Source organism: Eumetopias jubatus, unplaced genomic scaffold (genome assembly GCF_037043125.1).
Source record: "Eumetopias jubatus isolate StellerSeaLion01/CBP00866 unplaced genomic scaffold, mEumJub1_p1.0 scaffold_4, whole genome shotgun sequence".
Taxonomy (NCBI): Eukaryota; Metazoa; Chordata; class Mammalia; order Carnivora; family Otariidae; genus Eumetopias; species Eumetopias jubatus.
Window position 1 is genome coordinate 61509661 of NW_028274810.1, and position 277073 is coordinate 61786733.

At 39.6% G+C, this 277073-nt stretch overlaps 2 protein-coding genes and 2 pseudogenes across 2 annotated transcripts; 2 read left to right on the plus strand and 2 right to left on the minus strand.

The window, feature by feature from the left end:
- The first annotated feature begins 5796 nt into the window (after positions 1-5796).
- Positions 5797-134565, plus strand: FYB2 (FYN binding protein 2). The gene is made up of 20 exons (XM_088022981.1): positions 5797-5958; positions 34870-35614; positions 38712-38873; positions 41862-41895; positions 72193-72293; positions 83092-83126; positions 85792-85823; positions 90172-90280; positions 92933-93092; positions 100619-100733; positions 100844-100884; positions 102614-102677; positions 103716-103814; positions 108713-108741; positions 110366-110426; positions 128173-128259; positions 130743-130836; positions 133993-134149; positions 134261-134294; positions 134544-134565. Exons 1-20 carry the CDS (start codon positions 5950-5952, stop codon positions 134563-134565), a joined length of 2190 nt encoding a protein of 729 aa, XP_087879107.1. The 5' UTR covers positions 5797-5949.
- LOC114212144 (protein mago nashi homolog pseudogene) lies at positions 124225-124666 on the minus strand (annotated as a pseudogene).
- Positions 134566-151028: 16463 nt separating the features above from the next.
- PRKAA2 (protein kinase AMP-activated catalytic subunit alpha 2) lies at positions 151029-220588 on the minus strand. Its single transcript, XM_028106849.1, has 9 exons — positions 220495-220588; positions 188323-188464; positions 168174-168267; positions 167129-167273; positions 165627-165714; positions 163992-164216; positions 154207-154711; positions 152663-152789; positions 151029-151434 (listed from the first exon to the last, which is right to left on the minus strand). Exons 1-9 carry the CDS (start codon positions 220586-220588, stop codon positions 151196-151198), a joined length of 1659 nt encoding a protein of 552 aa, XP_027962650.1. The 3' UTR covers positions 151029-151195.
- On the plus strand, positions 206186-206491 carry LOC114212117 (acylphosphatase-1 pseudogene; annotated as a pseudogene).
- Positions 220589-277073: the final 56485 nt, after the last annotated feature.

A 277073-nucleotide genomic window follows, 5' to 3' on the forward strand; every position in this document is an offset into this window, starting at 1 on the left:
GTGATTCTTCATGTACCTCCTACCGTTTCATACATAGAACCGTCTGCAAGGTGGAGTCTGTTAGCCCAGTTTTACAGATCGGAAACCTGAGTGAGGGTCGAAGACACAAGTCACTTGGTCAAAGATATATCTAGTGAATGGTGGAGCCAAGATTGGTCAAAAATCATATATACACAGTGTTTACACGGCTCTTTCTCCATATTTCTAATCGGGCGCTGATTGTGTGGTTTAGTGAGTGTCTCCAGGGCAAAGATCCTCTTCTGAGATTGCTGCCAAAGGAGAAGAGGAGAAATGGACAATTGAGCAGGTCTTGGAGGAACATGCATTCCTTCTTCCTCAGCCCATGGACCAGAACCTGGTCACATAGCCAAATCTAATCATAGGGGAGGTTGGAAAATACAGTTTTATCATATCCCCAAGAACTGGGACTTGGTGAACACAAAGCATTTTTCTCTGCCCATCTTACCTCCCTTAATAAAATAGCCTCCAGAAGCCCCAGCAGGTGAGGAGAGGTACCTCAGCCACCTGAAGCTCCCGTCAGCTCTCCTCCGTCCCATCAGCCCTGCAGAGTCTCTCAGGAACCAGTGCTGCGGCCAGGCTGACCTCAGAGGATGCTGCTCTCCCTCCCCCTTTATTTAACAGTCCATCCTAAATGTGGACCAAGCTACTTCCTTTTTCACTGTCATAGCTAAGGTTAAATGTCTGACTATACTAGATTTTACCAAAGATCGGGGGAATGACACATGAGGAATAAACAGAGTTGCTGCTTTGCTACTTTGCTTATTTTCTTTTAAGATTTTTTTAAAAGATTTTATTTATTTATTTGAGAGAGGGAGAGAGAGCACACAAGCAGGGGGAGTGGGGGAGAGAGAAGCAGACTCCCCGCTGAGCAGGGAGCCCGACCTGGGATCATGACCTAAGCCAAAGGTAGATGCTTGACTGACTGAGCCAACCGGGTGCCCCCACTAATTTGCTTATTTTTGTAATAGAGTTTATGCATCCTCAGCTTGAATCTTCCCTGAGACCACCTGCCTGCCACACTCCTGTCCTGCAGTCACAGGTCAGAAGCCTCTGACCCCTACTACCCAGGAATGCCCACACATGTGTCTTCTTAAGTCCCCAAAGCACAGGCATGGTGTTTACGAGGGAGCAGTTAGAGAGAGAAGGGGATGTGTCCATGGGTGCAGGAGAGAGGTTATGCCCCCTTACTCCTTGCAAGGAAAGCAGTCCTAACTCTTCTACTTAAATAGAGCTTTCAGACACATAGGAAATCAGTTCCCCAAATTATGATTCACAAGTCACATGCCAATTGGCCTGGAGATTTCTTGGGGAGACCTACCTCTCCTCTATCCTAGTACTCTGAGCCTCCAAGCACTGCAGTCATGTAGTATTTCTATGCCTTCAAGTCCAGACCCAAGAAAACAAGACCCAAAGAGAGAGAGAGAGTTCCCTGCTTGAATTTCCCATCTGAGGACTCACTTTTCTGAATGACGGAACATGAAAGTGGTTGATATTGGGGATGATTCCATACTTCCAGGCAAGCCCCATCTCCTTCCCACAGGGGAGTGGTCTTCCTTCGATCTCAACAAAATAAGCATATCAGAAAGCATCTTAATAATTCATCTGAGTGATGCATACATAATGTAATGGCGCTAGTGGAAGAAGCCAGTTTCCTTACAAGAATCTAAAGTGCTGCTACATCCCCAGCTCCAAACACGGGACCTGGCACAGAGTAGGTGCTCAGATCCTTGGTTAAAAAGCTATTAAAAGGAAAGCAGCTTGCCTTGGTCATGTTTGCTTAGCATCCTTTAAGAAAGCTCTTACTAAATCACAATATCCTATTAAGATGAATACTTCGATGAGCACAGAATTGAGATGTGAGCTTCCTTCAAGGTGAAAGAGAAACCAGCTGGATTATAGTTTTCACAAGCTGGTAAAAGGGAAAGAGACCCTTTCTTGAGCTCACATACGTCCCAAGATAATTTTAGGCATTTTATCCTTAAATAATTTGCCTTCCAATAATTGTATGTCTTGCAGTAATCATAACTTATTTCTGTGCTATTTTTCCACAGCTTCCTAACCTTCCTATCCGCCCTGTCCTATGTGTGGCTACCCGCTTCACTTTTAACCATCCTACTGTACTTGGCCCTGTGTTGCCCACTCCCTCAAGTCCTTCCGGGGGCAGCTCAGAATTGAGGAAGGAGCGATAGATGAGGGCAGAGCAGATCCCAGCAGAGAATCAGACCTGTACTCGGCATAGCCAGGGCATCTGCCTTGGTCATCCTGAGCTCCGTCTCTGCTCATCAGCTAGGGCTGACATCGGTGATCTCACCACATGGTCATGAAGAGCACAGGAAAGTACATGCAGACCATGTACCTTTGTCACACAACAGACTCTCCATAAATTTAAGTTCCTTTAGTCCTTCCTTCTCCTTTTAAAAATAGTTGGGAGATAAATTGTACATAAATAAATTACACGTTACCCTGGAAATCCTCAGAAACGATTACTGTAACCAATAATAATATTAATAATAGGTTACTTCGGCAGCACCATCCTAATTCTGACCATCAATCTACGTGCTCCAGCTCTGTCATCATAATAACACATAGTGCTCAAAGTTTACCAAGAAAGAGCTGAGTGCACATAATTTCCCATTTCCAGATATCTTTTAAATCCTCCTTTTTTACATCAGAGAATTCTGCTACAAACCGTTACTTGTGGGGCAAAGTGTAGGCAAGGTGTTTGCCAGGAAATGAAAGACAGACATGAACGGGAATACTGCAAAGCTGCAAGCAGTACCTGAGATTGAGCGTAAAGTTGGGAAGCATCAAGAATGTGCTGGAAATCCTGATTTCTATTGCTCAGCAGACTAACAAAATGGACCTCATTGGAGAGTATGGCACCTCATCCCCATTCCCAGGAGAAGCAAACTGAAACCAGGCCCTTGAAAGACAGAAATGTCTAGAAGTATCTGCTAAGTATCAGCCCAAGGATCTGCTAAGCTTTCTGCTAACTTCTTTCAAACTTGAGTTTGGAAAAAATGGCTGCGAAGAAACCTTCAAGCTTTCAGATTTCTGTGTTTATCATTCTGTATTTCTCTAAGATGTAAATGGAAGCAAGCAGAGTGCGGGTGGGGTCGGGGCGGGCTCTGGAGTCAGGCTGTCTGGGTTGGAATGTGTGTCCTTCTACTTGCTAACTGCATTTCCCCGAATCGGTGATGAACTCTTATGTGCCTCAGTTGCCTCAGCGGGACAATGGGTGTCATGATAAGGACTACACGAGGTGGCGTCTGTAAGGGCTGGGGCGCTGTCCTCGGTGGGTGGGCAGTAGGCAGGTCAGGCAGTTATTTCCTGTCCATGATGAAGTGGGGGGCACGGGGCGAGTCCTCCTGGTCTGAAGCTAGAGGCAGGCCACCAAAGCCCTTTGTATCTATAGTAGGATCTTACTCTCCTTTATTCAATTGAATTCTTTATTCCTAAGGTGTAATGAGATCTGTCTAAACTCAGATCAAACCCCTGATTTCACAGCTCGACCCCTCCCCACCACGTCTGTACTTTGTATCTGCCTTTTCTGCCCCCACCCTGCCACGTACATGTGTATGAGTTCCTGCATCAAGCTTGACGCAAGGACCTGCCACCATGGGATGGGGGCCTGTGAGCAAAATGAGATCATTAGAGGGCAATACAATAAGACAACAACATTTGTACACCCATGTGCAGCATGTTGCAGGATGACAGTGACACAGCCACCATGAATTGAGGAGAGAGGGAAGTAAAGAGGAACGGGCATTGTTGGTGCCTATTTCATGCTCAGCACAGTGGAGATACTCACGTGGCACATGAACCCTTAGGTTCACTGCCAGCCTCTTACCGAGTTTTGCAGATAAGGAGCATACATCTCAGAGACGACTGTTGACATCCCCAAGGCCAACAGCTAGGGGGAAACAAGAGTCTAGCACCTAGAGGATCACAAGGTAATAACAGGAGATCTTATGGGGTTCCACGAGTCACGGTTCTTAGGCCTACTTGCAAAACAATCCTAGCAACTCAATATTCGGTGTCTCCTACCTCCTATCACCTACCATTGTAGCTTGTCCTGAACCAAACCCGAAGAGCACAGAGCTGGTAGTCCTTCCAGGTGCAAGGAGGTGAGAACCCTCCCAACCCACTCTATCTCCCAACCCCATTCTCCCATCGCCCCCACCCTACTTCCACCTTTGTAGGCTGGTCTCAAGCCATCAGGGGAAGCCCTTGAGTTAAGAGCAGAGGGAATTTGACAACCCCATGGTCAGCTGCTGTTGGGAGGAACCTCCTTATTCTCTTGAGAGCTTCCTCCATCATAGCATTTACAAACGTATAGGAGACCTCATTGCCTTGAACTGCAGTGAGAACAGAGTGAGAGGGAAAGTTCTAGTCTTTGGACTGTGCCTGTTACGCTTGGAAGAGTGGGCCTCCAATCTGACTGTGAGCAGCGCAGCAGCGTGGATCAGACGGAGTTATGAAATCCATGCAGTGAGGTGTGCTGACCATTGAGGTTTTAATTTAATGGCACATAATGACTCAGAAAAGAATGGAAAGTAACAGCGCGATCACACCCATAGTAAGAGCGATTCTCGTTTTGAGAAAATTTTATTTTAGGACGTGGGTATGCATGTGTGTGTGCGGGGTCATGATGTAGAAGATATATCCTCTTGCAAGTCATTAATTATTAAAACAAACCTGAAAAGCTTACTTAAAATCCAGATTCCCAGACCCTAGACGAGAACTGATTCTTATCTGCCTTGGGAACTTGAACCTGTATTTTTCATAGACCCCCCTGGCAGTGGTGGTGATCAGCCAGCTAGAAGAAGCACCTGTTAGAGGTCATGGGTACGCAGGTGGGCTTTCCTCACCTGCCTTCTACCTCCTCTTCCCAGACGGCTTCCCGCTCGAGTGGAGCCCTAACAAAGCAGGAGAAGTCACAGAGACCTGGCTTGGAGCAGCGTAGGCTGCCTGCCCCGCCGGCCTCCAACCCCAGGACAGCCCTGAGCTCTTAAGAACTGGGAGATAAGGATTGGGTTTCCAGCACCAACTGTCCAAAACACAAAAGCAAAACAACAACAACAACAAAAAAAACCCTCCCCCACGCACGCCCCCAACACACACACACCAGAAAAACAAAGCCACCTTTCAGTCAGCCAGACCTGAGTTCAGGCCCTGAGCCTTGTGACCACGGGTAGGTTATAGGATTTCTCTGAGCCCCAGTGTCCTCACCATTTAAGTGAGAATAATAGCACTTCCCGAGGGTATGGCAGGATTTAATGTAATAACGTGTCCACAGGCTTAGATAGTGTCAGCCCCCAAACAGGTTCTCTGCTATAGCAGCTCCCTTTCTGGCCCCCACCGTACCGCCCTGCAAGCCTAGGTAGGCTCTGTCCCCTTTGGGAGCCTTAGGTGAAGTTAAATAGCCATCTCAGGGGTGCAGCTGGGCCAAGGCTGTCATTCACGGAGATTACATTGTCCAGCCCGAGCATTTTGTTCTAACAGGAGTCCTGCCACCCCCATTCCTCAGCAGCTCCCCTGTGCCTCGGGCACAAAGTAAACTCCTCCGGAGAGTGACTGTTGGACCAGCCTGGGGGAGAGCCGCTTGCTGCAAAGGGCAGGGTTGGTGAGTCCCAGGAGAGAGAGGACCCCTTCCTGCTGCAGGTGCCTGGTGTCCTGCAAAACTTGGCAGATGGAGGCTGGTCCGCGCCCAGCCAGCGCCGGGAAAGCTCCAGCCCAGGGAGGGGAGGAGCTGCTCCCCAGGTGGGGCAGGTGGGGCAGGTGGGGCACCTGGGCTCAGGTGTGTCCCGGGCTCTGGGAAGTGATTGCTCCCTGGCAGGTGCTGGCAAACTAAAGCACATTCTTGGCCCCAGGATACAGCTCTGGGAAACTGCCTTTGTCTCCTAGACTCTGACTCGGAGGAAGGCCATGGAAGGGGTAAGGCCTGTCAGTTCGGTCGTGGACTTTCTCTGTGTCCTTTCGGGTGCCTGCCAACAGCTGTGGGAAAGGGCTGCCCCTGCCTCCTGGAGAGGGATGAACATGTGTGGTGCTTGTGCGGTGCGAGGCGGTTCACCCTGGCCTTGCTCTGGGGTGGGGGGGCTGGGGCTGTGGGAACGGTGTGCCTCCTGCCACCGTCGGGGGTGAGGGAGCTAGGGGCTCTGGGGAATGGTGGCATGAGGGGTCCTATCTCTCCCCGCCCTTCCCCCCCGCTGGGTTTCGAACCTATTTCCCAACCCTGGGGCTATGTGCCTGTTGGCTTTTCTCTGTTTGTTTGTCCTTGTGGACTGTGTTGGTCCCCCTGGTGATAAGCGGGCTTCCTGGTCTGAGGGCCCGGCTGCCTGGTGCTCTTCTGTGGCTTGTGGCTTTACTGCGGGCTCTGTTCCTTATTAGCTGTGTGGTCTGGGGCAAGTGCCTTCATCCTCCTGCGCCCACTGGGCTCCTCGCTCATAAAATAGGATGGCTGTTAGAGTAACTAGTTGGTGAGATTATTGGAGGTGCTTATAAAAATAGAGATGACCCGTGGGCAAGTGTCCAGCACCAAGCCAGGTGGACCTGCGTTCCCGCACACGCGGTTGGCGAGGTTGCAGAATTTCTCAGGGGAATGCTCTCCTCTGTTGCCTCCTCCAATTCTCTACTCCCCTATTTTCCCATCTTCAAAGTCCATTTCTTCCCAAGGGGGACAGAGAGGTGTTTTGCTTCCATATGTTCTTTATTAGATATTTGGAGTCAAGTCATTTTCTCCTGTGAATCATGTGGCTTCCCTCCCAGAGGTTTGGTTTTAAATTGAAAGGCAGGACCCATTTCATCTGTCACCCATCAGAAAAATGCTCCCTCTTATCCTGCCCAGGGCAGGAGACCCGTCTCTCTGGCTGAGCAGTCCAACCAGCTGAGTTTGGAGAAGAGTGAGCAAGGGCACGCTGGTATTCCATCTCCCTTTTGAATTCTCTCTCCCCCCTAACTTGCAGTTCAGCAACATTTGAGAAGCTCCTCCTTGATGGAGAAATGTCAGGCTGAGTAGATTTAGTGTGGTTGTAAGAAAAAGAAAGTGACTTATATTTTGCCCTCTCTGATCTACCAAGGCATGCACTGACATCCATTTGAGTTTATCCACATGTCATCGCAGGTCAATGCCATTTGCCCCATTTTGGTTGGTGGTGTTTGTTTTCCTAAGGGAGGAAACTGATGGTCAGAACGTCACTTCATCCGTATCATACAGTGGGTCAGTAGCAGTGCTGGAACATGAGCAGGGATTGGTCAATAACAAATATTAAGTGGCAACTGTAAGCCAGGTATCGCTAGCAAGGATTACAACAGGAAAACAAGCAGAATGTTAGGCAATTTAGCAAAAAGAAAAAGGCATGTTAGCTAATGTGGTTATGCAACTTTCTGCTTATGCAAAGGAAAAAAATCAGAGCAATATGGGTCATTTCTCATCTTAGAGGATTTTTTTTTATTTTTAAAAAGTTGACAAAATATTCATCAATGCAGCCTGTGTGTCCTGAGCACCTGCACTGTGTTGTCAGGGCCTGATTCGGGTGCTGCAGATGCAGCAGTGAGCCAGCCAAAAATGCTGCCTTTATAAAAACCTATTCTAGCCAAGGAAACAAAATATATATATACATAGTATTATACACTATATTATATGTAATATACATTATATGTAACAATATACATTATATAATATATAATGGACATTATATATAAAATATTATACACATATTAGGTCAAATGGCAGTAATTGCAATGTAGAAACACAAAGTAGGGAAGGGTTTAAGAATACTGAGACAGCAGATAAGGCTATTTTATTTTATTTTTAAAGATTTGTTTGTTTTAGAGAGAGAGTGTGCACGAGTGGAGGGAGGGGGAGAGAGAGAGAATATCCAGCACCCCCCCCACACTCACTCACTCACTCACTCACTCACTGAGGGCAGATCCCAATGCGGGGCTCGATCTCCCCACCCTGAGATCACCAGCTGAGGTGAAATCAAGAATCAGATGCTTAACCAACTGAACCACCCAGGTGCCTCTGGGTAAGTCTATTTTAAATGGGATAGTTTCAAGAGAGGCATCCACAGGTAACATTTGAGCAGAAACTTGAAGGAAGTGAGGGAGTTGGCCATGTGGCTATCTTAGGGGAAAACATTCTACAGAGAGAGAACAGTAAATGCAAAAGCCCTGAGGCAGAAGCCTGTCGGTGTGTGCAGGAGTAGCAAAATGTCCTGAATGGCTGGCGTGGGGGAAGCAGAGAGTGGTCAGATCATGTCGGGCCCTGGGAATTCCAATTTTCCTGAGAGAGAGAGGGAGCTCCAGCTGAGTGTTGTGAGTGGCATAATGGAATGATCCAGCTTACATTTTAAAAGGATCACCTGGCTGTTGTTTTGAAAATAGATAGGGAGAATAAGAGCCAACTCTGGCTGACCTGTGAGGAGGTGACTGCCCTCCTCCAAGCAAGAGGGCGTGGTGACACAAGCCAGGGTCTTAGCAGTAAAGGTGGCTAGAAATGCTTAGATAGGGGATACAGCATCAAAGTAGGGTCAAAAGGATTTACTGATGGAGTGGATAAACAATGGGGGGGGGGGGAATGAGGAATCGTCCATGACTCCAAGGTACAAAGCCTGAGCACCTGGAAGAATTTGAATGAGATGACTTAGGATTGAACATGTTTACAAGATCAGGAGTTAGTTTTACATTTCCATTGTGGGATACGGAAAAATGATTGTTGCTTTAGGCCACTCAGTTTTGGAGTGGTTTCTTCTGTATCAATAGATAAGTGAACAATTAGATATCCTACACTGTTTTTAGTCCTAAAAAAATGTATCCTTCTCCTGCATAGATAGAAGGCTCGAGAGAATTCTATAAGAATATATTTTATTATACCGTCTAGGCACCCAGACGCAAAGGTTGAGGAGTCTTTCTCCAAAGCTATCGTGGAGTGATGCCTCTGTGTGCTCCCTCAGCCAGGTAGATTTGTACTTCCTCACACGGTGTTGGCAAGAGAGAACCACAGCATTTTTAACTGGGAATGCTTTTTCAGTCGGGATGCTTACCAAATGGTACTTGAGTTTTGATGAATGAGCATTGGAGTTGCAGTCAAAAGACCTGTATTGATGTTTACCTCTGTCTCTTATTAGTCAAGTGATTTCAGCAAGTCCTTGAATAATAAAATGTAGGAGTTGGGAGATTTCTCAAAGACCTAGTCTAACAACTCCCATTTTAGAGGTGGGGAAGCTTGGGGCCACACATATAGTGGATGCCCCGTGGCTGTTCTTGTTGATTTTGGAGGGCTCGATCAGAGATGCCATCTAGTTACTCCATCTTGCAGGGGAGAATGTCAAGAAAACAGACAATTTGGGTATTAAGTGAAAAGCAGAATGATGAAGAAATCTGTAAGTTTTGATGGGAAGCACTGAGAATGGGTGCCTAATCCAGGGTGGGGTTCATCCCAGGCTCCTTAGAAAAATTGATGAGAGCTGGGGGGCGGGGAGAGGGAGGGAGGGAGACAGAGACAGGGAGACACAGACCGAGAGACAAAGAGAACACAGCCAGAATCAAATTGCAAGATGGCCAGATATTGAAAGACTGAATAGCATATGTACTTTATCCTATAAGCCAAGAGCACCACAGAGGGACCTCACCTCCAAAATGGGAAGAGTGAACTAAATGTCCCCCTAAAGTCTTGTCATGCTCTGAAACTCTTGGACCACAGGACTTTTTCAGAGTCACAGGTGGCTTATTTTTGACAGAGCTGAGTCTAGAACCCAGGTTCTAAATGCCTGTAAAACTACTTAGCAAGCCCTCAAGCTCGATTTCAGAGGGTTTTATTTTGTTTTTCTGAATAGTCTGACTTTTAATGAGTAAGACACACGACAGGGTATGTTAAAAAAAAGAAAAAGAAAGTGGCCCAGCCCATGGAGAGGGATGGTCCTGGAAAGGGCCATCTGCTATTAAGAGCTTGCTCCTGGGAGAGCAGTGTGTGCTGGGGATTGAGATCAGATTGCCAGGGTTTCCTATGAGTTCCAGAAGAATCTCTGAGGAGGGGACTAGGGAAGCTCACTCAGTTATTCACAGTTCTGAAAGACTGGCCACATCACTCCTGTCTATGCGGAGTTCTCTTGAACTGTGTTATTGAGTCCTTTTCGGTGAGGTGTTTAAGTGACGTGCACAAGTGCAGAGACGGTGTTACCCAAAAGCACGGACCCCAGAACTGAGTGACCTTCACATTGAGTCCAGTCTCCCCCGCTCCAACCATATACCCTCATTCGTCTGCTAGAAATGGTCCTCACAGGTGCATCTGATCCTGTCGCTCCCCTGACTCCCCTTTGGTGCTTCCCCACTGTCTGAGGGGTAAAGCCCCAGCCCCGTGGCCTGGCTGATACTGCCAAGGTGCTCCCACTCCTTCCCCCTGGCCATCCCCCAGCCCCGTCCCTTGTGCCCCAGTCTGGCATCTCCCCAAGGAACGCTTCTCTCCAGAATGCTGACTTCCACGCTAAGACTCTACTCCACTGTTACCTCCCTGAGAAACCTGCCCCAGCCCCTTGGTCACAAATGGTCTCTCCTCACTTGGCAGGAGCTCAGCCCTTTGAGCAGACGCAGACCTGAGTTCAGACTAGGAGCTTGCAGAGAGCAACGACTAGGTTTTGCTCACAGAGGCAGCCCAGCCTGGCACCTGAAAGCGCGGACTCTGAGCAGCCAGACTGGTCTCCGTTTCTGGCTCTGCCATTTACTAGCTGTTCAGCCTAGAGCCAGTTGCTGAATCCCTCCGTGGCCCACTTACCTCACTTGCAAAGAAACATAATGGTATTGACGTCTTAGCCCTCAACTAGGGTTTAAATAAGTTAATACATATCAAGAGCTTGAACAGCTCAAAAAGGCGGGTAATTCTACACACTAAAGTAACAGTAAGTTATTATAATAATAAACTGCTGTGTCCCATCCTCCCAAATCCATACGTCGAAGTCCTCACCCCTAGTACCTCAGAAGTGAGCTTATTTGGAGATCGGGTCTTTATAGAGGGAAGTTAAAGTGAGGTTACTAGGGCAGGCCCCTTCCAACATGACTGCTGAATAGGAGGGGTGTGGACATAGTGACAGACCCAGAGGGTGAAGACCCAGAGGGAGACGTCCACACAAGCCATGGAGAGAGGCCGGCGGGGCCTTCCCTCGAAGCCCTCAGAAGGAGCCAACCCTGCCCACACCTGGGGCTCAGCCTTCCAGGCTCCGAAACTGTGAGGCAATCAATTTCTGTCTCTTCAGCCACACAGTCTGCTGTTCCTTGTTGTGGCAGGCCCACCAGCTCCTACATGGAGCCTCTCAGCAAATTAAGAGAGTTAATGAGGCTACGCTGTGACCTCCCCCACACCCATCTGGGAAGTGTTTTGACCGTGTTGTTAGGTTGACCTCTCTGAAAACAACAGCTGTGCTTAGCTCTGCGGAGAAGAAATCTGAGAAGTGTTTATTACCGCTCGGCGTGGGAAATGAATGAAAGGGATCTGGGGACCACTGTCACTATTCCTCCCTGATCACAGACTCGTGGATTTGGTTTTCCTCATCTGTAAAAATCTCAGGTAGCAGACTCTGGGGTGGTTTTTAAAGATTAACCCTAACCTTCTCTTAGGACATACCAAATACAAAGAAGTTACAAATAATGTGCTTCAGAAGCAATAATTAAGCAATTTTTGGACCCTAACACGAAAACGTCAAAGTTTTACTTACTGCTCTTCCCCGTTACTATTAATACTACTGTTTCCATCACCATTTTGTAGGTGAGGTAGAATCAGGAGTCAAATTCCTATTTGACTCCAGAGACCCTGTTCTTAACCTGGTTTCATTTTTGTTTTTTTAAGATTTTCTTTATTTGACAGAGACACAGTGAGAGAGGGAACACAAGCAGTGGGGAGTGGGAGAGGGAGAAGCAGGCTTCCCACTGAGCAGGGAGCCCGATGTGGGGCTCGATCCCAGGACCCCGGGATCACGACCTGAGCTGAAGACCGTCGTTTAACGACTGAGCCACCCAGGCGCCCCAACCTGGTTTCATTTTATCATGATCACAGTGAGCGGGATGTTGGACAGAGGTTTTAAAAAAATTTTTTTTTAAAGACTTATTTATTTTAGAGAGAGAGCGGGGGAGGGACAAAGGGAGAGCAGGGAGAGAGAAAATCTCAAGCAGACTCCCCATTGAGCACAGAGCCTGACACAGGGCTCCGTCCCACAGCCCTGAGAGCATAGCCCTGAGCCAAAACCAAGAGTCAGAGCTTAACCGGCTGAGCCACCCAGGTGCCCCTTTAAAAATTTTTTAGACTTAAATTTAAGTCTAGGCCTTCTACCCACTTGTTAGGTGGCCTTGAACAAGCCACTGATCCTCTCTGGGGTTCAGTTTTCTTGTTTCTTATTTCTTTTTTTTAATTTTTTTATTGTTGTGTTAATCACCATACATTACATCATTAGTTCTGGATGTAGTGTTCCATGATTCATTGTTTGTGCATAACACCCAGTGCTCCACGCAGAATGTGCCCTCTTTAATACCCATCACCAGGCTAATCCATCCCCCCACCCCCTTCCCCTAGTTTTCTTGTTTCTAAGTGTGTCCAATGATACTTGATATTTTGTCTATGAGGATTACATAAAACATTTGCTCGTAGCATTGTAAATAAAATCCTGTACAAATATTCATAGTTGTTGAGATCATCAGAATTTCCCAATCCCAAATTCGAGCAGAGAGGACCTGAGCACTCAAACCACTCTCAGCGTCCTGCCTCCCCCACTTTCTATGAACCAGCCAATAGCTCATCTCAGAGATCAGCCTGTGACCTTAAGAAAATCCTAGTTGAGAGACATTTTGTAACAATTTGAAGTCAGTAATTAAAAACAGAATAGCATTATTTAAACTTTTAAAGGATCAACACAGAAATGCCATCTTCCACACCCTTAAAAAAGTTGCCCGCTGGTCTTCTGTTTTTCCCCTCTGTGCTGCTTCTGAGCAGAGGCACTTGCACTGTGTCTCCAGACTGTGGTAGGCAGGAGAGCGAGCACTGAATTGGGAGCCCGCGGACCTCTGCCTGAATTTAGTCCCTGCCACTCATGCCTGTATGCCCTCAGGCAAATATTTCACCTCTGTGGGCCTCCGACTCACTTACCAACTAGGATTTAATGAATGAGATGTCCTATTGAGAAAAGCACGTAGCATCAGACACGTCCATGCAATGTTGGTCTGACGTGCTAGTCCCTTGTGAGGTGAGACCTTAGGAAAAATTGGGGATGTTTCTGCCTTATTCTGCTTTCTACGTCATGAGCAAGGGAACTTGTCCCTGGTTCTGTAATTCTCAAAACGAATGAATTACCAGTAATGTGCTCCCTGGCTCCGTGCACTTAATTCCCCTTGGTGTCCACCACAGTGCCTTACTTACTGACTACTTCGTTGAACTAATGTCCCAAAAAGGAAGAAGGCTAATTCTGGTGAAGGAGCCACCTAGATGTACTCTCTCATTTAAGCCTCACAAGTCATGTGAGCTGGAGATTCTCCCCATTTTAGAGGAAGAAACAAGTTCTTTAGGGTTGCATGATTTCGTCCTCATTATTAACGTAGCAGCTGACACTGAGCGCTTATGTATGTTAGGCATGATTCTAAGGACTTTATATGTATTAACTCACTGCAGCTCTAGAGTAAGCCCTGCCATTGAGAGACCCAGAGAGGGTGTGTCACTTGCTAAAGGACACACAGCCAGTAGGTGGTGACCCTGGAATTTGAACCCAGAGCTGGAGGTTTCAAGGACACCTTCTGCAAGAGTTCCTCTTCCCCCAGAACCTCCTGGATAGTGGTATCATGCTGCCGAAAGTACGGAACTAGCTAAAAACAGAGAGGCACCTAACACACCAAAGCCATGAAACCCAAGAACGCAGTTTGCCTCTGACTTTCTGCTTGGGAAAATAAAACAACCCGCAGGTAGAATGCCCTAGTCAAAACATTCTTGCTGTCCCGCAAGCCGCTCTTTCAGAAAAAGCCCTCCCTTCATGTCAGGCATTCACAATGAAAACCAGTGAAAACTCTCCCAGCAAAAGAACAGAGCCAGGCAATACCCTTCACCTAAAAGGTGGTTTGACTACAACTGTTGCAAACCTTCCCAGTTAAGGCCTTAAAGGACCAACAGGTAAAGGCGTTCATCTTTACCTCAGGGGCTATGAACCTCTCATCTTTACTGCTGAGGAAGTACTTAAACTGACTTTCAGCTTTGCAAGACTGATGTAGGAAAACATATTCAAATTCTAGACTCCCTGTTGGGAATGTTTGCCATAAAACCCCGGTGTTCTGCTCCAACCCAGGAACGCAGTGTGGACCTGGGGGCTGTGAGGAATCCCACTCATTGCGGGAAGGAATCTCACTGACTGCCCTCCCGTGCCTGCAGGGCTGGGTGAGAGCAGGCCATGTCCCTGCACAGGAAGCTGCGTAGTACAGGTTAAGCGCGTGGACAGGGCTCCAAAATTCCAAGTTTAGGCTCCACCTCTCTGGACATGAACCATCAGATTTCCTGTCTGAAACATTAGAGTGATAAGACATGGGTATATCTTTTTAAGATCATTCAAAGATTTACAGGAAATGCCTTTATCTCATTCAGTTCTCCCACCCAAACAGGTAGGAAAAGTACTGTTTCAGAAGCCGATCATGGTCCTGGCCGCAGGTCCATGTGACTTTGGGCAAGTCTTCAGAATCTTCATCTGTAAGACGATGGGTTGAATCAGAGAGTCATCAAGCACCGCTCTGAGTGCTGACATTGTAAAAGGTTATACCTTCTATCAAAGGAGATGTCTGGCTCATGGGAAGGTCAAGATTAGTGATGCTTGTTTTATTTGTTGTAAACCCACGGTTTTACTCCAAGTAGAATTTGAAACAACTTTTGGCTTAATTGTCTCCATGTCTGTTTATGCTTCTCTGGCTGGTGAGTTCAAAATGTAGTCTGATAGTACTAAGTGTCTGATAGCCTCAAGTCAAACATTTGGTTCAAATTCTGGCCCCGTGACTTTCAAGCCATGTGTTGGGTCACTGGATGTAGAGCCCTGAGTAAGCATAAGGAGCAGAGCCTCCTCCAGCTCCCGTTGGGCTGTTAGCGTGTGTGTGCATGCACACACGTGCACAAGAGAGATCTTTAGGTTAAATCACTGAGATTAGGTGTTGCTTGGTTACAATAAAACCTAGCCTGACCCCTATATACCCCAAAGTGCTGTTTACAGAGCAAGTATGTTAGTTTTCTATTGCTGCTATAAGAAATGACCACAAAGTTGGTAGCTTAAAGCCGCACAAATTCACTCTCTTCCAGTTCTGGAGGTCAGGAGTCTCCGCAGGTCTGCAGGGCTGCGTTCTTGGAGGCTGTAGGAAAGAATCGTTTGCCTTGCCTTTTTCAGTTTAGAAGCCACTCACATTCATGGGTCTCTGACCCCTTCCTCAGCAGCATAGCACCTTCTCTTCTTTCTGACCTCTGCTTCCATCCTTATATCTTCTAAGACTCTAATTCCCACCCCCCTTTCTAAGGACCCTTATAATTACATTGCACTCACTAGGCGCTCCAAGATAATTTCCCCATGTCAAGAACTTCAACTCCAACCACATTTCCAGATCCCCTTTTACCATGGAAGGTAACTTATCCACAGGTTCTGAGGATTAGGGCATGGACATCTTTGGGAGGAGGCATTATTTAGCCTCCCACAGTCTGAGACTATCATGACCATTATTCACCCCAAAGCTGTCTTATTTTTCAGAGCATGTGCCACAATTGTTTAGGAAAAAAAGGGAAAGGAAAAGAGTGTAAATATCTATTTAATTTCTCCCATTCTTAGAGACCGTGCCTATTTCTTAGTCAGTGTTCTCTCTCCTGATGGCTTAAATGGTTAACAACAATGATGACAATGGATAACACTTTAGGGGTGAGGCCCCATTCCTATGAATAATATAATTTAATCTTCACAGGGGCACCTGGGTTGCTCAGTTGGTTAAGCATCTGACTTTGGCTCAGGTCATGATTCAGGGGTCCTGGGATCAAGCCCTGCTTTGGGAATCCCTGCTCAGCGGGGAGTCTGCTTCTCCCTCTGCCTCTGTGCTCTCTCTCAAATAAATAAAATCTTTTTTAAAAATTTAATCTGTACAACAGTCTGGCAAGAATATGGAGCATTAGGATTCCTCTTTTCAGGTGGAGAGACTAAACCTAAGTAGGTTTAAGGAACCAGCCCGCAAGGCCACCCAACTACTAAGTGATCAGTCCAGTAGCTGAACCCAAGCCTGTCTGATCGAAGAGATCTTTCAGTTAACAGGAAATGTACCAAAAGCCTAAGAAATAAAACATGATTTAGACCTCCCTCAGATTGCTCAGAGTTTAAAAGGAAAGATGTACAAAAACATTATAATATGGTGTGACAACTTTAATGTAATATGGACAGTATTGTCCGTATGTTCAAGTAAGGGAGGGAGCAGAGAGGAAGAACGTTTTAAGAATGTTTGTACTCAACTTGGGTGAGTCAGCAAAGGCTTTCCCAAGGGTGATCATTCTTTCTTCCAGTTTTAAAAGATGAAAGGTGTTCACCAAGCAATTGATGATGGAGAGGGAAAGGCATTCCAGGCACACAGAATAGCATATGTGAAGGACCCCAAGCAGGAAATAGCATGGCATGTCTGGGGCCAGAGGGACATGGGCAGAAGAGAAACTTGGATAGTCCGGTGCCCCTGCTAAGGATGGCGTTCTCCACACAGCACTGGACAAGTGCAAGGGTGAAGAGCAGCTGTAGGTGGCTGGCAGGAAAGATACACTCGGGGCTGAGTTCACAAAGCTCACGTGGCTCATAAGCCAGTGAGGATGTGGTTAGACATTTGCTTTGTTTCAAAGTTTGAGATAGAGTTTCATAGAATCATTATAATGAGCCCTGCTTTAAACCACTCGCCTCTTCTCCCCGACACCCCAGCTCCCGTGAGGTTTATTCATCCATTCATAAATTTAGTATGTATTTTTTGAGTACTTTCCATGTGGTAGGTGCTGTGTGAGACCCTGAAATCCCAACTCCTTCTCTTTGGTAAGCTATTTCCAAGGGTTAACTGAGCTTCCCATCTGGAAAATTCTTCTGTGTCAATTGTACAGCATTTATACATACTTAAAGATAATGTCTTCAATCTGTGTTGGATTCTGTTTTTATTTTTATTCTGTTCAAAGTATTGTCATATTTCATTTTATTTGATATAAGAATCTTGTGAGGTAGACAGGACAAATACGATTATTTATGTTTTAAGTATTGCCAAAAAAAGACTGGGATTCTATATCTTCAATTCATCAACAAGGATTTTTGCTAATTTTCTCAGGTCATGAAATAATTTCTGCAAGAAATAATTAATTTCTATACAGCTATATAAGATTGTGATTAACGAATTTCACATATGCATGTTTATTTAGTCGACAGGAATTTGCTGTTTCCTCTGACAGGTCACAAGCTAGACTCAGGGATTTCGAATCCTTACCACAAGCTTTCAAACCAGAAGGTATCCCATTCTATAAATGAGCAAATTGAGGCTCTAAGAAGCTGGGTGACTTCTCCAAGGTCACAGAGCGACATAGCCGATATTCAGACCCTGAGTTGATTCCACTATTATTTCTATTTTCATTTTAGCCTCAATGAGTCAAAAGCTTATACAGTATTCTTGAGGACCCAAGGTTACACACCTTACAAATCAGAAAGCTAGAGTACCTCTTCACTTTTCTTTCTCAAAGCTAAGTAATCGCCTATGATTTTTTTCTTTTTGCCAGCATCCTGGTATTAAAGCCTTATTATTTCTTCTTGTCAATTCACGCAGAAAAATCTCATTTAATGTTCTATGAAGCCGTGCATTCTCGTCAGCAGAGCCTGACTCAATGTGCCCTTCAAGTATTTTGGCTGTTTACCACAAGCTAGTTATCTCTGAGCTAAGTAATTAAGTCTGACACCGCACCCATAAGATCAATTCAAGACCATATCCATCTAGTTGCCTTTGTCATTTTTTTTTTCTTGCTAGGGTCCCCTTTGGTATTTTCCAGATTTAGCTGACAATAAGTTAAGAGAAGCCTCCAGGAATGAGTGCAAAATTGGGTGCATGGATTGAGTTAAAGGAGAGCAGAACTAAATGCTTGAAGGGTGGGTCCTGTGTTGCTGTCCATTGTTCTGAACTGGTATTGTTGGCTTGGCTGGGGTACAAGGTGGGAAAATGGAGTGGGCAATGAGGGAGAGAGGTCGATTTCATAGGGTCATTTCACAAAATGAGTAGGACCAGGCAGTAGACTGGAATGTAAGCTCCAAGAAAACCCATGGATACTGTGTGTCAGAAGAAGAAGGAGGCCAAAATGGAAGCATTTCTATTATTGGAAACTAAAATGGCCACCTTGAACAGATAAAATTTTCCCATCTGAACCCATGACGTCAGTTAATTCTGTGCATATTTCCTAAGTGTGTACTCACTGTCACAGATAAGCATTTCATCATTGTCAGGATCACCATGCTAATCAGGATCATCATCCATATCATTGTCCCTCTCCTCATCTGCCTCCTCCTCCTCCTCATCTGTCTCATTATCCGTATCCCAACTGTCCTCATCAAGATACCATTACTGTGGGCCTCCTTGTGCCAGGCACCGGGCCGGCACTGATGTCCATGGCAGTCCTAGGATGTGAATCGTCGTGTGCCCATTTTATTCATCAGGAAATAGGGAACAGTGAACTGAAATAGCCTTGTCAAGGAGACAGAGCCTGAATTCATAGAGCTAGGATTCCAATCTAAGACTTTTCAACCCCAGAATGGATGTTCTTCATCCTATTGCTGCACTCGAAGTAGCTCTTAGTCTAGGGAGGAAGGGAAGAAGGTAAAAAACAGGAACAGTGTAGAGTGCAAGAACAGTGCAAGAACCAGCACTGCAGATGAGAGAAATGCAAGGCATCTTGAAGCACAGGGGGATGAAATCTCTTGCTGCATACCTGATGGAAGGCTTCCTCAAGGAGTTGCAACTGAGCCAAGTCAAGCAAGACAAACATTTTTCAGACAATGAAAAGGGAGAAGAGCGCTCAAGGCAGTGTGTGAAATGTGTGCAAAGGCACAGAGGTGTGCAGTTCTCCAACAAATGCTTACTGTCTCCTCTGTTCCAGGCACCATGTTAGAAAACCCACGGGTGAACAGGAGACAGAAGAGTGCATCCAGTGCAGGGCATGAACTAGGGGAGATAAGAATGGAAGCTTCAAGAACCATCAATAACCGTATTTAGAGGGGATGATGAGAGGAAAATAAGCTGTTAATAACATTCCTGTATGATGCTTTACAATGCACCTTCACATGCCTAGATCGTAACCTGTAGTAGGCACTCAATTAGTTTCTGATTGAATAATCTCTGTTGACCTTTAAAACAATGCAGTGGCTTGTAATTCCATGAGGATGAAGAATACTCACTCACGCCTATCACCACTTGTATCTGCAGTGGGGCCCCTGAGTCCCACAACTCCAGGGGGAGCCGCTCACGTGGCAGTCCGTCTGAGGGGTCCGTGTGACCACAGTGTGACTAGTGCCCCTGCAGATGTGTGGCGTGGGGGAGTGGGGTCAGGTCTGGTTTAGGGGATTAACATTTGTAAACTGAATAAGTGACTGAATGAAGAAGGTGGAAGGACAGGTAGACAGAGATTACTGTTACCCAGTGAGCATCTGTTAACTCTGCTGGAAATCGGCATCCTCTCCCTGCCGAGTAGAGAAGAGACTTACAGCGCCAGCCTCAACACGCCCGTCTAGTGAGTGCAAGACCCGGGCCTCTCCTGGCTGGTGCTTACTACCACAGCACACAGTTTCTCTGTGACTTCCATCAGTTCATGGTTCCCTCCAAGAGGCCGAGGATGCTGCTCTCCTGGGAAACAGCTGGGCTGCAGAATGTGGCGTTGGCCCCGCAGACCTGGCAGCCTCCCAAGGCGAAGGCGACGGGGAGCGGGTGCCGGAGCCTCTGTCAGGGACAGTGTGTGACTGATTGCTGCCGGAAAGCTCTCTCACAAGTGGCTCTGGCTTCTCTCGTTCTTGGAGTAAAGAAGGGTCTGAGGTTTGGTGAGTGGATTAGCAGGATACATATTTAGAGAGCACAAAGACTGTCAAGCATCAATTTTGGCTGAAGAAATTTTGTCGCAGATAAAAAGGCTTTGAAAGCGCTCTTCGGTTGCATTTTCTGACCACTGGCAGGCACCAACTGAGGCTGTGTTGGTGTGTTCGAAGGAGCTAGGGGAGTGAGGTCAGAGGTCTAGCTAGTCATTTATTAGCTCGCCAATTGTGGGCAAGCGACTGGGCCCCTCCAGCTTTAGTGCCTTAATCTGTAAAAGAAAGCTAATCACTTCTCCATTGCCCATGGTGAAAGAGTAAACAAAATGGAGTATGAAAGGGACGAACCCAACATGGTAGGATAGAGCTTGAATTTTAGACTCAGACCTCATTTTTAAACCCAAATTTGCCAATTAATAACGATGCAACTTTGACTAGCAACAACAACAACAACGATAGTAATAGTAGTCAGCCAGCATTTATAGAAAATATACTATGTTCCAAGCACTGTGCTAAACCTTCACATGGTTTGCCCAAATAAACAGGCAACAGTAGTGGTAAATACCATTCCTGTGGCCATGGGATTGACAGGAGCTGAGGTAATGAAGGTAAGGTTCAGTCTCCTGGTTGAAAGTGAAAAGGCCAGGACCTGAACACTGACTCTGAAGTCTACAGTATGGTTTATTAATCTCTAAGCTAAACTGCTTGCTCTCCAGGCCTCAATTTTCTTACCTATAAAATGGGGATAGTAACACTTGCCCGGCCAGGCTGTTAGGAGAGTCTGAGCTTCTGTCTGGAAAGCACGGATTACGGTCGTAAAAGCTCAGCGAATGGGGTGGTAGGTGTGGTGGGGGGAGGAGGAGGGTCCGTGACAATGATGACAGTGGCCCACCACCTCTGAGATGACGCCCACTACTGGTACTGGGCAAGGAAGGTACTGAACAGACAGGGGACCAGACAGAAGCTGCTTTCTCGTATTTAATAAAACAAAACAAGGGGCGTCTGGGTGGCTCAGTCAGTAAGCGTCCGACTCTTGATATCAGCTCAGGTCTTGATCACAGGGTCATGAGTTCAAGCCCTGCACTGGGTTCCAGGCTGGACATGGAACCTACATGGAAGGCAGGCAGGAAGGAAAAAGGAAACAAAAACATCTAACACCTATAAGATCTGTCCCAATTACATTTGGGTTGGTGTCTTTGAATTCTTTGATTGTTTCTTCATGCAACTGGGACTCTAACATGAAAAACAAATGTAAGGGGGCGCCTGGGTGGCTCGGTCATTAAGCATCTGTCTTCGGCTCGGGTCATGACCCCAGGGTCCTGGGATCGAGCCCCACATCGGGCTCCCTGCTCAGCCAGGAGCCTGCTTCTCCCTCTCCCACTCCCCCTGCTTGTGTTCCCTCTCTAGCTGTCTCTCTCTCTGTCAAATAAATAAATAAAATATTTTAAAAGAAAGAAAGAAAGACCTAAGAAATTAAAATGGCCATGTTGGCTAAGGAGTTTACATCATAAGCTGGAGGGGGGTGAAGGCAGTAAAGTGGCTCAAAGAAGTTCTTCAACCCTTCACTTTTCAGCTTTCAGTAAATTTCACTTTAAATAAAAGTGTCATGAACCCCGAGGACACTGAGCAACTGTTTTGTCTGGGCCCAAGAGGGCAGTGCGGAGGGCAGGAAGCCCCCTCAAATAAGGACGCTCTGTATTTGATTTTTCCAGCTTGCTGGCAACAGGTTTCTAGGGAAGCCTCCTGGTTCTCCCCCCAAATCGCGGTACCAGACGAGCAGACCAATGTAATGGGGAAGCTGGTAATGGGGTAGTTTGAGGGCGGGCCTGTGTGCAGAGATCATCCATCTGACCTCAGGACCTTATCCCTAGTCCGCTGAGTCCAGCTGGAGCCCCTTTGCTGGGAGCTGTGTTTTGAACTTAGCATCTGAGAATGCATAACCCAGTTTTTCCTCTGAGACGCTTACCCCCACCACAAAATGCAGTTAAGCAACATTTTCCTATCTTGAAGCAATCTGGAACCCACTGTGTTTTTTTGTTTTTGACGGGGTGTGTGTGTGTGGCCGGGGCGGGGGGGTTCGTCTTGTTTTAGGATTTCCTTAATACCCCCCTTCCTTTTTTTTCCTCCACTGTGCTTGAGGGTTTAGTGTCTTGATTGAGGGGATTTGGAGGCTGAAGAATACCAATTTTAATTCACCCTCTCCCTGTACAGTCTGTGAAGGTATTTTGAACCATAAAATTCAAGTGTGCGTTGAAAAGTTTTTTTAATGGCTTGCAGGGCCTTTCAGGTGGACTCAGGCCCGATTCGCTCCCTCCCCATCTCACATTTCAGCTGCAGGCCCCACTAGGGAAACCCAGACTGACCACGCTCTCTCAGGCCTTGGGGCTCACAAATGCCTCCCCTCTGTCGTGCGCCCCCCACCTGTTCTCCACATCTGGCTTTCTCTGGGAAGGTCTCTGTGCTCCCCAAGCCCAGTTTGGTTTCCTGCCCGGCCTGCACCCAGTGCTGTCCTGTCACAGCCGTGACCATGGGGTCCTGTGATTGTCTGGTTCCTTGTCCAGCTTTTCCGTAAGACTCTGGACCCCATTATGGCAAGGCCTGTTGTCTGTCTTACTCATTGACGTGACCCGTTGTAGGCATGCAACAAATGATCATTGGATAAACTTGGGCGTGGACGAATGAAGACTTGTCCCTGGAGAAAAGGCATGCTGTGGCAGAGTTCATTTTAATGTCCCTGACCCTTGTCCTTGGCGCCACACGAAGCAGCTTGGGCATCACACTTGCCACCCAGATGAGGCCATGTAGGATCCTCTCTGCAGCTTCTCTGTAAATCTAAAATCACTCCAAGGAAAAAAGTTCATTAAAAACAAAACAAACCAAAAACCAAAAATACCCCCAGGCTTTGGCATCGGGGCTGAGTTCCCTAACCTTAGCTCAGACACTCATTAGCCATATGAAATGTTGATGCAAAATGAACCAACCTTTTTTTTTTTAAATTTCAGAGCAAAAGGATAAAAAGTTGTATCTGAGCCCAAGTTAGGATAGCCCGGGATACACAATCTTCACAAAGAAGACAATGCTCCAAGGAAGGCACATTTGGTGAAGGGTTATATATGTGTTTTTTTGTTTGTTTGTTTGTTTGTTTTTACATAGAGTTACAAATCATCCTGACCAAAGATATTCCAGAAAGTTACAGACTTTATCTTATGCTTTTCCCATGTGCAAGGCTGTATGCCTTTAATCTTCTGGGAGTCAGGGAGGTTTTCTCTTATCTTTATGTTTGGGATATTCCTTTTTGGTTATTTTTTTAACGAAACAGTTGTACGGTGTGTGTTGGGACAGAAATAGAGCCCATGCTTTGAGGTTTTGCGGAGTCATTTTGACCTTGGTAAATGTTCAAGTATAGCTTCCCTAGGAGCCCAGGAGCGAGGCCCACAAACATGAAAAGTTGAAAATGTCCTTTACTTTATCAGACCTCAGCCAACCTGACCCTTGATTTTGTCTGCTCTACTCTGAAGCCCACGGTAAGGGTGACAGTAGTTGAGATGAAGTCTGCAAGTGGCTGTGCACAGGGCTTGGAACGATACTAACATAGTAAGATGTAGCATACTCAAAATTCAGTGCATTTTTCATATTCTTTTATCTAGAATTCCTCCTAATTTCTCCTCCGTCCCCTCTGTCCATAAATGCATCCAACGCTTTCTAATCAGCTCAGTTCAATTAAAAAGTATTGTTGTCTACACTGTGTACCTAGGTATAGTGATAGAAACATGGGTGGGAAAGGGTACAGTCTGGTCCACACCCCGAGGACATCAGTATAAGTGGGGCTCAGGGGAAGCAGACACATAGATGATTAAACCAAGAGTGCTATAGAGCAGGGAGCAGGCGTTCTTAGCCCAGCCTACGCATGGGAAAAAGCTCCTGGGAGGGGTTGATAACTTAGCTGAATCTCTGAAGATGAATAAGCTTAGCTAGGCTAATAAGTGTGGAAAAGGCATTCCAGGCAGAGGGAACAGCATGAGCAAATGCACAGGGGCAAGTCCAGTTTTACTGAAGGGTGAGCTAGAGGCAGGAAGTGGTGGGACCTGAAGTTGGAGATGGAGGCAGAAAAAGATCAAGGGACTTAGGTGTATGGCTACAGAATAATTTACCAGCAAGATGATGGGGGCCATTTGAAAGGTTTTAAGAGGAGGATGTAATCCAACCTGCAGTTTAGATGCATCATTAGCATGGATTTCATTTGTAGGTCTCTTCAGATAGCTCTTCTAAAGGACATTCCCTCTAGATCCTTAGCCCAGAAATCCATTCATTTCTTTTATTCAATGCTAGTTTGGCAAATACTTACTGAGGACTTACTAAGAGTAAAGAGTCATTCTGGAGCCCGTGAGCTCTACAAAGATAAGTATGTCTTTCTAGCTGCCTTCAAGGAGTTCACAGACTGTCGGGGAAGTTGGGGCATCTCCCTCAGTAATTGCAGTAGGACACAGGAAATGGTGAGAGGCATGAGACTGTAAGAGGTTTGCAGCTGAGATGCTATAAGACATGTTTCCCAATCGATTCCTTGGACCAGGTGCTGAGCTGACCTTACAGTAGGCATTCCGGGTGGTTCATGAAATATGGACTCCCCAGAGATTCTGTTTCGGGGGCGGGGGGGGCAGGTTCAGAAGTCCTCAGGACCTTCCAGGGCACAGCCAGATCTAAGAACGTGGTCTGAGAAGGGAGACCTTTTAGGCTACAGGGGAGAGTAGCCAGGGAAGAAGTATTGAGGCCCAGGGATTCATTCAGGGGAGCCAGCAGTCTTCTAGAGCTGGGGAACCGGAAGAGGCAAGTGGGTGAGAGAAGGGATGGTGATCCAAGAGGAAGATCTTGAAATTGATGCACTGAAGATGGTCCACTCACTGGTAATGGCGGGGTCTAAGGTGGCTGCATGCAGAGTGGTGGCTGAGTTAGGGTGGAAGACAAGATCAGTAGGAATGAAACCAGCCTGTTGCGAGGGTTATCTATATGGATTCTAAATGTGCTTATGGTCATGGGAGTGGTACTGGAGGGAGAGGAGTGAGCGGGTGCTAAAAGCTTCAGTAAATGAAGGCGAGTGGCCAGGAATACTAAGACCCCTTCAATAGGGTGCAGTGGCTTTAGTTCGGTTTACCATTAGTAGGAGCTGCTATCTGTGATGAAGCAGAAGTGAGGAGCTCAGAGAACACTTCACCCCTCTCCTGGCTCAGGGGCAGGGGAGTGTAGGAGACAAGAGCCACACTTGGGAGAGCATCAGGGGAAGCTGGGTCTTGAGGGGACGTGTGAGTTTGAGTTACAGCAAAGAGGTGGAGAACAAGAGGGATTTAGCTAACCGCAGACTGAGTTCCAGAGAACTACATGGAAGCATTGGGAGGTGAGGGAAGTGTGAGAAATGAGATCCGTTGGGGACATTAAAGAGGCCTGCGGGAGATGGGGCCCTTTGTTAATGGACTAGCTTGGCTTTCTCATGATGAGTAAGGTAAACAGAGAGGTGAGGCATGGTGGCCTGTTGCTTTAGAGAAACAGGAGTCCTTGGTTCCCTAGTGCCCACTAGTAAGAATTGGGGGCCTTAGGCAGCTTTAATAGTGATGCAGCGGTGTTCGGGGGTGGGCGGGAGGCTTGGTGGTTTTATTAGGACCATGCAGGACTCAATGGGCTGCTCGAAACTCAGCAGTGGGCAGCGTCACAGCTGGATGAGGAGAGATTTTACGGGTAGCCCGGGGAGCTCTAGATCTCTCCTTCCTCACATGCAGCATGGAGGTTGCCACTAGAGGAGTGGCAGTCTTACCAAGGGCACCTGCCAGGGGCCAGACACCTATGAGGCCTTAAACATGCATAAGTGAAACCTGATAGCCCCAGGTGGTGGGCATCATTAGCCCCATTTTACAGATGCAGAGAGATTCAGTAGCTTGCTCAAGGTCACACATTTAGCAGAGCTGGGACTCTTGCCCATACATAAACTGAGGGATGAAAAGTACTAATTTGGCCTGATAGGTAATGGGGTGGGCAGTTATTGATTCTTACACCTTTATGATGGAAGCTTTAATGTTTCTGTACTGTATCTGTTCAGAGGGCGGGTGGGAGGATTCTAACAGCCCTTCTCTGCTCTCTTGCTCCTACCCCTTCTTAGGGGCTTTGGAATTAATCACTGGTACCAGGAACACAAGGCCGTTTCACCATCATTATAGCTCTAGTAGTAGCGAAGGTTGGATCGAAGCTCTTTTATTCATGAAGGATGACTCAGATGCTATTCTTAATCGACTTTTCTTTCTTTCCATCTTAGGAAAGGTTTGACAGCTATTACTGCCTTTCTTTTTGCACTCATAATTTCTTAGCTTCTGCTGCCTTTCTCTGGACTTTGGATTTTGAGTCTGCATTTTTCCTTAAGGCCCTTGCATTTGCTTATCAGGGGAAGAATGTGAAATGTGTGATAAACCATGACCATTGATGCTGCCATTGTCCCTCCCTCGCGGAAGGCAATATTGAGCAATTTGCAGACGTTCGGAAATGAGTCACTTTTTTTTTTCTTAAATCAAGAAATATGCATCAAAACAGTGTCTTCTCCCTTTGGAACTTATTTTATGTATATTTTTATGATGAAGATGCCGAGACAGGGAAACTCCAGAGAGAGTAGAGCAGTTATCTGTACGATAGTTTATAAACCGAGAGTCAGGACATGTGATCTGACACAGGACTGATTCTCATTTGCAGATCTATTTTGAAAGAGTGTAGCACTAAATTGTATTTTGTTGTCTGGTTCTGCATCTTTGTATCACCTTTAAATTACATTAAATCAGAACTAGCTTGAAAATCCAGGATACAGTCACAAAGTCCTATAACTTATTAAGAAATTTTTAAAATCCCATTACAGCAATGCATTAGATCCAATGTTTTGCTTATCTCTGTATAAATAGCAAAATGTGAGAGAGTGTTTTAAAGGCAAATGCGAATTGGTTCCCGGAATTATTATTTGTTTGTTTAGAAATATGATTAGAGGTACATTTGTTACATCATTTCTAAAGTAAGTATGACATAGGCAAATTTGATTATGAAATGAGAGGGGCGCCTGGGTGGCTCAGTTGGTTAAGCGGCTGCCTTCGGCTCAGGTCATGATCCTGGAGTCCCGGGATCGAGTCCCGCGTCGGGCTCCCTGCTCAGCGGGGAGTCTGCTTCTCCCTCTGACCCTCCCCCCTCTCATGCTCTCTCTCTCATTCTCTCTCTCTCAAATAAATAAATAAAATCTTTAAAAAGAAAAGATGCCTATGAGATAACAAAAGAATTGTAAGTTAAATTTATAAATAAGGCATATTAGAATAGGTAAGATCAGTTCTACCGTCAAACAGACTCAGATTCAAATTCCTGATTTCTAACTGAGCAAACTAGGAAAAATTACTCAGTGTCTGTGTATCTGTCTAGGGCAGTAACAATACCTGCTCTGTAGGGTTATTGTAGAGATTATACATAAGAGTTGTTAATAAGGATGATAGGGATAAGAGAAGAAAATAGAGTTATCAATTCTCTGAAACTGGCAAAGTAGAAAAGACTTCCCAGGAAGCTAATAATACAGTGTCTGTATTCTTCTGATCAAATATTAGCTTGTTTCTAAAAAAAAAAAAAAATTCTAAACCCACCAACAAATTCTTGGGTTTAAGGAGTCCAGGATAGAGCATGGGTTCTGGACCCAGATTGTGTGAGTTTGAATCCCAGCTTTGACCATTCCTTGCTGTGACCTTGCACAGGTTGCCTATGCCTCAATATTCTGGTCTGTATCTTGGGAATGCACTGGGCTAGACCTAAGGTTTAAATGAGGTTCGTGCTTAGAATAGAGTCTGGCACGTGGCAATGTCATATAAAGTGTGTGTGTGTACTAGGCATAAGTGCCGACTTTTGTTATTATCGTTTCTTAGATTTGTATAAAATAAATATTGAATGAGAGACCTGTGTCTGATGGAGTCTTGTCCCCTACTTGGGCTAAATATAATACTGCATTTAAAGACCTGACATTCAGGCTTATAAAGCTTATAACTGTTTCACACTGGTCTCCCCATGTGTCTAAAACAGCAGTATCTTTGTTCTCCAGGCTGGTTGCTACCCCCTTGGTCAATTTCCATATCAAAGAGATAAACCCTTGGTGTTTAGAGGACGCCACTGTCTTTTATCTTAGGTTGTTCCCACAACATCTCTGAAATTCTTCTGGCCTTTGTTTCCCAGATGAGGTATTTGAAGGCCACCCAGTCCAGATCAGAAGTGTCAAGGCTTCCTTCAGGGCTGTTTTCCGGTCTTCTTCTGACATTACAGCCATTAGAGAATTTGTTTCTGTGTGCATTCTAAGCTGCCCTTAGCAAAAAAAGCACCAAAATTCTGTACAGTTACAGTTCATGAAGTATGTGAACCTGCTAATTTTTCTAAATGTTTATTCACCAATTCATTCACCAAACATTTTGTGAGCCCCGGCGCTAGTAATGGGCGTACGGAGATAGATAAGACACTGTCCCCATCTTGTGCAGGGCTGCTAAAGACTTGTCTGTCAAGGATTCATTCCTTCACCAGATTTTTATTGAGCACCCACTATGGGCCAAATATGCTTCCAGGCACTGGTGTTAAGACAGTGAACAATCCTGACAAGGCTCCTGTCCTCAGGGAGCTTACATCCTGATGGAGGGAGATAGGCAGTAGGTTGGGGGCTGATAGGTGCTATGAGGAAAAGCAAACCAGAATGTATTCCTCAGTGTTTTTTGTTGGAGACAACCAAGTCTGTTGCCAGTTTGAGCAGAAAGGAGCTTATAATAGGTTATTTTAGGAGTTTCCAGAGGGGCTGGGGAGGAGTTTGTATGCTACAGGTAAGGGAGAAGTCCAGCGTCCATGTGGGATTTTTCCAGTAGGAACGCATTCACGTTGCTGCCCTCTGCACAGCACGGGAGCATCTGTAGCTGCTCCCCCGAGATCTGCTCCCCTGTGAGCCACAGTCCCCTCCCGGGCTCATCCCCCATGCCTCCCTGGATGCCTCTGCCTGGCAGAGTTCTAGCTGCAAGAGCTCCTGGGAAGTATAGCTCCGAGCTTTCCAGGATCTGGCTTAGGGGAAGGTTCACTAGAAAGAAAAATTCATTACAGCCTTCGGTCAACCCTGAATCCCATTCTGATTATCCCCTCTCCTTTCGTCATGCCAGCTTCCTAAAACACGAAAATGAAAACAACAAAGCTAGTCATTTATTTTTGCCTCCCCTCCCATTCACTCTGGGGCCCCCTGCACTTGGGCTCCTGCAGTGGCATTCTTTCGTGATGTCCATGGAATGGTTTCCATCTTGACAGATTGCACCAGGCATTTTTCCCTCTTTATCTTCTAGAACTTCTCTGCTGCGCTGGCCACTGCTGGGCACTCATTCACCTATTATTGCCTTCTAAAGGCTTTACATGTACTTATTAATTAAATCCTCATAACAATTGTATTCATTTCCAGCATAATCCTGCTGCACCAACTGACCACAAATTGAGTAGCTGAAAACAGCACAAAGTTATTATCTTATAGTTGAGGAAGCCAGATGTCTAAAATCAAGGCATTGGCAGGACAGCATTCCTTCTGGAAGCTCTAGGGAAGAACCTATTTCCTGCCTTTTCTAGCTTCTGGAGGCTACCTGCATTCCCTGGCTCCTGGACCCTTCCTCCATCTTCAAAACCAGCACGTAGCATCTTCAACCCCCATACCCTCATCTTTGTTTCATTGTCCCATCTCCTTGTCTCTTGCATTCCACTTTTAAGGGCCCTTATGATTACACTGGGCCCACCCAGATAATCCAGAATCATCTCCCCATCTGAAGATCCTTAACTTAATTACACCCCAGAGTCCCTTCTAGCACGCAGGGTGACATTAACAGATTTCAGGGATTAGGATGTGGACTTCTTTAAGGGGCCGTCATTCTACCTACCAAAACAACCATATGAGGTGGAGTACAGTTATTATCCCAGAGAAGGCAACAAACGCAGAGAGGTTAGGTCATTTGCTCAGGTCATAAAGCCAATAAATGGCAGGACTAGGAATTTAAACTTAGGCAGCTGGACTTCAGGGTTTATGTTTTTAAGCTCTGTGGGCACCAAGAAATGAGTAAATAACAATTTAAATTTCTAACCCCCCAAAACATTCCCATACATAACTACCTGTTAGATGACTCCCCTAAGAAGATAAACCATCACATCCAAAACTGGGCTGATCATCTTTCCCCAATACTTTTATCTTCTGCCCTCAGTCTTAGTTTCAGGGACTAACATCCATCCTCTCACCCAATTTAGAAACCCGGGGATCATCCTGGAGCCCTCCCTCCCCTTTCTAGGTCTAGTCCATACCACCTCCTGCACATTTCTCTTCTGCATTCCTACCAACACTGCCCAAGTCCCACCTTGCATCATTTTTACTTGGCCCTTCTAGTTGTCTCCTGATTGGTTCCTGGTCTCTAATCTGCATGAAATACAAATCGAAGTCTGTCCTAGCCCTGTATCAAACTCATCAGTAGCTCCCCATCGACTCTGAAGATTAAGCCCAATTACTTTAAGGAGACTTGCCTTCGACTTTCTTCTCCAGCCTCCCATACTGAACACTGGGGCTTCAGTACCATGGAATTGCGTATTCCGGTCTACACCATGCTGCTTCACACTGCCATGGCTTCTCTGTTCCTGCCCGTCTTGATGTCAGGGCCATGTCCTGGCATCCTCACTTGCCTGCCTCTTCCAGCAGATTTATCTTTAGGGGGCCTTCTTTGCACCCCTGCCGGCATCATGACCCATCCTGCATGTTCTTGCAGATGTCATGCCAGGTATCCAATAACAGTCTCTCCTACAGGAAAGTGATTGGGTTGTGTCTGCTCCTTTGTTCCACTAGCTCTGAAAGGTCAGGAAAGCTTACTCATCTTGGTAACCCTTGTGCCTGGACATAGCAGAAAACCAATGAGCATTTTGAGGTGATGTGAGTTGAATGGTGAACAAGCAGGAACATGCTAATTCCAGAAAGTGGGAGAGAGATGGGCTTTCCAGGCAGAGGAAATGGTACACTCAAAGGAAAAGGCATGAAAAAGCAGAAAAGGTGGGAAAACATGGGTAATTCAACGAGGCCAAAAGGAAGAAAGCATGTTGGGGAAGGGCCCACTATCTTGTCCAAAAACGAACAGAAAATAGTGTTTGGGAGGGCCTTATGCGCTAAGCAAAAGATTTTCTGTTGATGTGAAAGCTTTGGGGAAGCCACATTAAAGAACTTCAAATAGGGGACATACCTGATCAGATGTGTGTTTTTTATCAGCTTTGCCTAACAGCTGGGTAAGTGGTGGATTGGACGGGCCCAGAGTAGAAGCAGACAGACCACAAAGAAGTCACTGCAATGCATGAGGAGGACTCAGAGGCAGGGGCCATGGCATGAAGAAGGGACAGGCCTATGGGCTTCTTAAGATTTGACATCAGTGGGGCGCCTGGATGGTTCAGTTGGCTAAGTGTCTGACTCTTGATCTCAGTTCAGGTCTTGATCTCATGGTCATGAATCTGAGCCCCATGTTGGGCATGGAGCCTACTTTAAAACAACAACAACAACAACAACAAACACTTGACATCAGTAGGATGTGGAAACTGACCTGCTGCAGGCCCAGAAAAATGAAGCATGGTATTCATTGGAATGCCCCCTGGGTACCTCCCAACCCATCCTCACATACCTTGCCTCATGCCCTCAACCTTGACCTCCCTTCCAGGGGTAATGAATAATCAACAACAGAATATGTCACATCTGTTTCCCATAATAAGGGAAGTGAAATCCACACTTTAATGCTGGGGGGACCTTAGAGATCACTTGGGCCAATTGCCTTGTGTGATAGACGACTAAGCCCAGACACGGGAATGACTTCACTCTGGTAGCTCAGAAAATCTCTGGTGGGCACCCAGCCACCCTTTATTGAATCAGCTATTCAGTTCTCCACATGGCATTCGTCTCTAATATTTTCATGTATATTTGCTTATTTTCTGCCTCTCCCTTACCTTAGAATGTAATATTTAATAGCTGAGCCCTCGTCTGTCAAAAACAGCGTTTTGCCCACATGATAGACACTCAATGGGCATTTATTGAAAGAGGAATAGACCAGGTGTAATCAGGCTTGCTTCCTCCTGAACCAGTGATCTTTACACAGGACTTGGGTTTGGAGGGTATCCATCCATAATTCTGTTTCCTGCTAGGGTTTTTCCTAATCATTCCTGCAGAGACTAAAATCAACCACCCAATAATAACTGTAGCTCATGTGGCTTCAGATAGTGAAGAGCTAAAAATAATCATCGTTACATTCCTTTAAAAGTAGTAACCACTGACCACCTCATACCTATTGTGATGGCTACTGTAAAAATACTGTGTTACAAGAATGTGGAGCAGTTGGAATCCTACCCACTGTTAGTAGGAATGTAGGATGGTACAGCTGTTATGGAAAACAGTATGGTGGTTGCTCAAAAAATTAAACATAGAATTACCATATGATTCAGTAATTCCACTTCTGGGCAAACACCCAAAAGAATTAGAAGCAGGGTTTCAAAGACAGATTTGCATATCCACCTTCAAAGAGCATTATTTAAAATACCTAACATGTGGAAGCAAGACAAGTGTCCACCAACAGATGAATGGGTAAATGTGGTAGATACATACAATGGAATATTATTCAGCCTTAAAAAGGAGAAAATTTTGCCACATGCTACACCATGAATGAACCTTGAGGACAGTATGCTAAGTGAAATAAGCCAGACACAAAAGGACAATTACTGTACGATTCCACTTATATGAGGTACTTGGAGTAGTCAGAATCATAGAGACAGAAAGTAGAATGGTGGTTGCTGAGGGTAGGGGGTAGAGAGAGTGGAGAATTATTGTGGAATGGCTATGGAGTTCTACTTTTGCAAGATGAAAAGGGTTCTGGACATTTGCAACAATGTGAGTGTCCTTAACACCACTGCATTGTACACATGAAAATGGTTAAGATGGTGAATTTTAAATTATGTGTATCTTACCACAATTTAAAAAAATATGAACCACTGAGGTATGTATAGCTCTTTCCTTTGATCCTTATAATAACCTTAAACTGTTAGAATGGTCCCATTTTATAGTGAGGAAGATAAGGCTCAGGGAAGTGAAGTGAATTGCCCAAGGCACATAACTAGAAAATGGTGAAGCAGAGCCTCATACTCGGATCTCCTGGTTCCATGCCCAATGCTGGCTTCCCTCACATCAGGGGAGAGGATGTATAGTTGAATTAATTTGACCTCTGGTTGAAATATATGCAAGAGATTGAGACTTAGCAATTCATGGGGGGAAAAAAGACTATAAATGTGTACATGTGTATACGTGTGTGTATGTGTGAGAGAGAGAGAGAGAGAGGGTGGACTGGGGGAGCATGCAAGCAAGCTCCCAGACACCTGCTTCATGCTACTTCAATTTCCCTCCCTCCCTGAATCTTCAGAGGGCAGGTGTGAGTCAACTGTAAACATGATGAGAAAAGGTCACCCAGTAGTCCCTCAGATGGCAAAATGAGAATTGACTGGCGTGGAGATTGTCTGGCTACATGGAACTCAGCCCTTTAAGATGACCAGGAAAGACCATGGCTCCCTTTGAAATGGCTCCATTAGCTGTCCTCTCACACCCTACCTCCACCGCTTCCTACCTCCTGGGGAGACGAAAGATGACAAAATGTGCTTACAAAACTAAATCAGACCTAGTGAGAGAAAGGGGGAGCGGTGGAAACAGCACTGAACACGAGTCAAGCCCAATCCTACTTGCCCAGACCACCAGCTCCCCATGTAATGCCGGGCACATCCTTCCTCAGCCCCAAGGGTTGGGCTGCTATTCCTACCACCATTTTCATATACTGAATTTAGAAGGTAAGCACACTCTCCCAAGGGGAGTCAAAAATACAAAAGGATCAGCTAGCCTCTTCAAAATAGCTCTTATTTATCACCGGCTTACTGGAATTTTGATGGACACCTCACATATAGTAGCCCTAACCTTTCTACCACTTGACAACTTTTTATGATGAGACTACACTGAGAGGTAATACCACATTTACCAGAGTATTTGCCTAGGTGATAAAGAACAGAGTCAGAATTTGTCTATTTCCAAAGTTAAATTCAACAGCCAAGTTATACAGAGCTATGGAAGCATGAGGAGACAAGGAAGAAGTTAGCTCTACCCATCAACCCCTGGGAAAATCTTCATGGAGAAAGGGGGGCACCAAAGTTGCAAGAAAGCAATTGACAGGTAGATAGAGGGTGCATTTTGTGAAGCAAGAACACATAAGCAAAGTCAGGATGGTGGAGAACACAGATTTCTAGAAAACGATAAATAATCCTGTTTGGTTTAAGGCTAGTTGCATTCAGCTGTGGCTGGAGACCATAATTCCACCAGATGATAAAGAACTTTGAATGCTGGACCTGGACTAAGAGGATTAGAACTTACTTACATAGACAACAAGGTACCACCAAAAATTTGTATCAAAGGATTTATCAGCAATTGTCAATATTGTCTCCTTTATAAGTATTCTTTACATGTTGTGAAGAAATTAAACATATCTGAAGTGTTTCAAAGAGGAGATGTTTGTTTTCATTGCATCTTCCAGAGGCATCACCAGCTGACACCGCCCACTAGGTGAGCAATGGTGGCGTATCGGTGCTTAGACCCGCTTACATGCACAGTGAAGTCAGCTAACCTCACTGGCTTTTTTCCTAGAATAATAAGACATTTTGTTTTGTTTTGTTTTCTCTGATGCTTTAGGAAGGGTTAAGAAACTTCAAGGAACTTCGAGCCAAATTTCAAAAGTTTGATGTGCCATCTCTTCCAGGACCTATTAAATTCTCAGCAGGTGTTCCTCAAAAGGGTGATATTGGAAGCACACAATCAACAAGAATTTTGGCCAATGGGAAACCCCTCTTGTCCAACCAAAATCCGCTCCCACCATGCTGTTCTAGTGCGGAACCCCAGCTTCTAAAACCCCAGGAAACAAAGTTAGCCCAGAGGGGTGAGATTCAGAAATGTTCGAATTCCCCAGGACCTCCGGAAAGGTCTCCTGGTTCTGCAGTAAATTTCCAGAAAACTTCTTTCCTGTTAGACATGAGTCAGTCGAATGCCGAGATAACCAACAAAAGGAGAGTCGTGGTGAACAAGAGCTTCAAAGATAAGCTCTGGAACTGGGAGAAGGTTTCATCTCAGAAGAGTGAGTTGTCTTCAGCCTCTCTCCTTGCCAGTTGCGCACGCAGGGCCTTCCATCTGGAGGAGGAGAAAAGCAGAGGGCTTCCTCCAAAGGAACCCAGGAGAAAGCTGGAAATAAAAGGACCACAGACCCTGCCTTCCCAGAGGCACTTGATGGCCCAAAGAGAATCACTTGCCTCTCCTGAAGATCCCACTTTTCTACTTGTTCAACATGGCAGGAAGAGCCTAGAAAATCCTCTTCCTGAGAGGAGCCCAGTGAGGGGCTCCTGCCAGCCTATCTATGAGAGTGAACTTGCCAACCAGGCCCCAGGTGAGATGTAATCCCTGTGGGCCCAGGGGAGGGGCCACTGTGTTTTTCTAATTTAGAGCCTATGAAGATCATGTATGATCTGGGTGAATTTTGCCCCAAATGCCAGGGCAGGTATTCTAGGCCCATCTGCCAAATTGTAATTTCAGGTTTGGGTAAAGTGCTTAATCTCCTGGAATTCTATTGAAAGATAGTTTGGGCAAGCTTGGGTTTGAATCCTAGCTCTACTTCTTACAACATGCATGAACTTGGGCAATCTACTTAACCTCTTATAGCCTGGTCTGCTCTCCTGTAAATCAGATTCATCACCAATCTGCCCCAACTTGGTAAACAGCACAGCCATCCTCCTAGCTGCTCAGGCCAAAAACCTAGGAGCCATACTCTATTCCTCTCTCCCTCTCATTCTTTGCATCCACTCCATCAGCAAGCTCTTGGTTCTACCACCAAAATATGTTCTGTATCTCTCCACTTTGGCCCATTTCTGCCCTCTGCCCTGTCTATATCACTGTCATCTCTCACCTGGACCACAGTGGTCCAGCTGGTTTCTCTGCTTCCACACTCTTGCCCTCCACTACCCTGTTCTCCCAGCAGGCACAGTGATCCTCTAAAGCACAAATTAGATCACATCACTCCCCTGCTCAAATTCAACCCTAGCCATCTTACACCAGCTGATGCCATTTGGCCCTTCCTACCTCTCCTTCTACTACCTTGGCCTTTTTCCTTTTCCTTAGATAAACCAAGCTAGTTCCACCCCAGGTTCTTTACACTTGCTGATCTCTCTGCCTGGCACAAGCTTCCCCCGTCTTTGATGTCTCATTCCCTCACTTCATCATGGTCTCTGCTAGGGTCACCTGTTGTGAGTGGAATTTGTGAGTCGCCATCTACAATAACCACCCCTCCTCCGTCAGTCTCTGTCTTCTTACGTTGCTTTGGTTTTCTTCATTGCCCATCCCTACCTTGTATATTGTTACATATCTGTTTGCTTGCCTCAGTAAAATGTAAGTTACATAAGGATTAAAAACTGTCTTCCTTATCACCATATCCCCAGCACCTAAAAGAACAAGGCCAGGTTCAACAGGTCCTCAAAACCTATTTATTGAATACTTGAATGAATGGGTGGATGGACGGGTGGGTGGAGGGATCTCCTGCTTACAACCGTATATGTATTTAGAGTAGAATCTAAACTACTTACCACTGATTTCATGGCTCTGCACCTTCTGGGCCCTGCTTATGGATCTGACTTACTGCTGCCCTGGCTCACGCGTGGACACACTGGATTTCTTGCTATTCCATGAAGAGACTTTATTATGCTCGGGACATTTACATTTGCTCTTTCTCTTCCTAGAAAACTCTTCTTTGAGCTCTCTGTAGCTACATTTAGGTCTGAGTTCACATGACACTTTCTCAGATAATCTTTCTCTAACCTCTGTATCTAAAGACCACTGCCTCACCATGAGCAGTTGGCATTCTTTCCTATCAGCCTGTTCTATTTCTTTCATAGAACTGACAAGTCTCTGTGATTACCTTGTTTGTGTGTTTCTCATCAGTCTCCTCCTATTAGAATGAAAATTCCTGAGGGCAAGGCTCTGTCTGTTCTTGTTCTTAACTCTATACCCAGCTTCTAGAATGATGCCTGGACTGTAGTAGATAAATTGTTATTGATGAGGGGATAGGAAAGTAGAGTGAATGGGGGGAAGGAAAGAAGGAGCTGTTGAGGGGATTAAATGAGATGACCCATGTCCGTCTCTTAGCACAGTGCCTGGTAAAAATTAGGAACCCAGTTTGTAAGGGATCATTCATTTTCACTACATTTTCTCCTTAACTTGATAAAAACTGAAATTTCTGACATCATGACTTATAATCAAAGCCTAAGAAGAGAGGACTTGGTCCTGACTGATGTAACCCCTGCTAGTGGGGCAAGAGGAAGCTTCCCTCCCACCCCACCCCACCCCTGGCCTCTTTGCTCTTAGAAGGCAACAGGGCTCTGAGGAAGTTGTACAGAGGCCAACGTCTTTACTTTTTGGCATGGATGGTACATGTAGTCAACCACTGTATTATGTGAACCCCAAATCAAGGCTCTTGGATCATACAAGGTTTTGTGCTATTTTCACTGTAAGAGGCAGATACGATTTTTCATGTATAACATTGGAATTTCTTTTGGAGTTTGGCTTCTGAGCACAGAAGGATGAAATGTATGAAATTGAGATTGTCCTGGAAAATTCCAGGACTCAAAACCCCAAAATCCACAGGTGCCCACGTACCTCAAAGTTAGCCTTAAAGCTTGCCCTAGGCTATGAGTCCTGGAAATCGGAGATCAATTCGTCCTCTTTATAGCCCCCATGTTATTTGCATGTCCTAAGTGATTGAGGCATCCTTTAGGGGGATAGTCACCATCCATTTCCTTGGAAGTAGGCACCATGCTCGATGCTGGCAGGAGATTGGTGTGGCCTGGTGCCTGCACACAAGCAGCTATCACTCGATGGGAAGATGGACCCGCCCCTCTCATATGCCACAACACTGAGAGAGAGGTGTTAACAGTACATTGTGGGGGTACAAAACAGAGAGTGGTTAATTCTCACCTCGATTTTGAAATCAAATAAAGCTTCCCAGAGGAGGTGTCATTGGAACAGGACCTTAAAAAATGAGTCAGAGCTTTCTAAGAAAGAAGTGAGGGGAGAGCATCCCAGAACCAAGAAGGGCATGAACAAAGTCTTGGATATACGATGGCTTTTTAAATCAAATCTGGAGAATTGAGAAGCCATCGGTGTGAATGAAAGATATTTGGGCTCGAGGTTGGGAAAGTAGGATGGTAAACGGTGGTAAGAGAAGAATCTGGAAATGTGGATTGGGGTCATGTGGTATTTATATGCCAGAGGATGAGGTACACACATGGACGTCCTGCCGAGGAAGCCAGGCTTCAGCCTCGGGCAGCAGGCTGGTGACATGATCAGCCTGATTTGCGTTTTGATCAGGGCACTCTGGCCAGTAGGAAGAGAATAGAGGGGAGAGAGACTGAGGCAAGGACTGGTCAGTTTCACCCAAGAAGCCATGAAATGGAGATAATAATAACCTGCATTTTCTTTTTATAATCCATGCTTAGAAAAACAGCCAGTTGATAGGCATCACCAATTTCTCAAAATGAAACCACTGCCTTCCATCAAGTCCCTGGGTCCTCCTCCCCCAAAGCCTCCGAAACCCCCAGTCGTGAACCTCCAGGCCTTCCAGAGGCAGGCAGCTGCAATTTCCAAGGCCCACAGGGAAGGTAAGGAAATGCACAGGGCCCCGCACACAGCCAGCCAGCAGGAGTCATGGTTCCAGCGCCCATGTCCCCCCTGTTACCTCCCTCTCTGTGTCAACTCCCAGATGATAATGCTCAGCTGCTTTTCCATGGGGCTGGACATCCATCACTGGTTATTTCACATACAGGCTGTGGCAGCTTGCCCGTGAAATGACAAATCTGTGGGAATTGGCCCCTTATCGCTCCTGGGCCAGCCCGCTTCCCCTGAGAGCATTGCATTTGATCACTGGGAATCTGTCCAAGAGGAAGAAAAAGAAAAGTAGTCGAGCACGGAGCAGGGAGCTTTTGTGTTTCCTACAAAGCCTGTGTTGTCAACACAATCAGTGCAGTAGGAGAGGGGAGAGAGTGAAAAGGGAGGAAAGGCACTGTGAACTTGACCTGTGATCCTAATGCGGGTCCCTCAGGCCTCTCTGATCTGCCTTTGGTAATTAGCTGAAGGGCCCCCACCCCAGCCCCCACTGGCCCTTTCCAGGAACTGAAGCGTCCTGGGAAGTCCTTTTTCTGTGCTGTTTTGTGTTTTCCTCTGCTACTTAAAGAAAACACCTTCTCATTCCCTCTCCACCTGCACCGTGCTCTGATCTTGTTGACACTTCAAATGCCTTTGCTTATGTTTGCACTAATGAAACATGAGACGAACACACACTTTGGGGTGGTATGTAGTGCCGCGCTGACATTTGTCTTACTGTGGCCACGAGCGTCAGCAGATGGTACACTCAGAGAGCTGATGCCATCTGCATTGTTCATTTGACTGCTTTGAACAACCTCATGGCAGTTAAATTTCTTGAACTCACTCAGTAGTTCTCAAAGTTCAGCCTGCACCAGAGTCACCTTGAGGACTTGTCAAGACACAAATCACAGGGTCCTATTCCCAGAGTTTTCTGGTTTATTCGGTCTAGATTGGGTGCCTAAGAATTTGCCTTTTTAACAAGTTTCCCGGGGGGGATGCTGATGTTGCTGGTTGAGGGATCATACTTGGAGAACCACTGCTGCAAGTCCTCTTGTCTTATCCTAAAAGGAAGTTCATCTTGTGTCCCCTCGTGCATGCACCTAATCTCAGTTGATTTGGCCAAGACCCCCTAGTGCCAACCCTAGTCCCCCAAGGTCCCATTTCCGCTCCACCAAGATGAACCAGGAGAAACTCACCAGACTGCAAGCCCAGGTGCACATTGGTGAGAAAGGAACCGCTTGCCAGAAAAAGGTGGTTCATAGAACGGCTACAGCCCTAGTTCTCCTTTTTTTTGGGGGGGGGGGTTTAAGATTTTATTCATTTATTTGAGAGAGAGCGTGAGAGAGCATGCATGGGGTGGGAGAGGGGCAGAGGGAGAAGCAGACTCCCCACCGAGCAGGGAGCCCGATGCGGAGCTTGATCCCAGGATCATGACCTGAGCCAAAGTGATAGCGTGCATTTATTGAGAGCTTACTGGTGTGCCAAGCATTGTTTAAACCCTTTCCATGACTCATCTCATTTATGCTCACAAAAACCCTGAGAGATGAGTGTTACTGTCATCCCCACTTTACAGATAAGGACATACCCTTAACCGGCTGAGCCACCCAGGTGCCCCAAACCTTAGTTCTCCTTAAAGAAGTGAGGGGTAAACAATATCTCTGGTATTGAAGAAATGAATATAGTTACAAACCAAGGAACCACGATCCCTTTCCACAAGCCTGAAGTCCAGGCATCGGGGGCAGCGACGGCCCTCACCATCACAGGCCATGCTGAGGAAGCAGGTGACAGAAATGCTATCAGTGTCTTAAACCAACTTGGTGCAGACCATCTGACTAGTTGAGGACGACTGGCTGAAGCTCTGCACACACGATGCGTGGATGGAAATGCACCACTTGCTACCAGAGAGGAGGAGGAAGGGGAGGAGGTTCCAGACCTTGTGGAGAATTTTGACGAAGCTTCCAAGAATGAAGCAAACTGAATTAAGTCAACTTCTGAAGAAGATGAAACTTGAGGAAGTGACTAGGAGCTGCTGTTTTATATGATGACTGCTTTTTAAAATTTTGTTTATGGATCTGACGGACTCGAGATCTCTAGTATTTTTAAGCCCAAGCCCCTTGGACACTGCAGCACTTTTCAGTTTTTGCTTAGACACTATTCGTTCCTTGCAGCTCATTAACCTGGAGAAGTCTGGGAAGTTTGAAACAAGGTTAATGAAGGTCTTTGCCTGGTTAAAAAAAAAAAAAGAAAAAAAAAAAAGAAAAAAAAAGAACTCTCTTATAAGTATACTTTAATAATAATTTGGCCACCTCCATAACAGAGAAGGCTAAGTATGATTTTTATAAACACTAAATAATTCAGACCTCAAACCCTCTCTCTGAAAGCAAAGAATGTTGTCGGAGAACATAGAACAAAGCACCAAGTCTTCTGTAGTAAAATGGCCTTTGTAAATCCCAGCTCCCCAACTCACTAGCTATTTAAGTTTGGGCATCTTACTCACTGAGCCTCATTGTCCTTATCTGTAAAGTGGGGATGACAGTAACACTCATCTCTCAGGGTTTTTGTGAGCATAAATGAGATGAGTCATGGAAAGGGTTTAAACAATGCTTGGCACACCAGTAAGCTCTCAGTAAATGCACGCTATCACTATTGTAAGCTCGTGTTGAGCAGCCACACTCTCTTTGCCCTGGGTGCTGTGAGACACATGAGAGTTAAGGAGAGAAACGCCCCCCACCCCACCCCCCCACACACAAGTTCTGGTGCTCCAGAAGGTCAGAGTCTCATCCGAAAGATCAAGATCGTATTCATATAGAAACACCATATAGTGTGGGTGAGTGCTGCGCTGCAGGACGGAGGGCCTCCTAGGTGTCGGGGGGCAGGGAGGCTTGGGGCACCAATGAGTTGCCACTCCTCATTTTGTCTCTGGGGCCAGGGCATTGCACAGACAAAGTTCACTTTCATCAGGCTGCCACCTACGCCCCTTTTCACTGTGCCTCTTGCTCTTGCAGCAGCCGTAGAAGAGACCTGCCTGCCTCCAGAGAGGTGAGTACCTGTTTCTTAATTATGGGGGATCATAGTGCATGGCGCATTGACAGGCTGTTTAGCCAGCCTGAGAGCAGGCAAAAAGCACAAGGCAGGTGTCTGCATATCTCAGAAGGGTTGCAGGAAGAACAGATTTATAAGCCACAAACTGCAACTTTTGTTTTAGAGGCGAGATTAAATAAACTGCATTTAACTGCTGTGCTGACGTTAAGTTGCAAAGGTGGTCCTCTGAGGTACTTTTATTTATTATACAGCTGGGTTCAGTAAATTGAAACATCAGCCTCCATAGTAATAAATCAAATTAGAGGCTGCAGAATGCTGTGGGCATTGGTGTGATGTTAGGACTTGGTAATGGGACAAAAGACCTTCTGTTTTTGCTGTACTTATTCTGAGAATTTTGCCATGTAAGTGTCAGGTTGTTAATTCACTCAACCAAATATATCTGTTGAGTCCTTTGATGTGTCATACATTGAACTGGCTACTTTTTACAGATTTTCTTGCTTCCTTTTCTCAAGGCTGCAAAATTGCTGCTGCTGGCCTCATTTTATAGTTAAAGGTACTTGGGCTCAGAAAGTCTGGCCACTTGCAGAAACATGATTCCAGCCCAAGTACCCCCAAACTATTTTTTCTATTGAATATAATGGAAACATAAGATTGTGTAAATTGGAGGTATACAAGGTGTTAGTTTCATACATATATAAATCACAGTATGATTACTCCAGTAGTGTTAGCTAACACCTTGATCACCTCACATAATTCTCATTTCTTTTTTTGTGTTGAGAACAGTTAGCAACTTTAAAAGTTATAACACATACTTTTTACCATAATCACTCTTTGTACATTAAATCTCCAGAACTTATCTACTAGTTGTAAGTTTGTACCCTTAAACAACATCTCCCCAATTTACTCACCCCTCAGCCCCTGGTAACTACAATTTACTCTGTTTTTACAAGGTTCGGTTTTTTAGGTTTCATGTGTAAGTGATACTATACAGTAATTGTTTTTCTGACTTATCTCACTTAGCATAATGCTACCAAAGTCCATCCATGTTGTCACAGATGACAGGATTTTCTTCTTGTGGCTAAATAACATTCTATTGTACATCTACTTCACATCTTCTTTATCCATTCATCTGTTGATGGACACTTGGGTTGTTTCCGTATCTTGGCTATTGTGAATAATGCTGTAGTGTTAACATGAGTGTAGCAGTCTCTCTTCAAGGTGCTGACTTCATTTTCTTCAGACACATACCCGGGAGTGCTGGATCATATGGCAGTTCAATTCTTAATCGAACCTCAATACTCTTTTCTGTAATGGCTGTACTAACAGGTACGCCCAAACTGTTTTGATTATATCACATCACTTCCCTCACAAAGATGTTCCTTTTCTCAAGAAGGTCAGCCTTAGAAGAAGTAAGCATAAGGGTGCCTGGGTGGCTCAGTTGTAAAGCGTCTGCCTTTGGCTCAGGTCATGATCCTAGGGTTGTGGGATCAGGCCCCGCATCCAGCTCCCTGCTCCGCGGGAAGCCTGCTTCTCCCTCTCGCACTTCCCCTGCTTGTGTTCCCTCTCTCACTGTGTCTTTCTCTGTCAAATAAATAAATAAAATCTTTTTTAAAAAAAAGAAGTAGGCATAAAAACAAATAATCATATTATTTACCAAATGTTTATAATAGTAGAGTGTGTTAAGTTTTCTAATAGGGGAAAGCACAAGATTTAGAGGTTTCGCAAATATGGGAGTGATTGTCCTTGGGAGGGCCAATGAAGTCTTGGTAGAAAATGTATCCGTTATCTTTTGCTACAATCATACTACATGATAAGCAACAAAATATCCATAGCACACAGCAGGAGTATGGGTTTGGCTGATCTGGACTGAGCTCAGCTGCTATTGCTAGTATGTTGCAAACTACCGAGGCAGTTTTGCTGATACCGGTTGCTACCGGTTGCTCATGTGTAGGGGGTCAGCCTGCAGCCGGCTGATCTCGGATTGCCTTGGCTGACATGAGTGGGGCAACCTGACTTAGCACCAGCTGTCTCACCCTCCAGCAGGTTAGCTGAGGAATGATCTATAGCCACAGCAGACAAGCAGGACAATCCCCATTGCACAAACACTTTTTCAACTCTGCTGTGTCACATTTGCTAACATCCTCTTGGTCAAAGAAAGTCACATGGCCCAGCTTCAGAGTGGGAGGATGCCAAAACTTTACCTAAAAAGGGTCAGGGACCCAGGAAGGAAACATTTGCAGGGAGTACCGAGGATAGACATGTGCTGGGTACCATAGGGAGGGGTGCTATAGGCAGAGGCAGAAAGTGTAAGGAAGCAGGTCTCAATGGTGAAAATTAGAAATAGGTAAGTAGAATTGGTGTGGAAAGGGTGGTATGAATGGAGAGAAATGCTATTGCAGGGGAAGACAGCGACCAAATCTTGGAGGTTCTTATTCACCAAGGAATTGACCATGGGTGTTGGGCATGGTTCATGTGTCCCAGGAACTCCTAGTTTAGTCGCCCATTTAGAAGAGTTAAGTGACTGCACATGGTGAAGCCACATTCTATGTGCATTTATGCAAAAGAGAAAATTCAGACAGCTAAGGCAATGATTTGCCCTGCTTACTCGATGAACATGGGCCCCTCAGTGTGACAGTTTGAGGGGACAATGTAATTCTGCTGTGCTCTGAGCCAGTCTTGGCTCCCTCAGGACTCACATTCTGTGAGCATCTCAGCGTGACTGTATGTGTGCTGTGATTGTAGTGTATAACTAGATAGATATTCTTCCTACAGTTTGGCTCTGAACTAAGCTGACTTCTTCTCTGGCCCTTTAATCAAAGACAGCAGTCTGTTTCCACATGGAGGACAAGCTTGCTTGATGGGCAAGTACTGGGAAACAGTGGCAAGTCTCCAATGTAACAGCTTCTTCCTAAGGGATTTGGGAGGGCAATTGGACTGTTGTGTCCTTTCACACTGGCTTTAGAACCTAACCATCATCAGAAATGAGGTTTGTTGTACCTCAGTTATGATATGGACCATAGTGTTGTCAGAGTACAAAGCAAAACAGACAAAGAGGGACCTGGGATACTTAGGGGAGGCTTCATGGAGGAGGAAAGATCTTCAGATGTCTCCTGCATGATGGGTCAGAATTAGTAGGTTTACTTATTCCCTTTTGTGAAACTGTACAGTAGGTGAAGGCAGGGTATTGTTCCCAGAAATGACCACATTCCTGACTTATCATTGGTTAATGGATGATGGATAGACCAATGGATGTTCAGTATAGAGATAGAACATGACTGAAAACAAGGCAGTAGTAATAAAGTGGAGGATGAACAGACACAAAGTATTCTGATGTGGAAGAATAAGAGACAAGGTTGGATCCTAATGTTAATTACATGCCATGCTGAGGATTTAGGACCATAGCTTGCAGTGATGAGTTTAAACAAGTAAATGCCATGATGCTGAGCAGCCTTAGATACAATTTCCATGGAAACCAGTGCTTGTTTGGAAAGAACATCTCCTGTGGTCATGGTATTAATCTTCAGTACAGATACTAGATTAGGAACAGAATATATTGGGTCTCATTACTGTAAGGGGACCTGGCAATTATTAACAAATCTGGGGTTTTTAATCTGAGCGCTACCACTTAACACCTACATAACCTTGGCCAAATGCCTTAACCTCTGCAAACCTTACTTTCTACTTATGTAAAATGGGAGGCTGATAAGACCTAACTCATATAGTTGTGGTGATGTTAAATGCAACAATAATTGTAAAGTGTTGAGTGCAGTACTGAGCATCTAGAGAGTGTTCCATAAAGCTTGCTTAGCTATCATATAACCCCCTCCAAAGGCAGGAATCCATGCTCAGAACCTTAATCTCTTCAAAAGTCCTTTGAGGAGGAGTTCATTCCCTGAAGAATAGGAGATAAGGTTGGATCCTAAAGTTAATTAGGTGCCATGCTGAGGATTTGGGACTGTAGCTTTCAGTGATGAGTTAACTTAAACAAGTAATATGTTTTTCTTGTTGGGGCAGATTTTATTCATTTAACGTATTTTTTTTATTTAAATTCAATTAGCCAACATATAGTATATCATTAGTTTCAGATGTAGTGTTCAACAATTCCTCAGTTGCACATTCAACATATATTTGACTGTCTACTATATGCCAGACCCTCTCATATACATTGAGAACATAGCAGGGTATAGAGTAGGCTGAAGTATCTTACATGCATGCACACATATGTGCACACACACATTTGTTTTATTTATTCAAAAGTCCAAGGTGAGCTGGGACCAAAAACTCACATCCCTACCCCAGATTCCCAGCCATCTGTCCAAGATCTGCTCATTGGTAGAATAGACAGGGTCTTTACCCCTCCCTTACCTGACAGTTCTTAAAACATCTAAGGACTACATTCTGTTAAATAAAACTTTCATCACTTTCAACCATTATTCCCAAAATAGGAGTCTATGTTTTACCCATATTTTTATAGATATATGTTTTTAATCATCTTGTTAGAAATTCAGTGCATTTACAGTAGCTACTTTCACTTTTGAACCTTCACATCCTGCATTGTGTCCTGCAACGAGTACAAGTCTGGAGTCAGATTCCCATAGAGTCAGACCCCTCCTTTACACCTACGACAGCTCAGAGCTTTGATATATACATCTGTGAAGTGGACACAATAGTACTTCATTGATTGTCATGAAGACTAAATGAGATAAATTGCATAAAGCATGGAGTATACAGAAGATGCTCAATGAGTTTTGGTGTCCTCAACCCTTGGCCTCTCCATCCCTTGTTATATCTGGAATAAATATCTCATTAGTTCCCAAGAGTGCAATGACTCTTTGGAGATTATTCTCTGTCATCACTCTTTCATGCAAACCAAGTTGGCTGGCATCCCTCTTGAATAAGCAGCCCCTATTTGTATGAGCAAAGCAGGTTAGTCCTGGGGCAGCAATTAACGCTAGGTCTCTGTCAGTACTTAGCAGAGTTGGCTAATATTTTATTCATTAGCTATAAATATGGCTTTTCTCCCATTAAGAAGTGTCAGAGGGTAGTCCTGACTCAGGAAATCTCTGACTCAGATATTAAGGAAGGGAGAGCCTGCCTATTTCAGGAGAGAAGATTCATACAGTATAGTGTTTCTCAGACGAGGCTCCATGGGTAGGTCTCAGGAGTCCACCATTTTCTCTCCTGAAGTTTTAAATTTTGCATTTCATCTTAATGATAGTCTTTAAAAGATACTGTAAGCCTATTTTGAGTCTTCCGGATGATCTCTTTCAACCTAATATTTTGGAACACATTTTTGTATTTGTGTTTTTGATATTTCTACCCCCTGCCGAGTAGGGGGTAGAAGAAATATCACAAACACAAACTCCTCCTAGGGCTGGGCAGATTATGTGACTATGTCTAGAACCTGTGTTAGACAACAGTGAAGGAGAGATCCTGTGGAAATGGGAAGAAATGCCTTACCCAAGGTATTCAAGTAAAATATTGATAGAACAACAACACTGTGGTAAAGCAAAATGCATCTGTAATCTTTATTTGAATAGTGGTGAGTGCTATAAAGAGAATGTTTCAAAGAGCATTCAGATAGTAACTGGGGATGGGGAGTGGCATAAAGGATGTGTAGGATGATCAGGAAAGGCCTGAGGTGGTGACATTTGGGTTGAGACCTGCATGATGGGGACCGAGTCATGAGAGGTCTAGGAGATGGACATTCCAGGAGAGGGAATGGCTGGAGCAGTGTCTCGGGGAGACCTGTGTCTGCACGTTGGGAGGAAGGAGGGGGGGCAAGAGCTAAAGCACAGTGTGCTGGTGGAATGGTGGTTGTCTTGAGAGCTGTAGAGTGAATTTGGACGCTGCTCTCTAAATATGTTGGGAAACCAGAGGAGTTTTAAACCAGGGAGTGACATGAGCTGACATGTATTTTGTAAAGATCACTCTGGAGGCTACATAAATAATAGACTTAGTGTGAAAACAGGTAGAAACAGCTTCAGAAGCCATTGCAACAACAAAACAGTAACAATAAATAGAACAATTGACATTCATATTGGTGGTGTTCTAAGCACTTTAAATATATGACTCCATTTATGACAATCCTGAGGTAGATGATATTCCAATTTTATAGATGAGGAAACTGAGGCACAAGGAGATTTAATCACTTGATATGGACAAGATGGTAGAAATAGGGATTTTTTTTAAAAAGGGCCTCAAGATGTATTTTGGAGGAAAAGGAGTGATTGTGAGATCAGCTGTGGAGAATGAGACAGGTGGGCAAGAGAGGAATATAAGACCATTTCCAGGTGATTTGCTGTTTCCATCATTGTTGGCATCAGCATGTGTGGAGTCCTTGGCACATCATCAGTGCTCAGTACAATACTGACCCTTCCTGAAAGCTGTTTGGGATTTTTTACTTAAAACAAGCCTGTCTTACATGTGCATGTAAGACCAGAACCTCTTAGGACTAGTTTTTAAGTTGTTTGGAACTAGTGTTCTTTTGTAAATGGCTGCATTTCAGGTAGTCAAGACTGGTATAGACCTGCTCTGACTGACCAACAGCAAATCAGGTTCCTCCTGATGGTATCTGGGAAGTGAAGGGGGGCCCTCACATCCCAGTGTGCTAAATTGAATCACCATGGGGAAAGAATGGAGACAGGGGAATTTTTTAACCCTGTGCCTTATAAGTTTTAGACCCAGAATACTCAGGTGGCTTCAGCTCAAGCCACTTCAATGAATTATTATCCCTTTTTAATTGGGTTTCAGAAACACAACAAGGCCACTGTTTGGCCTCTTTTTCTAAGGGCAGTGTCAGCAAGAACAATCTTTATTTGGGGGTCTTCTTTCGTATTTTCAAGTATTCCTCCTTTAAAAAGAAATTCACCTATAGATTCTCTTTATTGAACACTTACCGTAGACAAAGGCTTGTTCTCCACACTTAATATCCAATCTCTCATTTTAAAACTCCCAACCAAAACCACCCCATGAAGTTGGTGGTTAGCAGACTCTGACCACAGAGTCAGGTTAAGGAATCCAAGGTGATGCAGCTGGATCATCACCCTTGCAGTTTGACCAGTTTGACCTGGTCAACAGGGCTCCAGAGCACCACCTCTCAACCACTGCTGCAGACTGCCTTCCTGAGGATTCACGTTGGATCTTTACCTACAAAGAGGGCAAGGTTTAACAGATGCATGGCCTGCTCTACAAATTGAGCCTAGACATTCCCCAGGCAGGTGCTCTTGAATACCTCTCCTGCCTTAGGATTTCTTTTTCTGTCTGCAGAAAGGTCTGAGTGAGGGAGCCTGGCCAGGGTGGAGCTAAAGTATCAAAGTGTTTGGAGCCAAGTCTCACCTTTTCTCTTTAGTGGCATTCAGATGACAAGCTGGAAAAATTCATGACTTAGGAAGAAATCAGGCAATAAAGTTGCAGACTTGGAGCCTATTTTTGTACATAGGTTTATTCAGAAAGGTTGAATGGAAACTAATCTTTGAGTATGACCACGTGCTGGGCATTGCTTAGCCCTTTACACCTGTCGGACTCATGGTGGCCCCATGATCATCTTTGGAAAGCAAAAAACTGAGGGCTCAGAGATTTTTCATGACTTGCCCTAAAGTATAAGATAATACAGAGCTAATCTGGGATGTGAACTCAGGAGTGGATGTTTATAAGGATTTTCAACTACACTATCCTGTCTCAGAATTTTCCCAATGTGGAAAAAAAAAAAAAGAATTTTCCCAACATGAGAGATTTTTGAAGGTTATCTGTTAGATCCTAAATTCCATGATTGTCTTTCTCACCTTTCTCACCACCGGGAAGTAGATGCACAAGTAATAATTATTTAATGACTGAGTAAGGGATGGACCAATTGAGTGACAGATTGAGGGAGAAGGATAGACAGATAAAATGATACCACCTTCCATGAACTTTTATATAAATAAAGAAAGCATTCCTAGGGTCTCTCATCTGTATATTTTGCATTGATCTGCATGTCCAGTATCCTGTCCTTCTAATATTAAACAAAGCCAAATAATTAGAGCAATCTGAGCCCTTGTTTGCCCTTGCGTATCAAGGAAGGGCTCTTGCCATGGTAAGACGCGGACTCACACAAAAACTTCTCTGTCCTCTGCTCCTTCTTAGTCTAGCATTCAGCTCCAAGTGACACTGCCAGGAAGCTTGTTCTTATTATTTTAGCCATCTTGGAAGCACTCCCCTCTCATGTCCCATTCAGTAGTTATTTACTCAAACTAATCACTGAGCACTTCGCTTCCATTTTACATTTAAAATAAAATTCAGAAACCCCAAACTCCTTACCAGGGCCAAGAAGGCCCTCCATGTTCTGGCTACTCTCTACTCTCTCCCTTGCTCACTGTCTTCAGCCCCCTGACTGGCCTTTTGGCCTCTCCTCAAACACAGCAAGCATGTTCTTACCAAGCACAGATGTTTGCTTCTTCCTGTGTGCAGGGTGATCTCCTCCCAGATCTTTAGCTGATGGCTTCTTTTCATTGTGCAGGATTCGTTCAGTCCGTCAGTTAGTCAGTGAATGTTTATTGAGCCCCAGCTATGTGCCAGACATGGTTCTGGCTGCTGATAATGCAACAGAAAACACAGTCTCTGCCCTTGTGAATATACCTTTTAGTTGGGGAAAAGGACAGAGAAGCAAATAATGATAAAATGTAAGGCAATGATAAATGCTTACATGTCCACTTCCCCGACAGGAGACACCTGTGTCTCCTGTCCCAAGGTACCATCTGTTCCATGCAGAGACCTGCTTAATTCTTCTGTTAGTACTTACTAATGCTTCAAAAAATAATTATTCTGGTTTATTTTCTTTGTTATTCTACACCATGAGAGTCTTGAGTTCAAGGACCTTGTCTCTTATTTGCTTTTATATTCTAGAACAGGGCTTGGCACAGAGGAGGAACTCAGTGAAAATGTTCATGATGGGACATCATCTGTCTGTCTGTGTAGGAGTTTTTAGTATCACTGTGAGCATCAGAGGAGGATCCAGACAACCGGGAGCCTATAATGTGCCAGGCATTGTATTTGTCATGAGAGACCCAGCAGTGAGTAATCTACAAGATCGCAGAGCAAAAGAGAAAAAGTTAAAGTAATAAAAAGTAATGAAATGATTTAAAAGATGAGGACAACTACTAAGAATTGTATAAAGCAAAAGGTTATATAGTTAGAGATGGTGGGAAAGTGGGCTATTTGGAAAAGGAAGTAGAAGGACTTTCTTGAAGGCAACCTATAAGGGGAGACCTGATGGTTGAGAAAGAGCTGGCCATACAGAGGCATTCCAGGTGGCAGGAACAGCGTTTGCAAAGTCCTTGAGGTGGGAGAGAGTGTGGCATCCTTGCAAGAGAGAGAGGAGGCCAGTGCGGTCAGAGTGTCCTGGGGGAGGAGGAGAATGGTTGACCGGAGTTTGGAGAGATGGCTGGAAGTGAGATAATAAAGGGGAGGCACTTGATGGTTTTGTCGTTGTTGCTGTTTTTCATTAAGAATCATAGGAAGGGGGAGCCTGGGTGACCAGTCAGTTAAGCATCCGATTCTTGATCTCAGCTCAGGTCTTGATCTCTGGGTCGTGAGATGGAGTCCCGCATTGGGTTCCATGCTGGGCATGGAGCCTGCTTTAAAAAAAAAAAAAAAAAAAAAAAAAGGAATACTAAGAAGTCTCAGAAGAGTCTTAAGCAGGATTGTGATAAGGTTCAAATCCTCTTTTTAAAAGATCATTCTGCAGTCCCATCCATGTTGATGTAAAAGTTGGGTATTCATCCTTTCTGATGGCTGAGTAATATTCCATTGTATATATGGACCACATCGTCTTTATCCATTCATCTGTTGAAGAGCATCTCGGCTCTTTCCACAGTTTGGCTATTGCGGACATTGCTGCTATGAACATTGGGGTGCATATGGCCCTTCTTTTCACTACATCTGTGTCTTTGGGGTAAACACCCAGGAGTGCAATTGGCTGAGTCATAGGGTAGCTCTATTTTGAACTTTTTGAGGAACCTCCACACTGTTTTCCAAAGTGGCTGTACCAACTTGCATTCCCACCAACAGTGTAAGAGGGTTCCCCTAGCCCAGTGATGGGTATTAAGGAGGGCACGTACTGCATGGAGCACTGGGTGTTATATGAAAACAATGGATCGTGGAACACCACATCAAAAACTAATGATGTAGTGTATGGTGACTAACATAATAAAATTTAAAAAAATAAATAAAAGATCATTCTGACCACTTTGTAGAGAATAGATTATAGAAGGAGCAAAGAGAATGACAATTTGTATTTAAAAGAAAAAGTCGGAGTTTGTGAAGAGTCCATTGGTGGTAAGGATCTGACAATCAGGAGAGCCACATATAAGGAAATACAGCAGCAGAAAGCATCCTGGTGTGTTCAGGAACCGTAATCTGACATGTTTAGAATGGATAGTATTGGGGCGTGAGGGGGGCAGTGCAGCATGGAATAGTTCATTAAGTGTTGGCTGAATTATAGTATGGACTTAGATGGTACATATACTTAACTATATATGATTATATACAGCCTGTTTTTATTATTTCCCAGATTCTTGGGTGTTCCTCACCTTCCTGTTTAAATTATAAATTCTTTGAAAGCAGGTAGAGGATCTACCACCTCTTACCAGCTACATAATTGAAGTTTGCTTAAATGGAATGCTTTTGCAACCCTTGAAAATTAGAAGATCCAGGGAGTACATTATAAAGGTTTAAGAGCATAGACTTTGGGTTAAATGACCTCAGATTCCTATTTTGAGCTCTACACATGAGCTGTGTGATCTTAGAAAAGTAATTTAATATCTCTGGGCATCCCATTTCCTCACATGGGAGATGGTGAAATCAATAAATCCTACCTCCTAGGATCGCTGTGAGGATTGAGATGAATATCTGTAATTCCACAGAGTGTCGGGCAGTGTTGTCAACACTTGATAAATGGCAGCTCTTTGCTGTTTGTTGGTAGGAGCGGGGTTTGTCTGTAACAAGGTCTAATGCTACAGAGGGGCTGGAGTCAGGAGACAGGTTTCCTACTGAAAGCCTGCCTCTAGTTCTGAGGATAACCTACTCTACCTTTCTGTGAAACAGGTGGGGTTGGATATTATGGCCACCTCAAAGAGACACCCTGAAGTTTGAAAAGCTGATATTTTACAAGTTGACCTTACTAATGAAAATGAGGGCTTAAGGCTATTTTGTTTTAGGCTACAGAAGTTGCCAGTGGTTAAGTAAGAATCTGCTTTAGTGGTGGCATTAGAAGTCAGAGTGCTTTAATAAAGTCAAGCCTAAGGGCACCTGGGTGGTTCAGTTTGTTGCGCAGCCAACTCTTGATTGAGCTCAGGGTCGGGAGATCGAGCCCGACATTGGGCTCTGCGCTCAGCAGGGAGTCTGCTTCAGGATTCTCTCTCTTCTCCATCTGCCCCCCCCCGACTTGTGCATGCTCACTTGCTCTCTCAAATAAATAAATAAGCTTTTTTTTAAAAAAAAAGGAAAGAAATAAGATTTAATTTGCACATCCTGTGGCCAGTCAAGTTAACACATAAAATTAATTACCAGAGTCATCATAGTTTTGTGGCCCTTTATAGGAAGAATGGAGGTATATATTCATAGATTAAAAACAAAGAAATTCCTACTGTCCAAAGTGATGTTGGAGGCATCGTATTTGTTGTTTGTTGCTGTTGTTGTTGAAATCAAAGGAGAATTAGTAAGGTCATGAAACATGTACTAGTAAGGTTGAGCTTACACACATATACACACACATCCATATGCATACATATGTATCTGTATATACACACATATGTATATATACACATTTAAACCACATGTATCATATACAGAGATATATACGCACAAACCCGTGTGTGTGTGTTCTGTTGAAATGAAGGAAGTGGTTGAGGTGGTGGCAGGAGCATGGAGTAGCAGAAGTAGTAGAAGAGGAAATGTAGAAGACAGAGTTTCAATAGCTTGTGAAAGAAGAGTGTCCTTGAAAATGTATCACGTATTTTTGTGAACCTGGCATAAATGCATTCCGAGATCCATTGTAGCATCTAGTCCTAGTCTTTTTTAAAAGTCTCATCACCAGTCACTTAACTCAAGAGGAGGAGTTCTTAAGGTGAAGCCCTGTGGGAAGAGCAGTCTTACCGAAAGTTATTTATTGGAGATGGAACTTGCCCAGTTTGGGACATTGGGTAATTGAGAAATCAGACGGTTTTATACTTCTTTGTCACCAGGCACCTGTGGAATGTCACACACAGCCACTCCTGGCTAAGCTACCCCTGTTCTTATCTCCAAAATGGGTGGCCCACTGAAAGGAGAAGTGAAAGAAGCTGGGTTTTCAACTTTGCTTTACCTCCCTAATAAAATAAATACAAAAGTGCACCTAACAGGTTTTGCTGTTCAAGTCTCAGTTTTTCCACCTAACGTAAGCTCTTCTTTAGATTTTCCAGAGCCTTCTTGCCCTGAAAATTTTCAACTTACCCTCTTGTCGTGTGGAACAGGAGAAAATGAGAGAGAATATGTATTTGTCAGGCATTGACCACATGTTAACTGAGTTATTCCTACGCTAAATGGCCACAGTGAGCCAGTAAAGAAATTAAGGCTCTGGGATCTTAAATGACTGCCTGAGACCCACACAGTCAGTAAGAGATGGACGTGATGAATCTTAAGTACAGTGCCTAGCACATGGCAAACACTCAACAATTGTAGCTAATTCTGTGATGGACTGTTTCACTGTTTGACCAAGTGAACGGGTATTAGAATGAGCTGTGTGAGCCACTTCTCTAGAATGTACAGCTTCACACAGAGGTTGACTAAATTATTTTCCAAAAGACAGCTGTGGTCTAGGGGTTGACATGGCAAGTAGAAACAACCATTAAAGGAAGTCACAAGTCCATGATTCAAAGAGAGACCCCTCTGTTCAAAAACTGATTTTGAAGATAGAATTCCAAGAATTCAAACACAATGAGAAAAATTTCTTTTGTAAATCATCTGTCATACTAACGCTGCATTTACAGAGCTGTTGTTTCTTCTTGAACATACATAATGTTGAAGATATCATTAAGAAACAATGTAATACTTAAGTTATTAGAGGTTTTCTATGAGAAAGTCAGAAAATAGAGAAAGTTGATGCTATGTCAGTAATAAAAAGAACTTTCCAAAATGCAAACTTCAAAAAAATCTTTTTCAGTTGGGTATAATTGACATATAATATTATATAATTTTCAGGTGTACATCATAATGATTCATTATTTGTGTCTATATTGTAAAATGGTCACAATAAGTTTATTAACGTCTGTCACCGTACATAGTTACAATTTTTTTCTTGTGATAAGATCTTCTAAGCTCTATATATGGTAGCAACTTTCAGATATGCAATACAGTATTATTAACTGTAATCAACATGATGTACATTATATCCCCATGATTTATTTTATAACTGGAAGTATGTACCTTTGACCACCAACCTTCACCCATTTATCCAAACTCCACCCTGCACCTTTGTCAACCATCATTCTGTTCTCTGTATCTATGAGTTCGAAGCTTGCTTTCTTTTCTTTTTTTTAGATGACACATGTAAGTGAGATCATATGGTATTTGTCTTTCTCTGTCTGCTTATTTTACCTAGCATAATGTTCTCAAGGTCCTTCCATATTGTCACAAATGGCAAGATTTCTTTTTTTTATGGCTCTCTCTGTGTGTGTATTCATTGTATATATGTACCACATTTCCTTAACCATCCATCAGTGGACATTTAGATTGCTTCCCTATCTTTGCTATTGTAAATAATGGTACAATGAGCATGAGGGTGCTCATATATCTTTTTGAGTTAACATTTTTGTAGACTTCAGATAAAAACTCAGAAGTGGAATTGCTGGATCATATGGTTGTTCTATTTTTAATTTATTGTGGAAACTCCATTTTGTTTTCTGTAATGACTGCACCAATTTACATTCTCATGTAACAGCTCACAAGAGTTCCCTTTTCTCCACATCACATTAACATTTGTTCTTTCTTCTCTTTTGATAATAGCCATTCTAAGAGGTATGAGGTAATACTGTGGTTCTGATTTGCATTTCTCTGATTAGTGATGTTAAACATCTTTTAAGTACCTATTGGCCATCTCCATGTCTTCTCTGGAAAAAAAAAAGTCTTTTCAGATATCCTGCCCATTTCTCAATTGGATTGTTTGGGAGTTTTTGCTATTGAGTTGTAGAAGTTCTTTATTTTGGATGTTGATCCCTTATCATATATCTAATTTGCAAATATTCTCTCCCATTCAGTAGGTTGCTTTTTTATTTTGTTGATGGTTTTCTTCACTGTGCAAAATTTATCTTTTCAGAGAATCAGCTCATATTCATTGATCTTTTCTGTTGTCTTTTTGTTTCATTTAGTTCCTCTTCAATCTTTGTAATTTCCTTCCTTCTCCTAACTTTGAGCTTCATTCGTTCTTCTTTTTCTAATTCCTTGGGGGGTAATGTTAGGTTGTTCGTCTGAGATTTTTCTTGTTTCTTGAGGTAGGCATTTATCTCTATGAACTTTGCTCTTAGAACTGCTTTTGCTGCATCCCATAAGTTTATGTTGTATTCCCATTTTCATTTCTCTCAAGGTATTTTTTTATTTCTCTTTTCATCTTTGACCAGTAACATGTTGTTTAATCTCTATAAAAATATATTTGTGAACTTTCCAATTTTCCTTTTATAATTTCTAGTTTTATACCATTGTGGTCAGAAAAGATGCTCAATAATGATTTCAGTATTCTTTAATTTGTTAAGACTTGTTTTGTGGCTTAACATATGATCTATCCTGGAGAATGTTCTAGTCACACTTGAGAAAAATGTATATTCTGCTGCTGTTGAGTGGAATGTTCTTATATATCAGTTAAGTCCATCTGGTCTAATGTGTCATTTAAGGCCAATGTTTCCTTATTGATTTTCTGTTTGAATGATCTATCCATTGGTGGAAGTGGGGTATCAAAGTCCCTACTATTATTGTATTACTGTCTGTTTCTCCCTTTAGGTCTGTTAATATTTGTTATATATATATTAAGGTGTTCCTGTGTTGGGCACATAAATATTTACAAATGTTGTATCCTCTTATTGGATTGGCCCCTTTATCATTATGTAATGCTTTCTTTGTCTCTTATTACAATCTTTGTTTTAAAGTCTATTTTGTCTGATATATGTATAGCTACCCCAGCTTTCTTTTGGTTTTCATTTGCATGGAGTATCTTTCTCCAACCCTTCACTTTCAGTCTGTGTGTCCTTAAATCTAAAGATTAGTCTCTTGTAGGTAGCATATAGGTGGGTCTTGTTTTCTCATTCATTCAGCCACTCTATGTCTTTTGATTAGAGAATTTCATCCATTTACATTTAAGTAATTATTGATACATATTTCTTGCCATTCTGTTAATTGTTTTCTCGGTGTTCTATAGTTTCCCCTTTTCCTTTATTTTCCTCTTTCTCTTTCCATTTGTGGTTTGATGACTTTCTTTAGTGGTATGCTTAGATTTCTTCTTCATTATCTTTTGTGTATATACAATAGGTTTTTGCTTTGTGGTTACCATGAGGCTTACAAATAACAATTTAGATTTATAACAGTCTATCTTAAGTTGATACCTTAAGTTCGAACACATTCTAAAGCTCTACGTTTTTACTCTATCCCCATGTTTTATGTTTTCGATGTCACATTTTACATCTTTTTTATGTTGTATATCTCTTAACTAATTATTACAATTACAGTTATTATTACTATTACTACTGTTTTTTTTAACATTCATATTGGCTTTATGTGATTAATCTACTACCTTATTATATATTTACCTTTACCATATACTTACCTTTACCTATACTTTTATAAATTTTCTTATTACTAATTAGTGCCCTTTCTTTTCATATAAAGAAGTTCCTTTAACATTTTTGGTAAAGTTGGTTAGGTGGTGATGAACTCTTTTACCTTTTGCTGGTTTGGAAAACTCTATCTCCCCTTCAGTTCTTAACATCAACTTTGCCAGATGGAATATTCTTGGTTGAAGTTTTTTTCTTCCAGCACTTGGAATAAATCATGTCGTTCTGTTCTGGTCTACAAAGTTTCTACTGAAGAAATCGCATAGTTTTAGGTGTGTTCCCTTTGTATGTAACAAGTTGTTTTTTTCTTCCTGCTTGCAGCATTCTCTTTAATTTTCAACATATTAATTATAATGTGCCTTTGTGTGAGTCTCCTTGGGTTTATTTCATTTGGAACTCTCTGGTCTTCCTAGATCTACATGTGTGTTTTTTTTTCCCTCCAGGTTAAAGAAATTTTTTTGACCCTTTCTCTCTTTTCTCCTGGGACCCCTATAATGTGTACATTAGTCAGCTTGATGTTGTCCTACAAGTCCTTTAAGCTTTCTTCACTCTTTTTCATTCTTTTTTCTTTTTACTGCTCTGATTGAATAAGTTCCAGTGTCTAGTCTTTGAGGTCACTGATCCTTTGTCCTGCTTCATCTGCTCTGCTATTGAATCCCTTTAGTGTACTTTTCAGCTCAGTTATTGTGTTCTTCAGCTTTGTGACTTCCACTGGTACTATTTATATTTTCTCTTTAAGTTCTTACTGTGTTCATCCATTCTTCTCCTAAGTTCAGTAAGCATCTTGATGACCATTACTTTGAACTCTTTATTAGTTAGATTATCTCTATTCTATTAAGGTTTTTTCCCATGGTTTTCTCTTGTGAGTTTTTTTTTTTTTTTTCAGAACATATTCCTCTGTTTCTTCATTTTGCTTGACTCTCTGTGTTGGTTTCTATATAGTAGATGAAATGGCCACCTCTCCCAGTCTTGAAGGAGTGGCCTTGTGTAGGAGATAAACCTTATCATTCAACCCTGCCCTAGCATCTGATGTTCTCAAACTTTTCTGATCATCCAAGCAGCCTATTATATTGTTAATAGCTCCCCAGTAGTGAGGCTATGCCAAGACCTGTCAGTGTCCCAAAGGAGAGGACCTCAATCAGCACCCAGACTCAGGCTGATTAGGAGCCAGACCCTCTGGCAGCAGCTTTTAGAGTATTCAAATATCTACAGTCTTGTGTGACTGCAAACATAAGCCCCTCTGGCTACCAGAGCTAGGCAATCTGGAGGTGTCCCCTGGGTGACAGAACAATCAGGGCTCCAGATGAATGTATGGGCTCCTTTCTGGGAGATGCCTGTGAGTAGTAGCGAGGCAGAGAGAGAGTACAAAGATGGTGGCCACTGGCCTATGTCCCCTGAGAGCCCCTCCATAGGCCTCTATATGTGTGGCACACCTGAAGCCTGGCCCTCAGGCCAAAACTGCAGGATAAGCAAATGGGCCTCTTTAATAGAATAACTGGGGTTGTGTTTCAGTCTGATGTTTATGCAATGCCCTAGGGATAACAGCAGGCCAAGAACTGTCTCTCCAATTGTTACAGTCCTGTGGGACACAGGAACATAAGCTCTCCTGGCCACCAGAATCAGGTGATCAAGGGGCATTTTCTGGATAGCAGCCACAAAAACCATGGCACTAGACTAAAAACCAGATGTGTGTAAGAGCTCCCCTCTGAGAGATACTTGCATGCCTGGAGCACAGCAGAGGGAGAGCACGAAGATAGTACCCACCCTCCAAGGTCTCTGGAAGGGATCATTGTCACCCGTCAGATGTGTATCAAAACTTATTTTTTTTAATATTATAATTTCTGTCTTCCAATATAATAATATCACTAGCACACTTTATTGGAATGCCTATGTGCAGAAAGCAAATATTTCATTCAATATCAACAATACACCTTTAAAGTAGATTTTATTATCACTATTTTATAAAGTAGGAAACTGAGATTAAGGTATTTATTCAGTACTTTATAATTAGAAAGTAGAAGAGCTAAGATTCAAGTTTATATCTGTCTGATCCCAAGTTCCAAGTTTGTCTATAATTCTGTGCTGCCTCCCAATAATGTCTATAGTTCTGGAGACAGACTGTAGACAGATATTTTAATAAATGTGAAAACAAAAAAATTGATACATAGATTTATTTAAATCATTGTTATTTCTTCCCTGCAATCCAAGTTCTTTATATTGACCCACACTGGTATTAAATCAAGGCAGATTTCAGATCTGGTTTTAATGGACCAGGAAAAGGATAAAAAGTATTTTCATGTAGTAAAAAAGGAGGTTTAAATACATCTACAATATCTTTTTTCATTTTTAACATTAATCCTGGGACTGTCCCTCTGTAAAGACGATTGATCTGAAAGATGCTTTTTTTTAATATTCAGTTGAAATTCTTTTTGATCATCTAAAGTCAGATACTTATTCATTTCTGACAAAAATTGTCCAAGAAATTGATTAGACATCTTCTTTCAATTTTTCCACAAATTGTTTCTTATTACTAAAGTTAATTTACCATAGACCTGATGAGATTGTTAGGTCATTGGAGCATGAGATACATGGCATAGTCTATAATTTAAGGAAGTTTCTCTCGATTACTTTATGATAGGGAAGGAAAACAAAATAGGGGAGAAACTACTGATGCATTAGAGTTCATAATTTTTCCTTTTCAGCAAAATGAACTATTCATACATCTTTAGAGAATATGATTTTTAAAAAAATCTGAAAATACTCAAGCTGGTCAAATGAGGGAAAACAATTGGGTGGAATGTGCTTGTAATAATAAATGGGAAAGGGGGGGACAAGAAAAGAGAGAACTCCAACCTCTTCATTGTCTGTAACAGCAAGTATACTAATATACCTATAAATGGAAAAAATCAGGAAGAATACTAAAATACTAAGACCTCACTTGTGTTAAAAGGTGGGAAGGTCATGGGTGATTCTTTGCCTCCCTCTCCTATGTTCCACATTTAGTGAAGTAGTGATTTTCCATTTGTTGCAGATACAGATGAAGTCCCCTTCATTCCACTCCTCAGTCTCAATCTCATTCTCCCTCCCAGCAGCAAATTGTAATATGGATACAGGAATGTATCCATTTAGTGTATATTTTATACTTAACTACAAATTCATATTTGTTACAAATACGGTATTTTACATTTTTTTATAAATGGCATCTTATTATCCTGTAATATGATATTTTTTCAAAGCTGTGTTTTCATATTCTATCTATGTTAATGCATATAAGTCTAGTTTAGTCAATATAATTGCATGTTGTAGATATTCCATCATATGAACATACCACAATTTGTTCATGTGTTCCTTTACTGAGAGACATTCCAGTTTTGAATGTTCACCCTTTCAAATGATGCTATAATAATCATCTCATATATATATAAAACCAGGTTTCCCCTAGGTTATTTACTAAGAAATAAAATTTCTAAATAATAGTAAACAACTTCAGTTTTACTAGATATTGAAAAATATATTCCAAAGTGGCTGTGCCAGTTTATATTCTCAAGCTAGTATAAAGTTCCAGTTTCTTCTTGCCAAATGAGATATTATTTTCAAACTTTGGGATTCTTACTTAAACTGATGGGTGTGAACTAATTCTCATTGTCTCAATTACATTTCCTCTTTACTACATGGTTGTGAATTTATTTTTTATTTTTTTGTGTGTGAATTTATTTTTATAAGCTATTCAAAATTTCTTTTGTGATGTCTATAATATCCATTTGTCCAATTTTCTATGAGTTTGTCTTTTTTCCCTATTGCAGAAGTTTCCAGTGGAGTTGAGGTATTAATTCTTTGCTACAGTTCACCATTAAGTATGATACTGGAGATTAATCTAGTTAAGAAAGTTTGTGTGGAATGGTTTTTTTGCATCTATTAAAATAATCTGGTTTTCTCATAAGAGAAAAGTGTGATTAAGTAGACTTTCTGATGACATCATTGACATCTTGAATAAATTTTAGGTGTTCTTGAGTTAATTTTAATACTGATTAACTCATTTTTTTTTTTTAGTATTTAGTGAGTTTGGGCTAAAATCTTTTAAGTGAGATTGAGCTATATATTTAATTTTTGGTCATGTTGTAGTTTTCATATCAAAGTCATACTGCCCTCTTAAAATGAGTAGGATGCTTTTCTCTTTTTCTGTTCTCTGAACTATTCATTCAAACTTGCCCATAAAACTATTTGGTGGAGGAGAAAGAGAGGGATGGATTGAGTGTGAAGGTAAGTGGGAGGGAGAGTGGATGTGTGTACTATTGAATCAGGCTCATGAATGTTTTATTGGCCTATCAGCCTTTGTATATAGTTCTTCAGTCACTGGGGTAATTTTATATTTATAAGTTCACCAGTTTTCCCTGAATTTTCAAATTTCTGCTTTCTTCAGCAGAAAGCTTATCATAACATTTTCTTAGATTTCTGAAAACCTAAATCTCTCTCTAGTTTTGTTGTCTTCCTTATCCATAGTTTGTGTGCATGTGTGTATATGCATGCATGTGTGTACCTTCTCTCATTTTCTTGATCAGTCATGCTAAAGTATGGTCTAATATTAATAAACCTACCTAAGATTTCTTTTGGTTAGTATTTGGTTTGCATATCTTTTTCCATTCATTTATAAAGGAGATTTGATTTGCTTTTTGGCAGTATTAGCTAGATTTTAACAACATGCAGATACTATTTTATTAAAGAAATCTATTTGCGTTTATTGTGATTCTTGATCTATTTGGATTTTTTCTCATTTTGTTTTAAGTATATTATGAAATTTTTTTACATGTATATTTTTTCCTTTTCTGCCTTCTTCTTTAATATTTAAGTTTTCTCATTTCCATAGTCTCCTACTACCAATTGAGAAGTTAAACACTCTATTTCTATTCTTTTTAGTAGTTACAGTTAAATTTTGACATCCAATTAACTAAGTCTGATATTAATCAAAATCTCTCTCTTGCTCCTAAATGATACAAAGATGTGAGCATAACTCTCATAGCCCTCTCCCACTATTTTTCATATTATTATTTAATATTTTTAATTCCATCTTACTCTTAAACTTCTACAAATTAGTCATTTTTATAGTTGATATGTATTTAGACTTACCAATAGCTTTATTAATTTATTTGATCACAATTATTTCTTTTTTTAATTGAAATATAGTTAACATACAGTGTCTTATTAGTTTCAGGTACACATCATACTGATTCAACAATTCTGTGTTACTCGATGCTCACCACAATAAGTGTAGTCACCATCTGTCACCACGCGGTATTATGACATTATTACTGACTATATTCCCTATGCTGTACTTTCCTCTCCATGACTTATTTATTTATACCTGGAAGTTTGTACCTCTTAATCTCCTTCACCTATTTCCCCCATTCCCCCACCAACCACCCCTCTGGTAACCACCAGTTTGTTCTCTGTATTTACGTGTCTGTTTCCTCTTTGTTTATACATTTGTTTGTTTGTTAGATTCCACATATATGTGAAATCATATGGTATTTGTCTTTGCCTTTGACTTATTTCACTTAGCATTATACCCTCTGGGTCCATCCATGTTGACACAAATGGCAAGATTGCATTCCTTTTTATGGATAAGTAATGTTCCATTGTATATACATACCACTTGTTCTTTATCCATTCATCTATTGATGACACTTGGGCTGCTCCCATAACTTGGTTATTGTAAATAATGCTGCAGTAAACATAGGGGTGTGTATACCTTTTCAAATTAATGTTTTCATTTTTCTTGAGTAAATACCTAGTAGTGGAATTACTGGATTGTCTGGTAATTCTATTTTTAATTTTTTGAGGAACCTCCATACTGTTTTCCACACTGGCTGTACCAATTTACATTTCCACCAATGGTACATGAGTGTTCCTTTTTCTCTACAGCCTTGCAAACATTTGTTATTTCTTGTCTTTTTGGTTCTAGCCATTCTGACAGGTATAAAGTAATATCTCATCATGGTTTTAATTTCATTTCCCTGATGATGAGTGATGTTGAGCATCTTTTCATGTGTCTGTTGGCCATCTGTATGTCTTCTCTGGGAAAATGTCTATTCAGGTCCTCTGCCCATTTTTTTTAAAGATTTTATTTATTTATTCGAGAAAGCATGTGCAAGTGAGAGAGCACAAGCAGGCGGACCGGCAGAGGGAGAAGCAGGCTTCCCTGCTGAGCAGGGAACCCGATGCAGGGCTCCATCCCAGGACCCTGAGATCATGTCCTGAGCTGAAGGCAGATGCTTAACTGACTGAGCCATCCAGGTGCCCCCCTCTGCCCATTTTTAATTGGATTATTAATTTTTCAGTTTTGAGATGTGTAAGCTTTTTTATATGTTTTGGATATTAACCTTATCAGATATGTCATTTAAAAATATCTTCTCCAAGCCTTTTTGTTTTGTTGATGGTTTCCTTTTTTGTGCAAAAGCATTTTATTTTGATGAAATACCAATAGTTTATTTTTGCTTTTGTTTCCCTTACCTGAGGAGACCTATCGATAAATATATTGCTAAGGCCAATGGCAAAGGGATTACTGCCTATGTTTTCTTCTAGGAGTTTTATGGTTTCAGGCCTCACATTTAGATCTTTAATCCATTTGAGTTTATTTTTGTGTCTGTCATGAGAAAGTTGTCCAGTTTCATTCTTTTGCATGCAGCTGTCCAGTTTTCCCAGCACCATTTGTTGAATAGATTGTCTTTTCCCCATTGTATATTCTTGCCTTCTTTGTCATAGATTAACTGAGCATATAAGCGTGGGTTTATTGCTGGGCTTTCTGCCCTGTTCTGTTGATCTATGTGTCTAATTTTGTGCCAGCACCATATTTTCTTGAGTATTATAGCTTTATGGTACATCTTGAAATTGGGGATTGTGATACCTCTGCTTCGTCCTTCTTTCTCAAGATTGGTTTGGATATTCAAGGTCTTTTTGTAATTACATACAAATTTTTCATTTGTATATTTTATATACTGTAAATATTTTACATGCATGTGATTTACATACAATTATTCTAGTTCTGTGAAAAATGTTATTGGTATTTTGATAGAAATTGCATTGAATCTAGATTGCTTTGGGTAGTATGGACGTTTTAACAATATGAATTCTGCCAATCTATGAGCATAGTGTATCTTTCCATTTGTCTCATCTTCTATCTTTTTCATCAGTGTTTTAGAGTTTTCAGAGTACAGGTCTTTCACCTCCTTGGTTGATTTATTCCTAGGTATCTTATTCTTTTTGGTGCATTTGTAAATGGAATTGTTAATTTCTTTTTCTGCTACTTCACTGTTATTGTATAGAAATGCAACAGATATCTGTATACTTATTTGTATCCTGCAACTTCACTGAACCATTTATCAGTTTGAATAGTTTTTTGGTGGGGTCTTTAGGGTTTTCTATATATAGTATTATGTCATCTGCAAATAGTAAGTTGTTCTTTACCAATTTGAATTGCCTTTTATTTCTTTTTCTTGTCTGATTGCTGTGGTTAGGATTTCCAGTATTGTGTTGAATAAAAGTGGTTAGAGAAAACATCCTTGTCTTCTTCCTGATCTTAGAGGGAAAGTTTCAGCTTTTCATCTTTGAGTATAATGTTATCTGTTTTTCATATGTGGCCTTTTATGTTCAGGTGTATTACCCCTAAACCCACTTTGTTGAGATTTTTTTTTTAAGTCATAAATAGATGTATTTTTTCTTTTCTTTTTTTAGATGTATTTTTTCAAATGCCCTTTTTTTTTTTTTTGCATCTGTTGAAATGATCATAAGGTTTTTATCCTTTCTCTTATTAAGGTGATGTATCACACTGATTGATTTGCAAATATTGAACCACACTTGCATTCTGGAATAAATCCTACTCGATCTTGATTTTTTTAATATATTGTTGGATTTGGTTTGTTAGTATTTTGTTGAGGATTTTTGGTATCTATGTTTATCAGAGATGTTGACCTATAGTTTCCTTTTTTTGTAGTGTTTTTGTTTGGTTTTGGTATCAGGGTCATGCTGACCTCATAGAATGAACTTGGAAGTTTTACTTTCTCTTCTATTTTTTGGTATAGTTTGAGAAGAATAGATATTAACTCTTCTTTAAATAGTTGATAGAATTCATCCTGAAACTATCTGATTTTGGACTTCTGTTTGTTGGGAATTTTTTTATTACTGAATCAGTTTAGATTCCTGATTACTAGTAATCAGTCTGTTTAAATTTTGTAATTCTTCCTAATTTAGTTTCTGAAGATGATAAATCTCTAGGATTTTATCCATTTGTTCTAGGTTGTCCAATTTTTTGGCATAAAATTGTTCATAATGGTCTCTTATAATCCTTTGTATTTATGTACTGTCAGTTCTTCTCCATTTCTGATTATATTTACTTAACTCCTCTTGTTTCTTGATAAATTTGGCTAAAGGCTTATCACTTTTGTTTATCATTTTGAAGAACTGGCTTCTGGTTTCGTCAATTTTTTCTATTTTATTTTGTCTCAAGTTCATTTATTTCTGCTCTAATCTTTATTATTTCCTTCCTTCTATTAGCTTTGTGCTTTGTTTGATGTTTTCTTAACTCTTCTAGGTATATAAAGTTAGGTCTTTTATTTGAGATTTTTCTTGTTTCTTGAGGTAGGCCTGTACTGCACTGCCTTGGACAGTTTTTAGACCATTGTGTTTCATTTTCATTTATCTCCGTGTGTTTATTTTTTCCTTTATTTCTTGTTTGCCTCATTCATTATGGAGTAGCATATTATATAGCCTCCTGTAGTTGTGTTCCTTCCAGATTTTTTCTTGTAATTGATTTCTAGTTTTATATTGTTGTGGTTGGAAAAGATCCTTGGTATGGTTTCAGTTTTCTTAAATTTATTGAGACTTCTTTTGTGGCCTAATATGATCTGTCCTGGAGAATGTTCATGTGTACTTGAAAAGAATGTGTATTCTGCTGTTTTTGGATGGAATATTCTGTATATATCTTTTAGGTCCATTGGGTCTAATGTGTGCTTCAAAACTACTGTTTCCTTGTTGATTTTCTGTCTGTATGATTTATCCATTGATGGAAACAGGTGTTAAAGTCCCCTACTATTATTGTATTACTGTCAGTTTCTACCTTTAAGTCTGTTAATATTTGCTTTATTTATTTAGGTGCTCCAATTTGGGTGCATAGATATTTATAATTGTTATGGCCTCTTGTTGGGTTGATCCCCTTATCATTATGTAGTGCCCTTCTTTGTCTTTTGCTAGTCTTTGTTTTCAAGTCTATTTTGTCTGATATAAGTATTGCTTCCCTGGCTTTTTTTTTTTTTTTCACTTTCATTTAAATGATATATGTTTTCCAGACCTTCACTTTCAGTCTGTATGTGTCTTTAGATCTTAAGTAAGTCTCTTATAGGCAGCATATACATGGGTTTGTTTCTGTATCCATTCAGTCATCCTATGTCTTTTGATTGGAGCATTTAGTATATTTACATTTAAAGTAATTATTGATAGGTATGTACTTACTGTCATTTTGTTAATTGTTTTCTGTATGTTTTTGTAATTCTTTGTTCCTTTTCTCTTACTCTTTTCCCTTGTGGTTTGATGTCTTTATTTAGTGTTATACTTGTATTCCTTTCTTTTTATGTTGTTTTTTATTACTTTTTTGTATCTGTTGAATGTTTCTTATTTGTGGTTACCATTGGGTTCATATATAACATCTTATGTATATAGCTGTCTTTATTAAGTTGATGCTCACTGAAGTTTAAACACATTCTAAAAGCGCTCAATTTTTACTCCCCTCTCCAGGTGTTTTGTATATACCATATTTTGCATCTTTTTATTTTGTGTATTCCTTGACTGTTATTTATAGATATTGATTTTACTACTTTTGTGTTTTAACCTCCATATTGGCTTTATCAGTGATTCATCTACTACCTTCACTATATGTTTGCTTTTACCTGTGAAATTTTTTCCATTAATGATTTTCTTCTAGTCATGGCCTTTTCTTTCCAAAGTATTCACTTTAACATTTCTTGTAAATCTGGTTTAGTGGTGATGAACTCCTTTACCTTTTGTTTGAGAAATTTTTAACCTCTTCTATTCTGAATGATAACGTTGATGGGTGTGGGAAACAGAACGCCACAACCACCACTGGTGCATATTCGCTCAGACTCTGAGATCTCTGAGAAAACGAGATTGCAGGGTTAAAAATAACACGAAAGAATCAGAGGAAAATGCCCTTGGAACGTGTGTGGTCAGTTCTAAAGTACGCAGCAGAAGATGTTTTGTAGATAGGAAGCCAGCTGTAAACAGCACGCTGTGTACTCCCCTCTTTGTTCCCTTATCCTGTAAATAGCACACTGGACACTCCCCTCTTTGTTCCTTTATTCTGTTTTAAAAATTCTTATGTGCTTGACTAATCCTGGGTACATGGAGGAATGTGCGTTACTACACCCCTGCTGTAAATCATTATAGATCTATATCGTTGTAGAAGTTATATAAGATTATGGAAAATAAACCTCGGGACCTCGGGTTGTTCGCTCGGGGTCCCCTGTGCCTCGCTATATTGTTGTCTCTTTTTCTCAGTTCCTTTGCTGCCCCAGGTCCCCGACTCTCTGAGGTCGACAGATGGGTAGGTTATTATGGGTTGCGGAATTTTTTTTCCCTCAGTATTTTGATATATCATGCCATCCCCTTTCGCCTATAAAATTTCTGCTGAAAAATCAGCTAATAGCCTTATGGGGTTTCCCTTGTATGTAACTCTCTTCTATTGCTGCCTTTAAAATTTTCTCTTTATCCTTACTTTTTGCCACTTTAATTATTATGTGTCTTGGTGTGGACCTCCTTGGATTAATTATGCTGGAGTCTCTCTTTGTCTTCTGGATCTGGATTTCTGTATCCTTCCCCAGATTCAGGAAGTTTGCAGCTATTATTTCTTCAAATAAGTTTTTTGTTTCCCCTTTTCTCTTTCCTTCTCCTTCTGGGACCCCTATAATGTGAATGTTTTTGCATTAGGTTATGTCACTGAGTTTCCTTTATCTATTCTCTTTTTTTTTTTCTTTTTGCCATTCAGCTTGGGTGCTTTCTATCACCCTGTCTTCCAGATTGCTGATCTGTTCTTCTGTGTCCTCTAATCTGTTTTTCATTCCCTCTCGTATTTTTTAAAGTGGGGGAATGGTAGAGGGAGAGGGAGAGAGGAAATCCTAAGCAGGCTCTGTGCCCAGTGTGAAGCCCAATGTGGGGCTAAATCTCACAACACTGAGATCATGACCTGAGCTGAAATCAAGATTCAGACGTTTAACCAGCTGAACCACCCAGGTGCCCCTCCTCTCATGTATTTCTTATTTCAGTTATTGAATTCTTCATCTCTGACTGGTTCTTTTTTATATATATTTTATCTCTTTATTGAAGTTCTCACTGAGATCATCAACTCTTTCCTCAAGTCCAGTGAATGTCTTTATGACCATTACTTTGAAGTCTTTATCAAGCATATTGTTTATCTCTGTTTCATTTAGCTCTTTTGCTGTGATTTTTGTCTTATCCTTTTATTTGGGACATATTTGCCTGTCCCTTCATTTTGTCTAACTCCCTATGTTTCTATATATTAGGGAGGTCAGCTACATCTCCTGGTCTTAAAAGTAGTGGTCTTGTGTAGAAGAGGTCCTATCATGTCTTGTAGCATAATCCCTCCAGGTCCCAAGAACCAGGCACTGCAGGGATCTCTCTCTTGTGGGCTGTGTGTGCCTTACTGTTGTGTCTGAGCTGTGATTGCTTTCAGTCCAGCTGGCTGCAATGGCCCACTTTCCCTGTTGTGAGCACAACCTCAAGGTTTGGTCCCTCAGCTGTTGAGAGGCCTGTCTGAGACCAGAGGGGGCTCCTATGGGGGGCAGGGTCAGCAGTCAGACTGGATGTCTGCAATTAGCCTCTTTGCCACAGTTGCAGGCTCACCCCACAGCACGGCCCACTTCCTGCACAGCCAGTCGGAACTGTGGGCATGCTGGTGTGTAGTATTATCTCCCCCTTCTCTCCAGGGTAGGAGTCACTTTGGAATGATAATGGTTTCTGCTGGGGCCACATGTAGGGTATGGCCAGGCAGGAGTGCTTTGAAGGGACACCTGCTGGGTTGGGTGGGTTGGATGGGGCGTGTCTGCAGGTGAACACAGGGGTGGGGCATGTGGTGCTAGCAAGTTAGATTGAGAGTTTTAGAGCTGGCTCCTACAAGTATCTGATCATCTAGAGTGGGGGAGGGGGAGGAGAAATGGTGCCTGCCACTGCTTTGGTACCTGGAGAAATTTCCTGAAGATTCCTGCACCACCAGCACCCATTCTGACAGTAGTAAATAAAAACTGACATCTACCCCTGGCACCTTTCCAACTGCTGCTTCTGTGCTGTGTCTCATCCAAGTTATTTATTATGCTGGCTCTTTCAGTTCAGCAACTCGGTTTCTTTTCACCCTCCAGCTCTCCCAGAATTAAACCTGCTGATTATAAAAGCTCCAGAAGTTAAGCCCCACTGGTTTTCAAATCCAGATGTTATGAGGACTCGTCTTCCCAATGTAGGTCCCTGGTGCCTGGGGGGGGGGATCTGATCCTTCTGCTTCTTCCTGTTTGTGGTGTCCCTCCCATTTGTGGTTAGTCTTGCTGAGGATTTGCTTCCCAACTATGTCTCCACCCCCTTACCATTTTCCATGTGGTCTCTGTCCAATTAATAGTGGAAGGTCTGTCTTGCCAGTCTTAAGGTCAATTTCAGAGTTCGTTCGATAGATGCAGTTGTTATCTCACTGTGTCTGTGGGACCGGGTGAGTTCAGGATTTCCTGCTCTGCCATCTTTTCTAGATACTCCCCCACCATTGTTTCTTATATCCTACTTCATTACTAGTTCAATTTATTTGAATGATTTGATGTATTTCAGCAAGAATCTATGAGCAATAAATATGTGTACTGGTATTCTGAAAAGGTCTTTGTTTCTCCCTCAGGTTTAATGACAATTTAGCTAGAAGATAATTTGATACTGATATCTTTCCTCAGCCCTTAAGATATTATCCACAATCTCCACCACCTATTGCTGTTAATGAGAAGCCCCTTGCCAGTCTGCTATTCCTTGGTAATCTATCTTTTCTCTCACACAGCTTTTACATTTTTTTTCTTTTGACTTATGCTAACTTATTACAAAGTATGTAAGTGTGGATTTATCATTATTTCTTATTGTTGAAGCTACTTCAATTGAAGGATTTATGTCCCTTTTTAATTTTAAAAGTCTTGGGTATTATCATGTGAATACTGACTCCTTTTCATCATCCCTTTCCTTTTTCCCTTTTGGATTCCCTGGTCTATATATGATGAACCTTCCCATTATATCTTCTCCACTGTGTTAACTTCTCTTTTATTATTTTCCATCTCTTCATCTCTCTGTGCTACATTCTGAGTGACTTCCTTAAATCTAACTAATTCCCCAGTTCTCTCTTCTGCTGTGTCTAATCTCTTTTTCAACTTCTGCATTAAATTTTTTATTACAAGAACTAATGATTTCTGTAACTCCTTTCTCCTGTCCCTAAAGCTACGTTCTTTTTTCATGCTCTTGAGTTTTTTGTTTGTTTTGTTTTTTACCTAATGACTTTTATTCCTTTATTTCTTTGAACGTTTAAAAAAATACTTATTTTAAAGTCACTTTCATGTCTTTCTGTTGTTTAATTCTGTCATTCTGTTATATCTTCTGACTATGTGTGGTAGCTCATCTCTTTGTGTGGTTTGCATTTTTTTTTTACTATAAGCTTGTTTTAGGTGGGAATTGTTTCCTTTGGCCACCATAGGTGCCTTGTGTTGTGGAAGCATCTTTACAGAATGATTTCAGATTTGCTGTACAAGAGAGGGTTGGATTGCAAGCACCATTTTGTCTCTGAGTCTCTGAAATACACAGTATACATTTAGAACCTCACCTGTACTTGGTTTTCAAGTTTCTGATTTCTCATGAGTGGTTCTTTTAGCTCCAACAGTCATAGCTGGATACCGACCTTCCCTGCTATTCCCTGGGAAAGTAGACACATATTTTTTACAATTTGTTTTACAGATGAAATGGCATTTTTGACTCTGAACTTTATGCTGATAGCTTAGTTCTAGCTTCCCATTACTTCTGACTCAAAATAAATCCTCAGCCACCCAGTCATTAAGATTTTTCTTTATCTGTCACAGTTTCCCTTTGCATGTAATTCTCACTTACATCTTTAGTTGTGCTTTCCTCCCTATATATGGCACCTGGAGACTTTACTGATTTCTAGATGAGTTCTGTATTCTTCATATAATTCTTTGTGTTATATTTTTCAGAATTTCTATAGTTTAGAGTAGGGGTGGTGTGCCTTCCATATCTGTTTAAATCACCACATTCATCAGACATATTACCTCTCTAATGAAGAAAAAATACAAAAAGTTTTAAAATATGTTTAAAGTAATGTTTTATTTTAAGTAACCTTTTTCTCTATGCTTCTCAGTGCTGAATTTGAAGAACCACATAATTATGAGGCAACAATTTCATATCTGAAACACTCTGGCAACTCCATTAACCTGTGCACTGCAAAAGAAATTGCTGATTGTAAGTCTGCTAAGCCAATTAATATTGTAACCCTGTGTGGAATGAAAATGTGGCAAAAATGGTATTTTCCCTCTAGCTAACTATAAGTTTAAAAATTCACAGCCATGCTGCTCTACCATCTCGTTTCTTTTTTTTTTTTTTTACCCCCTGCCTGGTCTCTTAAAAATATAAATACATCCAGTTGGGCATCAATGCTATCTCACAACTCCTAGTGCTGCCTTCTCTCTACCTCTTCTCTTCTCTCCTTCACCAATCTACTTAGATGCCTTGCCTTCTGTAGGTATGTGGGAGGGAAAATCAAGATACGGCAATTCATTTTTCTTCCTTCTCCTCCTATAGAAACTTCATCTCTCTCCTTGTGGTGTCTTTCTTGAACTCCCCTGGTAACTCCGTGTGTGGAGAGGGAGATAACAGACTGTGAGAATTAGGTCCCTGTGTTTAGTCTGAATAGGAACAGAGAATTCATTTAATGGATCTGACCACTGGTTCAGAGCTAAGTCTTCCCGCTTCTGGTATTGTCGACAAAGCTCAGACCTTTCTATGAAGAAAGAGACCCTGTCAGGTAAGAAAATGAAGAAGCAGGGACTCATAACATTTCTACAAGTTTCTGTGTCTTTGTTCTGCCTGTAGGATCAGCCGATTCTCTACAAAAGGTATAAACATTTGTGCTGGAATAAACATTAGTATTTTCTGAACCTATACTATAGGCCACAGTTCTGTAGTAGGTCCTCTGTGTGCATCCCTGCTGATACAGCAGTTTTATTAGCCCACTTTTTGAGACAGAAAACTCAGGACCAGAGAGGCTGAGTTGTACAGGGTCCCACAAGGAATATATGGTCGAGCTATAATGTGAAACAGGCTCAGTCTGCCTCTAAGATGCATGCTGTTTTCATTCTGCATGGAGCACTGGGTGTTATACGCAAACAATGAATCATGGAACACTACATCAAAAACTAATGATGTAATGTATGGTGATTAACATAACATAATAAAAAGAAAAGATGCATGCTGTTTTCACAGTTTTATGCTGCTTCCCATTCGAGGACGTTTTGCTTCCCTGGAGGGAGGGTTAGAGAGAGATCACCTGGTTCAACTTCTTTATTGTGTGGAGAAAAAAGCCCGAGAGTCTGGGAGAAGTCATTTGCCTGGGAATACATACATAAGAGGTTTGTGGGGTAGGAGTTATGATCCATTGAAATTTCCCTCCCCTCCCCCAGGAAATAAAGCGTTGTAGAACTACTGGAAAAGCTCCATCTCTCTTTCTCTTAGACTGGGCAAAGTCTACATTCTCCCATATGGCTTATAAAATACTAGTCCTAAGACAAGCAACTCCTGTCCCCTCTCACCCCCATAAGGCAATATTGTTCTGTTCTTGGGCACCTGCCTCAGAATATGGCTTCTCAAATTCTAACACTTAAAATATGAATCATCTGGGGATCTTGTTTAACATATTCTGGTTGAGTAACTGTGGGGTTGGGCCTGAGAATCTTCATTTCTAACAAGTTCCCTGGTGGTGCTGATGCTGCTGGTTTATAAACCATGCTTTCAATAGAAAGGCCATGGACCCCATTGGGACTAAATTCCAACTGCATGCCTTTCTACAAAGGGCTTATAGGGCTATTTAGATGCTCTCATTGGAGCCTATACCTTCTCTTTCTGGACACATGAGGCTCCCAGAAAGCCCCCTCCCAAGTGGCTGTCTGAGGTCCTGCTTGGGTCTCTTCCCTGAGTCCCAGGACAGACTGGGATGCAGGGAGAGCAGTTCATGGGGGCTGGTGTGGATGGGATTTGGACCTATGCAAGGCCCCTTGTCATGTAGGGTGAAGCTGAGGCTTGAAAGTGGGAAGGTGGACCAGAGGCCTGTATTTGTTCTTCCCAGGCCACAAATGTTCAAGGTGGCCTGCCAGGGGACATCACCTGAGGTACCCAAAGAAGGAGCCACTACCTCAAGCCTCTCTTCAGTATTTCACTGAGGGATTCTTCATGTACTTCAGAAAGAGGCAAGTGTTTATGGCTGAAAGAGAAAGGGCTCAGAAAATAAGCCACTGATGCAATTTAGAGTAACAGAGCATAGGGTAGCAGAAAGGGAAGAAGGTGGGAGACAGGTGAGGGTGGTGAGGGTGTCCCTTGCCAGAAAGAACATTCTGGTGGGAGATAGGACTAGACCTGTCAGGGCTAAAGAAACTGAAGAACTATAGGCTGGGATCAAAAGGATCTTGTTACATGTCCCCACCCCTTTCCTTGTTCCTCTTTAAAGGACCAAGTTGCAGTTAGAAAAAACAACAACAACAAACAAACAAGAAGGGAGTGAGCTATTTTGCCTCCACTTGTATTTACTCATTTGACTCTTACCCCATTTGTCTTCCAATTATCTTTATACCACTTACTGGGTGAATGACATCTGAACCTCTGTGTCTTCATCTGAAAAATGGGTATAATATCACCTTCATGGCATTGTTCTGAGAGTTTGGTAAAACAATACATTTAAAGTCAAGTGGAATTCTGCTTCTGGAAAGATGGAGCATATATACTCTTCCCTATTCCCCCTGCTAAGTACAACTAAAACTGTTGGATATCATATGTAAAACAAACATAAGAAAACTGGAAGACTCTGAAAAGGTAGAAATAAGAAGGTAGACCAGCTAGAGACCTAGGAACCCAAGGAAGAATAGGTGGTGAATTCCTTGGGTTTTCTTCTTGCCTTATATATCCCAGACTTTGAGCTAAAGAAGCCAGCAATCTAGAAACACCAGGGGGTACAAACAGAAACATCTACAGCAAAAGCCTGTTCTCTCTGGCCCTAAGGACCAGAGAAGGGGCCCTCTAGAAAAACAAAAAGCCTTAGACAATAACTGTTCTACTCCAGCCAAACATCACAAATCTATGGCTCCACCCCACCAGCCAATGCTGAGTGGGGATCCCAGACACCCACCCTCATCAGCCTGCAATTATGCACCCCAACCCCTCTGCTGAGGTGGTGCAGAGAAAGCTAAGTCAGAAGCTGGGACTTTCATCCCTTCCAGGAGTAACAAAACTCCACCTACAATGAAGACCTTGTGGGGAGCTTATATTCCAGTCTCCCACCCAGCAGAAGGTGCCCCTTTTTCTCCCTGTTGGGATGTTGTTAGAGAAGACCCAGTGGAGAATCAGGACTTTCACAACTACCCAGCAGTAAGGAGGCCAAATGGGGAGCAAAAACAAGCACTTCTACCACTCTTAGCCAGGGTGTTATCAGCAGAAGCTGAGTGGGGAACTGGAGTACCTGCTCTGGCCCAGGAGTAGTGAGGAGCCCTGCCCTCACTTGGGTATTGGGAGGCCAAGAAGTGGAGAACCTAGATTTGTACCCTCAGCAGACAGAAAAAAGTCATCCCATTTCTGTCACCAGGAAAAGCCAACTAAAACAGAAGCTTTAAAAAATATCCAGTCTCATAACATAATACTTAAAATGTCCAGGTTTCAAAAGAAAATTACTCATGATAACAAGAACCAAGAAAGTCTAAGTCTAAACTTGAATGAAGAGATGATCAATAGATGCCAACACTGAGACAACTGAAGTATTAGCATGTTCTGACAGAGACTTTAAAGCAGCTCTTAATACTTCAATGAGCAATTATGAACATGATTGAAACACACAAAAAATAGAGTTTTACTCTATTTTTAGAAGAAATAGAATGTCTCTGCAGAGAAATGGAAGGTGTAAAGAAAAAGAAATAGAAACTTAGAAGTGAAGAATACAATGAGAAAAATAAAAAGCTCACTGGGTGGGCTCAACAGCAGAATGGGGAGAATAGAAGAATCCATAAACTTGAAAGAAATGATAGAAATTACCCAATCTGAACAATAAGGAGAAAACAGACTGGGGGAAGAAAATGAACAGAGCTTCAAGGATCTGTGGGACTATAATGCAAGTCTTAAATTGCAGTACTGGAAAGAAAGGGGAAAGAGATGCAAATGGACACGTACATGAAGAAATTGAAAACTTCCCCAATCTGGTAAAAGACATTAAACAAAAGATTGAAGGAGCCAAGAAAATCCGAAACAGGATAAACCCAATCCACACAAAAACACAATCAAACTTCTAAAAAAAAACATAAAAAGTAAAAATCTTGAAGGCAGCAAAAGAAATGATACATTACCTATAGGTGAAAAACTATTTGAATGACTGAATTTCTCATCAGAAACCATAAAAGCCAGAAGAAAGTGGCACATTTTTCAAGTACAAGAAGAAAAGAACTATCAATCCAGAATCCTATTACCAGTGAAAATATCCTTCAAGACTGAAGGGGAAATCAAGATATTCTCAGATGAAGGAAAACTAAGAAAATTTGCTCCAGCAGACCTATCCTAAAAGAATGGCTAAAGGAAGCTTTCTAGACAGAAAAGAAATGATAAAAGGAAGAACCTTGGACTGTCACTTCAGAAGAAAGAAAAATGGAAAGAATACAAATGTGAGTAAATGTGACATATTTTCTTTCTTTTGAGTTTTTTAAATTATGTTTGATGGTTGAAGCAAAAACTCTTAACATTATCTGATATAGTTCTAAATGTATGTAAAAGAAATACATAAGGCCATTATAAGGAAAGGGTTAAGGGACATAAAGGGAAATAAGGTTTCTATACTTCACATGAACTGATAAAATGTCCATACCAGTAGACTGTGATGTTATGTGTCTATATAGTATAATCCCTAGAGCAACCACTAAAGCAGCTATACAGTGAGATATTAAAAAAAAAAAACTATAGGTAAATAAAAAATAATTCTAAAAAATGTTCAAGTAACCCACAAGAAAGCAGGAAATATCAAACAGAGAAGCAAAAAACAAAACAAAACAAAACAAAAACAGAACAAACACAAAATAAAAAATAAAGGGCAGACTTAAGCCCTAATATAGCAATAATTGCATTAATTACATTAAATGTAAATTACCTAAATATACCAATTAAAAGTGAGAGATTGGAAGATGTAAATTTAATCTAAAGAATATCAGTGTGACTGTAGTAATAACTGACAAAGTAAACTTCAGAGCAAAGAAAATTACGAGAGATGCAGAGGGACATTATGTAATGATAATAGGGTCAATCCATCAAGAAGACAAAACAATCGTGTGTGTGCACCAAGCTCCAGAACTGTAATACATGTGAAGCACAAACTGAAAGAAGAAATAGACAAATGGACTCATAGTTTGAGACTTTAACACCCCTCTCTCCACATTGACAGAACACCTACTCTGAAAATCAGCAAGGATACAGAATTCAGCAACACCATCGGCAACAGGATCTAACTGATATCTATAGAAGGTGCAACAGGAGCAGAATACATATACTTTTCAAGCATCCATAAACATATACTAAGACCGTATTCTGGGCCATACAACAGCACATTTTGAAAAATTGAAATCGTAGTGTATTTTCTGACCACAGTGTAATCAGGCTAGAAATCAGTAACTAAAGGATAACAGAAAACTCTCTAAACACTTAGAAATAAAAGCACACATTTCTAAAAGGAAATCAAAATATATATTGAACTGAATGAAAATGAAAATATATAAAAATCTGTGGGACATAGCCTAAAGAATGCAGAGGAGAAATTCATAGCACTAAATGCTTACATTAAAGAGGAAAATCTTTAAATCTAAGATCCTACCTGAAGAACATAGAAAAAGAAGAGAAAAATAAATCTGAAGTAAGTGAAAGGGAGGAAAGAATAAAGATTAAGAACAGAAATAAATGAAATTGAAAACAGAAAAGAGTAGAGAAAATCAATGAAAGGAAAATCTTGTTCTTTGAAAAGATCAATAAAATTGACAAACCTCTAGCAAGTCTAACAAAGAAACAGAAAGAAGATACAAACAAACAGTATCAAGAATGAAACAAAGATATCATTACAAACTTTGCAGACTTCAAAAGGACAATAAGAAGATATTATGAACAACTCTACATATCTAAATTTGACAACTTAAAGATGGAACAATTCCTCAAAAACTCAAATTACCTCAAGTCACTCAATATAAATCATTTGAATAGCCCTGTAACTGTTAAGGACATTGAATCCATAATTTTAAAATTCACAAAAAAAAAAAAAAAGAAAAAAGCTATGACACTGTATGTTAACTATACTGGAATTAAAATTTAAAAATAAATTAACAGAAAATAGAACTTCCAAAAAGGTCATCTCAAAGTCCTGGGAGATTTCACTTGAGAATTCTACCAAATGTTTAAAAATGAATTAACACCAATTCTACACAATCTTTCCAAGAAAAATGGAAGAGGAGGAAACACTTACTGATTCATTTTAAGAAGCTGGTATTACCCTAATAGCAAACCAGACAGAGACGTGCGCAAGAAAACTGCAGATTAACATCCTTCATGAGTATAGTCATAAAAATCCTTTGCAAAATATTAGCAAATAGAATTCAGCAAGACATAAAATAGAATTATACCATAACCAAATGCTGTTTATTGCAGGAATGCAAAGCTAGTTCGATTTTCAAAGATCACTCAAAAAACTCAATCATCAATAAAATCTTTATTGACAGCCTAAAAAAGAAAAATCACACAATCATCAGTCTATGCAGAAAACGCATTTGACAAATTCAGGACCCATTTATGGTAAAAACCTTCAGAAAAATAAGAATAGAGGGCAACTTTCTCAACTTGAAAAAAAGAGCGTTTGCAAAAAAAGAAAAAGAAAAGAAAGCCTATAGCTAATAAGATACTTAATGGAGAAACATTGAATACTTTCCCCCTGAGACTGGGAACAAGGAAGGCAAGGATGTCCACTCTTACCACTCCTATTCAACAGAGTGCTGGAAGTTATAGCCAGTGTAACAAGTCAAGAAAAGGAAATAAAAGATATACAAATCAAACAAAGAATTAAACTGTCCTTATTTGCTGATGACAGGATTGCCTAGATAGAAAATTCCAGGGAATTTACAAAAAAAGAAAAAAATCTTGGAAGAATAAATGAGTTCAACAATGTCAGAGGCTACAAAATAGAATTAAAAAATCCTATTTCTATATACTAGCAATGAACACACTAAAATCAGAAAATACTATAACATTCACAATAGCTAAAGAAAGAGAAATTAACTTGACTCTAACAAAATGTTACAAGACTTAAATTTTGAAAACTACAAATTGCTGATGAAATAATTCAAAGGAAACCTACATAAATGGGGGAGATATACCATGTTTTGTTGGGGTTAATGTAGAGCATGGAATCAGCTGTAATACCTGACTTGCTAAAATGAAACACAAAGGCCGCTAAGGACAGAGAGGGTTTCGGAGAAGGGCATAGGCCTTTGGAATGCTGAGGCCCATGTGACCATTCTGCCTCTGCCATTGGAATGCCACGGGGAGTTGCCTTCCCCGAAGCTTTCTTAGCCCAAACAGCCGCCCTGTGATCTAAGAGACATATGCATTGTCCCTTAGGCTATGTTTAGCAGAACTCATAGAACACACGGATTAGCATGTCGTATCTTTCCTGTAAACAGATCCTCCTAGTTTCAGTAAGATCCCTTGTCACACATCACGTGCTTGAGAAACAGTGATTAGGATTTGTGATTATCCTGAAGGACCAATAAAAGCAGGAGCAAAGAAGAGCAAAGGGTCTTCGTCTCTGACCCCCTTGCCTTCTCCTCTCTTTCACAGCAAAGTTTGGAGTAATCTTTCATCCGTCGGTACAGGGATTGCTGGCCATTCCCAGCAATGTTTATGGATTGGAAAATTCCATGTAGAAAAAATATTCTCCCCAGGTTGATAGATTAATGTAATTCCTATAAAAAATCCCAGCAAGATCTTTTCTTTTTTAATATATTGACAAAACTATTCTAAAATGTATATAGAACAGCAAAGGAACTAGAATAGCTAAAAACAACAACAACAACAAAACCTGAAAAATTGGGAGGTAGCAGACTACCTAATTTCAAGAATTATATCTGTAGTAATCAAAACTACGTGGCATTGGCAAGGAAGGACACATAGCATGATGAAACAGAATCAAGAACCCAGAACTGAGACCTACACAAGTGTGTCCAACTGATTTTTTTTTTTTTTTTACAAAATTGTAAGAGGGAATTTAATGGAGGAAACATTAGCCTTTCATGGTGTTGGAGCAATTGGATATCCATAGGTAAAAATCAATCTCAATGTAAGTCTCCCATCTTCTACAAAGATTAACTCAAAATGGATCGTTCTTTCATTCTGTCCACCAAGGGTGAGGAATCTAAATGCTACCTTTCTGGAGGAGAGGGGAAGAGACACGGGGGAAAAGAAGGACGAGCTGGTTAGCTTTCACTGTCACCATTGTATGAGTTTGTCCCTTAAACGATCCCAGGAAAACAAAGACCATCCCCTTGGGGGTGCACAGCTCAGCATGGGTGCCTTTCTGAGGCTTTGCCCTTTTATATAGAATGTGAGTAAGCAGGATATAGGCTGTTCTAGAAGTTCTGCAGAATTGTCCTCAGAGGTCATCCAGACCAGCCATTCAGACTATGGTTCCTAGGCCCTAGGACTGTCCTGAGGGGTAGTGGAGACCTTGAGGATAACATCAACCAGAGAAGTTCTGTGTATGCTCGTGGGCAATATTCCACTTAAATGAATGATTCTGTAGCTGGGAGGAAGTTTGAAAGCCATTTGCTAACAGAGTTGACCTTGGGCAAGTTATTTCACTCTTTGGGCCTCTGCTTCCTCCTCAGTGAAAGGGGGGTGTCAGTAGTGATCGTTGTGTGAATTACGTGAAATCATACATTTAAACACGTAGCATAGTCCCTGCTATTTGTAAGTGTAAAAAATGCTAGCTGCTTTTTATTATTCTTTTTATATTATTAGTAATAGTCCTCTCACCTCCTGGTTTTCCAAGGTCGCACAGGGAGTTAGTACATGGAGAAAAAGCCTGGAAGCTGTGGTCATGTTATGGTCCCAGCAGTTGGAGGGAACTGAGGACCATCTTGTGATGTGTGTCCTTTCCGCCAGCTGGAATAAAGCTCGTCAGTGGGGAGAATGCGCTCCAGGGCTGTGGGTTGCATCCTCCTGTTATGATTCCTTGTCCCTTCCTGACCCCCTGCGGTACAGTCCTTCATCCTTTATATTCCTTCCTTGGGAGCAAGTTGTGATGGCAAAACTTATCTCTGGAGAACCTCTAGTTTGTTAAAAAAAATCATAATCAAATTATGAATGCATTATTCAGTGTGTATTTTTGTGTAGCGGCCTTGACAAATAAGCTTCCTCTTAGCCTTGGTTTCCCCATTTCTAAGACAGAATAATAATATCTCCCCTCTCCCCAGGTGGCAGTGAGAAGCAGAAACATCATGATTTGTTATTTCTTTGAAAAACAAAGAATGATATATCAGTTCAGGGAGGGGACTTATTATTTTTAAAATTGGAAAAGAAATCCATATTTGGAATGGATATGGAGCAAATATGCTTATGCATCATAAGCAAATATTTATTATGTATTAATAGCTAAACAAATACTTTAAAGTAAGCAATGGCAAAATAATACATTTTGATTCAAAAATCAGTAAAAATAAAAGTGTACAATGACTCCAGTTGAAGTGCATAGTATTAATCATCTACTAAGAATTTTAGGTCTATGTGTCAAACAATCACGTGCAGGCAGTCCCTAAAGAAAACCTAGAATTTCATTTGTTTTATCAATGGATTGTATGTATAGAATAATAATGACCTTGAAATGTAACATGAGGGGCGCCGGGTGGCTCAGTCGGATAAACATCCAACTCTTGGTCTCAGCTCAGGTCTTGATCTCAGGGTCATGAGTTGAAGGCCCGCACTGCGCTCCTTACTGGGCATGGAGCCTACTTTAAAAAAAAAAAAATGCAACATGTTTTTTGGTCACTTTTCTAAACTAAAGCTTCAGGACCCTAGCAGCAAGAAAGAGAAGAAAAACAGGGAGAGTCCTACTTATTATGCATGGATATTCATTAACAGTAGGGGGAAACTTTTAGAGATGATATTTCAGCAAAGAAAAATCAAATAATCAATTTTATCAAAAACCCATCACTTTCTGTACAATATCTGGTGCTCTGCTAGGTATGTTCCATTTTTTACATCATCTCCTTTAATCTCCCCATTAACTGTGTAAGGCGGGTACTAATTGACTGCATTTCTCAAGTGAACAAACTGAGACTCAAGGAAATGAAGTAATTTGTCCGCAATCCCACAGGTAGGAAATGGCAGGACTGGGCTCTGAACCCACATTCTTGCCACTACTTGTGTTTGTTGATAATTAAGGTTGGCATCACATCGTTCAATAAAATCCACAGAACTATCAAAAAAATCTAAAGGAATTCAAACCTCAGTTGGTGGCCAGTCTCCTCTTTTCAAGCTGTGCTGGGGAAACAACAGTCAAGGAATAAAACACTTACAAGCGTGCTATGGACTTCATTTTGTTGAAGTGGGATCTAGGCTTTTTTTTTTGGAGGGGGGCTTTTTTCCTTTCCCTTCCTTTTCACGTTCCCCTTCCGATTGCAACCACTAAATTTCAGTGCTGTCCCTTAAGTATGGAGTATATATCTATTTACAGAAACAGGAAACTGAAAATTGTTTCACGTGTTTTCACTGACCATACATTCCATCCTGGAAATCCCCACAGAGATTAAAGCCATGGTCAGTGACCCGAGAATTCCCCAGACCACCCGGACAAAACCTCACACAGATCCATGTTCTGGAGGCTGAGAAAAGTGAACTCTGCCATCCCTCATAATTGCTTGAATCCTGGGTGCTGTAAGAAACAGTGAATAAACTGCCTCTGATATCATTTTTTTCATTTTTATTTTAGCAACTTACGAAGTCGAAATTGAAGAACCCCGAAAGGTATTGTTTCCTCTTTTTACCAACTTTATAACTATAACAGGTATACAGAATTGACTGTAAAGGGATTTCTTTTATGAGCAAGGAGAAAGGTCTTTGTTTTCCATTTTCTCCCGATTCCTGAGGCTTTTCCAAGACTCCAGCTGCTAAGATTCTGTCTCCTGTAATAACAGAGATAGAAAAGATGTTGTGGGGAGGAGGGGGAAGCTGGCCCTCATCCATTCCCGGCCTGTTATCTATGGTGGCCAGCATCAACTGGCCTTTAATAACGGTCCCTTCAGAGAGAGGAGTGCTGTGGCACAAGCCAAATTTGTATCTCTTGCACTTTCGGGAGGATGACCAGCTCTTTGAAGGTGCATTTTCTGGCTCCTGGTGGGCATAGTGCAAGGTGCCACCTTGAAGCAACTTGGTTAGGGCCCAAGCAGAGTCCCTGCTGGCCTCAGTCCCAGCACCTGCCCGTGTGATCTAGAACCTCCATTTCCTCACCTGTAAAATAGAGGTAATAGAAGTACCCACATCTGGGGTCATTGTGGGAACGAGAGTAAGGTAAATTCAGAGAAACCATTCGATAGTAATTGCCTGCATCTCTCCCAGGCATTTTACCTCTCTGGGCTCCAGCTGTGTCTTCTGGAAAATGGTGTTTTCTCCGTGAGAGCAGGAAGCCGATGCCCTGTGGTGACCACATCTGCCATAGTAGACACTCAATAAATAAGGGGGTTCATACTTGTTTCACTGAATTGCTGAGAGAACTCAAAAGTAGCTAAGCTCCCAGTACAGCGCTTGGCACACAGTGGGTGCTTGCTTCGTGTTGTAACTGCACCAATGAAGGTTCACTCTTTTCTCATGGGGTTCATTTAGTCAAGATCTTTCATCTTTCTGCTTGTTTTCTTACACCTACTAGAAAGGACTGTCCTAGGTACACTTTCTATCTAGAAAACTACACATGATTATTCTTATTAACAAGAGTAGAAACATTCTATTAAAATGCTTCAATTATCCAGCAATATCTCTAAAATAATAAACTTTTCTGCACAAGTGAACTCTGTAAATAACTAGAGTTTATCTCATTCAAAAGATAAAAAGCATTAAATTATTTTTAATTTCTTTTAAAAAGATTTAAGAGAGAGATGATGGGGGAAAGGACAGAGGGAGAGAGAGAGAATCTCCAGCAGACTCTGTGCTGAGCTCAGAGGCCAACACGGGACTGGATCCCACAACCCTGAAATCACAACCTGAGCCAAAATAAAGAGTCGGACGCTTAGCTGACTACATCACCCAGGCGCTCCGTATTTTTAACTTTTAAATCTTAACTTTCAGACATGTATTGTGTTCATCTCAGTATTCTTGTTTTGGTGGGTGGAATCTGATCTCACCCTGTCTTCATAACATGGAATCCTCTGGAACATAAGGGATTGAATGGCTACAGTTCACACTCTTCTTTATAAGATGCTCTTAGTGCCTTGGGACACCTGGGTGGCTCAGTCAGTTAAGCATCTGCCTTAGGTCAGGTCATGATCCCAGGGTCCTGGGATTGAGCCCCGCATCGGGCTCTCTGCTCAGCAGGGAGCCTGCTTCTCCCTCTGCCTCTGCCCCTCCCCCTGCTTGTGCTAAATCTTTAAAAAAAAATGATAATGATGATTTTAGTCCCTTGTTAGGTGTTCAGAGCTAGTTGTCTTCCCACAAAACCCCAAGTCTGTTTGCTGTCATTGTTTTCTGTTCTCTGACAGTTTTGCTTTCTCTGTCAATATCTTTGCGTCTAGCAGGGAGTCTGTCACGTGGAAAAGCCTGTACCAAGTCCTTGTTGTGTGTCAGGCATTTGTGCAAACGTGGGAGCGCTTCATCCTCTGTGCTCCCCAGTGAGCTAGTTTCACTGCTTGCATTTTACAGGGGAGAACTGGGGGCTCAGAGAGGCTCAGCCTCCTGTAAATAATGTAGCTGAGGTCCATCTGACTTGTCAGTCTACCATCCACGTTGTTAGAATTATATGGAAAATAAAAACCGGTCATCCCTGAATGAAGGCCTGCGGGGCTTTCCTCATAGGAGGGCAAATGAGCTTTTAGGCTGGTCTTGGGAGCAGCATTTTCAAGGCTTAGCTATTTTCTGTTTTCTTCAGCATTCTTGTCTAGATTCAAAATAATGAATGGATCAGATCTCGGTGACAACTGAATAAATGAGCTACATTGTGGTCACTGGGACATAATCTTAATGGAGCCAAATCTAGATTATATGAGCGAATTTTGGATCAGGGGGTGCACAGCCAGCCAGGGAGAGTTCCCAGCATGACTCACTCACTTGTGTCACCACTTCTGCCCACTGTAACATTGCTCCGATATCACAAGTGCGTATTTCCCCAAATGATGGGAAAGCTTTATTCTACAGGCACATTCCTGGAAAAGCATGCAGAGGACAATTTATTATTCTAAGTCAGATAGTACATTCCCTCTGGCATGCACTGTCACATGGGGACTACTTCTCTTCCTTTCCCACTGACCTTCATTTCCACCGGCCAGGATTCCTGGAAGTTTTTGTTGTCAGTGTCCACCTTTGCTCCGTGCTGAGACCTCACCTGCCTGGTCTTTTGGTCAAGTCTCTAAAGATCTGTAATCACACAACAAAGGCATGGTTTGGATTGGTTTATGAAAATGACCATTTCCCTCTTTACTTTCAGCCTTGGAAGAATGGTCTCCATCAAGAACTTCGGTGAGTTTTATCTTCAAATGGAAAAGAATTAATCCAAGCACTGGCCCTCTGATGAATGAACTAGTTTACCTCAATGGGTCAGCTATGCTTGCAGAGACTGACCCGGTTCAGCTTCCCCAGCACCTCATAAGGTGCCTGGTGCAGAGAAGGTACTCAGGGGTCCTGCCCGGCCTTTCCCTCCTGCCTTGTTCCAGCCCACACCACACTCATCAGTAAACACTTACTGAGTCTCCAGCATGGGCCAGCCACTTGCTAACCACTGGGGCGGTAGCAGTGATGGCGACCTGGCCACTACCCTCAGGGGCTCCTGGACTGTGGGAATCACACAGTCAACTGGGCATATAACCGTCATGTGACTGCCAAAGAACTTAGTTTCCAAAATGCACCATGCTGTTTCAAATCTCTGTGCCTTTGCTGCCTTAATTCATTAATTCACCCCAACTTAACGATCTGGTAAACCTCTACTGACCTTCAAACATTCCCACCTAAAAGAAGCCTTCCTAAGCCCCCTCCTTGGAGAGAAGTAGCCAGGCTCCTCCCTGTAAGGTTCATGAGTTTGCACTAACATCCCTGTGTGTCACCGGTTTGCTAACCTGCCAGTTCGTCCTCACTCTCCTTTTCTTCACCCCTCCTTGTGTGTGAGCTCCTTGTGAGAAGGGCCTGTGTTTTCTTGTTCTTGGTGTTCCTGATACCGCTCATACTTCTGGGTCCAAAGCAGGACCTTGGCAAGGCTGTGCTCTGACCCACCTCTTCAGAGTCTGTGTCTATCATTCTTCCCCCAGAGTTACTTTTTTTTTAATTTTCTATTGTTATGTTAATCACCATACATTGCATCATTAGTTCTTGATGTAGTGGTCCATGATTCATTGTTTGTGCATAACACCCAGCGCTCCACGCAGAACATGCCCTCTTTAATACCCATCACCAGGCTAACCCATCCCCCCACCCCCTCCCCTCTAGAACCCTCTGTTTTTCAGAGTCCATCGTCTCTCATGGTTCGTCTCCCCCTCCGACTTACTCCCCTTCATTCTTCCCCTCCTGCTATCTTCTTCTTTTTCTTTTTTCTTAACATATGTTGCATTATTTGTTTCAGAAGTACTGATCTGTGATTCAACAGTCTTGCACAATTCACAGCGCTCACCATAGCACATACCCTACTCAATGTCTGTCACCCAGCCACCGCATCCTTCCCACCCCCCACCACTCCAGCAACCCTCAGTTTATTTCCTGAAGTTAAAAATTCCTCATATCAGCGAGGTCATATGATACATGTCTTTCTCTGATTGACTTATTTCACTCAGCATAACACCCTCCAGTTCCATCCACGTCGTTGCAAATGGCAAGATCTCATTCCTTTTGATGGCTGCATAATATTCCATTGTGTATATATACCCCATCTTCTTTATCCATTCATCTGTCGATGGACATCTTGGCTCTTTCCACAGTTTGGCTATTGTGGACATTGCTGCTATAAACATTGGGGTGCACGTACCCCTTCGGATCCCTACATTTGTATCTTTGTGGTAAATACCCAGTAGTGCAATGGCTGGATCATTATGGTAGCTCTATTTTCAACTGTTTGAGGAACCTCCATACTGTTTCCCCTAGAGTTACTTTTAATGCATTAGAGTAAACATGGTTGGTGAGGTCTGGAGAAGCAAGTATCAAAATTCCCTGGCTGAGGCTAAACACACAAGCACTGGGTCATGGGGGACGCCTGTTTCATCTCTCTCCTTGAGTTCTGGCCTGCCTCGATTCATGCCCCCCCATAATTACCCTCTGGCATCTAGCATGGTGCTTGGCACTTGGGAGGCCCATGTCTCATGATTTCATTGTTTATTGAGCTTTTACTCTGTTCAGATGCTGCTAGATTCTGAGATACAGAAATAAATAGAACATATTCTCTTCCCTTGGTTCAAGATGGGCATGGAGGCCAGAATGGCTGGGGGTAAGGGGCTATTTGGAGGGGGAAATGACCGTCTCAGTAGGAAGTTACAATATAATATAATCACTGCTAAGTAGTTGTAGGAACACAGAGATGAGACTCTGGGCATACTTTCTTGAAGAGCTGACAGGTGAGTTCAATCTTGAAAGACCGGTAGGAATTGGCCAGGTGAAAATGTCAGAATGTATGTTCCAGGCCTAATTTACCATTTAGACCAGCCCTGTCCAATGGAACTATAAGGCAAACCATAGATGTCATTTAAAATTTTTCTAGTAGCCAGGGCGCCTGGGTGGCTCAGTTGGTTAAGCGACTACCTTCGGCTCAGGTCATGATCCTGGAGTCCTGGGATCGAGTCCCACATCGCGCTCCCTGCTCAGCGGGGAGTCTGCTTCTCCATCTGACCCTCCCCCCTCTCATGTGCGCTCTCTCTCTCTCTCATTCTTGCTCTCTCAAATGAATAAATAAAATCTTTAAAAAAAAATAAAAAATAAAATAAAATAAAATAAAATTTTTCTAGTAGCCAAATGTTAAAAAGTAAAAAGAAACAGGTAAAATTAATTATAATGTATTTTATTAATCTCAGTATATCCAAAATATTATCATTTTGACATGTAATCCATATAATAACTGTTACTGGTGTATTTTATAGTCTTTTTTTTCATAATAAGTCTTCAAGATCCAAATATGTTTTACATTTACAGCTCAATTTGGACCAGATATATTTCAAATGCACAACAACCACACATGGACAGTGGCCACAATTGGGCAGCACAGATTTATACTTTATATTCTAGGTCAGGGCGGAGCCACAAAAGAGTTTCAAAGCAGAGATAACGTACCCCAACCCCTCATAGTATTCCTAGAAGTCACCATATTGAGTTTAATTTGATAATTGTTTATGGAGATCCAGCTATACAGAAACTACCAGACAAGACCTGAGGGGCAAGATGGATTACCAAGGGCATGTACATCAACAAGGCAGCTATGTTTTAGGCGAAATATCAACAATGTGCAATGAGAAATAAGAATTGGGTAATTGTAACACAGCAAATGCTTCCATGAAGACAAGGATCCCAATTACTGCAGGTCCTTTATATGCTCTGAACAATGCTAGGCTTTCAACATTTTTCTCACATTTCATTCTCATGGCAACCACGGAGATTGGCATTGTGACCTTTCATTTATAAATGAGAAAATTTGATTTTTTTTAGAAAGGTTAATCGTAGACTAGCAGAAAGAGGGATATATAGTGGGGATTAGAAGCCAGCCCTCCCTCACTGCCCCTGATCATCACAGAACTAGCAGATGGCCTTAATGGGGGGCACGGTGCTCAGTAATTAGATGAATGAATGAAACTCCTGACAACTCTTTCCATTGTCTTTCAGAACAGTACTGTCTCTGGTGCTTTCCTCCCTTGATGACCCCCTCTTCTGAGTTTCTTTGAGGGCTCTTCTTTTTCTGCCTTCTGTATGAATGTGGTTGTAAATCTAGTTCACTGTGCCAGAACAGAAGTCCTCATTTGGGGGTTGATGGTTCCCCAGCATTCTGTCCTTGGTTCTCAGGTTTTTCATGACACTGTCCACCTTGGCCTTCTCTCTCATACTCCCTCCAGTGCAGCTGCCATCTGTATACTGTGGTGCACGGCAGTCCTTCATTTCCTTAGGGAAGACTGGCTAAGTACCTTACCGCCCTGTGCCAGGCCCCATGCTATTGCTTCTCTAGATTACACAGCATTAGTGCTGGGGATACGTAGGAGAAATAGCAGAGCTCTGCCTCCTTATAACTTGATTGTTCATTTACAAGGCAAAGTGGAGGAACTGGAGGCAGATCCATAGACAGTGCTTTAGAATACAAGATAGAAGGACAAAGTATTGGGGCAATGGATAAGAAGGTATGACTGGGAGAATCAAGGAAGGATTCTCAGAAGTAAGATGATTCAGACAAATTGAGAAGGGTGTGGTGTTTTCTAGGAAGATGTGGAAGGCATGTCTGTCAAGGGAAATCGCAACTAAAAATGGAGAGTTGCTCGAAGTAGGATGGTTGGTTTGGGGAACGAGAGAGTCTACAGCAAAAGTGGAGGGAAGGAGCAGAAGTAGATGGTGTTGGAAAGAAAGGTTTCGGCCAGATCACGATAGGCTTAGATTTTATCCTACAGGCAATGGGGAGTTCCTAGGAGATTTTAAGCAGGGATTCGTTCTGGCATTGCTTGGAGTAGGTAGAAACTCAGTGAAATGATCTAATGGGTGACCTGATCCTCATCTTAGAAGAAGGTGGGGAGAGGTGGGGGATTATTTGTGTTGTTTACATTCACTTTTTCCATTCATTTCATTTAGGATTGGGTGGTACACTATGATCTAAACACTCTAAACCTCACTTTTCCCCTGGTATCTCTTCACATCTAAGCCCTAAACATGAAGATGAAGATGAAGATAAAAAGGAGAAGGAAAAAGAGCCACGTGAATTGGAACCTCAAAAACCAGAAAAGGATCTACCTTCAAGCCATCTCTTCAAGGTATCAGTGTTCTAGGGTTCCAGGCCAAACAGTAGAGTTCAGGCATGTCATAGGAGTAGTTCATGGAGTGAACTTTTAGAGGCTGAGACAGCAGGTCTCCAGAGACAGAGTCGGAAGACCCTGTGGCTGTTGGGTGTTTTCTCAAAGAAAGGAACTTGACAGTAACACTGAGCTCTAGCCTCAGGTTTTCTACTTATTAGCCATGAAGCAGGCCTTAGGAGTGGGGCTGGGACTAGTGTGAGTTCAGCATAGCATCCAGAGGGCAAAACACAGACACTCATTTGGGGGCTGTACCCTGCAACTGAATGACCCCGGAAGGAGGGCCTCCTTAAGGTGTGTGCTAGAAGGCCCTGCTTAGAACGACTTATTCTCTGAGCTCAGTCATTTCATCTGTAAGAGAAGAATAAATAATCCCTACCCAATTACCATACCCAGTCCCACCCTGATTCTGTCTTGTTTGTGCTGATAAGATAATGTGTGTGAAAGTGCTATGTAAACGATAAAATACCATAAAAATGTATTCTTACTTATTGGTAGATACTGTATGTGTGTGCATTCATATCCAGTTGACACTGTCCCCTTCAGACAGCTAGAGTGGTCTGCTCAGAACATTCTAAAAACCTATTTGGAGATGTGCCTATCTTAGAGTATCAGATTGTTCCCGTCCCATCTGCAGGGCTCAGGTAAATCAAACAGCTTGGTGGTGGCATGGGCCTGACCCGGTGGGTAGGCCCAGGCCAGGATGGATCAGGATGTGTGTTTATAGAGGATCACAAAGCAGCATAATTCAAGGAAGAAGTAAGTCACTAATCGTGAAAGTTAGGGAAGTGGCATTACATGCCAAGGCCAGAGGGAGGATGAGGCCATAAGTGGGTGATGAGGCCAGAGATCAGAAAGGCGTTAATCAGAAGCATGAGAAAGACAATGGGGGATCGTGGTTAGGGATATTGACCATGAAAAAGCCAAAGCAGGGATATGTTCTCTATCAGTGCTGGCCGTTTGATAAGAGCCAGGTATGGGGTCAGGCTACCACCAAAGGGACATATTCCTGCTTTTGTGGTGTAGATTTGAGTTTGGGAACTTGTTAAAAGTGACTTGGATTATGTTAGGTAAATGTGGTGGGCGGTGTAGCTGGGCAGTGCTGTTTGGGGTCAGATGTAAATGGTAAGTCAGTAGATACAGAATCCCCTGTGATTCAAACTGACCCTAGGAAGCATTCCCAAGGACAGGCCAAGGGGAACCCATACACTGCCTTATTAGGGGCCATGGTGAAGGAAGGTAGTCACTGCATTTGTGTGAAACTCTGACTTATTTTTGTCATTTTTCCCCATTAAAAAGTTCATTCTTGTCTGTGTGACTTGAAAGAATGCCCCTCCTTATATTCTCCTTTTAGTTTGCCCAGACCCCACCAAGAACTCAGGAAATCCCATACTTAATATCTGTTAAGTACTTCAGCTTCTTCCAAGTACTTTCAGATGTACTGTCATAGTCAACTCTCCTGTCCACTTGACATCCAAAGTACAGTAATCTCCTCTCCCATTGTCATCTGATAAATGGCCAGAAAGGCTGTAATGCTCCTTGGCTTCCAGTGTCTATTCCTGGCAATCCATCCAGATCTTTCTGAAATGAACATCTGCTCAGATTGCTGCCTGGGGCTCAGTGAGGCCCACACTGAAACTTGCATGCATGACCCTGCATTACTCAGCCTCATTCTGTCACATCTTTCTCGCCTTGTCTTTTTTCCCTGTCCCTTCCAGTCTTCCCTCAGCATCAGCCTCCATACACCTGTCTGAGGACCCTAACACTTCTCCAGATACCCATGCCTTTGCTCATGCTGACTTATCTGCCAGGTACTCCTTCATCCCCTCAGTCAAGGAAGAGTCCTTATATTTTAAAATACTCTTTAGTAAGACCTGCTTTGGAAATCTTCCTCCACCCTGTCTCCCAGTCGAGCGAACTGACCTCCCCTCCTCTATTTCTGTCTCAGTGAACAACACAACTGCAAATGGTTCTTGCCACACTGTATCTTAATATTTGTGTGTAATGTCTCTGTGATCAGTGTGTAGGCCACCGTGCCCATGGTGTCTCTCTACCTCTGGAACTCAGCATTCGTGTCTGGCAAACACTGCAGGGTGGGAGTGGGAAAGGAAGTGAGGAGGAACAGAAGAATGGCCAGGGGAGAGATGAAATGTCAGGCAAAAGGAACGCAGCATTGCTTGGTGGTCAAGAGCACAGGGCTCAAGTCCTGCCTTGGTAGACCACTGGCTGTGAGACCAGAGGATTTGGAGGCCCTTTATTTAACCTTTCGAAACTCTTTATCACATGGACCAATGATACTTTCCCATCGGGGTGTCATGGAGATGAGGTGAGATCAGATATATGAAGAACCTGCTTTGTAGGCAGTGCTCTGTTACATGCTGGCTGCTTTCTGTGGGGCTGCCTCTGCACTGGTCATTCGGTGGCCATTCAGAGGCGAGCCAAAGACTTGGTGTGCATCCTTGTGAAACTTAGTCTAGGGAGACTGTGTTCAGTACCACAATATATCATTGCTCTCCATGAAGCGTGAATGACTGAAGAACAGAACAGAAGTAAGCGGCAAACGGAGCAGGTAAGTCCGAGCTCTACAGCACTCTCCCTGTTGCATGTGTTTAGGGGGCTGCCCATGGAGGGATGCGGGGAAGAAAGCAGGTGATGAAAGTCCTCGGAGGCAGCAGGAGAATGCTGCCCAGGAAGCAGGGCCCTGTGAGCGATGCTGTCCAGACAAAGGCCTGGCCCCAAGACCCGAAGCTGGCCAGGCACTCCCTAGGCCACTGTAAGTTGCCTTTCTTCCTGGTTCTCTTCACTGTCACCAAATGATTTTAAAGTTGTGGGTGTCCAAGATGTTAGTTTCTTTTATAAATATCTATTGAACATTTATTATGTATAAGGAAACTTGCCCTAGTCAGGCAGTTGGGCAGTCATGGAAAGAGCACTGGATTTAGAAAGAAAAGACCAGAGGTCAAATCTAGCCTCTAATACTTATTAGCCATAACTTCATATTCCTGCAACTCCATTTCTTCATTGATAAAAAGGGATCACACTATGGGCCTCACAGGGGATTTGTGAGGGCCAAATCTGACAGTAGGTCACATAATAGGTACTCAGCAAATATTTACTTCTTTCTTTGTGTATCTACCAGCTCCTATTGATTTTTGTAGACCAAAATAATCGATAACTGATGATATAGTTAGGATATCATTAGTTGACTTTATTTAGGTTGTATTTTACCTTCATGTTAGTCAAGACTCTTGATTACAGGTAACAGTGATCATATTGTGTTGAGCAAAAAGGAGACTCACCTCAAGGAAAGTCTGGTGGTGACGGGGTCCACATACACAAACGATACCAAGGACTCAAAATTGCTTCTTCTCCAGGTTTTTGTCTCCCTGGCTGGCTTGGCTCCATTTTCAGACAGACCCTACCCTTTTGGAGGCAATATGACATCCAGTTGTAACAAGCTTATACCCTGTCCTCTTAGGAACCCCAGAGGACAACTAGAAATTTGTACCTTCTCAATAATTATGAGAAAAGGCCCAGATCTGGGTCTTATTGGCTCTGACTGGGTCACATGTCATCTCTAAACCAGTCATTATGACTGGGGATTAGGATGCTCTGGTTGGCTCAGCCCATGTCATAAACTCATCCCAGGAGCTGCAGGCAGAGTCCATTCTACCAAAAGTACATAATATCAGATTGAAGGATTGATTTCCCAAGCGAAAGAAAAGGGCTGTTGGGGAGGGGGATAGGTATTGGGTAGACAAAGAAAACAGATATCCACTCCAGCCCAATAAACCATGGCAGACCACTGACATTTCACATGTTACAAAACAGTTATGAGAAGAATAAATACGCAGTGATCATAAGATGGACTCCGGGTCCCTTAAAATGTGCCTCTGGGCTAGTTGGCCACATCCCTGCCTCACAGGTCCTTCCCTGCATACTCTGCAGCATTCTGCATTTCCTGCATCATGTGTTTAAATGCCCCTGTAATTTTACCTGATCTCTGTCTGGAATTAGCTACCTGCTGATATCCTAGGCATCCTTTAAGATCTATCTCAGAAGTCACTTCTTCTGAGGCCTCACTTACCTCCATCCATCCACCTCTTCCCTGCTCTCCTGGGACCACAATTCCCCACTCCTTTCTGTTTCCATGGCACTGAAACAGCAACCAAGTGACCCCATCTCCATATTAGGCTTTGCAGTTAAGCATTTCTGAGACCCAGGACCCCTATATACTAATCCCATAATCTTAGGAAATTTACAGACTTTCATATACAAATGGGGTTAATACTACTTATTTTCCAGGGCTATTTGTCATTGTATATAAAGTGTATATTTCATGTGCTCAGTAACTGTTCTCTTCATTTATTTCCTTCTCTAAAAATAGTATAGCATACCTTACATTATAATACATGGGGTACGTGTTTGCCTCCCATAGTACATGGTGGGCACCATGTGATTAGAGACCATTTGGTATTTTTCTCTGTATTTCTGCAAACTGGCACAGTGTCTGGCACACTGGAGATCCCCCAACAAAACTTTGTTAAAGAAAGGAATAAAAGAATAAATCCAACTCCAGTGAGACTACAGTAGATTTGACAACATGAATAATTCTCTTGACTAAGAAAAGTAAAGCATGAATTTTTGGAAAATGTATTAAAGTATCACAGAACTGATGTCAAAAGAAAGCATCCATATATTCGCAGGAACCAGGAACCCTGGAAGGTGAGTGCCAGAGCTACTCTTGCCCTAAGGGTTTTTACTGAGCTCTGAATCTCTTGAACTCCTATTTTGATGGTGTGATGTGCAGAGGACAGGAGATATATCCCAGGACCTGCCCCAAGTAAGCTCATAATTGGAGACTTCTGTATAAAGTCAGGACCTCAGAGGATTATGTCCACACAGAATGAATAAGACTGTGCGTATAGTTAAAAATGTTATAGTGTGTACTTATAAATTTGTTATAAAAAGGGTAGATCTCAAGCATTCTGAACACAATAAAAATTTTTTCAAAAATGAAAAAGGGAGAAAGAAGGATATTTTTGATATTAATGACACATAAGAAAGCACAGAGGTGGCATAAAACCAAAAACCATGCCTTAAATTGAGAAGTGGGTAGATTTAATTTGGAGTATAGAAAAAAAATAGAAGTGAGAGGAAGACCAGTTGAAGTGAATTAAAGAGTTACGGGAGAGCCCTGAATATGGGGCTGAAAAGTATTTTCATGCAATTATGTACTGTCCGTGAAGAGTCACTATAGATTTGAGGATTATACCATGAAGAAAACAGTCCAAAGAGGATTATTCTGAGTAATCTGTACATGCTGCTAAAGCACAAAGGGAGTTGCTGAGTCCATTAATAGTTCTTTCCAGTACTTGTTTGAGTAGCACAAAATGCTTAGTCAAGGAGAGTTGGCATGAAATCAAAGTTTTGAGAAGAAAAATACAATAGAGTGTCTTTCTATACTCCTCCTGTGCAAATAGGCCTCTTGAAAAAATGAATGAAATAAAAGTATCACTTCTTTTGGTAGACAAAAAAATTAACAAAACATAAGCCCTGGTAATCAGAAGGAAACTGGTCCATTTTGACCCTGGTGCTGGGTGAAGGAAAAAAAAATGATTACTATAAGCTGATCCTCATGTCCATCAGCGGTTCAAATCCCCACTACAATGTGTGTGGTCCAAAAGAAACCCAAAGTAATCTAATGTGGTATCAGCTTGGTAGCCCTCCCAGACAACTGGTAGAAGCAAACAAAATCCTCTTTGATGGAACCAACTTCTATTCCAGGTTTCAGATAATTCAACAATATATACTTTTAAAAATTAACAGTTCGTAGACAAAAATTACTAAACATACAATCAAACAAGTCACAGTGATTGGAAACCAGCAAAATAACAGATCTAGGAGCCAACCTGAAAGATAGTACAGATATTAGAATTATTAAACACAAAACATAATATTTAACATATTTTAAAAATTAAATATGAACAGGGAATAAACAGATTTGAAAAAGATAAATAATTTGATAAATTGATATAGAAATGCAGTGAATGAATTATACATCAGATTAGACACAGGTGAAGAAATTAAGGAACAAAAAGATAAATCTAGAGAAACTATCCAAAATATATTCCACAGGAGAAGTGATAGGAAAGAATGAACGAGAGGATAAGAATCCTCAAGGATAAAAGAAGTCTTAAAATAACATCAAATCAGCATTCTACAAAAGGGTCCTAGAAAGAGTGGGAAGGAGGATAAAATAAAGAGAATAAAGAGATAATGCCTGATAATTTTCTAGAATTGTTGAAAGGTATAAATTTATAGATCCAGAAGCCCTTAAGTTCTCAACTAGGATAAATAAAAGAACTCCACACCTAGTTATATCTTAAGGAAATGGAAGAATATTGAAGAATAAGAGAATATCTTAAAGTATCTTAAAAGCAGACAAAGGAAAAGGCCAATCACCCAGAAAGAAACAAGCAGGCTGATTGCTGAGTTCTCAACAAGAGTGCGTAACTTGAATACAGTGCTGCTGAAAAATATTGAATGTCTATCCAGAATTGTATAACTAGTGAAAATGCATGTCAGGAATGGAGAAAAAATTATTATATTTTCAGACAAATAAAAAGTGAGAGATTTTAATCACCAAATGAAACCTTCTCAAGGAGATTCTAAAGCATGTAGTTCAGGCAGAAAGAAGATAATCCCAGATAGAGAATTCCAGATGCAAGAAAGAATAGCAAAAGTGTCAACTGAATAAAACAATAACATCAAACTGGGGAGAGGGGAAAAAATATTGAACATTAATAGCACATACTTTGGGAAGGTAACTCAAAGCATTCTAAGGTTTTAAATTGTAACAATAGTAATTTACGCTAGCTTTAAAAGAGAGTAGCTAGGATATATATTCATCAAAAGATACCAGTCAGAGTGAAAAAGCAAGGCACAGAGTGGAAGAAGTTACTTGATTTATATATATGTTTGACAAAGATCCTGATATGGAATATATAAATCTTCTATAAACATCACTGTATCCAGAAAATATAAAAATCAGAAAAAAAATTGGAGAAATTGGGAAAATACTTGAAGAGGTACTTAAGAAGACATTCAAAAAGCAAATATATTTTTTAAAAAAAGCAAATACATTATGGAAGGGCTGTTCACCTTCATTAAGTCTCAGGGAAATGCAAATGAAACCTACAATGTGATATCACTACACGCCCACTCAAATGGCTAAAATAAAAACCACTAAAAATATCAAGTCTTAGTGAAGTTATGGAACAACTAGAACTCTCCTACACTGCTGGGACTGTAACTGGGGTAATCACTTTGGAAAACTGTCTGGCAGTATCTATTAAAGCCCAGCATATGCATCTCCTATGACTAGCAACCCCATGACTATTCTTATACCCAATAGAAATGCATACTTCAATTTACCAAGACATATACAAGATGTTCATAGCAGAACTTTTTATAATAACCTCAAACTGGAAACCATCCACATGTCCATCTAAAGTAGAAAGGATAAATGTAGCATGTTCACACAATGGAATCATTACAGGAATGAACAAATTACAACCATACGCAACAGCACAGATGAATGTCACTTAGTATTGAAGGGAAGTAGGCAACACCAAAGAGAACATTCTGAATTATTCCATTAATATAAGGTTCAGAAATAAGCAGAACTGACCTCTGATATTAGGCAGTACTATGGTGGCTCCCATTGTGGGAGGGAATGAGGACTAGAACAGAGCATGGGAAGGGCTTGGGGGCACTGGCAGTGTTAGGTTTTTGATCTATGTACATGAATATGTTCAATTTGGGAAAATCCATTGAGCTGTACTCTTATGATTTGTGCTTTTTCCTGTATGTTATCATTAAAATTTAAAACGTACTAGGATAACTATTAAAAGATAGCACATATTCCTTCCAAACAAATAGAAAACAAAGAAGAATGAAGAGAAGAAATATCAGTCAAGAAAGAGGAAGATGGGGGGGGAACAGAACATATAAAAAGTATGTAATGAGATAGAAGATGTAAAATTTAATATATCAGTAAACACTATTAATATGCAAAACACTCTAGTTAGAAGACATATGCATTCAAATCATTCAATATTAAAAAAAAACTGGAGTGCCTTTTATGTGCCTGGCTCTATTCTAGGTGCTGGGGGTATAGCAGTAGACAAAACTGACAAAAATCCCTATGCTCATGGAAGTTGCATTCTGATCAGAGGAGACAGATGGTAAATATATAAAAGATAAAATATCCACTCTGTGGAATGCTATGGTAGTAAATGTTATGGGAAAAAGTAAAGCAAGGAAAGAGAATCAAGAAAGCAAGTGGAGGTAGTAGGAGTTGTAATTTTAAAGTGTTCATAGGTGACTCCAAAGATGTAAAGTAGGTGAGAGCCAAGCGTATCTAGGGTAAGCATGTCCTGGGGAGGGGAGAAGAAATGCAAATATCCTGAGGCAGGAACCTACCAGATGTGGGGGCAGAACAGCAGGGAGGCTGTGTGGCTGGAGCAGGGTGTAGTAGGAGATGAGGTCAGAGACATGATAAGGGCCAGATAGTGTGGGAGCTTCTGTAGACCATTCCAAGAACTTTGGCGTTTCCTCTGACAGATTTTTCAGAATGACTGAGAGGTTTTGAGCACAAGAACAGAATGATCTGATTGTATTTAAAGAATCATCCTGGCCGAAGTCATGAAAGAAGAAATGCAAAGGGATAAATCAGGGACCTGTTAGGAGCTTGTTGCGCTAATGTGAGAGAAATGACTGGAGCTCGGAGGAGCATACGTGGCAGACTTGTTGAGATGCGTTTGGATTCAGGATAGAATTTGGAAGTAGAGAAGGGAGTCAAGGACGTCTTTGTGTTTGGGACCTGAACAATTGAAAGGCCGTGTGGCCATTTTTTATTGAGATGGAGCCGACTTCAGGAAAAGCAGATTTGCAGAGAGAAAGTGTGAGTTTGGTTTGGAGCATAATGTGTTTAGACAACCAAATGGGAGTGGTGTGAAGGCTGATGGAGTATCTAGAATTCATGAAAAATGTCTAAGTTAGAGATGTAAATTTGGGAGTTGTCTGTGTTTTTAAAAAGAAGCCACAAACTTTTATATACGTTGCAGCCAAAAGGAAGGATTCAGAAAGGAAAAAAGAAAATGTCTTGAACTGGGAATTAAGCACCTGGGTGTTCGGCATCTCTGCTTTGTGCTGCAGAAATTTACTGGTAACGCCTTAAGGAAAAGCAGCACTTTATGGCTTAAGGAGCTGACATGCTTGAGACGGTTCAGGGTCTACATGCTAACTGACTTCTTATTAGGGGATAAAATCTTGTTGCTTGGTTGGTTCATTTAATTGACATAAGTCAATTTGCTCATTGCTTACTTCTCAGATGTATCACTTCTTCTTTCTGAATAATAGTTCATGTGTGAAAATGGTTCTGAATCACCCATACTCGAAATATTAACCCACACCAACTGATAAAAATGTGGCAATTTTATGGTTATGACAAGTTTACAGCTCTGTGAAATAAAGCAGCACCTGCAACTAGCTACTTGTGTCAACAATCCCTGTACATTTTTCAACCTGGCACACCATCTTCTGGCTAATTCCATCACTAAGAAATAAGAAATGTTAACATGCTCAAACAACTTGTCTAAGAAATTTGAAGATAAAATGCCACAAAACTGGATAAGGTCATCTAGATTTAAAGAGAGAGAAGGGGATCCTGGGTGGCTCTGTCAGTTGAGCCTGTGACTCTTGGTTTTGACTCAAGTCATGATCTCAGTCAGTGTCATGGGATTGAACTCTGCGTCATTGGACTCTGCACTCAGTGGGGAATCTGCTTGAGATTCTCTCTCCCTCTTCCTCTGCCCTTCCCCCATGCTCGCTTGCTCTCTCGCTCAAATAAATAAATAAATCTTTAGGAAAAAAATAGAAACTCCAGGGCTGTACCCTGGAGGATCTCACCATCTGAGGTCAGAGATTAGAGAACAGCCATCAAAAGAAGAGTTACTGGTCACTAGGCTAGCACTCTTTATAAATACATATTCATCCTTGCCACCATCATATAAGAGTTGGTGTTATTATTGTCCCAACTTCAGAGAACCATAACTGAGTCTCTGCAAGGTGAAGTGGGGTGCCAAAGAAGCATACATACCAAGATTATAACCCAGTTTCAGGGTATGAAATCTGCCTTACTTATTCTTGCCTCCACTGCCATGGCATGTGTAAATGCATTTATGGTAGCAGTTGATGAGCTATTCTTCAGGATTTTCTCTGTTTTCTTTACAGGTGGGTATGTGGAGGCCTTGGAGGTCACTACAGAAGCTCTAGGCAGCGGGGCCTGTAAGCCTCACTCCATCTCAGAGGAGACCTATGATGATGTTGAGTACCCCGGGAGAGCGGGGTAAGTGCACGTCAGCCCTTCAGCAGTGTGGTGAGACTAGAGATGACTGTGGCGAGACTAAAGGTACAACACAATAGGCTAAGGGTCTTTGCATTATTTCTCCCCTGCAGACCACAGTCAGACCTCTGTAACTCATTTGCTTCCGATAATGGTAAGTATAAGAAGACATTTGAAACTGTCGGTAGGAACTGCTGAGTGCTTCTGTGGCTGATAGTGTAAGGTGTCTTTTATCTTTATATACTTTTAATAATGCCAGTCAGGCAAGGTGATGATAAGCTAGGTGGGAGAAGTGGTCCAAGGTATGTGCTAACAAATGCACTTAGAATCATGAAGGTGAAGACGCTAATGATGGGGCTCTTGTGGCAATAAAGCAAATTCACTGTGAAATGTCCTCCTTCCTGACTGCTTCACAATGCAGGTCTGGTTATAGGAATTTTTTTTTAATTTAAATTTTGTTAATACACAGGGCAATATTGGTTTCAGGGATAGGATTTGGTGGTTCATGACTTACATTCAACACCCAGTGCTCATCACAAGTACCCTCCTTAATCCCTATCACCCTTCTAGCCCATCCCACACCCACCTCCCTCCATCAACCCTCAGTTTGTTCTCTATCATGAAGAGTCATTTAGGGCTTGCTTCCCTCTCTCCTTTGTTTCTTTTCCCCTTCCCACATGTTCATCTGTTTTCTTTCTTAAATTCCAGGAATGTTGTTTACTTAACACACTATCATGGTTTCCCAATACTTTTAAGATCAACTCTTACATGGTCTAGAGCCTTGAGTGGTTTGCCTCTACCTGCTACTGAGGACTTTTCACACCATACTTAGTCTTCATCCTTGAGATCCATTCATGCCTACCTCCTTTTAGCTTCTCTGACTTGCCAAGCTCCACCACAGGGTGTTCTCATGTGCTCCTCCTCCTTTTTGGAGTGCTCTTCCCTCCCCTGGGCCCCTTTGCCTATGTGACTCTTAATGTTTCCTCCAATCCCAACTCCTTCATTATTGCCCCAGGGAATATTCCCCTTGGTGTACAGTCTCATCTATCTCCTAGTACCATGGTCCTCTCTCTCAGCACTTTACAGTTATAATTTTATATGTATGTGATTCTTCCATTAATAACTGTCTTCCCTCCTAGATTGTTACTTTCTTTATGCTTGCTATTTTTCCTAGCCCCTAGCATAATGCCAAGCACATGTGAGATACACAAAAAATATTTATTGAATGTGAATGGATAAGGAAATAACAGAGGAGGGATAATCCTCTGTTGCTTTTGTCTTCCTTAGAATGTCAGAATTTTAGATGGTGAAACAACCTTAGAGATCATGAAATCTAGTATGCCATTATAGAAAAGAACTAAGGCATGGAGAAGTTAAGTGACTCTCCTAAACTCACTGTGTGTGAGTCACATTTTAAACTTGAAAATCCTCCATTGCTGGGTAGCCTCAAAGCGTATCTGTATACTTTAAGCTCATGTGTTGGGCTAGGCTAAAGCCATGCTATCAAGAGAAAGATTATTCAAGATGCTTTGGCTCTCCATTATTGCCCCAGCACTCAGCACAGTGTGTGCTGTTTAGTAGACTCTGAATGTTATATATGAAATATGCAAAGGATGAGAGTAGAAGGATGGAATCTGTTAATAAATGAGCTTTCTTCTACTACATCAGATCAGACTTGGAATTGGGTGGAAGCAAATATGAATTTTCACTTTGTACATACTTTTATAGAGGTTTAACTATTTTTACCATATGCTTATTAAAAAAAATTGTGCTTGACATCAAATTGTACTTAGCACCTGATAGGTATCCAGTAATTTCTTATGAAATATGAATCTGAACTACTGTCATTATAATAAATGAAAATAGTTTATTTTTAATTTCAGAAGAAAATAGTGAAGAAGTATATGAAGAGGTCTATAAAACAAAGAGCAACTACCCAGAGATAGAGTGAGTTTCTCTCTTTCTCAGCTTTGTAGCTAATGGTACTTCCCTGTTAGTGTAGGAAAACCAGAGTTGAAGAAACAATGCCCTTCCCCTTGACCCTATCATCCTTAGGGAGGATTTGCATCAAGAGTAGAGATAAGATATTTTAATACTACCCTGTGATGAATAAGAGACTTGTGATTGTATACAATCATATGCTATAATTTTTAATTATATTGCTTCCTCTTTTGAGAAAGTGTCCTCCTCTCAAGGTAGAGGGCTTTAATATTGTGTTAGGAAATAAGTGAGAAAGGAGAAGTAAATATCAGTAAAACTTGGCTTCAGTTCTATCAGCATTTCCAGAAGAAATCAATGGTTATGACTTAACCTATGTCTTTGCAAGTTAATAAGACTGTCTCTGGGATTTTGGCTTAATTTAATATCTAAGAATTCCACATTACCAGGAACATTTGTTCAAATGGGCATTATTCATCAAGTTTAGTTATTGGGGCACATTGTGGAAAGGAAACAGCAATGGTCAAAAGCAAGAAAGTTTAGGGTTGAAGGGAAGGGTAGGGATCCATACTGGGTGGGATGGTGTGGGTGTATCATTCCCTCTCCCTACCTCCTAAAAAACCTGGGAGCATATTTGGAAGAATTGTAATCCTTAACCGGGCAGTAAATGTACCACCATTGTGGTGACATCATTCAATAAATTAAGTCAGTGATGTAGATTTCAGGAGCCAGGAATTTCAAAACATTTTTCCAGTATAGTTTATAAACTATGCTTCCCAAAGTCACCTTCTCTAAAAGGAAGACCTTGCTTTGTATCCTCAAAATAGAGACCATTTGGGGTGGATGAAAGTTTGTATTGAAGTGTAATCCCCTTCATAGCTGACTGGTATGTGTTATTTCATATTGGTACCTCAACAAAGAAGAGCACAGATGTCGATAAGGCATTTCCTGTCTCTTCCTGGAGTGAGATGTGTTCTGGAATGAGCCTCGTCCATCTCCAGTACTCTGTGAAATGCCATGTTATTTATATCCTCTGATTCCTCTTAGTTTAGACGGAAAAGAAGCACTTAAAAGACTGCGGAAATTCTTCAAGAAAGAAAAGGATAGGTTTAAAATGAAGAAAAACAAGTTGAAAGAAAACATGAGGTAAAAAGTCTTTCTTACTTTTTCTTTCCAGGAGAGGCCTAGCAGTTCTAACCTGGTAGTTTTACATCCTAGTCTCAGAAACAGTGCAGGGGATATCTGAAAGTAAAACCAAAGGCCCTGGTTAACACCTGCCTCTTCCTTTTCAATTTGTGAGTGAACCATACCCACAGATACTAATAAGACAGTGACAATATCCCTTTTGGAAAAAAAAAAAAACTGATGGTAAAGGGTTGTAAACAAGGGTAGAAGGAAGTCTAGAAAGGAAATTTTTCCTCATCACCTTTGGCATATATTCCTATTATCACTAACTATTATATTATTAATTGTATCCTTTTATGCTTTCTTAGCCCTACAAGGTCCAGTGGTTTTAGTTGTCTACATTTTGTATTCTAATTTGCCTCTCTGGAGTGAGGCAGTGTGTAGAGAGGGGAGATGAACTTTCCAGCTGAGTGGGTCATATATCTCAAGGTCTTAGACCTGGAGAGGACCCTCTCTTTCCCAGCTAATTACCAGTGTTTGAGAAGGTTACAGATTTACTAGCAGTAGAGATGGGAGGCCTGAATTCTGGGTTCGAGTTTCAGCTCTGCAATTTATTCATTGTGCAGTTGGGGGCAAATCATGATCCAGCCCACGTTTCCTCTTGCATACAAGGGAGACTCAGAGGTACTTCTCTAATATGTAGAAATGGATAGATCTGTTTTAAGAGGCAGGGGATGGTAAAATAATTTCCCCAGGGTCATCAGGTATACTGGCGTGGAATTGTTACTCTACCTTGAAGTTCTTGTCAATCATAAAACTTCGAAGTTATGTGATTTTAAGTCCAATTGTCTGCTGGATCTAGATCTACCAAGAGATCTAACAGAACATGGGGTTCATAAATTATAGTCCTGACCATGGAACTAGAGCTGCAGTGGTCAATAAGACCTATGCACAAAGGCATTGTCTGGGCCTAGCAGGTTAGATGCTTCTGACAAAAAATTATGCCTGTGGTCCCTTAGAAATTTGATCCAGGTGAGGGGCACCTGGATGGTGCAGTCCGTTAAGTGTCCCACTCTTTATTTTTAATAATTTTTTAAGATTTTATTTATTTATTTGAGAGAGAGGATGAGAGAAAGAGCACAACAGAGGGGAGGGTCAGAGGGAGAAGGAGACTCCTTGCTGAGCAAGGAGCCCGGTGTGGGACTCGATCCTGGGACTCCGGGATCATGACCCAAGCTGAAGGCAGTCACTTAACTGACTGAGCCACCCAGGCGCCCCTAAGTGTCCCACCTTGGTTTCAGCTCAGGTCATGATCTTGGGGTCATGGGATTAAGGTCCACGTTGGGCTTTGCACTTGCCATGGAGTCTGCTTGGGACTCTCTCTCCCTCTGCCCCCCACCACTCATGCTCTCTCTAAAATAAATATTTTTAAAAAATTGATCTAGGCGAGAATGCACATATTTTTAAATGCAAATCTGCTTTCCTTTTTCTTAGAACTATTCAGTGACTCCTTACAACCTTTAAAACAAATAACCAGTCCCTCCTATGGCAAGTAAATACTTTATGGCAGCTGCCTTCTTACCTGTCCGGTTTTTTGTTTGTTTGTTTGTTTATCTATGATTTCCACTCTCTACTATGCCATATAAATACCCCCACAGATCTAACTCTGCCATCGTACTGCATGCCTCTTCACTTTAACCAGGACCTTCCCTTGGTCTTGAATGCATCTGCCCTCCTCCAACCCCCTTTGATTATCAAAGTTCTAGTCTTCCTTTAAAATATGGTCAAATAGTATCCCTTCTGGGACATCTTCCCTGAACCCCTCTACCCAAACCTGGATCACCTGTCTCTCCTGTGTATCTCCCTAACATCCGGAGCATGTCTTGCAACATCTCCTGAGAAACCTTTTTTCTTAGAGTCAGAGAGTCTCAGGGTAACAAGAGAAATCCATATTATCTAGTCCAACCCAGTACACAAGCTTCTCTGCAAACTTCCTAACGAGCCAAATATCTGTGCCTGCACACCTCTATAAAAGAGAAGTTACCACCTGCAGAGAAAGATGTTTCATCTTTAGGAAGGTCTATTAAGATTTTTTCCCATAAATTTTGGCAAAATCTGCCTCTCTGCCTTAATTTTTCATTTAATAACATGTAGATATAACAAGACAGAACAGAATTTTATTATCTTCTGTTGAGCCTTTTGATTGAGGGCTCCTCTCTTGAACACCAACTCCTAGTTGATTACCTTCAGAGGGAAGTTGCAGCCATGGTAATGTGACATTTAAAAAGAGTGTCTCTTCCAAAAACAAAATGAAACAAAACAAAAACAGAGTAAGGCTCTTTACCCTCTCTTTGTCTCAGACACACACACTGCCTATTAGGGTAGTCATTCAATGGCTTGATTTAGGTATAAATAAGTCAGGAATTAAATGCCACCAGCCTTAGCTATGCTATGAATTTTACATGGGAATTAGATGTTAAACCTGTTCTCACTCCCTCTGTTCCAGATGCACTGACTTCCTTGCTTTTCTTTAAAGGACCAGGCACACCTCTGCCTGAAGGTCTCTGTATTTGTTCTTCCCTTTCCTAGAATACTCTTACTCAGATAACTGCGTGGCTCACTTCCTGACTCCCTTCAGGATTCTACTCAAGCCACCTTACCAGTAAACCCTTCCCTGACCATCTTCTGAAAAACGGCAAGCCAACCTTCACCTTCAGCTCTCCTGCCCCCTTATCTTGCTCTACTTTTTTCAATTGTCCTTAACTCCTCACATGACAGAACATAAATTTCCTTGTTTTGTCTGCTTCACCCTACTAGAACCCATGCAGGCAGGGATATTGACTGTTCTGTCCATTGCTGTATCTCCAACATAAAGAGCCATGCCTGGGACGTGATAGGTACTCAATAAATGGCTATTGAATGAATAACCTAAAGGAAGGAAATATTCTAGATTTTTTTAAAGATTTTATTTATTTATTTGACAGAGAGACACAGCGAGAGCGGGAACACAAGCAGGGGGGAGTGGGAGAGAGAGAAGCAGACTCCCCGCTGAGCAGGGAGCCTGATGCAGGGCTCGATCCCAGGACCCTGGGATCATGATCTGAGCTGAAGGCAGATGCTTAACGACTGAGCCACCCAGGCACCCCTCATTCTAGATTTTTTGTAGCCTCAATTTCTAGGTTTAAATAGGAGCTACCACCACCCTGGCCCACTTAAAATAGAGGAAGGGAATTGGTGTTAAGAAAGGCTTTGTTGAGCCAGGAGCCCTTGAGTGGAGAGGCCAAGGATACATGCTAACTAGGCATTGGGGACAGGGAGGGTGAAGTGCTTCACATGTGTTCTCTCTCCAATCTTTACAAGAACCCCATGAGATAGGAACTCTTTTCTCCATTTCCCAGATGAAAAATTAAGGCTTTGAGAAGTTATGTGGCTTGCACAGGGTAAGTGGGTAAGTGGCAGAACTAAGAGTCAGATTCAGCTCTCTCTGACTCCAGGGACAAGGTACTGCTTCTCCTCTATTCTGACAGCACCCAGTCTGGTCACACAGTTACTGACAGCAGAGACCAGTGAGCATCCTCAGCTCCTTTGCCAGGGTTAGGTACACCCCATCCAGCTCTAATACTCACCCTGCAAGATAGAGCTGGTATGCACTTTAGAAAGGAAGAGACCAAGGCTTGCATAAAGGTTAGCTGATTTTTCCCAAAAGTGCTGTTTCTTTGGACAATCCTGTATTATGGTCTTATCACACAGTGTTGTACTAATTTACTTTTGGTCTCCCTCATTAAATGCTAAGCTACTTTGGGGTAGAAACTTTGATCATTTTGTATGCCCAGCACATGGGCCTGGCCCATGGTCAGCGTCCCCCTAATACCTGTCGGACTGAACTTAAATTGTTTAAAATACATGAATTTTTTTTTTCTACCACATCATACTTCCTTCCATCTCCTTAACTGTGTAACCAAACAGTCTACTTGGGCCAAATGTCCTCTCCCACTTAGCAGTCTGCTATCTTCCATTTCCCCCTGGCCTGGAGCTCTGCTCTCAAGATATCCTTTTGGCTTAACCATATACATAGGCAGGGTCCTGTGTCTGCAGAGGGTAGTTCTCTCTCACCATATTTATCTTACAGTGGATATCCAAGTGCACCTCAAAGATATCATGGGTTGGGTTCCAGACCACTACAACAAAGCAAATGTTACAATAAATTGAATTAATTTTTTTGGTTTCCCAGTTCATATGAAAGTTATATTTACACTATAGTGTGGTCTGTTGTGTGAACCATGTCTAAAAAAATGTACACACCTTAATTAAAAGGTACTCTATTGCTAAAAAATGCTAACCATCATCTGAGCTTTAGTGAGTCATAATCACTGACCACAGATCAACATAACAAATATAATCATAGTGAAAAAGTTTGAAATATTGTGAGAATTACCAAAATATAACAGAGACACAAACTAAGAAAATGCTGTTGGAAAAATAGCACTGATAGATTTGCTTGATGTAGGGTTATCATAAACCTTCCATTTATAAAAAACCACAGTATGTATGAAGTGCAATAAAACCAAGGGCAATAAAACAAGGCATGCCTGTATTTGGTGAGCATCTTGGAAGGTTAGAAGGCAGAAACAGGATCTTGTGGATGGACAAAGGCAGAGCCTGAGGTTGTCTAGTTAGGAAAGGGAGAGTGGATAATGGGTGGTCCCTGGAGATATATAAGCTCATTTTTAAATGGTGGTGTGGAAGCGAGGAGAAGGTTAATCAGAACAAAGCTGTAGGAAAGGTTTGCTTCACATCTTTGCCTAGAAACACCTGCATCAAGAAACCTAGTCATCAATATGTTATTTGAGATGGATCAACTAATCTCTCTGAACCTGGCTTTTTTTCATAACCCTTTTGTGTCTTTTGTCAATCTACAGTGCATTTTCAATTTCGATGCCTGATTTAGGTAAGTGACATTCACTAATTGCTGGTACAAAACTACTCAGCATTAGCATATTCAGGGGCATGGACAGAGAAGTAGTAAGCCTTCCTTCATTCCACATTTAATGAAAAATTGATACATAAAAATCAAAGAAGACATTTTACAAAACAGTATTACTTACTTTAGGGAAGATGAGTAATATTTCTTAAATACCTAGTGTATACCAGCCCTCTTAAAATCCCAGAAAAATAAGTATAATCTTTTTAGGGAGGCTCTAGGACCCACATCCATACTTTGGTGATCTGGGATTTGTACTCAAGTCTCTCTGATTACAAAGCTTGTGCATTTTACATTATACCACACAGCCTCTTGAAGGATTTGAAAGCCAAATCACCCTAATTAATACATAATAAGTTGGGCAGGATCACATTGCAGTACACATACTAATTGCATCAAGGATAGGTCATTGGAATATTCTTTGCTTTGCTATAAAAACAATAGTGCAGAAATTAGCATATTGCCTGATATATAGTATGATCACAATACATGTTCAGTAAGTTGAATCTGTCAATAAAAGAGGGCTGTGTTGTTTGTTGGTTTTTCTTTCTGAGCTCTAGCCATGATGGTACTTTGAGTTCACTCTGAATAGGCAATTCAAATGTATATTATATTCCAGAAATATGAGTTTGCTACACTAAACAAATGAAGGTTCTATAAAAAACCTGGTAAAATCACAGGTCTCCCAAAAAAAACTCCCTTGGTCCATATAAAAATCTAAAAAGCCAACTTAGAATAGGTATGCATTGTACTCGCACCCAAATTTATGAAAAAATATGAATTATGAATAATTATACCAGAAGGTCTCCAACTCACTCAAGTGGTAAATCACTTAAGCATTATGGAATTCTGGGACACCTGTGTAGCTTAGTTAGTTAAGTATCTGACTCTTGATTTCAGCTCAGGTCATGATCTCAGGGTTGTGAGATACAGCCCCGCATCGGGCTCCACAACTGGGTGTGGAACCTGCTTAAGATTCTCTCTTTCTCTCTTCCTCTACCCTACCCTCACCTCTTTAAAAAAATGATGGAATTCTATGTTGAGCCCCAGGAATGTGAATATCCTAAACTGAAAATGTCTAATTATGATAATGCACTAAGATTCAATTTTATGCAATATTATTATAGAAGAACAGTTGCCTGTGGTTTGAAATAAAAATAATGGAAGAAAAATCAATATGAATATTCTACTTAAACTGTCTTTTTCCCAGGAATTAGGAAAAGCCCTCTTACTAGTCTAGAAGTGGAATATCTTCGTCCAGTTCCACGATGAGAGGAACCTACTCTAAAAATGATCCTTTCAGCAACTCATATTTTCTGAAAATCTGCATGAAATTAAATTGATATAAATATATATGTCTGTGTTTGAGATACTAGGGCATGCCACTATTTTTTTAATCTCTCATTTAAATTTCTTCCCAAATTGAGATTCTTTTTGTTCTTTGATCCTTCCAGCCTATCTATATTCTGTGATCAGATCTATGAACAGATGTGGGGATGCACCTGGATAATTAGGTATTGTGAATAATTTGGAAAACAAGGGATTGTATAAATCATACCTAATGACTATTTTGATCCTGTCTTGAACCCAGAACTTAGGTCTCAGGAAGTTATTATCTATGATAATATGGACATAAATGAAAAAGAGTCAAGGTAAGTCATTTTACCTCATTGGTTATCCCTACTGATATGCAACCCATTTTCCAATGCTTTGTTAAGTATGGTCAGAGGGCCACCTTTTTAGAGCCTTAGAGACTGAATGAAAAGTCAGCTTGTGATATAACATAGACAGTTAGTAGTCTGAGTCACTTAACAGTAGTAGGTGATTCAGAAGTTACTGGGGCTTTTCAATCTGTTTCATATCTTTGAATCTAGAGACTTGAAACTCATTTCAGTGCAACACACCCTTATTTAATAACCTCTTATGTACAAGGCAACCTGGAGGATAGCAAGCACTGTATGACAGAACAGTCTGTTCTCAAAGATGAAATAACTATATCAAGAAACTGTCCTAAACTCGATGCCCCCTCTCTAGCTATTTGTTATCTATCCTTTCTCTCTCAACTAGATGACTAAAAATAAAGGTCCCCTCTGCTCCTTTTTGATTCACTTAGGGTTCCAAATTTTTGCACTTATAAACACTATTGCTATAAATATTCTTACTCATCTCTTCTGTGAATATGTCCAAGAATTTTTCTAGGAGATACGTAAGGGAAGGGAAATGCAAATTATGTAGGGAATGCAAATTTATAAGAAAAATGCCAACTTGTTTTTCAATGTGGTTGTACCAATTTACACCCTTCCCAGCCATTTCTAAGGGGAATGTTGATCCACCTTCTCACCAACATTTAGCAAAGAGGAAATTCTTAATTTTCACCAATTTAGTGGGTATAAAATACTCAGTGTTGAGCCCCTTTTAATATGTTTATTCACCATACGTATCTTTCCTTCTGTAGAAGGCCTGTTGATAACCTTTTTCCTATTTTCCTATTGGATTGATGGTCTTTTTCTTATTTATTTATAGATTTTTTAATGTATTCTAGATACCATTCCTTTGTCAGTTACATATATTGCAGACACCTTCTCCTACATTGTAACTTGACTTTGCAATGTTCTTCCTAGTCTTCTAATGAATAGAAATTCTTAAGTTTAATGTATTTGAATTTATCAATTGATTGTTCCTTTTTATATCTTTTAAATAAATATTTATCCCAAGATCATATTTTCTTCTAAAACTGCTAAACTTTTTGCCTTTTCCGTTTAAACCTTAGACCTACCTAGAATTGATTTTTGTGTTTTGGTACTATAATGAAGTAGCTAGCAATCCAATTAAATTTTCTACCATATGGATAAATGTCCTGCATGATAAATTGAACAGTCCCACCTTTCCCCATGGAGGTACAATGCCATCTTTGTCATACCAGGTTTCCCTATGTCTGAAATCTGTGTCCATGCTCCCTATTCCATTGTCCTTTTCATCTTAATTGCATGGTGCTCTGAAAAAAGAAATAAGATATTAGTAAGTACTAAATAATTAGTAAGTACTAAAGTAATAAGATATAAAAGTACTAATAAGATATTAGTACACTGAGAGAGTAGTTGATATCAGTGCCTTGACATGTTCTAAGACATGATTTATGCCTAGTGTGTGGTCAATTTTCATAAGTGTTCTTTGTGCAGTTTAGAAAAATATGACTTCTCTACTTGTTTGGTACGAGGATCAACTTATGTTCTTTAAATCATTCTCTTGTTAAAAATCTATAGATTTGTGAATTTTTAGATGTTTTACTCATCAATATTTGAAAGAAATAGGTTGAAATCTTACATAAACATGGTAGATGAGTCAGTTTCTCCCCAAACTTGGCTAGTTTGCATGTCACAGCTTGGTAGGTAGGTATTAGATTGAGGAGAAGCTGAAACAGCTCTAGATTATGGTCGCTAGATACTCCAGACCTCTACTTTTCACTTCCTTTTGTTCATTAGACTGTCTCCTAGAGAGTTAGCAAGGGAAGGAAGAAGAGGGGGATCTCGAAAAGGATACTGGTACAACTTCTATAGCATGGCACCAATGGGACTTGTAGCATATCCTCCTGCTTCTCTGAACCTTAGTTTCTTAACCTATGATTTCGTGATAAAAATCCTCATCCTGCCAGATTTATTAAGCTCCCTAATGAGATCCCTAGAAAACTAAAATTAGTTGACCAAGGGGCAAAGAGTTGGCCAGAATGTTCACATGGCTAGTATGGGTCTAAATTGGTATGATCTCTCTGAAAGTATAATTTGGCAGTATGTATCCAAAATACCCACACCATTTACTTAACCCAGCAAATCCCGGCTCAAGCAATGGGCTCTGGTGAAAAAGGAAACAAAAAAATTTCATGCATAAAAATGTGTATCTCAGGGTATTTATAAAAAAGATGTTTAAAACCACCCACCCAAACATCAAAATATATAGTAATCTGCTAATTATAGTACTCAACCTGACCTTTTAAATATATGCTAAATAGATGCTAAAGATTTCCAATGGCATGGAGGAGTGCTTGCACTATAATGATAATAGAAAAATAGCAGAATGCAAGTTTATATGTATCGTATGATCTCAATTCAGTTTTTAAAAGTGCTTGGAAGGATGTTTTGAAGGAAACTTAGATGTCTTTGAGAGGTCAGATTATGCTTAATTTGTCTCTTCTCTACTTCTTCCAACTTTTTAAACACTCGAATTGTTCCAATGCTTGCTATAAAAACTAAATTAGTTAATATATAAAATGCCAGCATAAAACTTGACATGTAGGTGCTCAAAAAGTATTAGTTCCTTTTATAATACCTTCTCCCTTCCCTGAATCATTTTCTTTTTTTTTAATATTTATTGTTATGTTAATCACCATACATCAGTGTTTGATGTAGTGTTCCATGATTAATTGTTTGTGCATAACACCCAGTGCTCCATGCAGAACGTGCCCTCTTTAATACCCATAACCAGGCTAACCCATCCCCCCAACCCCCTCCCCTCTAGAAAGCTCAGTTTGTTTTTCAGAGTCCATCGTCTCTCATGGTTCGTCTCCCCCTCTGACTTACTCCCCTTCATTTTCCCCTCCTGCTATCTTCTTCTTTTTTTTCTTAACATATATCGCATTATTTGTTTCAGAAGTACTGATCTGTGATTCAACAGTCTTGCACAATTCACAGCGCTCACCATAGCACATACCCTACTCAATGTCTGTCACCCAGCCACCCCATCCTTCCCACCCCCCACCACTCCAGCAACCCTCAGTTTATTTCCTGAGGTTAAAAATTCCTCATATCAGCGGGGTCATATGATACATGTCTTTCTCTGATTGACTTATTTCACTCAGCATAACACCCTCCAGTTCCATCCACGTCATTGCAAATGGCAAGATCTCATTCCTTTTGATGGCTGCATAATATTCCATTGTGTATATATACCCCATCTTCTTTATCCATTCATCTGTCGATGGACATCTTGGCTCTTTCCACAGGTTGGCTATTGTGGACATTGCTGCTATAAACATTGGGGTGCACGTACCCCTTCGGATCCCTACATTTGTATCTTTGTGGTAAATACCCAGCAATGGCTGGATCGTATGGTAGCTCTATTTTCAACTGTTTGAGGAACCTCCATACTGTTTTCCAGAGTAGCTGCACCAGCTTCCATTCCCACCAACAGTGTAGGAGGGTTCCCCTTTCTCCATATCCCCGCCAACATCTGTCGTTTCCTGACTTGTTAATTCTAGCCATTCTGACTGGTGTGAGGTGGTATCTCATTGAGCTTTTGATTTGGATTTCCCTGATGCCGAGCGATGTTGAGCACTTTTTCATGTGTCTGTTGGCCATTTGGATGTCTTCTTTGGAAAAATGTCTGTTCATGTCTCCTGCCCATTTCTTGATTGGATTATTTGTTCTTTGGGTGTTGAGTTTGATAAGTTCTTTATAGATATTGGATACTAGCCCTTTATCTGATATGTCATTTGCAAATATTTTCTCCCATTCTGTCGGTTGTCTTTTGGTTTTGTGGACTGTCTCTTTTGCTGTGCAAAAGCTTTTTATCTTGATGAAACCCCAATAGTTCATTTTTGCCCTTGTTTCCCTTGCCTTTGGCGATGTTTCTAGGAAGAAGTTGCTGCAGCTGAGGTCGAAGAGGTTGCTACCTGTGTTCTCCTTTAGGATGTTGATGGACTCCTGTCTCATGTTTAGGTCTTTCAACCATTTGGAGTCTATTTTTGTGTGTGGTATAAGGAAATGGTCCAGTTTCATTCTTCTGCATCTGGCTGTCCAATTTTCCCAACACCATTTGTTGAAGAGACTGTCTTTTTGCCATTGGACATTCTTTCCTGCTTTGTCAAAGATGAGCTGACCCTAGAGTTGAGGGTCCATTTCTGGGCTCTCAATTCTGTTCCATTGATCTATGTGTCTGTTTTTGTGCCAGTACCATACTGTCTTGATGATGACAGCTTTGTGATAGAGCTGGAAGTCCGGAATTGTGATGCCGCCAGCTTTGCTTTTCTTTTTCAAGATTCCTCTGGCTATTCGGGGTCTCTTCTGGTTCCATACAAATTTTAGGATTTTTTGTTCCATTTCTTTGAAAAAAGCGGATGGTATTTTGATGGGGATTGCACTGAATGTGTAGATTGCTCTAGGTAGCATTGACATCTTCACAATGTTTGTTCTTCCAATCCATGAGCATGGAACGTTTTTCCATTTCTTTGTGTCTTCTTCATTTCTTTCATGAGTGTTTTATAGTTTTCTGAGTACAGATCCTTTGCCTCTTTGGTTAAATTTATTCCTAGGTATCTTATGGTTTTGGGTGCAGTTATAAATGGGATCAACTCCTTCATTTGTCTCTCTTCTGTCTTGTTGTTGGTGTATAGGAATGCCACTGATTTCTGTGCACTGATTTTATATCCTGCTACTTTACTGAATTCCTGAATGAGTTCTAGCAGTTTTGGGGTGGAGTCTTTTGGGTTTTCCACATACAGTATCATATCATCTGCAAAGAGTGAGAGTTTGACTTCTTTGCTGATTTGGTTGCCTTTGATTTCTTTTTGTTGTCTGATTGCTGTGGCTAGGACTTCTACTACTATGTTGAATAGCAGTGGTGACTGTGGACATCCCTGCCGCGTTCCTGACCTTAGGGGAAAAGCTCTCAGCTTTTCCCCATTGAGAATGATATTCGCTGTAGGTTTTTCATAGATGGCTTTTATGATCTTGATGTATGTACCCTCTATCCCTATACTGTGAAGAGTTTTGATCAAGAAAGGATGCTGTACTTTGTCAAATGCTTTTTCTGCATCTATTGAGAGGATCATATGATGGTTGTTCTTTCTTTTGTTAATGTATTGTATCACGTTGATTGATTTGCGGATGTTGAACCAACCTTGCAGCCCAGGGATAAATCCCACTTGGTCATGGTGAATAATCCTTTTAATGTACTGTTGGATCCTATTGGCTAGTATTTTGGTGAGAATTTTTGCATCCATGTTCATCAAGGATATTGGTCTGTAATTCTCCTTTTTGATGGGGTCTTTGTCTGGTTTTGGGATCAAGGTAATGGTGGCCTCATAAAATGAGTTTGGAAGTTTTCCTTCCATTTCTATTTTTTGGAACAGTTTCAGGAGAATAGGTATTAATTCTTCTTTAAATATTAGATAGAATTCCCCTGGGAAGCCATCTGGCCCTGGGCTTTTGTTTGTTGGGAGATTTTTGAGGACTGCTTCAATTTCCTTAGAGGTTATAGGTCTGTTCAGGTTTTCTATTTCTTCCTGGTTCAGTTTTGGTGGTTGATACATCTCTAGGAATGCACCCATTTCTTCCAGGTTATCTAATTTGCTGGCATAGAGTTGCTCATAATATGTTCTTATAATTGTTTGTATTTCTTTGGTGTTGGTTGTGATCTCTCCTCTTTCATTCATGATTTTTTTGATTTGGGTCATTTCTCTCTTCTTTTTGATAAGTCTGGCCAGGGGTTTATCCATCTTGTGAATTCTTTCAAAGAACCAGCTCCTAGTTTCGTTGATCTGTTCTACTGTTCTTTTGGTTTCTATTTCATTGATTTCTGCTCTGATCTTTATTATTTCTCTTCTTCTGCTGGGTTTAGGCTTTATTTGCTGTTCTTTCTCTAGCTCCTTTAGGTGTAGGCTTAGGTTGTGTATTTGAGACCTTTCTTGTTTCTTGAGAAAGGCTTGTATTGCTATATACTTTCCTCTCAGGACTGCCTTTGCTGTATCCCAAAGATTTTGAACAGTTGTGTTTTCATTTTCATTGGTTTCCATGAATTTTTTTTAAATCTTCTTTAATTTCCTGGTTGACCCATTCATTCTTTAGTAGGGTGCTCTTTAGCCTCCATGTGTTTGAGTTCTTTCTGACTTTCCTCTTGTGATTGAGTTCTAGTTTCAAAGCACTATGGTCTGAAAATATGCAGGGAATAATCCCAATCTTTTGGTATTAGTTGAGACCTGATTTGTGACCTAGTATGTGATCAATTCTGGAGAATATTCCATGGGCACTAGAGAAGAATGTGTATTCCGTTGCTTTGGGATGGAGTGTTCTGAATATGTCTTTGAAGTCCATTTGGTCCAGTGTTTCATTTAAAGTCTTTATTTCCTTGTTGATCTTTTGCTTAGATGATCTGTCCATTTCAGTCAGGGGGGTGTTAAAGTCCCCCACTATTAATGTATTGTTGTCAATGTGTTTCTTTGCTTTTGTTATTAATTGCCTTATAAAATTGGCTGCTCCCATGTTAGGGGCATAGATATTTACAATGTTAAATCTTCTTGTTGGATAGACCCTTTAAGTAAGATATAGTGTCCTTCTTCACCTCTTATTACAGTCTTTGTTTTAAAATCTAATTTGTCTGATATAAGGATTGCCACCCCAGCTTTCTTTTGGTGTCCATTAGCATGGTAAATGGTTTTCCACCCCCTCATTTTCAACCTGGGGGTGTCTTTGGGTCTAAAATGAGTCTCTTGCAGACAGCGTATCGATGGGTCTTGTTTTTTAATCCAATCTGATAGCCTGTGTCCTTTGATTGGGGCATTAAGCCCATTTACATTCAGGGTAACTATTGAAAGATAGGAATTTAGTGCCATTGTATTGCCTGTAAGGTGACTGTGACTGTATATTGTCTGTGTTCCTTTCTGATCTATGCTGCTTTTAGGCTCTCTCTTTGCTTAGAGGACCCCTGTCAATATTTCTTGTAGGGCTGGTTTTGTGTTTGCAAATTCCTTTAGTTTTTGTTTGTCCTGGAAGCTTTTTATCTCTCCTTCTATTTTCAATGACAGCCTTGCTGGATATAGTATTCTTGGCTGCATATTTTTCTCGTTTAGTGCTCTGAAGATATCTTGCCAGTCCTTTCTGGCCTGCCACGTCTCTGTGGATAGGTCTGTTGCCAATCTAATATTTTTACCCTTGTAGGTTACATATCTCTTCTCCCGAGCTGCTTTCAGGATTTTCTCTTTGTCTGTGAGACTCGTAAGTTTTACTATTAGATGTCGGGGTGTTGACCTATTTTTATTGATTTTGAGAGGGGTTCTCTGTGCCTCCTGGATTTTGATGCCTGTTTCCTTCCTCACATTAGGGAAGTTCTCTGCTATTATTTGCTCCAATATACCTTCTGCCCCTCTCTCTCTTTCTTCTTCTTCTGGGATCCCAATTATTCTAATGTTGTTTCGTCTTATCGAATCACTTATCTCTCGAATTCTGCCCTCGTGATCCTGTAGTTGTTTCTCCCTCTTTTTCTCAGCCTCTTTACGTTCCATCATTTGGTCTTCTATATCACTGATTCTCTCTTCTGCCTCATTTATCCTCGCAGTTAGTGCCCCCATTTTTTATTGCACCTCATTAATAGCCTTTTTGATTTTGACTTGGTTAGATTTTAGTTCTTTTATTTCTCCAGAAAGGATTTCTCTAATAACTTCCACGCTTTTTTCAAGCCCAGCTAGTATCTTTAAAGTCAGGATTCTGAACTTTAGGTCCGACATTGTACTAATGTCAATATTGAGTAGGTCCCTGGCAGACGGTACCACCTCTTGTTCTTTTTGCTGAGGTGATTTTTTTCGTCTTGTCATTTTGTCCAGAGAAGAACAGATAAATGAGAGGACAAAATGCTAACAGGTTAACAACGTCCCCAGCAAATATTCTCTATACAAGTCAGAAAAGACCTGAAACCAGGGGAAAAGAAAGGGAAAGAAAGAAAAAAGAAAGAGAAAAAAAAGAAAAAGATAAAAACAAAAAAAAACAGAAGAAAACAAAAAAAAAACAGAATATGATCAAATATGATCAGGTTAGTGCATAGATCAGTGCCACACACTAGATTTTGGGTGTATTTTGGTTTGTTAGAAGAAAGTGCCTCCTACAATTTTAAAGGAAGAAAGACTTATATATGTACAAAATAAGGGTTGATACAATGAAGGGATGGAAGATGACTGTAAAGATGAAACTTATAAAAGGTTTTATAAACGGAATGGATAAGATGTTTGAAAGAAGAAAGAAGATTTAAAAAAAAGAAAAAAGAAAAAAAAATGGGAGAGACTGTGATCAGGAAGGAGACTAGAACAAAGCCATACACTAGTGATTTAGGGTATATTTTGATCTGTTAGAAGAAACTGTATATCAAAATTTTAAAGAGAGAACAACTTATATATATATGCCAAAAATAAGGGTAACTATACTATGAAGGGATAAAATATGACTCTAAAAATGAAAAATAAAAAATTTTTTTTAAAAAAGGGATTGATAAGATGGTTGAAAAAGGGAAAAGAAAAATTCAAAAAAAACAAAAACAAAAAACAGTTAAAAAAATTAACTTTGAAAAACTAATGAATCATGGTAAAAAAGCCATGAATTCTATGTGCAGTATTCCCGTAGCGCTGGAGTTCTCCCGTTTTCCTTGATTGGTAAACTTGGTCTTGGCTTGCTGGTTGTTCATGCTGATCTTCTGGGGGAGGGGCCTGTTGCCGTGGTTCCCAAATGTCTTTGCTGGAGGCGGAATTGCCCCGCCCTTGTCAGTCCGGGCTAAGCAAGCTGCTTGGGTTTGCTCTCAGTAGCTTTTGTTCCCTGCAAGCTCTCGGTACAGCTTTGGAGGACCAGGGTGAAAATGGTGGCCTCCCACTCTCTGCCCCGAGGAGCTGAGAACTCGGGCCCCGCTCCTCAGTGCGCCCCCAGAGAAAAGCAGTCAATCACTCCCATCTCCCCGGTCTCCGGCCGCACACCGTGCTCACCCGGCCTGTGACCGAGCGTTTCTATCTCTGGCACCCAACCCCGTGTGGAGTCTCCAAACCCAGCAGATCCCCGTGGTGCACTCCCGTGCCGCTCCTCCTGGGGGAGGGAGGGGAGTCTCCCCGGATATGCCGCTTGTTGGGTCCCTGCTGGAGGAGCAGCCACCCCGAGCTGTGAGCCTGTGCCTCGGCTCCGTCTCTGCAGCCGGCTTCCCAGCTCTGATACCTGGGAGCTCTGCTGCACTCAGGCACCCCCAGTCTTTCTGTGACCCCAAGGGTCCTGAGTCCACATTGTCCCGCGAGGTTTCCACCTCCCGCTTAGCCACTGGAGTGACGTCCCTTAGAGGAACCGACTTCTAAAAGTTCCAATTTTGTGCTCCACGGCTCTATCACTTGCCAGAAGCGGCCGACGGAGGCCCCCTCCCCCACCGTCTATCCTCCCGAATATCGCCTCGGATTCACTTCTCTGCACGTCCTACCTTCTAGTAAGTGGTCGCTTCTCTGTTCAGAGAGTTGTTGCTACTCTCTTCTTTGATCTCCTGTTGAGTTCGTAGGTGTTCAGAATGGTTTGATCCTTATTCAGCTGAATTCCTGAGACCAGACGAAATCCAGGTCTTCTACTCCTCCGCCATCTTGCTCCCAGAAACTCATTTTCTTTTTTTTAATGATCTTAGTTAGTTAAAAAAATTTTATTACTGAGAATTCTAAACAGAATAATCAAAAGAATCTTATAATGAACCCTTATGTACCCAATACCCAGCTTTAAAAATTACTAGTTTGTGACCAAACTTGTTTACACTGTCACCTACCTCCCCATCTCCAGTATTTTAAAAAATTAGCATAATTATATTAGTTTCAGATGTACAATATAGTGATTCAACAATCCTATACATTACATCATGATAAGTGTACTCTTAATCCCCTTCACCATTTCACCCATCCGCCCACCCACCTCCCCTCTGGTAACCACCAGTTTGTTCTCTATAGTTAAAAGTATTTTTTGCTTTGTCTTTTTTGTTGTTGTTCATTTGTTTTGTTTCTTAAAATTCCACTTGAGGAAAATCATAAGGTATTTGTCCTTCTCTGACTTATTTCACTTAGCATTATACTCCCTCTACCCATCCATGCTGTTGCAAATGGCAAGATTTCATTCTTTGTTATGGCTAATATTCCATTGTGTTATGTGTGTGTGCATTCATGCACACACATGCATGTATGTATACACCACTTCTTTTCTGTTATTGTTATATACCACTTCTTTACCCATTCATCTATTGATGGACACTTGGGCTGCTTCCATATCTTGACTATTGTAAATAATGCTGCAATAAACACAGTGGTGCATATATCTTTTTTTGAGTTAGCGTTTTCAATTTGGAGGGTAAATACCCAGTAGTGGAATTACTGGATCATATGGTAGTTCTATTTTTACCTTTTTGAGGAATCTCCATGTTGCTTTCCACAGTGGCTGCAGCAGTTTGTATTCCCACCAATAGTGCATGAGGGTCCTTTTTCTCCACATCATGACAAATACTTGTTTCTTGTGTTTTTTATTTTAGCCATTCTGACAGGTGTGAGATGGTATTTCATTGTGGTTTTGGTTTGCATTTCCCTGATGATGAATGATGTTGAGCATCTTTTCATCTGTCAGTATGTCTTCTTTGGAAAAACTGTTCAGGTCTTCTGCCCATTTTTTAATTGGATTATTTGGATTTTTTTCATGTTGAAGTATATGAGTTCTTCATATATTTTGGATACTAACCCTTTATCAGTTATGTCATTTACAAATATCTTCTCCCATTCAGTAGGTTGGCTTTTGGTTTTGTTGTTTCCTTTGCTATGCAGAAGCTTTTAATTTTTATGTAGTCCTAGTTTATTTTTGCTTTTATTTCCCTTGCCTCCAGAGACATAACTAGAAAAATGTTACTAGGGCCAATGTCAGAGAAATTATTGCCCGGGCTTTCTCCTAGAATTGTTATGGTTTCAGGTCTCACACTTATGTCCTTAATCTATTTTGAGTTTTTGTGTGTAGTATAAGAAAGTGGTCGTTTCATTCTTTTGCATATTGCTATCCAGTTTTCCCAACACCATTTGTTAAATACACGTTTTCCCATTGCATATTCTTGCTTCCTTGTCAAAGATTAATTGACCATATAATTGTGAGTTTATTTCTGGATTTTTCTATTCTGTTCCATTGATCTGTGTGTCTTTTTGTGCCACTACCATACTGCTTTGATTCCTATAGCTTTGTAGTATATCTTGAAATCTGAGATTGTGATACCTCCAGTTTGTTTATCTATTTAAAGATTGCTTTGCCTATTCAGGGTCTTTTGTGGTTCCATACAAAGTTTAGGATTGTCTGTTCTGGTTCTGTGAAAAATGCTGTTGCTATTTTGATAGGGATTGCATTAAATTTCTAAATTTCTTTGGGTAGTTTGGATATTTTAACTATACTGGTTATGCCAATCCATGAGCATGGAATACCTTTCCATTTGGTTGTGTCATTTTCAATTTCTTTAATCAGTGTTTTGTAGATCTCAGATTATAGGTCTTTCATCTCCTTGGTTCAGTTTATTCCTAGATATTTTATTATTTTTGTGCAATTATAAATGGGATTGCTTTCTTAATTTCTTTTTCTGCTGGTTCATTATTGGTGTATAGAGATGCAACAGATTTCTTTATTTTGATTTTTGTATTCTGCAATCTTACTGAATTCATTTATCAGTTCTAGGAGTTTTTTGGTGGAGTCTTTTGGGTTTTCTATATAGAGAATCAGATCATCTGCAAACAGTGAAAGTTTTACTTTTTACCAGTTTGGATGCTTTTTATTCCTTTTTTCTTCTCTGGTTGTTGTCCTAGCCAAACAATGTTGAATTAAGAGTGGTGAGAGTGGACGTATTTGTCTTGTGCCTGATCTTAGAAGGAAAGCTCTCAGTTTTTCACCAGTGAGGATGATGTTCTGGTTTTTTTTCAGTTATGGCCTTTATTATGTTGAGGTATGTTCCCTCTAAACCTAGTTTGTTGAGGGTTTTTATCATGGATGGATGTTGTAGTTTGTCAAATGTTTTTTTCTGCATCTATTAAAATTATCATATGGTTCTTATACTTTCTCTTGTTGATGTGACAGATCATGTTGATTGATTTGTGAATATTGAACCACACTTGCATCCCATGAACAAATCCCACTTGACCATGGTGAGTGATTTTTTAAATGTATTGTTGGATTTGGTTTGATAATATTTTGTTGAGGATTTTTGCATCTGTGTTCATCAGCGATATTGGCCTGTAGTTCTTTTTGGTAGCGTCTTCATTTGGTTTTGGAATAAGGATAATGCTGGCCTCATAGAATGAATTTAGAAGCTTTCCTTCCTCTTCTATTTTTTGGAATAGCTTGAGAAGAATGGGTATTAACTCTTCTTTGAATGTTTGATAGAATTCACCACAGCTATCTTGTCCTGGGCTTCTGTTTGTTGGGAATTTTTTGATTACTGATTCAATTTCATTGCTGGTAATCAAAGTGTTCCAATTTTCTATTTCTTCCTGATTCAGTTTTGGTAGCCTATATGTTCTTAGGAATTTATCCATTTCTTTTAGGTTTCCCAATCTGTTGACATGTAAGTTTTCAAAATATTCTCTTAAAATCCTTTGAATTTTTGTGGTGTCTGTGGTTGTTTCTCCTCTTTTATTTCTGATTTCTCTTTTTTTATGAGTCTAGCTAGGAGTTCTTATCAATTTCGTTGATCTTTTTATTGATCTGCTCTATTATTTTTAATTTCTATATTGTTTATCTGATCTTATTTCCTTCCTTCCTTCTACTGGTTTGGGGTTTTCTTTGTTCTTTTTCTAGCTCCTTTAGGTATAAGGTTGGGTCGTTTGAGATTTTTGCTTCTTGAGGTAGGCCTGTGTTGCTATAAACTTCCCTCTTAGAACAGCTTTTGCTGCATCCCAAGGATTTGGGACCATTGTGTTTTCATTTTCATTTCTCTCCATGTATCTTTTTGATTTCTTCTTTGATTTCTTGGTTGACCCATTCATTGTTTAGTGGCATGTTATTTAACCTCCATGTATTTGTGTTCTTTTTAGATTTTTTCTTGTAGTTGATTTCTAGTTTTATAGTGTCATGATCAGAAAAGATGCATGGTATGACTTTGATATTTTTGAGTTTATTGAGGCTTGTTTTGTGGCCTAATATGTGATCTATTCCAGAGAATGTTCCATGTGCACATGGAAAGAATTGTATTCTGCTGTTTTAGGATGGAATGTTCTGAATGTATCTGCTAGATCCATCTGATTCAGTGTATCATTCAAAGCCACAGTGTCCTTGTTGATTCTATTTAGATGATATGTCCATTGATATAAGTGGGGTGTTAATGTACCCTACCATTGTATTACTATGAGTTACTTCATGTTTGTTATTAGCTTTTTCATGTATTTGGGTGCTCCCATGTTGGATGTATATTTACAATTGTTATATCTTCTTTTTGAATCATTCCCTTTATGAGTATATAGTGTCCTTCTTTGTCTCTTGTTACAGTTTTTGTTTTAAAGTCTATTTTTTTTCTGATATAAGCCTTGCAACCCTGGCTCTCTTTTCACTTCCACTTGCATGATAAATGCTTTTCCATCCCTTCAAAATATTGCCCTGATATACACAAAAATTTCCCGATAATGGTAATTAAAAACAGGTACTCCCAACCCTTGTGTTCACACCAATTTTCAATCTAGATTGGCTTAATCTTGAAATGTAATCCAATAAGACTGAAGACCAAACACTTCAGGTCCTGGACAAGATAATAAAATACTCATAAGCCTTCTGGATCCTTGGATTGATTGACATCAATAAGAGAACCAGTTTTTGATGTTGTGAAAGAAATGTGTTCATCTCCAATTGACAATTTCAATCTCCTGCCATCCCACTCGGTCAGAGGGAGGCCACAAGGCATCATCCTCTTTGGTAATTTCACTGTCATCAATTATTCTCTTCAGTTCCTCCATTACACTTTTATGTACATAAGCCTCTTTTCTGATCATGACATCATTTTTGTAATTGCTGTTGTTAGTATATCTCAATTTCCTGTCGGGTCAGAACTCGAACTCCAGGAACTTATGGCCAAATTTGCCCTTATGACCCACATAGTAATGCAGATAAAAGTCACTCTCCATGGTTCACAAGGAGGGAACCAAGACTAAACATTACCAGCAAGCCTCATCGTCGCTGTTTGCACCCAACACTGACGTTTACCTGGGCGCCAGGTCTTGCATTTTTATCCATTCTGTCACCATGTCTTTTGATTGGAGTGTTTAGTCCATTTACGTTCAAAGTAATTTCTGATACGTATATATTTATTACCATTTTGTTACTTGTTTTTTGGTTGTTTTTGTAGTTTTTCTCTGTTCTTCTCTTGCCCTCTTCTCTTACAGTTTGCTGGCTTTATTTAGTGATATACTTAGATTCTCTTTATTCTTTGCATATCTATTAGTTTTTTGTTTTTTTTTTTACTTATGGTTACCATTAGCTTTATATATAACACCTTCTGCATGTAGCAGTCTATTCTAAGTTGATGGTTGCTTAAGTTTGAACCCATTCTTTATTCCCTCCTCCCATTTTAGGTATATGGTGTCATACCTTATATCCTCTTATTTTGTGAATCCCTTGACTGATTTTTATAGATATTTTTACTGCTTTTTTGCTTCCTATTTTTCTTACTCCTACTTATGCTCTTTCCACTCAAAGAATCTCCTTTAATCTTTCTTGTAAAATTGGTTTCATGGTCATGAATTTCTTTAACTTTTGTCTGAGAAACTCTTTATTTCTCCTTCTAGTCTGAATGATAGCCTTGCTGGATAGAGTATTCTTGGTGGCAGCGTTTTGGGGTTTTTTTGTTGGTTTGTGGTGGTTATTATTTTTCTTTCAGCACTTTGAATATATCATCTCATTCTCTTCTGGCCTGCAAAATTTCTGCTGAAAAATCAGCTGATAGCCTTATATTGTTTCACTTGTATGTAACGTTTTTTTTTCTCTTGCTGCTTTTAGAATTCTCTCATCACTATTTTTTTGCCATTTTAATCAATATGTGTCTTGGTGTGGACCTCCTGGAGGGATTTTATAGGGAACTTGCTGTACCTCCTGACTCTGAATGTGTTTCCTTCCCCAGATTCCAGAAGTTTATTATTTCTTCAAATAAATTTTTGGCCCCCTTTTCTTTCTCTTCTCCTTCTGGGATCCCTATAAAGTGATATGTTAATGTACCTCATGGTGTCATTGAATTCCCTAAGTCTCTTCTCATATTTCTTTTTCTCCTATTCAGCTTAATTGCTTTCCACCACTTTGTCCTTCAGGTCTTTGATCAGTTATTCTGATTCCTCTAGTCAACCCTTTATTCCATCTAGTGTATTTTTATTAATATATTTATTAATATAAATAAAATAAAGATTTTATGTATTTATTTGAGAGAGAGAGAACATGAACCAGGGGAGGGGCAGAGACAGAATCTCAAGTAGACTCCATGTTGAGCACAGAGGCTGAAGTGGGGCTCCATCTCACCACCCATGAGATCATGACCTGAGACAAAACCCAGAGTCAGACGCTTAGCCGACTGATCCACCCAGGTGCCCCTCCATCTAGTGTATTTTTAATTTCAGTTATTGAGTTCTTCATCTCTGATTTTTTATGTCTCTTTGTAAAGGGTCTCACTGATGTCTTCCACTCTTCTCAAGTCCAGTATCTTTATGACCATTACTTTAAATTCCCTATCATGCATATTACTTATCTCCATTTTGCTTAGGTCTGTTGCTGTGATTTTGTCCTGTTCTTTCATTTTGGACAATTCCTCTGTCTCCTATGTTGTCTAACTCTTTGTGTGTTTATGTCTTACAAAAGTCACCTACATCTCCTGTTTTTGAAAGTAGGGGCTTTATGAAGAAGAAGTCCTATAGTGTCCTGCAGTGTTGTGTCCCCTGTTCGCCAGAACCTGGTGCTTCTGTGGTCTCTCCTATGTGTGTTGTTTCTGTCTTGCTGTTGTGGCTGAGCCACATTGGCCTTCAGTCCAGTCATCTGCAATGGCTCTCTAACCTACCGTAGGCAGGGTGTGGTCCCTGTGTTACTAGTGGGCCAGTCTGGAACTGCCTTGGGTTTGATTAGGCATTTGCCAGAGATGCAGTAGCACTGAACTGCAGGGCAGTTCCCCTGTGTTGTCCCCTAAGAAGCTTTCGTTGGTGGGCGGGGCCTGCAGTCAGACCAGATGTCTGCCCCCCAGGCCACTGCTGGAGCCACAGTATGACCCCTGTGTATGATTTTTCCCTTATCACTTTGCAGTGGTGCTGGCCCCTGCTGGGGCTGCTTGCACACTGCCAGGCTGCATATTGGAGGGGGCAGGTTCATAGCCAAGTGCATATTGGAGGGGCAGGTTCATAGGAGAAGACAAGGGTGGGTGCAGTGCCAGCAAAGTCTCCCCTCGCACCATGCGCCATGGGAGGGGACCTGCAACCTCCAGACTGAGGTAGGCAAGGTTGGAGGGGGTGGATCCACAGAAATGCATGAGGGCAGGTGAGTGGTGTTAGCAAGCTAGGTGGAGAGCCTTCACAGCACTGGTTTCCATAGGTGTCAAGGCAGGGGGGCAGGGGAGGAAATGGTGCCAGCCTGCTCCTTTGTTTCTGGAGAAGATCTTTGTCCCGCCAATGCCTGTTCTGATATAAACAAACAACTCTCCCTCCTGCATGCCCCAGGTGTTTTTCAAACTGTTGCTTCTAGGCTGTATCTCCTTGGAGCTGTTGTGCTTTCTCTTTAAGGGCAAGGACTCAGCTTCCTCTAGTCCATTTGGTTCTCCCAGACTTGAGCCTGCTGATTTTTAAAGTTCCAGGTGTTAAGTCCCACTGATTGTAAGAACTCATGAAATTTGGCCCCTCTGGTTTTCAAACCAAATGTTTTGTGGCGGGGGGTGGGGGGTGTTCATCTTCCCTATGCCTGGGGTGTCTTTCTTTTCTGGTCTCCGTGCCCATAGCATCCCTCCCTCCTGTATATAGTCCTAAGGGTCTGTTTGGCTCCCTACAGTGACTCTGCCCTTCCTACACTCTTCAATATAGCCTTTTCTCTACATTTAGCTATGAAGTCTGTTCTACCAGTCTTCAGATCACGTGCTGGGTTATTTACACTAATGTGGATGTTATCTAGTTGTATCCATGGGATGAGGCGAGCTTAGGGTCTTCCAACTCTGCCATCTTCCTCAGCTCCTCCCTGCATCCTTTTCTACTAGTGCTAAACACGAGATTTGTCTTGTCTCAAGGTAATGGTTAATATTATTCATGTTTTAGAGGCAAAGAAACTGAGGCCCTGGAAGGGAAATGTGATCATAAGCAGGTTGATCTCTTGCTTCCGGTTTCAAATTTGGATCACCACGCATCCGGGGTCAGCAGACTATGGCCTGTGGGCCAAAACAGCTGGCCACTTGCTTTTGTAAATACAGTCACAACCGCAGAGTTTAGTAATTACCACAAAGATGGTATAGCTTGCAAAGCTTAAGGTATTTACAATCTGGTCTTGACACCAATTATCCAAATATACTTCTAGACAGTGTTTTAACTTTTTTATAAAACCTAATTGTCCAGAAAGTACTGATGTTTCCATAAGTTTTAATTCAATATTTACTTGCTCAAAATACTTTTCTCCTCAGAGAGGAAGATAAACTAAAAACTTGGAAACCCAAGTTTTTGATGGCAAAGGAAAAAAAAGAGAGAAAAGGTGCTGAAGAATCAGAAAGGTAGGTACACAGGTATACCTAAATTACAGCTTATCTGCTGAAATTTATACCTTAGAGCTGTGTGACTTTAGGCAAGTCATTAAATTTGTCCTATAAAATGAGAGTAATAGCACCTACATCACTCTATAGTTGAGAGGATTAAAAGAGAAAAAGAATATGAAAATGTAAAGCACCACACACACTTCTCTTCACTGTCATCACCCAGACTTTGGAAAATAGGGAGTAAGGAAAGATTTCAAGCCAGCCATATGAAAAAACTTGGTCTTTTAGGCTGTAAGAACTTTTCCCCTATAGATGGGAACTTAAATAATACACCAATTAGAACTTAAACATTGAGAAACTACGATCACATAACAAGACTAATTTCCCTAAAATACAATTCTAGTTATGACTACATTAGTGTTAGAATTAAAAAAGAATGTGTTATCAACTCCTGATCGAACCCTCATTCTTGTGATTCAAGTACCCAGCTGGCTGTTGGGGGAGGTGATGTTTTTACTGTCTCAGATGGTTACTATGTGATCTGTGCTCTGGAGGACAGGGCACAGGATCTGAGATACTTTTAACAGTTGCCTTGGGGGAAATCCTTGTCTCAACAGCCACTGGGATGGGAACACTGTGTGGTCTGTCTGCTCTGGGAAACCTGTCTAGAAAAGTCCTGAAGGGGAACCCCAAAAGAAAGCAGACATCTATCTATACCATATTTAAACACAGAGAATAGCATAGGATGGCCCTTTCCATTACCTTATTTTATTTGGGATTAGACTTGATGTAACTTACTTTTCCCAAGTTCAAAAGATGTATTCACGGACTGGAAAAGCATCTCTCTACCTTAAACCTCATACTTTTACATAGCATAGCAAAACAGAATTTCAAGAGAGAAAATACCAGTGAAATTTTTGACACTACTCCACAAAAAAAAAAAATGTTTAGTACCTTAATGTACACATAAGTCTTTCAGGAAACAATTTTCTAGTGCATTTTTTCTTACAACAAACTGATATTATAGTTTACTTTTACTTTCAACTGTGTAAATTTTAAAATGTGATATTGGGGCGATCATATTCCTGTAGATTGATGTATCAATTTCTAGTGCTTTTTGTTCTTTTAAATGGCTTCTACCATAACTTGTTCCACCAATAAGAAATGCATTCTATATTAGTTCAACCCTTTTATGATCCCTTTATGAATCAAAGATGATGGCAAATTTTCAGAGAAGTTGGGGAAGGTTATCCCAAGTATAAAGGCATAGAAATTGCCTGTTCTGACACTCCTGGGATCAGGACCTGAGCTGAAGGCAGATGCTTAATGTTGTAACACGTATGTGTGTGTGCGTGTGTGTGCGTGTGTGTGCGTGTGTGTGAAGCTGGAAAGGTAGGTTGGGGCTAGCTTATAAAATGCCCTATGTGCCACGCTAAGGAATTTGACTATCTTATGGGCACTAGGGACAAATTAAAGGTTTTAAGCAAAAGCGTGACATCAATTACATTTTAGAAAGATGACTCGGGAGGCAAGTATGCAGATGGGATTTGAGGAAGGAGAGGCAAGAGGAAGATGTTATTTCAGGTTAGAAGTGAAATGTGGCAGTGGCTATAATCTTGGGACAGAATGAAAAAGATGTAGGAGACACTTCTGAATCAAACTAACAGGACTTGCTTTTTTTCCTTGTCAATATATTAAACTGCTAAAAAGCAGCACCAACCCCCATGTGAAGAGCAGGAGGGAGGAAAAGGGAGGATTAAGAGTGTAATCTGCCTCTGCTGTAGGGTTATCTGTCAACTTTTATGTGCTGACAATTTTTGCCCTTATTTTGTGGTATCTTTATTTTCTTAGATTCTTCTCCAGAACCATCCAGTAAACAGAACAGTTCTCTGATTGAAGCACAAAGATTTATGATTTTTTTAACAAGCTATACTTTGAACCCTGACTCAGAGGAATTTTTTAACTTAAACTGCTTAACCAGTTTGATTTTATTCCAAATTATTATCTTGGTATCCAAAAAAAAAAAAAAACACAACCTTTTAATTTTTTCAAAGACTTTATTTATCTGAGAGAGAAAAAAAGCACGAGCAGGGGGGTGGGGGTGGAGGGGTAGAGAGAGGGAGAAGCAGACTCCCTGCTTTACAAGGAGCCGGATGTAGGGCTTGATCCTGGGACCCTGGGATCATGACCTGAGCTGAAGGCAGATGCTTAACTGAGCCACCCAGGCACCCCCACAACCTTTTTAATTATAGGAAAAAGCAATGGGTATTACCCTGTTCAACTGTTCTGACACTGTGCTCTACTGGAAATATGTGTTATGTATATAATCATCTACAAATACCCACATCATATAGGATTATATATATATTTATGATTTTATGTAAACATATATACATACAAAATTAGACCTGGATTTATCCTGAAGTAGCATGAGTTTATAGATTTGGGAACCTAGAGTTTTATTATGGCACATTTAACCTGACCTGCATATTTCTTGCCACTTTATCTCCTAGAAATTTCTTCAGAACCAAGAAGCAAAACTTAGAAAAGATGAGAATGGAAAAAGAAGAAAAACGTTTTCGAGAACAATTTAAGGTATGTTCTCCTCGGAAGGTACAAGTTATAAATGAATTCCTAGCTTTTAATATTACTACAGATCCTTTAAGAGTGCTGTACCTCTGGCTCTGGGACAGACAGGATCCACGACTCAACAGCGGATACAGGCTTTTCCTGATGCATTTCTCTAGCATCATGCCTTTACGCTTGCTATCCCCTCTGCCTGGAAAAACTCCTAAGTTATTCTTAAGGCTCTGTTCAAATGTCATCCACTCTTCCTGGGAAAGTTATTCAGCACATTTTATCTATCTGTTATACACATATCTGTTCTAACACTGGTCGGATATAACGCAGCCTGTGTATGTATTCTGAGCTAGACTCCAGTCCTCTCTGAGACTCTGTCTCATTCAAGATTGCTCCTTGCCTCCCAACATATCTGGACACAGTGTTCGCTGAGTGAATGAATGACTAGATAAACAAATGAAACCAATGAGTGAATGAAGGAAGCAGTGTATCTGAACCTCCTTGACTTCTGTCATTATGAATCCATGGAGTACTTCCTCAATTCCAAGGTTCAAACAGACCTTCCTTGTAATTTCATACACTGCCACCCTGAGAATTTATTAAGAAACACTTTGAATAGCTACCAGGTCCCAGATACTGGATTGAGAGAGAGAATGTGGGCATCCTGCTCACAACATTTCTCCAAGTCACTACAATTCCCCATTAAAAGATGGATAAAGATTAGGCTTCTTAACATGACATATAAAGCTCTTCCTGTCATAATTTCTCCTTGTCTTGCAGATTCTATTTCCTGCCATTCTTCACCTTGCACTTCAGGCTTTGGCAACAAACTACTCAATTCGGTCCCTTCAATGAACATCCCCTTCAGTCCCCATCCCGCCACTCCTTTCCTCTAGGCATTTACTTGGTCTGCTCCAACTACCTGGTGATACTCTTGTTACTTTTCCCCATCTGACTAGCTTTCGTTCACTTAGCAACACCCAGTCAAGGCATCTCCTCTCCTCCAGAAGACTGACCCACACTTGCTCATTAAGGCAATTACTCTTCCTCTATATACCTCTAATCTGAGCTTATCACGAGCACTAACATTATTGCAATTATATGTTCACCAATTAAACCATGAGCTCTTGGAGGACAGATAAGGGTTATCTTATCTTCATATCCATGTGTAGAGCAGAATAAAATTACCTTTGTAAATGTCCAAAAATGTTTTTGGACTGTACTAAAAAAGAATATACACAAATCCCTCATAATCATTAATAACTCCTGCTTTGGACCAAAGCTGATTAGGATTATTATATCTAGAAGCCATGATATGAAATTATTTACTGCAATTGTGATGTTATTAGTTTAACTGAAAAGCAACAGTGTAACAATTACTTGCTAAAATGACCCTACATTCCATTTAGTGCTTTTCTCACTTTGTGACTGTCTCCTATCTCGTGTATATGATTCCATTCTTCCTTATACCTGTGGTGCGCTTTCCTTATATATCATTAGAAAACCTATGCCAGGGCCGCCTGGGTGGCTCAGTCGCTAAGCGTCTGCCTTCGGCTCGGGTCATGGTCCCAGGGTCCTGGGATCGAGCCCCGCATCGGGCTCCCCGCTCAGCGGGAAGCCTGCTTCTCCCTCTCCCACTCCCTCTGCTTGTGTTCCCTCTCTCGCTGTGTCTCTCTCTGTCAAATAAATAAATAAAATCTTTAAAAAAAAAAAAAAAAAGAAAACCTATGCCATATCAGTAATTTTTATTCATAAGCTCAAATCACAAAAGATTAGTGCCTCATTTGTGCTAGGCATTAAGAGTACAAGGTTGAATAAAACTCTTCCATTTTAAGATGGTTATTAAATGCTGTAATAGAAGTATATACTAAGTGTAGTTAAACAGAAAATTATACATTGCAGTTGTGAAAGTCTTCATTAGAAGTGGTTAAGAGTAAAAGGTATTTCAGGCAGAGAAAACCACATGAGCATTGGCCTATATGTATAAAAGACACCTGGTATATTCAGCTTGATGTGGCTTCATTAATGGGGCAGAAATAGGAGCATGGGAAATGACAGTATGCCAAGGAACTTGAATGTCAAGCTGAAAAATGTGGATCTTATCATGAAAGCAATGAAGAATCTTTAGTTTGACAAAAAGGAAAGTGACCTGATTAGATTTTCATTTTAAGAAATCACTATTCATAATGAACAATGGCTGGGAAAATGGTAAGAAATCAGTGAGGAAGCTATTACTTTGTTAGGCAAAAGAAAAATCGATCTTGTGGATCAGATCCCATTTGGTATAGAGTGATACACTTTATCATTCAAATTCAGCAAACTTCTGAGAGTGGAAGAAGGCATACCTAATCCTAATTCTGTGGAGAGATACTAGATATAAGCAGACTGTCCTGAGCAGAGGGAGATGTCTGGCCACCCTAATTTGGTTAAGTAGACGTCTGTAAACATAAGCTTTGTATTCTGGAACTTTTTCTGAGTCAACGTATCAATACATTAGAAGGTGATATACCTATAGATGTATAAGCTGGCTAGTTTATCACACAGGAAAAAACCTCCCTTAAGGTCGTAAGTTGAATTTCTCATCAGTTTTTTTTTTTTCCACAAATGCCTGTCTTTGACCCCAGAAGGAGAGTGGGAATTGCCCTCCATACCTACTACTTTATGTATAATTATATATAAGCCCACCCAGAGAGGAAGGGTAGAAAGAGTGCCATCTAAAAACAAACAAACAAATAAACAAAAAAAGAGAGTGCCATCTAGAACTGCTAGGTATGTAAAAACATTATGAATTCTAAAGCACTACACAAAAAGAGGTTTTTCTCTTTCCCTCTTACTTTTTTTTAAACTTCTCCATTCCCAAGTTTGGTGGTAACCTTATTACTGGAACAGCTAACCTAACATCCATGGAACTTAATTTATACCCATGTTACAGACATCTCATCCACCAGAATTCATTCTAGTACAATTGGATAAGAGGTGTGAAAACACTTTGAAAATAGGACTGTACCAAATTAAATGTAAGATTGTGGCATTTTACTACTATTTTTCTATTCCTTTAGATGTTATTTAATATTTAGCATCTTGAGTTTGAGGTTACTATATTATGTCCTCCATTAATTTTGTTAGAATAAAAACTGCACATACAGTCTGATTAGTAATTTCTTCTTTCAGTATGACAAAGAGATTACTGTCATCAACACAGCAGTGGCATGTTCCAGTAATTCAAGAAATGGAATATTCAATTTGCCAATAACCCCTGGAGAAGAACTGCAAGTCATTGATACCACTGAAGAAAATCTAGTGATTTGTCGCAATTCCAAAGGCAAATGTAAGAAGTTACTGGCTTATCACCCATAAAATTTCAGTCACTGTTAAAAAAAATTTCCAAGCATTCTCTCTATAACTTTCAGATTAGTAATAGTGATTTTTGTTTCTACAGATGGATATGTACTAATTGAACATCTAGATTTCAAGTAAGTAGTTTGATTTTATACTACAATCATGAATTCTAAATACTTAATACACTGTTGTGTACATTAGTCTCAAAGAAAGACTACGGAATTTATTTAAATTCAGGAAGTTCTGAGAATTACTCTGGAAGAGACTTTATTCTTGTGTCTCCTGAGTATAGCATCAGACTTCTCTACAGAGCATAACGATCAAATTGGGTAAGAAATCTGCCACTCACTACTCTGCTGGCCTCTACTTTTCTGTTTTCTCAGGAATCAAGGCTGGTCACCTTAGGAAGATCAAGCTCCAGTGGGAGGGCCTGCACTAGGAAGGACTAATCTGAGACCTCGGTACTGCCTCACCTCATGTTCAGTTCGCTGACGTCAAATGGGATGGTGGGATCTGTGGAAATGGAGAAGAGAAAAACAAATCCTCCACCACATTCAGATGTTGGTTTTACTCCTAAATGGTTATCTTTCAATGTCTATGTCAGTATCTGTTTCACTGCTGGCTCAAGAGAGTGTGAAACAGTGTGTGTTAGCATTTGAGCATTTATTTAATGAGCCATAGCCAAAGTTGGAAATCACGCCTTATGGCACCTAGGCAGCTGTGCAGATGGTTAGTTTGCTTCTAATATTAGTACACGACTGTTTATAATTTCTAGAAGATGTTGTGCATTTAAATTGGGTGTAATTCTGAAAAGTAAATAGTGTAACCAAGGTCTTTAAAATACTCAGATTTAAAGCATAATCTTAAAATGTAATTATGGCTCAGTCTATAAGTGTCCTCCTTTATCGAAAATATCAGACAAATGCTGTTCAATATTGGCTTCTTTTGGGAATAGGATGCTGAAAAGTAATTTATTCCTAAAGGAAGGGCCTAAATATATTTAACACAATTTAAATATACATATGCTGTCAGTTTAAAACATCCTGTTGTCCAAAGAAAAATAATTCTATGCCTGAACACCGAGTCAAATAGAATTAAAGAAAAAATAAAAGCTGTAAATAACATTCTATTTTTACATGCTGTGCACTGCCTATCCATGAGATAAATTCTACAGAGGCATACAGCTGTTTTAAAATATGTTGGCATTTTCAACACTGAACAATTTTGCTCCATTGTATTTTTTTTTTTTAAGATTTATTTATTTGAGAGAGCAGACTCTGCGCTCAGCGTGGAGCATGATGCAGGCCTCTATCTCATAACCCCAAGATCACTATCTGACCTGAAGCCAGGAGTCAGATGCTTAACCAACAAGCCACCCGGGCACCCCTTTGCTGTGTTCTTTAGCCTTCAAGGGTGTGATGGAATTGGTCCCATGACCTCATTCTTTATACTGTGAGATTTTTTAAATTTTATTTTAAATTAACATACAGTATATTACTTTCAGAAGCAGAGTTCAGTGACTCATCAGTTGCATGTAACACCCAGTGCTCATTACAACACGTGCCCTCCTTAATGCCATCACCCCCCACACCTCCCCTCCAGCAATTCTCAGTGTGTTTTCTATAGTTAACAGTCTCTTATGGTTTGCTGTGAGACTGTTTTTTAAGCTTCTAGGTACTTACCAATAAAAGCCAGGCAGCAGAAGTATTCACACATGAAAGGGGAATATGGCAGAATACAAGAACTCTAGGCTCGTTTCATCCCACGAATACATCATCCTAAATACCCCAGAAATTGACCTGAAGACTGGCAGAACAAACGCCACAATTAAAGGTAGAGAACAAGGTAGAAAGTACAGAAACACAGCTTGGGAGAGAAATGGGTCATGGCCGCTGTGGTGGGAAGGGAACCACAGTTGTCTGTTGTCAAAAAGGGCAAGATGAATTCCCAGAGAAATTGGCTTGGAATGGGAGTGGAGCCAAATTCCAGCAGGGCTTAAAGCCTGGCGTTTTAAAGGTCAGTGTGCTTGGCTCTGAGACAGCATGGAAGATACTGAGGCTGCTCTTGGAGAAAAGAAGAGTGTGGAAACAGCCATCTGAAGAGTATCTGGGGCACACAGTAGGGAGGTTAGTTGCTTAGCTCTAAGCATGTCTCAGTGAGACAGCATTCAGGGCAAGACCCCTCCAGGAACAAAGGAACTGACAGGTGCCATTTCCCTCCCCTCCCCTTCAGCATAAGCACAGAGCCACATGCAGGAACCAGCACAACTCAATACTCACTACCTACCTTGCTTACACCAAGCCCCACCTACCCAAGCTCCGGAAGAACTACTTTTCCTAGTCCGCTTGCCTCAGTAGGGTGGCAAGTCCCATCCCCTAGAAGACCAGCCCAAACCCCTGGCAACACCCCATCTCCCAACCTGGGAGTTTTGTGAGACTTCAATTCCAGTGGCAACAGTGACAGGTCTCATTTCTAGTTAAAAACACCACATTCAGGCCAGGGCCACAGCCCACAAAAAGCAAAGAGAGCCTCTGCAGACAACTGGCCTGAAGATAAAGCAGCCAGAGCTGTGGAGACACTCCCAGAAGTGCCAGGCCTGGAGAACAGGGGATACTACACTGCAGGATACTATAGGACTTCATAAAGCTATTACCCTCAAGAATAGGAGATGTAGCTCACTTTCCTAACACAGAAACAGGTATAGAGACTTAGGCAAAATGAGAAGAAACAAGAATTTGTCCCAAAGGAAAGAAAAGGACAAGCCATGGCTGGAAATCTAAGCAAAAAAGATACAAGTAACATGCCTGATAGAGAATTTAAAGCAACAATCATAAGGATACTCACAGGACTTGAGAAAAGAGCGGAGGTTATCAGTGAGACCTGTAACACAGCAGAGATAAAGGACTCAATAAATGAAATGAGAAATATGCTTGGTGGAATGAACAGCAGGCTGGAGAAAGCACAGGAATGAATTAATGACCTAGAAGACAGACTATGGGAAAGTAATCGAGCTGACTACAAGAAGAATTATACAGACTTAGGGAACTTAATGACTCCATCAAACATAACATTCATATTATAGGCGTCACAGAAGAGAGAGAAAAGGGGGGTAGAGAACTTATTTGACAAAATAGCTGAAAACATCCCTAATCTGGAGAAGGAAATACCCACATCCAGGAGGCACAGAGAACCCCCAACAAAGCAGATCTATACCAAGACATATTGTAATTACAACTCTTAAAAGCAGCAAGGCAAAAGACTGTTAAATACAATGGAAACCCCATGAGGCTATCAGTGGATTTTTCCGCAGAAACTTTGCAAACCAGAAGAGAATGGCATGATATTCAAAGTGCTGGATGGGAAAAATCAGCCAAGAATACTCTAACCAGCAAGGCTATCATTCAGAATACAGGAGAGAGAGTTTCCCAGACAAACAAAAACTAAAGGAGTTCATGACCACTAAATCAGCCCTGTAAGAAATATTAAAGGGGACTCATGGATTGGAAGAACAAATAATGCTGAAATGTCTATATTACCCAAAGCAATCTACACATTTAATGCAAACCCTGTCATAATACCAACAGCATTTTTCACAGAACTAAAACAAACAATCCTAATATTTGTATGGGACCACAAATCCCAGTTAGCCAAAGCAATCTTGAAAAAGCAAAGCAAAGCTGGAGACATCACAATTCCATACTTAAAGTTATATTACAAAGCTGTAGTAATCAAAACCGTAATAAAAACTGACACAAAAACAGATACCTAAATAGAAAACCCAAAAGACTCCAGCAAAAAATTTGCTAGAACTGCTACAGGAATTCAGCAAAGTCACTAGATATAAAATCTATGCACACAGGCCAGATGCATTTCTATACACTACCAATGAGGCAGAAAAAAGAGAAATCAAGGAATCGATCCTATTTAACAACTGCACCAAAAACCATGATATATCTAGGAAGAGACCTAACCAAAGAGATAAAGGATATGTACTCTGAAAACTACAGAACACTTATGAATGAAATTGAGGAAGACACAAAGAAATGGAAAAACATCCCACGCTCGTGGATTGGAAGAACAAATATTGTTAAAATGTCTATGCTACCCAAAGCAATCTACACATTCAATGCAATCCCTATCAAAATATCATCAGTTTTTCACAGAGCTGGAACAAACAATCCTAACATTTGTATGGAACCAGAAAAGACCCTTGAGTAGCCAAAGGAATGTTGAAAAAGAAAACCAAAGCTGGTGGCATCACAATTCCAGACTTCAAGCTGTATTACAAAGCTGTCATCATCAAGACAGTATGGTACTAGCACAAGAACAGACACACAGATCAATGGAACAGAATAGAGAACCCAGAAATGGACCCTCAACTCTGTGGTCAACTAATTTTTGACAAAGCAGGAAAGAATGTCCAATGGAAAAAAGACAGTCTCTTCAACAAATGGTGTTGGGAAAATTGGACAGCCACATGAAGAAGAATGAAACTGGACCATTTCCTTACACCATACACGAAAATAGACTCAAAATGGGTGAAAGACCTAAATGTGAGAAAGGAATCCAGAACACAGGCAGCTACCTCTCTGACCTTGGCCACAGCAACTTCTTGGTAGACAGGTCTCCAAAGGTAAGAGAAACAAAAGCAAAAATGAACAATTGGGACTTCATCAAGATAAAATGCTTTTACAGCAAAGGAAACAGTCAACAATACTAAGTCAACCTACGGAATGGGAGAAGATATATGCAAATGTCTTATCAGATAAAGGGCTAGTATCCAGAAATCTATAAAGAACTTATCAAACTCAACACCCGAAAACCAAAAAATCTAGTCAAGAAATGAGAAGACATAAACAGGCATTTCTCCAAAGACATACAAATGGCCAACAGACACATGAAAAAATGCTCTGTATCACTTGACATCAGGTAAATACAAACCAAAACCACAATGAGAAAAAAAAAAACACACAATGAGATACCACCTTATACCAGTCAGAATGGCTAAAATGAACAACTCAGGAAATAACAGATGTTGGCAAGGATGTGGAGAAAGGGGAACCCTCTTACACTGTTGATGGGAAAGCAAACTGGTGCAGCCAATATGGAGGTTCCTCAAAAAGTTAAAAATAGAACTACCCTATGACCCAGCAATTGCACTACTAGGTATTTAACCAAAGGATACAAACATAGTGATTTGACAGGGCACATGTACCTCAATGTTTGTAGCAGCAATGTCCACAATAGCCAAACTATGGAAAGAGCCCAGATGTCCATCGATGGATGAATGGATAAAGATGTGGTCTATATATACAATGGATTATTACTCAGTCATCAAAGGAATGAAATCTTGCCATTTGCCATGACGTGGATGGAACCAGAGGGTATTATGCTAAGTGAAATAAGTCAGGCAGAGAAAGACAAATACCATACGATTTCATTCATGTGGAATTTAAGAAAAAAAAACAGATGAACACAGGGGAAGGGAAGGAAAAATAAGATGAAAATAGAAAGGGAGGCAAACCATAGGAGATATTGAACTCTAGGAAACAAACTGAGGGTTGCTGGAGGGGAGAGGAGGTAGGTGGGGAAAGGGATAATTGGGTGATAGGCATTAAGGAGGGCACTCAATATAATGAGCACTGGGCGTTGTATGCAACTGATGAATCATTAAATTCTACCCCTAAAACTAATAATACATGTTAAATAAATTGAATTTAAATAAAGAATAAAAAAGAAACAGACACATAGATCAGTGGAACAGAATAGAAAATCCAGAAATAAACCCACAATTAGAAGGTCAATTAATCTTCCACAAAGCAGGAAAAAAACATCCAACAGGAAAAAGACCGTCTCTTACAACAAATGGGTGTTGGGAAAAATGGACAGCAACATGCAAAAGAAAGAAACTGGACCATTTTCTTATACCATACACAAAAATAAATTCAAAATAGACTAAAGACCTAAATGTGAGATCTGAAACCATAAAAATCCTAGAAGAGAGCATAGGCAGTACTTTTTCTGGCATTGGCCATAGCAACTTTTTTCTAGATATGATCCTGGGGCAAGGGAAACAAAAGCAAAACATAACTATTAGGACGACATCAAAATAAAAAGCTTCTCCACAGTGAAGGAAACAATCAACAAATCTAAAAGGCAACCTACAGAATGGGAGAAGATATTTACAAATGACATACCTGATAAAGAGTTGATATCCAGAATACATAAAGAACTAATAAAACTCACCCCCCACCCAAAAACCCCCAAATAATCCAATTAAAAAATGGGCCAAAGACATGAACAGACATTTCTCCAAAGAAGACATACAGATGGCCAACAAGGAACCCTCAGGCACTGTTGGTGGGAATGCAAACTGGTACAGCCACTATGGAAAACCATATGAAGTTTCCTCAAAAAGTTCAAAATAAAATTACCATATTACCCAGCAATCCCACTCTGGGTATTTACTCAAAGAATACAAAAACATCAATTCAAAGGGGTACATGCACCCAATAGCCAAATTATGGAAGCAGCCCAAATGTCCATCAATGTCCATCAACTGATGACTGGATAAAGAAGATGTGGGGTGTGTGTGTGTGTGTGTGTGTGTGCATGGGTGTGTTTGGGTGTGTAGTGGAATATTACTCAGCCATAAAAAAGAATGAAACCTTACCATCTGCAATGACATGTATAATTCTACAGAGTATAATGCCAAGTGAACCAAATCCGAGAAAGACAAATATGATTTCACTCATATGTGGAATTTAAAAAACAAATGAGCAAAGGGGAAAAAAAGAGAAAAACCAAGAAACAGACTCTCAGCTATAGAGAACGAACTCATGGTTACCAGCGGGGAGGTGGGTGGGGGGATGGGTGAAATAGGTGATGGGGATTAAAGAGTGCACTTGTCATGATGAGCACAGGGTGAACAAAAACTTAAAAAAAAAAGTATTCATAGAGTTCAGAGAGGAAAATAGGTAGAAAATTATAAAAACAATGATAATGAACAAGATATGAATGAAATGCCTAGAAGATTTAGACATGTTTTACAGATAAAGTGACATTTCTGCTTGGACCCCTCTGAACTAAATCTGCTACTCAATGAGAGGCAAGTGCAGCCCTCCCCACACTCCGAGAAAAGACCTGTCTGAGGTGCACGGTAGAAGGTGAGGCTAAGTATGGCCTGTGGGCAAGGTGGTTTAAGTGAGAGAGACAGACTAAGCAGAGACCTTTCCTGCAACAATCCTGTCCAATAGAATAAGAAATTACGATTCACTCTTGCCACCTCATCACATGGTCTCTTGTTCTAATTTAGTAGCTCAGGTCTAAGCCTCAATTTCCTCAGTAAAACAGTGCTAGTAACACTCAACTTGTCTACTTCACAGTGTTGTAACCAGGCTGTAATATAATAATATAGATAAAAATGTCCTAAAATCCTCAATATGTAATACTGTATAAATATTATTTTAATACCTGGCCTTTCTGTAGTTGAAAGATGTTAGAAACAAAAATATGGTTTTGACATTCAAATCTTAAGACTTGAAAGAATGGTTGGGATATTATAGGTAAACTGAGTATTTTCTATGTTTTTAAAATATGAATTATTTGGTCTAATAGAAGCTAGTACCTAATTACTATGTATTGATATGAAATAGGTTTTTAGGAAGAATTGCTTCTATCCATTCTATCTATAATCAATGTGGTTATATTTCTATTTCACTAATGTCAGCCGCATTTCTTCCATTCTTTAAATCCTAGCATTCAAACTAAATTTCTCACTGATGTACCAGGTTTTTTAATGTAAACACTGTAATATTGCTGCTGTCCAAGCAGATGCCATCTGTCTTCTAGAAACCATAACCTAGCATAATACTTAAAGATGGACTATTTTGATTTTGTACAAAAAGATAATACATATCTTTGTATATAAATTATAATTCTATATAATCATATAATATATACCAATATAAATAGACAACAGCATTCAAAGGAACTTGATCCTAACAGAGGCTAACACTGGCACACTCCAATTCATTTATAGGGCCAGGCCTCCAGCAACCTGTAAACATGTACCAACAAAACCTTCCCTTCCTCCTTTTGAGTGCCTCTAGTGAAACACTTGCTCCTCCAAGATGACAGAGCATTCCCTTGACCAGGCCCTCTTCCACACATCTTTAGAACTTTTAAAACATAGATTCTGGGGCACCTGCATGACTCAGTTAAGCGTCTCTCTGCCTTCAGTTCATGACCCCAGGACCCTGGGATTGAGGCCCACATCAGGCTCTCTGCTCAGCGGGGAGCCTGCTTCTCCCTCTGCTGCTCCCCCTGCTTGTGCGTGCATGCTCTGTCAAATAAATAAAATCTTAAAAAAAAAAAAACAAAACATAGATTCTAAGGGAAAAAACAGGAGGAGAAAACAAGGAAAATATAACAGCATTCCTAGGAAGTGCTTGTTTTTGGGTAAAAGGGTAGGGATGATATTTTCTTCAGTTTCTTCCAGCGTCCGTTTTCTTTTCAAATTTCCCCACAATAAGCATCCATACCCATGCAATTTAGGAAATAAAGGAAAAACATTTTAACTAATAAAAACAAATCTCTTAAAAGTTTGCATAAAGCAAATTGAAATCATTACTTATATATGTTTTAATGAAGGTTAGAGTAACAATGTTTTTTAGATAGTTTCATTTAGATAAGTATGAATGGCGTACCATTATAAATACATAGGCTCACATCTACATTGTTCATTCTCTAGCCTAGGCAGCCTTTAGTGTGACTTTCTACTGCTAGTCTGAGGTCTTTTTCCTTCCTATTCTATGGCTATGGTAAACAGATTTTTTTCCTCTGTGATCTTTATGCCCTGGTGTTATTCTTGTAAACATGTGACTTGGCAAATGGGACTTTACAGATGAAATTAAGGTTGCTAGCCTTAAAACCGAGAGATTATCCAGGTGAGCCCAATTTAATCACAGCGGCCCTTAAAATCAGAAGAGGAAAGCAGAAGAGTCAGCCGCCCAGTCAGAGAAATGTAGTGACAGAAGAGGCAGGAGAGATTCAAAGCATGAGTCCCCTGTTGCTGGCCTTGAGGATGAAGGAAACCACAGGCCTGGGAATGATGGTGGCCTCTAGAAGCTGTAAATGATCCCTAGCCAAGAGCCACGAAAGAAATGGGACTTCAATCCCACAGCAGCATGGAACTAAATTCAGCCGATAACCTGAAAGAGCCTTGAAACAGACTATTCCCTAGAGCCCTACCCTACCAGTGATTTGGTTTTCAGCCTCGTGTGACCTGAAGAATCAACACCGAACTTCTTACAGAACTGTAAGATAATAAATTTGTGTTAAGTCACTAAGTTTGTAGTAATCTGCCATAGCATCAATAGAAAATACAATGACTAAAGTTAGAAACCACAATGTATGACAAAAGTGGTATGAATTCTTCAAGGAATCTTAGGCAATCATTTTCTACAAAAGCTTTCTCTGTAACTACTAATTGACATGTAGAATATTAGCTTAATGACGGAGCAGAAACAAAAATAGCTTTCACATTAACCAGAGACTTTAATTTGATTTTGTGAAAAAAGCTTATAAGCAATCAAGCTGCTTTTCCTCTTTTGTGTTTGTTATCTATAAGCACGCACAGTGCAAATATTAATCAGGGAGAACCTGTAACTATGAAATGCTGTGTAATTCAAGATGACATCTTTACCATGTGGTTACTGGAAGACAGAGCCTTCCCACCAATCATTTAACACCCACAAAAAATATATAACAAACAAAACTGAAATTTGAATCTATGGTTATTAAAACACAAAAGCATTCGAAGTCGGGGCTTTTTTCCTTTTTCCTGAAATAAATTATAAAAAGTGATCCCAATTTCAAAAGTTTTAAAAACATTTTAATAGATATGTATCAAGTGCTTCAACAGGTGAATATGGGGAATTTTCTTTTTCAAAAATAGGCTAAGAAAAAATGAACGCAGGATATTCTTGAAAATTTTTTGACTAATTAATATCCAATCTTACATTTTCTTATGATTGTCATGGCCATAACCTAATGGCTATCAACTTTCAGTTTTATTTGTTGAACTCAAAATCCACTGTATGATATTTAAGCATACATGACAAAGAACACAGGCATTCTTCTTAAAACAATATTTAGATTACTCTGCTTAGAGTTCACAGTTCTCTAACAATTTTACATTAAACACACAAAACACTGTACAACCAGATATTTGTGAACAGTCTTGAGAGAAAGCTGTATTTTGGTACATTAAGGCAGCTTCAGCCAACATTTTAAGAAGTTCTGAATATTTGTTGCCACAAAAGACAAGTTCAAATTTGAATATTTGATATTTTCAAGAAATTTTAAGTCACTTAAAATAAGAAAAGCATTATTTGTGAAACTGTGGTCTCAAAACGTTTTTACCACTATATTCTTACCACATGAGACTTACCTAAAATCAAGATATTCATCCTATCAGTATCAAAGATTTCTATTAAGAAAAAAAAAGGAAGGGATTTACCTTAAATATGATGATAAACCCTGTATTTAAGTGAGGGCCTTCAAACAGTTACTCACACACATCTGTGAGGTAGGTTATCGTCCACATTTTGTAGATGAGGAAATCCAACCAAACTGAGAATCAATTCCAAATTAGATTTTTGTTCTTTGCTCTGCATTATTTCTTGCCTTTACAAACATTTTAAAGGGTTGAAATGTAAAGACTGTTAATCACTGCATTCATTTTAAAAACATGAGAAAGCAGCCAAAATTTCACCAAAGTGACTTAAAAAGTGAAGCAACATAAAAGGAAAAGAAAAATACATCCAGTGAACAGCTTCTGACAGTGATAGGGTGAGGTATGGCCAAAGGAGCTTGAAAAGCAAACAGGCAAAAGCAAACAATGTAACCATTTGTGGAGGGCAGAACCAAGGAAAAATGAGAGCAATTAGAAAAATGACTTCAGACAAATTTTTGACTAATTATTAATATTCCTATAATTTGAGAAGGCACAATTAAGGTGTTTTGTTTAGAGCAATAGATTTTTGTTTTTGTTTTTCCCATTCAGGAAAATGTTATTCGTCTAGAAGAATGGCCTTTCTTTGTAACAAAACTTAAAAGGGATTTTGAGCTGTGAGAAATAATGCTTATAAGCAGCAAAAAACTAACTATGTAGTTCTCCTTGGTTAGAACATTCCTATTCCTCCTTGAAATTTTAAATCAACACAAAGTAGTTAACCTTGTCAAAACTCTGTGTCTGTTCAGAAAAGTTTTCATGCTAGGATAGTCCTACAAATACTTAAGCTTTTTTTCCTAGAAAGAACACACTACTCTGGGGTTTCCTTAATTGCACTTTAAATGTAATTGAAATTTACCTACCTTGCTTGTCCAAATAATCATGAGCTACTTCCATAAAATCTAAACTGCTTTGGATATAAAGAATAGTTACCCAAAGCCCCATCACAGTCATGGCTTACAAACTGGCACTGCTCTGCAAGGGTGGCAGTAAACAGGAACACTGGCTGACTAAGTTAATACAGGCCCACAGTCTGGTAACTTCTAGACCCAACCTGATTCTTATCAGGTTATGGCTGAAAAAGTTTAATTAAAACTCAATCCAGTCTAGACTGCGAGTCCTGTTCTTTATGCTATTACTGTACAGTTGCATCAAATCCATCAAGATTATATGTGGAAAGGCTAGTAAGGATGCCTGCAACTTGTTTAAGTAACATACCATTTTTAAAGCTCATCAAACAAATTACATTTCAAAGTTCTATAAGATTTGGGAGACTGTCAAGCCAACAATAGGTAGTTTGTGAACAGAGATATACTCGATGAAAACAGTGTTTATCTTCTAAATACCCATACAAAATGAAAAATCATCAATCTGCATATGAAATTTAGATAAGCCCAATTCAGATAACAGTCAAAAACTATGATAATTTAAGACAGGGGCTGGGGCTAGTTTTACTTTTTATAAAAGACTATGCTACAAGGATCATGTAAATAAAATTAAAGAATCATGCCTAAAAGTTTCTTCAGTATTTTATAAGCACCCTCAATAACTCAGAAGTACTTATAAATATCAGTATGCTAATCATAAATACTTCAGATAATTTTATTTAGTACAATCAACCGGTTCAAATAATTAAACTAAGAAATATACAGTTAAGACTACATTATGTCACTCTAAGACTTGAAAGCAATACATCTGTGTTTATCTTTATTATCTAACCCTCAGATGTTTCAGTGATTCAGACTGTTCTCCCCTAGAGGAAGGTGGCATAGAAAAAGCAGTGATCATCGCTGAATACTTGTATGCCATTAAAGCTTTATGAAGAGCTTTGTGGTCCTGCTTCCTCAACTGGAAAATGGTTATACTTCACAAGGTTACTGAAGTGTATTAACTAAGTTAATAGATACGGTCTCTGGATCTAAAAATCACTATAAAAATGTATGGAACACTTCCAATACTTCAAATTAGTAATATTTTGCTTATGCCAAATGCACATGTTTTAATGTGTTTGGTTTTCTGGATGATTTTTGCCATTTATATTCCAGAGGACAGCTGTATTTAAATTTTTTTTTCAAGTATATACCTTTAAAATGCCTCACCAAATACAGAACATTCACACTAGTATAAAATCTCTAAATATATAAAAAGTGAACACTGATACAAATCACACGAAAAAGCAAAGACAGAACTTTAAAGCTTTCAAAGGTACCTCGGAGGCCTTTTAGACTATTCCTCCCACTTTAGAGGTTACTAACTGAGGTCCAACATAGGTGTGACTTACTAACCAATTGCACATATCCCTCATCCAGAATTTCTAATACAGCCTCTGAGAACTATTATTAAAATAAATTACCTTCCCTATTTAAAAAGTCACAGAGTGACAGAATGAGCAGGTAAAGAAATGCCAGAGTGAAAAGGTGGAGTTCTTTAAAAACAAAACCAGACAAAACTGTGAACATGGTTAGCATTTAGATATTGGGATTTCACAGCCAGTAACAGGATTTAAATTATTAACCAGTGAATAGACAAACATACTGTGTCTGTGGTAGGCACATTCTAAGCTTTTATATTTTATAAATGGAAGGTACAGTGCTTATATTAACTCAGTATACTGCACATTAATAGAAGCTACAGATAAATTCAAATAGTCAAAAAACCTGTAACAGTTGTCTACGATTATTTCCTCAATTATGTCTCTTCTAATATAAAAAAAACAATTTATGTTCCCTGAGTACAAACTGGCTAGAGAATAAGAAAAAGCAAGCCCACAATTATGTAACTGTCATGGGAACCCTATTCGCAGAAAATGGAGAATTGTCTGTAAAACATATAGCCAGTTCCCTGACAGAGAAATACTGGTACTTCCGATTAATTTAGGATCCTAGTATAGACGGCTAATACTAAGGAGTGCAAACACTTGAGGTTACAAAAGTGTGCCAAAAGTTTGTTGATCAAAACAAAAACCCGACTTGAAATAGTTTGCCTACCTCCCTATTCAATTTGTTATCTGTTCCTACGTTAAAGATTCCAGGAATTAGATCTAAGTATGGTGTCCTGTACTTAGAAAATGTTCACTGACTATACATTTTGAAAGTGAGAATCAATGTCATAGACTCACTGCCCACAGAGCCGCAGAGCCATAAGCATTAGTCACTAATTTCTTAGGCCTTTTTTTACAAGTAATCTGGTTTAAGGTGTTTCAGCTATCCATTAAACACAACAAAATAAATTTTGCTCCCAAACAATACCACAACCTGATTAAGAAAATCAAGGTGCTATGAAACACATCACGGACATACGAAATTCTGTTTAGTCCAGCATTTGCTCAAAATGAGTATGTCCACGGTTAAAATGAAATTTTTCTGATTCTGAACCATATTCTCTACAACTGATAAGAAAAGGTATCTTAATTCTCTTCTTCCCTATGTTAATTATAATTATATAATTACATATGTATTATTATATATGTAATATATGTATTACATATATAACTAATTATAGCAACCTTGGACAATAATTTTCCTAAAATAGTATTTTCCAAATTTGCCTTTTCCCATGGGATATTAAGCTTAACAGTAGTTAAATTAATTTGGGCAAAGCAGGGTTAAAGTTTTCTTTTTTTCACTGAAGCACTTTTCAAAGTCTTTAATGCTCATATCCATTGTCATCCTCAAGCAGGAGTATGGCATATAACATTTTCCAAACTTGCTCAATGGACTCGTTTTTCAGCAGAGCACCTCAGGGATACAGTGCGGGAAATGCTATTATAGAACCATATGGAGTCCATTTCCATGATTTAGCTAAGTCTTTATAACCTAATAATAGAAGCTCTCCTCTAAAATCTTAACTTGAAGAAATTCTTCCCACCCAAGATCTAACAACCACATACCACATCCACAATTAACCAGCTTACAAGACTGAAATGTGGGAATTTAGCAACTAATTCTTTCCCTCTTTCTGCCCATTAGTAACAAAAACCTCCTTTGACAATGTTCCAGCCCCTATTATGCTGGACTGAGCCTCCTGAAATCTTCTCTATATAAAGCAATTTACTATGCCTTCTAGATTCAGAGTAGCTATACTTTAAAAACATAAGCATCCAAGAACCAAAATTGCAACCCTGGTTCTCCTAAAATTCAACAGATAACCATCAAAATGTAGATATTCACAAACACTGGCAAGAATGAGAAAACAGTATATAATATTTTTAATTCTCAATAAACATGATAATCACCAATATAAAGTAATTTTTATTCGGCTAACAAAGCTAAAATGCTACTGTATTCCTTCCTTGCTGTTGTTTCTCCACCTTCAAAATTGTTAGGGATTTTGTCATTGGGGATAAGGAATCATCAGATTAATTCCTATTTATAAGGTCAATCATAGTCAAGCAAATATTATGAGGTGGCCCTGTTTTTCCCAAAAGAGGTATTTACACGTTTGGAGAGGTCAAAATTATGCCCTATCTATAATGCACAGCAGGACTGCTTATCCCTAGAAAAACAATCACAAAAAGTACCCTTTGGTGCCACTAGATGGCAATCTTTCAAAGGTTTAAACTTAAAACAGTTTAATGCAAACCCACCCTTTTTCCCAAATTGGCAAGCAAAGATTCCTTTTGATATTAAGAAGTCAGACTTAAAAGTTACTTAACACCATTTTTAAAAAGTTCTATAAACCAATATGATGTGACACACCGCAAACTCCTGACTCAAAACTACTTAAAGACAGATATGCTTATCTTCCATAAACATAAGAGAAACTTGGCCAAAGATTTTCATTTGCTTCTTGGTAGAAAACATTATTTTTGGCAAAGAGAAACCTGTTTTCAAGAGCTTAATCTTTTCTAGGGTAAGTCAGGTGAATGAGAGTGTTAATTATAACATATTAAACATAAATAAATACAAATTAGATAAATTACACATAATTTAAAAATTAAATACTTTCACTAAAGCAATATAAGCAATGAGCTAACTCTGCTGTATACAGGTTTCTTTTTAATCTTTAAAAAAAAAACCTGCACGAAGCAAAACAAAGAAACTAATTTTCCTTTAAAAGCACTGGTGTGTGAATACATATATGTATATATGTAAACAACACATACATTTATTCAAGAGAGATTTTTTTTTTTTTAAAGGTTTAAGGCTTCCCTATCCTAACAGCCTCAACAGTGAAGGTCACAGCCTAACAAGCTTTGGAAGTACACAAAAGCCTTTAGGGCCAAAACAGTGTTTTCAAACTGGATGGCTAGCAACCAAGATATAGAACAAAGAAAGGGAACCAGAAAGATTTAAAAGCTAAGTCAATCAGCCACCAAGGATCAAACAACAAAGTAAGTGGTGGTGGGAAGGTGAGGGAGAGGGGTGGCTGTGATGACAAACTTGAACTTCAGATGAGGAATTAGCATTGTGGGATGCAGGGGGACATACGCACACACTCCCCACCACCACATACATTAAATCAAAGATAAGAGTTCTCTTTTAAGGGACTGTTGATATTTTGCTTTGTTTCATTTAACTATTTTATCATGCTTGGTAAAATACAAAAATAAATAGAGCCAAAAAGAATTTGAGAAAGGTAGTTCTGAAGGCATATTTTAAAATGATGTTAAGTTTTTTAAAAAATGTTAAGTTTATGAAAAACACAAAAATTGTTCCAATTCCAGATGTTCCAATACTGAGTAGAACACTAAAGACTCTTAAGATAAATGTTATTCAAGGAAATCTCGAAATAAAACCACTAGCTGGTTATAAGCTGTTTTTGATGAACCTGGAAACCAGTTACCTGTTTCAGGACCACAGCCCTTCTATTCAACACTAGGCAGTATTTGCAAAAGCTAAAACTACTAGAACTTGGCTTCTGAAATTTTTGGGGCCAGCCTTTAAGGCTTCAACATTTAAATATCATCTTATTAATGGCTGTTTTTTGTTTTTTGTTTTTTTTATCTTGTGCAAGAGAACTGGGAAATAAAGTGGATTTACCTACATTAAATAGTTAAGCAAAGAGGTGTTGCCAAACCACCCTTTGATGAGATGATTCACCAGTGAAGGTGTATTAATCATCTGTAGTGAACTCACAATTTTAAAGTAACAATAATCTTCATTAAAGCCTGCTGAACTTTAGGAAATAAAGTGGATTTACCTACATTAAATAGTTAAGCAAAGAGGTGTTGCCAAACCACCCTTTGATGAGATGATTCACCAGTGAAGGTGTATTAATCATCTGTAGTGAACTCACAATTTTGAAGTAACAATAATCTTCATCAATGTTCACCAATTAAAGATACTGCCTCTATAAATTTATCATAGGCAAAATAGAATTACAGATGTCTACAGGTAAATAAAATGTCAGATGTTTTGTTTTCAGTAATTTCAATGGCATTGACTGTCCCCTGGAAATATTCATGACTCTCCATCAGTATTCCAGAGTATACGATATCCATAAGTAAAATAACAATTTCAAGAATCTATCTGATTTTCACAGTGCAATAACAGAAAGACAGAAACTAGAGAAACATCATCAACGGGCTAAAGTAGTGATCAGACTGGCACACATTTCAAAAAAATCCATGGTGTGACTGCCTAGGCGGGGTGGAACTGAAGACAATGTGTTTCCGGTCAAAGAGCCAGTGAGAGAGCCAGAAAGTGAATGGCTCTCCGCAGTTACAGAATCAAAACTTGATCTTGGTCTATGTAAGCCAGCAGCAGAACAGGAACGCTGAGGTGTTGAAGAACCAGACCTCTGCTCCACCACCTCATCTGAAATGGATGAAAGAAGAGCAATTTATATGAACGGTATATTTGCCCAAGTCCTATGAAGATGCTACATTCAGAAAACTGAGTAAACATATCTGAACAAGCGCAACTTCACAGATGTCATGTTTCAGAGTTTTAAGAGCAGGAGTGGCAATACCCCTTTCCTCCCACAATTATAACAGACATCACTCATCAACCACAACACTAACAGTCAAAATGTCACCCCTAAATCCTTCTCAACACAGTATTTGGCGTCAGCCTTGAAATCAAAACTGATATCCCATTTGAAGAAAGCAGATCCCTGAAGGATATCTTCTTGCAGCATATTAACAAAAAATATCATTAAAATAAAAATAAAAGTTACCATTATACAGTGGTTCTGAACCTTCAGTACACACTGCCTGGGAATGGGGTGAGGAAAATCTTGTTAAAAATAAAGATTTCCAGTTTCCCAGGACTCACCTCTAGAAATAAATTCTGACTTGGTAGATCCGGGGGTAGTTCCCAACAATCTGCATTTTAATAAGAACGCTAGATAATTCTGATGATGGTAATTCTGAAGACAGCCAGTGGTAGCTCAAGAATAAAATTTAACTGTTGTATTGAAAACAACTTCCCTAACTCTGAACTCAGTTCTCCTCTGGTTCTATCCAGCACCTGACCCCTGGTTTACTGTTTTTATCCCACCTGGGCCTCTGAACTGAACAAGCATATTTGGTTCATGGGAGTTTGACTTCGGCACTCACTAAATACTTAGATACAACCCATACCTCCCTGACTCCTTCGTCTCCTGAATGGCTGGGGCATCAAAATCCAACCTGAATACAGGGAGAGGCTCATTTGGCCAACCAGGATGAGGGAAGTTGATGAATGGAGAAGTTTAGATGTTACAATCCTAACAATAATAAAATATGAATGAAGAAATGTGACAAAGAACTTAACATCCGGCAATTTTAAAATTGCCTCCCTGTTATTCCTTACTTTTGCTCCACAGCCAACACTCCAAGTGAGTTTTTTATGCCAAGGAGGCACATCTTTTGGAGAGGTGCTGGGTTAGAGAAAGTCCATATCTTCAATCCTTTTCACTTCACTTGCATTTTTAGTTAACTCTAGATTACTTAAGAACCAGTATAGAAGACCTACCCACCATGTCTTTGAGATGATTTTAACATCTTGTCAACTAGTGCCAAGTTTTATCTTCTCAGGGCTCATGCCTGCATAGCTTCCTTACCATCAATGCTTTTAAAGTCCAAAAGATAGCTTCTATTGTCAACCAGGTAAAGTTGTAAGCTCATTTTCACATAATTGCCAGTCACTGGATTTTTTCTTCTTACACGAAGATGGTATGCATTCACTACCTAAAATGTGAAATCTTTTTTAAGGAAAAATGTTAAAAAAACAAACTACACAATATCCCCCTTATGTTATTGCAAAGAATATCAAAAGAAAAAATGGACAGAGGTGGGGTAGAGAAGGAATTCCTGAATGATCTTTTTATATTACATGACAGTTTAGTATTTATTTAATCTCCACTAATAGTATTGTCTGTGCAGATCAACAGAAATTTAAAGGGAACTCAGAGATTATATACAGTCTAGCCTTCATTCTAGCGATGCCTCTGCTCTCAAATGTCAACAATAATTCTGGTCACCCAGCCTCAATTTGAATACCTTTACCTATTAATATGGAGTAGGAGGAATAAAAGAGAACTAACATGTTAATGGTTTGCATTAGGCAATATAAACAGGTACTGTCACAAAACTTATGTATCCCAATAATCCTGTGAAGAAGTATTATTTGCCTTTTGAAGAGAAGAAAACTGCAGCTCAGATAAAGACGATTCTGGGTTTTCAAAACATCTATCAAATGAGTTCCAAATTCTTTTCTGTATGAAATTTTAAAGACATTAGTGTCTCTCTTAACTAAATTACTTAAGCAAAGGGGGATCTGGTTTTTAAATGGTTTTAAGGAACTATTATCTTGTTTATTCATTTCATGTACAAATAAAATGGAAATGACAGATGTTTCAAACATGTCAAATGAATATATACAGGGTATATCTGAACATTTTTAAAAATTCTTCCTTTAAAAATACATTCATAATCCTCAAGAAAGGAACAAGAGTGAAAAGATATCTGAAATGAGAAAAATGCTTTCCCTCCCACATATACTCAAATAGAATTGCAATGAATTTGAGCACTATTTAAAAAAAAAAAATTGGGGGCTAAGAGTAAGAAAAATATACATAACCAAGGATTAAAAGCACTAGCCAAATAAAAGATTTTTTTAACCTAGAGAAAGGTACTTGTTGATTGAATAAATATGTCCTGATGGTATCATTTGTATTGACCCCTAGCTGTATAGCTAGTGGGAAAAAGAGAGAAAAGTAAAAACATAGCATCTTCAAAGACACATGACTTTTTATTGCTATGATGCAGGTGGAAATAGGTGGACTATTTTCTCAGGTGATTTCAGGTTGAATACTTTCTGTTTCTTGGCCAAGAATGCTAGACTCAATAAAAAAATATTGTAGGTCCTCAGCATCAACAATTCTTCATGCTTTCAGAATTTTGTTTAGTATTGAATGCACTTGGTATTAATGGAAAAATGGGGTTTATGATTCAGAAGCATCAAGACCACTAAATTTGTATCTAAATCAAAAACAACTTTTTTATTGACCTAAGTACTCAACTCAGTAGATCAGAGCAGCTTACTATACAAAAAAACAAAAAAGCAAACTTTTACAAATGATCTTAATATACTACAATTTCCTACCTTCCATTCAAAATCCAGCTGCTTCATAGCTCGGTAGACTTCAGCCATAATGTCATACGGTTTGCTTTGACTTCTGATTCCAAGATGCCACTTGGCTTTTTTCACAGCTAAAGATTTGGGCTTAGTTGTATTCAGTGCATCCAATGGACATCTCGCTTTAGGGCTGTCTGCTATAAGAGGTGGCATCCTTTCTGGATGAGGTTTCAGGCCTGGGGGAATATGCATGGTACTATCATCCATAAAAGAACCAGTTGGGGGACTAGAGGCGAGGTAGAACTCACTGGCTTGGTTCATTATTCTCCGATTGTCAATGATAAGATGATAAGCCACTGCAAGCTGGTCTTGAGGGTCACCACTATATAAACTGTTCATTACTTCTGATTCTGTACACTCAAATTTTTCACACACTTCTTTCACAGCCTCATCATCAATGACGTTAGCATCATAGGAGGGGTCTTCAGGAAATAAGTAACTGGGCAAATCTTGTTTAAACCATTCATGCTCTCTAGGAAAAATACCACAATACACTATTGTAAGAACATGCTTTGGCAAGTCCCAAATAATTTAGACATGGGGCAATAAAATATAACAGAATCAGAAAGACTTGTTCTCTGTGTGACCCTGGATAAGTTAATTAACCCCCACCCTTGAATAACTATGATTATTCAGACTTGGGTATTTGGCTGACATTTTCTGAAAAATTAGTAAAATGAGCCTATCACTTCAAAGGAAACAACTGGCAGTACTTTTTTGCCAATGATAAAGTTCAACCTTTCAAGCAAAGTTTTAGAATTTTATATAATTTGTATCTGCCTCCATGAGTTTGACAGCTTCCTACTACTCAAAGATTCTCTAATAACTTTATAATGATAAAAATCAACATGATTTCTAATACTTTATAATGAACATGTCACCAATTGGAAAATCTTTTTAACTCAATAACCCGGTTATTTTCAAAATGACCAATGCATGATGTTTCAGAATCATACACGGGTAAAATATCCACAAAACACAAAAAAACACAATGGATTTTAATGTAATAAAGTACAAAAGTACACCGAGATGTTTTCTCATTTGATACTGTAACTAACAAGTTAAGCTTTGGCTTAATATCAAAGAAGAATATCCACAACTATCTGAAAGACTGTTAAAATGTTCCTCCTTTTCCAATCACTTATTTGAGTGGTGTCAGATTTTCCTCATAGACTGCAACTAATACAACATATTGCAACAGACTGAATGAAGAAGTAGACTAAGAACCTAGCTGCTGTCTCTGAGTAAGGCCAACACTTAAGAGAATTTGAAAATGTAAAATAATACCACTCTTGTTACCATTTTTTAGGTTATTTTTCATAAAAGATATGTTATTTAGATTAACAATGTAGTAGCTTTACTGCTATTTTTAAGTGAATTAAGTGTTTTTTTTAAGTTTCTCAGTTTTAATTTCTTATATGATAAATATTAATATAACCTCATTAAAAAACACAACTCTTGGGAGGCCTGGGTGGCTCAAATGGTTAAACGTCTGCCTTCGGCTCAGGTCATGATCCCAGGGACCTGGGATCGAGCCCCACATCGGGCTCCTTGCTCAGCAGGGAGCCTGCTTCTCCCTCTCCCTCTCCCACTGCTCATGCTCTCTTTATCTCTACGTCTCGAATAAATAAAATCTTTAAAAAAACAAAACCCACAACTATTTGGAATCCTCAATTTTAAGACTTGTAAAGGAGTACTAAAACCAAAAAGTTTGACAATCAGTCTCCTAAATCTTATTTTCTCACACTCCTGGGCCTTTGCACTTGATGTTACTATTGCCATCCAAGAACTTCCCACCCCTTTTCATCTAACATGTACTATTCCTTCGAGACTGCACAAGCATTGCTACATGGTAGAACCAGGCACCCTCTAAGCTAAATTCAGATCAATATATATTTTGCTTGAATGCTTTCTATTGACTGATTGTCTCACTTATGAATATTAACTAAGGGTATAGTGGCAAAAAGACACTCCTCCTCACAGAGATTATATCCTAAGCTAAATACAGATAAAACAAATATTCACAAAAATAAATATATGGTTTCAAATATACAAATATGAAAATCCTGTGATAAAGATTATAAGAGGAAAACACAGGGTAAAATAAGAATATATAAATCAGAATGACAGCCATGTAGTTAGGGAAGCTACTAAGTAATATTTAAGCAGATATCAGACTGATTAGAGGTCAGGTGGGAGCAGAGAGCTAGGAAACAGGTATTCCCAGCACAAAAAAACAATGTATGTGAAGACTGAGACAAGAAAGAGTTGTGCCATATTCCAGGAACAGGACTGAGGCCACTATCCTGAAAAGAGGAGTTATAGGTTGGAGGGGCAAAAGCTATCAAATATTTCTGAGAGCTATAGGCTAGAAGAGAGATTCTGGGACTACAATCTATGCTTGATGAAAATCACTGAAAGACTTTACAGAGACGGGGGTGACATGATCTAATTTGCATTCCGTAAAGATCATCTTGCTTGTGATATGGAAACTGAAAAGACAAAAATAATGATGATGTTGATGATACTGGTGAAATAGTCCAAGTGAGAAATTATGGTGTGCCAGGCCCTGAGGAGGATACAAAGATGAATCTTCTACCGCTTCTAGTAGATCTTTCTATTTTAACACTCACACTTTCTTATAGGTGTTGATTTTTTTCTTAATCTTACCCACCAAACTCAGAGCTCCTTGAAACCGGGACCATGCCTTATTCGGCTGTATTCCACTACCCAACACAATGTAAATGTTCAATAAACGCAGAATAATAAATTAATGATATTTTATGTATTTGTCATTTATTTAATGTGTTTATTTCCTGTATCATACTAAGCACCAAAGGCTTAGTAATAAAAATGTGATATATTAATTTTTTCAACAGAAACAGAAGACATTATATATCTAACATTTTAAAAAATATTAATGACAAATAGGGAAGCTGAGCACTTCTGAATGAACTCCAAAAATTCACTCTTACATGAAAGCATTCAGACCACTAGCAAAAATCACCAAAATCAACTTTTCCAGAACCCTGGAAATTAACCAAAAGCCTGCAACAATCTGAGAAGTATTTACTCAAGAAAGTAGCTGATCTCAGTAACAACAGTGAGATCTGAGACATTTTAAGTTGCCCTATATCCATCTCCCTTTCCCTATTTCTATGGTAGCCTTGAAAACCAACAGTCTCACAAAACCAACAGTCTCACAATCATGGTAGCCCAGAAAACCAGCAACCTAGCAACCACTAAGGGGGAGATAGGTTTAGAGTTAGAGCAGAATAGGTTCAGAATTCTCCAAAAGTCCTATCCTCAAAGAACTGTCATTATTTGACATGTCTGGAAGTTCCCTGGAAATCTCCATTTGGCAGGCCTTGTCTTTTTCTGACCTGATTCAGAGTTCCCTCACTGCAAATAACCTTCTCCCCAGGACATTTGTCAAAACAACCAATGGCAACAGTGACATCCCAGCTGCCTAAAGAGGCAGTAAGAGTTGGAGCAAACAAGAAGCTAACCAAAAACCTTAAAATGAAAAGTTCAGGAATAGGAGTTCCACTGAGGTCTTTGAAATACTCTTGATATATTCCTGGGACTCAAGAAGGCCATGCACATATGCAGGGCTGTGTCCTTGCTCAAGAAGACTCTCATTTCTAATCACTGGCTGACTTTGAGGCTCTCTGCTAATGCAGAGTGAAGACTAAATCAGAGTTACAAGCTTCTCTTTGGAACAATGAAGACATACTCCAACATGCACACACAGTCACTCAGCAAAGGCTGGGAGACTTATTAGATCAAGGCATTTAAGGAAAGCTCTAATAATAAGATGACCATTAAGCTAACTAATCAGAGATTTCAGTGGCCAACCATGACAAAGAGTACAAAATTTGTGGAATTAGTTTAGTAAAATCACTAACAAAAGGAACAGCAACAAGAATTACAAACTCAAGGCATACACCCAAAAGAAATGGGAACATGTGACCATAAAAAACTTGTACATGAATGTTCATAGCAACATTATTCTTAAGAGCCCAAAAGTGGAAACAACTCGAATATCCATTAACTGATGGACGGATAAACAAAATGTTGTATATCTGTACAATGGAGTATTTTTAAAGAATAAAGGAATGAAGTACTATACATGCTACACCATGAATGAACCCTGAAAACATGCTGTGTGAAAGTAGCCACACTCAAAAGGCTACATGCTATAGGATTCCATTTATATGAAATTTTGAGAATAGGCAAATCCATAAAGGCAGAAAGATTACTGGCTTCCAAGGGATAAAAGGAGAGGGAAATGGGTAATGACTGCTAATGCGCATAGAGTTTAAGGGAATTAGAAAATGGTGATGACTGTACAACTTCGTGAATATACTAAGAACCAGTGAATTATACAATTTAAAGGGACAAACTTATGGTATGTGAATTATATCAATAATATAAATGAATGTTTAAGAAATGATAAATAGTGGGGCGCCTGGGTGGCTCAGTCGGTTAAGCGTCTGCCTTTGGCTCAGGTCATGATCCCAGGGACCTGGGATCGAGCCCCACATCGGGCTCCTGGCTCAGTGGGGAGCCTGCTTCTCCCTCTCCCTCTGCCTGCTGCTCTGCCTGCTTGTGTTATCCCTCAATCTCTCTGTCAAATAATAGAATCTTTAAAAATAAAAAAATAAAGAATGATAAATAGGGAAATAATCTAAATTTTTATTTCTAATTCATTCACACAAAGGGCCACAATTCTTTACCATAAGAAAATTGCCAATTAAAAAGTCATACTCAGCTTTTGTTTTCAGGAGTCAGTTTCTGAATTAACTCTATCAAGATAAGCAGTAACCAGAATGTTTATGAGGGTTCACCTGAGTCAAAATCAGTTCATTTCCCACGGGTTACTACACAGCCATCAGAAATTAAGTCTTTCTATCACTATTACCTGATACTCAATTTTGGTACTTAAGACTAAATGACTTAAATGAGTTATGGAGACACATGAAAATGAAAACACAATAATCCAACATCTTTGAGATGCAGCAAGAGCAGTTCTAAGAGGGAAATATACAGAAATACAGCCCTACCTCAAGAAATAAGAAAAAGCTCAAATAACCTACACTTGCATCTAAAGGAACTAGAAAAAGAAGAACAAAGTCTAAGGTGAGTTGAAGAAAATAATAAAGATCAGAGCAGAAATAAATGACATAAAAATTTAAAAACAATAGAAAAAAATCAGTAAGGGGCACCTAGCTTGCCTAGTAAGAAGAGCATGTGACTTAACCTTGGGGGTTGCTGAGATCAAGCCTCACAAGGGGTGTAGAGATTACTTAAATAAATTAAAAAAAAAATTCTTAAGTAAAAAATTAAAAAAATCAATAAAATCAAGAGCTGGTTCTTTGAAAAGATAAACAAAATTGATAAACCCTTAGCCAGACTGATCAGGAAAACAGAGAAAGGACTCAAAATCAGAAAAGAGGAGAGGTATCAACACCAAGAAATACAAAGGACTATAAGAAAATATTACCCAAATCATATGCCAACAAACTAGACAATCTAGAAGAAATGGATAAATTCCTAGAAAGATACAATCTTTCAAAACTAAATCAGGAAGAAATAGAAAATCTAAACAGGCCAAATTAGCATAAAAAACTGAATCAATAACCAAAAAATAAAAACCCAGAATGAGATGGAGTCACAGTTGAATTCTACCAAACATTTCAAGAATAGTTAATACCTATTCTCCTCAAACTATTCCAAAAAATAGATGAGGAAGGAAAGCTTCCAAATACATTCTATAAGGCTAGTATTACTCTGATACCAAAACCAGACAAAGACACCACAAAAACAGAAAACTAGCAGCCAATATCCCTGGATGAACAAAGATGCAAAAATCCTCACAAAACATAAGCAAACCACATTCAACAACACATTAAAAGGATCATTCACCACAATCAAGTGGGATTTATTCAGGGAGATGCAAGGATGGTTCAATATTTGCAAATGAATCAACATAATATACCACAACAAAACAAAGAATAAAAATCATATGATCCTCTCACAGATGCAGAAAAAGCATCTGACAAAATTCAACATCCACTCATGATAAAACTCTCAACAAAGTGGGTTTAAAGGGAACATATCTCAACATAATAAAAGCCATATATGAAAAACCTGCAGCTAACATCATACTCAATGGTGAAACACTGAGAGCTTTTCCCCTAAGATCAGGAACAAGAGAAGGACATCCAACCTCACCACTTTTATTCAATATGGTCCTGGAAGTCTTAACTACAGCAATCAGACAAGAAAAAGAAATAAAAGGCATCCATACTGGTAAAGAAGCTGTTAAACTGTCACTATTCGCAGATGACATGACATTATACATAAAAAATCCTAAAGACTCCACCAAAAAACTACTAGAATAAATTCAGTGAAACTGCAGGATACCTAGAAGTCAGTAGCATTTCTATACACTAATAACAAAGTACTAGAAAGAGAAATTAAGAAAACAATTCCATTTACAACTGTACCAGAAATAATAAAATACCTAGGAATAAATTTAACCAAGGAAGTGAACCACTATGCTCATGGACTGGAAGAATTAGTATTGTTAAAATGTCCATACTACCCAAAGCTATCTACAGATTCCATGCAATCCCTATCAAAATACCAACAGCATTTTTCACAGAACTAGAACAAACAATCCTGAAATTTGTATGGAACTATAGAAGACCTCAAATAGCCAAAGCAATCTTGAGAAAGAAAAATAAAGCTGGAAGTTATCACAATCCCAGATTTCAAGATATAATATAAAGCTATAATAATTAAAACAGTGGTACTGGCACAAAAATAGACACATAAACAGAACAGAATAGAAAGCCCAGAAATAAACCTATGTTTATATGGTCAATTAATCTATGACAAAGGCAAGAATTATACAATGAAGAAAAGATAGTCTCTTCAATAAATGGTGCTGGGAAAACTGGACAGCTATATGTAAAAGAATGAAACTGGACCACTTTTTAACATCACACACAAAAATAAACTCTAAAGACCATATCTCTAATATGAGATCTGAAACCATAAAATTCCTAGGAAAAACACAGGCAGTAATATCTCTCATACAAGCCATAATAACATTTTTATAAATATGTCTCCTAAGGCAAGGGAACAAAAGCAAAAATAAACTATCAGGACTACATCAAATAAAAAGCTTTTGCACAGTGAAGGAAACCATCAACAAAACAAAAAGACACCCTACTAAATGGGAGAAGATACTTGCAAATTATATATCCAATAAGGGGTTAATGGTCAAAATATATAAAGAATTTACACAACTCAACAAAAAAAAACAAAAAAACAATTAAAAAACAGGCAGGGCGCCTGGGTGGCTCAGTTGGTTAAGCGACTGCCTTCGGCTCAGGTCATGATCCTGGAGTCCTGGGATCGGGTCCCGCATCAGGCTCCCTGCTTGGTGGGGAGTCTGCTTCTCCCTCTGACCCTCTCCCCTCTCATGCTCTCTCTCTATCTCATTCTCTCTCTCAAATAAATAAATAAAATCTTAAAAAAAAAAAAAAAAACAGGCAGAGGACCTGAATAGACATTTTTCCAAAGAAGACATACAGATTGCCAACAGACACGTGAAAAGATGCTCGACATCTGTAATCAGGGAAATGCAAATCAAAACCACAATAAGATACCATGTTATACCAGTCAGAGTGGCTAAAATAAAAAAGACAAGAAATAATAGTGTTGACAAGGATGCAGAGAAAAAGGAATCCCACACTGCTAGTGGGAATGTAAATTGGTATAGTCTCTGTGAAAAACAGTACGGAAGTTCCTCAAAAAATTTAAAAAAGAAATACCATATGATCCAATAATTCCACTACTGGTTATTTACCCAGAGGAAAAAACATTAATTCAAAAAAATATATGCACTCCTATGTTTTATTGCAGCATTATTTACAATAGCTAAGATATGGAAGCAACCTAAGTGTCTATCAACAAATGGTAAGGGACATGTGGTATACATATACAATGGAGTACTGTGTAGCCTTAAGAAAAGATGAGATTGTGCTATTTGCAACAAAATGAATGGACCTAGAGGGTACTGTGCTAAGTAAAATAAATCTGGGAAAATAAATACCATGTGATTTCACTCATAGGTGGAATCTAAAAAATGATATGAATAAACTAATAAACAAAAAGCAGCATCGGACCTATAGAGAACCAATGGCTACTGGGGGGCGGGAGTTGGGAGGATAGGCAAAATGGGTGAAGGGGAGAGGGAGATGCAGGCTTCCAGTTACAGAATGAATAACTCACAGGAAGCATATGTAATTTTCTTTCTAAGGAAAAGCCAATTAAGTGACTGAGGCGCCTAGCTGGCTAGGTCAGTAGAACATGTGACTCTTGACCTCGGGGTTGTGAATTCAAGCCCCATGTTGGGTGCAGAACTTACTTATTAAAAAGAAAAGAAAAAAAGAAAAACCAAGTACTGTGAACACAAAAGGTTTTTTCCTGCTAAGTGCATTTCCATAACTATAGTTGGTACTAACTTATAATTACACACTTATTTTATGCATGAGGCCTGGAGAGCTTAAGAAAGGCTGGGAGAACAAAACAGAGTACAAATGCAAAAAGAATCAGCCCCTTCTTGCAGTCTAAGAGATTGGCAGCAATCACATAAAAAACCATGTCATCGTTTAAACATTCCAGGAGTCATAGGTCTCTAAACAGCCATTCTGGTTTATGAAGATAAGAGGAGAGATTCTGGAAAGATGGCAAAAGAATGTGTTTGTAAATGAATAACTGATGAAATGTTAGGTAAGAACAAAAAAACCTCTAAGAAACATAACCTGATAAGAGTAGAAGGCAATGAATTATTGTGGCTTGTGTGTGCTATATAAAGGTCATATTCACAGTAACACCAGCCACTGCAAGTTCCAAAGTTTCTCACATAACAAGAAATCCTTCACAGTGCTAGCAGCTATTTTTGGATTCAAAATCTTAACAAAACTTTTAATGCTTTATTTCATCAACCATATGTAAAATACATAAAACTCTGTCTGTATTATGTATAAAATTTATTCAAATAGTTTCTCAACATATACTACATTTGTAGGCCATCTAGCATTGTGTGTACTAAGGTGAGCAAGACACTCTCTCTACCCTTATGGAGTTACAATTTAGGACTGGTGAAACATGCACGAAATAATAATAGCTACATATGAAATGATAATGAAAAAATAAAACCATAAACCAAATGTGGAAATCACAAAAGTGGAAGCAATTAACATTGCCTAGGGGAATCCGAATTGATTTCACAAAGGAGGTCCTATGAAGGCAGAATTTTAAAGGATGAACAGAAATCTGTCAGGTCAAAAAAGTCAGAAATGGCATCAGAGGCAGTAATATAAATTAGAACATGAAGGCATAAAATATATGTTATATTTGAGGAAGAAGGAAAAGCTGAGTGTAGCTGAAGCACTGGTACCAATGGGTGCGGTGGTGAGTGCAGGAGTGAGACCTCAGGAGTAGGAAATGGAGCCTCATGAGGAAGGGCCTCAGAGGATTTGCTACCTCAAGTAAAAAGTATGGGAAACAACCTGAAATATTTAAAAGATGAGTGACATGATCAGGTTTGTGTAAAAAGGAAAGCAAAATTCCTATACAATAAGTATTACAGAGTCTAACATAAAGCAGGCACTCAATTAGTGGTACTATTAATACTATAAAATGTACATAACAGTAATGAAAAGAAGAATCACCTTATATCTTTGATGGTCGCTCGTTTCAGAGGGTCAACCTGCAGCATATGCATCAAGAGAGTGGCAACAGAACGATTGAGATATTCTGGGATATAAAAAACACCCCCTCGGATCTTCTTAAATAACGTAGGTACATGCTCATCATCAAATGGGAGGGTGCCACAAAGAAGGGCATACAAAATAACACCACAGCTCCAAATATCAACTTCAGGACCTGCATACAATCTAAGAAAAAAGATGACAACACAAACCTGGAATGCAAGTGCCACTTTTTCTCATCCACATATACCCTGCTTCTATATACACATGGTATAGACTTGGTGTATATTGATTAGCAAGTCTTTTATGAAGTCCATGGCCACACCCCAACACTCAATGCTTGTTCACCATAGAGAATCGGTCTCAGCAATTACTATTCAAGTTTTCCAAGAGAAAGTGGTACTTTTCTTTATTTGTCACAAACTCACTGAACCTACTAATTGACTAATTAAAAAAATATAAAACTTACTATGGTTGATTTTTTTATGGAAACATCAAAGTAAATGGCCATAAACTTGAAAAAATAATACTATAGTGTTTAGGCTAAACCCTTTTAGCCACAAAACTACAAGAAAAAAAATGCATATAAAATAGAATTTTTATCCCTGACATGCCTATTTTAAAGAGTATTTGAAACATTAAAGTGCCGAACTAGTCCTGCAGGATCTCTTTGACACTATTTGTTCTATATCACATTATCCTGAGTGTGACTTTCATTCTAATCACTTGTTAGGTTAGCTCATGGGACTAAGATTAGCTTTGCTCCACATAACCTATGCCTGGAATATTATTCCTTTTTTCTCTGACCTTTCTGCAGTATTAAAATGCCTCTGATACCCACCCCACTGACAAACTCAAACCTGGGTCTGAGGTAACAAAGTAAATCTTTACAATTCCAATTAAAAGAATACAATCCATTTCAAAAAATTGCTGTCCATCATTTATATCATTTGCTGTACTTGTCCAAAACTCCTATACCTGGCTCCTTGCAATAATACCTTTTCTTTATTTTCTCTTGGAGAATTCTGTTAACTTTTTAAATCAGACATTGGTCACTGTAAAAAAAAATCTTTGGTTTACCACTACAATCTGTATAAACGTTTTTTGAATATACCAATGAGTAAGTTCCAACCTCTACTTATACAGTTTAATTTCATGAAATGACAATACTGTCCCTGAAAAACCTCATTCTTCTAAAGACAAAACATAAAATAATACTTTATTTGGTAACTTACAAAATAATATGTAAATTATTATTTAAGGACTATGTCTGGTAAGAAAATAACGACACTAGCTTGAATTTAACAAATGCTTTCTCTTATCTGTACTTTTCCAAAATGAAGAAAATCAAGATTTGTTTCAGTCATTTTTTTAATGGAAGAACTCCTTAAATATACTCATAACAAAATCTAAACCAAATGTTTAAAAAAATTGTTTCATATACCTATTCTCTCTTCAAAAATGGAAAAATTAAAGGGACAATTTGTTCCTATTATGTTAACAATCTCATCCTCTGAACAGAATATATTTTAATTAAATGTTACTAGAATGAACAAAAGATTATAAAGAGCTTACTCTCCACTGATCTATTATTACCTGCCTGAGATGACTTCCGGTGCTGCATAATTTGGAGATCCACAACTAGTTCTCAGAAATTCACCATCTGACATCATATTAGACAATCCTGAAAATAAGAGTAATATTTACTTTGTGCTATTTTTAAAGGTAGATAAATACATGAAGAAAAATGTCAAGTCTTCAATGTTCTATATATCATATTTTGTAATTATTTTAAAACAGTGGAAAGCACCTGAGAAACTAGAAGACCATTTTAAAGTGCTTACACTCTAACAAAAAAGATAAAGCACATCATGTATGATAGGAATTAAATTCCTTCACTTGGGGCGCCTGGGTGGCTGTTGGTTGAGCATCCTGACTCTTGGTTTCGGCTCAGGTCATGATCTCAAGGTCCTGGGATCAAGCCCCGTGTTGGGCTCCATGCTCAGCGTGGAGTCTGCTTGGGATTCTCTCTCTCCCCCTCTTCCCTGCCCTTCCCTCACCCCCATGCTCTAAAATAAATAAATCTTTTTTGAAAATGTTGATTCACTTCACAAATACGAGGTTATTCCAAATTGTATGAACTTTTCCAAACATAAAAGCATCAAAATATTATATACCCATTTCTACAGTTGAAAGAATGAAAGAGAGACCATTACTTTTTATCCTGTGCTTTCAAAGCCTTTTTAAAAAATCTCTAAGTAGAAATCAGGCTCCAATTTATAAAGATTATGTTCCAAATGCTTTTAATTTGGAAAGCTTTAATTCAACATAGAAAAAATAATCTATGGAACCAAAAATCTAGTTGAACTATCATACTAAAGAGTTTTGCGATTTAGAGAAGGAAGAGAAATAGGGAAACTAGTTTCCTAGTTTTTAGATTAAAGACAAGGTACAGGCAAAAATTTTAAATAAGCAACACTGAACTCTGGCACATTTCCATCTCTCTTTCTATAACCTCTCACTTCCTAATCCTTTTGCCAAACACCCTACTATGGTACTCTTTCCAGGTATGTTTACCCCAGAAAGTGTTTGGTGCATTTAGATTTCATTTTGTTTTTTGTTTCTTTGTTTTACTCCTGACAAAAACTCCTATTCTTTTTAGCACATGGTTAGATTTTACCCTGAAATCCACCCTTGATCCAATCAGAAAGACCGTAAGTCTTCAAAACTGCATGCAATTTTCATGTATTTCTCTTTAAGTGCATTCATCAAGGGAAGTGCCCATATTTTCATTTAGATTTTCAAAGGAGTTTGTGACCCCCACCAAAAAAAAAAAAAAAAAAAAAGACAGTTAAGTTTTCCTTCAGGAAGAAATGCAGATTAAATGGATTTACCTTGAAACTGGCCCTCTAAACTTCTCTAGAAGCATGTGCATTTTTAAAATTGTGTTTAAATGAACAGAACAAGCATTAATCCCTTTTTTTCAAGGTACAAGATTTATAAAGTTGAAACTGCAAGTTCATATTTCTTTAACAGTTGCTACTGACACACTTTAAAAGGCAACTAGTACATTTCTGAACAACCTTGGAGTTACATACCAAAATCAGCTATCTTGGCATTCATGTGAGCATCCAACAGCACATTCTCTGGTTTCAGGTCTCGATGAACCACCATATGCCTATGACAGTAATCCACAGCTGATAGAATCTGCTGAAAGAGCCGCCTTGCTTCCACCTCTTCAACCTAGCAAGTATAAAAGAAGCTGCACTAAGAATATTTGGGACATGTACATAGCAAGAGTTTTAGTTTCATAATCAGCCTAAATGTAACTGAGCAAGCTAATTAGAATCAGGCTAGAATTCTCAACAAATCAGACAAACAAACCAAAAACTTGCATTAGAGTTCAACATGTAAGTTAACAAGGCTCTTCTTTGCTGCTAGGTAGTAAGATTTAATTTTCAATTAATATTACTAAATGTGCACAATGTTTTAGGCAATCAACAAGTAAAACATAATGTAAAACAGAATTAATGTGAAAGTGCTAAGAAAAGGAAATCCTTGAAGCTTCAACATAATGTCATGGAACAGATTTTTCACTCTGAAAAGCACTGACATTATGTTGGCAATTAAGTGGAACATGTTCCCTAAAATCAGTATTTTGAAAGGTTTTTTTTCTTTTTAAGATTTTATTTATTTATCTGAGAGACAGAGCAAGAGAGTAGGGGCAGGGGGAGGGGAAAAGCAGTTTCCCCTCTGAGCAGGGAACCCAACACAGGGCTCCATCCCAGGACCCTGGGATCAGGACCTGAGCCGAAGGCAGACACTTAACCGAATGAGGCACCCAGGTGCCCCAAAAGGTGTATTTTTTTAAAGATTTTATTTTTAAACAATCTCTACACCCAATGTGGGGCTCGAACTTACAACCACAAGATCAAGAGTCACATGCTCCACCGACTGACACTACCAGGCGCCCCTTGAAACGTGTATTTTTTAAGAAAGAAAAGACATCTAAAATTCTGTATCTTTAATTGGGCTTTATTACAGAAGCAACCCAGACTTTGAAGATATCTTTGTGGTTTGCTATTTCCTACTACCCTCTTTTTTAGCTTAGGGGCTTATTGTACTAGATAGTAAGTTACTCACCCGGCCATGTTTACAGATGTAGTCAAATAATTCACCACCAGACACATATTCCATTACCATAAAAAAATCTGTTGGAGTGCTGATCACCTGGTATCTTTTTTGTAAATGAAAAATAAAAAAATGTTAGTTTTTAAAAAAATCAAGCTAGTGTATTATTGCTACAATTTTATATTCTAATGTTTTATAATATTTTAAGATGGCAACAAATTATGTTATCAAAACAATCACAGAGCTATAAACACAGCTTTAAAAAATTCTCTGCTTTCTGAGGCTTATGGACTTTTCTTCAGATCCTCCCTTTCATGTTTATAAAATCTTTGGAATCCTTCATTCTTCAATAACTAAGCATTCATTTCTCCATTTAAACAAAAAAATTTTTTACAGTCTATAGAGATCAGGTATCATATTTAAACATAAGTTAAAAATATTCTTGTTAAGCCTAAATGATACCACAAGAGATTTAATCAGCAAAATGCAGAAAGTGGTCAAATGATCCTTTCTTCAACAAATAAAATGTGAGAAAAGGGGTAAGGGAAGCTATAGACTAATAGTAAATCAAAAGACAAATTGACCTATTATACTACAGAGATTTGTTTTGATTTTTTTTTAAAGATTTATTTTAGAGAAAGAGAGCATGCATGCACACCCAGGGGGACGGGCAAAAGGAGACGGAGCGAAAGAATCTCAAGCAGACGCCACCCTGAGTGAAAGCCTAATGCTGAGCTGGATTCCAGGACCCTGAGATCATGACCTGAGCTGAAACCAAGAGTTGGACGCTTAACGACCGAGCCACCCAGGCGCCCCAAGACTTATTTTGATTCTGACTCCAACGCACCAATTTTAAACCACTTATGAAACAAAGTCTGAATACTGACTGGATGGTTGATATTATCATTTTTTTTTAGGTGTGATAATGAACTGTGCTTGTATTACTAAAAGAGTCTATGTTTCAGAGTAGATACTGACAAGTTTCAGAATAAAATCATAATATTTGGGATTTGCTTCAAAATAATTTGTGATGGAAAAAGTGGGAAGAAGCAGGTAAAACAATAAACTGGCAACTGCTGAAGCCAAATGACAGATACTTGAGGCTTCATCACTTTGCTTTCCTATACATTAAAAACATTCCATAGTGGGGCATCTGGGTGGCACAGTCAGTTAAGCAACCAACTCTTGGTTTCAGCTCAGGTCATGATCTCAGGGTCCTGAGATCAAGCCCCGCATCAGGCTCCAAGCTCGGCATAGAGTCTGCTTAAGACTTTCTCTCTCTACCTCTCCCTCACCCTTTGCCCCTCCCCACCATGCTCTCTCTCATTCTCTCTCAAATTAATAAATCTTTTTTAAAAAGTTCCATAGTAAAAAGTTAAGTAGACAGACAGATGAATGTATTTTTTTTTTTAATTTACTTCTAGGCACTCAAAGCTGAGAACATTAAAAAGTAAGAATCTAAGCTGTATTTGAAAAAAATTTTCTTAAAAGACAACTTCCCCCCATATATCCAATTTTACCAAAGTTCTGAAAACAAGTTAAATACAATTATTGTTTTAACTGAAGGTTACATTTAACACACATAAATGAACAACTGATTGACTTTTTAAAATAGTTTGCCTTGTTTATAAAGGATTATCTATAATCTGGTTGCTTATAAGCAATATCTAACTTATACTGAGTTACTATTTAGGGACACTAAGTATAGCTGTGCAGTTTCTACATGGCTTACAGGCACCCATTGAAGGCACAAGCAGGAGCTGAAAAGTGGCCCTGATGGCACCCTTTAGAAGGTATCAGAAGCAGGGGACCTTCCTGGTAAATTAGTCCACCCAGATGGGGTACTTTTTATTAATGTGCACAATAGCAACTATGTGCTACATGGTGGTTCTGGCTACTATTAAAGAGGAAAGAAAAAATGGCCAGGTCATTGGTGATATAACCTACATACTGTACATTTTAAGAAAAAACACATCACATATAAACACTTGAAAAAAGTAAAATATTAAAGCTATAGTATGAAAATGATTATAGAGTTTCAGAAGAAATATTTCTAATAGCAATCTTTAGTCTTTGGGATGAAAAATGACAAGGAACTCACTTTATATAAAATAAACTAATATAACTGAGGAATAAGGTTGAAATTACTTCAAATGAACTATGAAAAGGGAATTTTACCTGAGAATTCCAGAAGAAATGGTTCTATAAAAGCAATCTTACCAGGCACGAAACTCTAACTGAAAAAAATGAATAGTGTGAAGCAGGAGCACCTATTCACCTCACTGTAGGCTAATCTGATTTATTTACAGAATTCTCCATCACTTTTCTGCTCTGCTACATCTTTGGGGCATATGAGAAAAAAAGTGATGAAATTTTAGTATATTTAGCTGCTGATTCTTCCAAGTATATCACAGGTCTTCAGTGGATACTGTTGGATTGAACTACTTCATGAAACCTCTAACTCCAAAGCAGCCACTGTCCATATCAAAGGCCAATCTAGATCAATGAAAACCACAACCAACATTATGAGTACTTACCATGTGCCAGACACTGAGCTATTAAATAGTGACATTTACTATTTGTTGAAAACCTACTTGTATTGCACTTGATGAGATCAACACCTCCTCCTCCTACTTGCGGAGCCTACGGTCTATTCAGGAACACACATATTAGACAAGTATTCTTTTCAAAATATGAATCTTTTCTTCAGTAGTCTCCTAATAAAAAATCTTCAGGGGGTTCCCATTGCTCTTAGGTCCTGAGTGAATCAGGCCTCCGTCTGAGTCTGTACTATCTCCTCTTTGATTCGCACCACTGCAGTGCACTATTTCTTTCTTTCATTAGTTGTACTGCACTTCCTTCCGCCACGGCATCTTTGTATAAGCAGTTTCTGCTAACCTGAATCCCGTACCTGACCTGTACTCTGCCGTTTAACAGTCTACCCATCAATCTTTCTAGCTCCGCTTAAAGGTCAGCCCTTTTTGCTTTCACAGAAGCACTCCCTTAGCTTGAGACCATGTGCCTCAGTTTGTGTTTATACAGTTAGTGTGCACCTAGCAAAGTATCTATAATGAAGTAGGCATTTAAGTAAATATATAAAGCAGCACTTTTAAATAATGTGAGCAGCTCAGAGCCAAAACCAGAATAATCTGAAACAGAAATTATAGCAACATTACAATAAAAATTCAATGAATAAAATGTCAATTAACTAGCATGAAGCCAAGACAAAAGGAAACATGATTTTTAAAAGAAATAAATCCTAAGAAAACAGCTTCATATTGGGACTTAGGGAAAAAGGCCAATTCCAGGATTATGTTCTTATATCTAGCCAAGTAAGCCAAATTTTTGCACACTCCAAAATAATCACATTGAAGCATTATAAGAAATTCAATCATGAGGGGGCGGAGCAAGATGGCAGAGGAGTAGGAGACCTGGATTTCGTCTGGTCTCAGGAATTCAGCTGGATAGGGATCAAACCAATCTGAACACCTACAAACTCAACAGGAGATCAAAGAAAAGAATAGCAACAACTCTCTAAACAGAAAAGCGACCACTTTCCAGAAGGTAGGACATGCAGAAAAGTGAATCCGAGGTGATATTCGGGAGAATAGATGGCAGGGGAGGGGGCCTCTGTCGGCTGCTTCTGGCAAGTGATAGAGCAGCGGAGCACAAAATCGGAACTCTTAGAAGTCTGCTCTGCTGAGGGATGTTGTTCCCATGGCTAAGCGGGGGTGGAACCATCGTGTGACAGTGTGATCTCAGGACCCTCGGGGTCACAGGAAGACCGGGGGTGCCTGAGTGCAGCAGAGCTCCCAGGTATCGGAGTGGGGAAGCCGGCTGCAGAGACGGAGCCGAGGAGCAGGCTCTCAGCTTGGGGCTGCCATAAACCGTGATCCTCGGCCCAGCCGGACCACTGCTCCTCCAGCAAGGACCCAACACAGCAGATCCGGGGAGATTCCCCTTCCCCAGGGAGGAGCAGTGCAGGAGCGCACAGCAGGGATCTGCTGGGTTTGGTGACTCCACATGGATGGGGTGCCAGAGATAGAAACGCTCGGTCACAGGCCAGGTGAGCACGGAGTGTGGTCGGAGACCGGGGAGACGGGAGTGATTGACTGCTTTTCTCTGGGGGCACACTGAGGAGTGGGGCCCCAGTTCTCGGCTCCTCCAGGGGTGGAGATTGGGAGGCCGCCATTTTCACTCTTGTCCTCCAAAGATGTACCGAAAGCTTGCAAGAAACAAAAGCTCCCGAGTCGAGAGCACACCCGAGCAGATTACGTAGCCCAGACCAGCAAGGGCAGGGCAATTCCACCTCCAGCAAAGACATTTGGGAACCACAGCAACAGGCCCCTACCCCAGAAGATCAGCAAGAACAGCCACCCAAGACCAAGTTTACCGATCAATGAGAACGGCAGTACTCCAGAGCTAGGGGAATACTGCACCTAGAATCCATGGCTTTTTACCATGATTCTTTAGTCTTTCAAAGTTAATTTTTTTTTTTTAATTTTTCTTTTTCCCTTTTTCAACCAACAGCTTATCAATCCCTTTTTTAAAAAACATTTTTGTTTTTCATTTTTAGAGTCATATTCTATCCCTTTGTAGTAGTTACCCTTATTTTTGGCATATATATATAAGTTGTTCTCTCTTTAAAATTTTGAGATACGGTTTCTTCTAACAGATCAAAATATACCCTAAATCTCTAGTGTATGGCTTTGTTCTAGTCTCCTGCCTGATCACATTCTCTCCCTTTTTTTTTTTTTAATCCTCTTCTCTCCTTTTTCAAACAACTTACCAATTCCTTTTATAAAATTTTTTATAATTTTCATCTTTACAGTCATATTCCATCCCTTCATCGTATCAACCCTTATTTTTGTACATATATAAATTTTTCTTTCCTCAAAATTTTGGGAGGCACTTTCTTCTAAGAGACCAAAATACACCCAAAATCTAGAGTGTTCCACTGATCTATGCACCAGCCTGATCATATGTGATCATATTCTGTTTTTTTGTTTTGTTTTGTTTTTAACTTTTTCTTTCTTTTTTTTTTTCTTTTTCTTTTTTCTTTCTTTCCCTTTCTTTTCCCCTGGTTTCAGGTCTTTTCTGATTTGTTTAGAATATATTTTCTGGGGACGTTGTTACCCTGTTAGCATTTTGTTCTCTCATTCATCTATTCTCCTCTGGACAAAATGACAAGATGGGAAAAATCACCTCAACAAAAAGAACAAGAGGTAGTACCAACTGCCAGGGACCTACTCAATACGGACATTAGTACAATGTCGGATCTAGAGTTCAGAATCATGATTTTAAAGATACTAGCTGAGCTTGAAAAAAGCATGGAAGTTATGAGAGAAACCCTTTCTGGAGAAATAAAAGAACTAAAATCTAACCAAGTCGAAATCAAAAAGGCTATTAATGAGGTGCAATAAAAAATGGGGGCGCTAACTGCTGGATAAATGAGGCAGAAGAGAGAATCAGTGATACAGAAGACCAATTCATGGAAAATAGAGAAGCTGAGAAAAAGATAAACAACTACTGGATCATGAGGGCAGAATTCGAGAGATAAGCAATACCATAAGACGAAACAACGTTAGAATAATTGGGATCCTAGAAGAAGAAAGAGAGAGAGGGGCAGAAAGTATATTGGAGCAAATTATAGCAGAGAACTTCCCTAATGTGGGGAAGGAAACAGTCATCAAAATCCAGGAGGCACAGAGAACCCCTCTCAAAATCAATAAAAATAGGTCAACACCATGACATCTAATAGTAAAACTTACGAGTCTCAATGACAAAGAGAAAATCCTGAAAGGAGCTCGGGAGAAGAAATCTATAACCTACAATGGTAGGAACATTAGAATGGCAACAGACCTATCCACAGAGACCTGGCAGGCCAGAAAGGACTGGCATGATATCTTCAGAGCACTAAATGAGAAAAATATGCAGCCAAGAATACTATATCCAGCTAGGCTGTCATTGAAAATAGAAGGAGAGATAAAAAGCTTCCAGGACAAACAAAAACTAAAGGAATTTGCAAACTGAAACCAGCCCTACAAGAAATATTGAAAGGGGTCCTCTAAGCAAAGAGAGAGCCTAAAAGCAGACCAGAAAGGAACACAGACAATATACAGTAACAGCCACCTTACAGGCAATACAATGGCACTAAATTCCTATCTTTCAATAGTTACCCTGAATGTAAATGGGCTAAATGCCCCAATCAAAAGACACAGGCTATCAGATTAGATTAAAAAACAAGACCCATCGATATGCTGTCTGCAAGAGACTCATTTTAGACCCAAAGACAGCCCCACATTGAAAGTGAGGGGGTGGAAAACCATTTACCATGCTAATGGACACCCAAAGAAAGCTGGGGTGGCAATCCTTCTATCAGACAAATTAGATTTTAAAACAAAGACTGTAATAAGAGAGGAAGAAGGACACTATATCCTACTTAAAGGGTCTATCCAACAAGAAGATCTAACAATTGTAAAGATCTATGCCCCTAACATGGGAGCAGCCAATTTTATAAGGTAATTAATAACAAAAGCAAAGAAACACATTGACAACAATACATTAATAGTGGGGGACTTTAACACCCCCCTGACTGAAATGGACAGATCATCTAAGCAAAAGATCAACAAGGAAATAAAGACTTTAAATGAAACACTGGACCAAATGGACATCACGGACATATTCAGAACATTCCATCCCAAAGCAATGGAATGCACATTCTTCTCTAGTGCCATGGAACATTCTCCAGAATTGATCACATCCTAGGTCACAAATCAGGTCTCAACCAGTACCAAAAGATTGGGATTATTCCCTGTATATGTTCAGACCACAATGCTTTGAAACTAGAACTCAATCACAAGAGGAAAGTTGGAAAGAACTCAAATACATGGAGGCTAAAGAGCATCCTACTAAAGAATGAATGGGTCAACCAGGAAATTAAAGAAGAATTAAAAAAATTCATGGAAACCAATGAAAATGAAAACACAAGTGTTCAAAATCTTTGGGATGCAGCAAAGGCAGTCCTGAGAGGAAAGTATATAGCAATACAAGCCTTTCTCAAGAAACAAGAAAGGTCTCAAATACACAACCTAAGCCTACACCTAAAGGAGCTAGAGAAAAAACAGCAAATAAAGCCTAAACCCAGCAGGAGAAGAGAAATAATAAAGATCAGAGCAGAAATCAATGAAATAGAAACCAAAAGAACAGTAGAACAGATCAACGAAACTAGGAGCTGGTTCTTTGAAAGAATTCACAAGATGGATAAACCCCTGGCCAGACTTATCAAAAGAAAAGAGAAATGACCCAAATCAAAAAAATCATGAATGAAAGGGGAGAGATCACAACCAACACCAAAGACATACAAACAATTATAAGAACATATTAGGAGCAACTCTATGCCAGCAAATTAGATAACCTGGAAGAAATGGGTGCATTCCTAGAGATGTATCAACTACCAAAATTGAACCAGGAAGAAATAGAAAACCTGAACAGACCTATAACCACTAAGGAAATTGAAGCAGTCCTCAAAAATCTCCCAACAAACAAAAGCCCAGGGCCAGATGGCTTCCCAGGGGGAATTCTACCAAACATTTAAAGAAGAATTAATACCTATTCTCCTGAAACTGTTCCAAAAAATAGAAATGGAAGGAAAACTTCCAAACTCATTTTATGAGGCCACCATTACCTTGATCCCAAAACCAGACAAAGACCCCATCAAAAAGGAGAATTACAGACCAATATCCTTGATGAACATGGATGCAAAAATTCTCACCAAAATACTAGCCAATAGGATCCAACAGTACATTAAAAGGATTATTCACCATGACCAAGTGGGATTTATCCCTGGGCTGCAAGGTTGGTTCAACATCTGCAAATCAATCAACGTGATACAATACATTAACAAAAGAAAGAACAACCATCATATGATCCTCTCAATAGATGCAGAAAAAGCATTTGACAAAGTACAGCATCCTTTCTTGATCAAAACTCTTCAGAGGATAGGGATAGAGGGTACATACCTCAATATCATAAAAGCCATCTATGAAAAACCTACAGCGAATATCATTCTCAATGGGGAAAAGCTCACTTCCCCTAAGGTCAGAAACGTGGCAGAGATGTCCACTATCACCACTGCTATTCAACATAGTAGTAGAAGTCCTAGCCACAGCAATCAGACAACAACAACAAAAAAATCAAAGGCATCCAAATCGGCAAAGAGGAAGTCAAATTCTCACTCTTTGCAGATGATATGATACTGTATGTGGAAAACCCAAAAGACTCCACCCCAAAACTGCTAGAACTCATACAGGAATTCAGTAAAGTGGCAGGATATAAAATCAATGCACAGAAATCAGTGGCATTCCTATACACCAACAACAAGACAGGAGAGACAAATTAAGGAGTCGATCCCATTTACAATTGCACCCAAAACCATAAGATACCTAGGAATAAATCTAACCAAAGAGGCAAAGGATCTGTACTCAGAAAACTATAAAATACTCATGAAAGAAATTGAGGAAGACACAAAGAAATGGAAAAACGTTCCATGCTCATGGATTGGAAGAACAAACATTGTGAAGATGTCAATGCTACCTAGAGCAATCTACACATTCAATGCAATCCCCATCAAAATACCATCCACTTTTTTCAAAGAAATGGAACAAATAATCCTAAAATTTGTATGGAACCAGAAGAGACCCCGAATAGCCAGAGGAATATTGAAAAAGAAAAGCAAAGCTGGCTGCATCACAATTCCAGACTTCCAGCTCTATTACAAAGCTGTCATCATCCAGACAGTATGGTATTGGCACAAAAACAGACACATAGATCAATGGAACAGAATCGAGAGCCCAGAAATGGACCCTCAACTCGATGGTCAACTCATCTTTGACAAAGCAGGAAAGAATGTCCAATGGAAAAAAGACAGTCTCTTCAACAAATGGTGTTGGGAAAATTGGACAGCCACATGCAGAAGAATGAAACTGGACCATTTCCTTACACCACACACAAAAATGGACTCCAAATAGTTGAAAGACCTAAACGTGAGACAGGAGTCCATCAACATCCTAAAGGAGAACACAGGTAGCAACCTCTTCGACCTCAGCCGCAGCAACTTCTTCCTAGAAACATTGCCAAAGACAAGGGAAGCAAGGGCAAAAATGAACTCTTGGGATTTGATCAAGATAAAAAGCTTTTGCACAGCAAAAGAAACAGTCCACAAAACCAAAAGACAACCGACAGAATGGGAGAAAATATTTGCAAATGACATATCAGATAAAGGGCTAGTATCCAAAATCTATAAAGAACTTGTCAAACTCAACACCCAAAGAACAAATAATCCAATCAAGAAATGGGCATAGACATGAACAGACATTTTTCCAAAGAAGACATCCAAATGGCCAAGAGACACATGAAAAAGTGCTCAACATCGCTCGGCATCAGGGAAATCCAAATCAAAACCTCAATGAGATACCACCTCACACCAGTCAGACTGGCTAAAATGAACAAGTCAGGAAACGACAGATGTTGGCGGGGATGCGGAGAAAGGGGAACCCTCCTACACTCTTGGTGGGAATGCAAGCTGGTGCAGCCACTCTGGAAAGCAGCATGGAGGTTCCTCAAACAGTTGAAAATAGAGCTACCATACGATCCAGCAATTGCACTACTGGGCATTTACCCCAAAGATACAAATGTAGGGACCCAAAGGGGTACGTGAACCCCAATGTTTATAGCAGCAATGTCCACAATAGCCAAACTGTGGAAAGAGTCAAGATGTCCATCGACAGATGAATGGTTAAAGAAGATGGGGTATATATACACAATGGAATATTATGCAGCCATCAAAAGGAATGAGATCTTGCCATTTGCAACGATGTGGATAGAGCTGGAGGGTGTTATGCTGAGTGAAATAAGTCAATCAGAGAAAGACATGTATCATATGACCTCACTGATATGAGGAATTCTTAATCTCAAGAAACAAACTGAGTGTTGCTGGACTGTGGGGGGGTGGGAGGGATGGGGTGGCTGGGTAATAGACATTGGGGAGGGTATGTGCTATGGTGAGCGCTGTGAAGTGTGCAAGACTATTGAATCACAGATCTGTACCTCTGACACAAATAATGCAGTATAAGGAAAAAAAAAGACAGCAGGAGGGGCAGAATGAAGGGGGGGAAATCTCTCAAACCATGAGAGATGATGGACTCTGAAAAACAAACTGAGGCTTCTAGAGGGGAGGGGGTGGGAGGATGGGTTAGCCTGGTGATGGGTATTAAAGAGGGCATGTTCTGCATGGAGCACTGGGTATTATGCACAAACAATGACTCATGGAACACTACATCAAAAACTAATGATGTAATATATGGTGATTAACATAACAATAAAAAAATTTTAAAAACTAATGATGTAATGTATGGTGATTAACATAACAATAAAAATGAAAAAAATTCAATCATGAAATTCATATATTTAAAACAGCAGAAGAGTAAACTAACATGCTTTAAAATTTTTTTTCAGAAAAAAGTATTTCTAATTAATCAAAATAAATTCAAGTATCCACAAAAACCTCAAGCATTCTCCAGGTGACCAAGTTATATGCATTTCTAGGCATTATCCAGTTAAATAGCCTATAGAACTCAGGAAAAATCTTTCCAAAGTTAGGCAAAAGTCAATATTCATGAGTATGCCTTTTTGATGGTTATATCCATAGAGATTTCAAAACATTATTTATATAGCTGCATATCAGAATAATATTTTTCTTTATTTAGAAGTCAGTTATTAAAGAAATGTAGTAATCATTACCCTTCGTTCATGGCACCTGTCTTTACTGGTCCTTGAATGGCCTACTTTTATTTAATTACTATTTTTAATACTATAATAAGCACCTACAAACCCATCACCCAAACAAAATACATAGGACCTCAACAATACCTTCCATCTAACCATACAGTGGAGTCATTTTCCCCTCCCACTGCTTCCCCTCAACCAAGTTTCCCATCATCCTGAATCCCCTTCCGGCTTCCCTTGCTTTCTCTTTTATACGGTTTTATTTATATACGTATATACATGTGTATCCCATTGTCTTCATATATACGTAAAATTCATACTCTTATGTATATTTTTATTTTAATTGCTCTTAGCAAAAGAGCTCTTAAAAAAGGGTATCAGGTGTGGCCTGTGGCTGGCTCAGTCAGTTAAGTGTCGGACCCTTGATTTAAGGTCAGGTCATGACCTCAGGGTCCTGGGATTGAGTCTGCTTGAGGATTCTCTCTCTCCTCTGATTGTATGCCCTCTCTCTCTCAAATAAATAAATCTTTTAAAAAATAAAAAAGAGTATCAGGCTATATTTAGTATTTTGGGGCCTGTTTTATTGAGATTCATCCACACTGTTGTGTTTTCTAGTTATCTGATGTGACCATTGCATGATATTTCATTGTATTTATTGATCTCTCCTTTTACCAGAGAGGCTATTTATTTATTCATCCAATCTAGAGGCTATTTATTTATCCATCCAATCTACCACTGGAGGGTAAATCGTTTCCACATTTTGCTATTATAATAGTGCTGCTGCAAACATTCTTATACATGGCAAGATTTTCTCTTTGATATATATCTGAGTGGAATTGCTGAGTCATAGTTCATGTGACTGTCCAATTGTAAGAGCTAATGCCAACTATTTTCCAAAAGATTTTGGCAATGCTGAAATCTTTACAAAGTTTGTGGATTTATATATTCTCCAACTCCTGCAAAACACCATACACATTTCTTATTAAATGCTCACTCCTGTACTTTGCCCATTTTTATTAACTTGATCTTGCTTTATTTATGCATGGATATACAGAATAAGTCAGTATCTTTTCTAACATTCTAGAGTATAAGATTATTAGTATGCCTTGATTATTAACTTCATAAAAAGTATACATTTTCAATCAATTCACACTGAGTAGTCTTTCATTTTCTCTGTAAAGAGATCTGTATATATCTCTAAAAAATAATAGCCTTAAAAAATGTATGTGTATATACCCATGCAATACTGTCATCATGCATAAATTTAACAAATCATGAATGTCATCAAATATCCAATGAGGTTTCCTGATTAGCTTATAATGTTTTTTTTGGTTTTTGTTTTAATATTTTGATTAAATTAGGATCCAATTATAATCCATACACTGCAACTGACTGATATATCTCTCATGTTTCTTTTAATTTATAGGCTGCTCCTCCATCTGTTTTTTTCTTTTCATGCATTATTTTGTTGAAGGAGCTGGCTGGCTTGTCCTGCAGAGGATTCCCTGCTCTCACTTGGCTGATCCATCCTTTATGGCAACATAATGCACAATTTATAGCACCCTCTTAGATCTAGAGACTAGATCAGATTTCATTTTGACTTTTATTTTCCTTTGAAAGACTAGATGGTGCTGTGCACCTCCAAGCAAAGGCCTGTAATATCTGTCTCTCTTTTTTGAGAAATCAGCACCATTGCTGATCAGATCCTCAATTTATTAATTCATAAGAAAATTTTAAATGCTAGCCAATTTGCATAGTCTAATAATATATTATGTTCTAAAGGAAATCCTCAAAACCTCATTCCTCAAAAACTCCACTGTCTCTGAAGTGCAGTCCATCAGATTACACACCCAATACCCTTCTTTTGTTAGTCATCAACCTAACTCCCTTTCATTCTGACTTAATGTCTTCTTCCCCCATTGCTACTGTTGTACATGATATACACATGGGTGATCTGTCCAATACATGGCCTCTAATTTCCTGACCTCCTCATCCTCCACCACACCCAGCCACTCACTCCGTGGTCATACACCATCAAACACTAACTCTTCCAATTATGCACTGGATTCCTTCCTCCCACCTAACTAAAGGACTTGGTTTCTACAATTAGCTTTTCTTTCTCCTGTATCAGTCTCTCCATCTTGACCAAATCATCCCCTTTGGTGTACAAGCATTCTATAATACCTTTCATCTTAAAAAAACAAACCCTGTTTAGACCCCACATTTCCTCTCATTATCACTATTTCTCTTCTCGCCTTTTAATAAAATTTCTGAATTGTCTATTATAACTAACTCCCCTTCTTCAGCTCAAATTCTCTCCTAAGCCCCTCAAAACAGGATTTTGCCTTCATCATTACAATAAAGTGGTCCTTTTCAAAGACACCAGCAGCCTCCACCTTGCCAAATCTAATGGGTCAATTCTCAGTCTCATCTTACTCAATATTCAGCAGTATAAGGAATTGTTAATAATCTCTCTTTCTTCAAATATATTCTTCACTTGGCTTCAAGATAGCATATTCTCCTGGTTTTCTTCCAACCTCTTTTAACTGTTCATTTTCATTCTTCTTTGCTGGTTCCTCCTCATCTTGGATATCTTAACATCATCATGCCCTAGAGATCAATCCTTAGATTTCTTATTTATCTATACTCTATACTTGGTGATCTCATCCAGTCTTAGGACTTTAAAATATCTTAACTACCATCTATATGCTGATGACTTCCAAATTTCTCTTTATCTTATGCCTGTCCCCTTAACTCTGGAGTCATTTACTTAATAACCTACTTATATCTTTACTTAGATGCCTAATAAGCATCTCAATATCATAAAACAATATCAAATTCTTGATACCACCCTCCAACACCCCACACCTCTAACTTATTCCTCCTACAATTTTCTCCATTTCACTTAATAGCAACTCTATTCTTTTATTTGCCCAAGCCAGATAACCTTGGAGTCAATCACTGCCTTCTCTTCTTTCACAACCCACATTTAATCTCTAAGCAAATGCTGTTACCCTACCTCAAAAGTATATAGAGAAGATGCTTACTTCTCAACACCCTCCAGATTATGCTCTAAGCCACCAACTCTTTTACCCACAACACTGCAGTTGACTCCTAATTTGTTTCCCTGCTTCACCATAAGTCAGGTCATATCATACCTCTGACCAAAACTTTCTAATGGCTTCCCATCTGACTCAGAGTAAAAGCCAAAGTCCTTACAATGGTCTATAATACCCTACAAAATCTGGCTCCCTTTTAGGTCTCTGTCCTCATCTCTTAGTCCAATTCCCCCTAGATTACTCTGCTCCCTTGATCTCTGGCCTGTATTTCCACCTCAGAGCCTTTATATTTACTGTTCCCTCCATTTGTTACTTTCCTCCTCCAGATAATCTGCATGGGATAGTCCCTCACCTTTTCACAGTCTAACTTACAATATATTTTACTAACATAAGTTTTATTGTCTATCTACTCACCACCCCCCCGCAACTATACACACACACACGTGAACAGAAGCTCCATAACAGCAGAGATTTTGTTGTCATGTCATCTTTTTGTTTGCAGATATATCCCAAGTGACTCAGTGGTGCCATCTGCTAAATGAAGGGATGAACAAGCTAACTTTCTGGCCTTGTTTTCCTCCATTTCCCTACACATACTGTATGTTCCCAACAGACCATGTTCTTTATACTTTCATTATTTTGCTCTTGTTGTCCTCATAGAACCATCAGGACCTTGTTCAAATGTCACCTCTTTACTTATACATGCTATAAGTAATTAGTAAATACCTACTACTATACTAGGTGCTAGGGAGATAAAGATGATATCTAACATCTCCATTTAGATCTAATGGGATTCTCAACTTAACACGGCCAAAACTAGTATGCTTAACATCCACCTATACCCCAACATGACTCTCTTCCATTCTTCCTATCTCAAAAAATAGCCTCATTATCAGCACCTAGTTGCTCAAGCCAAAATCCAAAATCCCAGTTGCTCAGGCCAAAAGAAAAAAATTCCTCAGCAACTCATTAACTTTACCTACAAAATATATATTGAATCCATAGATTTCTCTCTCCCTAGACCAGTGGTATCAAATAGAACTTTCTGCAATAATAGAAATGTTTTATATAGCCTCTTAAAATAGCCATTAGCCACACATTGCTATTAAACACTTGAAATATGGCTTGCTTGACTAGAGAATTAAATATTTTAATTAATTTAAATTTATGCTACATGTAGCCAATGGCTACTACACCGGACAGCACAAATCTAGACTATCACTTTGATTAAAGCCTCCATAATCATAATCTCTTAGCTGGACGACACAACAATAGCTTCTTAACTGGTCTGCATCCACTTCTGCCCCCATACCCATTCTATACTATAGTCATATCATCTCACCAGTTGGCTAGATATTAATAATCTTCCAGGTCTTAGCTCAAACTTTACCTCTTCTGTGAGGCCTTCCCACAACTTAATCTGAATTAACACTTACTCCTTGCTAGTCACAACCTAGAACAGCACTCATTCTCCTCAAAGCACTTATCACTGCCTAAAGTAATCCTGTTACTTTGCTTACTCACTATCTAGAACTGCTAGATAGCTCTAGAACAGAAGCTCCATAAGGGCAGAAACCTTGTCTTTCACTATCATATCCCCAATGCCTACAACAGTTCCTATTAGATAGCAGGTACTCAGTAAAAATGTGTTAAATAAAAGAAAAAACAAACATAATTCCTGCTTCTAAAGAACTTGCTCTTGTGGGAGATACTAATACAAACAAATGAGCAAGTTCAAAGTAATGTCAAGGGCTTTGGAAAGGCTGACTGCTGTGGTACAGAGAGGATGATGCCTAACACAGACTTACAGAGTAAACAGGTTTTCTAGAGATAATCACCTGTAAAGGCTAAAATCTAAATGGTAAATTGGAATTGGAAACCTAGGGGAAGGGAGGTGTAGAAAAAGCTTTCTAAGTAGAGACAATAGCTGAATGACAACAAGCAAAAGAGGATGGTGCAATAAAAGCAGAAAGAAATAGACTAAGAAGATACTTAGGGATAAGACCTGCAGAACTCAATGATTGATTATATATAAAGATGAGGGAAATGGAATTAAAGATGATCCCTAAGTTTTGGCTTAGAAAATTGCATGAATGGTATTTTTGCTCAAAACAAAACAAAAAACAGGAAAAAAAAGAAAGAAGTTTGGGAAAGAAAGAAAAGTTCGACTTAGTTTCAGATGATTCAATGACTTCAGAATGGAAACATCCAATAAAGAGTTCAATAAGTGTGTTCAGGATTCAGGAGAAATATCTGGCCCAGAAATATGGTTTTGGAAATCTTTAGCACAAAGATGACAAATGACAACCATTGTAATAGATGGGGTCACCCAAAGGTGGTTCACTAACACTACCCTAGCTCACAATGCAGACATGGATCAATATTTAATGGCCATGAAGATGAAGAGGCCCATAAAAGAAAGTCTTAAGAAGACGAAAGAATCAGAAAATCAGAAGACTGTGATGTTATAGAAACTCAGAGAATACAACATTTCAAGGTGGTGGTGGTGAATAATGTTAAAGAGCTGTCTATAGGTTGAGTAAGATAAAACTTTCTTAATAAAAAGTAAACAGGCAAAACCAGCTCTACCAAATAAGTACTGATCTTCTGATTCATTAAAGTGAAGTTCCCTAAGAACTACGGGGGGCGGGGGGGGGGGAGGGACAAAGACAAAAGTCTAATCAACAAATTCTAGTTCATGGGAAAGTTTGGAGTTTCCTGTGAATCCTGTTTACTCTTTTCAATTTTCAGTGGGATTTTACAATTTGAGTTAATAGAGAAATCATGCAATAAATATCCTACATTCTTGGTTTTTGGTTTTCAAGCTTTACTACTAAAGAAACTAGAGGCCCATTCTGTAACAAGGGAACTATTCTTGGCAGTTAGTCCAAGACTGCACAAAACAAACAAAACCACTAAAAGGATCAGGTCTCTCTCCCTGTTTAAATCACTAACACTGTTAGAGGCTATGTCAATAAGCTTGTTCTATAGCAAGGATACTTGAGTACTTTTTCTTTTTTTTAATTCAGTCCACAATTGAAGAGGCAATCTGGCTGAATGGATTAAGCCCAAGGCTGGAAGCCAGAAGCTTTAGACATTATATTCACCTCTGCTAATTACTTTCTGATCAACCCTGAGAATGTTCTACATCTCTCTCACAAAACAAAATAGCAAATACTTAAATAATTCTAAACCAGAATAAGATAATTAGCTAAACCAAAATTTGAAATTATCATTATAGAAATGAAGGCAAGAAAACACTGGTAGATATGACATCAAAAATAAGCTTTTAAATCCTCATGACAGTTGCAACTGCTTACTGACAAAATCTGATTTGTGTTTGCAGGAACACAACAGGAACTAGGATTCATACCCTAAGTGGACAAAATTTCTCTAGGGTCTTTCAGGCTGGCATTCTAAAAGGGATGAGGTCAAGGAACAAGGCAAATACAGAGATCTCCCCCTTCACTCTCATTCTGGCATGTGACACTTTTAGTCTGGCTTCCCAGCTTTCTCCTCTTATAGGAAGTGGCCGCTCAGTAAGGAAGAGCAAAAAGATTTAGCTTAGAAGCCACTCAGTAACTAGAATAAAGTCATTATCAGCATGGAGTCAAAGTTATTTATGAACTGTTTCAAGTAGGGGAAAAACAGTTAAGAATCATGAAAGTGGACTGAAATATCAGCTTGTAGGTTACCTAGTCCTACTTTAGGCCAATGCTCATCAAATACCAGGCATTATACCAGTGCAAACACATCCCCACTTTAAAATTAAGGAAACAAAGAATATGAGAGGTGAGTTACCAAGGTAGTAGGTGGCATTTTATTTCTTATGCTAATCTTAAAAAACCTGCATATACATATCCTGAATCATCTAGAATGTAGGTCCTAGACGATAACCTTGTAATCAATCATGCACCGTCATGTTATTTTAGAGACTTCATTTCTTCTTTATGTTGATGAACAAGTGAACTTCACATGAAGATGAAAGGACACTGACGCTCACTGTTAGAATGCACATCTCATGGTAACAATGTGAGACCTGAGTCATCTCTGCTACCCAACAGCAGACCAAGGCCCTCCAGAAAAAGCCTTCCTGAACAGTTAGGCACATATTCATATTGTTGGTAAGATGCACTGAACATACCAATCTGCAACAGTTCACTAACAATAAATGTAGCTAGTATGAGTAAAGACTAAATGCATGTTCCCAATCCCAGCAATAATAACTGGATAAGCCACTCATTTAAGGATTTCAGGAATGCTCCTGTATTAGTTTCCTACTGCTACCATAGTTCAAATTTGGTGGCTTAAAACAACAAAATGTATTACCTTGTAGTTTTATAGAAGTCTGACAGGTCTCACTGGGCTAACATCAAGGTTGGCAGCAAGGCTCTAGAGGAAAATATTTGTATTTTCCAACTTTTAGAGTGCCGGCATTTCTTGGCTCATGGCCCTCTTTCTCCATCTTCAAAGTCAGCAACAGCCAGTTGAGTCCTTCTCACATTTTATCACTCTGCCCTCGCTTCACTCTCAAATCGCTTTCTCTGAGTCTTCTGACTCCCTCTTTCACTTTTAAGGACCACTGTGATTACTACTGGCGCATCCAGAAAATCAAGGAAAATTTCCCTATTATAAGATCAGCTGATTAGAAACTTTAAATCCATCTATAACTTTAATTCCCCTTTGCCATGTAATATAACATATTCAAAGATTCTGCGGATTAGGATGTCTTGGGGGGGCATTAATCAGCCTATCACAGCTACTATGCTAGCCTTGTCGTGAGGCAAATAATGTACCTCTGCAGATTATCAAGTTGTTCCTTGTTAACACTGACATCCAAAGATGGCTCACTAACAAAGTTTAGGCTAAAGAGAATATTTGATTACAGTGAACTAGCAAACAAAGCCTCAAAGACATTAATAATGATTTTTTTTACAATATACTCATATGAACAGGCTTTCTCTTCAATATTATTTGAATCAAAATATAAATATGGATGTCCTTCTATTAAACTAACAATGATTTGGTTTTTGAAAAATGGTTTTGAAAAATTTCAAAATTTCAAAAATTTTGAAAAAATTATTCATCACATTATACTATAGATATTACTTTGAATTTCTTTGACTTGTCTTATATTTAAATTGTGAATTTATTTTGGTTTCATAATTGTGTCAAAGCTATAAGCATATGGAGTTTATTATACCGAATTCTTTGTTCCTGTATACTTAAGTAACAATATACTAAAAATAATTAAGTCAAAACCAGGGATCCACAAATTTATTTTTTCCTTAAAAGGAGTTCATATAACTTTGTTTTGAGAAAGACTGGAGTACTGGAGTAAAGCATTAATAGCATGGCATTTGGAGTCAGATATGAACTCAACTACCAGCTCCACAACCTACTGGCTCTTTGACCTTGGACACGTTGCTGATACTCTTTAGATATGGAATTTCTTTATTTATTAATTGAAAACAATACCTACCCTACAGGATTATCATGAGGATAAAGTGAAATTATATATTGCTCATAAATAAATAAAAAAATAATAAAGCTTATAAAATGCTCAACACAGTTCCTAGCCACTAGCAGGTACTCAACAAGATTAATATTTATTCTATAAAACTCTATCCAAGCTTTAAGACATAAAGTAAAGACAATTTTCAGTGGTTAGTGTATTACATTTTCTCAGTAAATATTAATGATTTAAATGATTTCAAAGGATACTGTTACATACTCAATATCTACTTTTTCTAGCTCTAATCAATTTTAAATTCTTTCAATATAATTAATCAGCTTTATCAATCTCTTCATATTATCTTTTAAGTTTGTAACTTGTCCTATCAAGAAAAAAAAAAATCCACCTGCCTTCCTAAGAGCTCTGCTATCAGTAATCACAGTAATTATTGCAGTTTTGCAAGTAATATACAATGGTGGATAATATTAAAGTTACATTTTACCTTTTCCAAAAAGAAATCACTGTAATGTTAATGAAACGAGACTAGAAAAAAATTAGAAAATGAATCTAGGAACATCGAAGTCCTAAAGGCCCTTTAAAGTGAATACTAGAGAAGAGTCAACTCCCAAGGCTGCATTCATCAGGTGAAAACAGTACCAATTTTGAAAAACTGACTTTTAATTATAAACTAAACGTATGCAAGAAAGGATTGATGGAGGTTAAATGAATTAACACTTGCTGAATATAAGTATTAAAGATTTATACTTTCATAAAAAGTTAACTAAAGATAATTATTTGTAAATTCATAGGAAATATTTCAAGACAGTTTCTCTTTTGCATTATCAGGTACAAAAATACTTACAGTTTGATAATATGAGGATGACGAAAGAGTTTCAGATTTTGAATTTCTCGTTTTATTTTCCCAACAACATCTAAACTGCGAATCTTCTGTCTATTTAAGATTTTAACTGCCACTTTATGGCCTGTCAATTGATGTTCTCCAACTAAAGAAAAGAAAAGGAAAAAACTTGCTGTCATAGCAACATAATCATTTATTCATTCTTCCTTCCACTTAGAACCCCAAATTTCTCTACTCATATATACCACTTTTATATCATTTATTGTATAGAACTTAAGGTTTTTTTTACTTGTTTCTTCTAGTAGAGTATGTACTCCTTGAGGAAAGAAACTGCATCTTGGTCTTCTCTGTATCCTCAGTACCCAACAGGAGATGTTCGTTAAATATTTGTTGAAAGGATTACTGAATTCTATATTACCACAAAAAAATAACCAAATGTGGAACATCTTTTGGATAGAGCAGACTTCACTATGTTAATCTCTTTATTTCTTCATTTCTGGTAAATGCCAATCATTGTATTATAGAAGAATAAATGACTGCTGTAATTAAAAACTTATAACTGGTTTAATTACTATTTCATTAGAAAATATATTTATATAGCCTTTATTTTATGTATTTATTTGCCTTTTCCATAAAGCCTTCCTATTTCCCCCTATTCAATGGGATCTCTACTTCTTTCAAACCCTTATAAATATATTTACAAAGCTCATGTATCATTTATCATTTTTAGGCTATTGTAAACATTTGTGGTTTTAACAAATCATATGACATGAGCTATGACATCATACCCACCCCCACCTTGAGTAAGGCAGTCAGTATTCATCTGACTCTCCCAGAAGTACATAGCACAGTATTTTGTACATAACACATGCCAAATATATGTTGCATTAAATGAAACAATAGTCCTTCCCCTTTCATATAACACATTCATAGTATCCACACTACTAGTAATATTCAAATGAAAAATCCCTCCATTAGAAAACAAATTTGTCAGCCTCCCCTCCTATTTCCCTCAATTACTATTCTAAACATTGATCATTCTCCTCACAACACCTAGTCAACCCATAACTCCTTACAGCAAATTCCCCTTCCATTTCTTGGGAGAAAACGAAGTCCATAGGAATGATTTCCTCTATCTTCAGGCTTGGTTATATCCACATCTCTCTTTGCTCCAGTCTCAGATGTTTTCACCCTCCTCCTGTTCAAGGCCAATATCATCAACTTGTGGCCTTGAACTCACCTCTTCTACACTCTCCTTATACTCAATCATTTTCTTTCCTAATAGCTCCTTTTTCCTTAGCCCATCAATATCCTGTCCTGCCCCCAAATCTTCCATTTACCCTGCATCTTCCTTCAGTTTTCAACATTTGTCTCACCAACATTTCTCAAAACAGTAGTGTACATTTATCGTCTGTTCCTCGCTTTTCACCCTCCTAACATTACTGCTCTCTGGCTTCCACCTCTACTCCTCTACCGAAACCAAAGGGTCACAAAAGACCCATTAATTTTCAAGCCATGTATACTTTCCAGTTTTCAGATTACTGCAACAGACAACACTGATTATTCTCCCTTTTTGGTGGCACTTCTCACTCCTGGTTCTTCTACTAACTCAGATGGTATGCTTTATGGCTTCCACCTGTTCTTTAAAGTTTAGGGTCCCCAGGTTTCTAATATATAACCAAAATAGATCCTTAAGTGATCTAGCCCATCTCTCATAGTTTTAATTATCACCCATGTGCCAAGGACTCTGCCCTCTTCTTCAAATTCGGGTATCTCAGTCCTAGTATTATTCCACAAACACCTCAAATTCAGCATGTTCAGAAGTAAACTCAGCATTCTCTTCCCCTTCCTCCACCAAACCTACGTCCTCAATTTCATGTGATGACACACAGCCTATATGCTAGAAATCAAAGAGGTGACAATATCTCCTAAATATTCTTGGAATCAAGTTTCAAATCATTAAAACAAATACATTAATAACAATGATAGAAGTGACGACACTTATTGTTTTATTATTCTAAGTACTAACTACTCTGCTCACTCAGCCGAACAACTCTATGAAGTATTGTCCTCCATTGTAGAAATGAGAAACCTGAAGCACAGAGAAGTAACTCATCGGAGGTGATGCCCTACGAGGTGGCACAACACGTGATCTCAAGCTCCCTCGCTTCAATTACAGGAAGCAAGAAAGATCCACACATTATTATGTGTAGATTATAATAATGCCCCCAGTCAGAACAATCCAACCAGGAAATGGGCTGACCTAGGAAGAAATGAGTTTCTTGTCACTAGAGATTATTTTTACCTTTATAACCTTCTCAAGTAGTAAATTATCATCTCAAAAACTTTAGTGAAGCTCGAAAGTTATTTTACCTACATATGAAACAAATTGGGAGCCATCATATCAAGTTCAAGCAATCTATCCTAACATTCCAAAATATGTCTCCAGAACTCCTGAAAAAATTACCAATTTCAGGGACTTTTTTAAATTAATTTTTTAAATTCCAGAACAATTTACATACAGTGTTATATTAATTTCAGGTGTACAATATAGTGATTCAACAATTCTATACATTACTCAGTGCTCATCATGATAAGTGTACTCTTAATCCCCTTCATCTATTTCACCCAACCACCTACCCTCCTCCCCTCTGGTAACCACCAGCTTGTTCTTTGTATTTAACAGTCTGTTTTGTTCTTTTTCTTTGTTCATTTGTTTCTTAAATTCCACATGAGTGAAATCATATGGTATTTGTCTTTCTCTGACTGACTTCACTTAGCATTGCATGCTCTAGATCTATCCATGCTGTTGCAAATGGCAAGACTTCATTCTTTTTTATGGCTAAATCAATTTCAGGGACTTTCTACTCAATTAAAATAAACTAACTGGTTTCTTGATGCCTGGGTAGTTTACTACTCACCTTTGGGAATTTCGTAATACCCAAACACTTGCCTGCATGGCCTAAAAAATAGGTCTTTCTCCTCAACTCCCAGACAGCCTCAATGAAAGTAACCAATGCTGCATCCCCTTGTCAATACAATAAAAAAAAAAAAGAGTTCAATTCCTCCTTCCCCATTTGATAATTGAAACTACTGACTACTGAGAACATATGTGCTCTTTCCAGATCAAAAAGATAAGAGCAAAGACTCTACCAGTCAAACAGATGTTTTGTTTTTAATGCTATATGCTTAAACCAAAAAACAAAGAAACCAGAAAGTGAATGAAATTACTCAAAACAATTTAATGATGAAGTATTACTTTGCCAACAAATTCAATAAAGCTGCCGTATACAAAATATACAAAAATCAGTTGTGTTTCTATACACTAACAATGAACTATCAGAGAAATTAAGAAAACAATCTAACAATTGTATCAAAAGAATAAAATACTTAAGAATAAATTTAACCACAATGTGGATGGAACTAGAGGGCATTATGCTAAGCGAAGTAAGTCAATCAAGGAAAGACATGTATCATATGATCTCACTGATATGAGGAATTCTTAATCTCTGGAAACAGGGTTGCTGGAGTGGTGGGGGGTGGGAGGGATGTGGTGGCTGGGTGATAGACACTGGGGAGGGTATGGGCTATGGTGAGTGCTGTGAATTGTGTAAGACTGTTGAATCATAGACCTGTACCTCTGAAACAAATAATACATTATATGTTAAAAAAAAAAGTAGTAGGAAGGGAAAAATGAAGGTGGGGGAATCGGAGGGGGAGATGAACCATGAGAGACTATGGACTCTGAGAAACAAACTGAGGGTTCTAGGGGATGGGGCTGGGGGGATGGGTTAGCCTGGTGATGGGTATTAAAGAGGGCACATATTGAATGGAGCACTGGGTGTTATACGCAAACAATGAATCATGGAACACTACATCAAAAACTAATGATGTAATGTATGGTGATTAACATAACATAATAAAATTAAATTTAAAAAAAAGAATAAATTTAACCAAGGAGGTGAAAGATCTATACACTGAAAATTATAAGACACTGATAAAGAAGACACAATAGACATACCACGCTCATAGACAGAAGAACTGATAATGTTAAAATGTCTCTACAAACAAAGCAACCTACAGATTCAATGCAATCCCCATCAAAACTCTAATAGCATTTTTCAAAGAAACAGGAAAAAAAAATCCTAAAGTTTATATGGAACCACAAAAGACCCAAAAAGCCAAGGCAATTCTGAGAAAGAACAACAAAGCTAGAAGAATCACACTTCTCAACTTCAAGCCATATTACAAAGCTATAGTAATCAAAATAGTCTAATACTGGCATAAAAATAGACACACAGGTCAATGGAATAGGACTGAGAACCCAGAAATAAACCTACGCTTATATGGGCCAGTTAATTTACAACAAAGGAGTCACGAATATACAAGAGGGAAAGGATCATCTCTACAATAAATGGTGCTGAGAAAACTGGACAGCCAAATATAAAAGAATGAAACTAGAAACCTATCTTACACATCACAAATTATGAAACCATAAAACTCCTAGAAGAAAACATAGGTGGTAAGTTCCTTGACATAAGTCTTGATAATGATTTTTTTGGATATGGCAAAAAAAGCCAAGACAACAAAAGCAAAAATAAACAAGTAGGACTACTTCAAACTAAAAAAATTTTTGCTCAGAAAAGGAAACAAAATGAAAAGACAACCTACAGAATGGGAGAAAATATTTGCAAATCATGTATCTGATAATGGGTTAATATCCGAAATATATAAAGAATTCACACAACCAAATAGCAAAAAAAAAAAAGTCTGATTAAAAAATAGAGGAAATGAATAAACTTTTTTCCAAAGACGTACAAATGGCCAACAAATACATAAAAAGGTGCACAACGTCAATAATCATCAGGGAAATGCAAGTCAAAAGCACAATGTATATCACCTCATATCTGCTAGAACAGCTGTCACCAAAAAGACAAGATATAAGTGTTGCCAAGGATGTAAAAAAAAGGGAACCCCTATGCACTGTTGGTGGGAATATAAATTGGTGCAACCACTATAAAAAGCAGTATAGAGGTTCCTTTAAAAATCAATAGAACTACCATATGATCCAGCAATCCCATTTCTGAATATGTATAAAAAAAAATGAAAACATGATATCAGAGAAATACCAGCACTTCCATGTTCACTGCAGCATTATTCACAACAGCCAAGACATGGAACTACCTAGGTGTCTGTCAATAAATGCATAAAGATGTGACACACACACACACACACACACACACACACACACACACACACATTATCATTCAACCATGAGAAAGAAGAAAGTTCTGTTTGTGACAGCATGGATGGACTTTGAGGCATTATGCCTCTGGCTTATGAAATCAGCCAAATAAAGACAAACACTGCATGGTATTGCTTATATGTGGAATCTTTAAAAAAGTCAAACTTGTAGAAAAGGGGAGCTTGGTAAAAGTGTACAAACTTTCATCTAGAAGATTAGTAAGATCTGAGGATCTAATGTAAAACTTGGTGACTATAGTTGAAAACACTGTACAACTTGGCACCTGGGTGGTTCAGTCATTAAGCGTCTGCCTTCGGCTCAGGTCATGATCCCAGGGTACTGGGATCGAGCCCCGCATCAGGCTCCCTGCTCAGTAGAGAGCCTGCTTCTCCCTCTTCCCACTCCCCCTGCTTGTGTTCCTGCTCTCACTATCTCTCTCTGCCAAATAAATAAATAAAATCTTTAAAAAAAAAAACACTGTATAACTGAAATTTGCTAAGAGAATGTAAATGTTCATATATATACAAATATATATCATATATAAATATATACATATTTATATTTTCATATATTTTTACATATATAAATAAAATGTGAGATAGGTGTGTTAACTAGATGGGAGAAATCCTTTCACAATGTATACATATATCAAATCATGATATACACTTTAAATATCTTACAATTTTATCAATCATACCTCAATAAATCTGAGAAAAACTTCTAACTAAAAGTAATTTTTTTAAAAAAAAGCATGACTTTATGACATCTGAGGAAATAACTGACTTATTACTCTTTATATCTGAAGAAATTTTTCCCCATGAAACACTGGAAAAGAAAGGACATTATCTCTTGAAACAGGGATGCTGATAAGTTAACTGAATATCTGATATCAAGAGTCAAATATATTGAGGGGAGCCCAGCTGGCTCAATTTGTGGAACCTGCAACTCTTGATCTTGGGGTTGTGAGTTCGAGTACCACGTTGGGTGTGATTGCTTAAAAATAAAACCTTAAAAAAAAAGTCAAATATATTGTGAATGCCTCTTCTTTTTGCTGAACTATATTAGCCCCTATTGCCTAATAACTTGGTAAGTGAATTAGTACTTAGTAATAATTAATTAAATCCAAAGTATCTCATCATATTCTACGTGAAAGCCAAAGGAATATTCCTAAAATCCTCTAAGAAAAACAGATTTAAGACCAAGAATTTCTTCTGTATTATAGCCATAAACTCTTCTAGGGAAGTAACTGGAAAAAAAAGGCTTGGATTCATCAGTTTTATTTCTATTCATTTATTCTGTCTAAATACATTTACTGGGTACTTTTCACACGCCAGGACTATGTTGATCAAATACACATGAAAAAAGAGGTTTAACAGGATTCCAAATTTTATAGGGGAAGAAACATCAGCAGTAAAGGAGCTAAAATAAATTCTGTATGGTATTAAATCTGTCTGCAGGCTATTAGGAATACCTTCTTTGTAAAGGGAGAACACAGATAAGAAAGAACAATAAAAAAAATGCCAGTGATAGACAAATTTGCCATGATTTATCATGTATTCAGAGTAAATATCCAGATCAATACAAGCAATAAATGGAACAACTATTTAATGAATGCCTACTATGGTAAGCACTGTACTAAACACTTGAGAAGTGAGCAGAGTAGTTCTGTCATACCCAGTATTTATCCCACCCTTCCTTCCCAGACATAAAGACTCCCAAATTACACCTGAGCACATGGCTGCCCAGAGTAGAGACAGCATCCTAGCATCTCTTTTAACTAGATGTGGCCCTATCACTATATTCTGGCCAATAATATGTAAGCAGAAATGTCCCTCACAAGCTTATTCTTCATCCCCTTCTCCATCCTAAAGCCTGGAATTCCAAAGCCACCATCTTGAACCTTGAGGACAGGGTTAGGCAGGTGGGAGCAACAGAAGAGAGAAGCCCATGCTTTTGATGCCACTGGGTACAACAACATTCTGAACCACCTGCTCAGACTGTTGTAAGAGAGCAAAATACTATCTTGTTTAAGCCACTCTTTTTTTTGATGTCTGCCATTCACAGCTGAATAGAATTAATTCACTATTTTAGCATTCTTTAAAACTCAAAAGGTTTGAACTTACTTCAAATTTCCAATTTTGCTCAACTACCATCCCTGAACTAACGGAAATAAATTCATAGCCCACACAATTTCTTGAATTAAAGAGTTCTACAAATTTACCACTCATTCGTGTTTCATTTTGCTTTTCCTAAATTACAGCCAAATTATACAAAATACTCTCTAAAGTTATGGAATTTTATGGGAAAAAATCCATACTTACACTGTCTATGCTTTTTAGGATTTTACATTTGATAAGGTGAAGAGGTGTCAGGCAGAAGAATGAAACTGATTTATATTGTTCAAGAAGAACTGGGAATAACTGGGGGACGAGGTGGTTCAGTCAGTTAAGTGTCTGCCTTTGGCTCAGGTCATGATCTTGGGTCCTGGGATCGAGCCCCCCATCGGGCTCCCTGCTTAGTGGGGAGTTTACTTTTCCTTCTCCCTCTGCTGCTCCCCCTGCTTGTGCTCTCTCACTCGTGCTCTCTCTGAAAAATAAATTCTTAAAAAAAAAAAAAACAAAGTCTTTCAACAGTCAGCTGCTCTAGGAACCCTCTCCACATCTCCCTTTTTCACCACTCCAACCTATACTGAAAATTACCCCCCACAAAAAATTTCCCACTTAATATAATACCGTACCCTGAGTATAACTTTTTTTTAAAGTCATTTTACTGAGATTTAAAATTTGCCCCTCATATAGTACCATGAATTTTTGCAAACATATATGGTCATGTAACTGTCACTAAAATCAAATGGAGCTCACTTCCACCATCATATAAAAATTCCATCATACTCTTTTGTAGTTAGTCCCTTTCCTCCACCCCAACCCCTGCCAACTACTGATCTGTTTTCTGTTACTATAGTATTTTTCTGAATATTCTATAAAGGAAACCATATAGTATGTAGCCTTTCAACTCTGGCTTCTTTTGTGTTAATGCTTTTGAAATTCATCCACTTTTGTGGATTTTTTCTTTTTGCACATATCAGTTTATTCTATTTATTGTTTTAAAGATTGTATTTACTTGACAGAGAGAGACACAGCAAGAGAGGGAACACAAGCAGGGGGAGTGGGAGAGGGAGAAGCAGGCTTTCCCGCAGAGCAGGGAGCCCAATGCAGGGCTAGATCCCAGGACCCTGGGATCATGACCTGAGCTGAAGGCAGACGCTTAACGACTGAGCCACCCAGGCTCCCCAGTTTATTCTATTTTATTGCTGAGTAATGTTCCCTTGTATGTGTATCATACAATTTGTTTATCCATTCACCAGTTGATGGACATATGGGTAGTTTCCAGTTTTCAGAGATTATGAATAAGTCTGCTATTTGTGTTTGTGGTCAGGGTGCATAGGTGAGGCCAATGTGTCTTCATTTCTTTTGGGTAGATTTCTAGGTATTGGATTGCTGGGTTGTATGATTAAGTTTATATTTGAACTACCAAACTGTTTCCCAGCATATGTACCACTTTGTAGTCTCACCAGTGGTATATCTGAGCTCTAGTTCAGGGATGCCTGGGTGGCTCAGGTGGTTAAACGTCTGCCTTCGGCTCAGGTCACGATCCCAGAGTCCTGGGATCAAGTCCCACATTGGGCTCTTTGCCTCAGTGGGGAGCCTGCTTCTGTCTGCAGCTCCCCCTGCTTGTGCTCTTTCTCTCTCTCTCTCTGACAAATAAATAAAATCTTTGAAAAAAAAAAAAGAGTTCTATTTCATTCTTCCCAGCACTTGGTTTGTCAGCATTTTTTTTAGCCATTTCACTAGGTGTGTAGTGACATCTCCTAATTTGCATTTCCCTAATGATTCATGCTGTTGAGCATCTTTTCATGTGTTTATCAGACATCCATATCTCTTATTTAAAAAAGTGTTCGAATCTTTTGCCAATTTTTTAAAGTTTTAAGTTCCAGTTAGTTAACATACAGTGTAATATTAGTTTCAGGTGTACAGTATAGTGATTCAACACTTCCATACATCATCCAACACTCATCAGGACAAGTGCTCTCCTTAATCACCATCACCTGTTTAACCTATCCCCCGACCAACCTCCCCAGTGGTAACCATCAGTTTGTTCTCTATAGTTAAGAGTCTGTTTCTTGGTTTGCCTTTTTGGTTTTTTCCCCTTTGCTTGTTTGTTTTGTTTCTTAAATTCCACATATGAGTGAAATTAAATACTGAGTATACCTTTTTCACAGCCTGTGCAACACTAACATTTACTCAATTCTCAGTTCATCTCTCAATGGTAGATGGGAGGGGACTGGAGGTCAGGTCCCCCATAGTCTTCATCTATTGCAAGGGACAAAGCTAGTGGCAATAACTAGCAAGCCTGGAAAATGGGGCACAGAGAGGTTAAGGTTTTCCCACAGTTGTTCAGCTATGATGTGGTAAGGCCAGTATTCAAACCCAGCAGCATATACTGTCCAATACTCAAACAGAAGAAGCTCACCCATCTGTCAAGATTGCCATTTGATAGATTCCTGCATTAAGTTACAGGTTGAACTAGATCAAGGTTAATTCCCCTTCCAAATCTAAGATTTTTCTAATTATACCCCTAAGTATCATTCCACACTGAAGGGTTTAAGTCTTTTAAGCAACTCTAGTCTCCCGATGATTTTGGTTGCCATTTCCTGGATGTTTTCCAGCTCTACATTTTTCTGGATGCACAACATGTAGGACTTCATATAACTGTGTTATGTAGTTGTAAATACGTGACTGTTTTGTACAAAGATAAAATTAATTTTTCAAATTTCTAGTATTATTCCTAATAAAGTCTAGCATTTTTTACAAGCACAGGCCCTACAATTTCATCAAGTATAATGGGAAACACTCTTTTCCTATATATTCCATATTAATTCATAGTAACTACTTCTTCATTCAATTTTAATATATGATTATTACTATATCTAGTAAAACAAAGAAAAGGAACAATTACAAAACAAAGTATTATTTTAGGCCTGAATTATGATCTATTTCTCTGCTCGGCTCAAACAAAAGCAAAGGGTTGTCACAAATGTCCCTCTGCTGTAAAGGTCGTGAACATATTATATAATAATTTGAACTATGTCAGCAAAGACAAAGCTTCAGTCCACGAAAAATTTATTTTATATGCTTCACAGGCCCAATAGCTACATGTGATATTTCTTATTCCTATACAAAGTCCCTGACCTATGTACAAAATTTGTGGGTTTCTTTTTTGGCACTTGAAAAATATTACCTCATTGGAACATGGCATGTGTAGTGTTATGCTCCCACAAAATTATTAGCCTAAACAAATAAAATCAAGTCTATCACCATATTACTGAGTGTAGCTAAAGAAGTTTCCTATAATTTTCAGGGTGCATTTGGGATGACCGGACTTAAAATTTAGGCCACAAAAATGTACACTAAAATCCCTCAGGAGGGTCTCTAAGTGAAAGCACAGGAGAGGGGCGCCTGGGTGGCTGAGCTGGTTAAGCATCTGCCTTCGGCTCAGGTCATGATCCCAGGGTCCTAGGATTGAGTCCTACATCTGGCTCCCTGCTCCACGGGAAGCCTGCTTCTCCCTCTCCCACTCCCCCTGCTTGTGTTCCCTCTCTTGCTGTGTCTCTCTCTGTCAAATAAATAAAATCTAAAAAAAAAAAAAAAAGAAAGAAAGGAAGAAAGCACAGGAGAGACTACAAAAGAGATGGGCATCATTCTTCAACATGACTACAGGATTTTTTTTTTTAAGATATTATTTATTTGACAGAGAGAGAGAGACAGAGAGAGAGCAAAAGCAGATGGAGAGAGCAGCAGATGGAGAGGGAGAAGCAGGCTCTCTGCTGAGCGGGGTCCCTCATGCGGGGCTTGATCCCAGGACCCCGGGATCATGACCTGTGCCAAAGGCAGATGCTTAACTGCTGACCTATCCAGGTGCCCCATGACTACAGGATTTAATTGCAATCCAGGTCTTTCTCAGAAGCAAGCACAAACTTCAGATAGTAAGCTCCTGTGTGATATCTAGTGGGGGGTATTTGAGGATAGTTAATGGTTCTTTTCCACTAATCTGAGAACAACTAGCAGCTATATGTCTATATATATGCACACATGCTAAACATTTTTACATACATTACTTCATTTTAACCTTATAACAACCCATGAGGAAATTTTATAGGAAACTGAGGCTTACAGACATTAAAAATGACTAGTAATAAACAAAATCAGTATTTAAGGGGCACCTGGGTGCCTCAGTCAGTTATGCAGCTGCCTTTGGCTCAGGTCATGATCTCTGGGTACTGGGATCGAGCCCTGCGTCAAGCTCTTTGCTCAGCTGGGAGTCTGCTTATCCCTCTCCCTCTCCCCCCGCCCCCAACCTCTTGTGCTCTCTCTCTCTCTGTGTCTGAAATAAATAAAATCTTTTTTTTAAATCCATATTTAAATCCAAGTCTGTCTGATTCTAAAACCTAGTTCATAACGATTATATATTGATTACAGAGCACACTGTGTCCCATGATTACCCAGAAGATTTCACTCATGTCTAAAATAATACTATTATGTTAGAAGTATTATAGAATCTAAACACTATATGTAATAATGACTTGGGGTTGGGTGCAGTGGGACTCAGAATTCCAAGTCCAGATGCTAGGGACATAGTCTTCTAGTTACAGTGGGATTTTTTTTATCACCCTAGCTATAAGATTCCTTTCATGGCTCTAATGATCTTACTGTGAGACCTTGAAACTGGCCCTAGGTTTAAGGAGCAAGGGGGAAATTTGGGGATACATTATGAAATACTCAATAGCAAGAAAGATTAGTCTTCTGTATACCCTCCAGGTGCAGGTAAGGCAAGACGACTGAAATAAAAAGCAAAGGAAAGATTCAAGAACTTCTCATAATGGTGTTGGACAGAAGTTCTGGGAGACAGGTCAAATTATGGTACCACACAAAATGAAGGTTCCACTGATACTAGAAAGCTAGAACCTATCCTAGCATGTTCTCTGCACTTAGTTGGAAAATTGGAACGAGGAGGTATTTTGAATGACTAATAGTGGAGGCTTCATTTAGCTTCATAGATGCACACAGAGTATTTATGTAATACACAGTTAGGCATCTGCGTACCTTTCCAGTACCATCTTTCACCATTCCCTCACCTCAAGTGGTATACTTTGGTCATTCAGAACCATTCTGAATTCTCCATCAGGGCTGTGCTTTCTCTCATCTGCAAGGCTAATATATCTAGTCCATGACAAGCATTCAGTAAATTTCAGTAGAATTTTATTGAGCATAGTAAATGAATTCAGTTAAACATGTGAACCATTTGTGTCCCTAATCACCAATCTCCAATGTTTCACTTACCCAAGTTTCATTTGTCTTTCGAAGTTTACCTCAAGTACTATTCTAGTAAGCATTCCCTAAACACCATCCCCATTCCCCCCATCATTCCAACAATTCAACTATCTGGATTAAATGACCCTCCAATGTACAACCACAGCTCCTCTTCATGATGGCACTTAACATCAAGTGCTGTAATTACCTATTTGGTTGTTGTTATTGATCTCCCTCTTTAAACCAATCAGCTCCTTCATAGCGGGGTCTGTGTCTCATTTATCTTTGTATCCCCAGCATCTGGCACAGTGCCTGACATATAACTGACGTTCAGTAACTACTTTCTGTATGGATGGAATGCATGACTGACATTAATATTTGGTTGTTTGAACATATAATTTAGGTTTCATACACTACTCATATTGCAGCTTTAGAATTTGAGAAGGGAATTCAAACTGGGTGTGCTAATCTCTCATATCTGAGAAAAAACAACAAATATCTGTCAGAGAAAAAGTATTATCTATACATTTTAAGTCCCAAGGAATCCCTTGTGGTACTACATTCCAGGAGTTCCTAAATGTGGAAAAGTATTGATAGAAGAAATAACCATCAGCACCAGGACTGCAATCTACTTAAAGTCCAGTCATTTCAAAAGAAATTAAATGCCTTCCAGGAAAATAAATTTGGAAAAGAGGAGTTGTAGCTAGTCAATAAACACATGAAAAGGCGCTCAGTATTTTTAGTCACCAAGGAAATGTAAATTAAAACCACAATATCATACAATATCACAACATGCCCACCCAGCAACAATTAAAAAAAACAGATAATACCAAGCCCTGGTGAAAATACAGAGTAACTGGAACTTTTCTATTGATGGTGGGAATATAAATTACTGCAAACACCTGGGAAAAGTGTAAATTGGTGCAGAACACGCAGTAACTACTAAAACTGAACATGTATACTCTGACTCAGTGATCCACTCCTAAGTATATAACCAGCAGAAATGTATAGAGTTCTCAAGACCTTTGAGATCTTTATAAAAAGCTCTCTATTCTGCTTGTCCATGCACTTAGGCTTTCAGCAGCAAAGATCTAAGAAACGTAAGGAAAAGTACAGGGTGCTGAGGAAAGGAACCAGAGTGAATCTCCAAAAGCAGGGTGAAAGAAGCAGACAAGTTTGGGGCTCAGGAAGTAAAGCAATTTTGAGAAAGGTGGCTATGATATCAATAGGAAGAAAGGTATTTCTCAAAGGCATATGGTAATAATGAGTGCTTACAGCATACTGGGCACTTGGTATGTACGTGTGTACCTACATGTGTATTAAGTACTTTACATACATTTTTTTTTAAGATTTTATTCATTTGAGACACAGAGATACAGAGAGAGAGCGCGAGCATGAGCAGGGAGAGAGGGAGAGGGAGAAGCAGGCTCCCCTCTGAACAGGGAGCCTGATGTGGGGCTTGATCCCAGGACCCAGAGATCATGACCTTAGCAGAAGGCAGATGCTTAACCGACTGAACCACCCAGGCGCCCCACTTTATATACATTTTCTTATTTAAAAGCCATAAGGACTTTTGTGGGGAAAACTGAGATCACAGAACTTAAGAAACTTACCCAAATTCATATAAGAAATTAATGTTAGAATTGTGATTCAATATCTTGCTATCTCCAAAGCTATTCTCAGGGGGCAGAGTTTGCTCCTTTCTCATTTTTCAATTGTTCTGTTTTTTAAAGAGTTCTGTTGCCACTGGCAAAATGACTGGAAACAGCACTTCGACTAAAAAAAAAAAAAAAAAAAAAACACAACAAAATCCTTTTCTCAAAGACATACCATATGTTCCAAATAAAACTTGATTTTTTTAAACCAAAGGTTATACTCCAGAAAAAAGTTTCTTCTCAAATTCAAGGTCTCATAAAACTTTCATATTTAGAAAGGTTATTTCTAAATTATTTTGAATGACTATGTACAAAAGACACATTTGCCTAAACATGTATCAATCATTAGCTGAGAAAAAACACTTGACCAAATTAGTAAACAACAAAAAGGATATCTATCAAGGATATGATAATATGACAATTATTCCTGAACAGTGATTTCATACTTACAAATGTAGAATATCATCTTAAATAAGCCTTATAAGATCAAAGATTTTTTAAAAAGCAATATATTTTGTGTTTACAACACCGTGAAGTTTCTAAGTGTAACTCTACAAGACAAATGAAAAAACCGAAAGCTCTAATGTTATGTTAGTGGGTACCTGTTATAGTACTGTTCACAGATTCAAAATAACTTAAACAAAAATGCATAGGTACTCTAGAAAACTATAGTTGATGATTCAAAAAGTAGCCCTCGTGGGACACCCAGGTGGCTCAGTCTGCTAAGCGGCTGCCCTTGGCTCAGGTCATGATCCCAGGGTCCTGGAATCAAGTCCTGAATCGGGCTCCTTGCTCAGTGGGGAGCCTGCTTCTCCCTCTGCCTGCCACTCCCCCTGCTTGTGCTCTAACAAATAAAATCTTTAAAAGAAAAAAGTAGCCCTATTAATGACAAAAATCTGAAAAGTAGGAAAAAAAATTTCTAAAATATTTATATGATTTTGAATGTTACCTATACAGTAATATATCATGAATAGAAAAAAAGACATGTATAAGAACGTGTAAAGGAGCATTATTCATAATAACCAAAATGTAAGAACTACCCACAGGACCATCAATATCAGAATAGATAAAAAGGGGTGCCTTGGTGGCTCAGTGGGTTAAGCATATGACTCTTGATCTCAGCTCAGGTCGTGATCTCAGCATCATGAGTTCAAGCTCCGCAGTGAAAGAAAAAAAAAAAAAAGAATGGATAAATAATGGTATAGTCTTAATGTAATAATATACAGCAACAAGAACAAATTACAATTATATGCTGCAACTTGCAACAGACATAAGCTCAAGTGAAAGAAGCCAGGCACAAATAGAACTGTTTCTACAGGGGCTCCTGGGTGGCTCAGTCCTTTAAGCGTCTGCCTTCAGCTTAGGTCATGATCCCAAGGTCCTAGGATCAAGCCCCGCACTGGGCTCTCTGCTCAGGGAGGAGCCTGCTTCTCCCTCTCCCTCTGCTGCTCCCCCTGCTTGCACTTTCTCTCTGTCAAATAAATAAAATGTTAAAACAAAACAAAACTGTTTCTACAAAGTTTAAAAATAGGTGAAACTAATCGGATAGTAGTTACCCTTGGTGGGGGTGGAGGATGGAAACAGTAACTAAAATGGTGCCCAAATTTGTGGTTTGTGGGATGCTGGTCATTTTGTGTCTTTAGTGGTTGTGTTTGTTTAGTTTGTGAATATCCATTGAGGATTTAGGTAAAAAAACAAAAATGACTTAGAATGTATGTACCTCTTTGTACCGGTAGTAGAGCTTAATAAAAAAGTTAAGGAAGAATGTATGGATGACACTGTATCCAGAGTAGTTACCCTTAGTGGGGGTGGAGGATGGAAACAGTAACTAAAATGGGGCCCAAATTGGTGGTCTGTGGGATGCTGGTAATTTTGTGTCTTTAGTGGTTGTGTTTGTTTACTTTGTGACTATCCATTGAGGATTTAGGTAAAAAAAAAAAAAATCATTTAGAATGTATGTACCTCTTGTACGTGTAGTAGAGCTTGATAAAAAAGTTAAGGAAGAATGTATGGATGACACTGTATCCATACTTAGGCTATGACAGGTCCAAGAAGCACCACATGTGTCAGCAAGCAGGGCCCCGGCAGGCAACAGCCACCCCTACTCAACTGTACCAAGAGTTTTCCCTCTGGAGTCAGGAAAGACTTCTGAGGCACAGATGTTCTGACCTCTACCATCTCCAGACTTCTGCCAAAATAACACAAGGCTCCTTTCTTCTTCACCCATGGTGAAACAAAACACAGACTCATTGCTTTTCTCCAAATTTGCTTTCCCTGAAAGAGCTTTAAAGATCTCTAAGGATAGTTCTGAACAGGAAGCAAGAAGACTTTATTCCTTTTTATCTACCACTGATTAAACAAGTACTACTAAGTGCTTTATATGTCTTATTTAATTCCCAGAACTCTATAAAGTAAATATTATTACACCCAGTTTACAGATGAAGAAATTAGGGATTAGACAACAGTGAGTGGCAAGATGCTATACCTGCCTGCAGTGCCCAACCTCAAAATTCACACTATTTTACCTCCCACCTTCCCAACAACCAGCCTCTCTTGATTATAACATAACATGAGTGCTTACTGCGTGTTAATCCTTTTATCTCCAGCACTTGAGTTGAGAAATTAGGGCCCTAAAGGGATGAAACCTAACAGCGATAGGCTAAGGAGGGACAAAGGATGAGAAGAATCAAGTAAGAAAAATTGCTGTGTTCAGTCAAAATGCAGGCTGGAGTGGGGCTGTAGCCTTTGCTGTGGATCAGACAGACTAAAGGTATTCATCAAGAGCTGCCAAATGTCAAGAAAATAAAACACAGACTGAAACTGTCCCATAATACAGTATGTAACATGCACTCTATTTTTTTTAAATCTTTATTTTTTTAAAAGATTTTATTTATTTATTTGACAGAGACACAGCGAGAGGGAACACAAGCAGGGGGAGCGGGAGAGGGAGAAGCAGGGCCCCGTCAAGCAGGGAGCCCGATGTGGGGCTCGATCCCAGGACCCTGGGATCATGACCTGAGCCGAAGGCAGATGCTTAACGACTGAACCACCCAGGTGCCCCAACACTCTATTTTTATTGAGAGAACAAACCCATATCCTTCAAGATCTTTTTCTCCTAGTTGTTTTTACCCTGTTGGTCTGAGCATCCATTTGTTCATTCATTCACTTGACAAATATTTTCTGAGTACCTAATGTGTACTAGGGATTCCTCCAAATGCTGAAAAAACCCGTATAAATGGAACTTACATTCACGTGGAGAATATAAACAACATATAATGGTAATATAATGGAGAACGATGAAAATACAGTATGAGTGACAGGGTGGAGGTGGGAAAATGTGCTATTTTTAATACATCAGGAAAGCCTAAAGATGTGAATTTTTGGCAAAGACTTGTTCTTCAGCTAACCTGTTTGAGAACTGATTACATAATATGTTGTATTCAGCTTCATTTTTAAAACTCATGTTTATACTGGCTTTACACTGTAAAAACGTTAAAGTATTTTTCAGTAGAGCTTACTTAAAAAGCAAAGTAAATGAGGGCGTGCTGGTCACCAGTGTAGTCACAGGCGCCCGAGAGGAGAACGAGGAGGGTGTGGGCATGAACATGGCAGAAGGGGACACCCTGATATCAGTGGATTATGAAATTTTGGGGACGATCCAAGGGGTATTTTTCCGCAAGTACACTCAGGCTGAGGGTAAAAAGCTGGGATTGGTTGGCTGGGTCCAGAACACTGACCAGGGCACAGTGCAAGGACAATTGCAAGGTCCCATCTCCAAAGTGCATCATATGCAGGAATGGCTTGAGACATGAGGAAGTCCCAAATCACACGTCGACAGAGCAAACTTCAGGAATGAGAAAGTCATCGTAAAATTGGATTACTCAGATTTCCAGATTGTGAAATAATGACCTGAATTTAAATTTTCTAAGATAAACTCACTGGTTTTGTTTTTATTGTTAATATAGAACAGTCTGTGTTCAGTATTAGAATTGGTAAGTTATGTTAGTTATCAGATATTGAATATTACTGTATATTATATGTATGATAGAAAGATGACAAACTCTACACAATTCTAAATAAAAATACATTAGAACCTTCTGAAAAAAAAAAAAAGTAAATGACAGCATTCCAAAACAAAATGAGAACCAAACTACTTTTTATCTCTAGGACCTTTAGGTTTTCATTTCAGTGGTTACCCTAGAGATTACAACAAGCATCTCCGGCTTACCAGAAATCTAGTATAAATTAGTATCTTTATCATTTCCTAGACAATCAATGACTTCAGAACACTAGCTCTATGTTTCCTCTCCCACTCTTTCTGTTGTTGTATTTTATTCCTATATATATTTTATATCTCACAAGACATTATTTTGTATAGTCAGTATCTATATAGTTACCCACATGTTTGCCCTTTGTAATGCTCTTCATTTCCTCCTGCTTCCTTCTGGGGAAGCATCGTTTTCTTTCTGCCTGAAAGAATCCCCTTTGATGCTCCCTTTACTGTGGGTCTGCGGGTGACAAATTCTCTCAAATTATGCTTATCTGAAATATATTTTGCCTTTATTTTTGAAGGATATTTTTGTTGGGTACAAAATTATAGGCTGGTGGTTCATTTCTTTCACCTCTCTGAAGATACCATTCTACTGTTTCCTTGCTCTGTTGAGAAAATTGGTTTATTGTTCCTTTGAAGATGGCATCTCCTGGATACTTTTAAGATTTTCTCTTAACATCTTCTCTCATTTCTGCATAGACAGATGCAGTCCACTCCAGTATAGGAAAGCCTCAAGCAAAGGGAACCAGTTTTGAGCAGTTTTCAAATGATGAACCTAGGAATTATTTTCCTGTATTTATTCCGCTTGGGGTTCATAGAGCTCTGACTCTGTGGCTTGACATGCTTATCAGTTTTGGAAAACTTTCTGCTCTTACGTCTTCAAATGCTGCTTCTGCCCCATTCCCTCTCTCCTCCCTCTGGAACTGCATAATGTCCACTCTATATAATCATCAGTAGTCTTGGGTTCAAAATAACATTCATGTTCACAGAACACAATAGGTAGTGATCTAACACCAGTTTTACTTAGTTTTTTTAGAAAGATTTAGGACTAGAAACACAGCTTATCAGTATGGCCGAATCAAATACATCTTTTTCAGTTCTTAAAACATCTAATCCCTGCTTCCCTAACCCCACATCACACACACAGAGTAGGTTGTGGGGGATGACACTCACATGAATGGATACAATCTATTCCAGCATTTGTGTGTCTCAAACAGTAACCACATCAAATAACTGCCCATTCATGCAGCTTCTAAGCCTCCCACAGGGGGTGCACTGAGTTAGAAGAGACATCATAAAGGGAAGCTGGAATATCTTTTTCTGTACAAGTTTTATGCTGGTGGAACAATGAAGTAGTAATATAGTTCCTTGGAGAATTACATGTCCCTTCAGAGACCTCTCAGTCCAGATGTAATTCAATAATCACAGGTCGTTTTCAAAATAAATACTTGTATTACGGTAACAGAACTGAGAAATCACATTTATCTTGGTATATCATAAGAAAAACTATATCAAAAGAAGGTAAACCTGATGTCATCTTTCCACAGGAAAAAAAAAGTCCTAAGCCTACAAGGATCTTTTTACCTACACGTCCCAAAAATACATGTTAGACTTTTCACTGTTTTTCTATAGGTCTCTTACACATTCTATCATTTTGTCTCCCTATGCTTCAGTCAGGATATTTCTTCTGACCTATCTTCTAGTTCACCAATTCTTTCTTCATCTAATCTGCTGTTAAAGCATCCATGGAGTCCTAACTCAATTATTATATGTTCCAGTCACAGAATTCCCTTTATTTTCTTTAGAGATTCCAGATCTCTGATACAACTCTCCATCTTCAACATACTAATCACAGTTAAAGTGCATGTCTCGTAACTTTAACATGTGAATCACCCATGAGTCTGTTTCTATTATCTTGGCCTTGTCTCCGGGAATGTTCAACACTGTACATGAAAAAACTGTAGAAGCTCCAGCTGATTTGATTTTCCTCCAAAGAATAAAGATAGGAGGCAGATCATCTTAATAAGTGTGCAATTAAGCTGATTCTAAAAAGGATTTCGGTCCTCAGAGGGTTGCAACCATAAACCCACTGTTTACCAGCAGCTCTCATCCTTAGTAAGTTGTGAACTCCAACAGCTTTCTCCCCAAGACTCAAATTCTGCTTATCTTTTCTGCCTTTCAGCCATTGTTGTTTGGCTTCTTACTTGTACCATAATGACAAATTAGCAAATGGTTCAAACAGAAAAGCCAAACAAAATAACAGACTTACTCCAGTGCATTTTTCTTCTCACTGGAAGATACTGACCACCGAAGTCCTGGCTGACTTCAAATAGATTTTTGTATTTTCTACAGGTTTTATAATTTTTTTTAATTGTTCTTGACTATAAGGTTGATTTAATACAAGTTTGAAGTCATAGCAGGTGTGGAAATTAATCACATTAGAAAAACTATTTTGGCAATTATTGAATATTAAAGTTAAAAAACATTTTATAAATTATTTATGCCAACTTTCCATTCAAAATTGGAATTTTGTGGGGCACCAGGGTGGCTCAGTTGGTTAAGCATCTGCCTTCGGCTCAGGTCATGATCTCCAGGCCCGGGGATCAAGCCCCACATCAGGCTCCCTGCTCAGCAGAGAGTCTGCTTATCTTTCTCCCTCTGCCCTCCACCCCAGTCATGCTCACATGCACACACTCTTATTTTTTTTTAAAAATTGAAATTTTGTAGTAAGAATCTTGATAACCATCTAGAACCTGATATGTCAATGACAGAAATCTAACTGATTTGGAGTACGAGGTGTGCTTTTTTTTTTTTTTTTTTTTTAAGATTTATTTTTTTGAAAGACAGAGGGAGAGGGAGAGCACAGAGGGAGAGCGAGAGGGAAAGGCAGACTCCTCACTGAGCAGGAAGGCCAATGTGGGACTCGATCCCAGGACCCTGGGATCATGACCTGAGCTGAAGGCAGACACTAAACCAACTGAGCCACCCAGGCACCCCAGTTGTACCATTTTTTTTTTTTAAAGATTTTATTTATTTATTTGACAGAGAGAGACAGTGAGAGAGGTAACACAAGCAGGGGGAGTGCGAGAGGGAGAAGCAGGCTTCCCGCGGAGCAGCGAGCCCGATGCAGGGCTCGATCCCAGGACCCTGGGATCATGACCTGAGCCGAAGGCAGACGCTTAAGGACTGAGCCACCCAGGCGCCCCCAGCTGTACCATTCTTAAACAAGCTCCTTGATAGAAAGATCCTCATTATTCTGGACTATAATTTGCCTCCCTAAAATATCCACCCAGTGGTCACATTGTAGAAAGATCCTCATTATTCTGGACTATAATTTGCCTCCCTAAAATATCCACCCAATGGTCACATTGTATCCTTCAAAACATCACTGAATATGGTGCCTCTTTCTAGATGATGGTACTTTAGCTATTTAAAAACAGCTATCACACTTAAAATACATGTTCTAATTAATAGTATAAAAAATGTTTCCTTTACCCTATCTCATATGGCATTCTTTTGGGGCTCCCCTTATTGGTCATTCTCTGAATGAAATGTAATTGGCTAAGTTTAACAAATTGTAGCACCAAGAAATGAACTCAATATTCAAACTTTAGCTTAATCCAAAGTACAGCAGGAACTATGCTACCTCTAAAACTACCAATTAATACATGTTTCCATTCCAACAACAATTTTTACATTTAAAGCATTCAAAACATATAATTCCTGGGGCGCCTGGGTGGCTCAGTCATTAAGCGTCTGCCTTCGGCTCAGGTCATGGTCCCAGCGTCCTGGGATCGAGCCCCACATCAGGCTCCCTGCTCCGCGGGAAGCCTGCTTCTCCCTCTCCCACTCCCCCTGCTTGTGTTCCCTCTCTCGCTGTGTCTCTCTCTGTCAAGTAAATAAATAAAATCTTTAAAAAAAAAAACAAACATATAATTCCTAAGCTTGTGGTCAGTTAAAACTTCAGCATCTCAGGAACTACTATCAACTGTTCTACTTTTATGCACCTGTTTTCTATTTTTAACTTAAGTGCTAGATTTGACACTTGTCCCTATTAAATTTCACCTTCTTGGGTTTTGCCTAGCAATCCAAGAGTCAATATAAATTTAAATTCTGCTTCTGTAATTTGTCTATTAATCACCTCATCTAGCCTTGTACCAGCCCAAATAAGAAATATTACTAACCTTATTATTAGAGTCAATGTCCAAGATTTCCCTTTAGGATGACACCTAATTTCCTTGGGAATAGTTATTCAGCAGCAATAAGCCATATAGAGCACATTTCTTCATCTTATCCACAAAGCTACTGTAAGACATAAAGTCAAATTCTTGCTGAAATCAAGTTTACAGCATATAGTATACCTGTTATATTATCTAACTGTGAATTAGTAGAGCACTAAGTACATCCTGGTGTAAATCTGAGTAAAAGGTAGACTTATATATTTGGCTTCGAATTCAAATGTGAGACAAGACTCATTTAAGTAAATTCTTGATGATTACTTCCCACTTTATTTTAAATTAGTAAATCATCTGTAGTAGTGTCATTGCCACAAGTAAAAATATTTTGCTTTAAATCCAACATGACTAAACACAATAAATGTTAAATATATATGGTTTTTATTATTTCATTAAGTCTGGGAGAAGTGAATTATGGAATACTTTATAGTGCCAAGTCATACTCAAAAACATTTAAAAAGAAAATGAAATTAACTAATATTTATGGTATTTATCAAGCAAAGTAAGAATGTGGAAAAAATTTATGGTATATTTAAAATTTTTAATTCATGATTTTCAATTATGACAGCTATATAACTGCCTTGTAACTAATTTATACTTTAGGAGTTGAGTGATGTTAAATGAGAACACATGACTCATGTTTTTGATAATACATAAAATTACATGAATAATATGAAGAAAAAATTCTGAAAAGAGCATCTTAATAAGTCAACACATTGGCATGCAGAATGACACATGTTTCTTGCAAGATAGGATAATCTCTTTAACCATATAAAAGGTTGTTTAAAAAAAATCTAAGGGCAGAGCGCCTGGGTGGCTCAGTTGGTTAAGCGACTGCCTTCGGCTCAGGTCATGATCCTCGAGTCCTGGGATCGAGTCCCACATCGGGCTCCCTGCTCAGCAGGGAGTCTGCTTCTCCCTCTGATCTTCTTCCCTCTTGTGCTCTCTCTCATTCTCTCTCTCTCAAATAAATAAAGTATTTAAAAAAAATAAAAAAATCTAAGGGCAGAATTAAAAGGATTATTACCACTTTAAAAACAAAGGCACCGTCTAAAGAAATATGGTAAAATTTATCAGAGGCAAGGCAAACATGTTTAAACATAAGGCAGCACTTAAGCAAGAATACTGTTCCCTTAAAGGGGTGAAAAAGTTTCTATTATTAGCAGAGATAAGAGCTGCCTGAAATTCTTTCCTTAATACACTATACTAAAAATAAAATGGTTCACTACATTTCAAAATAAACACATTGCTTTATATATGCATTTCAGTCATTTGATAAATAAAAATCCATAAAAATCAACCTGATTCAAGGTGCTCTTATATTTGTGTCTAATACGTACCAGGTAGATTTGCTCTATTTATAACATATTCACTATTTTAGGAGTCTTGTGCCACCCACTTACTCATTATGTCTTAGAGGATTTGAGATTAGATCTTCCGCTAGGTCAAATTAAATTATCAGCTTGACTTAAAAAAATTAACTACTTTCTCTACAAAATATTTTCCCTGTCATCAAGGAAACTACAGGAATCTCCGAAGACTAAATGGGGCAGTGTCACCATTACAAATACTACCAAATGCTTTAAGGAAAACTAACATGGATGACAAGATAAATGAGTATTTTGGCATGTTTTTACAAAAACAAAAAACAAAAAACAAAAAAACCCTAGATAAAGCAGTGCTGTGTCAGCATGGGAAATGGATCAAAGTCCAAAGAACTAAGGTAATTGAGGTATATGGTCAACTTCAAAAATCCCATAAATAAAAGCTGCCAGCTGCTGTTCATATTCTCTTCCTTCTCCTAACTTTTGCCTCTTTCTTTCAAGAGCTCTGTGATCGCTGCCACGGGATCTGGAAAATAAATTACACGTTCACACATATGCATTGGGAGTGGTGTCTAGGAGAGGGTGACAGTAAGCAATATTTAGAGACTGAGTTTTCTGAACATATCAGAATGAAATATAAAAGGAGACCTGAGAAAAACAAAAAACAGAAGATGGTAAACTCTTGGGGCGCCTGGGTGGCTCAGTCCTTAAGCGTCTGCCTTTGGCTCAGGTCATGATCCCAGGGTCCTGGGATAGAGCCCTGCATCGGGCTCCCTGCTCCGCGGGAAGCCTGCTTCTCCCTCTCCCTCTGCTGCAGCCCCTGCTTGTGTTCCCTCTCTCGCTGTGTCTCTCTCTGCCAAATAAATAAATAAAATCTTAAAGAAGAAGAAGAAGAAGATAGTAAACTCTTCCTCCCCCCTCATTAAATAAATTTTGGTCTCAGAACTAGATCACAGGTTATTCTCAGAATTCAGCAATTGAGAGTTAAAGTACATAACAGGACCTAATTACATAAGATTACATAAGAGTTAAATACTTATGAGTACTAACTACATTTTTTTCATATTTTTCTCACAACAGTGTAAGAGAACAAGTGTTATTATTTCCTTTTTTATAGATCAAGTCTTTGATTTAAGGCCACACAGCTGGCTTACAGCACAGCAAAAGTTCCACACCAGGTCTTCCAAATCCAGTGTTCTTTGTACTATATACCATGATGTCCCTGTGGACTTACCCTGAACCTATCCCCCATTTATAACATTGTTTCTTATGGGAAAATATCTTTTCAGAGTCAGTGAACTGATTACACAAAATTAACAAAATCCATTCAGAAATTAAGGACCAAGTTACCTATATCAAAATCACATAAATGATATTTAAGTCAGCAAAAAAAAAGGCTGAATTAAGAGACTTTTGATTTGTGATTAGATTTTCTGTAAGTCAGATTAAATTACCAGCTTGACTTTAAAAAATTAACTACTTTCTCTACAAAATGCTTTCCCTGTCATCAAGGAAACCATAGGAATCTTGGAAGACTAAATGGGGCAGTCTCACCATTACAAATACTACAAAATACTTTAAGGAAAAGTAACATGGATGACAAGATAAGTGAATATTTACCTAATTTTTGAGAGAATCAGTATTGATTTTGATTCAACACTAACCTTCTAGTATGTGAGAAGAAATATAACTTTATTATTTGGAACTACTGTTTACCACTCGTTTAGAACTTGCATAATTTTAAAAGTAAAATCAATTCAGCTAGTAACTTAAATGAGCATTCACTGTTATTTCCTTTTCATTCTTATTTTATTCATTTTTCACATTTGTGGGGGGGAATTACATGACTTATTCAAGAAGGACTACTGGATTTTAATAAAAAGCTAATAATTAAGTCTCACATAACAAAAATAAGTTAGTCATTTAGAACTTTCTTCAATGCACGCATCCAAAGTACACTGGCAGATTATTACAGCTCTGTCTCAATGTCTCTGTCAGAACTGAAGGCATTTCTAAACACAGCGAACAGTTAACACTCCACGCGTTACAGAACTGACTCACAAGAGCCATGCACCTAGTCATCTCCACGATACTGCCACTTATCTGTACGGCAATTTATCATTCTTCAAGCCATTTTATGTACTTCGACTAATTTAATCCTCATAAAAATTCTAGAAGGTAGGTAGACCAAGTGTTGTTATTGCCGTTTTACAAAGGAGGAAACAGAGGCTCAGAGAAGCTTAATAGTTTTCCCAAAGCCATATAACTCGTAGTGGAATGGAATTAAAATCCAGGGCTAATGCCTTCCTACACCATATGTTCCTTCTTGGACATCAAATCATTTTTGTAAATTCTCTTTACTCTGGTTACTAAAGGTTACTGGTATTCTTTAGTCAGGGTTACTTTCATAGTAAGAAAAAAAAAGAATTACCTGGTATTTCCAAGAAATTTGGGTTAATATTGTTAGAATTCAGCACATTCATCCATATAAGAAAATAAATTGAGGCATAAAAGTCAGGAATATGAAAATATAAATTTTAATCACATGTGTATATGATGGATTTTCCGGGGGGGGGGGGGGACTTATTCTATCTCAATGTGAACTAAAAAAAGACATTTAAATATTTTTTTCAATTATTGCTAAATATCTACAGACATGTAAGATTGCAGTCTTATAGATTTGAAACTCAAGATAATGCCCTATGCCTTTTGACTTTACATTGCATACAGCACAGATTCTGGAGTCAGAAAATCCTGGTTATGATTGCCAATTCTGCCACTTAGTACTGTGACCTTGGGCGAGTCACTTAAGGTATAGATTCTCAATTTCTTCATTTGTAAAATGGAGATAATACCAAACTCAGGGTTACTCTGGGGAATACATAAAATTAAGTGCATCACATAGTATTTAAAATACAAAAACTGAGTCAAGTTGTAGCTTTTGTCATTAAAGTGTTACAAATGTGTTTCCCCTTTCTTTTCTCCATTACATGGACATTTCAGCTCTGATCTTCAGTTACTCAAATTGCCATGAGTCTAGAAGGAACAATTTAAAAATATCCATTTAGGGGAATTATCTTTTTAAAAAATCAGTTTAATGATAAAGTTGTAAAGGACCTGATACATTACATGTTCCAGTGCTCTCCTTTAGGAGAAAAAAAAAAAAAGGCCCAGAGAGGTTAAAGGTTTTATTCAGGACCGTGACACTACATGGAAGTCAAAAAACAATCAGAGCAAGGGCCCAATATGCCACAGGTACAACATTCAGGTCCACCAACTAACCAGGTAGTTGTCCAAAATTCAATTTATCATTTGGAACTTGGTATTTCAAAGAAGGTTAACACTCCTTGTTTAAAAAAAAAAAATGTAATAAAAAGTCCATCTGTTTATCTTTCCTGTTATCTCAAAAATAAGTGAGGAATTAGTAATATACTTAATTTCTTGAAAGCCAATTCTGTGGGTCATCCAAGTAACTATTTGAAAAACAGAGAAGGTAATTCCTTGGTGAGACTCTGCTGGCTAGAAAGAGGCTAGTGTGATTACAAAGTATCCCTTGGTGTACAATTCTGATGAATAAATATTTCATAAAGCAAATCTATCAGTACTCACCTTGAAAAAGTAGGCTTCTTTTTAAATAAGTAATTAGCAGTATATTATGTATATTTTTCTTGAACCAGTCTTTGTATAACACAAGCAACAAATCTATTCTTCTATCATTTCTATCACCTTTACTATTTAGGTAAGAATTGAACAAGTCTCATTACAAGAGCTCTTAAACAGCAGCTCTACCCCACCCTGAAAAGAGTATGAACTAAATCAACGTACAGAAAAAATTTAAGTAGAGAAAAAACATTTACTTTTAAATTCTGTCAGCCCCCATAATTTGTTTTGATAGCACTCCACTGGTAATCTAGCAAAACAACAGAATGAAGAAAATCAGTTTAGAACATTTAAAATAAGCCTTTCATTATTTAACAGCAAATAGAGGATTTCTACATACTTTTTTAAAAATAACGAGGGGTGCCTGGGTGGCTCAGTCGGTTAAGCATCTGCCTCTGGCTCAGGTCATGATCCTGGGGTCCTGGGATGAAGCCCTGGCATCCAGCTCTTTGCTCAGTGGGGAGCCTGCTTCCCCCACTCCCTCTGCTACTATCCCCAGTTTGTTCTGTGTGTGGGTGTCAAATAAAATCTTTAAAAATAAAAATAAAAATACCTTGAAATGAGTGCAATCAAATGAAAATTATGCCACTCTGAATTTTCACTTATTGTACCTAACTTCAGTCTATAAATTGGTACATCAACAAGGGCAGTTAAATTTTTCAAAATCTACAACTAGCCTAACAGTTAAGAGAAAAGGCAAAAAATGCTATTCATTCCTCCATCTCCATGTTTTTAGAGCCATATAAAACTAAATCATGGGGGCGCCTGAGTGGCTCAGTTGTTAAGCATCTGCCTTCCACTCAGGTCATGATCCCAGGGTCCTGGGATCCAGCCCCACATCAGCCTCCCTGCTCAGTGGGAAGCCTGCTTCTCCCTCTCCCACTCCCTCTGCTTGTGTTCCCTCTCTCGCTGTGTCTCTCTCTGTCAAATAAATAAAGTCTTTAAAAAAAAAAAAAAACACTAAATCATCTATGGGATGCCTGGGTGGCTCAGTTGGTTAAGTGTCTGCCTTCGGCTCAGGTCATGATCCCAGGGATAGAGTCCCACACATTAGGCTCCTTGCTCAGAGGGGAGCATGCTTTCTCCCTCTGTTGCTGCTCCCCCCAACCCCCGGGCTTGTGTCTCTCTGACAAATAAATAAAATCTTAAGATACATATGTATATATATATAACTAAATCATCTATTAAGTTTTTTAGTAAAAATTAACTTTACAAAGTCTAAATTATGTAACAGTTAAAAGTGCATGTGTTTTCAACATATACATTTCAACTGTGCTGGGACAATTGGATATTCATTTAAAAAGCTGATCTTAAAACCTCATCTTATACCATACTCAAAAATTAACTCAAAATGGGTCATATACTTAAATGTAAGGGCTAAAACAATAAAATTTAGAAGATATTTAGAAGACAACATGAGAGAAAATCCTTGAAATCTAAAGCAAAGATTTCGGGGCTATAACACCAAAAGCAAGGTCCATAAAAAGAAAAAAAAGGTCAATAAATTGGACCTCATGAAAATTCATAACTTTTAGACTTCAAAAGACACATGAAGAAAATGAAAAAGACTGGGAGAAAATATTTACAAACTTCATCTAATAAGGGACTCAAATCCAGAATTTACAAAGAATTCTTATAATTCAGTTCATGAAATAAGCAAAAGATATGAACAGACATCTCACCCAATAAGATATATGAATGACTAATAAGTACCTAAAGATGTTCAATATCATTACTCATTAAAGAAATGCAAATTAAAGCCACAATGGGACATCATTTCACACCATTAGAATGCCTTTAAAACAGCCTACAACAAATGCTGGTGAGGATGCGGAGAAAGGGAGAACCCTCATCCACTGTTGGTAGGATTGCAAAATGGTACAACCACTTTTGAAAATAGTTTGCAGTTTCTCAAAAAGCTAAACATGAAACTACGATAGGACCAAGCAATTCTTCTCCTCAGTGCCTAACCAAGATACATGAAAACATGTGCCCAAAGTCTTGCATGCAAATACTTGTAGCAGCATTATTTTTAACAGTCCCAAACCAAAAACAACTTGTGAATGTATAGACGAAGGTGGCATATCCACGCAATGGAATATTATTAGCAATAAAAAGGAATAAACTATTGACACATGCTATCTCATCCATAAACCTAAAAACATTGTTAAAGGAAATATGAAAGACTCCATATTGAATGATCCCATTTATCAGAAGTATCCAGAGAAAACAAGTTTATACACACAGAAAACAGATTCAGGGTTTCCTGAAGTTGGTGGTGGGAACAAAGATGAACTGTAAATGAGCATGAAGGACCTTACTGTGGCGATAAATTTTTTTTTAAATTGATGTTGGTTGCACCTATGATGACGGTTGCATCATTCAGTAAAGTTACAAAAAAAAAAAATCACTGTATTGTACACTTGGAATGGGTGAATGATATGTACAATATACCACAAAAAAGGCGTATTTTTACTTTTAAAAATACATGTACTTTTATTTCTTGTCCCCTGAAGAATTAAATAACTGAACTGCAGCAACTTCCATCATTTTTATTGAACAATGGTACTAACTCTAATCCTGGATAGGAAATCACAGCATAACATGAGAGAGGCTCTAACGTAGTGTTAAAAACACGCCTCTGATTGGATGCCCATTAGACTGGGTCCTCCAGTAAAAGGATTTCTCATAAACCAACGTACCTTCCATTGGTTTATATTTAAGAAGCCAGTGGCTGGAAGCAGCACAAGAATATATACAAAAAGAGATTTAGGTTGTCCTTGACAATGGGCCAACTGATCTGATGGGTGTTTTAGTCTACATTCAGAGTACAGAAGAATTAAAAAAGACAAACATTTTAACACAGTTTGAAAGGATGTAGGGTAAGTTATGTAATTTTGAGAGTGTACATACCCAGATGGCAAAGGCACAGTTTGCCTGAGTAACTGAATAATATCGTAACACAGCAGTCCTCAGTAATGATATTTAATGACAGGTAACCTTTCAGGCATTAACCTAATGCCTGGATCTTCCTATATTCATTCTAAATATATTCTCTTAGCTATCCACTCTACTTATAAAGTCTTTCATAAATACCCCAGGACTTTATGGCCCACATAGGACTTCAAAGATTTTTATAAACTTTTCAGGTCTTTACACAAATACCACCTTGCCTGTGAGACCTTGCCGGATCACCTTATTGAAAACTGTTAACCTCACAAAACTCATTCTCCCTTCCCTGATTCATTTTTCTCAGTAGCACTAAACATACTACGTATTTTACATATATATTCTGATTATTTTTTGTGTTCCCCTACTGGAATATACGCTCCACAGGAGAGATTTGAATGTGGTTTATGCTCCTTATTGTATCCCCGTTGCCGAGAACAGTGTCTAGCACAGTGCAGGTGCTCAGTAAGGGTTTTCCGAAGAGAAGAGCTTCAGATACGTGGAAGTAAATAGGAGCTGATCTTTGCCACAGGAATGAATGAGTTCCTTCTACCTATTTAACACCCATGACTTGAGGTTAAAATACGTATTTTACAAGGAAATAGAGGCCTAAGATACATTCTCCAGACTGCCTACCCAACATTTTTACAGCAAAACGAGAAAAGCTAACGTTTGACTTACAATTCTGAATTTATAACAATCAACCGTAAAATATTAATAAGCTGGCTCTAGTTCAGGAGAGAGGGCAGATTAATTAAATCCCATGTGACTGTTATTAACCGCAAAAGGAGGAAAGTTCAATACTTAACTAGTAACAAGTTAAAACTATTTCAAAAACAGCCTGTTTTTCTACACCCAAAATGGGATTCCTGTCACCAAGAGACGAGACCTCAGCAGAGTCCGCCTTAGCAGTTCTGGCCTCCTCAGCCCCGCACGCTCCAAGGTCCAACACCAAGGAACCTCCCCCCATCCCAGAAGCCTTCCTAGGCTTCTTTCCACTTCTTTCCACTGGTCAAGCACCCCTCGGACCTCCAGCTCTAATTAAGCCCTGAGCCCATGCAGCGGCCTTCTGCGTTCACGCCCCCACCTCCAGGCCCCCGGAACCTGCCCCACAGCGTAGACCCCACCGACCCCGCCCGAGTCCTGGCGCACGAAGGAGTCAGATGGCAGGGACCTCCCCGGCCTAGCCAGAACTGGAAGACATTTTACACTTCATCGTGGTTCTGCCAATTTCTGTGTGACCTTGGGCACGTTCCCAAACGTCTAGGGGTCCGCGTTTTCTCACCTTCAAGGTGAGGACAACACCTGCCCCGAGTCGCTGTAAGGATTAAATGAGATCACAAGTAAAGCACCCAGCAGGGCACCTGGCGCGCTGGGAACTCAATCACCAGCACCAGGTATTACTCCCCGGTGCTGCCCACACCGTCTCAGCTGGAAGGCACCCTGCCCAACAGTCCGACCTCCGGTTTCACCGACGCGGGCACTGAGGTCCGCGAGCGCCCGACAGACCCCGGGACTCCCGTCGTCCCCGCCGCCGCCCCCCGCCCCCCTCGCGGGGCTCCTGGGCCCGCTCCACCTGCCGCCAGGCCCGCGCCCGCCCCGCGGCCCTGGGCGCCCGGCTCCAGCCGCTCGGCCCGGCCTCCTGCGAGCGGACAGCCCCGCGTATTGGCCTCGGGCGCATACTCAACTCTTCACTTTGCCGAAGGTGCCGACGCCCAGCGTGTCGCCCAACACGTAGTGTCCGATCTTCACCCGCCCGTCGTGCTTCTGCTTCTCAGCCATCTTCGGCGCGCGCAGCCTAGCTCCGCCGCCGGCTCCTCAGTGCGAGTGCGGCCGCCGCCGCCGCCGCCGCCGCGGGCTCCTCAGTGCGGCCGCCGCCTACCCACAGTGCAGCGGGCCCGCGGAGGGCGGGGGGGGCGGGGGGGGGCCGGGCGGGGGGGGCGGGGGGGGCCGGGCGGGGGGGGCGGGGGGGGCGGGGGGGCCGGGCGGGGGAGGACCGAAACGCCGAGGGGCGCGAGGCGGGCGCGGCGCGCGGGTGGCGGCGGCGTGGGGGCGTGCGGGAGCGAGCGGCGGCGACGGCGGCGGCGGCTGTGGGCCAGGCGGGGCGCCGGAGGGGGAGGGGAGGGCAGGGGGCCGCCAGGTGTGCGGGGGAGGGGCGGGGAGGAGGCTGCGAGGAGACTGGCCCTTCACCTGTGGGGGGCGTCGAGCGGGGGGGGGACTTCGAGGGGGGGTCTGTGACAGAAACCGAGGGGAGCGAACATGGGAGCGGAGAGGGGCCAGATCTCGGCGTGCAAGGTGGGAGTCGAATTTGAAGAGAAATGGGCCTGAAGTGTGGGGAGGGAGGGACGTGAAGACGAAAATGTGGGTGTAGGGGAAGTCAGGGGGAGGCGGCGGTGGGGAAGGGCCTCGAACGAAGGTCAGTCCGCGGAGCGCTGCAGGAAGTTTCTTGAGTCACGGGCGAGGTATTTCTGATGCAGGTCGTGGCACATGGAGGACACAGTTCTGTGCTCTCTCAGTTCTCCCCCACGTATTTTATAATTCTCAGTTCTCTTGTCTTGTGGATGCAAGAGCCCCCTCCTCCAGAGCTCTCAGTTCTAATTTGCGCAAAGTTCTCCAAGAAAGAGAGAGTCACGAAATTTGCTCAATTGTAATTTAGCGCATGCTTGTATAAAGTGTAGAAATACCTTGTCGTAGGGCTGCACAAGAGGGAAGTAGTGAAAGAAGTGAAGAGGGAATCAATGTAGTGAGCAAAGCAAATAAAATACATAGGGCACAAAGAGATTGGTGAAGAGCAAGGGCAATGGAAGGGCACGAATTAAAGAAAAATAGAAGTGGGGGAAGAACCGTAAGAGGAAACTAGAAGCATGACACCCAGGCAGAGTATTAGAGACTGACAAGAATTTAGTAATGAATTGATTATCGCTCCCACCCTACTTCCCTTTCTTCCTTCCATGTTATCCTAGTCTTCAGTGTTTTGCCTTTCAGTGCTTAAAAGGTATTTGCTGATTGGAAATAAATGTTTAAGGATTAGTTGAACATTTTTAACATTGTACATGACACTGGAGTTCCAAGGTCATGTTCCTCAAACAAGAAGCTTCTTATCATACTGTTTATATGTGAAGAGAGAAATGCATTGATCAGAAAGAGTAAGATATAATAAAAGTTTGTTTTCTGAAGAGTGATAAATATACAAATGGCAAACAGACATCCATTCTTGTTTAGACACCAAGACAATCTGATGAGAGATGATCAGTTTATAAATTATAAATATCACAGCTGTTGAACAGAGGCTATTTTTGTTCATTCTTGGGATCATCTTTCTTGCTGACAAGAAGTATCATTTAAGAATCACTCTACCTAGCTGGCAATTTGGAGAAAATAGCCTGTTATTTTTGATGCTGCACCTTCATTTGGTTAAGGGTCACTCCTTCAGTATCCATTCAAGTGAGTAAGAAAACAAAATACCTATTTTTGCTTTTGAAATATGTTTGTCTGTTTCTTGTTCTAATATACCATTAAAAAACATTGAAAAGTCTGTTCAATTGTTTTATTGAATTGAGTGAAGGCAGATTATAGAGATTTTTAAAGCCTTTGACATGCTGTCTTAACTATTCGCTGATTATTACAACTTGTTATTACATCATAACTGTAATCCTTACCTAGCAACTGTGAACAACCTTGTACCTTTATTATTATGATGAAAAGAATATGATACTTTGTTGATTAAAAAGTTCATTTAGGGCACCTGAGTGGCTCTGTTGGTTAAACGGCTGCCTTGGGCTTAGGTCATGATCTCAGGGTCCTGGGACAGAATCCTGCATCGGGCTCCCCGCTCAGTGGGGAGTCTGCTTCTCCCTCTCCCTCTGCCCTTACCCCTGCTCCTGCTCGCTCTCGCTCTCTTTCTCTCTCTCTCAATCTCAAATAAATAAAATATTTTTTTAAAAAGTTCATTTAAACACAATTACCTCATTTGATTGCCACAAAAGAAACTTATTACTGCCCCCATTTTATAGATAATAAAATTTAGTTTTTCACTTTCTGGTTTGCCCAAGGCTAATCAGCTAAGTGGCAGACTCAGAACTCATTTCCAGTTCTGACTTGTCCTTTTGTCTTTCTACTATACCACAGCTGCCAAAGAAAAACAAACATGATGCTCTAAGAACATTTAAAATATTCACAATTATAGTCTCGTTCCCATAGTTATTATTTCAAGGGCAGGCTGACAACGTATACTTTAAGCTTACATATTTAGCTGTCTTCCTGATTTCTGTGTGGTGGCATGATTGAATGCTACGGGGTGGGAAGGGTGGGAAGGCACCATTGTCACTGCCAGTGACAGCAAAGTGGTCGCCCACGCATTTCAGATGTGATTCCCTATTGCTTCACCCTACTCAGCAGTACAAACCTGATAGTTCATCAGACCAGATCTCCTTCAGTGCCATGCCCTTTGGGGTTCTCACCCCAGCTACCAGAGATGTTTTGGTAAATATCATATTCCCCTTTTTTATTTTTCTGTGATGTTGTAGTGTCCCTATGTTCTTTAGTACCAATCTCTATGAGCAGTGTCCTAGACGACCATTCAGTTCTTAACCCTGATCCAGCTGTTACTGCTTTCCCCACTGGTGTTGGGTCCTTGGGGTTATTTTATTTCAAATACTCTAAGGCAGGACCTGAATAAGAGAATAATGGAGTTCCACTAAACTAATATGCTACACTAGATTCCACTGGTATTCTCAATAACCAGTTTCTTCAAGTCTGCTCGGAGTCACCTTCTCCATGAGACTTCCCTACTCCGACTACCTTATTTAACATTGCAGTTCCAGCTCACCCGCACTCCTTGCCCTGCACTCTCCATACTCCTAACCCTTCGCAACTGTTTTCCATGGCACTTACTTTCTAAAGTACTATTGAATTTCCTTGTTTATTATGTTTTTGTTTCGTCTGTCTCTCCCAATTAAAATGTAAGCTTCATAAGAGAGAGGGGATTTCTCTCTGTTTTGTTCACTGACAGATCCTTAGCTCCCAGAACAGTGTCTACCAAATTATAGGCACCCACGTGGATTCAGGTTGTGTGGCACCTGAAGTTTATATAATGAGGGGGAGCTGATTAAGGAAAAACAAATAGAAAATAAGGTATGAAAGTGAATGTTTATTTGAAAATAGAGAACATAACTACAAATTTTTTGAAGCTGACAAATAACACAAACATCCTTAAATCCAGGAAAATAACATATTTTTATAAATTAATATCCCACAAACCTTTATAATACTTGTTTTCTATAGTTTTGGCTGCACATTCTTTGATTGCCTCATATTTTGTAATATTCTTTATATAGAGTATAGAAAGATAATTCTGTCCTTCCTCTAACATTATTGATCAAGTTTTTGATTACATGTTTCTCTTCAGGGTCCCCATAGGACTTTTTTCATACAGCTAATATAGCATCTATCAGTTCTGTTATATATGTCATATATTTTTCATATATACTTATATATAAGTGAATATTTCATAGATATAAAAATCACATACCCTGTCTGCTATTCCTGGGCCTAACAGAAACTCGTGCATCATTCCATAAATACGGGTTGAATTGAAATAAACAACATGGTTACTAAAGAATCAAGGAATAAGAATACAGGGAAGAACATTTTTAAAAAGAAGTTGGGGAACCTGGCTAAGTCAGAAGAGCATGTGACTCTTGATCACAGCGTATGAGTTCGAGCCCCACACTGGGCATAGAGATTATTTAAAAACGTTTAATTTAAAAAAATATATAAAATAAAATAAGAAGTCAAACTTAATAGCAGTTTTATGAAAATGCATATTAAATACAAAGCATAATTTTCCATCTTGGTGCAGTAGTCATTAGTGAGGTTGGAAATAGGCATAAGCCAGTACATGTAGGACCTTATAGATTCATGCTAAGGTGTTTCTGTTATTGTTCTCCCGATTAAAATAAGAAAAATTGGGTATTTAGTGATTAATGAACTGTGTTGGTGATGTCTTTTATGTATTATGAGTTCAATAATTACTTACTTTTTAATTTTTATTATGAAAAATGTCAAACATGTACCAAAGTAAAGTAGTAGAAATAACCCCCACCCTTGATGATTATCAACACTGTTAACATTTAGCAATCTATCTTTGTACTTTTTCATTTGTTTGTTTTCTGGGGTGTTCTAAAGCAAATAACCAGATAGAATATTTCACTGATAAATACTTTAGTGTATAGCTCTAACAGATAAGGACTTCTTTTTAGTATCACCACACTACCACTATCACATGTTACAAAATTAACAGTAGTTTCTTACTATCCTAGAATCCCCACTCTGTATTCAATCTCCCTTGATTGCCTTAAGAATGTAATTTTATGTTTGGTTTATTCTAATCGAGATTTTAAAAGTCTACAGTTTAGCATTTTGTTGATATGGATATTATGTTTCTTTTAATCTATAAAGATTTTTCCTCCACCCCCCTTTTTTTAATGTCATTTATTTGTTGAAAAATTGGGTCATTTTACCTGTTGAATATCCCAAACCCTGTTGGATTTAGTTCAATAATTATTCTTGATCATAAGCAGTACTATGGTGTTGTAGACAAAGCACAGTATTTAGAAACAAAAATCCTGAGTTATGCTCCAGCTTAGCCACTTGAGCAGTGTGTCCTTCAACAGATCATTTCATATCTCATTGGCAAAACTAGTAGTGTTGAAATAGATTATATTCAACGTTCTTTTCAGCCGTTAGGAAATTCAACTCCCAATCCCACTCCCCATTTTAGAATGAAACTATCAAAGGAAAAAGTTAAGATTACTATAAAGTACTATAGGCGATAGTCCAAGGTATCAACAAACTGTTTGATCTTGGTATGTTATTTCCCCTACACATATTTACCTCTTGACATTATTACTGATTTGTAAAGTTGAGAAAATAATATTACTGGGCCCAACCTTCTTCAAAAAGATAAGTAGATGCAATTCCTATGACAATACTTGAAACCCTTTCAAGGAAATGTACTATATAACTCTGAGGTGTAATTTTTAGCAGGTACCCTAGTAACATATTAAACTTAATGTAATCCACTTCCATTTTGTGGCTGAGTACATTTCTAAATTGCTTCAATATGGGTCAACATTGTAATTTCCAGTGTAGCTGAGAAAAATAAAACATTTTGGATGGAATTTCTTCCATGAGCAGATGCATTAATAGGAATAACAAAGGTTGTTTGCTTTGCTGTATAAACATTATGGATCTGACAGCATTTTTAGAAACTTGCTTTCATGTGTGTGTTGACAGCTTGTCTGAAAAAAGCTCAAACACACTTTTAGATCAGTTAAATCAATTATTTCCCTCCTGGCATGGGTTCAGTGCCTATCTATACTGAATACTTTAAAACTGGTGAGGTTGAATAAGGAGATACTAATGTCACCTTGAATTGATTATCCACTTTGTTATGGCTGTGCTTTGGAATTAAAACAAGCCTTGACAAAACGATACAGTATATATATTATTTGAAGTCTTTTGTAATCCACTTTTAATGACCTTAAGTGGGTGTTAATGCTTTGGTTTGTAGGCTCAATCCTGTTAGCATTAACTACAAAGCTTTGACATGATTAATTAGTGTAAAGATCAATTAGGTAATTTCAAAATTTCCAAATGCTCTGTAAATGTTAAAATAATTCACCCTCTAATAAAGACCTTTAAAAAAATAAACAGGGAATTCAGTTTCTTTTTTTAATTAAAATGTGGGCTTCCACTAGGTGCCCTTGAAGAGCTCTTAACTCTGAGGTTCCAATTCTGTGAAATTAAATGTGTTAATACTTTTTAAAGTATTTATTGATAAACTTTCACCCTCTGTTTTTTAAAATATTGAAATGTTTTAGAAGTGTTATAAAATTAGCTCCACCCATTAAAAATTCCCAAATTCTGAGTATATCATTCCTTATTCTAAATATATTCATTTATTGAAAAAGATGTTTTGAATGCCTACTGAGAACGAGACGCTATGCTAGGCACTGAGGATACAGTTTTAAAGAAGGTAAGGCATGTTTTATTCAGAACTGTTGCTATGTTTGTATATATATCCCTATAGGATAAGGACTACTGCAATGGGGGTTTATAGGAGGGGAGAGAGATTTGGCTCAATTCTGAATACAATAATGGAAAGTAGCGTTGTATAGCCAAGGAACAAAGTGGAGGGTTAGTGAGTACAAAATTACTGAAAGGATGGGGTAATTCAGAGTGCCTGGCTGGCTCAGTCAGTAGAGCATGTGATTCTTGATCTTGGGGTCTTAAGTTTGAGCCCCAGGTTTGCATGGACATTACTTAAAAAAGAAAAAAAAAGAGAAAGTAAAAGGGTAGAGTAATTCTTTGCTAAGCTGACCTAACAAGCCATGCCATTCCTATGCATTTCCTAACAAGCCATTTTTGTTAATATGGATCTTATGTCTCTTTTAATTTATAATAATTTTTTTAAAGTCATTTATTTTTTTTTAAATGTCATTTACTTGTTGAAAACTTGGGTCAACCCCAATTCCATGGAATTCCTAACAAGCCAAGGTGATGGTAAAGACAAGGAATTTTGTTGGGTAGTGAGAACGATTACTCTGGCTGAACTAACTTAGTAGGATTCTTGCTAAAACTGGGCTCTTGAGGATATGCCCAAGGATGGGGCTTAATTGGGCTCAGAGGAGTCTGACAAGAATCAGGTCAAGGAGAGAATCTTTGTCACATTCTAGTAGAAAAGCCAGGCAATAAACAAGCAAACAAATATATAATATAATGTAATATTAGTGACAAGTGCTATAAAGAAAAATGAGCAGAGTAAATGGATACACAGATGAAAGGGGCGGAGGGTTGAACAGGCATTTTGTATAGGTTGTCAGAGGAAGTCTTTCTAAGAATGTAGCATTTTAGCAGAGACCTGAGAATTATGTGGAGGAAGGAGCCATTGAAATATCTGAGATTAGAGCATTCCACACAGAAAGAAGAGCAAGTGCAAGACACAGTACAAATAACATATAGGAGATATAGCAAGAAGAACAATGTGTCCAGAGTGGTGAGTACAAGAATGAGAATGCAGGGGTTTGCAGTCAGAATGCCTAGAGCCAGACCATATTGAGTAGACTATGTTAAAAACTCTGGACTTCTTAAAAAGTATAACCATATTATGGGGCGCCTGGGTGGCTCAGTTGGTTAAGTGACTGCCTTCGGCTCAGGTCATGATCCCGGAGTCCTGGGATCAAGTCCTGCAATGGGCTCCCGGCTCATTGGGTAGCCTGCTTCTCCCTCTGACCCTCTCCCCTCTCATGCTGTTTCTCATTCCCTCTCTCTCTCAAATAAATAAAATCTTTTTTAAAAAAGTGTAATCATATTTTTGGAAGATTTTTGAACAGGAGAGTGGCATGATACAAATTATAAATTTAAAGGACCTCTCTAGATGACGGTGTGGAAAAGAATCTAAAGGGACAAGAGTGGAGGCAGAGAAACTAAGAGTCTACTGTAGTAGAACAGGTGAGGGTTAATAGTAGCTTACACCAGGGTGGTAGCAGTGAAGATGGGGAGAGCCATTCAAATTTAACATACACTTTGATTTTAGCAAATCCAAGAGGACTTGCCAATGGTTGGATGTGAGGTGTGAGAAGAATCACAAAAAAGGAATGACAGACTTAGATTTTTTTGGCCCGTACAAGTAGATGGACAAGGGTGTCATAGACTGAAATGCAAAAGTCTTCATGAGAAATAAGTTGGGAGGAAGGGAAGGATGAGAGGAACAAAATTCTGTTTTGACCATGGTAAGTGTGAGATGTTTAATAGAAATTCAAAAGGACATGTCCAGTAGGTAGTCGACCACAAAGTGTGAACTTCAGGGCATAGGTCCAGACTGGAAGTGCAAGTTTCAAAATCATCAGTGTATATGCGATGGAACTAGAGATCCCTTAGGAAATAAATATAAACAATAAAAGGAAGAGATGCTTACATGGAGATATCTCAGATTTACAGAACTATAAAAGGAAGAGGAATTAGCAAAAGATACTAAGAAGGAATATCCACTAAGATAGGAGGAAATTTAAGAAAGTATCGACTTTTCAAGACACTATTATCAGCCATGTCTAATGCTACCAAGGGGTCAAGTGAGATGAGGATGAAGAGTTGACTATTGGATTTGATAACCTTGACAAATGACTTTATAGTGGAATAATGGAGATAAAAGTCAGAATGGAGTGAGTTGAGAAAATTAAAGTGAAGAAATAGAAAAGATGATTCTATACAATTCTTTGCTGTGATAGGGAGCAGAGAAATGTATGAGGTTTGCTATGAAGGGAGCAGTAGCAACTGGAGAATGTGGAGACAAGAGTAGATTTTTTAGGACAAGGAAAAATACAACATGCTTATGTGCTAATGGGAATGATCCAAAAGAGAGGGGGTGGGGAATGATGGAGTAAGACAGAATGACTGACTGTGTGACATTTAGCAGTGAATCCTGATTTCGCAGTCCTTCAGGACCTCCCATACCGGCTTTCAAGGGACTTATACTCTAATGGAAATCATATACATTTTAATAAATTTCAAAAATGGTGCAATAAGTGGTATGACAAAGTTATGGATAGAAGTGACTGAAGAGCATGGAAGAGTAAGTTAGAAGGCTCTTGTATTTGACCAGGGGAAAAAAGTGTAAGACTTGAACCACTGGCAGTTTCAGTAGGAAAGGAGGGGAAAGTATAGATTTGAGTGATATTTAAAAGGAAGAATGAATAGGATTTAGTGACTGCTTATTTATGAATTAGGATAGAAAGGGAGAAATTTTGGATGACTTCCAGACTTCTAGCATGGTATTGTAGATGGACGAATCTTCCTAGAGCAGTTCTTAGCCTATCACTTCCTTCCTTAAAAATGTTCAAACACTCATGCATTTCTTCTTTAAGTTAACAGGATTTCAAAAATGCATGAGGGAAATCATGCTTTGAGACTCCTGGCTTTGAAAAGAGCCTGCCTAGAGAAAATTTAATTGATAGATGGAGTCTTAGGCCTGATTAATTCCTTGGGTTTTAAGGTTTTTGGTTGGTTTTACACAAATGAACAGGTAGCCATCTATAAAATGACGGAATGACATGAATAATAATGGCAGATACTAAATGTTAAGTAAATACTAAATACAAAGAATAATAAACACTTGTTCCAGCAAGAAAAAAAAACATTCAAACACTTTACATTGCCTAAAGATTAATGTTTAAAACTCCAGACTCTAGAATTCATGGACTCCTAAAATCTGCTTTTTTGGTATGCCCAGTACCTTCCTTAGGTACTTCTTGGAACTAAAGAACTGGAATCCAGTTTGAAAAGTACTGGTCTACAGAGTAAAATTCAGTCTTTAAGTCTGCATTCAAGGCCTTCTATAATCTGGTCATTGCCAACCCCATTTCTTGCTTCATCTTCCTTACCCAAAGCTCTTTCCATTCTGTGTACACACCACACTGTAGCAGAACACTGTTCTTCTACTCTCATTGTTTTCATTGTCTAGAACTCCTTTAGCCCTCGGTATTCCCAATCACAATCTGCCTAACAAAGACCTCCGTGTCTCAAAATTCACCTCCTTTTTGCAGCCATTCTGCAACCTCCCAGATATATTTGACCACCTTGTCTTTAATAATGCCATGTGCTTTATACTTAATTAAATCCATCATTGTACTTATCCATTTATATGTCTGGTTCACCATTTGACTATTAATCCCTTGAGGGCAAGCTGCGTACATAGTACATGTTAATTGTACTTACTATAAGTTAATTCATGTACTTAATACATGTTAGTTGAACAAATGAGTAACAGACATAATCCATAATATCTCATTTCAGACATAACATTATCTCAATTCCCCTATCCTCTCACAGGCAACACTAAAGGGTTCTTCTGTTTGCCCCTGCAAGGTCCTTTATCACTGCTGTTCTAGCATCGTGTTGTGCTAGAACATTATATTTGCTCTCTTGCATTGTTTTTTTTCTCCCTTTTTTGGTGCATATGTCCCTTCCTGAAATATTCAAGGGCAAGGATTTTATCCTGCTTATCTTTGTATTCCAATCACCTAGGTTCTCAATAAATGTTTTAAGACTGTATTGTTTAATAATTAAAGAGCTATCTTACCTTTTAAAGTCTTATATCTCATAATCATGCCCATCTTTTTCCACTGTCACAAAGGATTCCCTGATCACTCTTGGCTAGAATTCATCTCTTGCTCTGCATTCTGTTAACCTGTAGCTGTATCTCTTTTGTGTAATTATCACTTTCTAGGACAGTAATTGGTATAAAGTGACTACAAAAGCCTCAGAACAAGAAAACTCTTCATTATATTACCGTACAGTTGTAATTCTCAACTCTTCTTTTTGTGCACTACTATATACTTGAGTAGCACACACCCCCACACCAAGGGTAGGCATAATTCTACCCTTTCCCAAGGGAGAGAGCTATACAAGCAACACTCCAGAATCTGATATGATTTATTTTGTTAAAATAAACAATTATAAACTGCATTTGTACTATTATTAGTAACTATTTATGACGATCTCTTGTCCCCTTGAGCCTTTACTTTGAAGGCATTCTTTGAATGTTTGATGAATGAATAAAGGAAGGAAGGACTACTATTTCCATTACCAAGTTCAAAGACAATTCAGACTTTACCTTTTGTACAAAATTAGTCTGCTTATTTAATCTATTACTGCTTAGAGCCAGAAATCATTTATTTGTATGGGCTAGAGGAAGATAGTATTGTCCCTTATAAACTAAACTTGAAATAAAATAATGGTTTTACTTCAAAAAATTATGCTTCTTTTCCCAGGCCATGCTAACCTTGGAAACAAATAGAAATGTTACAGGAACTGAGTTCTCCTGAGGTTTTAGTACGTTCTGACCTCTCCATTCTCTGTGGAACTCAAGTAACCCCTGCTCATTCCTTTCATGGGAAACAAAGGCAGAAGAAAAATTATTAAATTTCCTTACTACTTGCAGCCCATTGACAAGTCCTTCAAACAGGCAGAGTGACATTCCTCTAGGAGCTCAGCTGCCTCAATGTTAATACTTTGCTAAGGGCAAAAGGCAAAGTTAGCCCGACATCCAGGATCCCATAAGTTTACTTTAACATATAAAAATTCCTTTGGAAACTTCCTTTATCTCTAAACCCCCCAAGATACGTGTTGGCAATCATCCCCCAAGCACATGACCCACTGATAAACATCTGAAGGGTCCCATGACTCAAGTTTTATTAGACGGTAATAAATGACCTTTTCCCAACAATAGCTAACTCCCTCAAGGTCCTTGAAACCTTGCTTGCAAAATTCCTTAGAGACCTAACGCTATCCCTAACCCCCTCCCAACTTGAAAGTATATAATCGGCCACTCCTCATGACCCCAGTGCAGCTCATTCGGCCCCCAGGGTCCTGTCCCCGGGCTTTAATAAAACCACCTTTGTGCACCAAAGATGTCTCGAGAATTCTTTCTTAGAAAGAAAGGCTTCGAACCCTAACGTCTTTCCTATGTCAATTACCATTTACCATGCTCCCCAGCACAGCTTTTCCATCCGGTGCTTTTTGCTGCCTTCATGATCTTCAAAATTGAAAAGGTGGGATTATTTTTTAATGTTCTCCTCCCAGTGACTACAACTCTTTAACAGTGGGAAAGGTGATTTGGTTCTTTTGGTTAACATCGTACGATGCAGAACTTGAAACCAATGTCTCAGGAGAAGGACTGAGTGCCATGTGGAAGGTATCATCCATATGCAGCCGGAAGCGGTTACGCCTGCAAACCGTAACTGAGTAGCCCAGCTCCCGTGTGCCGGTCTCTCTGCGGCTTCCACCGCAAGGGTAATTCTCACCTTCTCGGGGAACGTCTTCCATTTTTGCTGGAGGCAGCTTTTATTTCCCCCACTTCGTTTTTCCTCTTTGTGTGATCATCCTAGTGTTCTAGAAAGCTTCTCCTGTCACTGGGCAAAGGGAGAAGGCAGGTAGGGAGGACAACAATGTACAAATTCGACACTTTGGTTCCCTTGCCCGTATTCAGAAAGTGAGCATGTGGTTGGCATCCCCACAGTGATCCTGCTCTGAAACTCTTTCATTATGTGATCCACTTGATGTCTCACATAGATTATGTAATAAAATGTACGGAACGTCAGGCATACTTGGCTACAAACATAGAATAGGGAAATACTTAAAAATCATGATGTATAATGAGAAACTTACCATAGCATCTCTCATGAGTTTTTCCAGGAAAAAAAATAAAAAAAAAAATTCAAAGCAATCTTCAGCTATATTCTTGGAAATAGGGCTTTACAACTTTTCCTCAGGAGGAAATCACCTTAAGTTAGTATCATCCTCTTTTTAAAAAAAAAAAATGTATATTTCCAGCCTTTTAAGATCTTTTTCAAGTATCATTTTGGAAACAACAAAACATAAAAATAAATTTGAAGGCATTCATTTTTTTGTTTTAGATCTGATTCTAATTCTCTTTTATAAAACTTAGAGGGCCACTGGGTGGCTCAGATGGTTAAGCATCTCCCTTCCGCTCAGGTCATGATCCCGGGGTCCTGGGATCGAATCCCATATTGGGCTCCCTGCTCAGCGGGGAGCCTGCTTCTCCCTCTGCCTCCACCTCTCTCTCTCTCTGTCTCTCATGAATAAATAATAAAATATTTAAAAAAATTTAGAACCACATTTACTATGGCTTTTTTTCAGGTAACTACTATTATTAGGTTTACTGTAAAGGTGAATCATTGGAGGAATTCTTTTGGTAAGTTAAATGCTAATTTGGCAGAAAGTCATTCAAGCCTCAAGAATTTTCCAGCGTCTACCATGCTACATACAAAAGAAGTATCGCACGAACAATGCCCTTAGGCTCTCAAGAACACTTGTACCCATGAAACAATTTAAAAACAAGTCGTTAACTTTTTGACTTATTCTTTTTTAACTCATTGAAGTGAAATGGCACCTCCTTTTTTTCCCACCAAACTCTCTTTAGTTGCATAGGAAAGAAAGTACTTGATTTTTGTTTCCAGTTTTCATTGCCTATGATATAAATACTCTTAGAAACATGGCCTTGTAAAAAAAAAAAGAGCCTGATTATACACCCTTCCTGCCCTTTACTCCCTCATTTGAAAATCTAATGTATCTTTATGATGCCTACAGGGAAAAAGCTAAATCAAGTGGTGATAGCTTAAAGTAAACAACCTGAAGGCAAGGAAGTTTGGTTTCTGGGGTTTTGGTTTTTTGAGAGAGAGAGAGAGAGAATTAACCAAACTTGTCTTTAATAAATCCCATGTTTCTAAGTCCCAACATTGACTATGTTTCTTGAAGCCCAAAGTCAGCTTCAACCCTGAATTCCTGCTGCAAAAGCTCTCTGCATCAGTCATAAAGACACCTGTTGTTAACTCTCACCAGTTGTTCCCTTTTTGCTCTTTAACCAGTTTGCTGGTTAAATCTGTTCTGCATTTGTATATTTACCTGTTTTCTATGACTCCTCCATCCAGAGTCTGAAAGTCTCAACAACATCCTTCTCCCGCCCCACTGCGAAACTTACTCTACAAATTTTGGATGCGCCGCGGCAAACTCCAGGCTTTCACCTGAGAAAGGTTGCCATGGTATCAAATACACTGGACATATGCCCCTCTGACAAGTTTCCTGTCACACCGAGTAACCCCCAACTTTCTTACCTGCTAGAATTTGTCAACATTGAAAAGGGACTGTTTTTTCCTCTTTTTTCATGAAAAAGGGTGCCATAAACACTTATTCTTGAGTCTCATTTAAAGAGTCAAGTCTCTTGAGGGGTACAGATGAGGAAATGTTTGGATTCGTAGTAGAAGGAATGAATAGCTTTTATAAATTGGAGAAATGAATTCTTAGTTTGGTTAAAAGTACATTCTACACCTTATTTCCTGTTCAATAAATGGAACATTTTTGTGGAAATAATCCAAAGGTTTTATGAATAACTCCTTACTTTTTCTCATCTGTTAGGAACATTTTTCAAATACAAATTAAAAAATAAATCCCTACAAGAATTTTATGTTCTCACTCCTTTGCTGCTGGGTGTTCTAGATCATAGCTTTCTGTCATAAGTCTTAGCTAAGTTTGTATCTGATAGAATCCTTAGCACAGAAACAAGCATCAGATAAAAGCAGCTTGATCTTATTGTATTGCAAATATTTTTCAGCATTAAGCCAAGAATTTTGAGATTTCTTTTTTTTAAGATTTTTTTTTCATTTATTTGAGAGAGAGTGAGTGAGAGAGAGAGAGAGCACAAGCAGGGGGAGCAGCAGAGGGAGAGGGAGAAGCAGACTCCCCGCTGAGCAGGGAGCCCAACATGGGGCTCGATCCCAGGACCCTGGGATCATGACCTGAGCTGAAGGCAGTTGCTTAACCAACTGAGCCATCCAGGCACCCCAGGAATTTTGAGGTTTCAAATGTTAACTATTTTGAATCACTTTACTATTTCTGCCACGAAATGTGTGGGTCTCTAAATTAAAATCTTCTGAATATTCATTATAAATCTGATATTTCATGAAGCTGTGATTTTTGGATAATTCATTTTTTTAGAAGATTTTATTTATTTATTTGATAGAGAGACAGTGAGAGAGGGAACATAAGCAGGGTGAGTGGGAGAGGAAGAAGCAGGCTTCCCGCTGAGCAGAGAGCCCCGATGTGGGGCTCAGTCTTGGGACCCTGGGATCATGACCTGAGCCACCCAGGAGCCCATTGGATAATTCATTTAGTCGCTAAACTGTCATCACTCCTATAAGAAAAAACAAAAGCCAAGTTCATTTGTACTAAGAAATCCTATCCATTTGAATCTTCAAAAGTTTCATGAACAATTAAGTTTCCTGTAGTAAGATGATATGCATACGTAAAAATCATGAGCAAATTCTGTTTCCTTTTGTGTAGCTACATAAAGATAATATTTTCTACTCTGGTCACATACTTCGTCTTTCTAATATCAGCTACAGAATTGGAAAGTCATGGTTTGAAGAAGCAGAGGGAATTGCAGAGATGATATCTCTATATTATTTCTGGATGACTTGCAAAGATGCAATTTCATATGAACTTCATTTAAAAATACTTCATGACTGCAGTGTGAAGTTTAAATCACGAAAAATGCACAACTGAGCCAAGTGAGTTTAACAATAATTTTATAAAAATTGAACAGTTTATTATATGTGTTGAATGGTAATAGAAACCAGTTTGCATTCTACTCTTTCCATTTTCATTTTTTTTGAATTATCATCACTTTCTCATTCCTTTATATTGTTGTCTGCTATTTACTGTGAGGGGACTGCATTATATAACCTATTTGAAATCTTTTTAACTGTGCTAGTATGGTAATGGTCCTCCTGACAGGCTTGGAACTGCATAATGTGAATCTCTGAAGGTTTTCCCAGTAAACAAATCACAAAAGAAATAAATGTGGAAAGAAGCCGGCTCAAGAACTGATTTTTATCAGTAGTATAGTAAATGAATAGTGACTACCCTAAAGATATCTGGTAAAGGTATAAAAACTATTTGTACAGATCATTCTCTCTCTCTCTCTCTCTCACACACACACACATATGCCCACACTGGCGTGTGTGTGCATGTGCACAAAGCTTATCTGCAGGAAAATACTTGAGGAATATTAAACATAGTGTGTTCAACTTATTTTATTCAAAATAAGTTCACCTCACTGAGTGAAGGAAAAGTGAAAAGTCCCATGTAGAAAAAGAAAATGGGAAAGAGAAAAGCAAATGTGTTTGTTCTCCTATGTTATAAATATAAATAGTTTTAGCATTGAAAAAGAAACAATAAGGAGCTCTAGGCTAACTCAGCAGGTTAAGTGTTCAACTCTTGGTTTCTGCTTAGGTCATGATCTCAGAGTGGTAAGATGGAGTCCAGCCTCCTAGGGGTTCCACACTCAGCATGGAGTCTGTCTGTCCTTCTCCCTCCCCCTCTGCCCCTCCCCCCATGACTCCCAGGCTCGAAAGAAAGAAAGAAAGAAGGAAAGAAAAGAAAGGAAAAGGAAGGAAGGAAAGAAAGAAAAAGAAAGAAAAAGAAAGAAAGAAAGAAAGAAAGAAAGAAAGAAAGAAAGAAAGAAAGAAAGAAAGAAAGAAAGAAAGAAAGAAAGAATAAGAACAACATATTCTGGATTATGTATGCATGGATTCATTGAGTGCTTACTTCATGCCAGGGATTTTACTGGGCCCTGGATATGCAAAGATAATAGATACTACTCTGTCTTCGGAAATGAATGATTGGAAAACACAGTAATAAGTAAAATGACAGAGGTAAGCTTAGGTGCTTAAGGAAGCCCCAGAAAGAAATTAATATGTTTTGTTTTGTCTTTTCTTAGATTTAATTAATACATCTGATTGCTTTCTCTAAACTTCCACTTTGGCTCCCAAACAGTCATGTCCTTTGTAAGTAGTTCTCCAAAGAAATAGAAAAATTTTACTTAAATCTGCAATGATATTTTAGTATTTAACTCTTTTTTTAACTCACTGGTATGACTTGGCTTTTTAATCTGTAATCAAGACAGACTGTATTACCTTTCAACTAGTATTTACTACCCCTCCTACCTGCATCCTCCCTGGGAGGGGGAGGAGGGGCATATACTTCCCTATCACATTGACAGGGGGCTAGGACATGTGACTTGCTTCGACCAATGGAATGTGAGTAGATGTGACATACACCCTATCCTGGAAGAGGTATTAAATATGCTTGCATGGTTTGGTTTGGCTTCTTGGGCTTCTGATCTCTGCCAAAAGAAGAGCCTTCCTCAGATACTCCTGAACTGAAAAACAAAAAGCAAAAAAAGCACATAGAGCCCATCGAAGCTCTATGAGCATGAAATAAATCTATATTAGTATAAGTTCCTGAAATGTTGGGGTTGCTTGTTACTGCAGCAAAAAATGACTGATACAAGAGTCAAACTTAGCACACTTGTGTGAAAAACCATAAGCAATATAAACAAAGGGCAGGAACAAAGAAGCAAAGACTATACGTAGATTGTGGGGTATGCTCTATTTCTATCAGTCTTAACACAATGTCTACCTTTTTGTACCAAAATGTGTGCATGGGATGCAAATATTTAGGAGCCAGACAATAATCTACAGGTATGTCTATGTGTCTGTATGTTTGTATTAATCTTTAATAGTTATGTATCTGTCATGATTCCCCATATGTTATAAAATTTAAAAGGATTCATTTTTACAATAAAACTTATTGCTCATAATCCAATTCAATGAAGAAACTGACATGAAGAAAAAGAGTTTTATCCTAATAAAATAGAAATTTAGGCTTATGAAATGCTTCAGACAGTTTTCACTATCCACTAATGGCCACACAAAATGAAATAAAGGAAAGAAACCATGTCGTATGCCTACAATGGTGTTTAACTATATAACTATACCCCCAGATACGTGTGGTACTAAAAATAATAACATCAAACATAAGTATATCCTCATTTGTAGCAAGCTTCTAGTTCTACCACTGAGAAAGATTTCTTATTCAATACTGTGCATTAGTAGTAGATCTCAATACTGTGCATTAGTAGTAGATCTCAAAATTTTAAAATCATCTGTGACTAACACTCATCTTGTTTATATTTCTGCTCTACGGTATTTGCATATTATAGTTATTTGGCTATTTCAAAGCAACCTCCCTGTTCCAAAATTAGTTCTAATGTTGAAGATTTGTATGTGTGGGTGGAGAGAATGTAAGCATATAAAACACAATGATATTATGCCATTTCCAGCATGAGTATTTTTATAAACTCTAAAATCATGCAGGAAAGCATATTTTTATAAATTGAGAAATGTCTTGTAAGCACCAGTGGGATATAAACTTTCTTCACAAAAATACATATTGGCTCATTCCTGAACTCTCTGCTATTTTTCATCTAAATGAAAATTATTTTTACAGCTGATTTTTGTAGCAGTTTTTCATCGTACCCTGTAGATATATTAATGTTTTTATCATGTTGACATGTTATTATAAATAAATCCATTTTATGTTAAACTTACGGTGTTTCTCCCATGCTTATATTAAGAGGAGGTGGGGGACTAGTTTGAATCAAAAGAAGCATCTATAATAGTCCCTCCAGTAGTCCCTCTAAACCTTTGCCAGCTTGAGGCTGATTTGAGGCCGAGGAGCGGTGGGGGGAATGGTAGAACAGAACAGGGGAAATGAAATCATTTAAAATATAAACAAAAATATTTTCCCAGAGTTCCTTGAATCGAAAGAGAAAATATGTTTGGGATGAACTATATGAATTTGTTTGAATCCCTTTGCCTGTTCCACATGAACCCACAGCCAAACAAGTGGAGCTTATGGTTGCTCAGCTGGAGACTTATTACTTCTTCATTTTATAAAAATAAAACCACAGGTGATTGTGTACCAGTTGGTCTGAATTTGTACATGTAGCAAATAAGTAATGGATTATTTCCTCTACTTTCTCTAGGTACTGAATAGATGCATTTATCATGAATCTGTCATATACTGAATGTAGGAGCCTGGATATTAAGGCTGAAAATAATGTTTTGAGAGGGTGTTTTGCCTACTCATTCCTTAATTTGTTCCTTTGTCCTTTTCTTCATTTATTTATTCATTCACTTAACAATAAATATTTATTGAGCTCTTCCTGTGAAGTAGGCACTGTGCTAAGTTCTGGGAATACAGCGGTAAATAAATAAACACAGGAGGAGCTCAAAGGACAATTCCAGATCCTTCTCAAATTCACTCATCCATTTATTCACGTTTATTTCCAACACATAGTACAATGAACAGAATCAAACAAACATGGGTTTAATTTGCACTTAACAGCGGGGTGATCTTGGGCAGGTTGTTTAAATTCTCAGAGCCTTCGCTTTCATATCTGCTGTTTACCTTGAAGAATGACAGAGTGGATTACAAACATAACATACCAAACTGCTTGACATTTTATTCTCTCCTACCCCACATCAAATCTCACCTGTTCCCCACATGTTAGGTCCTAGGGATACAAAATGGGTAGGATGCATTTCCTAAGCACTGTGTTTAGTTGGAGCTAAGAATATAGAGAAATATCACACATTTGATATTGTCCTCCACATTGTCCTCTTCTTCTGGAAAATTAAATTTAGAGTCATAATGAGTAACATTTAATATATACCAAGCATTGTCCTAAGCACTATTACATGGATGGACTCACTCTTCTTCACAATAACCTACGAGATAGGAATTATGCACATCCTGTTTTCTGTGTGAGGAAGGGGCAACACAGGAAGATTAGGCCACTTGGCCAAAGTTACACAGCCAGTGAGTAGCAAAATGGAATTCAAACTCAAGCTGCCTGTCTCTGGAATCCATGTTCTTAGCCAGTGCCTCTTGAAGGGGGGTTACTAATGCAAAACAATAGATGGTAAGCATTTTATAAGTGGTCTAAGCAGTTAGGGAATGAGGGGAGAGAAATCAGGGCATAGGGCCCAGAGTTTAAAAAACGTAACATTTTAGTAGAAAGAACAGTGAATCGTGACAAGAATATTATTGAGCATTTCAAGAAGGTTTTATTTTATCTTTCTAGAAAATGATTCCTCTATACATCTAACACAAATATATTATGCTGGGTATGAACCGTTCCATTTGGTGAAGAAGAAGAACATACTGAGAAAAATGATTAAAACTTTTTATCACTTCTGATTTATAAAAGTAATACATGCTAACATAGAAAACTAACAAAATAGCAAAATATAAAGAAAAGCACTTTAAAAAAATCACTCCTAGTTTCATCAACCAAGAAGATAATCACTTGAATAAAGAGGAATATTTCCTTTGATTCTCTTTTCTGTGCACATTGTGTTCAATCTATTTTTACATGAAAATAGGCAATATACTTATATGCAGTTTTCAGTCTTGTTTTTGTTAAAGATGCATTTATTTATTTTAGAGAAGGGGGAGGGGCAGAGAGAGAAGGAGAGAGAGAGAGAGAGAGACTTAAGTAGACTCCCTGCTGAGCCTGGAGCCGAACAGGGGGGCTCAATCTCACAACCCTGTGATCATGACCTGAGCCAAAATCAAGTCAGTCACTTAACTGACTGAGCCACCCAGGCGCCCCTCAGTTTTGTTCTTTTCACTTAATATTTTATCCTGAGCAACAAATGTTATTTTTTTATTGATGCCCCAGCAGTCCCTACCCTCCTTCCCTGCTTTACCGTCTCCCTACCACCCTTGACATACTGCAATGTTTTTACTTTATTTTGCTCGTCTGTTGTTCCTCCCCTCCCCACCCCCTACACACATTCAAGAAAGTTATCTCCATGAGAGCAAGAATATGTTTATTCTGTCCTCGACTGGATCCCCAGTGCCTAAAGAGTGCCTGGCACACAGTAGGCGCGCTATCTGTTGGATGAATAATGTCAAAGAGGAAGGCATAACAGCCCATCACTGGAGATAATTCTTGGATTTAAAAGTTGGTCAGGGGGCTCCTGGGGGGCTCAGCCGGTTAGGCGTCAGACTCTTGGTTTCTGTTCAAGTCACAATCTCAGGGTTGTGGGATCGAGCCCCATGTCAGGCTCTGTGACAGCGTGGTGTCTCCTTGAGATTCTCTCTGCCTCGGCCCCTGACCCAGCTTGCACCCTCTAAATAACTAAATAAATGGAATCTTTAAAAGTTGGTCAGATAATGTAACTATGAAAACACATATTCATGCACTGTACATAGTCAATTGTTCTTAGAACTTATGCCATTTCTAGTTATTTGAGCTAACGTATGTAGGTAATAGCATGAACAATTCCTCATGAATAGTGAATTAGATGATTGCAGCTTCCATGCAATTGTTTTCTCATAAGGAGTTCTTCTCAAAACTCTCTTTCTCCCAGGGTTTTCTCTTATATCATCTTTTTCGTCCTGTGTTTTCATTGTGCCTCATGCATTCCCAATAATCTTGGTTCCTAACTTTATTGTTTTCTAAAATTTGGGGTTTGTTTTCAGTGATAGTCTGTGATATGTCATGCATATGTACTTTCTCTTTGAATTTGATTTCACTTTGATTGATGGTTTGTTGGTTTACTCAGCAAGCCATGTCTTCTAATATCTATCTATCTATCATCTATCTTCTATATATTCAACTAAATTAACCAATTCCCTGCATTTCCCAGATGTCAGGTGGTCAGGCATGGGCCTGCCCATATGAACTTCCATCTTCCTACCTAATTAAAACCTGAATCATTGGGGTGCCTGGGAGCCTCAGTTGGTTAAGTGTCTGCCTTTGGCTAGGGTCAGGATCTTGGGGTACTGGAACTGAGCCTTGAATCAGGCTCCCTGCTCGAGGAGAGTCTGTTTCTCCCTCTCCCTCTGCCTCTGCCCCTCCCCCAGCTCATGCTCTCTCTCTCTTAAATAAATAAAATCTTTTAAAAAAATTAAAAACCTGAGGGGCACCTGGGTGGCTCAGTCGTTAAGTGTCTGCCTTTGGCTCAGGTCATGGTCCCAGGGTCCTGGGATCGAGCCCTGCATCGGGCTCCCTGCTCAGCGGGAAGCCTGCTTCTCCCTCTCCCACTCTCCCTGCCTGTGTTCCCTCTCTCGCTGTCTCTCTCTCTCTCTCTCTCTCTCTGTCAAATAAATAAATAAAATCTTAAAAAAAAATAAAAACCTGAATCATTGAATATGTTTATATCCAGTAGTCCTTTCTCCCATTTTTATCAGTAATGATTGTTTTTCCTTCATCTTTTACATATGTACATAACAAGATACATATAATTGCCATTTTAAACTCAATCAATGCTATACAAATTATTAAGATGAGATAATGTATATGAAAGTGTTTGGTAAGCTTTCAAGCTCTGTACAAACACTACCCTGATGCAAATACCATTAACTCACATTATCTCTGACTATATAGCATGTCACAAATATACTCCATTCTCTGTGTGAAAAATCTTTCACACGCTAGAAGGCCACTATCAAATCCTCATTCCAATTTCTAAGCTGAATAGCCTGCTTTATTTATAATTTCTTCCTACAATCTTTTCTCGAATTCTTAACACTCTTCGGGTTTCGTGACTTCTTTCTGATCTATCATTTCTTCTGTTTTTGTTAGCATGGCGCTCCGACAAGCGAACCTCACTTTATGATATACAGCTCTGTGAAAATAGAATATTTTGTAAATTGTGTCCTATTACAAATGCACTAAGTTACTTAAACACCCTCTGCAGAGGGACATTAAGAAAGGACTTCTGTTTATGGAGCACCTACTCCAAGGCGTGTCTGTAGTTTCTTGTTTCTTTGCTTCTCCAAGCCCTGGTTTCCTCATCTGTAAAGTAGGGGCTCACCATCAACCCTTCCGGCAGTGGTTTTCAAAGGTCGGGGTGCTGGGGCACATTTGAAAACGTGTGGGAGTGTTTTCAGCCCACAATGCCCAGAGGGATGTGGGTGAGGGACAGGGATATAAATATCCCCAAATGCTTCCCTCAACTAGAAATTGCCTTGCCACAAAACGTTGGTGGTGCTGCCACTGAGAAACAGATAAAGCAACTCCTTGTGCGGCTGTCCCTCTGAGAAACCACTGAACACTAGATGGCAGGACAGGGAAGCTTTAAGATTAAGGAAAAGAAGTCAGCATTCAAAATCCACGAGATTCTTCTGCCCTGTTAAAATAATTTTAAATAATAATTTAAATAATTTTAAAATTTAAATAAAAAATTAAGTATTTTTAAAATAATAACAAGTTTTGAAATGAAACAATTTTAAAATTGTTTCCTGCGTAAGCCTGCCCAAAGCAAATCTGAAATTCTCCTGCTGGGTGCGGAGCGTCTTAAAATCTCGGGTCAGCTCACGAGCCAGGTGAGAGGACTTCTCTTAATGACTTTAGAAACAGCGAGTTCATTTCCATTTTTGCCTGTGTTTCTCAAGTGTTACTTGACTTCAGTGAAATCAGTAAGTCATATTGCCAATTGTAAGTTATCTAAGATACTTCTTTGGGTGTATCTATCTCTTACGTTACTGCTGGGCAGGCCAGCTCTTTCTGAGCTCTGACCAAGTTCACACCGGCCAAAGCTGAAAGCACTTCATTCACCTCCGGCCCCGCCTCGCACGTCTCTCCTCCCACCCCAGAGCTTCCTACTAGGGGCCCAGGCGCACCCAGAGGTGCAGGGGGTGAATCCATGATCTCACAGAGCATAGCCAGTGGATAAAATCTTCCTCCTTTCTACCCCCTTCCCTGCTAAGTGAGCAGTCTTGACATAGAGCATGTCCTAGTTCCTAAGGGCCCAGTCTTTGAATCCAGCCATCAATAGCATGTTGCAACAACGAGCACGCACCGTTTCACTTTGGCTTTCCCGCCACCCTTGCGCTGTTGTCCTTGTTCTTCGCTCTCCTACCCCAGGATTGTACTCCTTAATAAAATAAGAAGAGCACATAAACCCTCTGCCTCGGGCTCTGCTTTTGAGAGATCCAGACTCAGACGTAAGTGAAGAATTGAAACCGTCATCTGCTTAATTCAGACTAAACTCTTGCAGAGATCAGTTTGGATTAATTTACGAGACAGGATGTTAAATACAGAAGAATGGTAAGGCCAACTGACAAGTGAAAGTGGGCTGTCAACGTTGTGTGACCATCATACTACCTTTCTCTTAGAAGCTCACTTTCGAATTCTCTGGTATCTGTCTTGTAGACCCTCTAGCCTCAAACTTCTATCCCTACCGTGACTATCTGCACCTGACAAACTCTCTTCCAATTTGATTGGGAAAATAGACACCATCAGATGGGCACACTTTGATCATCGTAACACTGGATCCACAAGCCCATCTGCACCTGCCCTCGTCTCCTTCCCTCCTGTTCCAGCTGGTGAAGTGTTCCTTCTCCTATCGCCAGCCAATTCCTCAGCATAGATCTGATTCCCTCGGGCCTTCCCTGGGGCTTGGTTTCTTCTTCCCCTCCTTCTTCTTCGTCTTCTTCTTCTTCTTTTTAAGATTTTATTTATTTCAGAGAGAGGGAGAGAGTGCATGAGCGGAGGCGGGGGTGGGGGAGAGGGGCCGAGGCAGAAAGAGAAGCAGACTCCCCGCCCAGCAGGAAGCCAGACACCTGGCTCCCAGGACCCTGAGAACATGACCTTAACGGACTGACTGAGCCATCCAGGCGCCCCTATTCCCCTCCTTCTTGAAGCAATAATCCCTCTTGCTCTGTTCCCATCTGCATTCAAGCACTCTCCTACCTTTAAAAGACTTCCCTTTACTGCACACTGGACTCCAGCTCCTTCTACACTTCTGAACTTGCTTTCCCAGTCAAACTTCTCTGAAGCAAAAGCTGTCTCACCTTCCTCACCTTCTATTGTCTCCTCAGTAAACTGTAATGAGCCTTCCACCTGCACCACCTCGCTGACACTGACCTCATGGAGGTTACTAATGACTCTTGCTCAATCTAATAATCATATTTTTTATGGCTTCATTTTAACCCAACCTCAAGCAGCAATCAACACAACCAAGCATTCTCTCCTTTACTCCTTCCCTGGCTTCCTTTTAACACCCCCCTTGCCCCCACCCACCACACACCGCTCTTTCTGGACTACATTTGTGTGCTGTTCTTCCTCTTTCTGGTGGTGGTGAATGTCACCAGTCCTCAAGACTTGATCTAGGCCTGCCCTCTCCTCATTACATTATACACATACATATATGGCATTCTCATATAGACCTGTGACTCCAAATTATGTCATTTGCCGATGACTCAGAAATGTATGTCATCAACCCGACCTTTCCAGCTGACCTTTATTTCCCACCTAGTGCTTACTGTCTTATCTTAGATTTTTAAATGCACTGTAGGCAGCTCTTTCTGCCCATGGGTCCTGTCCCTGTGCTTTTATAAAAACACATTTTTGCACTGAAAAAAGAAAAAAAGAACATCAAATGAACTTCAGATTCAGCATGTCCAAAATCCAACTCACGATTTCTACACTCCTTTCCATTCAGCCCAACCTGGTTGTCTTTCAGGTTCCCTAGTTCATTGTCAGATCATTGTTCATGAAGTCACAGGAGCAGGAAAAAAGTTAAGGGAAACACTCCTTTAACCAACCCATCACTAAGCCCTATCTATTTGTAGAGATTCTAAAATATTTTAATTAGTTTCATTTATGTTAAATCTATTATTTTAAAAGATTTTATTCAGGGGTGCCTGGGCGGCTCAGCTGGTTAAGCATCTGCCTTCGGCTCAGGCCATGATCCCGGGGTCCTGGGATGGAGCCCCACATCGGGCTCCCTGATCAGCGGCGGGGGGATCTGCTTTTCCCTCTGGCCCTCAACCCCCAGCCCCCCTTGTACTCTCTCTCGCTCACTGTCTCTCTCAAATAGATAAAATAAGATTTTATTTATTCATTTGAGAGAGAGAGAGAGAACACAAACAGGGGAACAGCAGAGGGAGAGGGAGAGGTGGGTTCTCTGCTGAGCAGGGGAGCCCGAAGTGGGACTCCATCCCAGGACCCTGGGATCACGGCCTGAGCCGAAGGCAGATGCCCAACACATTGAGCCACCCAGGCGCCCCTATGTTAAACCCATTTTTAAAGATTTCTTGAATCTGTCTGCTTTGCCACCACCACTGCCATCACGCTGTCAGCATCTTTTGCCTGGATTACTCTAATTTTTGTTTACACAGTGTCCAGAATGATGATTTCAATCCCCAAATCTGATTGTGTCACCCTGTTGCTTAAATTTTTGAAATGGTTTCTATAAATTTTTAGAATAAAATAGGGAATCCTTCATCTGGTCTACCAACCTTGCATGTTCTGGCCTCTGTCTCTCCAGTTTGCTTTCTTTTACTTTGTGCTTTGAATTCATTAGCTTTCTTTCAGTTCCTCCTACTCTTCACGCACCCTCCTACCACAGTACCTTACATCTCCTTAGGATATGTTTCCCACCCCCTCGAAAGCCCTTTCTCTAGTTCATGTCTGTTCAGTCTTCAGGTATAAGTTCAGGAATCATTTTTTTTTTAAATGCAAGCATTCCCTGGCCTTCTACCCAATCCAATTCCTATTATACACTCTAATGTGTGTGTGCCCCAAGATACTAATAATATAGTGTGTAAGAAAGCATGTCCAAAGAGTTTACAAGAGTTTGAATTGAAGCCATGGACTTCAGGGCTAAAGGCAGAACCCAACCCCTAGAAGGCAAAATTATTTTAACTTTATGTCTACTTTGATGGAGGCAAGGAATAAAAGGAACGTTGGAGAAAATTTCCAAATGTCTGACTTGTTTGACTGGATGGAGAGAGATGCCTTGAAGGAAAATGGCAAATTTAAGAGTAGAAATAGGCTACATGGCAAATGAAAGGGTGAATGCCAGTTTACACCTAGCAAAATTACATATGCATTTGCACTTTGACTTAGCAGTTACACTTCTGAGACTCCATCCTCAAGGTGAACTGATGACAAAATGCTGAAAACAACCCACTGTCATCAATAGGGGATTAGAGGAAATTGCTGTACATCTTCATATAATAGAGTACCAAGCAGATGTAAAAGAGGAGTAAAGTTTTCTATATATTACGATGGAGTTATCTTTAGAATATACTATTAAGTGTAAAAAGCAAGGAGGAGAAAGCATACATAGTATATTACCATTTATCTAAGAAAGGGAGGAGAAGATTCAAGTATCTATGCCTATTTGCTCATATTAAAAAAAACAAAATGACAAACCACAGATATGTTGAATGGTTACCAACCAAGGGAGGGCATCAGACGGCAATGCAGATCTGACTAAGTCTTCATCAGCCTAATGAGGAACTCTAGGGCAAAGACTAAGCATTCTGGTTGGGTATTCATGGCCAGTACACTGATTTCGTCTGTTCGGGTTGCTGTAACACACTGTCGTAGACTGGGGGGCTTGAACAACAGACACTTATTTTTCTCACAGTTTTGGAGGCCGGGAGGTCCAAGATCCAAGTCTGACAGCATCCAGTTCCTGGTAAGAACTCCTTCCTGGCTTGCAGGTGGCTGCCTTCTCTCAGTGTCCTCACATGGCCTTTCCTCTATGTTCATGAGGAGAAAAAGAGAGATCTCCCTCTTCCTCTTCTCAGAAGGCCACTAATCGCATTATCAGGGCCCCATGGTCATGACCTGATCTAACCCTAATTAGTGTCAAAGTCCCCATCTCCAATTATCATCTGTCTTAGTCTGTGCAGGCTGCTATCACAAAATACCACAGACTGAATGGCTTATAAACAACAGAAATTTATCTTTCTCTCCCAGTTCTGGTGGCTGGAAGCCTGAGATCAGGATGCTGGTATGGTCAGATGAGGACCCTCTTCTGGGTCACAGACCTCATGCTGTGTCCTCACGTGACAGAAAGGGCCAGGGAATTCTGTCGGCTCTCTTTTATAAGAGCACAAATTCCATTTGTGAGAGTTCCACCCTCTTGACCTAAATACCTCCCCTTCATGACCTCCCAAAGGCCCTACATACTACCATCCCATTGGGCATTAGTATTTGAACAGATGAATTCGGCAGGGACACAAATACTCAGACCATAGCACCATCACCTTAGGGGTTAGGGCTTTAATATATAAATTGGTGGGATGGGGACACAAACATTTAATCCATAACATACATCCACTGTGCTTAGCCATTGGCTTGGGATTGCCTGGAAAGAGTAATGTTTCAGTTAAACCAAAGTGATTCTGAAGGCACTGAAAATGGAAAGATGCAAGATGCATCAGTTTGTCTTTTGGTTTGGAGGAAATGTTCTGGGATTTGCCTGACCACTGGAGCTTTAAAAACGTGACTGAAATGGCAGGCCCCTGAATTATCACAGGATACATTGTCTACTTACAAGCATGTGCTTTATCAAGGCTTCCAGTGTGCTAGCCAATGCTTGCTCATCCTGCCAAACCAGAATGATGTTTTCGCTGTAATGATTTAATGTGATGTTTTGTGGAACATCTAGAAAGTTCAGATCTCTTTGGACTGTATTACTGTCAGATAGCAGAAGAGTTAACATAGCACAATGACAAAACTGTGAATGTATATAGTGGTCCATTTCATGTAAACTGATTCTGGTCCTTTATCTTGATTGGGATAGAAAAGAATACATCCTTTATATTAATGGCCATATACCGTGTACCTAAGACCATAATTAATCTAAGTAAGCTACCATGTTGAGGGGGCGCCTGAGTGGTTCAGTCAGTTTAACATCTGACTCTTGATCTCAGCTCACATCTTGATCTTGGGGTTGTGAATTTGGACCCCACGTTGGGCTCCACGTTGGATGTGGAGCCTACTGAAAAAAACAAAAAGATACCATGTTTAGCATGTTAGCTGCAACTGAGGATATTACCTGGTTGAACCTGCAGTAGTCTACTGTCATTCTCTAGAATCTAGCATCTGGTTTCTATAGAGGCTAGACTGGTTGGAAACATGGAGATATGGTAGTGGCCACCATCCCTGATCCTTGAGATCCTTAAGGTTGATATTAACACATTCCATCTTCCCTTGGATACAATGTTTCTTCTATCTTTATTAGGGATGAGGATGGGGCAGGTTCAAAGGTTTTTACTTGGCCTAGCTACTATCGTATTTCTTACCCCTGCAGGCCAAGGGTTACTCCAAATGCCAAGTAATTCAAACTCAGTTGTAGATTCAGGAATTGGGGGGGGTGGGGAACCACAGGGTCAGTGCACAGACCTAGTATATTGATTTTAAGCCATACTTTGGCCACAAATCTCCTTATTGCCTGGTTCACTTTTGCATCCACTCTACAGAGGGTTATGATGGCACTGGGCTTCTAGGTATCTGTATTTGTTGATGTTTTTCAGGGAAACAAAATAATAGTGCGTGTGTGTGTGTGTGTGTGTGTGTGTGTGTGTGTGTGTGTGTATGTATGGAAAGAGAGATTTTAAGGAACTGGCACATCTGCAAGGAAGGCTGGCAGGCTGGAGACCCAGGGAAGAGTTGATATTGTAATTCAGGTCAAAAGGCAGTCTGGAGGCAGAATTCCTTTTTCTTAAAGAGGACCTCAGTCTTCATTCTTAAGCCCTTCAACTGATTGGATGAGGCCCACTCAGAATTATGGAGGGTAATCTGCTGGACTCAAAGTCTATTTATTTAAATGTTAGCCACATCTGAAAAATATCTTCACCATACCATCTAGACTGGTATTACACCAAATATCTGGGCACCATAGCCTAGCCAAGCTGACACATGAAATTAACCCTCACAGTATCAATGTCAAATATTAGACCCTGTTCCAATAGTTTTCAAAATGTAGTGGTATTTCTCTTTCCCCATTGTAGAGTCACCCAAGCCAATGGCCATTCATCCCTTGGGAAAGAACAAGGAGAATTGAGTATATATTTGCTAGGTTATTTCAGGGCCCTTCTTCCTGGAGACAAACCACCTCTTTATTCAGTGATCCCCTAATTATGAATTTATTACCCCGCAGCTCCAAATTTACCCTTCAGTACTTATTCTATGATAATGGATGAAATTCTTCTAAGGATTTATCCTTTACAGTGAGCAAAATGCTAAGCTTTCTCAATGGCAGGTGCTAGAGAAATATTACAGGAGGAAGGCGCTTCTTCCACTCCTTCTGGCTGCTGTGCTGTCAATCAGTGATGTGGTCAATGGTGCTAACCTAGCCTTGTTCCCAGAATGCTCCCAGCCTAGCCCAACAATCTTCCCATAACCCTCTCAATACAGATATTGTGCCCTCCAAGCCCCTCACCTCCAAACCCTACAACTTCACCTCCTTTTTGTATTTTATTTTATTTTATTATGTTATGTTAATCACCATACATTACATCATTAGTTTTTGATGTAGTGTTCCATGATTCATTGTTTGCGTATAACACCCAGTGCTCCATTCAGTACGTGCCCTCTTTAATACCCATCACCAGGCTAACCCATCCCCCCACCCCTCTCCCCTCTAGAACTTTCATTTTCTTTCTCAGAGTCCATAGTCTCTCATGGTTTGTCTCCCCCTCCAATTTCCCCCCTTTCATTTTTCCCTTCCTACTTCTTTTTTTTTTTAACATATAATGTATTATTTGTTTCAGAGGTACAGATCTGTGATTCAACAGTCTTGCACACTTCACAGTGCTCACCATAGCACATACCCTCCCCAATGTCTATCACCCAGCCACCCCGTCCCGCCCACCCCCCACCACTCCAGCAACGCTGTTTGTTTCCTGAGATTAAGAATTCCTCATATCAGTGAGATCATATGATACATGTCTTTCTCTGATTGACTTATTTCGCTTAGCATAATGCCCTCTAGATCCATCCATGTTGTTGCAAATGGCAAGATTCCGTGGGTTTTTTTGATGGCTGCATAATATTCCATTATATATATATATATATATATATATATATATATATATATATATACCACATCTTCTTTATCCATTCATCCACTGATGAACATCTTGGCTCCTTCCATAGTTTGGCTATTGTGGACATTGCTGCTATAAACATTGGGGTGCATGTACCCCTTTGGATCCCTACATTTGTATCTTTGGGGTAAATACCCAGTAGTGCAATTGCTGGATCGTATGGTAGCTCTATTTTCAACTGTTTGAGGAACCTCCATACTGCTTTCCAGAGTGGCTGCACCAGCTTGCATTCCCACCAACAGTGTAGGAGGGTTCCCCTTTCTCTGCATCCTCACCAACATCTGTCGTTTCCTGACTTGTTCATTTTAGCCATTCTGACTGGTGTGAGGTGGTATCTCATTGAGGTTTTGATTTGAATTTCCCTGATACCGAGCGATGTTGAGCACTTTTTCATGTGTCTCTTGGCCATTTGGATGTCTTCTTTGGAAAAATGTCTTTTCATGTCTTCTGCCCATTTCTTGATTGGATTATTTGTTCTTCAGGTGTTGAGTTTGATGAGTTCTTTATAGATTTTGGATACTAGCCCTTTATCTGATATGTCATTGGCAAATATCTTCTCCCATTCTGTCCGTTGTCTTTTGGTTTTGTGGACTGTTTCCTTTGCTGTGCATAAGCTTTTTATCTTGATGAAATCCCAATAGTTCATTTTTGCCCTTGCTTCCCTTGCCTTTGGCGATGTTTCTAGGAAGAAGTTGCTGCGGCTGAGGTCAAAGACAACCTCACCTCCTTCTGCTGGCCACTACCTCTCCCCCAGAGGTTTGTCTCCTACATCCCTGACAATGGTATGGCCTTCCTGACATGGACACTGTGCTCTCCAGGCATCTCATCTGCACTGGCCACTGTGGGCAACCCTCCCCTACAATGATTATCTCCCTGCTTATCCGGAAACTAGAGCAGCTTTGGCCTGGGAAAACCAGCACACTTCTTTGTCATTCAGTGGGTTGCAACCATACCTTCTCCAATAAGGTCTGAACCCCAGCCTTGGAGGAGAACTCCCTCAACAGAAGTTTGTCCTTCCTTGGATATTTTCCCTTAGCCCTAGTGTACCTTTATATCTTACACTTACTCTTTTATAATAGCCTAATTATTCTTTTTTTTTAATATTTTATTTATTTGACAGAAAGAGAGAGCACAAGCAGGGGGAGTGGGAAAGAGAGAAGCAGGCTCCCCGCTGAGCAGGGAGCCTGATGCAGGGCTTGATTCCAGGACCCTGGGATCATGATCTGAGTTGAAGGAAGATGCTTAACTGACTGAGCCACCCAGGCACCCCTAGCCTAACTATTCTTAATACTGTACTTACTCTTCTTAAATCATGGTGTGGTTTCTGTCTCTTGATTGGATTCAGACTGATACAGAATGGGAATGGCCCCAGAAAGTTAGGAGTTGGGAATTAGATTGGTCATCCCCTGGTCTTCAGTGCAGTGCTGAGCACATTGCTAATGGGAAGCAGGAGACTAGTAATTCATTGCATGCAATGGCACCACAATTAATCAAATTGTGGCTGATTGTGATGAAGTACCAGATAAAGCAAGTGCCTTAGAAACTTAAGTGGCTATGGTGTTTGACAATTATGGCTGTCTATAAGGACTGTGGCATGGGATGGATCCTTTTGAAAGCACTTCAGCACTTATAGAGAAAAAAAAGATACACTGAAGCCCATTAATTTTCAGCTCCATTATGGAAGTAGCTTTCTCCTATACCCTGCGTACATCTACTGGTTGTGGCTTGCTTGTGACCCAAAGGGCTGTTTCCTGCTTTCCTGAGGACTGTAGACCATCTTGGTCTGGAAAGTCAGACAATTTTTCACCATCCAGTGGACTACAACTACACCTTCTCCAGTGAGGTCTGAATTCCTGTCCATGTTTGTCCTGACTTGGTTCCTCTCCCTCAGCCCCAAGATCTATTTATATCTTATAGTTATGCTTCTATCATAGCTTGATAATTTTTTACATTGAGCTTCCCTTGTTTAAATCACAGTGGAGTTTCTATCTTCTGACTGGACCTATATTAAAATGGACTCCAAATTTTGTACCTGGCACAGGTCCAGAAACTGAGCAAGGAATCCTGAATTTTTATTAAGACAACTTTCTGCAGCCCTCTGTTTATCCATTCTTTCTTTATTTTATTTTATTATTATTTTTTAAAGATATTTATTTAGGGGTGCCTGGGTGGCTCAGATGGTTAAGCATCTGCCTTTGGCTCGGGTCATGATCCCGGGGTCCTGGGATAGAGCCCTGCATTTTCCCTCTCCCTCTACTGTTCCCCCTGCTTGTGCTCTCTTGCTCTCTCTATCAAATGGATAAGTAAAATCTTTAAAAAAAATTTATTTATTTATTTATTTATTTATTTATATATTTTTTTAAAGATTTTATTTATTTATTTGAGAGAGAGAGAATGAGAGATAGAGAGCACGAGAGGGAAGAGGGTCAGAGGGAGGAGCAGACTCCCTGCCGAGCAGGGAGCCCGATGTGGGACTCGATCCCGGGACTCCGGGATCATGACCTGAGCCGAAGGCAGTCACTTAACCAACTGAGCCACCCAGGTGCCCTATTTATTTATTTAGAGAAGGAGAGTGTGTGAGCCAGGGGTGGGGCAAAGGGAGAGGGAGAGAGAGAATCTCAAGCAGACTCTGTGCTGAGCGCAGAACCTGACACGGGTCTCGATCTCATGACACTGAGATTATGACTTGAACTGAAATCAAGGGTTGCATACTTAATCGACTGAACCACCCCAGTGCCCCATATCCATTCTTGCTTTCTTTTAATTAGAGACATAAAGCAGCACTTTTTTTTGCCTACCTATTTTGCCCCTAGGGACACTGTGTTTTACTAACCATCTCTACAATCCTGCAGGTCAATTCCTCTTGGATGCCACATCACCTTTGCCCATCATGATGATTGTTGTGAACCACTGGTTAGGCACTACCATTTGTCTTCATGCCCTCCTATCAATGGGCCAAGTTCTCCTACTCTACTACTGTCAGATGAGAGCCACCCCTAGACTTCTTAGTGATGTGATGCTTCTCACTGGCATATACCTGATGACCGGGGTAAATCGTGTGATCTATGAGACCTCCATGGAACAAAATCCTCTGATGGGGTTTTCAGCCTTACAGGATATGTCCACTCAAGTGTGCTCATTGCCTGAGCTTTTTATTCTTTCTGTTCATCATATGCTACAAAAATTCGAGCATTTCAATTTAGCTCAGCATAGCCATTGCTTTCTTTAGCCACTCTTGCATTGAGTTTTTACTGTTCCCTGAGTTTCTTGGGAGGGTGCTAAACCTAGTATCTCAAGAGAGTTCCTCCAAGGGACACCTGAGTGGCTCAGTTGGTTAAGCATCTACCTTCGGCTCAGGTCATGATCCCAGTGTCTTGGGATAGAGTCCCGCATGGGGCTCTCTGCTCAGCGGGGACCCTGTTTCTCCCTCTGCCTGCCGCTTCCCCTGCTTGTGCGCTCTCTCTCTGTCAGATAAATAAATAAAATCTTAACAAAGAGAGAGAGAGAGTTCTCCCAAGTCAATAAACTCTACCTTATTCAGTCTTAAGTTTCAGCCCGTTTGATAAAATGTTCTCAAGATCCAGTCCCTCAGGTACCTCCTGGTTCCTTGTGGAAAATGCTGACTAACTCCCACAGATCCTGTGGGGTACAGGCCCTGTCCTCCCTTATCAGGCTCAACATGACCCTGGCTGTCATTCCACATGCCTATTAACTTGGTGGTTTGGGCCCAGTTGCACTGTGGAGCAGAGGTCTCTAGAGTATCTTCCTCTATGAAGACAGTATTACTCTTAGTGAGGAAGAATACGTCACCTTTGCAGGCTCTGAGGATTTAAGTAAGTCTGTGAAACAAAAATCTTCAAGAAATATGCAGATATCCCATGTGTCAGGATTCCTGGGTTTCCTAACCAGGGCCTTGACATCGGCGTAATAGAGCTTCTTGGGTTATGTGTTCAATTGCCTTTTAAGCTAGAAACTCTATTCAATTTTGAGTTTGGTTTAAACTTGTTTCTGCTTCTCACTACAAGAGAAAAGGGACCTTTAGGATACCAAAGAGGCTCTCTGGTCTTCATAGTGAATTTTCTATTGTTAATTGCCCTCAGTTTTTCATTATCCCTCTGTAAGAAGAGGATCTGTAAGATACAACTTCATAGCAAATAGCTAATTCCATTGTCCTTGGGTATATGGCCTCCCAATCCCAGGCCTCAGACCAGTTTTGCAACTTGTACATTACAAAGGGGAGGGGTTTAGATTCTATCACCCTTCCTCCTGTTTAGATGCAATCAAATGATCTAGAGGTCAGATGACAAAGCCTAGGGAGAATTTAGATGGCCTCCCAAGCTTTTTCAGATGAAGAGTTTTACTGGCTTACATGAGCTCTGAGGGTTGTGCTTTTGTCTTTCACTCTTTTTGTTTGGAAGTATCTATTTGCCTGATACAGAATAATAAATGTCTTTTCCTCATTTGTCTATACATTTTAGAAATTTGAGTATTTCAGTTAGTTGCCAAACATGAAACATGAATCCTCCATAACAGAATGCAGTTTATAAGGAGTAGTCTCATTCTATCACTGAACTATAAAACAGTTACCATGAATGGAGCATTTTATTTCAATGTACATTATTTATTCTGTGCTGTAACACTATAAAACAGACCTAATTCTCCTTATTTTGCAAATCAGGAAACTCAAGGACAGGGAGCTGGGGTAATCTGACAATGATCACACAATGCTAGCAAGTAGTACGGCCTATCTGACTCCACAATTACAATATCAAATGTAATTCAAGGAAGACACCCACTTTCCTCCAAAAATAAAAATTCAGAGACATGCCTATTAGGGGTTAAGAAACTTCCTCAGACATTAGCCCTAATATTTTGTCCTGTGTTTCCTTCCCTATTTTAAGAGAGAGTTTCTTTATCAAATCCTAGAATCTGAACAACTACTAATTATCCTAGGAGAATGACCAAGAAAGAATGCTCAAAGGCGTACATAAACTTTTTTGTGTGATTACCTTGGGATAGTTATCTCCACTCCAACCCAAAGTTTAGGACATCAGACAAAATACTTTGCCCAGACTCAACTACAAAATAATGGCTTCTTTATTACTATCATACCAACTGGGTTAAAAAAGTGGAAAAATTGAGTTTAAATAATATTAAAAAGGAAGACCTTTTATTTTATTAAGGCAAATAGGCTTATCATTCTTGTAAGAGATTGAGGGACAACAAAGTCCCTTTGTGTACCTGTTTCTTCTTGTTACTATAGGAGTACTTTTCATATTATTATCTTTTCCTAGTAAAGTCACTAGGATCCCAATCCTGCAAGCGTACACCTGTTTCCATAGGCTCTGGGATGAAGTTTTTTTCTCAGTGGTACTGTGGCTCCAGGTGTCCCCCAGTGCTTTGCCACTTTGCTGGGCTCATTCCCAAACTGCTGCTTCATCCCCTCCTGATACCACTGGTTATGACCAGGAATGGAAATGGGTCTCTCCTTCTAGCAGCCATAGCTTTGTATTTGGCTCACAAAGAGCTTTATGAATTCTTCCCTGTTGGCTGGAATGAAACACATTTGATAGTGAGTCAAAGTCCTACTTGAAACAATTCCTTTTGTGGAAAGATCAGCTTAAGCCCCAAATTGACTCCTGTGTCCTAATTCTTTCCTACTTGAAGATGATTTTACCCCATGAAATTAGGGATAATGTTTCTTCCTTCCTTCCTTTCTTTCTTTCTTTCTTTCTTTCTTTCTTTCTTTCTTTCTTTCTTTCTTTTTCTTTCTTTCTTTCTTTCTTTCTTTCTTTCTTTCTTTCTTTCTTTCTTTCTTTCTTTCTTTCTTTCTTTCTTTCCTTCTTTCTTTCTTTCTTTCTTCTTTCTTTCTTCTCCCTCCCTTTTTCTTATTCTTGAGGCTTAAACACCCCCATGCTGGGTTCCACATAATCCCATTTACAGTTTACTTCATGCTTTCTTGGGAGCCTTAGGACCCACAGTGAATATCTGTGAGCATCTTGAGGACAGTTTTTGTTCTTAGGACTTAACAGGAGTCAACAGTCAATTGATGTTTATTTCCATGAATGGCTACCTTGGTGAGACAATGCTATTAAGTAAGCATAACAGTTATGGTACATAAGAAAAAATGTGTAATGGAGTGTTTATGTATTTAAAAGTACCTATGTAATCTATTTGCATGTATTTTTTAGATATTATGATTTGTTTATTGGGATATATAATTTTTATTGAGGTATAATTAATGTACAATGTTAGGTTAGTTTCAGGTATAAACATAATGATTCAACAAATCTATGCATTACTCAGTGCTCACCACAATAAGTGCAGTCACCATCTGACACCAAAAACATTATTGCAATCTTAATGAGATCTGGCCATTTGCAACAACATGGATGGACCTAGAAGGCATTATGCTAAGTGAAGTAAGTCAGACAGAGAAAGACAAATACAATATGATTTCACTCATATTTGGAGTTTAAGAAAAAAAACAAATGAACGAACAAAGAGAAAAAAGAGACAACAACAAAAACAGACTTAAATACAGAGAACAAACTGGTGGTTACCAGAAGGGAGATGGGTGGGGAGATGGGTGAAATAGATAGAGAGGGGATTAAGAGATACAAACTTCCAGTTACAAAATAAGTAAGTCATGGAGATGAAAAGTACAGCAGGGGGATATATAATTTTTAACAAAGTATAACTGTACTTTTGTTTTGAAACACTTCTTATTGAAGAATGAAACCCAGACTTACATTAATAAAATGATGGGAAGCACTTAGGCCAAGGAAGGATGCATCTGTATCTAAACCCGTAACTCTTTATCTCTGGTTGGCTGTATCCTCTCAACGTAATGTCTTGTATTTGTCTCAACACTTTTTCTTCATGTTTTTACTATTAGTAATGATAAAGAGTGACATATACAGCTTAAGAATTCATTATAAATATTTCTCCTAAAACACAGAACTTATTAGGTGTTCCATAGTTAGGCTTTCCATTCATTTTGTAACTGCATGGTGGACCACGATCCCCCTGCTATATAGGGCCGGGGGCTTCACAGATACCCACGTGAATGGGGATCCTGGAATTGTGTAGCCACACATAGTGGCCCTAAGATTACATACATTTCCAAAAGTTTTACCGGCATATTTCTCTGGCTTCTTTGGAAACGACAGAGCATGCCTCTCAAGCCAAATCCCTATCAAGTCTTAGCATTGAACTAGGAGTCTCCTAAACTCTTCCACTGAAGAATTTTGATAATTTTAACAGTAAAAATAATGTAATAATAATAGTATATCTTCTCAGAATTTCTTAAAAGATTTTATTTATTTATGTGAGAGAGAGGGGGAGAGAGCACAAGCAGGGGGAGCAGCAGAGGGAGAGGGAGAAACAGGCTCCCCAGTGAGCAGGGAACCCAATGCAGGGCTTGATCCCATGACCCCAGATCATGACTTGAACCGAAGGCAGACACGTAACTGACTGAGCCACCCATATCTTCTCAGAATTTTTTTAAACATGATTTTTTAATAGAGTCATTTCAGGGGCGCCTGGGTAGCTCAGTTGGTTGAGCCTCTGACTCTTGATTTCATCTCAGGTTATGATCTCAAGGTCCTGGGATCAAGCCCCAAGCCCTGTGTTGGCTCTACGTTCAGCACTGAGTCCACTTGATTCTTTCCCTTTCCCTCTGCACCCCCTTCTCTCTCTTTCTCTCTCAAATAAATAAACAAATCTTTTGGGGCGCCTGAGTGACTCAGTCAGTTAAGTGTCTGCCTTTATCTCAGGTCATGATCCTAGAATCTCAGGGTCGAGCTCCCCATCAGGCTCCCGGCTCAATGGGGAGTCTGCTTCTCCCTCTGATCCTCCCCCCTCTCATGCACACACTCTCTCTCTCTCAAATAAATGAAATCTTTAAAAAAAAATAAAAGTAAAATAAAATAAATAGAGTCATTTCAATCTACAAAGAATTTCCACATTCATTATCCCATTGTATTCCCATACCAACCCAGGGTATAAGGTCTGTGATTCTTACTGTATCAAATTTGGAACTGAGGTTTAGGGAGACAGAGCAACTTGACCAAAAGTACATACATAATTGTGTGACAGACTCGGGATTCAAAACTCTGATTCTAAATGCTATAATATTTCCACTATCTATTTTTTAGAAAAATCAGAAATATCTTGCCTGTGCCAGAGAGAATTCAATGACCTTATACATGTGTATAAAATCAAAGGGGGTATTACATAAACAATGCATAAACAACACTGTAAAAGCTCAAAAGAGCAGAAAAACCACCCACAAACACCAGAAAGGAAATTTTATTTTATTCTTTTGCATATTAGATTTTTAAAAACTTATTATAGATGGTTTGTTGACTCGCTCATTAATTCAGTATACATTTCTGGGGTGTCTGTTATTGATGAGGCACTGAACTGAACACTATGAGAACTGTAAAAATGAGTAGGACACAATTACTGACCTCCTGAAATATATCATCTCTAAGGACACAAATAATTATAATGGGCAGGATGTTACAAATGCCATCGCTGACACATGAGCATAGGGTTATGAGAAATTAGCAGAGGCAACATAATTTTCATTTTTGTCTACATTAAATACATATTACTTTTAAAATAATTTTAAAAGAGTCATTTAATTTTTAAAGAAGAGAGAGCATTACATTTATGGAAGAGAAACAAAGGTATGGAAGTGGCCATGGTAAGTCAGAAATACAGGTCTTCCACAATTTACAACGGGATTACACCCTGATCAGTCATTGTAAAATGAAAAATTGCAAGTCGAAAATGCATTTAAGGGGCACCTGGGTGGCTCAGTTGGTTAAGTGTCTGCCTTCAGCTCAGGTCATGATCCCGGAGTCCCAGGATCGAGTCCCATATCGGGTCCCTGCTCAGCAGGGAGTCTGTTTCTCCCTCTGTCTGCCACTCCCCCCTGCTTGTGCTCTCTCTCCCTCTCTCTCAAATAAAGAAATAAAATCTTTTTTAAAAATGCATATAATACACCTAACCTACCGAACATCACAGCTTAGCCTTGCCTATCTTCAACATGCTCAGACTCTTACACCAGCCTACAGCTGGACATAATCATCTAACATAAAGCCTAGTTTATAAAGAAAGTGTTGAATATCTCATGTAATTTATTGAATACCATACAGAAAGGAAAAATAGCATGGTTTTATGGGTACAGAATGGTTGTAAGAGTATTGGGTATTCATCCCTGTGATCCCGGGGCTGACCGGGACCTGTGGCTCACCGTCCCTGCCCAGCATCATGAGCACACATCATACCACGTACTGCTAGCCCAGGAAAAGATCAAAATTCAAAATTTGAACTATGGTTTCTACTGAACACCTATCACTCTCACCCCAGTGTGAAGTTGGAAAATCGTAAGTTGAACCATTGTAAGTTGGGACTGTCTGTATATAAACCAACTTTTTCTTTGTCCAGTGAATTACCGGAAGAAGGAAAAATAGCTGCCTTCCGCAGCAAAGTTCCAAGGAAATGATATCACCTGAGGAAAAATAGACTTGATTTCAGATGAGTGAACTGAAGAATTTTTAAGGTTGGATGGGGGTATCTTGACTATCATCTTGCATAACCCCCCACTTTAAAGTTGAAGAAACTGAGGCACAGATGAGTGAAGATACTTGCCCAAGATCAGGTAACCAGTTGGAACAGAGACAGAACTAATATTCATGTCTCTGGACTCCACACTGCTTTTGCTGATGATTGGCAATATGTAGAATACTGTCTGAAAGGGGGCGGAGCAAGATGGCAGAGGAGTAGGAGACCTGGATTTCGTCTGGTCTCAGGAATTCAGCTGAACGGGGATCAAACCATTCTGAACACCTATGAACTCAACAGGAGATCAAAGATAAGAAGAGTAACAACACTCTGAACAGAGAAGCGACCACTTACTGGAAGGAAGGACGTGCGGAGAAGTGAATCCGAGGCGATATTCGGGAGGATAGACGGCGGGGGAGGGGGGCCTCCGTGGGCCACTTCTGGCAAGTGATAGAGCCGCGGAGCACAAAATTGGAACTTTTAGAAGTCGGATCCGCGGAGGGACGTCGCTCCAGTGGCTAAGCGGGTGGTGGAATCCTCGCGGGACAGTGTGGTCTCAGGACCCTCAGGGTCACAGAAAGACCGGGGGTGTCTGAGTGCGGCAGAGCTCCCAGGTTTCGGAGCGGGGAAGCCAGCTGTGGAGACGGAGCGGAGGCGCGGGCTCTCAGCTCGGGGTTGCCATAAACTGTGATCCGCGGCATAGTTGGGCCACTGCTCCTCCAGCAGGGACCTGACAAGCGGCAGATCCGGGGAGACTCCCCTTCCTCCCCCGGGAGGAGCGGCGCGGGAGCGCACTGCAGGTATCTGCTGGGTTTGGAGACTCCACACGGGGTCGGGTGCCAGAGATAGAAACGCTCGGTCACAGGCCGGGTGAGCACGGAGTGCGGCTGGAGACTGGGGACAAGGGAGTGACTGGCTGCTTTTCTCTGGGGGCGCACTGAGGAGCGGAGCCCCGAGTTCTCAGCTCCTCTGGGGCAGAGATTGGGAGGCTGCCATTTTCACTGTCCTCCTCCAAAGCTGTACCAGAGCTTGCAGGGAACAAAAGCTCCCGAGAGCAAACCCGAGCAGCTTGCTTAGCTGGGACCCACAAGGGCGGGGCAGTTCCGCCTCCAGCAAAGACATTTGGGAACCACGGCAACAGGCCCCTCCCCCAGAAGATCAGCACGAACAGCCAGCAAGCCAAGACCAAGTTTACTGATCAAGGGGAAAGGGAGAACTCCAGCACTAGGGGAATACTGCACATAGAATTCATGGCTTTTTTACCATGATTCATTAGTTTTTCAAAGTTAATTTTTTAACTGTTTTTTTAATTTCTCTTTTCCCCTTTTTCAACCAACATCTTATCAATCCCTTTTTTTAAAAAACATTTTTTATTTTTCATTTTTGGAATCATATTTTATCCCTTCATAGTAGTTACCCTTATTTTTGGCACATATATATAAGTTGTTCTCTCTTTAAAATTTTGAGATACGGTTTCTTCTAACAGATCAAAATATACCCTAAATCACTAGTGTATGGCTTTGTTCTAGTCTCCTGCCTGATCACATTCTCTCCCCCTTTTTTTTTTAAATCTTCTTCTTTCTTTTTTCAAACAACTTCTTATCGTATGAATTCCTTTTATAAAATCTTTTATAATTTTCATCTTTACAGTCATCTTCCATCCCTTCATTGTATCAACCCTTATTTTGTACATATATAAGTCTTTCTTCCTTTAAAATTTTAGGAGGCACGTTCTTATAACAGACCAAAATACACCCAAAATCTAGTGTGTGGCAATGATCTATGCACTAGCCTGATCATATTTGATCATATTCGGTTTTTTTTTTGTATTGTTCTGTTTTTGTTTTTAATCTTTTACTTTTTTTTTCTTTCTTTCTTTTTCTTTCTTTCCCTTTTTTTCCCCTGGTTTCAGGTCTTTTCTGATTTGTATAGAGCATATTTTCTGGGGACGTTGTTAACCTGTTAGCATTTTGTTCTCTCATTCATCTATTCTCCTCTGGACAAAATGACAAGACGAAAAAAATCACCTCAGCAAAAAGAACAAGAGGTGGTACCGTCTGCCAGGGACCTACTCAATACTGACATTAGTACGATGTCGGACCTAGAGTTCAGAATCATGACTTTAAAGATACTAGCTGGGCTGGAAAAAAGCGTAAAAGTTATTAGAGAAACCCTTTCTGGAGAAATAAAAGAACTAAAATCTAACCAAGTCGAAATCAAAAAGGCTATTAATGAGGTGCAATCAAAAATGGGGACACTAACTGCGAGGATAAATGAGGCAGAAGAGAGAATCAGCGATATAGAAGACCAAATGATGGAAAAATAAAGAGGCTGAGAAAAAGAGAGAGAAACAACTACAGGATCACGAGGGCAGAATTCGAGAGATAAGCGATACGATAAGATGAAACAACATTAGAATAATTGGGATCCCAGAAGAAGAAGAAAGAGAGAGGGGGGCAGAAGGTATATTGGAGCAAATAATAGCAGAGAACTTCCCTAATGTGAGGAAGGAAACAAGCATCAAAATCCAGGAGGCACAGAGAACCCCTCTCAAAATGAATAAAAATAGGTCAACACCCCGACATCTAATAGTAAAACTTACGAGTCTCAGAGACAAAGAGAAAATCCTGAAAGCAGCTCGGGAGAAGAGATATGTAACCTACAATGGTAGAAACATTAGATTGGCAACAGACCTCTCCACAGAGACCTGGCAGGCCAGAAAGGACTGGCATGATATCTTCAGAGCACTAAACGAGAAAAATATGCAGCCAAGAATACTATATCCAGCTAGGCTCTCATTGAAAATTGAAGGAGAGATAAAAAGCTTCAAGGACAAACGAAAACTAAAGGAGTTTGCAAACACGAAACCAGCCCTACAAGAAATATTGAAAGGGGTCCTCTAAGCAAAGAGAGAGACAAAAAGCAGCACAGATCAGAAAGGAACAGAGACAATATACAATAACAGTCACCTTACAGGCAATACAATGGCACTAAATTCATACCTTTCAATAGTTACCCTGAATGTAAATGGGCTCAATGCCCCAATCAAAAGACACAGGCTATCAGATTGGATTAAAAAACAAGACGCATCGATATGCTGTCTGCAAGAGACTCATTTTAGACCCAAAGACACGCCCACATTGAAAGTGAGGGGGTGGAAAACCATTTACCATGCTAATGGACACCAAAAGAAAGCTGGGGTGGCAATCCTTATATCAGACAAATTAGATTTTAAACCAAAGACTGTAATAAGAGATGAAGAAGGACACTATATCCTACTTAAAGTGTCTATCCAACAAGAAAATCTAACAATTGTAAATATCTATGCCCCAAACATGGGAGCAGCCAATTATATAAGGCAATTAATAACAAAAGCAAAGAAACACATTGACAGCAATACAGTAATAGTGGGGGACTTTAACACGCCCCTGACTGAAATGGACAGATCATCTAAGCAAAAGATCAACAAGGAAATAAAGACTTCAAATGACACACTGGACCAAATGGACTTCACAGACATATTCAGAACATTCCATCCCAAAGTAACGGAATACACATTCTTCTCTAGTGCCCATGGAACATTCTCCAGAACTGATCACATCCTAGGTCACAAATCAGGTCTCAACCGGTACCAAAAGATTGGGATTATTCCCTGCATATTTTCAGACCACAATGCTTTGAAACTAGAACTCAATCACAAGAGGAAAGTTGGAAAGAACTCAAATACATGGAGGCTAAAGAGCATCCTACTAAAGAATGAATGGGTCAACCAGGAAATTAAAGAAGATTTAAAAAAATTCATGGAAACCAATGAAAATGAAAACACAACTGTTCAAAATCTTTGGGATACAGCAAAGGCAGTCCTGAGAGGAAAGTATATAGCAATACAAGCCTTTCTCAAGAAACAAGAAAGGTCTCAAATACACAACCTGAGCCTACAACTGAAGGAGCTGGAGAAAGAACAGCAAATAAAGCCTAAACCAGCAGGAGAAGAGAAATAATAAAGATCAGAGCAGAAATCAATGAAATAGAAACCAAAAGAACAGTAGAACAGATCAATGAAACTAGGAGCTGGTTCTTTGAAAGAATTCACAAGATGGATAAACCCCTGGCCAGACTGATCAAAAAGAAAAGAGAAATGACCCAAATCAACAAAATCATGAATGAAAGAGGAGAGATCACAACCAACACCAAAGACATACAAACAATTATAAGAACATATTAGGAGCAACTCTATGCCAGCAAATTAGATAACCTGGAAGAAATGGGTGCATTCCTAGAGATGTATCAACTACCAAAATTGAACCAGGAAGAAATAGAAAACCTGAACAGACCTATAACCACTAAGGAAATTGAAGCAGTCCTCAAAAATCTCCCAACAAACAAAAGCCCAGGGCCAGATGGCTTCCCAGGGGAATACTACCAAACATTTAAAGAAGAATTAATACCTATTCTCCTGAAACTGTTCCAAAAAATAGAAATGGAAGGAAAACTTCCAAACTCATTTTATGAGGCCACCATTACCTTGATCCCAAAACCAGACAAAGACCCCATCAAAAAGGAGAATTACAGACCAATTTCCTTGATGAACAGGGATGCAAAAATTCTCACCAAAATACTAGCCAATAGGGTCCAACAGTACATTAAAAGGATTATTCACCATGACCAAGTGGGATTTATCCCTGGGCTGCAAGGCTGGTTCAACATCCGCAAATCAATCAACGTGATACAATACATTAACAAAAGAAAGAGCAAGAATCATATGATCCTCTCAATAGATGCAGAAAAAGCATTTGACAAAGTACAGCATCCTTTCTTGATCAAAACTCTTCAGAGGATAGGGATAGAGGGTACATAACTCAATATCATAAATGTCATCTATGAAAAACCTACAGGCAATATCATTCTCAATGGGGAAAAGCTGAGAGCTTTTCCCCTAAGGTCAGGAACGCGGCAGGGATGTCCACTATCACCACTGCTATTCAACATAGTATTAGAAGTCCTAGCCACAGCAATCAGACAACAAAAAGAAATCAAAGGCATCCAAATTGGCAAAGAGGAAGTCAAATTCTCACTCTTTGCAGATGATATGATACTGTATGTGGGAAACCCAAAAGACTCCACCCCAAAACTGCCAGAACTCATACAGGAATTCAGTAAAGTAGCAGGATATAAAATCAATGCACAGAAATCAGTGGCATTCCTATACACCAACAACAAGACAGAAGAGAGACCAATTAAGGATTTGATCCCATTTACAACTGCACCCAAAACCATGAGATACCTAGGGATAAATTTAACCAAAGAGGCAAAGGATCTGTACTCAGAAAACTATAAAATACTCATGAAAGAAATGGAAGACACAAAGAAATGGAAAAACGTTCCATGCTCATGGATTGGAAGAAAAAACTTTGTGAAGATGTCAATGCTACCTAGAGCAATCTACACATTCAATGCAATCCCCATCAAAATACCATCCACTTTTTTCAAAGAAATGGAACAAATAATCCTAAAATTTGTATAGAACCAGAAGAGAGCCCGAGTAGCCAGAGGAGTAATGAAAAAGAAAAGCAAAGCTGGCTGCATCACAATTCCAGACTTCCAGCTCTATTACAAAGCTGTCATCATCAAGACAGTATGGTACTGGCACAAAAACAGACACATAGATCAATGGAACAGAATCGAGAGGCCAGAAATGGACCCTCAACTCGATGGTCAACTCATCTTTGACAAAGCAGGAAAGAATGTCCAATGGAAAAAAGACAGTCTCTTCAACAAATGGTGTTGGGGAAATTGGACAGCCACATGCAGAAGAATGAAACTGGACCATTTCCTTACACCACACACAAAAATAGACTCCAAATGGTTGAAAGACCTAAACGTGAGACAGGAGTCCATCAAAATCCTAAAGGAGAACACAGGTAGCAACCTCTTCGACCTCAGCCGCAGCAACTTCTTCCTAGAAATATCACCAAAAGCAAGGGAAGCAAGGGCAAAAATGAACTATTGGGATTTCATCAAGATAAAAAGCTTTTGCACAGCAAAAGAAACAGTCCACAAAACCAAAAGACAACCGACAGAATGGGAGAAAATATTTGCCAATGACATATCAGATAAAGGGCTAGTATCCAAAATCTATAAAGAACTTATCAAACTCAACACCCAAAGAACAAATAATCCAATCAAGAAATGGGCAGAAGACATGAACAGACATTTTTCCAAAGAAGACATCCAAATGGCCAAGAGACACATGAAAAAGTGCTCAACATCACTCGGCATCAGGGAAATCCAAATCAAAACCTCAATGAGATACCACCTCACACCAGTCAGAATGGCTAAAATGAACAAGTCAGGAAACGACAGATGTTGGCGGGGATGTGGAGAAAGGCGAACCCTCCTACACTGTTGTTGGGAATTGCAAGCTAGTGCAGCCACTGTGGAAAACAGTATGGAGGTTCCTCAAACAGTTGAAAATAGAGCTACCATACGATCCAGGAATTGCACTACTGGGTATTTACCCCAAAGATACAAATGTAGGGACCCAAAGGGGTACGTGCACCCCAATGTTTATAGCAGCAATGTCCACAATAGCCAAACTGTGGAAAGAGCCAAGATGTCCATCGAGAGATGAATGGATAAAGAAGATGGGGTATATATACACAATGGAATATTATGCAGCCATCAAAAGGAATGAGATCTTGCCATTTGCAACGATGTGGATGGAAATGGAGGCTGTTATGCTGAGTGAAATAAGTCAATGAGAGAAAGACATGTATCATATGACCTCACTGATATGAGGAATTCTTAATCTCAGGAAACAAACTGAGTGTTGCTAGTGGTGGGGGTGGAAGGGATGGGGTGGCTGGGTGATAGACATTGGGTAGGGTATGTGCTATGGTGAGCGCTGTGAGTTGTGCAAGACTGTTGAATCACAGACCTGTACTTCTGAAACAAATAATGCAAGATATGTTAAGAAAAAAGAAAAAGAAGAAGATAGCAGGAGGAGAAGAATGAAGGGGAGTAAATCGGAGGGGGAGATGAACCATGAGAGACGATGGACTCTGAAAAACAAACTGAGGGTTCTAGAGGGGAGGGGGGTGGGGTGATGGGTTAGCCTGGTGATGAGTATTAAGGAGGGCACGTTCCACGTGCAGCACTGGGTGTTATGCAGAAACAATGAATCATGGAACACTACATCAAGAACTAATGATGTAATGTATGGTGATTAACATAACAATAAAAAAAAAAAAAGAATACTGTCTGAGACATAACCAGTGTTGGATTATCTTCATGGGCTCTCCACAGTGCCTGACATATAATAGGGATTCACTAATTATTTACTGAATAAATGCAAAAATTAAATTAGTAATATGCTATTTGATGTAATAAAATTATAATAAGTGCTTGTGTGTCTACTTAGCATCCTCAATAACTAAGAGATGTTTTGATTTTTACATGTCTAAAACTGAGCTCCTGATCTTCCCTCCACAGGTATGCTTCACTCTGTCTTTCTCCTTTCTATTTTTACAAAAAATTTTTTTTAAGATTTCATTTATTTATTTGTCAGAGAGAGAGAGCACAAGCAGGGGTAGCAGCAGAGGGAGAGGGAGAAGCAGGCTCCCCACCGAGTAAGGAGCCCAATGCGGGACTCGATCCCAGGACCGTGGGATCATGACCTGAGCCGAAGGCAGACAGACAACCGACTGAGCCACCCAGCCGCCCCTTTCCTTTCTATTGATAGCACTGTTATCTGTCCAGTTACTCAGGCTAAAAACCTTGGAGCCATTATTGATGTCTTTCTCCCACCACATATCCATTTTATCAACAAATCTGATTGGTTCTACCTTCAAAATATCTCCAGAATCTGCTGTCTCTCATCACCTTCTCTAGCACCACCGCCTTAAATCAGTCCACCCCTGTCCCTCTCCCAGATTACTGCAATGGTCTCCAAACCAGACTCTGCTTCTGCCCAGTCTATTCTCAAAACAACCAGAATGATTCTTTTAACACTTAAGTCAGGTCACCACTCCTCTGACCCCAGCTCTAAAGTCAACTTTCATGTTCCTTCTTGTCAAAGTTAAAGTCCCTTCAAATGTTTATAGCAGCATCACTCCTAACAACTAAGAAGCGGAAGCAACCCAATGTCACCAAATGGGTACATGAACGACAGCGTATGAATTTGTAAGGGCTACTTCAACAAATTACTACAAACTGGGTGGCTTAAAACAACAAAAATGTGTTCTCTCACAGTTTTGGAGGCCAGGTATTCAAAATCCAGCAGGACTGTGCTTCCTGTGGGGGCTTCTGAAGAGTCCCTTTGTCGCCTCTTCCAGCTTCCGGTGGCTGCCTCCGTGTTTGCCATCTCTGCCTCCATCGTCATGGGGTCTTCTCCTGTGTGTGCCCATGTCTCTTCTTCGATGTCCTATAAGGATACTTGTCTTTGGATTCAGGTCCCACCTGCATAATTCAGGATGATCTCATATTCAAGATCCTTTTTTTTTAAAGATTTTATTTATTTACTTGTCAGAGCTCGCATGCACAAGCAGGGGGAGAGGGAGAGGGAGAAGCAGGCTCCCTGCTGAGCAGGAAGCCCGATGCCGGACTCGATCCCCAGACCCTGGGATCATGACCTGAGCCGAAGGCAGACGCTCAACCGACTGAGCCACCCAGGCACCCCTCATCTTAAGATCCTTCATTACATCTGCAAAGATCCTTCCTCCAAATAAGGTCACATTCAGAGTTTCTGACAATTAGGACATAAACATATCTTTTGAGAGGTGACCATTCAGTCCACTATACTCAGTAAAGGTGTCTTAGTTCTACTTTGCCCTTGTTATGGACTCCCTCACATTCCCCATCTTTTTTTCTTCAGGTTGAAAGGTTGTTTTGTAGGTGTGTATTTTGGGAAGGCAATGCCTATGCAGGACTAAGTGAGGTAGATGAGTAAGAATTAGCAGAGGGAGAGATGTTCATATGGCCATAGCCATTAATGTGGTCCAAGGGTAAGGTGGGGCTGGCATCTGTTTTGGAGTTGGGACGATTAGGTAAGTTAAATTTTTAGAAGAGTTATTAATTGCCTGTTGGCCAACTATCAAATAGATAAATTTAGTCAATGATAAAGTCTGGAAAATTGAAGAAATTCTTCCATTTCTCCCTTTTCCCATCCATACCATACAGAGCTGTTCTCTTCCTTAGTCATATTTCACTCCTACTTTGGGTACCCTTTTACAGTTTAAGTCTCTATTATGGCATAACATACAAGCAATTAAGTATAAAAATTTATGTCCACATATTGATTTCACACTATTAAATTTTACATATGTTTATATGCATGTAAGCACCACCCAAATCAAGCACCCAGAAAGCTTTCACATACCTCTGCCCAGTTAATAACCCCTCCCCAAAGGTGACCACTATTCTGAGTTCTATCATCATAGACAAGTTACCTGTTGGCATACTTCTTATAAATCAATATACTAGGCATTTTTGTGTCAATTTCTTTTTTTAAACATTATATTTGAGAGATTCATCCATGCTCCTCAGTGTAGAGGCAGTTCATTCTTTTTTAAGGCTGCATAGTATTCCACTGTGTATTATATAATTTAGTCATTCTGTTTTGGATGGGTGCTTTTGTTACTGCCATTTGTGAGTTATCATGAATAAAGCTGCTAGGAATCATCTTGCACAAGTCTTTTGGTGGACATATGCCCTTGTCTTTTTTGGGCACATCCCTAGGAGTAGAATTGCTGGGCCACAGGATAGGCATATGTTTAGTGTTAGCAGATATTGCCAAAGACTTTGCCAAAGTAGCTATACCAATTTTCACTCCAGCTAGTCCCCATCCTCACCAACACTTGACAGTGTCAGGATTTTTCATTGTAGTTATTCTGATAGGTAGATAGTGGTGTTTCATTGGGTCTTAATTTGCATTTCCCTAATGACTAATGACATTGAGTATTTTGTCCTGTGCTTATTGGCCACTTGCATATCCTCTTGCAAAGTGCTTATTGAAGGCTTTTTCTTCCTCCCCCCAACTTTTTTTTTTTAAATAGGCTCCAGGCCCAGCATGGAGCCCAACACGAAGCTTGAACTCATGACCCTGATATCAAGACCTGAGCTGAGATTAAGAGTCAGATGCTTAATCGGCTGAGCCACCCAGGTGACCCTCCCCCTTCACTTTAAAAAAAATTGGGGTTGTCTGTATTTTTCCAACTGATTTATAGTTTTTTATATATCCTGGATATGAGTTCTCTTTGTAAATATATGTCTTTTCCTAATCTGCCCTAATTGCCTTTTCATTTCCTCACTTGTGTATTTTAGCCATCAGCAGCCTTTTCCATAAAGGACCAGATGGCAATTATTTTAGACTTTGCAGGCCTTGGTGATGTCTGCTGCTGGTACTCAACTCTGCCGCTGAGACACAAAAGCAGCTGTAGATAGCCATACAGTAAATGAGTAAGCATGGCTGTATTCCAATAAAACTTTATTTATGGACACTGAAATTTTAAATTTCATGTACATTTCACATATCATTACATAGTAGTCTTCCTTTGACTTTTTTTCAACCATATGAAAATGTAAAAACCATTTTGAGCACACAGGCTGTACAAAGCCATGCAGCAGAATAAATTCAGTACGTCGGCCATAGTTTGGTGACCTCAGCTGTATTTTACACATATTAAGTTCTTAATTTTCATGAGTTTCCATTTATATCCCTTTTTTTGTCATTAATGCGTTTTATTCCTATATAAGAAATATTTGCCTATCCCAAGTTCCTGAATATGCTCTCCTTTGTTTTATCCTAAAAGCTGCATTTTATCATTCACTTTTATGTCAATGATCCATCTAGGATTATGTTTCGTGTATGATGTGAAGTAGAGACTTTATGCTTTTGTTTCTATGTATTGGAGTTCTCATAGACCTTTTCCAACCTTATCATGCAGCTATGACTTCTCCGCTCCGTGAAACTCTCCCTGATGGCCGAATGTGGAGCTTACGCCTGTCAGCTAGTTATTCGTTCAACAACTACTTTCAAAAGGCTTATTATGTACCATGCTAGACACAAAGGTTTGGCTTTTGTCTGAAGGAGATTATAGTCTTTTGAAAAAACAACTAAGTCCCTACAATAAAATGTGATAAGTGCCATGATAATATTGCAAGTATTTGTTTATATTTTTCTCCTACTAAAATTGAGTCATTTGAAGAAAGGAACCATAGGCTTTGACTTGGTTATCTCTAGCACCTCCCATGAACTTTAGTATAGAATAGGTGTTAATGAAAATTTGATGGGTGATTAAATGAGTGAATAAATAGTCATACATATACAATAAACAAATACACATATATTCATACAGTGCCTATGTATACAGAATATGTACATATATGAATTCAGTGAATAACATGCATGAATGTACCTATGTGTACATACACACACACATACAACCTTCTACCTCTTCCTCCCAGACACACAAGCTAAAGTACCTCTTGGGCAACCACTAATCTCTGTGTACTTTAGTCAGAGGAAAAGTTTACATGGTAAAGATTCATGATTAAAGTCCTGGTGACTCTTGTATTAGACTGCCTCTGTGCAAATCCAAGCTCTATCACCCAGTGGCTGCGTAATCTTAGACCAGTTACTTCATCTTCCTGTGCCCCAGTAACCTCATCCGTAAAATGGGAAAACCTTCCTTGTAGAGTTATTTAGAATATTAAATGAGTACATACATATAAAATAATCAGAGGTCTAAAAAGCTCAATGAGGACAGGAATTTTTGTCTGCTTTGTTTATTGAGGTACTCCATTTCCTAGAAGAGTGTTTGGTACATAGTAGATACCCATTAAACACATCTGTTGCATGAATGACCAATCCCTGGATCAGGGAAAATCTCTGTAAAATCTCTACATTCCGTTTCTAGCCATTTCCCATGTGCCCCGTTGATGACAATTTCACTCCTTGGGAATCATAGCAGTTTTCGACAGTGACACAAGGTGGCAGCATCAGTCTCCTTTTGAGCCATCAACAGCACCAGTTTTGCAGGTTCTAGAGACAAACCCTGCACGGTCTCCATTTGCAAGTTCCTCCATCCATTCTAGATTCTGTTATTTTAAATAACAACATTAACCGAATCACTATAAGGTTAGCTCTTAACTGCCCTAATTTCTAGCTAAAGAAAAGATGACTGCCTGTAAATAGATAAAAATACTGACATTAATCCAAGCTGCCTTACAGTACCACTCCTGTTTTATGTTCTTAAAGCTCTGGCGTTGTAACAAATAACTGCTTGGCAAATAATGAGCTACACAAGGTGCAACAATGTTGTTCCTTTCCAAGTCTATAAGAAAAGACAAAACAAAATCAAACTTCTCTGCTTTCTAAACAAAGACAAGAGGCTAATTCTGCAGTCCTTCTAACTTACTCTGCGAAAACACTGTTGAGAAGCAGAAATTTCTGGGCACCTTTGAGGGTGAGACCTTGTGGTGTAAAGAAAAGAATCTTGGTTTAGAAATGAAAAGACCTGGCATTCCAGTGGTGCTTCAAGGAATCTCCTTACTTCCAACTTTAAGCTAAGTACCTTTCTTTCCAGAATTCAGTATCTTTATTTCTAAAACAAAGATAACAATCTCTGCCTTACCTCCTTGAAATGAGATCAGTGAATGTAAATACCTTTAGAAACTGTAAAGGGCTCTTATACCATATGAGCTAAGGTTAGAATCATTTCCATTTTACCAACGGGGAAAACCAGTTCTAGCCAGTTAAATGGGCTTGCCTCAGTTTTCTCAACTATAAAATGGGCTAATGAAAGCAACCCCACCTACTTTGGTGAGTTGTAAGGATAGAACAAGATAATAGATGTGAAAGTGCATTTAAAATGAACATACTCTCACTTGTACAAGATTATTAGTTTAAACAAATGGCTTTTCTTGAGTTTCACAAACAATCCTGAAGGAAGCAATATGTAACTAAATAGTTTTTTAAAAAATAAGCATGTTTGATTTACTTCAGAATCTCAGGAAATTGCACATTAAAAAAAAAGATAGGAATAAAGAACCTCAAGGTATCATTGCATTTAGGAAAGGATAAATAAAATTAAATATGCAGAGTTAGTTGATAAACACTTCTTGAATATCTGCATTTAAACTAGGTGTATTGTAGAAATAAATGTCTTCGCTTAAAATCTTAACATTCAACTAACATTCGTCAACTGCCTATTTTGTAGCAACTATTTTAAAAAGTATTCTTTTATTTTTAATGTTTTAGTCCTCAAAACCAGAGAGAAATGGAAATTTAATTGAAATTTAATGAAAATTGAAATTAAAAGTTGAGAAAACTGAGATTCAGAGAAGTTGCTCAGCTTGCCTCGGGGGTCAAACAGCATGATCCAAGATACTCAGACTTCAAATCCCCTGCTCCTTCCTGTCTTTTCTTAGGTGCGTTACTGTGGCGGCTTCTCTTCACTCCCATGTAGCGCTCCGGATACTGCAACCAGCACTTAAGAAAGCAAGCCAGCAACTTTTGTTTAGTATAACCAGAGGTGTAGGGCGAATGGGTTTTAAGGAAACTGAATAAATGGGTACTTCAGAGCCAAAACTTACCTGTCTTTTTATGTGAATTTCAATGGCTTGCTTTGACCTTTGGACTATACACTCTCCCAGAAAGGCACTCAGTTATCTTTCCCCTAAATATTTCCAGAGCCAATTCAGGCCTTTTCAAAAAATAAAAAATGATTAATTATTAAATGTTAGGAGTTAAAGAGAAAGAGAAATAAAATTATGAGGTAACAAGAGATCTGTGAAATGAAAGCCATTTAAATCTGTTGGGAGGCATCAGTTGTTTAAAAACCAATGCGCTGTTGTTACCGCACATAATAAGTTAATCTTAAAAAGGCATTTATCCCCGCTGATGTTACAGTTTTTCTACAGACTAGTTTAGTGACCCGGATGCCATTTTCAGGTGTGAATTTTGGTCAGCTATGTGTACCAGGAATTTTAATTACTTAATTACTTTGAAATGACACCATTCTAAACTATGGAAGTCTGTTCCATTGCATTTAACTTACTAGTTAGATTGTTCCATTTTAGGGTTAAAGCAAAGAGGCCTTCCAGTTTATGCATCTGGTTAGATGGTTTAACTTCCTATTATCTGAAGAACGATATTGACACTGTGCTTATGACTTGTTCAAGTCAATTTTAATGAGTATCTGTAGTATTCTGTTCCCTTGAAGAATAATCCAAATATAATACTTGTTTGCATACAACTACATGCATCAATTAACATTATGATCTTTTTGTTCTGAAAAAACAATAGCCCACAGAGCCCTGTGAATGGAAATATAAAACTTATTTAAACATCCATTAATTTCCCCCCTTATCTGCTCCTGGAACACCAGACTTTAGCCTTCTTATTAAGTGGCTGAGTTCAATCCAGGGGACCTGAGTATTAGGTTCCTAGCATTCAATCTAGTGCCAGCTAAAGTTAACAGTCTTACCCAATGGCTTTAGGGACCAACTAGATTGAGGAGTCGTAATACCATTGAGCTAGGGTAAAAGCCTGGCTTTTAAAAATGTTTATTCTTAAATTAATAAAAGTCATTTCACAGATAAGGAAAAGCAGACAGGAAATGTAAAGGGAGGAAATGCTAAACTTCTAATGATAGAACAGAGTAGTATATCAAGGAATATAAGCAGCCACCTGAGTGGCACAGGTGCCCAAGGAAGGGGGGAGATGAGAGGGGTCCGCAGTTTCAAGAAGACTTGGATTTGCTTTTAGCTTAGAATTCCGAAGATAGGGTCTGGTGACTTAGAACTTCAAGGATGATTATAATTACAAAGAGGGTTGGGTGGGCAAGGGAAAGACACTGGAATCCCTGAATTCCTTTCAAAATGTCAATAATCACATTGTATTGTTTCTGCTATTTTAACATTTCAAGAGGTGTTTGTCGCTAAAAAGCTATCTAAGGACTTTGTTCTCTTAGTTATCCTGGCTTAGTTTTACCTGATGCTATTTGAATTGAGAGTGTGGTGTCTGACAGGCATCTGATGCTCAGCTCCAGAACTGTCTTGGAGATTCCAGAAGACAGCGATTTTGCCTTTCTTTGCCAGCCCCATCTGTTGACCAGTCTGGACCTGAACTTAATGCAACAGACAGCAAACCCTGTGCTGGGTACTGGGGAGATGCTGTGGAGCTGATAATCCACAGAGCTGACTGGTCTTACTAACTATAACGCCAAATCAGACTGTGATAAGTGCCACAAGAGTGTTATAAACAAAGTGTTGAAGGTAAAGTTAATTCTGTCTGAGGGTCAAGAAAGGGCTCAGACAGAAGGTGACATTTCAGGGGACTCTAGAGCAAGAGAAGCATTTTGCTAGCTAGAGAAGGGATAGAGGTGCATCATAAGCAGAGGGAATAGGAGGGCAGGGATGTGAAGTGTTAAAGGAGTGTTCCAGAAAGGACAAGTGGTTGATGGTGGCTGGATATAGTGGTTACTGAACCCCATCACAAGTCAGTGTAAATGTATCAAAACCTACAACTATTTCTATTTCTGGATGCACAAAAAGAGACACCTGGAATAAATATCCATTCATCGTCCACTGAGTGCCCAGTGCTCTGCTAGACATATAGAAGGTACAGGGGAAGACCCATGCCCTGGGAATGTTTATATTAGCATTCTGTCTGGAAGAAAGATGAACTCACATAAAATAATGTGAAATAATATTACAGCTTCTAAAGCAAAGCATTAGATTGCCCCAGAACTCAAGCTAAAGATGATACCTCCAGAGAGCGCTCCTGCCGTCCTGGGCTCCCCCCAACCCCTAAAATAGTGGTATGGGCAGGCTTGAGGCCAGCTGAAGCAGCAGAGAGGCTTGAGGGCTTGGGACGCCTTCACCTCAGAAACCGGCATAAAGGTCACGGCTAAACCTTATATAGCACTTGTAGGTACCTGGAACTGTTCTAGATGCTTACATGGATTAACTAATTCAGTCTTCACAATTACTGTATTTGGGAGAAACAGTTAATATCTCCATTTACATATAGGGAAACTGAGGCACAGAGCCACAGCCAGAATTCAAATCTACAAGGTCTGGCTCCAGAGTCGTGTCTCAAATTCAAATTCTCAGACTCCAGCCCAGTATCGGGTGCTGAGCGTTTTTCCCTGAGTATTTTCAGGATAATACGATTCAAAGCGAAACAAATACTTGAAAGCCCCAAATCTATAAAGGAGGAGAAATGCAAATGCATGTTCGCTCTACAGCCTCAACTTTTGCCCGACCCAAGGCCAGCAAGAAAACGTTTCTTTTTATTTTATAGTTTTCTTTTTGTGACAACTTGGTGTTTCTGAACGCTAGG

Excerpts from the sequence above, each read along its gene's own strand:
- FYB2 (XM_088022981.1), top strand. Across the intron at positions 103,815-108,712 it reads AAGTTGAAAGAAAACATGAG|TGCATTTTCAATTTCGATGC; the intron begins GTAAAAAGTCTT and ends GTCAATCTACAG. Across the intron at positions 134,295-134,543 it reads ATTGAACATCTAGATTTCAA|GAATCAAGGCTGGTCACCTT; the intron begins GTAAGTAGTTTG and ends CTGTTTTCTCAG.
- PRKAA2 (XM_028106849.1), bottom strand. The coding sequence starts at position 220,588 with ATGGCTGAGAAGCAGAAGCACGACGGGCGGGTGAAGATCGGACACTAC. Across the intron at positions 167,274-168,173 it reads ACATCTGTAAACATGGCCGG|GTTGAAGAGGTGGAAGCAAG; the intron begins GTGAGTAACTTA and ends TATACTTGCTAG. Across the intron at positions 165,715-167,128 it reads TGCCAAGATAGCTGATTTTG|GATTGTCTAATATGATGTCA; the intron begins GTATGTAACTCC and ends TCTTATTTTCAG.